The sequence below is a fragment of the Macaca mulatta genome, chromosome 6 (assembly GCF_049350105.2).
Source record: "Macaca mulatta isolate MMU2019108-1 chromosome 6, T2T-MMU8v2.0, whole genome shotgun sequence".
NCBI classification, from domain to species: Eukaryota; Metazoa; Chordata; class Mammalia; order Primates; family Cercopithecidae; genus Macaca; species Macaca mulatta.
The window spans coordinates 35,706,738-35,995,095 of record NC_133411.1 but is presented as its reverse complement, the minus strand read 5'-3'; the positions used below and the strand labels follow the sequence as shown (position 1 = coordinate 35,995,095).

Here is a 288,358-nt window from a genome sequence, read left to right as displayed (position 1 = left end):
ACTGGGCCGGCGTGATGGCTCATGCCTACTGTAATCCCAGCACTTTAGGAGGCCAAGGCGGGTGGATTACTTGAGGTCAGGAGTTCGAGACCAGTCTGGTGTTCAACATGATGAAACCCCGTTTCTACTAAAAATACTAAAGATTCGCCCAGCGTGGTGGCGCACGCCTGTAGTCCCAGCTACTCGGGAGGCTGAAGTGGGAGAATCACTTGAACCCAGAAGGCAGAGGTTGCAGTGAGCCTAGATTGCATCACTGTGCTCTAGCACTGGTGTCAGAGCGAGACTCCATCTCTAAAACAGAATAAAATAAAATAAAATAAAGCAAAACAAAACAAAACAAAATAAAAGTAAAATAAGTCAACTGGATATCCACAAACGGAAAATCCTGAGTAGTATAAATTTTACTTTTAAAAGGAGTAAAATAAATAAAATCAGTTCTAGAAAGGCTTATTTTGTGCTAGATTACATTTAGTGCTCACATTTTTTTTTTCTTTCTCATCAATGTATATCAAAAGAAATCTCATACAGTTTTAAAAATATACACTAATTAGTTATTATTTCCTTAGCTGTGCTTCCTGAACCATGGAATTCAGAAAGCGTCCTTGCCTCAGGGTGGTAGCCAGCTTGCAAGACAGCACCCTGCCTCCTGGCAATCATACCTTGTGCAGTCCCTTCTGTGTCAGCAAGGTTAGTCTGTGTGACCATCAGGAGATGGCAGAAGTAATGGTACCTCACTTCCGAGATGAGGTTATAAAGGACTGCAGTTTCTACCTTGGGCTTTCCCTCTCTCTTGATCACTCTGGGAGTGGCCAGCTGCCATAGCATGAGCAACTCAGGCTGCCTATGGAGAAGCTCATGGGATGAAGGAGGTTCCGGCCAACAGCCAGCAGGGCACTGAGGCCTGCCACAACCACATGAGTTGGTGGTTGGTGAGCTGGAAGCAGGTCCTTTCAGACAATGAGAGAAAGCCAAAATCATCTAGCCAAGCCGCTCCCAGATTCTGATCTTTAGAAACTGTGGGAGTCCATATAGTGAATATACGCTTGCTGTTTTTGTTGTTTGTTGTCTTAAGCCCTGAGGTACTGGTAATTTGTTACATAGTAATAGACAACTAATACATTCAGAAAGTAAAATATTTTGAATTGACTATGGAGCACACTAAAGTTCTTCTTCTTTTTTTTTTTTTTTTTTGTTTTTTGAGGTGGGGTCTCGCTCTATCACCAGACTGGAGTGCAGCGAAGCGATCTTGGCTCAGCTCTGCCTCCTGGGTTCAAGCTATTCTCCTGCCTCAACCTCCCAAGTAGCTGGGACACTACAGGTGCGCACATTTAATTTTTGTGTTTTTAGTAGAGACGGGGTTTCACCATGTTGGCCAGGATGGTGTGATCCGCCCACCTCAGCCTCCCAAAGTGCTGGGATTACAGGCATGAGTCACTGCGCCTGGCCGGAGCACACTAAAGTTCTTTAAGCTACAGCTCAATACTACCCTTCCCAAGAAGTTATAAGGAAACATGACAGCAATGTATTATCTACAAATAGTTTTGCAGCCATAGACCACGGCTCTTCAGGGCTTCCTGCTGCCCATTCTCAGTTACCATCATACCGATGCCATAAATTATGATGATATTTAGAGAAGATACTTGCATTCAGTTCCTAACAGGTTTGGTTTCACAGGAGTTAACTGATATTTTAGTCATATTTGCATGCTTCTTCCTTGCACTGATTTCTAATTAATCACCAAATCTGGTCATTTTTCCTTCCCAACATCTCCTCCCCTTGGGCTTTCCCCCTCCCGCTGACCCCAAGCCTGGCCTGGGCCCTTACCCATCTGTCCACTGCGGACTCTCCCTAACTTCTGTCTCCAGCCCTCTTCAATCCACTCAGTTGCCTTCATAGTACCCTCCCATGGCAGCTTAATAAAACCAGCCACAACTCTCCCTTATTTAGCGAAGCAAATTTCACAGTCCTTGGCCTAATATTCAAGATTACAAGAAATACAATCTGATTTCAAACTACTCTTGTATTCAAGAAATACAATCTGATTTAAAATCACTCTTCAGAAAATTATATACGCTTTTGGTCACAGCATTCTCTACTTCATTTACCCTTTCCCACCTAGAAAGTCAAGGAATTGCGAACTTCCTTCTAATTCCTAACTCGATGTCTAACAGTAACAACCCAAACTCTAAGAACACGCTTCTACACTAACCACTAACCCAAACTCTAAGAATATACTTCTATACTATTTTTACATTTATTAATTTTGGTTGTATCTTCTGACTTTCTGCTATGATGAACATCAGTTCATTTACTTCTGCTCTAATATATTTATAATCACATTTTTGTCATGCCTCTGTTGGTAAACCTAACTTTAAGTAACAGACCCACACCTCTCTCTCTCATTCCATCAACCACAGCCATTACCTTTTGACTTTGGATCCCTGGCCTTTCCTTCCACTCCTCTCCTAATCCTTATTTTTCAGACCTGCAATAAACACCATCTTCAGCCAAACTGTCCCCTGGAACATCTTTTGTCCTCCACCGTGCTATCCTCCATACTGTTGAGCTCACTTTTCCAAACTGCATTCCTCTAGGATCCAGTCCAAACTCCTCTGAGAAGGGGAAGACTCAATACAAAGTAACTCCCTCCCTGAATTCCTGGAGCATATATTAGTTGTTCTATTAATCTAATCACCAATTATGTATGTTGCGATTTTTTTTAGAGGGCAGTTGTATTTAACTTTTCGTTTGTGTAAAGCAGAAAGTTGTTTTCCTAACAAGACTCTAAGATCCCTGTCTTAGCATTTCCAAATCTACTTAGTAGAGGGCAGTGACTTGCATATATTGGATACTCTGTAACCGTGTTTACTGATTAATGCAAATATGAAAGCCTCTTCATATGAACTTCAAAAAGCTGAGCGTCAACTACTGTCTTAGTTTCCCAGCCTGGAAGATCAGATTACTTCATAAAAGTCACACAGGCCTGGATTATAGTCCAATGACACATCCAGAGGAAGGATACTTCTAAGTAAACATACAAACTTTACTAGGGAAGCCGCCTGATTAAAACTTTTCCTCGGCAGAATCATGTCCAAAGTGAGGTACAGGGTCTGCTTAATCAGCCTATTAAAATAAAAAAAAAGCGAAAAAAGTGCATTCCTATTTAAAAGATATTTTACTAGCTCTCGTCTCTTAACTTCTTAACTAAGAAAGGAAAGGAGCCATACATCAGGTTGAAGTATCTGGGATACCCGGACCAAGTGGTGGGCAGACGAGGAAAAACACCGAGAGGCTGCGCTTCAAGGGACGCAGGGAAGGGCAAGCCTGGGGCAGGTCCGAGTTCCGAGTCCCCGACTGCTCCCTCGTGGTGTCTGCGACCTGGCAGCAGGAACAGGTGAGGTCGCTGGACTTCAGTTTTTCCCCTACAGTGGCGATGCGGGACCGGGGTCGCGGGTATGAGGAGATGGGGTGTGAGCCGGGGGGCGCCTGGGCGGAGCGCTGCGTCCACCGAGGCGGGCGGGGCAGCGCCGGGCACCGGCCGGGCCGGGCAAGAAGCTCCTAGGCCGCCAGGTCGCTCTCTGCTGCCTCCGCGGAGTCCGATCCGGGGAAGGGACAGTCGGGGAGGGCCGGGCTTGTCCGAGGACCCGCGGCGGCTGCGGGTCAGGTACCTACCCGGGTGCCATTTCAGGGCCAGCTTCCGATAGGCCTTCTTCAGCTCCTCCTCGCTGGCGTCGCGCCGCACCCCCAGCGCCTCATAGTGACACTTCATCGCCCGATCGGGCGGGCGGCTGGCGCTGGGGCCCGGGACGGGGTCGGGGCCCGGGCCCGAGCCCGGGCCGAAGCGGCGGCGGCGGCGGCGCTGGCAGTCTTCTCCGGCGGGAGCCCGCCGCCCGCACTGGGCCAGCCAGCGAGCGCGGCGGCGGCGACAGCGGCGGCGGTGAGGGTCAGTGAAGGCGCGCGGTGGCGGCAGACGACGCGGGATGCGGCACGCGGGAGCGCGGAGGGGGCGGTGCCGACGGCCGCCGCTTCGCATGGGCTAGGGGTGGGCTCTGTTCCGGAAAAGGCCGCGAGGGAGGGGGTGGGGCCTCGGCGGGGTGAGAGGCGGGGCCGCGCGGGAGGAAGGCGGGGTCTTGGCGAGAGAGAGGCGGGCCGCGCAGGAGAAAGGCGGGAGCTTGGCGGAGAAAGAGGCGGGCCGCGTGGGAGGAAGGCAGGCCTTGGCGGGGAAGAGCAGGAGGAAGGCGGGGCCTTGGGGTGAGAGGCGGGGCCTCTGCGGGGTGAGAGGCGGGGCCGCGCAGGAGGGAGGCAGGACCACGCTGGTGTCATTGTGAGGGGCACAAATGGCGGTCAGTGTGAGTGGCTGCCGACCTGAGGGCTGAAGGGGGAGACAGGAGATGGGATGGGAGAGGATTCTGGAAAATACCTGATTGGAATTTATCAATGGAGCCCCGTTTTTATAGATGAGGCGATTCAGACTCCAAGTGGTCAAGTGGTTGACTCAAGCCTTCTCAGCTAATACAATAGCAGAATTCGGTTGGACAGAATACCAGGTTTTTTATCTCAATTTTTAATTCCCTTCAGCTGCCACTTAAGATCTCTGGTATTGATCATCTTGACCAATATGCATAAGAAAGGACAGTAAGATTATTTAAGCTGAAACAATTTAAAAGGGAAGCATCGACACACTTAAAAATAATGAAAAGCCTTACCACCACCATGGATGAAATTGTGCTGATCTATCCATCCATCACTCTTTAATCCTAACTTTCTGGCCTCTAATCCTACCTTTCCAAGATCGGTTTAGGTTAAGAAAGCAGTTAAAGGATAGTATTTAACCAGTAGGTTTTGGTTGATCTGACTAGCTGTATTACATTGTATTACAAGATAGAAGATCTGCACAACTATTCCAAACACTTTGATAAGGTATCAAAATAATACCATAATTGTTATTAAAAATGCATTAATACGCCAATATATTTCACTCTAATGTGGAAAGTTTACATGCATCAGTTAGGTGTGGGTTGTATTTACCAACCATGTATGGTTAGCTATGTTGCTAATATCTATTGCACAGGGTTGGGGTACCCAAGTGGTTTAGGAAGGTTATCCTTCTCTTCCGCAATATGCTGCCCCCGGTAAAATAAAAGAAACCAACGCTAAGCTTCATCAGGTTACTTCCACACACCACTGACCAACCAACTCACTACTCAGAATTCATACACTTTCCTTTTTTCCAGAGGAAGATTCTACACAGTCTCAGTTAGTTGGTAAATTGGTAATGGATAAGGATTGAGAAGTCTGAGTTTGGGGGAATATGAAACCTTTCCCCTCCTGAGAACAGAATTGAGATGGTGGGCAGTGGGGATGCGGGGGGCGGGTGACAAAAAAGGACAAGGAAAGTTTTCTTCCAACTTAATTTGGAGTATTTTCTCCCTCCAACTTAATTTGGTTTTGGATACAGCCTCTAGGAATCACTCACTTCTTTTACCTTCTGAAGAAAGAGGGATTTTTGCCTCTAACATTGTATAAAGGTAACTATGCTGGATATAAACTTCAGTCTAAAGGAACATCTTGACCGGGCATGGTGGCTCCTGCCTGTAATCCTAGCACTTTGGGAATTTGAGGCGGGAGGATCCCTTCAGCCCAAGAGTTCAAGACCAGCCTGGGAAACATAGTGAGAACTTGCCTCTACAGAAAAAAAAAAAGAACTAGCCAGGCGTGGTGGTTGCCTCTACAAAAAAAAAAAAAAAAAAAAAAACTAGCCAGGCATGGTGGTGTGGGCCTGTAGTCCTACCTACTCAGGAGGCTGAGGTAGGAATAGTTGAGCCCAGGAGTTACAGCCTGCAGTGAGCTATGACCACACTACCGCACTACAGCCCTGGGTGACAGAGCAAGACCCTGCCGCTAATAAAGGAACATCTTTTATTAAATAGGTACCCTTTAAATGACCACAGACTTAGAGATGTTCCATTCCAGAAGAATTCTCAAATAAGATATCCATATAATTGTGAAAGGGAATTGGAGATGTAAGGATACCTCTATATGGAAACTGTTAACTGAAAATTGTGAAATCGGAAATTACACCAAAACTGCAAAATGCACACATCAAAAGTACAAGTTTGTATCTCTACTCACACTTCCAACTTGTTGATGTACTTTATAACCTATAATTAACTTGTTCCTGAGATGTGGATGTTTAAAAACAAATTCTGAATACGGCTGTCTTATTTTTATCCAAGACTATATTCAACTGCCTAAATAAAATAATGGCTACTTTATTTTTTTTTTCCATTTAACCAGATTTGGCCCTAGTCACATACAAGTATTTCAAGTGAACCTCTGACCTGAATTACCTGCATAATTTAGATGACTTTAAGATTTCAAGTTTCCTAATTTCTACTATTTCAAGATAAGTAGCCAATTAAACACTCAGGAAGGCCGTAATTAACAAAAAATTTAAGGGAAAAAAACCATGAATATTGATCATTCTGCCTAAAGACTTAAAATAATACAGACATAAAATTAAAATATAAGTGAACTAGGAAAGATATCTACAATAAACTTACTATATAAAAGTGCTTACAAAATCAATAAAAGACAGTCCTACTACAGAAAAACATTAGTCCAGTCAAAAAGGATAAACCTGTAACTAATAAAAAAAAAAGTGTTTTTTTTTTTTAACCTATTAAATTGACAGATTCTTTCATGCATAGTGAAACTGGTAAGGGGACAAGGAAATGAACCCTCTAACCTCTAGTGAGGTTATGGTGGTGGAGGGAGCAAGCAAAAAGCTTAGAGTTCATAATCTTTAACCTAAGTTGCACTTCTAGGAAACCAAAAGTGTTGTGTAAAAAGACATATGTAACATATATAGATTCACTACAAGCATTGATACCAGCAAGAAAAAAAAAGAGGAAAAACTGTAAATACTGATTACATAGCTATGGTACACAGAATACTATGCAGTTAGCAAGTCAACACGTAGAACACACACATAGAAAAACAGTGTGCAGTCAAAAAAGCAGGTGATGAAACAGCATGTGTAATTTCATTAGATATATGTGTTATATATTATTGTATTTCCATCTGTCTATGTCAGCAGCCACCTACCTCCATGGTCACTGGTACTCAGAATCTTTTCTTTCCCTGTTACTAATTTACCCATATTAAGCCCAGTGCCCCCTTACACAATAAGCAGTTTCTCTTTCATGTGAGAAAAAATTCAAATGTTCTGGTATCCCCTCTAACAACTGTCCTATTTTTTTCTTCTTTTACTATTAGTTTTCTAAATAAGTAATCTACACACACTGCTTCTAAAATAATTATGTAATTTGGCCGGGCTCAGTGGCTCATGCCTGATGCCTGTAATCCCAGCACTTTGGGGGCTGAAGCGGGCAGATCACCTGAGGTCAGGAGTTCGAGACCAGCCTGACCAACATGGAGAAACCCCAACTCTACTAAAAATAACAAATTAGCCAGGCGTGGTGGCACATGCCTGTAATCCCAGCTACTTGCGAGGCTGAGGCAGGAGAAACGCTTGAACCACCGAGGTGGAAGTCGCGGTGAGCAGAGATCGCGCCATTGCACTCTAGCCTGGGCAACAAAAGCAAAACTCCACCTCAGAAATAAAATATAATAAAATAAAAAATTCACAAAGTGCTTTCGACACAGCCATTAACGCATTTGATTCTCAAAATCTAAACATTTTAATGTCCTCTTTTCTGAAGTGACAGATCAGAGGTTGGTTCTTCAATGGCTTCATTAGCTGGTGACTCAGAGTAAAGTAAACTTCAGTGAGATGCTTTCCTTTCTACCAGTCTACTCCTACTTTACCATCCACAATCGATGCTCTTGAAGTGTTGAATGCTTTTACAAATAATAGGACCTAATAAATGTCTGAATTTCAGCTTTGCTAAACCAAAAATTCCAACCCAAGAGAACAGGCTACATTAAGTGTGCTATATTTTTAGCAATATAAACTTCAAAAAGAAATCAGAAATTAACTTATGAATTCTGGTGATATTTTATTTAGAAAAAGATAATCACTGATTTTAAGATCTTAATTTTTCTTTCTTCTAAATGCTACACTAATTAGACATAAGATAGTATCAGATAATAAAAGTATTTACACATTGAATACAAAATAAATAAAAAGTAACTGAAAAACAAATCAGGTTTCCATTGACTTATTTTTTTTTCCCACTGTCCATCCTCTGTTTCATTTTTCTTTGCCTTTTGTAAATCCGTTTCTTTCTTGCTTTCAAATCAACTTTTGGCTCTGGTTTTAGCCACTGTATTTCTATTGGTTTCTCCTCAGCTGGCGTTACAAAAACATCTGCAGTGGGATCATGTGGAAGAAGAGTCTTCGGCTCTTTCTTTCTCAGTTTTTGCACATCTTTCACTTGCTGTTTCTCTCTGTATTTTGCAGCTGTGATGGATCTTATGACACGCCGATGCTAAAAATTTAAAAAAAAAAAAAAAGGTTAGACGCTTTTGAAATAAAAATAAACATTTTATATAAGGCAAAAACTTTCAGTTATGAACCTTATATCCCTTCAGCCAGTGCCATGAAAAAAAGGAGTAATTTCCAAGTCTCTATGCAGCAAAAACCAAATTCAGTTTCACAGGTAATAAAACAGCAATTACTTCACAGAATCATTTTGGCCAAACGGTTCCGGTACATTGAAGACTACTGAACAAAACAACAGCTTACCATGTTTGGTGACTGGTAGTGAGGATTTTCATATAAAGTTGGTCCTCCAAAACTTCCCTGGAAAATCTTTATGAGATTTAAGACAAAACGAGGTCCTATTTCTACAAGAGCAGCATCTTCTTCTATGATCTTTAATAAAAAGGAAACATTTCATTTTGGTTTGGTTACATTATTCCAAAAAGGTATACTGACTATAACCTCATTATAAATGTGCCTGAAATAATTGATAATCCATAAAATCAAGGTGGGGGTGAAACTTGGTAAATGCCAAATCATCAGTATTTTCTGAAATCTATTAGTACTTATAGGAAGTCATCATGGAAAAATGTTTTTTCAGTGTGTACTTTTCAAATTGAGTAATTCGATTTTGGTTTACATCTTGCTTCTCACAATGTATATATCCTTGAAAAACTGTGGTTAAATAGGATTTTAAAATAGTAACCACTATTAACAAAATGTATTAAAGCATATTATGGGGGAACTGTTGAAATGTAAACCAATCCCTAAATTGTTTATAAATCTAATTCAAGATAGATTAAAAGGATATGTAGCCAAATTTATTTCATAGCTACTGATTATGGAATTAAAAGGTGACTTCTGAACAACAAATACTTATGTTATCTATTAGTTCAGGCATGTCTGCCCTCAGAGGTTAGGAGGATGTGTTCAACTCACATGCCAGGTATCCAATATAAAATATGCAGAAAAGAGCTCAGTTTATGTCATGTGCTGTCTAAAATTTTGTTCTTGTTCTCTTCCACCTCTTCATCTTTCTGCACTTATCCTGCCAAACTCCTGCTTCAAGATTTCTAGAATCACCTCTTCTTTTCTCCTGAATGAGTCACTGTATGACTCATCATCTAACAGTTGCCACTGAATGCCTTCTATAGCAATTACATTTTGCTAGGTCTTAACCCTTGAGGTGGTTTTAAAGCTTTTAGAGAGAAACTTATATTTTACTGTATCCTTTACAGCACCTTCCACAAATTAGGAACCCAAGTATCTCATGGATTTTCAAGCTATTCCTTTTCTATAAAGTGAAATATATAATGGCTTATTAGGAAATCCATACTCTGTATCAACTAACAGTCATGAATAGAAGTAGGCAGAGATCACTTAAAGTATAAGACACTACATAGTTACTTGCAGCAATCTCTTTAGGGAAAAGGAAGCTATTTAAAACAAAAGGATTGTTTGCATTTTTTGTGTATGCAGACCCTGTATATCCTTATCTAAAAGTTTAATTAAAAATTGGTCATGTACAGTGGCTCACACCTGTAATCCCACCTACTCAAGATGCTGAGGAGGGATGATCATTTGAGGCCAGGAGGTTCAAGATCAACCTAGGCAACACTGCGACACTCTATCTCTAATAAAAAAAAAATTAGGCCGGGCGCAGTGGCTCACGCCTGGAATCCCAGACTTTGGGAGGCCAAGGTGGGAGGATCACCTGAGGTTAGGAGTTTGAGACCAGCCTGGTCAACATGGTAAAACCCCATCTCTACTAAAACTAAAAAAATTAGCCAGGCGTGATTACGGGTGCCTGTAATCCCAGTTACTCAGGAAGCTGAGGCAAGAGAAGCTTGAACCCGGGAGGTGGGGGTTGCAGTGAGCCGAGATTGTGCCACTGCACTCCAGCCTGGGCAACAAGAGCGAGACTGTCTCAATAAATAAATAAATAAATAAATTAATTAATTAATTTAATTCCGTTAAAAAGAAGGTATAATTTAAAAAATCAAGTAAAGCTTACCTGAAAGTTCCGAAACCATATCCTATTATCCAAAATGGTGAAAGTAAACACATGGTCCACGAATGGTTGGCTTTTGGGATGATACCGTGGTGTACTAAAGATCTAGTTTAAAAAGTGTATGTTAGTTCCTTATTCCAAGACATATCATGTATATTTTGGATAGCTAAAAGATATTTACCTGAATTAAGAGTTCTTTTAACAAAGCATAATGTGGTAATTCATCAAAAGCCTATAAAAATAAAGGAAGCATATTATTTAACAGTAGATTGCCTTGTTTAAAACTGTTTGCTCATTTGTTTCTATAACCTCATTATAAATGTGCCTGAAATAATTGATAATCCATAAAATCAAGGTGAGGGTGAAACTAAATTGAATTACACAACTATATCTACTAAAAACAACCACGCCAGATAAGAAAATTAGACCTCATACACTGAATGAGAAACTTACAGGGTCAAAAGACAGAAGGGGCCGAGAACCTTTCAAACAGTTTCCAGTCATCTTTAGTTCAGCAAGGGTATGAACTAGAAAAATTGCAACGAAAACAAAAATAGTTACAACTTTTGCACAACTATTTCAAAAGATTATTTTTAATTTCCTCATCTAAAAAATTTTATTGAGTCAACTTACTATTTTGAACAAGGAATTTAGCAGACGGTCCATGAGGTGAATTTGAAAGCCTGAAAGATATAGAGGAAGCTTTTTCAACTGATCAGCGAATGCAGTCAATGCTTACCACCTATTCACCATAAATAATATGCTTATATTCATATATTTAATTTTCTTTAAAGGTATCAAGTTTTGTGAAATCAAAAAAGTTTTATTCATTCTCAACCTCTTACCATGAAAGACTAGGAGTCTATAACATAAAAGGTACAAAGAACAAATCCACTTAAATAAAGGAGTTTAACCAATATCTTAATACATTCTCTTACCACATATAGAGATCTTGTTTTTTCTTAGCTTCAAAATAGATGCATTTATTACAGTTCTTCATTTCACAAACCTAAAGGAAGCAAAGTATAGGAAAATGAAGTAGATAAAAGTGAAAACGAAAGTAATTATATGTGATTAATATCATTTAGATTATCTCAAAAATACCTAACCAGGCTAATAGGCTACAAAGACCAAAACATTTATTCACAGAAGGAACCTTTAAGTTCCTTCTAGGTATTCTACACAAGGTAAACTAGATGCTCTGCCCGTATCTTGGATGAAATTATCTATCATATTTTTGGGCCTAGCATCTAAAATGGTCTCACTTCTGATTACTGGAAACCTCCCCCCTCCTTTTTTTTTTTTTTTTTTTTGAGATGGAGTTTCGCTCTTGTTGCCCAGGCTGGAGTGCAATGGCACGATCTTGGCTTACCGCAACCTCCACCTCTCAGGTTCAAATGATTCTCCTGCTTCAGCCTCCAGAGTAGCTGGGATTACAGGCATGCGCCATCACGCCCTGCTAATTTTGTATCTTTAGTAGAGATGGGGTTTCTCCATGTTGGTCAGGCTGGGCTTGAACTCCTGACCTCGGGTGATCTGCCTGCCTTGGCCTCCCAAAGTGCTGGGATTACAGGCGTGAGCCACAACGCCTGGCCAGGAACCTCTTCTGCCCATAGTCCCATGTACAAACTACAAAGACTAAAAATAGATAAGGAATACCACAACTAATCTTATGTTGATCCTTCATAATCAATCTTCTTAGCCAATCTTACGAAAATCCAGTCCTTACAGAACTAAAAACATCCTTTTTAATGATTATTTTGGTTTTTAACTTTTTAGCTTTTTGATATTAAGATTACAAAACTTAAGTTGTTCTTCATTTATACTATCATTTCTGGTGATTTGGTTCTATAAAGTCATTAAGGGATTGGGTAAAAAGCCTAAGTATATAAAACCTATTTCAAATTAAACTTCAATGTCTTCAAGGCTTACAAAAGTCACACTTGAGAAGATATAAAAACATTACAGGAGTGAAGTCTTATATTACTGTAGTATTCATAAACCCTAATTAATATAGTACTCATAAACTCCAAACTATTTAAGACTTTAAACCTAACAACTTATGGGTGGATGAGGTTCATGCCTGTAACCCCAGCACTTTGGGAGGCCGAGGTGGGTGAATTGCCTGAGCAACCCGGCAAAGCCCCATCACTACTAAAAATACAAAAAAATTAGCTGGGCATAGTGGCGTGTGCCTGTAGTCCCAGCTACTTGGGAGGCTGACGCAGGAGAACTGCTTAAACCCAGGAAGCAGAGGCTGCAGTGAGTTGAGATCATGCCACTTCACTCCAGCCTGGGTAAGAGTGAGACTTTGTCTCCAAAACCAGTTAAACAAATAAACAAACCCTGACAACTTAAAAAAAAAAAACTTAGGTCCAATGCTTTTGTTTCTTATTGGTCTTAGAATAAACACAAAAATGGGAAGCTTGGGCCACTTCTGGGCCTTTGTAGTTGCCATTTTCTCTTCCTAGATGGTCTTTTACCATATTTCTCCTTCATTAAATCTCTGCTCAAATATTAAGTTAAACATCATCCCTTTGAACAGGTTTTTCCGGTCTAGTCTCAGCTGCTGAAAACCTATAACCTGCTTCATTTCTCCTATCTTTACTTGAAATTATAAACCTTGTTTATGGCCTGTCTCCATTAGAATGTAAGTTCCATAATGACAGGGACATTGCTCTGTTAAACAGTTTCTGCAACACATAGAATGATGTGGTATTATAGCAGAGGTTCAAAAATTTGTGCTCTCAAGAAGGCTAATAGGAAAAAAATGATCCTAATTCTTCTAAGTTTTGAAAATTTTGCTTTAAAATGTAAATTCATGTTCTGTGCTTCCAGAGGTTAAAAAAATATACATAAGTGTAGTATACTTTGAAAATGTAACCTATTCCTAGTTTGTAATACCTTAAGAGCAGTTCCACACAAATCACTTTTAATACTGGCAAAACACTTTTTATCATGTGGGGTTTCTACATATATAGATATGTTTAATGGACTTCTTATTTTACTTTATATATGCTGACTGATCATTTTTTGAGTACCTACTATGGATTTAGCATAATACTAGACACTACGGGGTTAAAAAATGAGACATAATCCTTCTCCTGAGATTTCAATATGCTTGTTCAGACAAAACAAACAGACATGACTGAAGCACTAAACTGTAGGAGAAAAATCTGGAAGAGCAGTTATTGAAGAGTTAATAAAACGTGTCTGAATAGTTTTTACAAAACAATTTTTAAAGTCACTGAATGACTTATTTTTGAAATGAGCCACTGTTAATGTTTTTAAAATATTTTATTGCAATTACTTTCTAAAATTACCTCGTTAATCACAAATAGCTTATCCTTACGATCCATTTTAGTATCTAGAAAAAGAAAAAAAGACAAAGCAAGTAAATTAAAGGTGATTTCAAAGTTATTTCAATCAAACCACATATGCTATCTAAAAAATAAGTGTTTTTACACTCTTCAGTTTAAAGGAGATTTTATTATTAATTTTCAAAACAAGACCTGAAAACAATCGCTTAAAAAATCTTGACTCTTTGTAAATGTAAAGAAAATAAAATAGAGTCTGTAAGAATTAGAAATTATAGTGTAAGCAGTGTTTCTCAGTATTTAGGTATTTTAGGAATCCTTTTCAAAAATGGGAAAATTCTCACAAACCAAAGACTATGTTAAAGGAAACCAGTTTCAATGAAGATATCTTTCACTTGTTAATCACAGATGTCAAAGAAAACTGACTTTATGCCTGTGAAACAAATCTGCACATATACTCCTTGAATCTAAAAAAAAGTTAAAATTTGGCCGGGCGCGGTGGCTCAAGCCTGTAATCCCAGCACTTTGGGAGGCCGAGACGGGCGGATCACGAGGTCAGGAGTTCGAGACCATCCTGGCTAACACGGTGAAACCCCGTCCCTACTAAAAAATACGAAAAACTAGCCGGGCGAGGTGGCGGGCGCCTGTAGTCCCGGCTACTCGGGAGGCTGAGGCAGGAGAATGGCGTAAAAACCCGGGAGGCGGAGCTTGCAGTGAACTGAGACCCGGCCACTGCACTCCAGCCTGGGCGACAGAGCGAGACTCCGTCTCAAAAAAAAAAAAAAAAAAAGTTAAAATTTTTAAAATAAAAAAAACCAAAAAAACCCCAAAACACCTCTCAACATAAGCAAAAATATGATGCGTTGCCACTCCACTGTTCTAAACAATGTTTTGTTTTTTTTTTTTTTTTGAGACAGGGTCTTGCTCCTTGCCCAGGCTGAAGTGTAGTGGCACAATCATGGCTCATGGCAGCCTTGACCTCCTGGGCTCAAGCCATCCTCCTGCTTGAGACTCCTGTGTAGCTGGGACTGCAGGCAAGTGGTCCCACACCTGGCTAATTTACTTTACTTTTTTCGACTCCAACTTAAAAGATGCTTCAAATTCTATCCCAGGTACATTTTTCAACAAAAACAGTTTAAAAAAAAAAAAAAAAAAAAGCCCAAAAAGCAACACATGGCAGTCCTTGGCACTTAGGACAAACCATCCCACTTATCTCAGGACCTTTAGAAACATTCCAGTGAAGGCATTCCTGGACTTTCAAGAAATGTTTCAATAATATTAGGACATCTGTTTTAAAAAGTAAAGAAACTACCTAATGAAGTCTAAAGAATTTCTTACAAAATGTTAACTAGAAAAATTGTGGCACTTGAAAAGATAAAAGGTATTGTGTTTTTTTCGTGAAAACACTGAACAAATGAAGAATATATAAAATAAGTGAAAACATAAAAATAGCTAAGTTTATAGACAGAAATTTCTAAAGTATATGATACAAAGGCACCTGCTTTAGAATGAGGCATCAACATTCTCAAGTCCTGCATTAAATGTCTTGTCCTGAAATTTATTCCTCTGGAAGAAAAGATGAGAATCCGTTCCTTATTTTTCCACTTGCCCTAAAGAAAAAGAAAATGTTAAAAAGATTTTAAAATCTCATACTGAACTGACCTTGTTTTGTGACAGGGTCTCACACTGTTGTCCAGACTGAAGTGCAGTGATGCATGCTCACAGCTCACTGCAGTTTCAAGTTCCTGGGCTCAAGTGATCCTCCCACCTCAGCATCTGCAGTAGCTGGATACTACAGATATGTGCCACCATGCCCAGTTAGTATTTTTTTTCTTTTGTAGAGACAGGAGTCTCCCTATGTTGCCCAGGCTGGTCTCCAACACCTGGGCTCAAGCGGCTTGGCCTCCCAAAGTGCTGGGATTATAGGTGAGAACCACTGCACCTGGCCCTGTTTGTTTTTTAAGAGCTTCCAGGTAGCAAGTCAAACCATCCTGACTCCTTTAATTTCATCTCTCACCAACATTCACTGACCACATCTGCCACCCAGAAATGCCCTCCTTGGTTTCTTGTTTTTCATCTTCAATCTCTCCAATTCCTCCTCCCAACCCTGAAAGTTCTTTCTTAGCCCTCTTTTATTTCTGTGCTCTCCATGCAGAGGTCTCATAATAATTTCTCACAATTCTTAATCCTTTCTTATTCACACTGCACTTAAGAGTCTTATATTAACTGCAAAACTCCTAAATGGCTAACTTTCTCAGACATGAAGAACACCTCCAACGGATATGGTTGACTAGCTCTTTCAAGTTTACTCTTTTTTTTTTTTTTGAGATGGAGTCTCACTCTGTCACCCAGGCTGGAGGGCAGTGGCGCAATCTCCACCTCCCGGGTTCAAACGACTCTCCTGCCTCAGCCTCCTGAGTAGCTGGGGTTATGGGTGCCCACCACTGCACCTGGCTGATTTTTTTTTTGTAGTTTTAGTAGAGACAGGGTTTCACCATCTTGGCCAGGCTGGTCTTGAACTCCTGACCTAGTGATCCATCCTCCTTGGCCTCCCAAAATGCTGGGATTACAGGCGTGAGCCACCGCGCCCGGCCATTTTTAAAGTAATACTTCAGTCACATCCTTACTTCCCAGAGTTTTCTAAACAAAGTTCAAACGACATAGCTTCGACACTGAATTGTAAAATACATTTTCATTTTTACATCATTATTGCCCCAAATGAAGCCTAATGCAATCCAATCTGGCTCTATTTTTTACATTTTTCAGCATTTCCCTACTTCAAAGTCTTTTGAATGTCAAAATTCTACACTTCTTCTGATATGCAGCTTAAAGACTAAATCCTTCATGATTCTTTATCTTATTATACTAGGGTAAACGTAATCTCCATCTCTTGCATTTCCATAGAATGTATCAAAGTATAGCTCAGATTATGGATACTATCTAGCTCCTTAAGGGAAGAGTGAGAACACTAACATTTATTGGAAGTGTACAAGCCCAGCTTATTTTTCATAAAAAGTAAATATTCTCTCCCCCCTCCCCGGCCCCAATCTGCAGGTCAGAAAAGAGCGCAGAAAAGAGCGGGGCTAGAATTTACACTTATCTTTTATTCCTCAGAGCTCACACTCCTTTCCTAGAGCTTGCCATCACACCACACGGGGTCATTGACTTAACACCTACTGCGTGCTAGACTACTCTGCTAAGTGCGGAGGACGCAGAAATTAATGTCAAAGATAATCCTTGCCTTCACAGTATTCTGTCTAGCTTAAGATGAGTTCTCAGTTGAAGGAAATCTAGCTAATTCCAACTAACGTGCACTTCTTTTGAATAAAAACCATCAACTTATTTGAATTCTTAAGTTTCCTCCTAAACTCCAACATTTCAGGAGGAAGGGGTCACATGCTAGTCACCTTTGCAATCTCAAACCCAAAGGATGCCTAACTTGGTCAAATGCATGGCACATTCAATGTCTGTTGAATACAAGTAAAGCTCATAGTACCTAGCCTATTTTTCATTATCCCTTGAGTTGAAAACTGGTTAACAAATCAGAGTCACAGTCCTAAGGGCAACAACTTTTTAAAGGCTCACCTAACAAACTGTAGGATCCCTGACTGAGAGTGGCTGACTATGGCAGTATATGGGCATACTAATCACTGGAAGAAATACTCAACAGCGAGAAATAGCCAAGGAAAAGCCCTACTTTTCAAAAATATTTAAAAAACAAAACAAAACAAAACAACTCAACAACTACGAAGACAAAACGCTAGATCTGAGCACCCTGTAAGTCGCTTTCCCGTGGGCCGGGTAAAGATTTTAAAACCCGCCGCCTCCAGGAGGGCGGACACGTGCACAAGGATTAGCTGAAAACTCGGTGCCCAGTCTGGCTGGGAGGATTGCTAAAATCGACCTACCGTTAACACTCTGGCTACTCTGAAATTAGCAGAGCTGTAGTCAAGTAAGTAACCCAAGAAAAGGCGCACAGAGCCGCCGCCGCCGGTGTAGCCCGGGGGCATCCCCTTCTACCTTGCAAACGGGGCCTGGGATCCGGTCCCTCTCTTCTTCCTCCACCTCCTCTGCGGTGGTGTGCCGCTTAGTTGGCGGCGCGGCATCTTTTTCGTTTCTTTTTGGCTTCTTCGCCTGCACTGCCAAGCCTCCACGCCGTTTCCTCTTGGTTGCCGCCATCTTGCCTTACTGCCTGCGCTCTTGGCCTGTTTTCCGGCGTTGCCTCTCGCTCCTCTTTCCGATCTCTATGGTTCGGTGGCTCTAAGCGCTCAGCTACGCGGTTGTCCTCCAGGTCTGCGGTGTCTCCTTCCGGTCTCAGTGGCGCTGCACGCGCGGCTCTCTAGGCCTCCTTCAGCTCTGTGGTGACGGTGGCGGAAGTGGAGGGCAGGTCTGAAGAGTGGCGGGACCGGCTCCACTTCCTACGCGATTTCTCAGAGCTGTCTAGCTCCTCCTCAGGGACTTTCCTGGGAAGGTCTCTCGGGCGTCCAGACCCCACCGCAAAGGTAGGGTGTCCGCACTCGGGGACCCCGAGACTAATAAGCGATGCTGTCCCGCGGGCGGGCTGGTGAATGGGCTTGTGTGGGACTCTTGGGGGATCTTCTGGACACTCTGGGCGCTCCCCTCCATCGCCTGTTCTGTTGGAAGCGAGGCTGGTGCCGCGGTCGGATTCATAGCTCCTGTTTGTTTGGCCGGGAGAAGCTGGCCCCAAGCGGAGATACCGTGTCAGTTGCGTGTCTTCATTCTTCACAACTTTTCACGTTATTGTCCTCTTACAGAGACGAGGAAATAGTAACTTAATTTTCCCGCAAAATTACAAAGACAATTAAGTGACATAGGTGGGGTTCGGCCTGGTCAGCTGAGTTCAGCCGCCCAGCCCCCGTCCACCTCTCAGCGCAGGTGGAGCTCGCCAGACCTCGCCTGCACTGATGTGAGTTTTATTGTCCAGTCCCTTCAGGTGTTTCGCGATTCGCGGAGCAGGTGTTGGCCCCAGGAGCATTTCCCTCCGGGCCGAATGCGCAGTGGACTATGCCCCTTCTGACCCAGCAGATCCAAGATGAGGATGATCAGTACAGCCTTGTGGCCAGCCTTGACAACGTTAGGAATCTCTCCACTATTTTGAAAGCTATTCATTTCCGAGAGCATGCCACGTGTTTCGCAACTAAAAATGGTATCAAAGTAACAGTGGAAAATGCAAAGTGTGTGCAAGCAAATGCTTTTATTCAGGTATGGAAGTAGGCGCCTTTAAGCCTGTGCCATAGATATTCTAAATGCAATTTAATGAAATCCGAAGGTTTTAGTAGACATAATAAATAACTTAATACTCATAATAACTTAATAGTCAATAGTCATAATAAATAATAGATAAATAACTTAATAGTCTTACGTTAGAGAACAAACGTCATTACTTGAATTTTTTTTTTCTCTCCCGGTAACAAATTCTTTTCCCATCTTGTTTTACAGAGATAATGGTTAGTAATGACTAAAGTTTATTAAACTAGACTATCGGCTAGGCTACAGTCTTCTTAGTGTTTAACTTATTTAATTTTAACAATAGTCCTATAAGACAGGTTCTATTGTTATTCCCGTTTTATATATGTGGAAACGAGGCACAATTTTAAGTGATTTGCCAACAGTCCCACAGCTGGTAAGTGGCTGAATTGGGATAAGAACCCTGAACATTTGTTTCCAGAATATCTGCTCTTTTTACCACTGCGATACTACCACCTTGCTGTTACTAAAGAGTATTTTTTCCCTTTACTGGTTGTAATAGAATTTTTGTTCTTCCAAAGTAATATTTGTATGGTTCAGATAGGATTGCAAATTCAACTAAGCATTTTTTTTAACACGTAAGTGCACAGCATGACCTCAGGGATAGAGAGGTAAATAAGACATGGTTCTCGTCCTCGTGCGGCAACATGGTATAGTGGCTCACACCTGTATTTCCAGCTGCTCAGGAGACTGAGGCTGAGGCACGAAGATCGCTTGAACTCAGGCATTAAAGACCAGCCTGAGTAACCGTAGTGAGACCCCCGAATCAATAAAAAATAATAATAAAAGTTGTAACTAATATTGCTCATGCATTATCAAGTCATCCGTCTGTTTTCCAAGTGACCTTAGCAGTAGTGATACGCACAAAAACGAGATAAGGGAGAGTCCCAGAGGGATAGTTTTAGATCCAGGAATGGATATAAGGATGCTTCAAAGGATGTCTCTAAGATGTTTTGATTGCTAATCAGAAATTATTCTCATGGGATTAGCACAGTATTGTATTTTTTAAACATATAAAGTGAAATCTAGGACCTTGTATATTTTCATTCTTTTACATAACAATTTTCATTTTTACTTTTTCCGTAGGCTGGAATATTTCAGGAATTTAAAGTTCAGGAAGAGTCTGTTACTTTTCGAATTAATTTAACTGTCCTTTTAGACTGTTTGTCTATTTTTGGATCAAGTCCTATGCCAGGTAAACTATTATCAGTATAAAGACATAAAAGTGTTATATACAGTGGTCAGAAAAATACAGGAAGTTATTTGGAATATAAACATTTGTTCAGAAAGCTAATGCCAATTCATTTTTCGGTGGCCACAGTCATGGGTTCTAACATTTCACAATGTTAATTGCAAGTATGTTTATAGTTCTTTCATATTTGTAAAAGTATTTACATTCATCTTTTTTTAATTTACAGGGCTTTGAGGGATTTTAAATTTGAACTGGCCAAAAGAATACTTTGGACATGTCTTTAATATCTTTAACATTGTGAAATGTTTTAATTGCTTCTCTTCCCTAACTTGTCCAGAATTACTCAGCTAGTTAGTGGCAGAGAAAAACGAAAGCCAGTTCTCCTGACTCCTAGTTTACTGTGTTCAAAATTTGTTTCTTTTAAGCTATATTTTATAAGTTATGTCTATTTTGATAAATGATTTTTTGGTGTTTTTGAGACGGAGTTTCTCACTTGTTGCCCAAGCTGGAGTACAATGGCAGAATCTCGGCTCACTGCAACCTCTGCCTCCCAGGTTCAAGCGCTTCTCCTGCCTCAGCCTCCCAAGTAGCTGGGATTACAGGCACGTGCCACCATGCCCGGCTACTTTTTTGTATTTTTAGTAGAGATGAGATTTCACCATGTTAGCCAGGCTGGTCTCAAACTCCAGACCTCAGGTGATCTGCCCGCCTCAGACTCCTGAAGTGCTGGGATTACAGGCACAAGCCACCGTGCCCGGCTGCCAAATGATTTTCTTTAGAATGTATATCTTTTTATTTGTTAAGGGAATTATTTTTAAGAATGGTGAAATTCAATTGCTGTAGGTATAAAACTGTAAGGAATCCCCAGAATTTTATTTCATAGGAAAGCAACCTGGAGATTAGCTAGGAAAAATTCAATATAGTTCTCCAGAAAAGTGTATTTTAACTTTCCACAGACAGTTCCACTGTTGAATTACACATTTTCTAATGACAGTGTTCTCCAGCTGGTTTTTCGTAAAAGCATCTGTCATGTTCCATTCCTCACTGTGGCTCTCAGTCCAGCAAGGAGAAGGACTTTGAATATCCTGTCATAGTCCTCCTTGCCGCTAGTGGCTTGCAGTGTTAAAATTTACACCACCATTAACAACCCTCTTTTTCTCTCAGTTTGATTTTAAAATGTGAGGAAATATAAATATCTCCCAGTTGGAAAAGTTAAAAGGATCCTTGTCATAGTGAGTACACTGACGTTACAGTACAGATGATAGCAATCCACTGTTACACACATTGAACCTTCAAGGAATAGCATACCCTGTTCTGCAGCAATTTAGTTACTTGCTGTGTTGATCCATATAGATTCTCTATTCTGAAATTTTATGGATGTAAAATCAACAAGCTACTTCTGAGGTGTTTATGACAACCTGAAAATGATTCCAAAGAATTATGTTAACGTTTTATTCTGGTTCCCAGTTTTCTTGTATTTTTGGAATTGTCTACACACAACTGTCATCAGGGAAGATGTAATCCCTTTTTATGAGGAAATACATGTATGTGAGAAATTGGACGGAATAAATTATTCTTGAGAAATTTGATGTATCATTTCGAGGAGAAGCTGAACCCAGAGCTATAAAGCTAACGCCAAGTATGACTTCTTTCCATTGCAGGGACTTTAACTGCACTTCGGATGTGTTACCAAGGTTATGGTTACCCTTTGATGCTGTTTCTGGAAGAAGGAGGAGTGGTAACAGTCTGCAAAATCAATACGCAGGAACCTGAGGAGACCTTGGATTTTGATTTCTGCAGCACCAATGTTATTAATAAAATTATTCTGCAGTCAGAGGGGCTCCGTGAAGCATTTTCTGAATTGGATATGACGAGTGAAGTCCTACAAATTACCATGTCTCCTGACAAGCCTTATTTCAGGTACTTGAGAGCAGTGCAGTTATAGTTAATGTGGTCTGTACTCCCATCTTCCCACTTAGACATTTGCTTAGGGTGCAAAATTTTTATTATCCACATTTTTAGAGTTTTCACAACATTAGACAGCTTGTACTGTTACCTCATAATTTTATGGTTCAAGAAACTTAAGACCCAGGAAGATTCACTCACTATGTCATATTTAGGTGGTGGTGGCATCTAGATGAGAAACCCAGTCCCCTAATTTATAAATGAGTGGTATTTTCATTGTACTACTACTTACTGTCATAGATCAGGTTACATCATGAGGAAAATTGGGTTTAAGTGTTTGAAAGGGTGTTTGTATTATGGTATCTTTTTCAAGTTCAGGTTGCAGAAGAAAATGTTTTCTACACATGGTTCATTCAGTCACCAAGTATCTGTTGATCACCTACCATGTGCTTATTCATCTTATTAAGCATTATGGGAAGAACAGCTTAAAACCAAGGTGAAACCAACATACGTGAAACAGCAAACCATTAAGTACCAATATAGCACACAGAGATACCTGGGAAACGCTTATATAAGGATTTAGAGATGATTGCTCAAAGCTGGCTTCCCAAGATAGGGCAGTTTTCAGCAGGAATACCATGTCAAAAAAGCTGCTCCTGATACTTTAACACAAGTGTCTGTTCAGGGTTAGACTCAGTTTAGAGATTCTAGCAATTTAGAGAGAGGATCTAAATATTCTCTTTTCAGAATATTTCAGGATCTAAATACTCTCTTTTTGAAATATTTCAGAATGTTAAATAAAGGCACTAAAGACATATGGAATAAAAGGAATAAGGTATTCTTTTTGTAACTACTTTAGAAGAATTACAGGCCTGGCTGTAAAAGTGCAGTGGCTCACACCTGTAATCCCAGCACTTTGGGAGGCTGAAGTGGGCGGATCATTTGAGGTCAGGAGTTCAAGACCAGCCTGGCCAACATGGTGAAACCCTGTCTCTACTAAAAGTAGAAAAATTAGTTGGGCGTGGTGGCACGTGCCTATAATCCCAGCTACTCGGGAGGCTGAGGTGGGAGAGTCACTTGAACCCAGGAGGCAGATGTTGCAGTGAGCTGAGATTTCACCACTGCACTCCAGCCTGGGTGACAGAGTGACACTCTGTCTCAAAAAAAGAAAAAGAATCACAGGCCCTTCTCATGACTTTGGGGAGTTAAAAATTTGGCTCAGGGTCCGATAAAAGTGTTAACCAAAATGGAAATTGGAAACCCTACTTTAGCAGTGGAATGAAGTGAAAAATTTCAGGTACTTAAACAATATTTCAGAGGATCTCCTCAGTGATCTCTCTCAGCCTGGGTAACTAGATGGACCATGATATCTTTCATCTCCAGGATGGGAAACAATTTGGTGGTAGGGAGGTAGGAGTTGAAATTTTTTCCTGGATATGTTCAATTTGATGGTAGGGGAGGTAGGAGTTAAAATTTTTTCCTGGATATGTTAAATTTTAAGTACCTGTGACACTAGGGAGTAGCTGGATGCATAGTTATGGTGCTCAGGAGATCCATTTAGACTGGAAATTTAGATTTGGGAACCATCATCATGGCTGGGCATGGATGAGACGGGTCAGAGAGAGAGATTATATTAGAAGAAAGAAAAGATGGACCCCAGGAAAACCAACACCTGGAAGATGGGGGGCAGAAATGGAACTTAGAGAAAACCAACCTGGATCTTATCACCATGCTCATATAATAGTTAGCAATGTGCTAACCCTGCAGCAAATGCTTCAGAAGTTCTTGCAGATTAAATCAGCATATTAACACTTACAAATTGTCTACAAATAACTTTTGGTGTTACCAAGTGAGGAAAACCATGAAATAGCCTTGAGAGCAGTCTAAGATACAGAAAAGCTGTAATTCCTCGGTGTAGGATTGGAAACAGACCTAAAGGTTGCAGTTGACTTAGATCAAGGTCTTCCATCAGTCCTCAATTCTCTCTCCCATTATATATTTCTGACTTAAGGATGAGGAAAAGTCATTTTCAGAGTAGGATTAGGGTAATGAAATTAAAGTGTCCGCTACCCTTTTCCTTTTACAATTGATTTTCTTCAAAGCCGTTGATTAGTTGCCCTGAACTCCCGGAACTCTAGTGGGAGCTTTATTATGGTACTTGCTATCATGTGTTGTAAGCATTTGTGTACATGTCTGTTTCCTCCACTAGTATGAATTTCTTAGGAAGTGTTTTCTTTATTTGGATCCTAATGTGGTTTATTTTTGGACCAATGAATAAATGAGGTAATCATTTTCTATAGGTTATCTACTTTTGGAAATGCAGGAAGTTCCCACCTTGACTATCCCAAAGATTCTGATTTGATGGAAGCATTTCATTGTAATCAGACCCAAGTCAACAGGTCAGTTCTTAATATAGAGGTTCCCATTGGTGATAAAGAGGAGGTTAAATACCAGATTTCTGTTAAATAAAAACACTTTCAATCTGTTAATTAAAATGCACAGCATTTTATAAAAATAAACAGTAGAGTGCTGGACTTACTAGGGGATGTAGGGTTCTAACAGTGGATGAATTTTAAAAACATCAAGAGAAAATATTAGCAAATTGAATAAGTACCTGATTTTATTCTTAGTTTTGCTACTTTTTGTCCTTGGGAGTTCTGAGCAGTGTTCACTGTGTTGATATAACAGCTTTTTATTTTGTTTTCTACAGATACAAGATTTCTTTACTGAAACCCTCTACAAAGGCATTAGTCCTATCTTGTAAGGTATCTATTCGGACAGATAACAGAGGCTTCCTTTCATTACAGTATATGATTAGAAATGAAGATGGACAAATATGTTTTGTGGAATATTACTGCTGCCCTGATGAAGAAGTTCCTGAATCTTGAGTCTTGAGTATGACAATTCACTGATATTTATGTGTACATTTATGACAGATGAAGTTCTTATTCTGAGTACAGTACTCTTTATAATTTCATATTGGATTTTCTATAGAGAAGAAGCACTATGGGGAAGATAGGAGCAAGGTCGTGTACCTAATAGTTACTGTGTTTTCTAAATACATTTTGTAGAGGGCATGTAAATAAATGTTTTCATGTAGTCATAGATTATTAAGGGCTGTTCTTTAGTTCTGTCTTTTGAACTCACAGTTATGTGAGCCAATGTAACATTTCAAGAGTCTAAAGGCTTAAAGTTTGATGCAGCTACCTGAAATGTTCTTTTATTTATTTACTATTAGAAAAAGCAAAGGCATATGAGCATTGCTTATTAGTTTGAATTCTAGAGACTAGATCATAAAGTGGTGGTTCTCAAAGTGTTGTGCCCACACCAACATCAGAACGGCCTGCAAACTTGTAGCAAACTCTGGGGAGGAGGCCAGCATTCTGTATTTTAACAAGCTTCCCTCAGGAGATTCTGATGCATGCTAAATTTTGGGAACCACTGGTTTAAAGGAAACTTTTTTCTTTAATAGGAAACTTTTTTTCTTTAATAGGATTTAATTGTATTGAGATAATTGCTTTTACATGTAATTTCCTTGCAAATGTTCTGAAGTTAAGGCATCACTAAACAAGTCTGAACAATTCTTTATGTGATTTATTTTTAAAGTAGACCTTTTAAAGAGATCTGTGAACGGGATATAAAGCAATTTTCAGTGTTACTGGTTTTCTTCTTGTTCTCAAAACTGTTCACTGTAGTAAGTAACGGCAGTCAGTACTTATTACTTTCCATTTACCTATGAGTTTCTTGACAAATCAAGATGTAGAAAACCAGTTATTAAGTGATTTTGTACTTTCCTGGTAGTTGTCACTAAAATAATTTTTGTGGCATATAAATATATTTAATAAAATACAATACTAAAATTATCTGACTTACTCTCTAGTAGAAAAAATTACATGAGTACAGTGAAGCTTCTGTCTTTGTTACCGTACCAGGTGACAACAGCTCAGTGTCCGTTCGTGGACGGCACTATTGGCCTTTTGAGTGAGATGGTTCTTTAGGATAAAAAACTGTCATCCCATTGCAGGATTCATTTAGCCTTTCTGGGCCTTATCCACTGATGCTAGTCATTGTGACCACCACCTCCCCCAAATAAAAGTGTACCAAAGTATTAATTGTTGGGAACCATTCAGTGATATTCACCAAAATTGGAAGATATATTGGAATGCCCTACCTCAATATAGGTCACATAGTGTTAGAGAAAATTGGTTTGGAGAGTATTACAGCAAAGTGTGCTGCAAGGAGGCCACTCCAGCACAGTGGCAGGCACTGCTTCCCAGGCATATGGACAATTTTGGGAGGTGGCCAGGGTCAGTACCTGATAACTAATAAGTCTCTCAATCTCAGCATGCCTAGTGGCTACAAAAGAAGTTGGAATTTTTTAAAGTGTATGTGTTCAAGAAGGAAAGATGTTAATTTACTAAATGTTGTCAGAATATTATTTGTTTAAACACCAAAAACAGAACAAACCTAAAAGATACTTACAGAATATCTAATCAGTCCATATTCTAAAGACTGTTAAATGTGAAATAGCATAGTTATTTTTTTGTCTTTTGTTACTAGTGTGAACAAAGAATAGTGCCTAATATATAATAGGCATTTAGGAACTTTGTTATATGAAAGAATCTCCAATTTCAGATTTTCTGTTAGCATCTTATTAGTCACTGTTTAATTCTGATGATTTAGCTCTAAATTTCTTTTGATCTAAGGTTTTTTATTTTTATTTTTGGAGACAAGATCTTGCTGTGTTGCCCAGGCTGGAGTACAGTTGTAGGATCACAGTTCACTACCTAGGCTCAAGCAATCCTCCCATCTCAGTCTCCCAAATAGTTAGGACTATAGGTGCATGCCACCATGCCCTGCTAATTTTTGTATTTTTGTAGAGACGGGGTTTCACTATGTTGCCTAGGGTAATCTTGAACTCCTGAGCTCAAGCAATCCACCCGCCTTGGCCTCTCAAAAGGCTGGGATTGCAGGTGTGAGCCACCACGCCTGGCCTAATGTATTTTTTAAAAGTTGAATCTAAAAAGAATTTGAAACAAATATAAATCAGCTCAGTAAGGATGGATATTTTTGCACATTTAAAACTATTATTTTAGGCCGGGCGTGGTGGCTCACACCTGTAATCCCAGCACTTTGGGAAGCCGTGGCGGGTGGGTCATCTGAGGTCAGGAGCTCGAGATCAGCCTAGCCAACATGGTGAAACCCCCGTCTCTACTAAAAATACAAAAATTAGCCGGGTGTGGTGGTGGGTGTCTGTAATTCCAGCTACTCGAGAGGCTGAGGCAAGAGAATCACTTGAACCTGGGAGGCGGGGGTTGCAGTGAGCCGAGATTGCGCCCTTGCACTCCAGCCTGGGTGACAGAGCAAGACTCCGTCTCAAAAACAATAAAAAATTAAAATAAAAATTATTGTTTTAGCTGCATGTCTTCAGCTATTTAGAATTCAGAGACTAAGAATTGTTTCTAAGTCACCCTAACATCAAGGTACTTATTTTATAAAGAATTTCCTCCTTATGTGTGTTCTATTTGATCCAGGCATTTTTACTTTAATAAAAGTTTAACTTTATTTCCTATGCAAAACCACTAGGGGGAGTGCTCCCTCAGGCAGAGCAGGCGACACTTTGGTGCCACTACAAATTGATGTGTAGCATATAGAAGAACACAGTCTTATATGTGACTTTTAGTTCTGTCTTTTTGAAGTTTATCTCTCTTTCTAGTAAAATTGTGCTTACTGTGAATGGATAAGTAATCTTTTTTTTCATTTTTCATTTGTTGATTTCCCATTCAATGATGTAGTGCTTCCACCTAGAATTGGTGAAATGCTTCAAAATAATACAAATAAAAATATTTGTTAAATTTCACTTTTCTAATAAAAATAAGGCTTGTAACACAATCATTTTAACAGGAAGCCACAGGGTTTCTGTGGTATTATCAAAGTCCCAGTAAAAATTAATTAAAATTGTAAAAGGGCAGAATGTGGCACTCTCAACAGTGGGGTAGGGAATCATTCAGAACATAGAGACTTCCTTCTCTCCTTCCCTGTCTTCACACTGCTTGTCCCTTATCCCCACCTGAAATAAAATCTATTGGGTCCTGAGAAATTGGAGTGTGGAGTATTTTTTCTTTTCCCAATTATGTTTGTAATTTGCTTTTATTCTCTCTTTGGAATAGGCAGCGCTGTTTTATACTAGTATCAGGTTACAAGCACCCCAGGAGGAGTCATTAGCTCTAACAGGATTTCTCTTTCAGGAGTGGACAGCTAGTATTCTAATCAGAAAGACCAAAGGCAGTGGTTTCACGTGCTTTCTCTATATGTATCTCAGTCACATCCAGAGGTTTTGATAATCAGCAGAGTAAATGTGTGAAGTATAGTTTTGAAATTCATAGCTTGTTGATCATTATAATAGATACTAGTAGTGGCTCTCAGTGGCAAAACTAGAGGTATTCAGGATATGTGAACTTACTAAATTATTTCAGAGTAATCCTCATATTTAAGTGAAAAGGAAGTAACAATCTAGTGAAGCCTATGGCCTTTACCCTTAGGCATGGTGCCTGACACTTGATCCCAAAATGGTCTTGCTTCCTGCCATTTTGTCCAAGGATTTCTGTTTGCCTTGGCTAACTAGGTTAGGAGAGTACTATTTCTGGAATATTGTCAAGCTTGCCTTAAGTGGACCTTTAATACAGGTTACATAAACTTTTTTCTTTCTTTTTTTTTTTTTTTTTTTTTTGAGATGAAGTCCCACTCTGTTGCCAGGCTGGAGTGCAGTGGTGCGATCTCAGCTCACTGCAACTTCCGCCTCCCAAATTCAAGCAATTCTCCTGCCTCAGCCTCCCGAGTAGCTGGGACTACAGGTGCCTGCCACCATATCCAGCTAATTTTTGTATTTTTAGTAGTGTTGGGGTTTCACCATGTTGGCCAGGATTGTCTTGATCTTTTGACTTCGTGATCCTCCCACTGCAGCCTCCCAAAGTGCCTGGGATTACAGGTGTGAGCCGCCACGCCTAGCCGGTTACATAAACTTTTTTGTTTGCTTGCTAAAAAATGGTCATTGAGCTAGGTGTGGTGGCTTTCACCTGTAGTCCCAGCACATTGGGTTTTAGCCCAGGAGTTTTGAGACCAGTCTGGCCAACATAGCAAGACCTCATCTCTAAATTTTTTTTTTTTTTTTTTTTTTTTTTTTAGCCAGGTTTGGAGTATGCATGTAGTCCCAGCTACTCCAGAAGCTAAAGCGGGAGGATTGCTTGAGCCCAGGAGTTCAAGGCTGCAGTGAGCTATGATCATGCCACTACACTATAGCCTGGCAGGAGAGTGGGACCATGTCTCAACAAAAAATAAAATAAAAATATTTATTGAAATCTGTATGTGAGACAGCTTGATCTGGGCTTGAATTATTTTTTTCTAACTTGGTACAGAGATTGTTGGAAAATAATCCTCATCCACCTAAAAAATGTCAGTGCTTGTTAGCTAATTCAGAAGAATTGTAAGAGCTCTGTATGTTAGCTCAGATCTGTTAGAAATGTCAGGTGTTTGATTGGATTGGGTTATCCAGATTGGTTGAATTTAGAAAGTAGCTTCTGTGGTTTTGCAGTGAGAGTGCAACTTTATATTTCTAATGTGGCTTGTTAAGACTTCGGGATTTCACCAAAATAGTAAAATTTTAAAACTTTTGGGCAGGGCACAGAGGATTTTTACGGCAGTGAAACTAATATGTATGATACTATAATGGTGGATACATGTCATTATAATTTTTCCAAACCCACAGAATGTATACCATCAAGAGTGAACCCTCATGTAAACTGTGGACTTGGGTAATAATGGTGTGTCAGTGTGGGTTCATCAGCTGTCACAAATGTACCACTCCGGTGGGAGATGTTGATAAGGGAGAAGCCAGGTATGTGTGGGGGTAGGGGGTAAATGGGAAATCTCTGTAGCTTTCCCTTAATTTTGTATGAACCTAAAACAGCTTTAAAAATGCCTTTGGGAAAAACTTTGGGGACCAACATAGGTGCTAACTTATTTTACCAGGTATAAGGATAAAATTATACCATTCAGTATCACCACCATTTTATAAAACATTTTAACATCAAAACCCCAGACAATAGCAACTTTACAGTGACAATAAACTTTAAACATTAAAAACAACTTTCAAATGCAGGAACAGGTACACCATAAAATTTTATTTCACAGTGTTACACTTATGCTACTGTTTATTGATACAGGTTTGTCAGTTTGGACATCTTAGGATTGCAAAATAGTAACATTTTATAAATTTTGGTGCCACCCAAAATGGAGTCTAAATGGCCATTTTTTTCGGGTATTTTTTTTTTTTTTAATGTCAGTCATTGTTGAAAAGCCATTTTCAACTACGTATGTGAAAATGGAAGCGACTCTTCTGAAGCTACTGTAATCAATTCAGAATATTCTGGGGAGGAACAGCAGCCTCATCTCCAGACAGGGCTAAAATGAACAATGACAGGCCAAGTGACCAGTTAATAAGCACCACAGAGAAGGGCAATGGAACATATAGCTGCTTTCCGCCAGGGCTGCAATGTGGGACCTTGATCCTGAGTGCCAACCCTAAAGCATCCTGGGAGTTAGTCGGCAACTGCCAGGAGAAGGCCTACCAGTCAGTGGACAAGCCTTTGGCTTAGTTGGTATATGTGTGCTTCTGCCACAGCAGAACACAACTCACTATACCTTAGGTACTGGTTGATTCTTAAATTTTACAGGCTGAACAAATGACTGAAATAATTTCCTGAATGAAGACCCAAAATGTGGTTCTATAAGCACTGAGTGCATTGATATAGATATTGATAGTGATACACTTGGATCCCCAAAGACACAGGGTCTTTGAGCTGTATTATTATTATTATTAACTTATTTTTTAGACGGAGTTTTGCTCTTGTCGCCCAGTCTGGAGTGCAATGGCACGATCCTGGCTCACTGCAACTTCCACCTCCCGGGTTCAAGTGATTCTCCTGCCTCAGCCTCCCAAGTAGCTGGGATTACAGACACCCACGATCACACCCAGCTAATTTTTGTATTTTTAGCAGAGACGAGGTTTCGCCATGTTGGTCAGGCTGGTCTCGAACTCCTGACCTCAGATGATCCGCCCGCCTCAGCCTCCCAAAGTGCTGGGATTACAGGCTTGAGCCACCATGCCCCACCATCCCTAGTTTCTTTATAAAGTAAATAGGTCCTTTCTAACTTTTAACATGTTATGATGAGTTCAGTAAATCAGATCAGGGCAAGTGTTTCAGAAGGATCAAACTATTCCTTCCAAGGCAATTTTGGTGACCTCAAACAGGCTGAGACTAAAGACACTTCCAAATACAGTTGACCCTTGAACAACATAGGTTTTAACTGTATAAATCCACTTAATACACAGAGTTTTTTCAATAAATACATTGGAAGTTTTTTTGTTTTGTTTTTTTTTTGAGATTTTTGACAATCTAAAAAAAACAAGCTATTGCCTAGAAATATTTTTTAAAAATTTAAAAGGTATGTCATGAATGCATAAAATATATGTATGTACTAGTCTTTTATCATGTGCTACTACAAAATATGCACAAACCTATTATAAAATGCTAAATTTTCTCAAAATTTACACACATATACAGTACATGGTGCATTCACAGTCCAGAGAAATGTAAACAAATGTAAAGATGCAAGGTTAAATCACAGCCACATAAAACCAACGGGAGTACACACTGTACTGCAGTCATTTTGTAGCTGCCTCCTACTGCTGCTGCTGTGCGCTCAGGTGTTGTGAATATCCGCTCAAAACGCTGTTTGATGCTCATCATCTCTGTATGAGCAGTTCGACTCTCCAGTAAATTTTATGTGGCTGAAAAAAGTACTCTCTTGAGATTCTTAAGTATTTTTCATCATGTTTAGTGCACCATAAACCTCAAATAATACCATGGGACCCATACGAAGTGCCACTAGTGATGCTGGAAGTGTTCCCAAGAAGTAAAAGTCATGACACTACAAGAAAAAGCAGAATTTATTGATATGTATCAAAGATTGAGGTCTGTGGCTGTGGATGCCCTTCATTTCAGTCCAAGGATTCTTTTTGTAAACAGACAATGTAAATTTATGGAATCAATAAATACAGTAATGTAAATGTATTTCCTTATTTTCTTTCTTTTTTCTTTTTTTGAACAGGGTCTCACTTTGTCATCCAGGCTGGAGTGCAGTGGCATGATCTCAGCTTACTGCAACCTCAACCTCATGGGCTCAAGCAATCTGCCTTCCTCTGCCTCCCAAAGTGCTAGGATTAGAGGCAATGAGCCACCATAGTTGGCCCCTTATCATTTTCTTAATAACCTTTGCTTTTCTCTAGTTTACTTCATTGTAAGAATATATTATATAATATACATATAACATACAAAGTATGCATTAGTCGACTGTTTATCTTATCAGTAAGGCTCCCAGTTAACACTAGGTTATTAGCAGTTAAGGTTTGGGGGAATCCAAAATTATACAAAGATTTTTGACTGCACGGGGCATTGGCAGCCCTAACCCCTGCATTGTTAAGTGGTCAACTGTAGTATATGAAAGTGTTCACCAATAAATTACTTAGGTATTGCAGAATTTTTTAAAAAATCAGAACTGAAAGGAATAAAGTTAGAGTTAGAAAAAGGGAAATGAAAGGTAATGGAGTCCCAGTGACACAAGAAACTATAACTTAAAGCATGTGTCTAAAAGATTTCTTTCCCCCAAGTCATAGATCAGGATCCTAGTTGTTTTGTGTTTTTTTTGAGATGGAGTCTCTCTCTATTGCCAGGCTGGAGTGCAGTGGTGCGATCCCAGCTCACTGCAATCTCCAACTCCCCGGTTCAAGTGATTCCCCTTCTCAGCCTCCCGAGTAGCTAGGTTTACAGGCACGTGCTAACAAGCCTAGGTAATTTTTTTTTGTATTTTTCGTAGGGACGGGGTTTCACCATGTTGGCCAGGATGGTCTCGATCTTCTGACCTCGTGATCCGCCCGCCTTGGCCTCCCAAAGTGCTGGGATTACAGGCGTGAGCCACTGTGCCTGGCCAGGATCCTAGTTTCTAATGGCTCTTGGGTATTTCACCTGGAATGCTGCTGCTAAGTGGACCTCTTTTCCCAGAGTCCTTAATAAAAAACCGTTCTGTTTTAGATCTGCCAATGCTATCAATGTTGAGAAACATTTTGTGGTCGAGAATTTTTATCATCAACAAGGTTGTCTTTATTGTTGGCTGTTGTGTATAAAGGTTTTCAATTTGGTAACAGAAGACCTAGAGGAAAGGAGAAAATCATATGAGCGTTTTTCTTGGTTCTTGCCTTCTAACTGGCAACTGCCTCCCCCAGCAGCACATCTCATTACCTTACCTCAGCTAAAGGCTGAACTTAGCCTGAGGCAACTGTGTCACCATTTTCCACCACATGACTATACTCTCCAAATGCTGTCTCTTCTAATAGGCCTCTAAAATCTGAAGAGAGTCTCGAGTTTTCTTCCTAAAGAGCAGGGAGCTCTCGGCAAACCAAGGATAGTTGAGCTACCTGGATTGTTTAAATCCCAGGTGGAAAACTTATCTAATTTAGGGCCTTTTATATAGTTCATGATTTTCAAGTGGTTTCTTCTCACGAACACAGAGACTTAGAGCCCGAGGCCTGTGAAAGATCTCTGTTGTTTGTTTCTAGCCGTTGAGATGTCTGTCCTCTGATTTCTCATTACTGAAGGAGCTGAGCAGGACTCTGATGTATTATGATCCAAAAGACAGCTCCAGAAACACAGTTACTATTAAGTGTTCTTTAGTCACCTCCTATTTCTACCTCAAGCCTGAAAAAAGTGTGGTTTTCATAGCCCTCTTTTTTTTTTTACCTGAAAAGAATATTTGTTCTGTAGTATATGAGATACAAAATTTATGAACTTGGGGTTTTTATGCAAGTCGTACTAAAGACTGGTTCATTCTCTATTACTGGACTGTATAAAATATAGAAAGCGATCTGGCACTTTAACTTCCTTTGCAGTAAACCAGGAGATAATGAGATTCCAAACTAGCTGAAGAAATAGGCACAGATTAAGTCAGTTGCCCAGGGGTCTCATAAATTCAGAGGTGGGCAATAACTGTGAGAGGGCTGCATCTCTGCTAGGGATAGTAAGTGGGACTTGGCCTCGGGCCTACTTCTCTCACACCACAAGGTGGCAGGATTCCCCTTGCCTGAAACCTGAAAGGATAACTGATTTCCATAGTGTATATATTATCTTTGAGTTTAGGTGACTGTCAGACTGCTTGTCTATGATACTATCTGTGTTTCCAGAACCTGATAAATCTATATCTTTTTCGAGATGTTAACCAGAAAAATGTTTTCCACATAAGCTTGGTAGTAGCTTTTCAAAATATTCAGCCCCTAACTCCATTTGCTTCATGCAACAATGGTGTCAGTAGAAGGGAATAAAGACAAAGACCAGCTTTCAGTAAAAATAAAAATAGCTGTTACTTAATACATGATTGTTATGGGGCCAGGCACTCTGCTAAGCACTTCACATATAATGCATTATCTCATTTATTCTCACAGCAACACTGAGATAGGTACTATACTTCATCCCCATTTTATAGGATTATCCATAGCTAGAAAGTGGTAGTCCTGGGTTTTGAACTCAGGCTTGCCTGTCTCCAGAACTACAGCTCTTAACCACCATGACTCAAAAAGATTAATTCATAGGGATGCACTGAAGTCGTATTTCTATGATCAGATTAAATAGCTGATGAGATAGTCATAGTTCATAAAGACTTTATATCCTAAAATGGGGCCAAAATTCCTTACCAAACTGCAAAAGTATTCGTGTATACCCTCAGGGCGAGCATGCACTACACCCTTTGCTTTCAACAAAACCAAATCTTAGTTTCTCTACTTCGATTCTAAAGACAGTGCAAGGTTTTATTTGCCAAAATTTAAATCACTGATCATTTCAAAAAGACTTCAGGTATGTAAAATACAATGTTTTCTGAAAAACTGATTTGCAGCCAGGTGTGGTGTGCTCACGCCTGTAATCCCAGCACTTGAGAGGCTGAGCCGAGAGGATCGCTTGAGCCTAGGAATTTGAGGCTAGCCTCAGCAACATAGTGAGACCTCGTCTCTACAAATTGAAAATATAAAAATAAAAATTTTTAAAACCTGGTTTGTTCCCAACATGCCAATAGGGAAGGTTATATATATATATATATATATAATTTTTTTAAATTTTTAAAATTTTTTTCTTAGGATACAGAGTCTTGCTCTATCACCCAGGCTGGAGAGCAGCAGCATGATCTTGGCTCACTGCAACCTCTGCCTCCCAGGTTCAAGCGATTCTCCTGCCTCAGCCTCGTGAGTAACTGGGACTACAGGCGCATGCTGCCACGCCTGGCTAATTGGGGGTTTCACTGTGTTTCCCAGGCTGGTCTTGAACTCCTGAGCTCAGACAATCCACCTGCCTCAGCCTCCGAAAGTGCTAGGATTACAGGCATGAGCTACAGAACCCAGCCAAAGGTTTTGTATATTAAAAGTCCTGAGAAGCCCTTCAGAAAAGTAACCTGTGTCACTTTGTTTAAACCTGGTTTTTTTTTCCTTAATTGATTTTTGTCTTTCTGCCACAGAGCCTTTCTCCCTCCCGCAGAGAACTGATGCACATCCCTTGGAATCAGCATTTCTTGCAGCCCCCTTCAGGACATGCTGCCCTGTACAACAGCTGTAAACTACTTACCATTCCTCCATACCCTGCCCTCTGTCATGCTTCTGTGCCTTTGTATGTAGAGTTCCTTCTTCCAGGAATGGCTTCTGTTCTCCATCTGGATGAACTGCTACTTCTCCTTTAAGAAATGGCTCAAATGTCACCCTCTCTATGAAGTCTTTTCCGATTCTCATAGATTGTCTCTCTTTTCATTGCACTGAGAATGCTATTCCAGAACTTAAACTTCATGTTTTCATTATTTCTTCATGTTTTCTCTTACACTAGAATGTTGTCCCCTTAAGATTAATGACCATGTTTTATTTATCTTTATTACCACCTGCAGCTCTAACTGCACCTGGCACTTAGTAGGTGCTCAACAAATGTTTGTTAAAGGAATGAATGCAGATGAAGAAATTGAGACTCAATGTTTAAGTGGCTTAAGGTCTCATGGTTTTTGGGATTCACACACGAGGTGCCTTGACTCAGAGTACAGTGCTCTTTTCTCTATATCTGAACAGCAAATATGTGGTAGAAGTCCGCTATTCCCCCACCCATAGCCCAAGGTGGAAGACACTAATAAATCAAGCTCCACCAAACCCAGCCTTTTGCTCTGGAACCTGAAGCATCACTCCAGGAAGCCATTAACAGAATGGGCCCATGAGATGAAATGTATTTGCTCTGCCTGCCCTATTCCATGCTGTCCCCACCTGTCAGACCATTTCTGTGGGCATGGCAGAGTACCTGGAGACTGCAGAGCTCCCCACTGCTCTGCTAAAGACAAGGTACACTGAGCTGGCTCACTGTGGCTTAGCAGCCCTTGTTCCCCATGAAAGAGACCCTCAAGCAGCGAACTAAAGGCTTCTGAGTTTTCACTTCTCTACCTGCCCCAGTGCCTCCAGCTAGTACCAGAATCCTGATTTGGAAAAGCTGCTGCCCCTCGTTTGGCTGCCTGGCTCTGCTGGAGCAGATTGTGCTCCTCACTCAGTCATACCAAGGTTTGGCCAGATATTTTCTCCTTAATTTTGTAGATGGAGTGTTGGAATGTTTACTAATAAATAATAGGAAAAGAAGATGAATGCAGCAGCCTGGAAACAACCCAGCTTATGGAACATACATTTCATCACTAAGGTCTTGCCTAAGACTGGGTCTGGCTGATACAAAATGTACTGAAGCATATGACCTCCTTTCTTTTTCCTTGTTCACTTCTCTTTGGAGACAATCAACTCCCAAATCCCCATTTCCACCCTATTTCCCTTCTCTAGCCCCTTAGCCCAGAAGAGGCTGTTCCATTTTGTTCACAAGACCAAGAGGACTGTATGTCACTAATAGGTTAATAGGCATTGAGGCACCTTCCTTTGCTCCCCTCTTATGAGAAGAAAAGGATGGTTCTCCCTGCTCCTTCTGTTGGCTTCTACAGCTTTATACCCATGGAAAGGTATATCAAAATAACTTTTCGGTATGCAGCTGTTTCGGAGACATCTAACAGAGAGAAAGGTAAAGTTGGTAACTTCATGCTTTCATACATCCAGTAAGTTTGATGACTAGGTAGAGTTGTTAAAATAGCTGATATTTATTGAGCACTTACTGTATACCAGATACTGTGCTAAGTGCTTTATGTGAATGATCTCATTTACTCTTTATTATGTTTCCATATTATAGATACTATTCTAATCCTCATTAGAGAAAAGTGAGGTTTAAGATACCTTACCTAATGGTACATAGTAGTAGAGCCTGGATTCAAGCACAGATATGTCTAACTTTAAATGTAGTCTATGACCTTAACTACTACATTCTTCTAACAATCAGAACTGTCCAATAATGGAAGGAAGGGGCCATCTTGAGAGATAATGAGTAAATTCCTGATTATAGGAGGTATTTAATCAGGTACTGGACAAACAGTAATCTCAAAGGTCTTCTCTACCAATACAGCTCATGCTAATATCAGCAATGTCAGTGATGATATTCTGTTTGCCAATATAATGCTTCTTATTAGTCATCCTCTTTCCATCTGCAATCATCATCATTAACACGCTCATCATCTATAATTAGCACATACTATGTGCCAGGCATCTTTCTTTGCAGTTTTACTTAACTTATTTATTAACTTATTTACTTATTTATTAATAACAACCCTATGAAGTAGATATTATATTATTATCATCCCCATTTTATGGATGAGGAAACTGAGAAGAAAACTGAGCGATTTGTCCAAGATCTCACAGCTAAAGACAGAGCTGGGGCCAGGTGCGGTGGCTCACGCCTGTAATCCCAGCACTTTGGGAGGCAGAGGCAGGCAGATCATGAGGTCAGGAGATCGAGACCATCCTGGCTAACACAGTGAAACCCCGTCTCTACTAAAAATACAGAAAAATTAGCCGGGTGTGGTGGTGGGCACCTATAGTCCTAGCTACCTGGGAGACTGAGGCAGGAGAATGGCGTGAACCCGGGAGGTGGAGCTTGCAGTGAGCCAAGATTGTGCCACTGCACTCCAGCCTGGGCGACAGAGCAAGACTCTGTCTCAAAAAAAAAAAAAATAAATAAATAAAATTTAAAAAAAAAGACAGAGCTGGGCTTATAACCCAGGCCATCTGGCACTAGTCCGTTCCTTACCACTACATGGCACTCTCTTAATATTTGACACATATACCATACTCTTAAAATATATCTTTTTTATCGTCACAAATAACATTTATTGTAAAAATAAAAGTAAAATGACGCAGAAATACATAACATAGAATTTGAAAGTCCTCCATAATCCTGTGTCCTAGAGATAAGTACTATTCTTTTCACTAACTACATATTTACATATACTTATGAGTTATGCTACATATATTGCTCACTAATGTGTACTTTTCATGTTTTTAGCCCTAACAATATATATGGGAATATTCTTCCATGACACTTAAAGCTCTACATCATGCCTTTGAATGACCATATTGTACAGCAATAAACGTGCTAGTATTTCTACTGGTAGACATTTGAATTTTTCCCACAAATCTAAAAGAAAGACATATTTATGTATGTATATGTGTATATTTATATACACATATTTATAAATACATATTTTGTGCAAGGATTTCAAAAGACAGATCTTAGAAGTGGTCTTTCAGAGTCAAAAGTTCCATGCATCTAAACATTCTATTAACTTTTCCCAACATATCCACCAAAAAGGTGCAATCAACATACAGTCTCATATAAATAGAGTATTGAGAGGGCTGAGCTCCCCATACCTTTTACATAGCTGGGTTTTACTACCTGTATTTGTCATTACCACTAAAACAATAGGGTAAAAATGGTATTTTATGTTTTGAATCCTGCCTGAAATTGGAAATCTTTGTGTGTGTGTATGTGTGTATTGGTCATACGCATTTCTTCCTCTTCGAAGTGTCTCCTCATGTCTTTCGTAAAAATAACACTGGCCTCTCTTTCATTAAAACTTTGTCCTTTATTTTTTTCTGACTCTCTTAATTCTTAAGGACTTTTTTAGAGACTCCTTTTCAGTTCCTCTTTCTGCATGACCCCTAAATAATACAATAATGATAATTACAATAATTAACATTTCACAGAAGCTTACTATGTGCCATACAGTAAGTAAAGCACTTAAAATGAAGTGCTGTATTTATGTGCATTTTCACAGATGAAGAAAGTAAGCCTTAGGAAGTCCCACTATAAGTGGGAAAGCTCAAATTTGAGCCCCAGCTGTTCTGCTACCAAACCACCATATTCTCTCTGAAATAAGTGGAAGCATTCTCCAAAGTTCTTTCCTAAGCCTTCTTGTTTCACATGTATGTATTCCGTGGGTTATCTTACCCATTCCATTAGCTTCAGAATCATTTCTTTGAGCTCTTGGCCCATACAGCCAACAACTTAACAGCTGTTGCCAAGTGGATGTATTGTGGGTACTGCAAACATATCCAAAGTGGAAACCATCTTCCCTCAGGCACCCTAGACATCCTCCAAGATTATTCCTCTTGCCAATACTATTTAATAACATTGCCATTCACCCAGTTGCCCAAGCTAGAAACTTCAACACTACCTTTGATTCCTGCCTCTATTAAACCTCACATCTGACTGGTCCTATGGTCTCTCAATACAGACTCCATATAGCTTCTCGATCTATCCTCTACACATTCTTCTACTACGGCTTTAGATAATTAAGGGTCTAAACATCTCTCCCTTGGACTATCGGATCTACCTCCTAACTGCTCTCCCCACTTCTCCCTAGGTACCATCTATCCTTCTCATTGCTGCCAGAGGTAATGTTTTAAAGCCAATAATTGGTCATGTCATATCCTGCCCAAAACTCTTTGATGGTTGCTTTCTGTCTACTAAATAAATCCTAAAGGCCTTAGCACAGCACATAAAAATTCCATAATCTTGCCCCAGTCTGTCTTTCCAAACTCATGTCCAGCACGTCCCTCCTCAAGTACCTTAAACTACAACCACTCAAGGTCACTTGCTTTTCCTCCGTGATATCGGGTATCTACGCCACTATGCTTCTGTTCATGCAACTTGGAATACTCTCCTCTGGCTTCTTGTCTACCTGCTTATGTCTACTTTTCTTCGAAGACCCTGCAACCCAGCCCCCAACCTATGCAGAGTTTCCACTCACATTTCTAGCCTCATGATGTATTACTTGCCCTTTTCCTTTACATTTCTATTAAAGACTTAATACAGACTAACTTTCATATAAGGGACTCTATCTTAAACATATTAGTATTTCTAGTGCTTAAATGAGCTAGATATGTACATGATTACAACTGAAGTACATTTGTGATTTAGGTAAAAGTTAGACTAAACAACCAGAAAGTTTATTTCCAAATCCAATATTTTCTATGCCCTTTCTGTACACCAAAATTTTATTTGAGACCCTTGCAACTATCATTTAACCTTGAAATTAACTCTGATTTCAAGGGGCCATTTCTACTTTAGCTTTTTTGCACAGGCTTCAGAAGCCAAGAATTCGGGCTCCTAGCAATGAAAGTCCAGTAAGTGTAGTCAACGAGTTTCCGGAAGAGGTGAGGTAAGAAGCAGGAGAGTATATCGGAAAACTAGCAGAGTTCCAGGACATCTGGGATTGATTACTCCAGTGAGATGCTGAAGTCTGCAAAGAGAGCAATCCTTGTACTGGGTTTTGACATCTGGCTTTGGCAGTTTCCCCCATGGCTTTGCTCAGCAGTTCTTGAGGAATGAGATATGGGCTTGTTTTAGGGAAAGAAAAACCTTCTGCTACAGCAAAGTCCTTCAAAAGACTCTTCTTTTCCCCTTATATGGACTTTCTTGGTAGGTTTGGTTTCATTGTAATTTACAGAAAGAAAAATTAACTTCCAAGTACCTAAAGAAACTCATACCACCTAGGGTCTGAATTAGATCTCCTAATTTTTCCTCCTTCTATGAATCATTTCAGATCACCTAAAAGACACAGTAAATACTGGAAGGCAAAGCAATCTCAGGCTACCAAAGAATGAGATTCCAGATATTCTGAAGTGTCTCTTTTTAAATACAAGCTGAGTAGAACTTCTGTTCAGTTTTGGGGAAACATCATGCATTTTTTCTCTGAAATTATACATTTTGTTCTTTTAGTTTCATTATTACCTTCAAAGCACAAAATCTACTTTAGATATATTCAAAGATTCAAAATCTCAAAACTAACCTATGGTATTAGTGGCTAACAATTATCCCTGATTTCAAATATTCTGAACTGTTGCCCTGAAAGCAAAAGGCAGTCTTCTGTGAAGAAGGGGAAGGAAGGGTGTTTTACGAACATTTATTGAGTGCATGCTCTGCCAGGCACTGTACTATGCATGTTATAGACATGATTTTATTTAAAACACCAACAGGCAGGGAGCAAAGTTTTCCATTTTGCCCTGTGGCTGATCCTCTATATCCTCCTAACAGGAATTATTGACAGAGGCTGGAGAACGTCCTCCTCTGGGTAATGATAAAACAGGAGATAGCCTCCTGTGGGGCCCACCTCAGGTGTGGCTCTGAGTGAAGTGGGTGTGGAGAGGAGGGCTCAATGTATTCTCCATGGCATGACCTTCCCCACCTGTCTAGCCTGGTGAACCTGGTGAGAAGGGGACCGATTATCAGCCACCACTGGTGAACACATTCGGGGTCCTAACTCTCAGCAGCAATGCAGCGCTGTTAGAGGGCTCTCAGGGAAAAGCACATGGCCTTAGAGTCACACTTATTTGAGTCCAAATCTCCAAGACTGAGTGAATTTAGGCAAATTCCATTATAAAACATCAAGCTCCCTTCTGTTAAATGAGAGCTATCATACTGGGTATTTGTGAGGATTAAATTAAATACTTTATAAATAGGACCTAGCTCAGTTTTATGAATTTGGTATAAACTCAACAAGTTTTTGTTCTCTTCCCTCTTAGAACAGTTCAAGGTCAGTACTATTCTGAGATGAACAAATGTCAATGATATGTGTCATTGATAACGTCAAGGTTAAAGACTGAGGCAAGTCTATACAAAACTCTCTTTGACTTAAATTCTAAACATCTATAAAAAGAATCTGAAGAGGCTCTGTCATTATTAACTTTGGAGACTGTATCCTAAAAACTTGCCTTATGTTTAGGGACCTAGACTTTGTATGTTCAGCAAGAAAAATTATTTTAAGGTACTCATTTACTTTCTCTGAATCCATATGATACCTATCATACTGTGATCAGCTACAACCTTGTCTTGCAGGGCTTTTCTATAATGCTCAGCATTGAAAGGGGTATTATAAATACTAAATATTATTGCAGCAGACCCTAAAACACTGGGTTCTATGAGACTGTAAGAAATCAACTAATTTTCCCAAGTATAGGATTTGGCCACATTCATACACAGGTAGGATTTTGCCTTACTAGCAAGAATGAAAGAGGTGAATCACCCCTACCTGGTTGAATTGGGAGAGGCCATGCCATGCATATATATACATTGATGACATGGCTGATGGCCAGGGCCAGAACTCACCTCCTCAACAGAGTAAGGAGGCTCTTTGTCTCCCTTCTTTTACTGTGTTCACCTCCATATACAAGGATTTGAATCATCAGACACTAGGTGAGGTGAGAAACAACAGGTTAAAGAGAATCAGATAGCAAGCACCTTAATTGCAAACCAAACTCAGGAAAGGACCAGCGTAACTGAGATCTTGTCACAAGTTTACATTTCAAATACCTGCACTACATTTCATTTGTTTCCTAAGCTGATAACAAAGATGTAGCCTCTACCTAGGCTTATGGCATCCTAAATTTCCAAGTTAAATCCCTATTACAAATGGAGGATGTAGTCATGCTGTCTTAGTCCATTTCGTGTCTGGTGAGGGCCCACTTCCTGATTCACTGACAGCCATCTTTGCTGTAAACTCACATGGTGGAAAGGGCAAGGAAGCTCTTTGAGGTCTCTTTTCAAAGGGCACTAATCCCATTCATGAAGACTCCACTCCTGAGTTCTAGTCCCCTTCTAAAGGTCCTATCTCCAGATAAAACCGCAGCGAATATTAGGTTTCAACGTATGAATTTTGAAGGGACACAAGCATTCCATCTATTGCATATGCCATCAAAAATTCATTACCAGGTAAAAATCTATATGAGGCTCTCCTTACACTGATTTTGTGTGGAACATGGTAAATCCTTACAATGTATATGCTATGGTCTTTTTTTATTTCAGAACATTTGTCTTCAATGATATCTCTGATTACTGCTTCTATTCCAATCATAATTTCTTCAGAAATACATACAATTCTTTGGCTGAATCTCTACTTTGTCCTGCATACCAATTACTTTCTCATGAGATCCCTCTCTTCTTTCACTCTGCATTCTAAGAGAGCTTTTCAAGTTTGTTATATCAATCTTGATTCTTAAAATTGGCAGGATATTAAAACTGCCTCTAGAACTATTAAAAAAAAAGATTCTGTACACTACTCGTAAAACTTCTAATTCAGATGGTCTGGGGTGAGACTCAGGAATTTGTTTTTGCTTGTTTTGTTTTGTTTCTTACTGACTGTGCTGCAATTCTAGATTTGAGAAACAATACTCCAGTATCACTCCATGTTAAGCGTCTTCGTTATTTTCAATGTGGATCTGAATTTTATTAGACTTGTTTCCCTGGAACCCCTTCTCATTTCACTCATCATTTTTCATTTCATCTCATTTCTTATCCTCAGATTGTCATCCTTTCATTTCAAAGTTTTCTCTCCTTTCAGGCTTCTACCCCTATTACCCAGATGCCACCGTGTGTTCATGCTTCCCTGGAAAAGCTATTCTGGCTCCTATAACTTACTTTCAGGAGGCTTTCTTTTCCCTGAATCTTCAAAATGAGTTCCCCTTTCTTCTGTTATTTACTGTTTTCTGATCACATTAGGTTACCCTGAAATGAGATGAAAATCCCGGCAAACCTGATGTAGACTGCTTCTGACTCCACCCTCTGCTCACTTGAGTGTTCCTTGATCTTTACCAACTTTTCCTCTGACTTTGAAAAAACTTAGGTTTTATTTAGAGACATTGCCACCTATTTTACTAAGCCTTCAGATTCATTCTGTCAGTATACTGACTGGTTGAACACCTTTTGCTACACCCCACTGCAAGGGAACGAGCTCTCTGGAAGGGGAAAGAGTACTTGGGTACGGATGGTTAAACAAGGTATTACTAATTCCACCCAACCTTGAAGTGCTTTCCAGAGATTCTGCCACTATCATACTTGGATTCCAAGATTAGGGTGTTACTCTTTTAAGACTCTTGTCCAGACACGGACTCAACAAAAGTTTCTGTGTCATATTCTCCCTCAGCACATCTAAGAAAGCAGACAATTTTCAAAAGATAACACATCACTTAAAAAAAGAAAAGGAGAGCAGGAATAAAATGGAAGAGAAGGGAAAATACATATATACATGCATGCATATGTACATACATCCCTCCTCACATCCTGCTTACAAGCCTGGGGGAAAATGTAACAAAACCAGTCAATAGTCACCTTTGTCAGGAGCTGAATTGCCTTTCTGGGCTCTCCTTTGGCAAAGCAGATCCTGCCCATGCTATACAAAGTTTCAGCCACATTTTTGCTATAGTCACTGTAGCTGAATACCTGGGAGTTTAACGAAGCCTTTAGCAGTCTGTAAGCCTCCTGAGGGATAAAACGTTCTAAAAAAAAAAAAAAAAAAAACCAGCCTGGCAATTCCGAAGGAGCATGCTGGTTCTGTTCCCTGAGCTCTATGGAGAAGGCATTGTACCCAATGATGACATAACCCAGCAGGATCAGTCCGCTGTGATGTGCCACCTAAGTACTTTGTATTAAGAATTAAAGTTCCAAGCTTGTAATTAATAATAGTTAATTCATATGATACTATTTAATCTTCATGGCTGCCCTACAAGAGAGGAACTATTATACTCATTTTACAGATGAAGGAATGGAAACGAATAACAGCTAAGGATCTTGCCCCAGATCACACAGCCTATGATGGGCAGTGGCAGAATTCCAACACCAGGCAGTCTGAATTCCACAGCCCTCACTCTTTTTTTGTTCACCTATTTTTTATATCAAATTTTTCAAACCTTCAGAAAAGCTAACAGAATAGTAAAATATCCATACAATTTTCACCTAGATTCACACAGTTTTGCCACATTTGCCTTATTGTTTCCTCTTCTTAAAAAATACTGTCTCTATCTATATATACATGCATATACACATATATTTTTGTTGAAAATAGGTTGTCGTAATCAAGATAATTTACCCCTAAATGCTTTTTGTTTTGGTTTGGTTTTGGTTTTTTTTTTTTTTTTTTTTTTTTTAAAGAGACAGAGCCTCACTCTGTTGCTCAGGCTGGAGTGCAGGGGTGTGATCACGGCTCATGCAGCCTCAACCTCCCAAGCTCAAACGATCCTCCACCTCAGCCTCTCAAGTAGCTGGGACTATAGTTCCACACCACTCTGCTCAGCTTATTTATTTACTTATTTATTGTAGAGATAGGGTCCCATTATGTTTCCCAGGTTGGTCATGAACTCTTGGGCTCAAGTGATCCTCCAACCCTGGCCTCACAAATTACTGGAATTACAGACAGGCATGAGCCATCACATGTGGCTCTAAATACTTAAGCGTGTGTCTTCTTAGAACAAAAACACTTTCCTACATATCTACAATAATATTATCATTCAATAAATCTTACATCAGTACAACAGCGTTTCCTGATATATGCTCCATGTTCAAATTTCCCAATTTTTCCAATAATGTTCTTTACACTTCCTTAAAATCTAGCATCTAATCATCATGTATTGCATTGAGTTCTCATGATTCTTTAATCTGTTACAGTTCTCCTGCCCTTTTGGTCTTTCATAACATTGACATTTTTGAAATGTCTAGGCCAGTTGTCTTTCAGCAAAGCTCTCACTGTTAACTACTTACTATACAGCAAAAATAAATTAAGTATACACTGGAAATCATTCACAGGACAACAGTGCTTGTACTCATTTGCCTTCCCAATGTGCTTTCTTTAGGGAAGGTGAAGAGGTATTATTGCTGGCTCCCTCAAGAACTGCACATCACCCACTCACTGCCTGAATTATCTATGTTGACAGGTGCAACAGAATGTTTCTTCAGAATTGGGTTGAACATGTAATCATCATCCCTAATGTGGCATGTCAGAACAACAAACATAAAAGGGATGTCAATTGCTGCTTTCCAGAAAACACTGCCAATAAATCAGGAATCTCAAGGCTACTACTGTAATATTTTTGCATTTCTTAGAGTAAGAAAGCATGCATATAATTTATTATTTTCCTGTTCATTTTTTTCAGTGTATAAGTCTTTCACCTCCTTGGTTAAGTTTATTCCTGAGTATTTTATTCTTTTTGATGCTATTGTAAATGGGATTGGTTTTCTTATTTTCTTTTTCAAATTGTTCAATGTTAGTATATAAAAATGCAACTTTTTTTTTTTTTTTTGAGATGGAGTCTCGCTCTGTTGCCCAGGATGGAGTGCAGTGGCTGGATCTCAGCTCACTGCAAGATCCGCCTCCTGGGTTTACGCCATTCTCCTGCCTCAGCCTCCCAAGTAGCTGGGACTACAGGCACCTGCCACCTTGCCCAGCTAGTTTTTTTTTGTATTTTTTAGTAGAGACGGGGTTTCACCGTGTTAGCTAGGATGGTCTCGATCTCCTGACCTCGTGATCCACCCATCTCAGCCTCCCAAAGTGCTGGGATTACAGGCTTGAGCCACCGTGCCTGGCCGTGAAACTGATTTTTGTATGCTGACTTTGTTTCCTATAATTTAGTTGAATTTATTAGTTCAAACAGGTTGTGTGTGTGTGTGTGTGTGATCATTAGGGTTTTCTACATAACATCATGTCATTCTGCGAACAGAAATAATTTTACTTCTGTTCATATTTGGATGTTTTTTATTTAGCTTTCCTGCCTAACTGCTCTGGCTACTACCTCCAGTACTATGCTGAATAGAAGTGGTGAAAGTGGGCATCCTTCTTTTGTTCCTGATCTTAAAGGAACAGCTTTCAGTTTTTCACCATTAAGTATGGTATTAGCTGTAGGCTTTGCATACATGTATGGCCTTTATTATCTTGAGGTAATTTCCTTCTATTCTTTCTTTGTTGGCAGTTTTGTATTTTTGTTGTTATCATGAAAAGGTATTGAATTTTGTCCAGTGCTTTTTCTGGATCTCAGGGTATCATCTGATTTTTATCCTTCATTCTGTTAAGACATTATATCTCATTGATTGATTTTCGTATGCCAAACCATTCTTACATCCCAGGGATAAATCCCACTTGGTGATGGCATATGACTCTTTTAATATGCTGTTAAATTTGGTTTGCTAGTGTTTTGTTGAGAATTTTTGCATCTATATGCCTCAGGGATATGGACCTGTAGTGTTCTTATAGTGTCTTTTTATGGCATTGATGACAAACTCATTCTCTGTTTTGTTTTTTGTTTTCTTTGTTTGTTTGTTTTTTGAGACAGGGTCCCTGTCACCCAAGTTGGAGTGCAGTGGCGTGATCACAGCTCACTGCAGCCTCAACCTTCCAGGCTCAAGTGATCTTCCTGCCTCAGCCTCCCATGTAGCTGGGACCACAGGTATGCACCACTGCTCCTGGCTAATTCTTTAATTTTTTTAGAGATGAGGGTCTCACTTTGTTGCCCAGGCTGGTCTCAAACCCCTAGGCTCAAGCAATCCTCCTGCCTCGGCCTCCCAAAGTGCTGGGATTACAGGTGTGAGTCTCCATGCCCAGCCATGATTGTCATTTTGATGAATTACTGGAAGAAGGTAGTTCTAGATGAATGAGTTTTATTTTTTATCCATGGCAGATTAAACTACTTACCAAAATATATATGTGTGTGCATGTGTATGTGTCTGTGTATTCCATGGGAACGATTCCCAAATCTTGTGAGTTTCTGTTATGGTCCTCTAGGACAGGCCTAGAGCCTCACATGAAGCTTGGAGGCAGGGGAATGAGCTACTTTTAAATATGGGAAATGTGTCATAAAATTCAGCAGTTTCATTCAAAAGTTACCAGGCATCTTCTATGTGCCAGTTAGTGTTTCAGGCATTGAGGACACTGCAGTGAACAAAACAAACAAAACTTCCTGCCCTCATGGCACTTGCTTCCTAATGGTAAAGCTGACCTGTCCATAGTCCTGCTTATGGTTTAGATTTGGAGCCACCTGGCACTCAGGTCCTTTGGTAGCTTGTCCAGGAGCTTGGTATACTAGAAAGTACTTGGTTAGAAGCAGAGGATTATCAGGCATTGGTACTGGTGGTGGTACTGGTGGTTTATCATAACCAAGGTCATGGTATTCACTGCACCAGACTTTAACAGGGATAAGCTATTAAATTCTGGCAAAGTATTTTCACATCTTTGAAAATAAAATTAATTATTAGATCAACCCATGGCATTGGGATCTCACATTAATCTTCTGAACTGGCCAGGTGTGGTGGCTCACGCCTGTAATCTTAGCATTTTGGAAGGCCAAGGCAGGCGGGTCACTTGAGGTAGGAGTTCGAGACCAGCCTGACCAACAGGATTAAACCTCGTTTCTACAAAAAATACAAAAATTAGCTGGGTGTGATGGTGGGCGCCTGTAATCCCAGCTATTCCGGGAGGTTGAGGCACAAAAATCACTTGAACTTGGGAGGCAGAGGTTGCAGTGAGCTGGATCGTGCCACTGCACTCCAGCCTGGGCAACAGAGTGACTCTGTCTCAAAAAAAAAAAAAAAAAAAAAATCTTCTAAACCAACAGAAAATATCATGGCCACAGAAAAAAAAAGGTTGCAAATCATTATAAGGTTTTTGTCTTTACAAATGGCAATTAAAATTGAAATAACGAAAATGTCACCATTTATAAAAATGTCTAGATAAGATATAAAAAACTTTTTTTCATTCCTGGAATAAATTTTTACTTACTATGTTCCTATAACTCTATTCTTATACTGGTTTTTACATGGCCAATAAGACCATGTCAAATCTATCCATATTTCTCACTCGCCTGAGGAAGTATAAAGTTGGCTTGGTCAGATCAAATTCATGTGGGATCTTATGACAGACAAAGGTCTTCGCTGTGTTCATGCTGCACTGAATATATAAAGTTCAAGTCAAAAGGTTTTGAATGATAACTTAGACTCATGGGACTTCTAAGTAAAAAAGTCAGCAATAACAATTATTTTCTATAACTTTTTAAAATGTGAAAACAAAATTGCTGCTAATAAAAACCTATCAGATCAAGAGAAAACCACTACCGCAAAAGAAAAGAACTAGTAGCTAGATCCAAAGATGGAAGCCAATTTTGACTTAAAATATTAAATACAAAGCCAGAGAATACATGTGTCCTGGATCTGAAGGATCTCATGTATCAAGATACAAGAAAAATATTTTTTTACTAATATTCCAAGCCACCTAAGCCCTGTGTATTATTCCTAGTTTTATTTTATTTTTTTTTCTCCAAACAAAACAGGCTTTATTTAGATCACCAAAAATAACATTTTACAGAAAGGGAACCATAACATTACACAACAAAGTATAGCTGTAAAATTTCAAACAAGAAAGGCAATGCTGGCAGGACATGGTGGCTCACTCCTGTAATCCCAGCACTGCGGGAGGCCGAGGCGAGTGGATCACCTGAGGTCAGGAGTTCAAGACCAGACTGGTCAACATGGCAAAACCCCATCTCCACTAAAAACACAAAAATTAGCTGGACGTGGTGGCGCACGCCTGTAATCCCAGCTACTTGGAAGGCTGAGGCAGGCAAATCTCTTGAACTCAAGAAGTGGAGGTTGCAGTGGGCCGAGATCGCCCCAGTGCACTACAGCCTGGGTGACAGAGAGAGACCCTATCTCAAAAAAAAAGTTTGTCAGAGAGGGAACCGTTAGAAGCAAACGTGTAGCTGCGAATTTTCTTTTGCCATCAATATCGAGTCCCTCTAAAATACTTTGACCCTACTTTGCAGTTTCCAAGTACAAACTAAACCTTGTTGGACAGAGTTGCTCAGTTTCATCAAAAGAATGAAACCAATTTGGAAAAAAAAAAAAAAAAAAAATTTGGTTAATGCTAACAAATAATGAAACAATGTGTTTCTTGCCTAGTTTTATCTGGGACCTATCTGATCTCCAGTATCTAAACTGTAAGATGAAAAATGCTATTGTGATCTAATAAACAAACTAGCAATTCTGTTTATGCATTGATCATATTTACCTGTTTTTCTCCATTTTGGACAAGCCATTTGCAAAATTCTTCAGTGGTGCTCAGTGTTTCAAAATCCTCTGAGCCCAGTGTTGCTCGATATGCATTGATACTTTTTATGAAATATGTCTCAACAGCATCTGGAAAAATGGAAACAATTATTTAAGGCAAGCTGCTAACCTTTACAAATGTCTAATATCAGCTTTGGCTCAACTGACATTTTCATGCTTAAAGTCCATGCTTATTCTCAAGCCAGGTCTCATAAAAGTCTAAGACGTTTTTTGTTTGTTTGTTTGTTTGTTTGTTTGAGATGGAGTCTCAATCTGTTGCCAGGCTGGAGTGCAGTGGTGCAATCTGGCTCACTGCAACCGCTGCCTCCTGGGTTCAAGTGATTCTCCTGTCTCAGCCTCCCGAGTAGCTGGAACTACAGGTGCATGCCACCATGCCCAGCTAATTTTTGTATTTTTAGTAGAGAGAGGGTTTCACCATGTTGGCCAGGACAGTCTCAATCTCTTGACCTCATGATCCGCCCACCTTGGCCTCCCAAAGGGCTGGGATCACAGGTGTGGGCCACCGCACCCGGCCCTAAAATGTGATCTAATGGCATCAGATGATGTTTTGGTTTTTATTCTCCTTAAAAATTCATGGAATTTTTTGTAGCAAAAAAGAAAGCTTCTGTCTGAATAGGCCTATTATGCTAATGTTACAAATAACTACCGTATTAAACTCCCAGGTATATTGCAAGACTATATTTTTAGCTAAATAAAACTCTGATAGTGAGTAATGTTTACTGAAGTTCCTGTTTGGGGGGTTGGGAGGGAGTAAGTTGTGATTTTATAAGTATTTTAAACATATAGTTGTTATGGCTTGAAAATTTAATTTTAATGCTGTGTCTTTCCAAACACAACACATGTACAATTCTGTAACATGTATAAATTGCATAGTAGTCACAGCTTTTAGGGTATCCATCACCCAAATAACGTACATTGTACTCATTAATTTCTCATCATCCACCCCCCCCATCACACTCTTATGAGTCTCCATTATTTATCACTGCACTAAGCCCATGTGCACACATTTTTTAGCACCCATTTATGAGTGAGAACCTTGATACTTGACTCTCTGTGTCTGGCTTGTTTCACTTAAGATAACGACTTTCAGTTCCATCCATTTTGCTGCGAAAGACATAATTTCATTCTTTTATGACTGAATAGTATTCTATTGTGTATTTATACCACATTTTCTTTATCCAATCATCCACTGATGAATACTTAGATTTATTCTGTTATCTTTGCTATTGTGAATAGTGCTGCGATAAACATACAAGTGCAGGAATCTTTTTGAGGCATACCTTTCTTTTCTTTTGGGTAGATGCCTAATAGTGGGATTCCTGGATCAAATGGTCGTTCTATTTTTAGTTCTTTGAGAAATCTCCATATTGTTTTCCATAGAGGTTGTACTAATTTACATTCCCACCAACAGTGTATGAGAGTTCCCTTTTCTCTGCACCCTCACCAACATCTGTTTTTTGTTGTTTTGTCTTTTTCATAATAGCCACTGTGACTAGGGTAAGATGATTTCTCATCTATACTGTCTTGATTCTGTGGTTTTTTTTAGTAAGTCTTGAAGTTGGATAGTGTCAGTCCTCCAACTTTGTTCTTCAATGTTGTTGGTTATTCTGGCCTCTCCATGTAAACTTCAGAATCAATTTGCTAATATCCAAAAAATAACTTGCTGAGATGATTATTGGAATTGAGTTGAATCGATAAATAAAGTTGGAAGAACTGACATCTTGACTACTGAGTCTTCTTATCTATGAACATGGAATAGATATTAAATAAAGATATCTCAGTTTACTTTAGTTCTTTGATTTCTGTTTTTTTCTTTTTGAGATGGGGCTCACTGTGTTGCCCAGGCTGGTCTCAAGCTCCTGATCTCAAGCAATTCTCCTACCTCAGTCTCCCAAGTAGCTAGGACTACAGGAACACACCACAATACCTGGCTAGTTCTTTGATTTCTTGCATCAGATATATTGCTAGATTTATGATTTCTTGCATCACAAATATATTGCTAGATTTATACCTAATTATTTCATTTCTTGGAGTGCTAATGTCAATGATATTTTTTTAAATTTTAAATTTTACTTATTCATTGTTGGTATATAGGAAAGTATTGACTTCTGCATATTAAACTAGTATCCTGAATCTTTTCTATAATCACTTATTAATTCCAGATTTTTTTGTAGATTCTTTCAAATTTTCTAATCAATCTCATCTGCAAATAAAAAGTTATATTTCTTCCTTCACAAATATTTTACTATAGTTTTTATTTTGTTTTCTTCTCTTATTCCATTAGCTAGGTCTTCCATTATGATGCTGAAAAGGAGTGGTGAGAGAGGAAACTGCCTTGTTCCCAGTCTTAATAGAAAAGCTTCTAGTTTTTCACCATTAAGAATAATGGTGTTGACTGGGCACAGTGGATCACACCTGTAATCCCAGCACTTTGGGAGGCCGAGGTGGGTGGATCACCTGAAGTCAGGAGTTTGAGACCAGCCTGGCCAACATGGCGAAACCCCGTCTCTACTAAAAATACAAAAATTAGCCAGGCATGGTTGGGGGTGCCTGTAATCCCAGCTACTCAGAAAGCTGAGGCAGGAGAATCACTTGAACCCAGAAGGCAGAAGTTGCAGTGAGCTGAGATCACACCATTGCACTCCAGCCTGAGTGACAAAAGTGAAACTCTGTCTCAAAAAAAAAAAAGAACAATGGTGTTAGCTGCAGGTTTTTTTGCAGATGTGACTTATCAGGCTGAGGAAATCCCCCTGTATTCCTAGTTTGCTGAGAGTTTTTATCATAAATGAGTGTTGGATTCTTCCAAATGCTCTTTCTGCATCTATTGATATGATCATGCAGTTTTTCTTCTTTAGCCTGTTGGTGTGATGCATTGATTGATTTTCAAATGCTGGACTGGCCTTGCATACCTGGGATAAATCCCAATTGGCTGTAGTGTATAAGTCTTTTTATGCATTGATGGATTCAACTTGCTAATGTTTTGTTAAGGATTTTTGCCTCTATGTTCATCAGATGTATTGATCTGCAGTTTTCTTTTTTTTTTTAAATCTTGATAATTTTTTAAAATTATACTTTAAGTTCTGGGGTACATGTGCAGAATGTGCAGGTTTGTTACTAGGTATACACGTGCCATGGTGGTTTGCTGCACCCATCAACCCGTCATCTACATTAGGTTTTTCTCCTAATGCTATTCCTCCCCCAGCCCCTGACAGGCCCCAATGTGTGATGTTCCCCTCCCTGTGTTCATGTGTTCTCATTGATCTATAGTTTTCTTTTAATATCTTTGTCTAATTTTGGAATTAGGGTAATGTTGGCTTCATAGATTGACTTAAAAATAGTTACTCTGCTTCTATCTTTTGGAAGAGATTGTCAAGAATTTGTTATATGTTTGGTAGAATTCACTAGTGAACCCACATGGGATGGTTATTAATTATTGATTCAATTTCTTTAATAGAAATGGATCTGTTCAAATGGCTTAGATTTTCTTATGTGAGTTTTGGCAGATTGTATCTTTCATGAGAGATTGACCTATTTCATCTAGGTTATTGAATTTGTGAGCCTAGAGTTTTTCATAATATTCTTTTATTGTCCTATTAATGTCCATTGGATCTGTAATGATGTCTCCTGTTTCATTTCTCATAATAGTAATTTGTGTCCTGTCTGTTTTCCTCAGCCTGGCTAGAGGTTTATCAATTTCATTGATCTATTCAAAGAATCAACTCTCAGTTTTGTTTTCTTCGTTGACTTCCTGTTTTTAATTTCATTGATTTCTACTGTAATTTTTATTACTTTTTTCTTACTTTGGAATTAATTTGCTCTTCTTTTTCTAGCTTCCTGAGGCAGAAACTTAGATTATTCATTTTAGATCTCTTTTCTAATATACAAATTTAATGCTACAAATATCCCTCTAAGCACTACTTTTGCTGCATCCCACAAATTTTACATTGTTTTCATTTTCAAAAAAAAATCTTAATTCAAAACATTTTAAAGTTTCTCTTGAGATTTCTTTTTATCCCACACATATGTGGGATATGTGTTGTTTAATCTCCAAGTATTTTGGGATTTTCCAGGTATCTTTCTGTTATTGATTTCTAGTTTAATTCCACTGTGGTCTGAGAGCAGACATTGTACATTTTCTATTCTTCTAAATTTGTCAGGGTGTGTTTCATGGCCCAGAATGTGGTCTATCATGGTGAATGTTCCATGTGAGCTTGGGAAGAATGTGCACTCTGCTATCGTTTGGATAGAGTAGTCAATAGATGCTAATTGTATTAAGTTGATTGATGGTGCCGTTCAATTTGATTATGTCCTTACTGATTTTCTGCCTGTGTGTTTGTCCATTTCTGATACAAGGGTATGATGGCTAATACTGAGTGTCTTGACTGGACTGAAGGATGCAAAGTATTGATCCTGGTTGTGTCTGTGAGGGTGTTGCCAAAGGAGATTAACATTAGAGTCAGTGAGCTGGGAGAGGCAGACCCACCCTTAATCTGGGTGGGTACAATCTAATCAGCTGCCACTGTGGCTAGGATAAAAGCAAGCGGGAGAATGTGAAAAGATTAGACTGGCTTAGCCTCCCAGCCTACATTTTTCTCCCATGCTGGATGCTTCCTACCCTCAAACATCAGACTTTGGGACTTGGACTGGCTTCCTTGCTCCTCAGCTTGCAGATGGCCTATTGTGGGAACTTGTGATCCTGTGAGTTTAATACTCCTTAATAAACTCCCCTTTATATATACATATCTATCCTATTAGTTCTGTCCCTCTAGAGAACCCTAATACAAGGGGTGTTAAAGAGTACAACTATGATAGTGAATTCATCTATTTCTTCTTACAGTTCCATCATTTTTTCCTCAAATATTTTGAAACTCTTGTTAGGCATGTACACATTAAGGATTGTATGTCTTCTTGGAGAACTGACCCCTTTATCATATGTAATGCCCCTCTTTATCCCTGATAACTTTCCTTGCACTAAGTTTGTTCTGGCTGAAACTAATATGACTACTCTTGCATTCTTTTGATTAATGTTAGTATAGTGTATCTGTCTCCATCCATTTCCTTTTAATCTATGTGTGTCTTTATATTTAGAGTGGATTTATTGTAGACAGCATATAGTTGGGCCTTGTTTTTTGATCACTCTGAAAATCTTTCTTTAAATTGGTTTATTTAGACCACTGATGTTTAAAATAATTGTTAATATAGTTGGATTAACATTTACCATATTGTTTTTTCTATTTGTTGTCCTTTTTCTTTGTTTTTGTCTTTTACTCTTTTCCTGCCTTTTGTGGTTTTGCTTTCTAAATTTATTTTTTGATTTTTTATTTTTTTAGAGACAAGATTTCATTCTGTCTCCTAAGCTGGAGTGCAATGGTGTGATCATAACTCACAGCAGCCTCGAACTCCTGGGCTCAAGCAATCCCCCTACCTCTGCCTCCTAAGTAGCTAGAGTTACAGGCACAAGCCACTGCACCCAGCTCCTTTTGTGGTTAAATTGAGCATTTCATATATTCCAGTATCTCCTTTTAGCATATCAGTTACACTTTTTTTTTTTTTTTTTAACTCTTTTTAGTGGTTGCCCTGGAGTTTTCAATACACATTTACGACTATTCCAAGTTCACTTGCAAATAACACTATACAGTACCTTATAATAACAGTATAATCCTAATCCCTGCCTTCTGCTCCTAATCACTGTTGTCATTCATTTACATGAGAATTCATAATTGAATACACTGTTGCTATGATTTTGAACAAACTTATTTGTTAGATTAAGAATAGGAAAAATGAGGTTTTTATTTTATTATCACATTTCTTCTCTAGTGCGCTTTCTTTCCTTATGTGCCTATGGATTTCTGTATCATTTTCCTTTGCTCTGAAGAACTTCTTTTAGCATTTCTTTAAGGGAAGTCATGGTACGGTTCCTGTGGAGATAGATTTCCACTCTGGTACATGTGATTCTCTTTATTTTGCTGTCTCTCCAATATGTGGGGCACTGGTTTGCCATGTGACCTCAGTTCTCTATGACAGATCTAAGAGGAGTTAATTTTTCATTTTGCTTTTTACATGTTGTTTGGATGAAGTGATGACTTCCAAACTCCTTATATACCAGAACAGAAACCAGAAGTTTTTGCTCAGATTTTAGTGCTTATTATTTTTAATCTGGATTTCTGGGGTTCACTCCTGTGAACTTAGTGTTGACCCACTGATTTGGGCAGAGGTTGTGCTTAAATACCTTCAGCCTATTAGTCGCCCATCCTGTCAATTGATCTGTATGTAGACGAAAATGCATTCCAAGCTCTCGCACATTTCAAGTCTTCTTTGGTTGTTACTCTTTATTAGGCTCCCAAGTATCCCCTGTAGATGTATATATAGTTTCGTGGGTATCCAGGGATGTGGGGAGAGCTCATTTAGCTCTTCTGTGGTCTCCCCATTAAAATTTCTGATGCCACTCACACCAACCAGGACAGCAACTTCAGGATAGTGTCAACATGCAAACTTTCCTCTTTTCATTTCCTCCAGTGTTTGCCCCCTTTATCTGATAAACCTGAGGGTTTTTATCCCTTTCATTCCTATATTAAGTCTGCCTCCAATGCCAGCAAAGCAGCCGGTTCTCCTGTGCAGCCCATGGCGATAACATTGCAGTTCTCATGGACCGACCTGGGGCAGTGGATGGAAGCAGCCCCAGGCAGGACGGCCACGGATTTTCTCTTTTCTCAAAGCTCCAGCAGTTTTTTCAAAAATAAATGCTTTGCAATTTGTTCTCTTTATCTGCTTCCAGCACTATCAAATAGTTGTTTATGCTCATTTTATTCAGTTTGTGTGACTGTATGTGTGGATATGATTTACAGACCTCTTCACAAAGTCAGTGTCTAGTGTCTGTTTACATTTTGATGAAATCTTACTTTGTAGTTTAATGTTTACCTAAATGTAACTATAAACAATAGTATTATTTTGTGTGTCCTAAAAATGCAACTGTTTTTCCTTAATACTTTTAAAAAATTAACCTTGATAGCTACAGGTATAGTCCGGTCCTTTTTTTTTTTTTAATTTTTTTGAGACATAGTCTCTTTCTGTCGCCCAGGCTGGAGTGCAGTGGTGAGATCTCAGCTCACTGCAAGCTCCGCCTCCCAGGTTCACGCCATTCTCTTGCCTCAGCCTCCCGAGTAGCTGAGACTACAGGCGCCCGCCACCACGCCCGGCTAATTTTTTTTTATTTTTGTATTTTTCAGTAGAGATGGGGGTTCCACCATGTTAGCCAGGATGGTCTCGATCTCCTGACCACGTGATCCGCCCGCCTCGGCCTCCCAAAGTGCTGGGATTACAGGTGTGAGCCACCGCGTCTGGCTTTTTTTTTTTTCTTGAGACCGAGACTGGCCCAGGCTGGAGTGGAATGGCGCAATCTCGGCTTACTGCAACTTCCGCCTTCTGGGCTCAAGCTAAGTCTCCTGTCTCAGCCTCCCGAGTAGCTGGGATTACAGGCGCACGCCACCAAGCCCGGCTAATTTTTGTATTTTTAGTAGAAACGGGGTTTCACCATGTTGGCCAGTGTGGTCTCAAACTCCTGATCTGAGGTGAAACACCTGCCTCGGCCTCCCAAAGTGCTGGGATTACAGGCGTGAGCCACTGCGCCCCGGCCCAAGTCCCAGTCCTTTTAACAACTACAAAATTCCATGTAGTGAATACACCAAATTTTCCTTTTACTTATCGATAAATATTTGGGTTATTTTTTACAGTTACAACTAGTGACACAGTGAACATCTTTATTCATGTTTGCTTTAAATTTTACTAGATATTATCAAATTAGTCTCCAAATTTAATATCAATTGACACTCACTCCTACTAGTTATGAATAAACATACCCATTTACCCATAATTTGCCAACTGCAAATTTATATTTTTATTTTTATTTTATTTATTTATTTTTTTTTTTTTTGAGACGGAGTCTCGCTTTGTCGCCCAGGCTGGAGTGCAGTGGCCGGATCTCAGCTCACTGCAAGCTCCGCCTCCCGGGTTTACCCCATTCTCCTGCCTCAGCCTCCCGAGTAGCTGGGACTACAGGCGCCCACCACCTCGCCTGGCTAGTTTTTTGTATTTTTAGTAGAGACGGGGTTTCACCATATTAGCCAGGATGGTCTCGATCTCCTGACCTCGTGATCCGCCCGTCTCGGCCTCCCAAAGTGCTGGGATTACAGGCTTGAGCCACCACGCCCGGCCTATATTTTTAAACTTTTAAAATTTTCACATAGGATGGGTGAAATTCTGATCTTGCATTTTTAAAGATACATACCATTTTAAGATGTGTGACATCCTGCCAAATTGCTCTCCAGAGTTTTTATCAAATCTCATCAATCCTGGTGTTATCATTTTTAAAAATTTTGACAGTTTGGTAGATAAAAACAGTAACTTTGCTTTTATTTTTTAATTACTAGTATGATTGAAACTTTTTCCACATGAATTTTGGCCTTATTTATTATTTTTAGAGACAGGGTCTTACTGCGTTGCCCAGGCTAGAATGCAGTGGCAGGCTTATAGTTCACTGCAGACTCGAACCCTTAACTCAAGCAATCCTCCCATTTCAACCTCCTGAGTAGCTAGGACCATAGGCACGTGCTACTACACCCAGCTTTTCTTTTCTTTTCTCTTTTGTAGAGATGGAGCCTCAAAATTCCTGGCTCCAAGTGATCTTCTCACCTTGGCCTCTGTATTTTTTATCCAGGCCTTGGTACTTTTTTAAAGCCTATTTTTTTCTATGTAAATATAAATTTTAGCTCTTACATTTAGGACAATGATCCATTATTAATGTTTATGTATGGCATGAGCAAGAGTCCAATTTTTTTTTTTTGGCATGTGGTATCCAGTTGTTCCAGTATTATTTGTTTTAAAGACTATCCTTTCCATATTGAATTACTTTTGCACATTTATCAAAAATTAATTGGCCATAATTATATGGGTCTATTTCTGTACTCCACTGTGTTCCAATGACTCTGATCTCTGTGTCTGTCCCTTCACCAATATACCACATTCTCTTGATTACTGCTTTATAGTAAATCTTAAAATCAGGTACTATGATTCCTCCAACTATATGCTTTTCCAAAACCATTTTAGCTATACTAATTTCTTTGCTTTTTCACACAAATTTTAGAGTCAGCTTGTCTATATTTACAAATGCTTCTGTTGGGATTTTATTTATAATTATGTTAAATCTGCAGATCAATCTTGGAAGACTGATATCTTTATTATATTGTCTTCCAATCCATACATAGTATATCTATTTATTTAGGTCATCTTTAATTTCTTTCATCAGTTTTGTAGTTTTCACACATAAATACTGTACATATTTTGATAGATTTATACCTAAATATTTCATTTGTAGGGATGGGGCTATTGTGATTTTTTTTTAAATTTTTGTTTCCAGTTGTTCATTGCTACTATATAGAAATACAATTAAGTTTTGTGCATTGACCTGGTATCCTGTGACCTTGCTAAACTTAAACATATTAGTTCTAGGATTTTTGTAGATTATTTGGCATTTTCTACAGAGACAATCATTTTGACTGCAAATAGGGACTATTTTATTTTTCTTGCCTTCTTGCATTTGCTGGACTTCTAGTACTATGCTGAATAGGAGCAGTGAGAGTGAACATCCTTGCCTTGTTCTTGATCTTGAGGGGTAAAGCACTCAGTCTTTCACCACTAAGCATGAAATTAACTATAGGGTTTTTTGTAAATGCCTTTTATCAGATTAAGGAAGTTCCTTTCATCATGAATAGATGTTGAATATTGTCACACGCTTTTTCTGCAACAACTGATAAAATCATGCTCTTTCCATGACTGGACTGTTAATATGGTAGAGGTACACTGACTGAAATTTGAATATTAAACCAGTGTGACATCCTCAAGAAAAAAACTTCACTGATCACAGTGGTCTGTGACCATACCACCCTAAACACACCAGATCTAATTTGATCATGGTATGTTATTTATATATTGCTATATATTTTGTTGCTTTTTTCATCTACACCCATGAAAGGTGTTGATCTATAGTTGTCTTGTTTTTTTCTTGTAATGTCTTTGCCCAGTTTTGATATCAGGGTAATGCTGGCCTCATAAAATTAGCAAGTGTTTTCTCCTCTTCTGTTTTCTGAGACAGATTATGTAGAATTGTGTGTTATTCCTTCTTTAGATGTTACATAGAATTCCCCAGTGAAATCATCTGGGCCTGGAGATGTCTTTCTTAAAAGATTAACTACAAATTTATTTAAAAGAAATAGTTACGGGTCCATCCAGGTTGTTCATCTTGACTACATTGTTTTTACTTTTATTTATGGCACTTTGTGACAGATAGAAACTTTAGACCTGTACTCCACTGTGTGCCAATGACTCTGATCTCTGTGTCTGTCCCTTCACCAATATACCACATTATCTTGATTATTGCTTTATGGTAAATCTTAAAATCAGGTACTATGATTCCTCCAACTGTATGCTTTTCCAAAACCATTTTAGCTATCCTAATTTCAAACTCTTCTTTTATGGTATGTCTTTGTGTGCTTTGAAAAGTTCTTTCCTCCAATTTTTAATTTTAGTATTTGTATTCCAGTACTATATTTTCTTCTCGTTAATTTACATTTTTAGTTTTGATGCATGAAATGTTAGTCCACCTGGAATTTAGTGAATGATATCATATAAAAATCTATATTTTTAAAGTTAAAAATTAGTATATAAGAAAAGGATGAGGTGGCCTTGAAATCTCTCAACTGTATAAACATAAACGTTTGTTTTTTCTCACTTTAAAAAAAAGCTAAAATTTGTACATATTCACAGACTAAATTTCTTATAACCACAAAGACTACTTTTAAAAAGCTCAAGTATATATGGAGAATATATACTGTGAATATAGAGGAGGAAATCTTAAAAGGAGAAAGATGATTAGCTGAAAACAAAGAATCAGGAAGTCTTCAATGGATATTTATGCTTAAAAAATAATTAAAAGAATACTTAAAAGAAAAAAATGTTTAATGACATGGGGAATACAAGCATTGAAAAATGTAGGATGCAAAGCTTTCTCTATAATTCTGTCCATCTCTCTAACTGGAAAATAACATACAGAAAAAGGTTACTTTTATAAGCAAAGAAAACAGACAGTTTTAAAATGATCAAATTACATTCTTCATGAAGCCTAAATTCCTCCTGACAGGCCACTGAATCCATCAGTGTCCATTAATCTGATCAAGCCAGCAGAGAATGATACATTGTCCTCCCTCACTGGTTCATTTGTGTCTCTCCCAAAGCCAATCACTTTCAGAAAGATGACCTTGCCAGACAAAGAACTATTGTTGAAGCATAAATTAATCAGTTGGCTTTCTCTGTAACTCCCAGTATCTAACTATTGAATATAGGTCAAGAAAATGCTGCTAACAAACGTTCTCTCTTGCAAACCAGAGGAAAAGAGTCAAGGAGACTGAAAGTGGAGGAGGAGATGGGGAACCAATGCTTTACCCATTTATCACTGGATTTCCTCATCAACCGATACTGCACAGCCACCTTCACAGTGTGTGTGATATCTACTAGTTAAGAAGATGAATCTTGCTGAGATTCAAAATAAATAAAGGATATAGAAATCAGATGATTTATTTGTTTCTGACATTCCAACAATGTGGAAATCAGATGATTTATTTGTTTCTGACATTCCAACACATGTGGAGTTATATTATCAGGTTTAAATTAATGTGTAATTGATTTTGTATGAGACTGCGACTCACCTAATCTTTCCATTACAGGAATAAATAGCTAATTAGAATTGTAGATAGACCATTTGCCAATGTGCTTCCCTCATGCGACTGGGAAATAACTTCAAGGCTACCTCTTTTACCTACCCCTGTGCTGGGCCTCTCCAGACATGGCATAAGCTTTGGCCAGTAACGCACTCGTTTCTGCAGTTTTGGGGCTGACTTCAGTGAACAAAGAAACACAGATAGAATGAGCCTGGAATAAAGAAAGTCATGACAAGGTAAGCACCCAAATGACAGTGTTCACTGTGGATTTAGATGAGAGGTGAGTTTGAGTCCCAGCTCTGCCACTTCCTAGCTATGAGTCTTGTGCAAGTAATGTCACCTTCATTCGTTGAAGGAATATATAATTCCCACTGTTTAGGGTTTGGGAAAGATTAAGTGAGATGGTATATGCAAAGCACAGGGCACAGTACTCATCACATTGTAAGTTCTCATAAATGTTAGCTAGTATAATTTTTATTAGATTTCATAGCAAACATAAAGTCATAACCTTAGCTCAGTCTCACTGGACTGAACTCCAGTCTCGAAGACAGTCTTATAAATGTAAATCAGGGATAACTGGAATAGTACTTGTTACAAAAACTTGTTGTAAATATTAAATAAATTAATGGTTAATATATGTAAAGTGGTTAGAACACCACCCAGCATATAGTAAGCACTAAAAAAGTGTTAGATTTTATATTATTTGTGCTAAAATGGAAGGAGTAACACTTGGAAAAGAGAAAGAGAAAAACATTGAGTCCACACCCACCAGCCACAAAAGAACCACCTGTGCTTAATATTTCACAGGCCAGATACTGCGAGTTGTTTCAAAGAGCTGAGGGATTATCAGAGAAGACTTTAGAGCCGAGACACAGAATAGAGTTGTTATGATTACAGGCTGTATGGTCAGATTTAGAGTTCAAATCCCTGCTTTACTATTTGTTAGCTATACAGTGTCAGCTGAGTTAGCTAAAACTCTTTGTGCTTCAGTTTTCTCATCCTTAAAATGAGATAAAATAATAATGGTACCTACTTCATAGAGCTACTGTACAGATTACACGAATCAATATATCCTCTAGGGCACTTAGAAAAAGCATTCTGTAAATTTTAACTCTTATCTTTTGGTGCTTTTGGGAAACACTGATATTTATTGTTTTATTCATTCCGAAAAAGCATTCCATAAATTTTAACTCTTATCTTTCGGTGCTTTTGGGAAACACTGATATTTATTGTTTTATTCATTCTGATCTGACTACTGCTTTAAGAAAGTCTTGAACACAAAACCAGACTGGCTTTTTCTGTAAGCAGTGGACTCCCTGCCTTCACAGCAGTGTTCTCTGACATCTCTCCACTGTGTGATGTTTCTAATCGTAGATTGTCAGATTGTGTGCAATGCCTTTTCTTCCGAATCTGTTTTCATGTATACTGTTAGAATGCATTGCACCTTTTCTATGATACAGGATATCCAGTATTTTGATCTGTTTGTCGCTGTGGGAGATGCTTGAAGCCATGGGCAGCATTCTCCTTTGGAGAGAGAAAAGGTGAATTTAGCAGCTTCGACTACATGATACATAAAAGTACCCTAAACTATTACCATATGATAGACTCAACATTCCTTCCTGTGTTTTGTTTTGTTTTCCCCTGGGCATTTGTCAAGTTAGTTACCTCCAAGTGAAACGCCCTTTTGTTAGTTTAACCTTAGGTTTGGAAATATAATCAGCTAGACTAGTTTAAAGTACAAATGACAGCATTACCCTAAAATATCATGATTTTTCTTTTAAAAAGGCCCTTTGTTTTTGCTGAAGATGTAAGTTCGGTTGTTCCCGTATCTTTTTTCCTTGTAGTAGACTCACACTTTGCTTCTTTTTCCCAGCACCAACAGAGATGAGAGTGGGTGCCTGGGAAGGGGAAGTGCTGTCTGCACAGCCAGTGACACAGCACATTCACCCACCTGAGTCAGTGTTCTCTGGCCTGGTCATTTAAGGTTTGATCAAGCGCTCTTAGGTGGATCTGGAGGCAAGTCAGGGTTAAAACAGAATCAATTCCAGCCCTTGTTCTTCTGAGAAGCCCATGCTTCCCCGGGCCTGAGAACCAGGCCTGGGGCCAAACAAGGCAACCCAGCCTGGGCTCTGGCCAACCCACTGACCTGCTGCAAGTACTGGATGGCCTGGTTGTGGTTCCTCCTTAGCTGCTCGATCTGAGCAGTTTCCTCATACAGGCTGATCAGATCTGACGTCCTGTCACCCTTGGCAGCAATAACATCGCCAATTGCCTTTTCAAAGTATGTCAGTGCTAGGTTCAATCTGTGGATGGCCAAGGAGGCTCTGCAAGAAAAGGGATGAAAGTAGAAAGTCACAGAGAGGCCACTTACTTTGCAGACACAAAAGGAACTGATTCCAAGAATTAGAGAATTTGGCCTTCGTAGCCCCATCATCTTGGTAGCTGGCTCAAAAATCCAGCCTTGCTGTAAATAAACTCCAATTATCCTGCATTTTATCCATCAGATTTCACTGACTACTCATTAAACTCATTACTATGTCGTGCTGTTGTCTAAGTTTTTAAAAAGGCAAATGGAAAAAATGGCTTCCAGGAATTCACAAGATGGGATAATTTACCCATAAACATAGACTTTCTAAAATCAAAATAAAATTTTATTACCTCTGGTTCTCTCTCTTTCAGGCCAAAGAAAGTTTTTGCTTTGTTTTGTTCCATTTAATTTGGCCAATTCCTCCTCAGTTAAAAATGAGAGAGGATAGAAAAAAAAATGTAAATATTCCCCAAAGAGAGTGATTAAATAAATTATAGCATATCATAAATAAAATACCTCAGAGACATTAAAAGTCATGTTTTCTTTTTAGACAGATATGGGGAGATGTTAAAATTGTGCTAGAAGAAAAAAATATATAAAACTGCACTTAAAATGTGATCCACATAGAGAGATAGTTATCGATATCCACATATATCTGTCCAAAATGTTCATAGCAGTTATGTCTGTGTGGTGGTATCACAGTTGGCTTATTTGTTCTTTATACCTGTCTGTATTTTCAAAATTTTCCACAACAAAGTTGGGAATATAATTTTTTTAAATGAGGATAAAACAGTATCTCATTGAGGTTTATTTTTCCAGAGACAGCAAGACAAAATGAGAGCATGGGTAGTTCAAAGCTGCTTCTGGTAGTTATTAGCTTTATCAAACTCTACAAGCCAACATTTCCTTCTAAATAAAACAATTGAGTTTATACTGCAAGTGTGTTGTGAAGAATAATATTCAGTGTAAAATCACCTAACACGTAGTGGATACACAATCAATATTCCTTCCTCCTCACTCCAATATTTGTATTCCTAAGTTGAATTAAAATATATGTGTAAGCCAGGTGTGGTGGTGTCTTGCCTGTGGCCTCAGCTATGGAGGAGCCTGAGCCCGGGAGTTCGAGGTTTCAGTGAGTTCTGATTGCACCCTGCACTCCAGCCTGAGTGACAGAGTGAAAAGCTATCTAAATGAAAATGATAGAAATACCTACCCTCATTGGCTGTCATGAGGACTAAGTGAAATAAATTATGTAAAGCACTTAGAACAGTGTCCAGTATGTAGTTATACTTAGTAGGCACTCTAACACTTAGAACAGGACATGCATAAAAAAGGTATTCAATAAATACTGGAGAATAGATGAACAAAATGAGCCCCAGAGTTTTTCTGAAAAAGGAATAAGGCTATCTTTCACATAAGGCAGAAAACTTTAGGCCCTATGTGACAGGAGTAGACATTCACCAGACTGTAATTTATTGCCCTATGGACTTAAGTCAATAGTTTGATTTAGTTCTGGACATTCCAACATCTCCCCATTTCCCATTTGACTTGTAGATTCATGGTTGTTTAGAGGAGGCAGACATGACGCATGTATTTCATTTACTTACCATTCAGTCATATACCCTACTGTGCCAAGTTCTTAGAGTTCTGGAAACAGATTGCTTTCAAGGATGTAAAGATATTTGAAAAATCTAGGGAACAGTAAACTCTTTATTCTTTTTCTTCTAACAATCTGATGGGCCCACATTCATTTCTAAATATTCTGATTCTCGGAGGATCCCTAACTCAACAGCAAGACAGTTAAATCTTGTTCTGTCTTAAAACAAATTCCATGAACTTTGTTTTCATATGGAACAGCACTTTCCTTAAAAATGCACATGCTGTGCATGGCTTTCACAGCTTCCAGTTAATTGTCTTCATTAAGTGTTTCTTCATCTAAAATGTCACATGTAATGACAAAAATAGGTGGCAATTCAGAAAAAAATATATTAGAGTGAGCGTGAGAGGCAAGTGTAAGGAAGACTAAGAGTTAGTGAGTTCAGATCACAGATCCAACATTTACAAGCTATGTTATCTTGGACAATTTGTTTAACCTCGGCTTCAGTCGCCTTGACTGCCCCCCTTTAATAAAATAATAGTCATACCAACTACCTCAATAGCTGTTGTGAGAATTACATGGGGCAGTACACAAAAGGCACAGTGTATGCGTTTGGTAAATATGAGCCTGTTTTATTATCATTTGAGTTTCTGGGGTTTTTTTGCTCTAAATATTTTTCTCCCTAATATCATGTAATTCTAGGCCTCATTCATAAAATCCTCAGCTTGTCCAAGCCCAGATCTTACCTGCCCAAAGCAAGTGTTAGGTCTTTCTCAGAGACTTGTAATTCACAAACGCCTCCTTCATATAATTCTTTCAGCTCCTTCATGTTTCTCTCTGCCTTCTGCAGGTTGAAATAGGCTTCTCTGCCAGTGAAACAGTCAAGGAAGATGCCAAGCACTCAAACTAACATCCACTGCACAGGGACAGCAGGTGATAAGGAAACAAAAGGGGCTTTTGGAAAAATGAAGTAATATTAAAAATGGTTACCTAACTATGTTCTTTATTTTCCATGTATTATGTTGTCAAGAAGGAAGAATTCTTTAGAAAAGGAACAGGGGCTTGGGTTTCCTGTGGTGGTTGCAGGAATCCAAGACTAGAGTAGGAAGGGTTTGCAGGAGTGAACAGAAACTGTAAATTACACTCGATTTCCTTGAGAGGCATCTACTGCGTGACAATAGTTATTCATTTTTCCCAAGCCTGTTCCTGTGAATGGTAAAAGAGACTAATTACTCTGAAAGGAACTTTCTGGGTCATTTAGAAAATCCAAGCAAAGCAGGTTTTGGGCCAGAGGCAAACAGCAGAAAAGCAAAAAAATCCCTTTAATTCCCAAACATGCTTCTATTTCCCACATTTTCAATAGCCCCCTGCTAAGGGTATAACAGAGGAAGGCCACATACCAGATTTTGCAAGTTGAACATTAGGACCAAAAAAGTAGAGAGGGGGATGTGTGGAGAGGAGAATGGGGACACATGGGCTCAAGGAGTGCTCATGATGATTTGTGAACATCAAATGCCCTTAACATCTTTCCAGTGGAGATGGTACAAAAGGCTGTCAAAATCTCCAGTTCTGAGGAAAGGCACATATAACAGTCCCCCTCTGGGGGTTTGCAGAACTACTTGTTTTGTCTATTTGGCTTGGCCTCCAGCCTCATGGGCAGTATCCGCAAGAGCATTTCAAAAAACTAAAATGATCGAGAATCAGTTAAATCAGTGGTTTTGGGCTGCAAATTACAATCTCTGGAGGGCTTTTAAAAATTTCAATGAACAGATGTACCTCAGAGCCTCTCAGTCAAAATCTCTGGGGTAGGAACAGAGAGCAGAAATTCTTAAAGCTCCCCAGGGGATTACAATGTGCAGCCTAGTTTGCCAAATTGTGCTTTAAATTATCGCCCATTCTCTCCATCCCTACACCACCACTACCACCACCCGCAACCTCATTGCTAATACTGATTTTCTTGGGTGCTCAATGAAGAGCGGAACAGACTCAGAAAACCTTCGACTGGCTAGGTGATATGTCATCTCTTCCATGGCTCAACTCAGAACCTATATGAATAGACACAGGAAGAGAATACACACCCTCCTAGATGGAGAAGAGAGGCTTGTGGAGGGCCTCGATGTTGGAACAGATCTACAAGGCCTTGGTTCCATTTCCCACCCTCCTGTATGAGATGACCCATCTGGCATGTGTGGCCTGTGGCCCCGAACACTAAACACAGCTGGGAAGGGAAGGATATCGGTTCTGCAAGAGCCAGGCCACCCCCAGAGTGTAGTACAGCATGACCAGAGCTTCCAGGATTTCCTCTTTCTCCTTATCTGAGGTCGTATTTGCCTTCCAGGTCAACAGTGTATTCTTGGCTGACACAGCATGTTTCTTGGCCTGAACTGGGAGGCCTGGGGGAGTTAGAGGGTGGGTAGCAAGAAGACAGACATTAAAAAGGCATGCTTCAGTCAAAAACATTCCTGGGAGGGGATAAGGTGGGCAGTGCAGTTGTCATATGGTTTATAGCATTGGTTCCTAAATCTGGCTGTGAATCAGAATTATTGGAAATGCTTGTAAAGAATACAGATTCCTGGGCCCCACCCAAGACCTACTGAGTGGGGAATCTCTAGAGAAGTGGGGTCCAGGGATCTCTAATTTTAATCTGCACCACAAGCGGTTCTTATTCAGCCCTCTCAACATTAGCCTTCAGACCTCAGTTTGGAACTCAAGATAGAGACAGGAATGAAAGGTGAGTATCCTATTTCTGGTTCTACCTGCCACTAATGCCATGTGACCTTTTCAACCCACAAAGCTTCTCCATCCTCCACTTGTTGAACAACAATAATAATTATAGAAGCTGCCCCTTATCAAACACATGGAGATAGTCCAGGAACAAAGTAGGTTATGCCATAGAATGCTGTGCATTGAGCATTCTGGAAAAGCCATTCTGTAAATACAAGGGCTTATGAATGCAATTACTTCCATCTGGGGATTTTTTTTTTTTCAATCTAAGATGAATCTGGTGATACTAACTGGTCACATAACACACATAAAAAGATTGCAATTGCTAAATGCAGTGAGGCCCCAAACTAAGAAGACAAAGGCAAGGCCAGACCCTAGCTAGACAGAACTGGTGGGGTTTTTCCCCTGGTTTTATCTTTTTTTTTTTTAATATTTAAAAATACAAAACTTGTGTCCAGGGCTGACTTTCCATAGACTGCAGGGAGGGAGCTGCTCTGCTACATACAAAACCCTAACCCAGAAGCAGGTCATCTAATGATTTAGCACCAGGTTCCTCTCAAATATGCATTGCATGAAGGGTGAAAGGGCAGCCCCAAATCTCATTTTTTCCCCTTGTGTTTTGCTGATGTTCCTGGGCATTTACACGAGCTGCTCTTTGTCCAGTCAACAGAGGTAGACTTGGGAAGACTGAAAACAACAGGTAGGGTTCACTTTCAGCCCTCTCTCTGCAGGTTCCTAGGGGCTGGTAAACATACTCACCCCTGCCAAGTAGGACACTGTGCCCCTAATCCTCACTTCACACCACCAGCCCCAGTCCTACTCAGCAAGCTGCCTTTGGCTCCTGAAGCCTAGTTTCACAGAATGGGTGCAAGTCAATAGCAATAAGGATAAATTTAAAAGTTTGTCTTTGATTCCTGTGCCCTCATGTGTTCTAAGTGCACCTCCTGAATTAGTTATAGCAATGAAAGGGAACACGGTCTTCCCTGGGAGAGGTGACCCAGGTCCCTTTTCCCTTTTGCAACCATTGTCTAAGCAGCAGTGTCAAAATGAAGTTCAATTCTTTGGTGACTTCTGACCAAAGCAAGAACCATAAAAAAGCATTTCAAATGCACCTTCCCAAATTCACAAGAAGATTATGTCTTCCCCTCTTTCCAAACAGCTGAGACAAAAGTACAATGCTTGATCCATGGCCCCCAAAAAGGATGATGAAGTTCAGATTGTGTAAGGACACTACAAAGGTCAGCAAACTGGCAAAGTAATCCAGGTTTATCAGAAGAAATATGGCATCTGGCTGGGTGTGGTGGCTCACACCTGTAATCTCAGCACTTTGGGAGGCCAAGGCGGGCGAATCACAAGGTCAGGAGATGGAGACTATCCTGGCCAACATGGTGAAACTCCGTCTCTACTAAAAATACAAAAATTAGCTGGGCGTTGTGGTGTGCACCTGTAGTCCCAGCTACTAGGGAGGCTGAGGCAGGGGAATCACTTGAATCCAGGAGGTGGAGGTTGCAGTGAGCCGAGATCACGCCACTGCACTCCAGCCTGGCACCACAGCGAGACTATTTCAGAAAAAAAAAAAAGGCATATACTGACAGGGTGCAGTGGGAAAAGGCTAATGGCACAACTATCCATGTGGGCATTGACCCCAGCAAGGCAGCTATCACTAGGCTAAAATTGGAAAAGAACAGAAAAAGATTCTTGAGCAGAAAGTCAAATCTCACCTAGTAGGAACGAAAAATAGTAGATAAGAGGAAGAAATATTTGAGATGATGCAGGGGGAAAGTATCCCTATATACACCTTTCATTAAAAACTGCAAAAATAAAAATAAATAAAAGTGACCCAGAGCCAAGAAGTCGCTGCAGAATACTCAGAAATACCTGTTCTATTGGTCTCAACTGAAGAGAAAAATGGACTCTGATGAAAGAGAGGGTTGTGCCCTAAGTTAAGAGTGGCCTTCAAATTGCACTGTGCATTATAAACACCCTATTAAAATGCAGATTCCTGTACTACACTTCCAGTAGTTACAGCTCACAAGTTCTGGGATAAGAACCAAGAATACACATTTAAAACAAGAACCATGTTTCAGATGGTAACCAAGGGTTCTCATCTATAAGAACTAATCTTGGTAATAATGCAAGGCTGTCTGAGGACCACACTTGGAGAAACACATAGTTAGTAAAATCTTTACAGAAGAAGTAGGACTCGTCTTGTTTTTCAAGAGTGGATAGGATTTTGACTGATACAAGGAGGGATTTCCCCTTGGATTAAATAGCTTGAGGCCTTGAAGATAGAATAAGCAAGCATGTGTATATATGTGTGCCGCACTGGGGGATGAGGTTGGGTGGATACAGGATTGTTAGGGAAGGTAGAAAGATGACTGAAAGGAAACTCTGAATTGAAAAACATATAAGTGGGCCGGGCGTGGTGGCTCATGCCTGTAATCCCAGCACTTTGGGAGGCCGAGGCGGGCGGATCACGAGGTCAGGAGATCGAGACCATCCTGGCTAACACGGTGAAACCCTGTCTTCACTAAAAAAAAAAAAAATTAGCTAGGTGTGGTGGCGGGCGCCTGTAGTCCCAGCTACTCCCCCGAGGCTGAGGCAGGAGAATGGCGTGAACCTGGGAGGCAGAGCTTACAGTGAACCGAGATCGAACTACTACATTCCAGCCTGGGCAATAGAGTGAGACTCCATCTCAAATGAAAAAAAGGAAAAAGAAAAAAAGAAAAACGTATAAGCTATGCATTGAATATGTAAAGCATCTTGGATGATGTCTTAATTTGTATGTGCTGCTATAACAGAATACCTGAGACCAGGTAATTTATAAAGAACAGAAATTTCTCACAGTTCTGGAGGCTGAAAAGTCTAAGATGAAGACACCAGCTTCTTGTGAGGGACCTCTTGCTGCGTTCACATATGATGAAAAGAGGAAGAAAAAAAGAACCAAACACCACAAAAAGCCTCTTTTATAAGGGCCTTAATCCCATTTATGAGGGAGAAGCCCTCATAGCCTAATCACCTCTGAAAGGCCCCACTTCTTGATGCTATCACAGTGGCAACACCTGAACTTTGGAGTGGACATGCTCGGACCTTAGCAGATGCCAAGATGAGGAGGGAGAATTAGATCTGTTACATAACAGGGAGTCTTCACAGGTCTGGAGGAAGAAGATAGCGTCACTAGTTAGCTCACAGAAAACTCTGCTTCAGATACTGGAAGCCAAGATTGCTACTTTAGACCAAGAAAATAAAGTAGAAAACTGAGAAAGTGTTTTGATCACACAGGTCATTTTCCACAAGTAGGTGGGCCATTGGGAATGTGTCATTAAGGACTGTAAAAACCAAACTCAAGACAGTTCCCTGGGTCCTTAGGAAGAAGAAAGGTGAAACTGGAGGAGCTACTAAAAACCACCCCAAATCAGCAGACACTCCTTCTGGGCTTGTGAATGTCAAATAAAACAACTACCACTCAAGAAAGTTGTTCTGAGGCAGTTCCTGAGGCTTTGCAAGCCTGCGCCCTCCCTGCAAAGTATCCCATGCTGGTTGTGCAATTCCCAGGAGGAATACTTTCCCTCTCTGCTCAGCAGCGAATTAATCATACAGTTCCTTGCTTTCACACGACTAGGCCCCACATTGTGAGCCTTCTGATGGAAAAGCTGAGCCACATGGGGCTTAAGCAAACTGAACGAGGATCTTGATTTAAAACAATTTATTATATTTTAAGCCCTAAAGGAGAAAAACTTCTTTCACCTTCCCAGAATCCACTCTGATCTCCAAAGTGGAATGCATGAACTCTATGGGTATGCAATATGCCATAAGAGTGTGAGGAGGAAATCAAAATTTCTCTATTTTTTTTATCTGAAGCCTTTTCCTATTTTTATTACTATTTATAATATTACATAACACATCAATACTGTTGTACACAATTTATTTAAAATACACATATAAAAAGTAATTCATTTGTTTGCTTAAGTTTCTTTTAGTGATAAGGGAGCTGTCTCTTGAGTTTGGAGACCCCTGCTCTAGACAAATGTTTTCCAACCTTTTCAAGTATGAAAGAGCTCTTTTTATATTTAAAAAAAACCCACATGGCTTCCTCCACTTGTGATAATTATTTTCACAGCCCATGAGACTTGAAAAAAAATCATATTGACAAAAGTACTATGAATTCAGTATCAGTAACACTTTGAAATGAATTTACGTTTATTAAGTCTAAGTACATCCTCTTTCATGTAAAAAGAACACTGTGTATAAGATTATTGTGTATATCCATGAAGGATGCTTCACAGACCAAGTCACTTCTCTGTATCTGCCGTCCCAAGCCAAGGATAACACCCTCCTACCTGCACTGACAGTGCAGCAGTTTTCAAGGTTCAAGGCAGAGGGGCAGCAAGGCCTGCTTCTGGAGCCCAAGATCCAGAAATTACAAGGAAATATTGATGAGATGGCAAAATGAGTCCAAAGATTGTCCAACAAACATATCAATCATTTTGCTTTAGTCTGGGTTGAGATTCTATCACTGATGTCTGCTACACTGACTCAGGCCAGAGAAAATCTCCTCAGAGCTACCCAATCTTTGGAGGTTGTTATTGTCACCAGAGAGCAGTCACCTTTGATCATCATCTATATTAAAGCAGTTACTGTGGCATGGTGATTAAAAGAGCAGGGTCTAGAGTCACACTCTCCAGGTACAAATTCTGGTTTAGTCATTATGACTTGAACATCCTTATGACTTGAAAAAGTTACTTAATCTATCTGTGCCTGTTTATTCACCTACAAAATGGTACTGAAAATATATCTTGTAGAGTTGTTGCAAGGATTAATTTAATACAAAAAAGGATTAAATAGTGCCTAAATGAAGTGAGTTTGAAGAAATATTAGCCATTATTATTATTATTACCAACGTCCATCTTCTCTCATTGAGTAATTTACTACACTTGTACTTATTTTGAACATTTTTCATAGTGCTGTTTACAGAATCTTTGTAAAAGGCTTGCATTCTCAAATGCAGACTCACTTCAGGTAGGTATCAGGCTTCTTGTGGGTCAGATTACCTGGCTTTTATCATTCTCTGTTGTTTCTGTACCAGTTTTTGTGTCTTTATTTTAACCAACTAGACAAAGAAGGCAGAGCTCATGACTTAGGCTTCTTTTGCTGGATCTTGCAACATTTGTAACATAGCCCCAATACCTGGAAGATTCCCAGTAATAATAGACTGACTAAATTACTGTTTCATTAATAAGCAGAATTTCAGAAAACTGCTTGTCCACGTTACCATATTTTCCTTCCTGAACACTTGGAAACAGTGCACCACTAGTTACCAAACTACCCTGGTGATCTCCGCCTGCCCTTTCTCTGCTGCTGGATCAATAGGCTTATTAGGATCATCATCAGGGCAGTGGGCCATAGAGGTCCACTTCTAGTGTCACTTGTTCTGTTTAACAAGCCAACCAACTTTTATACACTCTGCTTGCAAAAGCCTCACATTCTCCTGTGAATCCCATTCCATCAATTACTCCATTAAAAAAATCTTTAAACCCTCTCTTCTAACTGGCTCCTTCCTCTTTGCTAAAATCTTCCTGCATCTCCTTCTCTTGTAAAATCATCTTCACTAGCCTACCGGTCCCTATTGCTTCCCTTCCTCCCTGGGATCTGGCTTCTCCTCCAACCATTATGGGGAAATTATTCTTCTGAGGTCCCCTCAAAAACATCCTAATAAATGAATCTAACTGCAGTTTTTCAGTCTGCATTTCACTGCAGCATCAGACACCCTTAACTGCACCAACCTGCTTCTCCTTTATAAACTTTCTGTAATTGATTCTTTGCTAACTCTTTATCAAGGTCCTTTGTTCTCTACCATTAATGTGTCCATTTTCCAAGTTTTTCTGTTTCTTCCACTTCTCTCTTTCCTTCTTGCAAGTTTTATCAACTCCTATTACTTCAACCTTAGCTTCCGTGCTTATAATTTACCATTTCCCCTCTTTAGTTCTGGTCTCAAATATTCCTCCATGCTTATGCCTTTCCTTCTCTCCTCCCAAGTTCTGGTCCCAAATTTCCAGCACAAGTGAAAATGTATTACAGGTTGAGTATCCCTTATCCAAAATGCTTGGGACCTGAAGTGTTCCAGATTTCAGATTTTTTTTTCTGGATGGGGGGCATTTTTGGATTATTTGCAGATAACCAATCGAACATCTCTAAAATCTGAAAATAATCTGAAATCCAAAATGTTCCAATGAGCATTTCCTTTAAGTGACACATCAGCACTCAAAAAGTTTTAGATTTTGGAACATTTTGGATTTCAGATGTTCAGATTAGCAATTCTCAACTTGTGGATTCTCTATCACAATTTCAAAATCTATACATAAAAAAACTGGACTCAGCATTCCTCTCCCAGTCTACTTCCTTTCTGACCTACTTCTCTCTGAAAATGGCAATTTCAGGGGCCCAAAACATCACGGTCATCTTTGGGCCTCACTGTCACTCAACCCCAAATCGAACACCAAGTCCTGCCAACTCCTCCTTAATGGTCTCTGTCTTTTAATAATCATTTTTGAACAGGTAACACATTTCTATAGTTGAAAAGTTAAAAATTATATGAAAAAGTAAACACTGAGAGGTCTCACTTCCAATCCTGTTCCCTTTGTCCCCAACTACCATCTAAGTAACATTTTTTGTTTCATTCTTGTGTACTGTTCGGTGTTTTTTATGTAAAAATAAGCCTACATTCTCATTTCTTACTCCCTCTTTCTTACACAAAAAGAGGCGTATTATAAACACTACACTGCATTGTGCATTCTCTTTTCCCTAAAGAGATCTTTCCCTAGAAGGATATGGAGATTCCTCATGTTCTTTTTTAAAATTCCATATTTCCCTTTGTGTGTATATACTAGTTTCCTGTTGATGGATACTTGCTTGTTTCCAATCTTTTACTATCATGAACGATGCTGCAAAGAATAATCTTGTCCATGTTATCAGTGTGTATTTAGGAAAGATTCCCAGAAGCGGGTTTCTGGTTTAAAAATAAATGTATCTGTCTTTCGTAGACTCTTGAATCCTTACCTTCTCACCCATTCTCTCTGGCAGCCTAGTTTTAGACTCAGATGACTGAGATGGCCTCCATTCCATCACTGCTGGATTAACCTTGCCAAAAGTACACTTTGACATTTTTATCATCCTGCTGGAAAATCTCCACTAGTGCTCTTTGCCTATCAAATAAATTACAAATTCCTTAGCCTGTATTTAGAACCACACCATGGCCTGTCCAATGTACCCTTCTCCTTTCCAGGTTCATCTTACCAGTCCTAACCTTGGCCAGGCAAGGCTGCTTACTGTCGTCTCCACAGACGTGGCACTTTCCTTCCTAATGCCTTGGCCCACACCATCCTTTTCAACAGAAATGCCCACCCCTTCTTCCACCTACCCAAACCCTACTCCTTTTTTACAACCCTTGAATCCACCTCCCCCTTGAATCTATCAACTCAGCCAGAAATGATTTCACCCCACCTTCCTGAAACCCATTATTTAAATCAATTACATGGCATTTACCTTATAATGCCTTCCCTCATAGTTATGTCCCTAGGTAGTTCACCTTCCACACTAAGTTGTAAAACCTTTGAGGGCTTCTTTACATTACATTTCCCACAGTGTTCTTCATGGCATTTCACATATACAGGTTTCTCACTAAGTACTCACTGAATGACTGTTTATTGAGAGAAGTCAGCCTTTTGGCTGCTGGAAAAGGCCCAGAGTGAAATGAGCAAAGCAGGGCTGATGACTATAAAACATGCATGGGTGCAGTGAGGCATGAACGCACACAGACACACACATCCACCTACACAGGAGGCCAGCTTATATATTCTGTCCATTTTAAAGCAGTTAGAGGATGAATGACAACCACACCGCGTGGAGCTGAGCAAGCACTTCATCTCTCTTGAAGATCTGCCATTTTTCAAAGCCTTACTTACTCCATGGACCAGACACTAAAAAGACACTAAAAAAAAGCTGAAGTGAAGAAACTGAAATAAAAGCTTAAGTGAACAAACCAAAATATGACTGAAATAAGAGGCACTAGGCTATTCTCAAAGAAAGCTTACAGTCACAACCTATTCTAAAAAAAAAAAAAATCTAGGCTGGTATCAGAAAATCTGGGTTCAAGTCTAGGCTCCATTACACCACATGGACATTTCATCTGACCAGCAAGCTGCTTTTCCCATCTAGGAGAAACAAACAAAAAAGTCTCTTGTACAGGAAAACTTGTATCTCCTCCAACTTATTGCCCCAACGTAGTTCTCTATTCATGCAGCAGGAAAAACTGTCAGTTAGGGAGGAAAGGTTTTATCACCATCTTTTGTGGTATAACCTGTTCACTTATCTTGACTTAACTTGGAATCTAATTGGAAAAGTAAAACTCAAAGGCAGTTTGTGGCTCATTATGGAAGGGGTTGATTTCAGAAGATCTAGGCCAACCTCCTGCTAGACCTACCCTAGTCATCTTCAAGGCAAGACAGAGAGGGCAGCATCTGGCCTTGCCTAGTTTCAGAGAAATCTCCCTCTCAAATGCCTTCCTCTTCAGTTCAAGTTCATCACCTCAAGTTTGAATTCCAGTGAAAGACTCTTAGCTAGTCTCTGTGAATCTGGGCTCTCCCAGGGCCCAAGGAGTGTACTTGTCTCTACCAAACCAAGTTGCAATGACCTCCCAAATGCCAAATCCATGGGTCTCTCCTCAGCCTTTACCTTATTTGACCTTCCTCTACCATCTGAACTGTTGAAACCACCGTTGCACTTCTTTTCAAAACCCTCTCTCCTCTCTTGGCTTCCATGATACGGCTCATCCTGAGTCTTCTATTTTCTTTGCTGGCCCCCCTTTATCCTACCCGTTCCCAAAGCTCTTGCTCTCCAGTCTTCAGTCCTCTATTCTCTTCCCCTCTCTTTCTACACACTACTCCTTTTTTTTTTTTTTTTGAGACAGAGTCTTGCTCTGTCACCCAGGCTGGAGTGCAGTGGCATGATCTCGGCTCACTGCCACCTCCACCTCCTGGTTCAAGCAATTCTCCTGCCTCAGCCTCCTGAGTAGCTAAGACAGCAGGCATGCACCACTACACTTGGCTAATTTTTGTATTTTGCAGAGATGGGGTTTCACCATGTTGACCAAGCTGGTCTCAAACTCCTGACCTCAAGTGATCCACTCACCTCAGCCTCCCAAAGTACTGGGATTACACATATGAGCCACCACACCCAACCACTACACACTACTTCTGATCAAGCTCCTCCACTCCTATGGCCTCAGCTTGCTCCTGTGTGCTCATCTCTCCCAAACTAACATCTTTCCTGAGCTCTAGACCTGCTTTCAGTTGCCTACTGAACATTTCAATACAGATGTGATTCAGCCTGTCAGAAACCAAACTCAGTAGCTTCTTCCCCCTTCCTCCATGATGTGGTTTAGCGGTGTCCTTACCCAAATCTCATCATGAATTGTAGCTCTCATAATCCCCATGTGTCATGGGAGGGACCCAGTGGGAGGTAATTCATTCATAGGGGCAGGGCTTTCCCATGCTGTTCTTGTGATAGTGAATAAATCTCACCAGATCTGATGGTTTTATAAATGGCAGTTCCTCTGCATGACCTCTTGCCAGCTGCCATGTTAGATGTGCCTTTGCTCCTCCTTGGCCTTCCATCATGATTGTGAGGCCTCATAAGCCACGTGCAACTGTGAATCTGTAAACCTCTTTTTCTTTATAAATTACCCAGCCTTGGGTATGTTTTATCAGCAGCATGAAAACAGACTAATACACCCCCCCACTTGGTCTTTCCCTTTCATTCTCGATTTCAGCTAATTGTCCAGGTCATGCCTGCTTCAACTTCAATTCTTCCTTGTCCTTCCCACTCCATACTGAATGGGGCACTAAATGTCACCAATTCTGCATTTTAGGTTATCTTTTCTGCATTCCAACTGCCATAGCCAATGCCCTCATCGACTCTCATCTGGGCAGGATAACGGCCTAACTGGTTTTCGCCTCTTCTTTCTCTACCAGTCCAACCCATACTGGAGTCTCTCATTTTATAACACAAGCTTGATTATTACCACCTCACTTCAAACCTTTTAATAACTCTCCAAACTCCCTGATATCTGGGCTCAAATTACCTTTTCAGTCCCATTTCCAAGCGTGAGCTATCTGTCCAAAGGTGTCTTCTATCCTACCTTAATCCCCTGGATCTACATAGAAGCTACAATATTCTGTGTAAGGAGTTTTGTACAGAATGCCATCCTCTCACTTCCTAAGCCTTAGATCAACATGTATAAACGACCAACTTTGTACTCTCTACTTCTCCCCTCAAAATCTACTCAGGGGCCAGGTGCCATGACTCACACCTATAATCCCAGTACTTTGGGAGGCTGAGGTGGGAGGATCGCTTGAGGCCAGGAGTTTGAGATCAGCCTGGGCGACATAGAAAGACCTTATCTCTACAAAAATAAAAATATAAAAAATAAAAAAGTCTACTTGATAAAACTATTCTCATTCTTCAAAGACAGGACAATATCACTTTCTCTCTGCAGCCTTCCCTGACTTTCCTCAATGGCAAAACCACTGAACTGCCTCATTTGCACTCTCCAGAATTTTGTTCCTGCCTCAGAATGGTACCTATCCTAAGACCCCTGTATGTTCCTAGAGCATAGGGACCAGCAATATTCATTTATGTATCCCCAGCACTGAGTGCAAGTACCACCAGGCTTATAACAATAACTCCATAAATACTGAAGTAGTAAATCCCTAAATTTGACTCTTATCATGAAGACAGTAAGTTTCTGAGAAAATCAGTATGATGGGAATAGAGAGATTCCAAGTAAGGAAGCATGGAACCCCACTAGGGGAAGATTCTTCCTAGTGACTCTCAAATCTCCTAGAGGTGGCTGCCTGCTCTGCCAGTACATAAAGACATTCTCCTCTCCCTAGCCATGGCACCTTATTTCAGAACACAACACATGTGCTCTTAAAGCATAAAAGGGCCTCACTGTGCCCCCACTGTGACCCACAGCATCACTGTCCTAATGCTGTGATCTCAGCTACTCGCGATCTTGCCACATCAATAAATGAATCTAAAGTTGCATTAAAAACAAATGGGTGTAAAAGCGCCTATAGAGCCCTAAGAAGGAGAATATATTCTGAGATCAATAACTGAGAAGTGAACTGAATTTTAATTTTTTCAGAAGCTTTGCTTTCTGATATCTAGCCTCATTATGGCCTAAGTATATTGCTTCCCTTTTCCTGTAGCCTTCAAATCACTTAAGCCCATAAAGCATTTAATTTGTATTACAAGTTAGGTCCCACTTCAGACTAAGGTCCCAGAGGTACTTGAACAATCCTTAGGCCAGCGGCTCACTTCTTAAGCAGTAATATGCCATCCATATTGTGTACAAGGGACTGTTCTAGATCCAATGAGACCAGTTCCTGCCCTGAGAGAGCTTCTGTGTCAGAGGCAGAAGCATTTAAAGCATACATGAGCACAGTACAATGAGTTCCATGGTAGAAATGTATTCTGACATGGCTGGGCAAGGAACAGAGAGTCTTGAGCTGGCTATGTCCCTGGTTCCAGAAATGTGCTCTCGCCTCAGTGTATCATCCAATATTTATTCAGCCTCTACTACAAACTTTCTACTCTCATGGAACTTTCACTTGGGTTCAGTTTTAGCAAATAGATTCCTGTCTTACTCTCTTATACTAGAGTACCTTCCAGAAGTACCATTTCTCTAGGATGAGGGCCCTACCTTTCGCTAAGCCAAACCTTCCAGGAACTTGACTTCTACCTTTGAATTCAAGTCCCATTATTGGGTCTGCCTGCCTGATGCTGAGTGTACATCCCTGCCTGTCCTTCCCCTATTGTCCTCTGGCTGGAACCCCTGATACTGTCCTTTGCCCGCTGTACCCCAGGGTCCTCATCCATAAGCTGAGGATAAGAATAGAACCTCCCTCCATGGAATATTGTGAGGATTAATGAGACTAGGTTGGCACATGCTAAATACTCAATAACTGTCATCATCATTATTATCTTTATTACTAAGATCCTTGCCACACTGTCTCCCTCATCCATGGACTTTCCTTCCTGATAATGTGTGAGCTAGAGAAAAGAAGGGGCCCTCCTAGTCATGTCTATCCTCACTGAGGTTGTGAGGGCTCAGTTTAGCCTTCAGAGGCTGGCCACCCAAACCCAGCTGGGGAAACCAAGTACCTCTCAGTGTCAAGTAGCCATAAGCTAGGTTGGTCAGAGCTTGTGCACATTTCCAGTGATGGTCCCCAAAAATAATCCGAGAAAGGATGGCACATCGAATCAGCTCCTTGTTTGCTTGAGTATTCTGTAGGGTACAGAAGTGATTATACTTTTTGGAAAGGAGGAGAAGTCTCTAGCCCATGGACTTATCACTGGAACACAGGACTGAATTCACTTGTCATCTTTTTTCTCTCCTCTTTCTTTCTCATCCTGTGTCCAATCCATCAGGTCTGGTTGGATCCACATTCCCCCTAAATCCTAAAACCAAGCTCTTCTTCTCATTTCTGCCATGAGTACCTAGTCCAGGCCACCCTCATCTTTTACTTGGCTGGCTACAACAGCCCCTTCCAATTGCTTCCTCTCTGGCCCCCACAGTCTACTTTCTACGTAATAGCCAGAGTGACTTCTTTTAACCTTTTATCATGAAAAACTTTATTAGTATACAAAATAGCATGAAGAATGAATATGTAGCATGATCAGTGATCTATTCCTGGCCACTCTTGTTTCCTATCTAGACCTCTCATCCACCCATCCTCACCTTAAATTGAAGCAAATCAGACATTCCATTGTTGCCTCTATAAACATTTCGTAAGTACCTCTAAAAGATACGGACTTAGAAACATAACCACAAAATCATTATCTCATCAAAATATTAACAATAATTCCTTAAAATCAAATATCACAGAAATCTAATTTTTAAAATAGTTTGTTTGACTGTCCACATTGTGAGATCAGTCTCTTTCCATCTGTAGGTTACCTTTCCATCTCTAATTCTTTTTCTTACAAATTATTTGAAAAAGCTGAGTCATTTGGTCTAGTATTTCCCACAGACATAAATTTTGATGACTGCATCCTCATGGCGTCTCATCATGTCCCTCCATTCTCTGTTCTGCCTTTATAATAGTAGTTGGGTTTAGAAGTTTGGTTAATTTCAGCTTTGAATTCTTTTTTTTACAAAATGACTTCATGGTTAGTGGTATGTTCTTCCAGCAGAATACATCTACTATCTGGTTGTTTTTTCTTTTTTTCTTTTTCTCAGATATTAGGAAAACTACATGGAAAATTAACAAAAGATTATAAAATGCAAATATATATTTCTATCATTCCTTCTTCATACATTAGTTGGAATAATTCTATAAAGAGAATTTCTCCTCCTCTACTCTTTGGTTACCCAATAGTACAGTTCATATTGGAAAGGCAGGACACATGGTTTATCCTTGCCCTTTCTTTACTAGCTTTCAGAAAAATGAATTTGTTCACTCGCAACCTCTAATTGTGACCAAATAGCTTGTTATTATTATTAGAAACTTATGGATTTTTAAACATATTTTATGTGTTTATAACTTAAGATGTAAATTAGATCGTGACTTTCCTATTCAAAATCCTCCAACAGCTTCCCGCTTTTTCTTCTTAACAGAATTCAAAGTCCTTACCATGGCTTCCAAGGTTTTGCACAATCTGACCCAATCCCAACCACCTCTGGACTTCATTTTCTACCACTCTCTCCTCCTACTCCATCTGCTAGAACTATACTGACCAGAGGTTCCTGAACATCACCAACTAACTTCCAATGCAGGGCTGTGCACATGCCGCTCCCTCTGCTCGGGACACTCTTCCATGTCATTCACTTTCTCATTCCATTTTCACTTTTCTTATCAACAGGCCTGTTTTGGCCACCTTATCTAAAACAGATGCCACTTCATCACTCAATATCCCATTACCTATTTTACTTTTTCTTCATAGCACTTATTTCTATCTAATATTGTATTAGCTATTGTTTTTGTTTGTCTATTATCTCCCCGAATAGAAGATAAGTCCCTTGAGGACAGAAGTGTATTCCTCATGTTCACTGTTATCTGCTCAGTACACACAGGTGTAACACGTTCCGTATTTGCTGAATGAATCATTTATTAGCAAGGTTAAAGATGGGTTGGGGGAAATAATCCTCTACCCCTATAGAAGTGACAGGTACAGCTCTCTAAGAAATCACCGAACTGCATCTTCACGTCATGTATTTCAGTGACTTTACAAACACAGCCAATATGGCTGGACCAGTCGATATGGTCAGGCATTTTTTTCCTGGTAAAGTGAAAATAGCACTTCAAGGGACCAAAAAGCTAAAGTTTCAGCCCTGGTTCTAATGTTTGTTTACTGATTGTGTTGCTTTGGGGCAAGTCACTTTGATCTCAGCTTCCTTTTCTGAGATTTGGAAACCTGTATCATCTACCTCATGGAGTTACTGTAAGGAAAAAAAAATAGTGTCAAAATGATTCAGTGTTGTTAAGTGCGATCTAAATGCAACCCGTTTGAAGAATAATGTACAGGTAACTGAAGTAACCCATTTAAAGAGTAATGTTAGATAAGATACAGCAGTACCATACGTGATTCCAAGGAATGCACTCCTTCCTGATTCCTGTCTTCTACCCAACTTCATGTTTTACCTGAACCCTGCTCAAATATACAGAAGCAAGCAATGGTAGAAGGAAACTTCCCCTGATGCTTCCAAAACATCCATTTAGTCAGCATTTTTTAGAGTTCACCATGGGCTGACCACAGCAAATACTAAGTTCTCTTTCGAGGAAGAAGCATCATGCCATGAAAAAATCACTAGAATGGAAGACCAAAGCTTTGGCTCTGGACATTGTATATTCATCCTCGAACTCCTTGACTCGGAGAAACTGGGACAACCAATATGGGCTCCAGATGTCATCCCAGCACTACTGCTGCTGATGTGGCATCCCCTGCCCTTCAGGGCTAGGAGTACTGGGTTGGGTTTGATTTAAAAACAAAACAAAACAAAACAAAAAAAAAACCAGCTTTATTGAGCTATAATTGACATGCAAATAACTGCACCTGTTCACTGTATACAATTTGATGAGTTTGGGATTTGAGTTAGATTTCTCTTGTAAGGTCTAAATCTTTGTCATTATCCAATCTGGCCAAGGGGTTTTACACTCCATGGCAGATGGTACTTGTCCGTTTTTAGAAATGATCCTTCTAGCCTCAATTTGTGAATCACTAATGGGTCCAGACCAGGTTGATTGTCCTTTGCAAGGTCCTTGGGTCATTTACAGAGATAAATTTACAAATATCCATCTAGAGAGATACTTCAGAGGCAAATGATAGAAAAATAAACCTATCTAGATTACTTTTTTCCCCTTGGCTAGGAGGATCCAGGAAGTCAAGGTACAAACTCTTCTGTTAATAAATCATGTTCTGGAAGCAGGTGGGTGCCTGTGTTCTAATAATGAGAGTCGATGTCTTGCTGTCTCAGTTTCCTGGATTTTGATTACTCATGCTTACACACCTGCTCTGAGATCTTTGACTCAAGTCTTGGACTTGCTCTTAGAAATGCATACTTGGAATCTTTGACCTCCACTTCGACCTCCTGTTTCTGGCCCTTTAGTTTATGATTCCACTGTAACCAAGGGCATCTTACCCATATCCTTTCCAGGCTAGATCTTAGACCTGCCTGACTGCCTGTTCTCAACCTCCTGCGTTACTATCCCAGCCTTTTTGTTACCCAAGAGACAGCATCCTGAAACCTTCCAGGATGGATATATATATACACATACACACACACACACACACACACACACGTATATACATACATATGTACGTATGTATTTGTATATATATGTATATATGCATATATATGTGTGTGTGTATATACATATATACACTTTTTTTTTTCTCTTTGAGACAGAGTCTCGCTCTTGTTGGCCTGGGCTGGAGTTCAATGGCATGATCTCAGCTCACTGCAACCTCTGCCTCCTGGGTTCTAGCAATTCTCCTGCTTCAGCCTCCCAAGTAGCTGGGATTATAGGCATGCCCCGCCATGCCCGGCTAATTTTTGTATTTTTAGTAGAGACGGGGTTTCACCATGTTGGCCAGGCTGGTCTTGAACTCCTGACCTCAGGTGATCCGCCTGCCTTGGACTCCCAAAGTGCTGGGATTCCAGGTGTGAGCCACCAGGCCTGGCTATTTTTTTTTTTTTTTTTTTTTTTTTTTAATTTTAAGTTAAAGGTAACAGCAACAAAAATAACCAAATGAAATTTTTTAGGTTTTTCAAATTTTTATTTTATTTTTTTAGAGACAAGGTCTCATTCTGTCACCCAGGCTGGAGTGCAGTGGCACAATCATGTGCTCACTGTGGCCTCAATTTCCTGGGTACAAGCTATCCTCCTGTCTCAGCTTCCCAAGTAGCAGGCTCCCTCCACCATGCCTGGCTGCTTTTTAATTTTTTTATAGAGACAGGGTCTCACTATGTTACTGTCGCGGGCCTCAAGAGATCCTCCCGCCTCAGTTTCCCACAGTGTGGGAATTACAGGCATAAGCCACTGCACCTGCCCTAATTTTTAGTTTAAAGGTAGGAGCAGAAATGCCCCAAGGAGGAACAAACAATGAACCATGCAGATCTAACTCAAATCCCAGCACTACTGGAACCAGAAGGTGGGCTGGCTACCTAAGTATGCTCTGCTTTGTTTTCTCCTACTTACAAAGAAAGATGACACCTTCCTCTATTTCATACGCTTCAATCTGCATCTAAGGTATAGCTTCTGTAATCATGAACATATTTTTAAATGGAAGCAAAATTTTTGTGAGTTTTTTGTTTTACCATTTTTTCCTTAATCAGCTGAGCTACTTTCTTCTGGGATTGGGCTAATTTCTCTTTGGGATGAGACATACAGTCTACGGCCTTCTCCTCTTCTTTAGCTTTAGTTTCCTCTTCACTCTCTCCACATCCACTGGTGTGATACAACTTATCTGTTTGCTGGTGAGCTGGGATCTCGGTTTGCTGTGACCTGTAGGTATGAGAGAAGGGATTCAGGATTTAACCACCTTTGCCATCTCAAACAAGGTAAAATTGAAGGCATAGCTCTCCCAGCTGGGGGATAGGGACATGCTTTCAAACATAAACTTGAAGGAATAAAGCTAGGCAGTAAACTCACATCACCCTCAAAGCTTAGCATTAAGACAGCAATGTGGTGGTTCAAATGAAGCCTAGTTATAGAGGTGCAGCTCTACTGCTTACTAATCACATGACCCTAACCAAGTTATTAATTTAGTTCTCTGTAAAATGAGAATATGAATGCCTACTTGATGAGGTTATGGGATTAAATGAGATAATACTCATAAATCAGTTAGCACACTGTGTGGCCTTTTCTAAGTGTTCCTTTCATGTTAGCTATTAGTATATCATTAGCTCCAGGACAGGACTGCTTCTAGAAATGAGGGTGTTGAACTGGAAGATCCCCAGGAACATCTGTGTTCTAAAAATCTGATCCAAACAAGGAAAAGAAAATGGATATAATGAAATAAGGGAAAGGGAACCAACATTTTGAGGCTAGACTTTGCATGTCTTCTTTCTCATATCTTAAAAGCTTCAACATGTGATGGCCAAGAAAAGAGGACATGGGTCCCACCAGAGAGAGTGAAGGAACCCTATACTACATCAAGTGCAGGGCCAGAGGAGAAATATCCTTAGTTGTGTTAAAAAGAACTATATCCTAACATTGCCAGAAAAATCAGTAAAGTGCTAGAGAAGAAACAGAATTTTGAGATCTTAGGAGCAACAACAGAAATTTTAAGTATAAATAAGTCTCCCAAAGGACTCATCTTTGTACTCACAATAACTCAAAAGTTCAGCCACTGAGTAGTTTTGAAAATAAAATTTACCTTTCTTTTCCAGTGATTGCTTAAATTGTGAATGTTCAATGTGTAAATAAACGAACATTCAGAAAAGCACGAAAAGAAAGTAACTGCCACGTGTAATCTTTTACACCAGGTTTGAAAAATGACATGCTAATATTCTTCTAGAGTCCTATTCTAATTAACTTATCAAGAGGCACATGGGCAAACCAGGTTGTGTAGATAGGAAAGCAACATTTCTTCAGGCCCAAGTGCAGGCAGGCTTGCCTTCTGCCCACAGCTGAGCATGCTTTCAGTAGACAAGCTAACTTGATGGGACAGCCAAGGAAGGTTGGCGATGCGACCTGATCAGAAGACAGGTGATAAACTTCCTTTTCTCTGCCTGGTGAATTCCATACTCCACCTTCAAGATGCAACTCAGACGTCATCACTCCTGGAAGTCTTTCACTGGAGTAGCAATAAAGGCAGCCTCCAAAGGGCTTTCAAAAATTTTCCCCAAACCGCTAGTACACTGTGGGGTTTTTTTATTGTTGTTTGATTTTTTTTTTATTGTTGTTTCTTTGGCTTGTTTCTGAGCATTCTTTGCCTCCTGGCAAAGTAAACTCCACCAGGGCAGGGGCTGAGCCTCATTTGTTTCTGAAAACCTGATATCTGGCTCACAGTAAAAACAAATAATGGCCTGTTAAATGATGAAAAAATGAATGAGAAAAGAATGTGCAGTTTTTAGAATGTTTGAAAACTATTGAGGAGAGAAGAAATCTGTGGCAAGAGATCATAAGTCGGCTGACTCTGGGCATGCTGCCTATAAGCTAGCCCTGCTCTGCACGGAGCAGTTAAAAAATAAAAAAGAGATCATACCTCAATAGAAAATTTTGCTTAAGCTGCATATTTCACAGACCTAGAGCAGAAGTTAAATCTATTGGAGTCACCAAACAGATTGCTAATTATGGGTATTAAAAATTATAAGCCCAAAGTATTTTAAGTTAAGCCTTGAATAACATTAAGGTAAGACCGAAGGTAGCAAACTTCAACCTTAGGGACTTCAAAGGAATGATAAACATTGAGGTCTTGACAAATGATTTGAGAATGTAAATCCCTGAATTAGCTTTGAACGTCGTGTTATAAAAGGTGAGAAAGATGGCTAGAGAATCCTGACCAGTCAGACATCTCAAAGGATGGTCAGAATAAAAAGAAGAGGAGATTGAATGGAAGGTCTGCCTTGCCAGGCTTATAACTTATTCCATATGTTACCATCTTAAATAGGAATTCTGATTAGTAATGTTCAATATAAATTATCTGATTATTTCCCAGATATTTTACTGTGAACATTTTTATGAACTTCAATTTTTATAGTCACATAACCCTTAACATCAAGATATTTTATGAATTTAAACTTATGCAATCCAGATGGGGCACAGTGGCTCACACCTGTAATCCCAGCACTTTGGAAGGTCGAGGTGCGTGGATCACTTGCGGTCAGGAGTTCGAGACCAGCCTGGCCAACATGGTGGAACCCTGTGTCTCCTAAAAAATTCCACAATGAGCCCGTAATCCCAGCTACTTAGGAGGCTGAGGCACGAGAATAGCTTGAACCTAGGGGGCGAACGGTGCAGTGAGTCAAGATCATGCCACTGCACTCCAGCCTGGGTGACAAAGCAAGACTCTGTGCAGGGAGCCAAAGGCCCGTGGGACGTGATCAACTCAGCATTCCACTGGAGACGATATGATCAAACAGCAAACTGTTTATCATGAATGCAGGATGTGAGCAAACTCACCAGTGCTCCTGCCGACAGAAGGTTTGCTGGAGGCAATCGCTCCCTGGCGCTGAGGTTATCTACTGTGACATCTAGAGCCTGTTGTTCGAGGAATGCAGTCTTGCAAGCCTACTCTGGACTGAGCAGCTGACCCCTCTTCCACCCCCCTTCTCACCATCTCTTTTGCCTAATAAATATGGAGGGCTGTGTACAGCTCAGGGCCCTTGTCCACTAGAGGCAAGGTGCCCCCTGACCTCTTCTTCCAAATATACTCTTTTGTCTCTTGTCTTTTATTCCTGCGTTCAGCCCTCCTTTGTTCAGTCCACCAGGGATCATGGCAGGTTACATAGGGACCCCCAAACAGCGACGGAATCTCGTGCTCCACAACTCTGTCTCAAAAAAAAAGAACAAAATGCTATCCTATATGGCAACTACTAGCCACATGTGGCCATCAAGCACATGAAATATTGCTAGTCTGAATTGAGATAGGCTGTAAATGTAAAATATGTGCTGTATTTTAAAGAGTATAAAAAGATAAAATATTTCATTGATAATTTTTGCATATTTTGTATATATTGAAATAAAGAAAATATAGTATTGAAATTAAATTCATATGTTTCATTTCACCTTTTAATATGGGTAGCAGAAAATTTTAAATTATGTATGTGGCTTGAGTTATATTTCTATTTGATGGCACTGCTATAGAGCGATGGTTCCCAGCTAAGGATGACTTTGCCCCGAAGGGAAATCTGGCAGCGTCTGGAGACAGTTTTGCTTGTCACAACTGGAGCTAGTGCTACCGGCATCTAGTGGATAGTGGCCAGGGATGTGGCTAAAAATCCTATAGTATGTAAGACAACCCTCCACAACAAACAGTTATCCAACCCCAATGTCAATAGTGCAGAGATTGAGAAACCCTGGTATAGAGAATGGTTAAAGAATGGACTCTAGCTGGGCACAGTGGCTCATGCCTGTAATCCCAGCACTTTGAGAGGCTGAGGCAGGAGGATCACTTGAGCCCAGGAGTTCGAGACCAGCCTAGGCAACATAATGAGAACCCATCTCTACAAAAATGTAAAAATTAGCCAGTTATGGTGGTGTGTGCCTGTAGTCCCAGCTGCTCGGGAGGCTGAGGTGGGAGGATCTCTTTAGCCCAAGAGGCCAAGGCTGCAGTGAGCTGTAATTGCACCACTGCACTCCAGCCTGGGTGACAGAGCAAGACTGTCTCTAAAAGCAAAACAAAACAAAACAAGAATGGATTCTAGAGTCAGAATGCCCAGATTAAATACCACTTACTAGCTGTGCAACTTTGGGCAAACTCCCTAACATCTCTTTGATTCATACTCATCTATAAAATGTACCAATAACAGTACCTCCTTCACAGGGTTTGGGGGGATTAAATCAGCTAAGATGTTTAAGGTACTTAGAACAGAGCCTGGTACAAGTATGTGCTCAATAAGCATTAGACAATATGAAAGTTTTATTTACTGTTTCATAAAACTTAATTTTCTCATTAACTTTGTTATAGCTAACTCTCTACAACTTTGCCAATCTTGTTATAACTAATCTATTTTTATTTTAAAAACTTCTAAAATCTCCTTAAGTCAGGAAAAAGCAATCTTCTATCATGCATAGGCTGTAAATACAAACAGATAATATAGCAGAATCATTATTAAAGCACATCACAGAAAGACAACCTTCTTTTTTTTTTTTTTTTTTTTTTTGAGACAGTGTCTCTGTTGCCCAGACTGGAGTGTCGTGGTGCAATCTCAGCTCGCGGCAACCTCTGCCTCCAGGTTCAAGCTATTCTCCTGCCTCAGCCTCCTGAGTAGCTGGGATTACAGTCGCGCGCCACTACTGCACAGCTAATTTCTGTATTTTTAGTAGAGACGGGGTTTTACCATGTTGGCCAGGCTGGCCCTGAACCCTTCTCTTTTATATAATGTTCATGCAAAGCTCCTCACCCAGGTTTGCCTTAAGCAGGAGGTCCCAGTGTTTCAGCCCAGTGAGTACCTGTGATGTCAAAATTCTGTGATACTTACATACGGAAGCAGAAATCCCAGTCGATGTCATTGCTAACAGTTGGGATACGGATGGGGCTGGCTTGCATCTTCTTCCTACCAAGAATCAGGTAAGGTCAGCTTTGGGAGAAAAGGCTGGGTGTCTGTTCTATTTTCCCCCTCTGGGATGCTATTAACATTAAACTAAAACTGCTCAAATATATAACCCATCCTAAATCCACAGACTACGCATACTCAGATATGGAGACCGCTGGAAGACAGATGGTCTTTAATTTGCCAAATTAAATGTCAGTTAAATTTATTTCCCCTAATTTCAACTCCACCCTACTTCTCCAAAATCCCTGGCCTTTATGTCTCAAGCACATTTACAGCTCCTGGGTCATCAAAACTATGGTCACCTACTCAACTCAGATATTGTTTTTGCAGGTCTGACGGCATGATGGATTTAAGCAAAGCAACCAGTTCTCAGTGGTAAACGAAGCACAGTGTGTTGGTTAATTCTGCTTTTTTTCGCTGGGGTCATTTCACTAATTAATAGCAGATTCTAGTAAAGGGGGTCACAAAGCGGGTACAGAGGCTCACGCCTGTAATCCCAGCACTGTGGGAGGCCGAAGCAGGTGGATCACCTGAGTTCAGGAGTTTCAGACCAGCCTGGCCAACATGGTGAAACCCTGTCTCTACTAAAAATACAAAATTTAGCCCGCTGTGGTGGTGCACGCCTGTAGTTCCAGCTACCCAGGAGGCTGAGTTTGTAAGTATCACAGAATTTTGACATCACAGCCGGGAGGCTGAGGCAGGAGAATCGCTTGAACCCGGGAGGGGGAGATCGCAGCAAGCCGAGATCCCGCCACTGCACTCCAGCCTGGGCGACAAAGCGAGACTCCATCTCAAAATAAAATAAAACAACAAAATGAAATTCATGTGTCTGTTTTAGTTGTTGCTGTTAGATGATGGGGGAAACCTCGGAAGCACATGACGAAAAATGTGATTTCTAAATACAGTATTTGTGAAATTCAACTCTCAAGGAAGGCTATGCCAGGCGCTTAAACCAAATCCAAATCGAACGCAGTTATTTACTGAACGTTAACATCCACCAAGTAGCCTCTCATTTCACCCTCCAGAAATCACTCATTCCCGCCGACCCCTGAGTGGCTTTCTGACCCAGGCTCCAGAGCATCCACTAACCGAAAATCAGAAAGGGAGACTCACTAATTTCTCTTTTTAACCTCCACTTTAAACACTATGCCCACAGCAAGGCGTTCTGATCTCTCAAACTTCCGGACTCTTTTCCTATGATGTTCCGCATGGCCCTGAACACTAAACTCTGGTCCCCCACTCAGGTACGATTCGCTCCTCTTTTCCTGCTGTGGTTCCGCGGTCACTCCGTTAAGCCCTGACGCCACAGGTCGGGCTCTGCTTAGCACTGACCCTGCTGCGGAAGCTCTAAGAGAACGCGCGAGTGCGCACAGCATACCTTGCCCAAGGCGGGGAATCCACGCCCCGGAACCAGCCTCCCCGCTCCCTCAGCCCGACTGCGCGGCTTCTTCCCGCTGCGTCGGCCTCCTGATCCTGGCCGATCTCGGTCCGGGCGCCAAAGCGGTGCCTCGCAGAAGTTACACAGCCTGCGAGGTCCCCTTTATCTTCCGCAACCCAGGTTCCGGCCAAGGAGACAATACCGTTGCCATGGGGACGGAACGCTACGGGCCTGCAGCGAGCGCCTGTAGCCATAGCGACGCGGGGCGCTTCCGGTTCGGAGAGTCCCTGTTGGCTAGAGCCTACAGCAGCTCTTACGGCACCCTCCGCTTTCCCGTCCCGGCAGGCTAGACGCTCACGGCCTCCGGCTCGCCCCAAAACTGGCCTCTGCATATTGTATCTCACGAGACCTTACCACTCGGAGGTGAAGGCATAGGAAGAGAAGATACATTCCGTCCAAAGATGGAAGGGAGCACTAGGCCCCACGACCCTACCTATTTAAAGCTGCGACGTGTGCGGGCTGGATTCGGCGACGATCCCTTGCTACGGAGCACCCCCACAGCTCCTCGGGAGTTTTGTTTTCGTGGACCCCAGAGGAAAGGCTTAGATATGGCTGTTGACTGTGCTGGCATCGTCTGTTCTACCCAGTCAGATTGGAGCTAGGCCTGGTTAGGAAAGCGGATTGCAGGAAGTGAGTAGGCTAAGAAATCAACTACTCTAAGGTCTGCTAATGGTTAGCTGTTCAGCGAGGGAGTCGGGCACATTTAGCACTTAGCCCTAAATAATGCAGCCATATCTTACCCCTTCGTTGGCCTGGAATACACAGTGTCTGGAATACACAGTGTCTGGAATACACAGTGTCTGGAATACACAGTGTCTGGAATACACAGTGTGTATAATGCACAGAAGGAGCAGAGGCAGTTGTGGCCATACCCAAACAGCGCCAGCTCTTAACAACGCTATGTTGAAGGATGTTATTATGAAACCTATCACAGACTAGGCCTATGGCAAGTCAAGTTGGAGTGAATGTGTCCCAGTTGTTTTCAGAAAAGAGCAGACTAGGTAGAGAGACAAGGAGAACATTGAGAATGTGACAGATGGTATTTACGTTTGGTGTTTGTTATTTCCAGCTCGAGGATGGAAGTTTAATTGCCATTGATCCAAGACTGCCAAGAAAGCCTTTCTAGGGTTAGCTTGGAGGAGTTATTTAAATGAGTTTGCTTGAATATCTCTTAAGTAAAGCCTGTATGGTCTGTTAACTCAAGATTTAAATCAGTACCTTCGAGCTCCATAGTCACAATTTTGGAAAGATTCCTCCACTTCCTCGTTTTTCCTAAGAAAACTCTCAGCATGGAACAATGATGACAGCAATGAACTTGATTTCAGAATGTCAAGGTTCTGGTTCTGACAAGTGTGTGGGTCCCAGTTTTCTTGCCTATACAGTGAAAGTACTTGTACCACTTAGTTTCTGAAGCTCCTTCTGGTTCCAGGTTTCTGTAAGGGGTAAACGATTTTTGTGACTCCATGAACAGTATTTAACATGTATGGCAGTAAAAAGGAAGACTCTGTTTCCTGTTCTCCAACATTTATTTCTCTCACCCCTTGTTAAGTTGGTCATCAAATTGAAAGGTTTTAGTGTTCTTTCATTGTAGGAAGTGGCTATGGGATTGTTTCTAAGTATATTAACGGTAATGTCTTCTAAATCTTTGCTTTTGCTGATAATTGTGAAGGGAAGTGGAACCAGAACAGACGCTGAATTCCCATTCCTGAAGCTAACGCTCTGATTCGGCCTCCATTTCATTAGCTCTGACCAGAAGCACGTTGCCTGCATCTGTAAAAATTATAAATCAAAATGAAAGAACTTTGACGACTTTTTTTTTTTTTTTTTTTTTGAGACGAAGTCTCACTCTGTGGCCCAGGTTGGAGTGCAGTGGTGTGATCTTGGCTCACTGCAACCTCCACCTCCCTCCCGCATTCAAGCAATTCTCTTGCCTCAGCCTCCCAAGTAGCTGGAATCACAGGCCAGTACCTGTGCCACTACCATCTGGCTAGTTTTTGTATTTTTAGTAGAGACAGGGTTTCACTATGTTGGCCAGGCTGGTCTGGAACTCCTGACCTCAGGTGATCTGCCTGCCTTGGCCTCCCGAAGTGCTGAGATTACAGGTGTGAGCCACCGTCCAGCCAGAACTTTGAAGACTCTTGAAGTTCTGTGGTATTTTCTTTCCTTGCCACGTTAACCCTGTCCCCCAAATGTAAGCTTTAGTTGTAGTATATACACTTTTTAGGTTTGTTCACTAACTCTGGGGTGGAATCCCACTAATCGAAGTGGATAGTGCTTTTCCACTGTGTGTATTCACATTCTCTCCCCTGATCTGGAGGTAGAGGTGAGAAATTTGCTACTGCAGAAATTGCATAGAGGAAGCAGTCTGGAGAGTTTTCTAGGCTCTTACAACCCCAAATCAAATATGATTATCTCCAAACTATTCTATCTCCAGGAACTGTGAAATTTAAGGCAAGGAAATCCAAATAAACTTTCTCTTGGAACACATTGTTAAGGCCTCTCAAGAGAGGGTTAGATGCCTTGCTTCTGAACTCCCGCAGTATCCTGTCCACAAGCTCATCCTGATTCTCACATTGTACTGGCATTTCTGTTTATTTGCAAGTTTCTCCAGTCTCCATACATCTATCCTTCCAACCAGACAAAAATATCTGTGGAATACCTACTATGTGCCTGATAATGTTACAAGCAGTAGGAAAGCAAAAGTGAACAAATAAGAATGATTTTGCTTTCCAGGAATTTCTGTTCTACTAGATGAAGAAAAACACAGCTGCTAGTAAACAATAGTGTCTCTGCAAGTTACAAAAAGGCATAAGGCTTAGGAAGTATGCCGCAACATTGTATGAATTTGGGAAAAGCCTCTTCTTCCAGCCAGACTCAGACCGCTGCTAAGGAGTACAGCTTTGGGAACAGAGAGTGGGCTGGAATTCAGGACTCACTCACTTCCTTAGCTAGATGAGTCGCCTTAAGAAAAAGTGGGCCAGGTGTGGTGGCTCATGCCTGTAATCCCAGCACTTTGGGAGGCTGAGACAGGTGGATCACGAGGTCAGGAGTTCAAGACCAGCCTGGCCAACATGGCGAAACCCGGTCTCTACTAAAAGTAAAAAATTAGCTGGGCGTGGTGGCAGGTACCTGTAATCCCAGCTACTCGGGAGGCTGAGGCAGGAGAATCGCTTGAACCTGGGAGGCAGAGGTTGCAGTGAACCGAGATTGTTCCATTGCACTCCAGCCTGGGTGACAAGAGCAAGACTCCATCTCAAAAAAAAAAAAAAAAAAAAAAAAAAGGAAAAGAAAACGAAAACGTGATAAACAGTTATGGAGAAAAATAAAACCAAGTGAGGGATCTAGAAGGTGATGTGGCCATGGCGGGAGGGGTGTGCTATCTTACATAGTGTGGTTAAACAGGGCCTCTCTGACAAGATGACGTTGAGAAGAGACCTCAAATCGTGCAACAAATTGGGCAAATATCTAGAACATTCTAAGATGTTAACAGCAAGTGCAAAAGCCCTGAGGTAGGAGCAAGTTTAATGGGGTCAAAGAACAGCAAAGGGCAGTAGGAATGAGGAGGAAGGAGACAAAAGACTGTTCCAGTAAAGTAGTGGGGCACTGGGTCATGGAGGGCCTTTTAGGCAATCTATCTGTCTAAATATTCATCTACCCACTCAGTGAATACAGAATACCTGCTAGGTAGCAGGCCCTGTTTGGCCAGCTATGAGCTCCTTGTGAGCAGGAGCTGTTATCATTGAGCCTTTAGCATTCAGCACAAAAACATTTAATAAACTACAAATGACCTTTAGGAACTCCACTAGTAGAGATTCTGGCCTACCTGTGCGCATGTTTCCTATTGTTGCTATAATAACTCACCACAAACTCAGTGGCTTAACAAACCACAACTTTATTATTGTATAATTCTGGAGGTTGAAAGTCTGAAATGGGTATCACTGGGCTAAAGACAAGATGTCTGCAAGGGTGGCTCCTTCTGGGAGCTCAAGGAGAAAATTTTTTCTTAACCTTTTCCAGCCTCTAGAGCTTGCCTGCATTCCTTGATTTGTTCTCTTCATCTTCAAAGCCAGCAGCAATGCAGCATCTTCAAATCTCTGACCCTTCTTTCCATTTTAAAAGACACTTCTTGTTATACTGGGCCCACCTGGATAATCTTATTTAAAGGTCAGCAGATTAGCAGCCTTCATTCTATCAGCAACCTTAATTCCTCCTTGTCATGTAACTTATTCACAGGTTAGATTCACAGCTAACGAATTCACAGGTTCTGAGGATTAGGACATGGACGTCTTTGGGAGGACTTATTCTGCTTACTAGAGTGTGTAACTTAAATGCATGGCTTTAAAAACATATGGAGGTGACACATAAGGAGCCCGCTTCTCCTGGCTGTTAGCAGCTTATATCATTGGACTGTGTCCTGCTCCTTTCTGTCCCTTACTGATGTGGTTTGGCTGTGTCCCTACCCAAACCTCATCTTGAATTCCCACGTGTTGTTGGGGGAACCTGGTGGGAGATAATTGAATCATGAGGGTGGGTCTTTCCCGTGCTGTTCTTGTGATTGTGGATAAGTCTTACGAGATCTGATGGTTTTAAAAACAGGAGTTTCCCTGCACAAGCTGTCTCTTTGCCTGCTGCCATCCATTTAAGACGTGACTTGCTCCTCCTTGCCTTCTACTATGACTGAGAGGCCTCCCTAGCCATGTGGAACTGTAAGTCTATGAAACCTTTCTTTTGTAAATTGCCCAGTCTTGGGTATGTTTTTATCAGCAGCGTGAAAATGGAATAATACTCTTATGTATCCGCCACTGTAAAATCTGGTACATCCAGTTAAGATTCTTGGATATGCTGTTTCTTCCCATTTTAGAGCCTGCTTTATAGTCAGTATGCAGGAATATCTCTTTGCTTTCCTCCTACTCACCTCGTGGGGGCTTTACTCCTCAAAGAAGCCTTTCCATCTACTGGAACCCATATTGATTGTTCCCTTGCCCAGCTCCTATGGCTCACTGAGCCCTTCTTCTTTTGTTTCTCAAATATGTCACACACTACCATAATGCTTGACAAATCTCTGCCCTGATCTGGTGAACAGAAATTGCTACTTTTGTGAATGCCCTGGTTCTTTGGTCTATGGCTTTTTCCAGCTCACTCTTGGCCTTGCAGTCTGCCTCTTAATTTTGCTCAAAAAATGACTCCCATCTTTGTTGGATAATATTTCTGCTATTGTCAGCACCCAATATTCTTGTTATGCCACATTGCAAAAGGTTGTGCTTTGACATGTTCAGGGAGTGTTTTCCCCTCACAATGTATCATGTGTTTATCTTAAGATGGGTGGGTTTAGTCACTAAAGGCTTTGGCATTTGTCTTGAAGTGTATGTAAGGAAAACAAATTAATGACTCTTATTATTATTAACCAACATGAAGGGAAAGGCTATTCTTTCTCAATGTGATGATATGAACAATATTCATTTTTTTCCTGCCCATATCATATCTTGATGGAAGCTAATGTAAAAGTGAGCAATTTGAAAATTCAAAAAATCCTTACACATGTAAAGACATACAAACATACATAGGATAGTCATTGTATTGTTGTAGCTGCAATACTGGAAGCAATTGAATGTCCATAATGTGGAATTATCAAGATAAAATATAGCACAACCATACTATGAAATTTTATTCAGCAGTTAAAAAGAATGAGATGTGTATGCTGACAGAGAATAATCTCCAAGATATTTAAAGAAGAAAGAAAAATACATGCCTACATGTACATATAGAGAGAGAATGTCATCGAAGAAGCTTACTAGATGTTGCTTCTGGGGAGATGCACTAAGGATTGGGGAGTAAGAGAAAGATTTACCTGTGGTTCCTTTCACTTGTCCTACAGTCTCAGCTGCTATCTAATTGTGGAGGCAGGAGAGTTTCTTTTCATATCCTGACTTTGCCTTATGAAGCGTTTCTGTCCATCAGAGATGACTGGTTTGGGTTTATCTCAGTGTCCTCCCCAGCTGAGTGTCCCCATGAAGTCACCTTCTGAGTTGTCTGGTTGGCCACAATTGAAATAAAAGGTTCAATTGGGTATCACACACATGCTTTCTTTGAAATAAAATTTCAGTAATATAGTAGGATGGCACAATGAAACTGAAGTAGAGGTGGTGGAATCATGTTGTAAGTGAAGGGAAATGGCCTTGTAACATTGGAGTATGAGAAACAATGCTAACTCCTTAAGTAATTGTACCTATTTCATGTCATTTTAATTATGATTTTAACCTGTAACAATTTTAATTATGATTTTAACCTTGCCAGAATTCACCTGACAAGAGTTTTGTCAGGAATGAATTGAATTATCTTTGTAATGGGGCAGGAAAATATATTTGGATTTTTTTTTTTTACTATGTGTATGTTTTACTTTTTCAAAAAAAGCAAGAAGGAAGAGGGAAAACAATCCAGTGGAGGCTTCCAAACAGTTAAAAAGACTGCAGATTAAATGAGAGGAATTGTGGATTAAACGACTGTGATTCAACTGCCCCAAAGTGGCTGATACTCGGGGCAGAGCTCAGGGTGAATCCAAGAGCTGGGAAAAGGAAATGATGTGAGACTTTGTGTGGAACAGTGCGGATAACTCACACCAGCTGAGCATAGCACAGGCTAGAAAACCCATCACACTGAAATGCTGTTGAACTGATCTTCAGAAGCCATACAGAGATGCTTCTGAATACACCAAAAATCAACACCAGAAATGCAAAATGAAACAAGTTTATTATTTTCTCCAATAACTTCTGTAAATTACAAAGACAAAATACTAAACTACAGCATATAACTTTTCAATATTTAACCAGAGTACTCGTAATAAATACGCATCCGGAAACAAGATAAAAGGCTACACCTCGTCAGGCATCCTACAAAAATGTCTCAAGTTTTATATACTCTGCAGCATTTCTGTGCGGGGGCAGAAGGGGCTGTTTTGTATTTTCTGAAGTGCTGTGACAAAAGGTCCTTTCACATTTCTTTGGAGCATTTTTGAAATTGCTTAACTATAATTAAACAACTTAAGAAAAGTAACACCAAGCTTTAAAGCCATTTTTGCTTTGCTGTCATTGGTCCTCATCCAATACAGATCAACATATTATCCAGCACAGCCAAGCACCCACTGAGCCCAGGCAGCCCTGTAGGACGTGGGCCCTGTCAGAGCAGGCCCTGCTTTCGGTTAAATACTTTGGAAAGTCCTGGATTCTGTCTCTCTCCCTCAACAAGACTAATGCCATAAGGGAAGCTGCAAGCATGTTAGAAACATTTTTAACCTGAAAGTAAAGTGAACAGAAATATTTTTTCCCGAGACCTCTGCTATGCACCATAATATTACCATATCAGGGTTTTTAGCTTCAAAGTTGAAAAACAGATTGTTACTAACAGTCCTTCCAGAGATCATTTATGGGCGCTGGTAGAGTCAGGGCATTCAAAAACATTCAACGGGTAAAAAGAGGATTTGCTAGATTCAGAAATGCGCTACAGTTCTGAAGACACCATGGCTGAAAGTTCTGGGGTGTTGGTGGCAGCTCATAGAAGGTCTGGCATACATAACTACCTTTTGCTATAGCTGAAAACTTTAAGGAAAAAGTTACATTTTTAAAAAGTCTCAAGCATGGCTACCTAAAAAGTATTTTGTTAATATAATCTGTAATTTCACTTATTTAGGGGTTTAGATATGAAAACATCTTTATGAGCCAATAAAAATATTACAGAGAAAAAAATACTTTTACAAAAATTGAGGTTAAGAACTATGAGGCATTTCTTTTGGCTGTAAACACACAGTTTACTGTCCCTTGTTGAAACACAAATGTTTGGATTTCCTGAGCTTCACGGATAACAGCAGGAGGCAAGTTTGCATAGAAAATTTGCAATATGTCAACAATTTACTTTAAAAAAAGAACTTTTAAGGACAACTTGCTTTTGTTTTTAAGTTTCATATTTTAGTTAATAGCGCTCATCAAACTGAATATTGATAAGCACGGTGATGAGATATATAAGGCAGATGGGAAGAAAACATGGAATTAGAGTTTGTAAATCCACACGATACCATGATAAAGGGTTTTAAGCAGACACTTCATAACTAGTGCCATACTAATTTAGTTAGAAATTAAATCATGTTTTGGAATTGAAAGCCAAAGGCAAAAAGAGCTCTCATGTGCTGAATGGCACTGCCCAAGTACAGCAATGGAAGGAGCATATTCACTGCAGGAGGCCTCAGTACATCACTCGGTGGTGATGAAGCCACTCAGCCGGTCAGGTATGGAGGAGGGGGCCCCCTGCCAGCATCAGGACCAGACCTCTGGGCGTGGCTGATCCCAGCTCTGGAATCTGAAGGGATGACGGGAACTTTCACCTCTGCTGGTTTGAAGTCTCTAAGTAGTTCTGAGGCAGGCAGTCTTCTCCTGGGATGAGTCCTCAGAAACCTTTGGAAAGGGAAGAAGCTACGCTAGGCCACAGTGCATACCACACATGAGAACAATGGCAGCGGCTGCCACCAACTCTGGATCTAACACAAAGACGGATGACAAGGGGGGCAGTGTCCTGCCAAGGAATCCACTTTACTTCTTTTGAGACTGGTTTTTACACATGGTAAGGATTTGCTTCAGTACTTTCTGGACATCTTCATCCATCTGGCCCTAGGATATTCAAACACAAGATACTCATTAGAACCTAAATTAAGCCATGGGACTTTCTTCTCTGGGGAATGAGATGGCTGACTGCAGTGAAGATCTGGGGTATTTTCCCCCATCTTTCACAGGAATGTCAGCCCTATCATTTCCCAAATTTCTATGAGAAACTGAGTCAAAGAAAGCATCCTGCCTTCATCCAGCTGGAAGATGAGGTGGCAGTGTCTACCAAAACCCTCAGCAAAAGCTATCTGGGGTCTCAGTTGCAAATGTGAGTCCAGCAGCCAGAACACCAAGCATCATAGAGCCAAGGTAACTCTGAGGAGATCAGCATTGCTGGAAAATAAAGCCCCGGTCCTCCCAATGGAGGACCACATTGTCCCTCATTCCTCAATAAATGATGGGACAGCAGGGCGTGGTGGCTCACGCCTGTAATCTCAGCACTTTGGGAGGCCGAGGTGGGTGGATTGCTTGAGCTCAGGAGTTTGAGACCAGCCTGGGCAACATGGCAAAGCCCCACCTCTACAAAAAATATAAAAATTAGCCAGGTACGGTGGTAGGTGCCTGTAATCCCACCTACTTTGGAGGCTAAGGTGGGAGGATCACTTGAGCCCGTGGGTTGAGGCTGCAGTGAGGCAAGATGATGCCATTACACTCCAGCCTGTGTGAAAGAGTGAAGCCCTGCCTTGAAAGATGGGGCTGTTCCTGGTAAACAGGGCACGAGGCTCCTGACACGGAACCCAAAGCAATGCAAAAGGCATATTCGGGCTTTCCAGTGGAAAGGATTCTCCTCTAATTCTTGTTCATTCCACTAGTGAAATGTGGGAGTTCTGTCAACATCTGCTGCCATATTTCTTTAGGATGTCCAGAGACTTCAAGGGGCATAACCATACCTGCACAGCATACAGAAGATGCATTCTGTAAACTGATATGACCTCCTGGTGGTGTTTCTTGCATTCCTAGAAAGGGAATATTTCACATTGTTAATAAGCTTAGGAGATCTTTAAAGAACAAAAACAAAAAACTATGAGAAAGCTGCAGTCAAATGCTCCCCCAAGTGGTCCCCTCCACTTTATGCTAGCATTGGAAGTTTCTAAAATTGTTGTGACCTTACTGGCTTGTGTATTTCTGAATACTTGTCAATAATCTTAGGGAAAAGAGTCTTGGTATGTCAACTCTAGAAAAAACTGTATAAAAAGGAATTATTATAATCCCGTTTGGTTTTAAAAATATATGCACTTTGGGAGGCTGAGGTAGGCGGATCACTTGAGGTCAGGAGTTCGAGACCAGCCTGACCAACATGGTGAAACCCCGTCTCTACTAAAAATACAAAAATTAGCCAGGCGTAGTAGTCGGTACCTGTAATCCCAGCTACTCAGGATGCTGAGGCAGGAGAATCGCTTGAACCTGGGAGGCAGAGGTTGCAGTGAGCCGAGGTCGCGCCACTGCACTCCAGCATGGGTGACAGAACAAAACTCTGTCTCAAAAAAATAAAATATATATATGTGTGTGTGTGTCTATATATATGTGTGTATACATGTGTGTATATATATGTACACATACTTATGCAAATACAGCTACATTAAATGTAAATATTGCAAGGAAATACATCAAATGTAAAAAGTGATTATCTCAGAGTTATTGAATTATGGAAAATTTTTATAGGAACTTGTTAAAGACTTTTCTGTATTTTTCAACTTTTCTACAATGACCAAATATGTACCAATTTAATTTTAAAGTCTATTATTTTTAAGGGAATTATTGATTACCCACTATATGGCCAGTGTTATATAATCCTTGGGGAGCTCAATTACTTAGCTCTCAGTGTACCAAGGAGGCAAAGAGGCTGGTGGCCCCAGTCTCCAGTGGTTCCTCAATACAGCCGCTGATGCTTCTATTTCTCCTTGTTGAGCTATTATTCCAGTTCCTCTCAGTGGCTGTTTCAGGGGTCTTTATCTCTGAAACTCTTGTTCTAAGAGCCTGTCCTCTCAGAACATGATGAACATCATGAAAATTGAGACCATCATATATGGATTACTTCAAAAATGTACAAAAGTCCATAATACCCATTCTTCCTTCCCTCCATCAGTGTCAGAATATGAGGTATCTTTCCTCTTATTAAGGGACACTTTAAAACCCGTCCTTTAAGTTCACACCGTAAGAAGGCACATTTGGCACTTCTCTTTGTTGTTCCCTCCCCACCTTTCAGCAATCCCTACTCAATTATTTATGATTTTATCTTTAGATCTGTCTTCCTTTCTATCCCTGCTTCTGTCATCATTTGCTTGGCTTCGATATCTGTGCGAATAATCCATCTAACACCTGAACCTCTCAGTTCCTCAACTTCAGCTTTAATAACGTGCTCCTCTTCGGTTCAGCAACTCCTCTCATGGCCGTAGCCCTGCGTCTGTCATTACCACCTCTGAAATCTCAACTGAAAGCATCCCTCACCCTAATCACCACTTCCCATCTTTCCAGCAAACTTGCTTCAGGCTTCCCCCAACCCCTGCTGCGACTGCTTAGCCCCACCAGATACCTATCTACTTACTCACTTTTCTAGCAGCCAGTCTACTGCAGTCCAGATTCTACCCTCCTCCCCATTCCACTGGAATGGTTCTCACCAAGGTTCCCAAAAGCCAGCTAGTCCACGTGTCAGTCCTTGCTGAGTAACAACATATTCTTATTCAGGCCTTCAAGACTCAGCACAAGTATAACTCCCGTAGGAAGCTTTTCATGACTCAGCAAGATTGGGTAGACACATTTCCTTTGTATGCCCATGGTATGCTGGGCATCTCTTTGTTGACAACTTTATATAGAGTATAAACTCCATGAGGGCAGGGACTGAGTCTTATTCATTTTATATCATCAGCACCATGTATAATACTGATGTATAGTAAGAGCTCAAATATATGTTGCATAATTATAAGAATTACTGTATAAACCAATAGCACTTTACCTAAAAGTCTGTAATGCCATTTTATCAGAAACCTGACCTCACTACATTTAGGTCTATTCTGAAGAAATCATCAAATCCATGTTCTGTTTGTATATGGAAGCTAGAGACAGTCCAGGACAGACTAACTCTGGTTTTTAGGTAGAAAACGTAATGTACCCATGCCAACTCAAACCTTAACAGATACTGTGGTAAGCTAAATAATGGCTCTCGAAAGATGTCCACATCCTAATTCCCAGAACCTGTGAATGTTACTTTATATGGCAAAAGGCATCTTGCAGATGAAATTAAGGGTTTTGAAATGGAGAGGGAGATTATCGTGGATTATCTAGGTAGGCTTTAGGTGTAATCACAAGGGTCCTTATAAGAGGGAGGCAAGAAAATCAAAGGCTGAAGGAGGAGATGGGAAGACTGAGCAGATGCTGGAGTGATGTGCCTCGAAGATGGAGGAAGGGGCCATGAGCCACGGAATGCAGGCGGCCTCTGGTAACTGGAAAAGGCGAGGAACCAGCCCTGCCAACAACTTGAAGTTAGTCCAGTGAAAGCGATTTTGGACTTCTGTTCAATGCAACTATAAAATAATTCACTCATGTTGTTTTAAACAAATTTGTGGTGATTTGTTACAGTGGACCCAGGAAACCAATTTAGATAAGGAAGGGCTTTCCTGGGTGAAATAAGGAGAGGGGCCAAGAAGCAGCTTCAGATATATAGAGATGCAACTACTAGAGATCCTGGCCCCTAACAAGAAAAAGCTCTTGCCACTGCCAGAGATGAGGAATGTTGCAGAAAAAGGAGAAGGGGCAAAAAGTTAGGGTATGAGTGAGCACGTAGTCTCCTCCCACTGTCCTGTCGGTTCTTTCCTTCGCAGTGAATATCTGATCCATTGCATTGCTGATAACGACTGAGAATTCCACCAGTGGCTTCCTCTTTCGCCCTCACTGAAGAAATCAGTCAACTGCTCATTGAAGTACATTCCTTTGGGCTGGGAATCTTTTTGTTCATGCCCACTTGCCCTAGCAGCTGAGATGGTACGGAATCTGCCAGGCCCTCCACCCCAAACCAGGCAGCAGAAGCAAGCCCGCTCACCGCCAGCTGGTTCTGGAGCTGTTTGACTTGCTGCTGCAGTGCCTCCAGCTGCTGACTCTGCCTTTTGGATGAGCTTGTTGAGTAGGAGAGCTGGGAGAGGCTGTTCAGGGCCTCCTTCAATTTGGTGACTTCCTTTGACATCTCGTTTATCTAGGAACAAAGGAAAATGGTATTAACAGGCAGTAACATGTCTGCAAAGCAAAATTTCATATATTTCTAAGCCTCAAACATAGTCATCTCTTTTGGTCTCTGGGACTTAAGACTTTGGAACAATTCCCTTTTAATACATTTAAATAAAAAAACTCATAAAATGAAACAGATAACAAAATCAGGCAAACTAACAAAGCCCATTGCATCCATTAGGTTCAGATAAAGGCCCTTGAATTACATATTATGTTTTGGTGATGGTGGTAACAAAAGCTGTGATGTTGGTTTCCTATTTTAAAAGGGGTATGATTGAAAAAAAAATCAGAATTAGGATTTTAGGCTTTATTTGGAGACAGCTATATTTCATCCAATACTGCTGACATGGGCGATCAGGAATAAGGCCTAGGAAGCCTGCTATCTCTGGACATCTTTCTTTAAAGTAAACACAAGTAACTCCCCACCGTACCCCCACCACTCGCTAATCCCTGTTTCCCTGGCTGGTAAAGCTCTTTTGAAACACTCATTACAAAAGAATAAAGATAAGTAGTCTCTAATGAATGCCATTCGGAACCTCTGAGACAGGGGACTAGCGATGCAGAGCTGATTGAGGTGTGGAACTATCCCCCCGAACTTTCCCTTTGCTTCCCTCCTTCCTCCAGCAGCATGACCAGCACCATCTCCTGTGTCCAGTGCCATCTTAAACTGCTGGATCGCCACATTCCTCTTCCTCTCCTATATACCTGTCAAAGGAGGGGCCAGTGAGGGTAGCTTTTACGCTGACTTGAGGGGAAGCTGATGGACCTTAGGGGAGCAGGATTAAGTCTAGGAGTATTTTAGTTTCACATTATGGAGGAATCTGTTCTGAATCCAAAAAAAGAACTTGAAGTTTGAGGTGGATCACAAATACTTTTCAGTTTGCAAGTTCACTTCTGATCCCCAACACTGCCAAAGCTTCTGTAAAATGATTTTTGAAGGACAAATATGCATCACATATGTGAAAATGCTTTAGTATAAGGAGAAGTGGCCAAAGATTGATGTTTGCTTATTTATTATTTTTTGAGGCAGGGTCTTACTCTGTTGCCCAGGTTAGAGTGCAGTGGCGTTGATATGGCTCATGACAACCTTGACTTCTAGCGCTCTAGTGATTTTCCTGCCTTAGCCTCTTAAGTGGCTGGGACTACATGCTCGCACCACCATGCCTGGCTAATTTTTAAATTTTTTGTACAGATGGGGTCTCACTATGTTGCTGAGGCTGGTCTCAAGCCATCCTCCCATTATGGCCTCCCAAACTGCTGGAATTAGAGGAGTAAGCCACTATGCCCAGCAGATGTGTTTTTAAAATATAAATACCCAACAAACTATTCTTTTTGAGATGAAGTCTTACTCTGTTGCCCAGGCTGGAGTGCAGTGGCCTGATCTTGGCTCACTGCAACCTCCACCTCCTGAGGTTCAAGTAATTCTCCTGCCTCAGCCTCCCTAGTAGCTGGGATTACAGGCATGTACCACCACACCCAGCTAACTTTTGTATTTTTAGTAGAGATGTGGTTTCACCATGTTGGCCAGGATGGTCTCAAACTCCTGACCTCAAGTGATCTGCCCACCTCAGCCTCCCAAAGTGTTGGGATTATAGGCGTGAGCCACCACATCTGGCCGATCCAACAAACTATTCTTAATGTGGCTTTGGGGACAGATAAAGTTCATGTGCAGAGTCTCTGAGCATTCACTCCAGTTTAGTGCCAACACTAGAAGTATTTAATGTAGTAAAAGCCAAAGAGACTAAGACTTATTGCTAGAAACCCAACAGCAATGCAGTTTCACCAACCTTTTTATCCTTATCTTCCTCCAGTTTTGAAGAGCTCTCAGAATATCTTTTCATTTCTGCAAGTTCTTCCTGAGCTTGCTGGAATTTTTGCAGAAGTTCATTTACTTCTTGCTCTTTGGATTTCAAGAGAGTCTGAATATTTTCCTTTTCTCTTTTCACCTGTGAGACCTCACTTCTAATCTGGGCAACCTCTGAATGGACCTTCTCTTTCTCTTTCACTGATTCCTTTAATTTCGATGCCAACACACTCACTTCACTCTCTAAGGATGACTGGAGCTTTTCATAGGAAGACCGGGGTACCATTGCATCAGTCATAGCAGCTTTCTCTTCTAAGAGTTGTTTCTCCAGCTTTGCTACTTCCACTTCCTTGCTTGCAAGGTGTTCCTTAAGATTGCTTATTTTTTCTTCCATCTCTTTTGCTGCAGTCCGCAGCGTGGTTATCACTTGCAAATGTTCTGTGATAGAGACAGAGTTCTCTTTCTGTGCATCGACCAGTTGTTTGAGCTGGGTCAACTCGTTCAACACTTTTGAATACTGAGACTTCATTTCGGACAGTGCATCTTCTGCTTTAGCCCTGGACACGTTTGTCAATTGCATCAGTTTCTCATGCTCTGCTTTATGGATATATTCAGCTGTGATATCCTCTAGAGATTTCCTCTTCCTGTAATCCTCCAGTTCAGCCTGGGCTTCTTTGTACAGCTGTGACAGCTCGCTCACCTGTTTGTTGAGTTCATCTATCATCCTATTCATGGCTTCTTTCATGTCCTCAGCTTCATCACTGGCTTCCTGTGTCATCTGACTTTTTAGTGTATCTTTTAATTTCATGATTTCTTCTTGGGCCTCTTGGTATTTCTCAAACAAAAATGCTTTCTCCTTATTCATGTTCTCAATAACAGAGCAATATGAACTTTTCATTTCCTCGTACTCTTCCACAGGTGGCTTAATCACTGTACCTTTCTCCCTCTCTACCAGCTTTTCCTCTAACTCTCTTACTTTCTCTTTATTTCTTTCACTTTCTTCTAATGCATTCTGCAGATCCTGCTTGAGCACATTTATTTCCTCTTCCGTGACCCTCAGCTCGTGGAGATGTGAATAATTATCCATGCTCTCAGGCGAGACAAGACCCAGTTTCATCTGCTTCTGCACACTAAGGACTTCTTTCATAGCCTCCTCATATTTGCTCTGAGTTTCTTTAAGTTTCTGGCTGAGGTCAGAGCTGTTCTCGGAAATCTCAGTGTTGTTTAAGCATACCAGTTCTGCCCTTCGGGACTGGAGTTCAACCTGTAGCTGTTTTCTCTCTGCCTCAGAGCTCTCTAATCTCTTCTGTAAATCTTGCAAAATCTCTTGCAGTTGCTGAATTCTGACGTCACTGTCAGTCGTGGATTTACCTAAAGCATGTATTAAGACAGGTGGAGATGATTTGGAGTCTGGGGGAGAGGTTTCACCAGGTTTCCCCAGGGATGGGCCCAAGTCAGTTTGGGTGGAATGATATGAGTCAAAGCTTAGGTCTGCTTCTGCCTCCTTGGGTGATTTGGCCTAGGAAAAAAAGCAAGAATTAAATAATACCAAAGGGGTGGTTAGCTAAGCCAGCAACTAGAATGAGAGGAGTAAATCTGCAACTTTGGTATGGGAGAATAGCATGATCACTTTGCCTGTGTATTCTCATGCCATGAAAAAAGATGTTCTGGGACATGAGTGGGACTAATGACACAAAGCTTGCTTTGGGTTCTATTGGGACAGATGATTTGTGTCACTTTGAAAACAATAAAATTGTTTACTCTACAAAGCCTCCGATTCAAAATTTTCCTTCATTTCTTTTATCATTCTGCTTGTCAAGAGGGGTAATGGATATATAGTATAGCTATTTCTTCTTATTATTTTTTGGTACAGCCATTTCTTATCAAGCTCTTAAACCTGTTAAGTGATCAACTTTACTAAATGAATGGATAATATTATATATATGTGTACACATACACACATATAATTTAAAATATAAAATTTTAATGTATAGATAAAATCAAAATATAAAATTTTATATATAAAATTATACGTCTCATTCTATGTATATAGTATATTTTATATAGAATTTTTCTATAAATTTTGTTTACGTTTTATTTATATAATTAAACATATAGAATTTTAAATACTGATCATACTATGTGTATAATCATATATAATTTACCAGTTGAATAATTTACAGAAAGAGTTAATGAATAACACTCTCATGAAACAAATAATCTGAAACTATAAGATACTTAAAGCTAATATTTAAAAAGAAACTAATGTACACATTTAAAACAAAATACATCTGACTACTGAAAAGACCAAGAGCTTGACTCTACAGAACAGTCCATGACAGCAATCTATTTATATACCTGTAATTTATCTTGTAACTCCTTATTGTGTAAGGTAAGGGAAGCAACTTTTGCTTGCAATAGGGCAAGAAGATCTTGTTGGTCAGCTTCAGAACTTATATCCAATAAGCTATCAGCACCTTGGGAAAGAGAAAGCCATTTAAAATAACATAAAACAATTAAACTCTTATTTCTCTCACCTGAGACAAATTCACTTGCTAGCCTAAGCCAGTTCTTCTTCCTGGTCCTAACTATAAAATGCCCTAGCAACTGGATGGATGAACTAAAATTTTCATGTACTGGGTTTCCTTACTGTGGATTGCTAGCACAATACTGGACACATGTGTATACAAGGCAATTCTGAAAATTGATGAATTTGGTCATATATTTCCTATTCATTTGCTTAAGTGTCATATCTAGTTGTTTTTGGTTCTTCCCTGTGCCTTATAAGTCTCAATTCTGGGAATTGTTTTAGAAATGTCTCTGGAATCTGGTTTATTTCTTTGCCCCTACCACCATTACCATAATTCAGACTTTATCACTTTACTTGGAAACCCTGCAAACAGCTTCCCAACAAATCTCTGCCCCTCTCCTCTTCCCAGTGAAACTGTACCCTGCACAGCAACGTCAGACCAGTCTTCCTAAAACATACCTTGATTGGGTCATTCCTTTGGGTCAAGTGCTTTCCTTATTTTCCCTCCAAAAATAATTTTCAGATTCCTTTATCTGGGTTCAGACCGCTATGATTTGGCCCCCGTCTACTTCTTCAGGTTCATGACGCTGCTACTTTTCTAGATTCCGGTTTTCCTAAGATTCATGGTTCCCATCACACACTCTACATTCTTAACACATGGCTGATTCTTTCATTCTTTATCCATAGGATCGCCCTGCAGAATCTCTCTGCCTAGAGAATTCTTAGGCATCATGTCAAACTTTGCCCAGTACTTGAAGCATTCAATGACCACTCTAGCATGAAACTGTCTTCTCTGAATCCCACATTAATCCCTGTTGGTAACCACAACTTTCTGACATCCTACTGATTATCATGCTGAAATTACAACTTAAGGAGTGCTATTCAAGGTGCTCACTGAGACGGCAAACTTCCTCCAGAAGGCAATGCAATGTACTGCTTCCTTCATCTAGAAAGTCCTACAAAAAATATGTCAGCTGGACAAAACAATGTGCTTAGTGAAGTAACTGTGTGAATTTCTTGTCCAAACTTAATATTATTACTTCTTGAGGTGGAATCTTCCTCTGTCACCCAAGCTGGAGAGCGGTGGCACGATCTCGGCTCACTGCAACCTCTGCCTCCCAGATTCAAGCGATTCTCCTGCATCAGCCTCCCAAGTAGCTGGGACTACAGGTATGCTCAATAATTAACTACTACATAAAATCTCAATAATTTTATGTAATAGCTAATTTTTGTATTTTTAATAGAGACGGGGTTTTGCCATGTTGGCCAGGCTGGTCTCGAACTCCTGACTTCAGGTGATCTGCCCACCTCGGCCTCCCAAAGTGCTGGGATTACAGGTGTGGGCCACCATGCCCTGCTCAAACTCCCTAATTATTATAGCTAGTACATACTTTACCCACACTTTGAAAAGCACTGATCTGCTTTTTATTTTCTCACAGTCATGTAATGCAAAGATGAAAACTTTAATCTTAACTTGGAAGGATGAAAAATGACCTTTCTTCATAGAAATCCTTGCTTCTCATTATAAGTCTGATGCCCAAATCCCAGCTTTCTGAGTTTCCTTGACATGAAGTCTGGTGAGTGTGAAATGAACTAGGGAATTGGGAGCATAAATGCAATTCTAAGAAATAAAAGCTATTTCTAAGATACAGTGAATGTTTTTTGAAGTACCCAATGTAACATTTGTTTAGTTATATCAACACTGATCTCTGCCAGGAATTAGAAAGTTTAATGTTTCTAGGGCCATGTGTGGTGGCTCATGCCTATAATCCCAGCACTATGGGAGGCCAAGGTGGGAGGATCACTTGAGCTCAGGAGCTTGAGACCAGCCTGGGCAATACAGTAAGACCCCATCTCTAAAATAAATAAACATATACATATATACACACATAAAAAATATTTCTATGTTCTACAAATTAAAGGCTCCAAACACCTATGAAATATACAACAGATTAAGACACTGAATGCTAGAGCAAAAATGGACCTTTGAAATAATTTTTTCTACATTTTAAGTGGATTCTAAAGACACTGTATTACATTCTTAGAGGGTAAATTATTCTTAGGAGGCACTCTTTAACAGACACAATGAATTAAATCCTATGATCATAAAGGCAATATGATTACATATGATTTCATGAACATTGTTGTCTTTGCGTGTGTCTACTTAAAATCCACAGTAGAAAAGTTAGATGGGGACAGTCATGGAGGTGGCATGGTGGGTTCTCCCTTCATGAAATAATGTGCTGCTCAGCTGCAAAGAGTGTGGTTAGCAGACAGCAGAAGCCTATGGACCTCATCTGAAAATAATGTTTTTAAATGCGTAAGATAAAATATACAGGCTACAGTAACTTAAGAGCTTATTTGGTAACAATAACAAGATCTGGCAGCAGGTCTAATAACTGCCGTAATTTTTAGCAGCAATATTGTAAGTATTTCAAGATATCTGCAGTAACACTAAGGTGATAGGAATTCTCTCTTGGTGACAAAATCTGGGGCTTCTTGCCTGTACTCATAGTTGAAGGAACTGCTAACATATAGTTTGGGACAAATGAAAGTAAAGATGTATTTTTCAAAATTCAAATTCAGAGACTCTTTAAAATGCAGGTGAAGGCACCCCGAAGTACAGAGCGCATCAGCCTGTGCATTACTGGCAGCTCTGCGTGGACATGCTGGCTCGTGACCTTTTTACACAGTACCCCCGCTTGGCCTTTGCTCTCTTTAAATGGACATGAAACAGGTGGGTTGAAGGAAAAAAAAACAGATGCTTCCTCATCTTACCTGTAGTACTGTCACTTAGTCTGTCTTTGTTTTCTCGTATAGAACTGATCTCAGCCTATTGAAACACAAAAATGACTTAGAGTACATTTCTGAATGTAACATTGCACAAAAGAATCAAGCAGACTTTCCTCCTTGAGCTTATGCAGAGCAGATCTGGCATTATCCTACTAGAAAATCAGCTAGAAAATCTCAAAGAAAGAAGATATTTTAAGCTATACATGAGTAAAAGTGACAATTATCCACTAAGTTTAATTTCTAAAACATTAGAAGTTCCAGAGGGTATATCAGAAGTTTCATTTAGTGAGGACAATGCAAATATATTTAAGATTACAATAATTTTATGTAATTGCTAATTTACTGAGTTATGTACTAAAAACTGAGATGCAAATACTGCTTTCATAGTGGAGTCAAAGAGAAGTTCTATATGTCTGCATTATACATTGATTGAAATATTTTAAAGCAGATTTTTTAGCTTGATCATTTCATAAGTTATCTGCTATTAATTATTAACCTTTCTAAGGGAAATGGCAAAAATATCATCTAGTCTTAGATCGGCAATAGATTCCCTAAAGATTTTCTCTAATCCTTTGTCCCTGAATATCTGTTAACATACTGTAAAAATTCTTGGAACTTCAAAGCCATACTCTCATTTCAAAACATTACAGTGACTTGCTAAAAATTACAATGTGGCATCCGAATGAGCCAGTCAATGATAAGATAATTTTTCAGCCAAGATACCTTTGTAAAAGCCCAAATGCTAAACAATAAAGTGGATTATTTTTAGTAAGCGCTGAGCTTTACAAAAAGCAGTCCTTTCACTTTTATAACAAATTTACTTGTTTTTATATTCTCCACTATATAAGGTATAATAAAATGCATCCAGCTAAAGTTTACAAGTTGAGGAGGTTTTGACAGATGTATACCTATGGAACCAAGACTGTAGTCAAGATAGAGAATCTCTTCATTATGCCTAGAAGTTTCTTCTTGCCTCATTACAACCCCTCCTTGCCCACGTCATTCCTAGACAACCACAACTCTCTTTTTTTGCATTTCTTAGAATTCCTATAAATGGAATGTCATCCGTATGAATTTTTTGGTGGCTGGCTTCTCTCAGCATGATGACTTTTCCGATTCAACTATGATGTTACTTGCACTACAGTTCATTCCTCTTTATTGGCAGATAATATTTCATTATACGGGTATATTTCATTATCTTTATTCACTTGTTGATGGACATTTGGATTGCTTCCAATTTGGGGAGGTTGTGAATAAAGCTGCTGCAAACATTTGCATACAAGATTGTGTGTAAACATGTAATTTCATTTATTTTGGTAAATATCTATGAGTGGATGGCTGGATCATATATTAGGTTTATATTTAACTTTAATGAAACTTCCAGCTTTCTAAACTGTTAATAGTTACTCCATTTTAGATTCTCACCAGCAGAAAATGGAGTTCTAGTTCTGCCACATCCTCACTTGGTAGTTTTAGTCTTTTTAAACTTTAGCCATTTTAAATATATATCACTTTATTTTATTTTATTTTTTTTTTTTGAGACGAGTCTCTGTCGCCCAGGCTGGAGTGCAGTGGCACGATGTTGGTTCACTGCAACCTCCGCCTCCCGGGTTCAAGTGATTCTCCTGCCTCAGCCTTCCGAGTAGCTGGGACTACAGGTGTGTGCCACCACACCCAACTAATGTTTTGTATTTTTAGTAGAGATGGGGTTTCACCATGTTAGCCAGGATGGTCTCCATCTCTTGATCTCGTGATCCAACCACTTCGGCCTCCCAAAGTGCAGGGATTACAGGCGTGAGCTGTGAGCCACCGCGCCTGGCCTAGATACCACTTTTTTCTCCTCCCTAAGCTAACATAGGAATAAATGTCACTTTTTATCTTTTTTGTTTGTTTGTTTGTTTTTTCAGAAATGACAGTCTTTTATACTCTACCTCTGAAAAATCATAATTTGCGATATTATTCTTCGGACTGCATTGCTTCTTTGAGGCACAGTCATATCAGAAGATATGGTACTAACTATAAGAGTATAGATGCCTTGTCTTATATAGAAATTTATCTGAAGAGTTTATTAGTAAAGTCTAAAGTGAGCGAAATGATAGGTTGATAGAATCTTTTTCAGATTAATGTGTATCCAAGTTAAAAGAAAACATCTTTAGTAATTCCAAATAAGGAAAAGTAAGTAAATATACAATATTGAAATTTCATGTTAACAATTACAAATTTTATTTCCCCCTGAGTACAATTTCTCAGTATGTTAGATAAACAGATATTAAATGGAAATATCCTCCTACTTCCTTAAAATATTTTCCAACCACAAATCTACAGATCCAAGTGGATAAGATGTAATAGATTTTCTAACATTTGTAAAATAAATACATATTACTTTTATAGTCAGGAAAAAAATGAACTATACAATTCTCAGTAAGACAACAGAGGATAACACGTTTCTGTCTCTTTGACTGGAATTAATATAAACTTAATTGGGTAAGAAGACTGGTTATCTAGCAAGCTCTTATCTTTGTCTCTTTTTTAAAAAAACTTTTAAAGCACTTTTTATTTGGAGCAATTTAAGATTTACAAAAAAGTTGTAAGATAGAAACCTTCACTTATTTATCCTGATGTTTACAACATATGTAGCCATTATACATTTGTCAATTGGTAAATTATTACCATCTAAGTTACAACTTTATTCAAATTGTGACAGTTTTTCGAATAATGGCCTTTTTGTGTCCCAGGATCCAATCTAGGATATTTCGTTATAAATAGAGAAGTTCCTGAAATATAATTTTTGGCATTTCCTCAATATTCTGCATTCAGGAAAGAATGAGGAGAATAACAGGTAGAAGCTAGTAACTTCTACACCTTATTTATTTTTGAAAAAGTTAATTTATTTTTTAGTCGACAAATAAAAGTTGTATATATTTACCACATACATCATGATGTCTGCAAATATGTACATAATGTGAAATGGCCATGGAGCTAATTAATCTCATACACTGATCATTTTTTTGTGATGAAAACGTTTAAAATCCACTCTCTAAGTGACTTGCAGAATCTAATGCGTTGTTGTTAACTATAGTCACCATGTTGTACCATGGATCTCTTGAACTTATTCCTTTTATCTGGATGAAATGTTGTATCCTCTAGCCAACATCTCCCCAATAACTCCCACCACTCCCCCAATTATTCTACTCTCTGCTTCTATGGGTTCAACTTTTTTAGATTCCATAGAAATAAACTGTCCCTGCTCCCCCACACAAGACACTCGCTCTGTCACCCATGCTGGAGTGCAGTGTCCTGATCCTGGCTCACTGCAACCTCTGCCTCCTGGGTTCAAGTAATTCTCCTGCCTCAGCCTCCTGAGTAGCTGGGACTACAGGTGCCTGCTACCGAGCCCAACTAATTTTTGTATTTTTTTCTTTTCTTTATCTTTTTTTGAGACAGAGTCTCACTCTGTTGCCAGGCTAGAGTGCAGTGGTGCAGTCTCGGCTCACTGCAATCTCTGCCTCCTGGGTTCAAGTGATTCTCCCTTGGACTACAGGCATGCACCATCATGCCCAGCTAATTTTTGTACTTTTAGTAGAGATGGGGTTTCACCATGTTGGCCAGGATGGTCTCGATCTCTTGACCTTGTGATCCGCCTGCCTCGGCCTCCCAAAGTGCTGGGATTACAGGCATGAGCCACCAGCCCTGGCCTAATTTTTGTATTTTTAGTAGAGATGGGGTTTCGCCATGTTGGCCAAGCTAGTCTTGAACTCCTGACCTCTAGGTGATCCGCCCACCTTGATCTCCCAAAATGCTGGGATTACAGGTGTGAGCCACTGCACCCAGCCCTCGTCTCTTTTTTTTTTTAAATGAAGAAAATCAATTATTGGTTTGTACATTTAATTTATTCACTCAATTATTTTTTAAAAATTTTAAATTATTATGGATACAATCTAGCTGTACACATTCTTGCTTTGTGGGGTCCATGCCAGAAAAAATAATCAAGGGGTACTTCATGGTGAAAAGGTTGTGAACCAATGATTCAGAAGTATATTCTGTGTTACCCAGAAGTATATTCTGTGTTATATAACTTAAAGCAAGTCTATCAGGTATCTTAAAATACAGTAACAACACTAAATACAGAAAGGAAATACCTTGAAGGGTGGTTCAGCAAAAAATACTGATTCCTTTCCTGAAAGTGGCGTCGAAGTTATTGATCTTGGGGAGGAGACATCACTCAACTAAAAAAGAAACAAAATGAAAATCATCAATAAAGAATATATCCTTCAAACTCCTCTTCTCCAGTGCTGAAGGATCAACCTGTTTAGCCAATGCAATGAAATCTAACAGTAAGTATCCTTGGCATCAATTAATTCAAGGGTAGGATATTTTCAATGCAGTTCAGCTACTTCAAATACTTTCTGAAAGTTTATAGAATATAACTTTGCTCCTATATTAGAATCAGTTTTTTAAAAAATCTATAAAACTTCCATTGCAGGTTAAGAATATTAATAAGTACGCTAACATACATTTAAAAAATACGAGATGAGCTATTCCTCTCTACTATTTAAATATGGATTATTCTCTTTGTGGCCTATGAATTTTAAAATAACAAATCTCGATGTGTTTTTACATGCCGTTACATAGATTACTGAGCTTCCTCCTCTATACAAAGGTCACTATAAGCTCAGAAATGAAAACTACTTTTAATATTAGCCAACCTTAAATGCAATTAGAAAGGCAAATACATTCTAGCAATGTTTCAAGAAACCAACTGAAATTCATTTTAACAATTGCCTCACTGGCTACTCATTCTCCCACCCCTTACTAGATCTTTTAATATAAGGAACTAAAAATAAATTGAACTTAAGGGAAAGTTTCTGTGATAAAGATTTTGAGAAATTTCCTTGAGCCTTTTCAAAAAGAGCCTGTTAGATTCTGTTTTTTTTTTTTAAATAGATAAGAATCAACATTATTTCCATACTAATCATCAAAATCCTTCTTACCACAATTTGTAATTTAAAACTGCTAAGGAACATGTTAAATATGCACTTAAAGGTCAGTTCTAAAACATTCCTTTTTGGTCTAAACAAAATGACAAATTTATGGCTTTCTTGTGGTGCGTTTATTGACTGTTTGTTTGCTTTTGTTTTTACCTGGGTAGGACTGATAGGAGGTGGTGGAGCTTTGCGTTTTTTTGGAGTTCCACTTCTTTCTGAGCTTATTTTAGAGACTTGGTCATGCTGAAAGTTATCACAGTCCAAAGAATGGAGGTGGGTTAGTTTGGTTAGTAAAGTCTGAGCAAGTAGCTTTATCAAACACATGAGAAAAACCTCAAAAGTTCATGCATTTCTTACTTTATCAAAATCTGAAATCTGCTACCAACCTAAAAATAAATAATATGCATGCGCAAGTATTCTTCTAGCAGCCCGTGCTTTAATAGCAAGAAAATAAAAACACATAAGACAAAACCAGATTAGGTTGTTGTGGGGAACTGGGAAAGTAGAGGTTCAGGTCTACTACAACTTAGAATCCAGAATACGATCATAGCCAGCTTTCTCTATTAATGAAAAGCAATGGTATTTCCCACATGTCTGCATTACTTCCATTCCTTTTCTTAAAGACTAAATATGAGGGGAAGAGATAACTTCATTTTTGAAGGCTACTGATAAGTAATACAGTTACCACATAAATTTCAGTATTGAGTCTTTGCTGTTTATGATTTCTTCAAGCATGTAGATGTGTAAATAAATACATAAAACCAAACACACACTGTTCGTCCAAAAAAAACAGATAGTGACAATATATTTTTAGAAAAAACTACACAGTAACAGGGCATACTCAATTTCTACTTTGTGTAACACTACATGACATTCTAGAAAAACCCTAATTAAAAAGAAAAAGCTAACTTCTCTTATTTTCATTAAATAGCTAACGTTTTCTGGCTGTAGCTCTATAGCTCATGTGATATTACAAGTATTTAAAACAGTGTTATTCAGTCACAGAGTTTAAGCCACATCAAACATTTTCACACCAATAGGAAGTATGAGTTAGTACATTTCAGAAAAAGATGAACATATAAGTAGCAAGTTTAAAGTTACATGCTTTTGAAATAAGGCAAATTATTAAGAAAACCTTTACCTTTTTTTTCTTTTTTTTTGAGATGGAGTTTCACTCTTGTTGCCCAGGCTGGAGTGCAATCGTGCAATCTCAGCTCACTGCAACCTCCTGGGTTCAAGTGATTCTCCTGCCTCAGCCCCCTGAGTAGCTGGGATTACAGGCATGCGCCACCATGCCCGGCTAATTTTGTATTTTTTGTAGAGACAGGGTTTCTCCATGTTGGTCAGGATGTTCTCGAACTCCCAACCTCAGGTGATCTGCCAGCCTCAGCCTCCCAAAGTGCTGGGATTACAGGCATGAGCCACCGTGCCTGGCAACTTCTACCACTTTATAACAATGACTCATTTATTCAAAGATAGTTCAGTCCTTAAGTATTTTCAATATAGTCTTTATTACTTTACCAGTGGACCAGAGTGGTTAAATCTGAACATTTTTAAATTCCCACAAGCATAAATGAAACATAAAAGCCGCCCCCAAAGATAAATACCTGCTTTGGTTTTGTTGGGGTCTTTAAATCTATAGAGGAAAAAGTGAAAAAAATAACTATAAGAAGCATAATGATTCATATTCACTTTGGGTGGGGGGATACACACACATACACCATATATAATATTTTTTAACACTCCATTTGTCTTCAAGAATATGTTTAAAATAATAAAATATATCATATTGCACACATTCCTTTATCCTTTGGGGAAAATGGAGTGGATAAACTTAAAACAACATTGGCTATTTTCTTTTACATACCAGCATCCTGAGAGATTTTTGATAATAGAAGGCTTTGAATTCCTGCATTTTCTGAGAGTTTGGAATAATGTAAGGCATTGTGTCCAAGAGAATCTACAAGGTTTAGGTCTGCACCCTTTTTAATTAAGGCTTCCACGACGTTAGAGCTGCCAATCTCGCAGGCCAGCATGAGAGCAGTCCTAAAGGAAAAAGGAGATACAAAATTAGTACTAAGAAAATGTAAAAACTCTTTCTTGGGAAATCAGTTGTCTTAAAAAAAGAGAAAAGAAGAATAAGTGCAGTTAAACCTTTATTACACTTAATCATCGGGGAATTCGAAGTGGAATGCTATCAAGATGAAATTAGTTTTTGTTTTTTTTTTTAAAAAACTTCAGATTAAATCAAAATATTAAACCATATTTAGTCAAACAACATAATCTTCTTTCTATACTATTTGGCACAATATGATACGATTTAATTGACTGGCATGAATCTTATCCTTGTTTCACCTCAAGCATTTTAAATAACATATATATTTCTAAGACCATTTCTCCAGATCAACCAATAGGTTTATTTTATTTTGCATAGAAAGTCACAGGAAATTGTTTATTCACATCAGCATTTCATAGTCTCCTCAAGGACTTAGCCAGCAATGATGTCCACAGATGTCTGGGGAAAATTGCTTTAAAGTCAACATAGATTCTTGATTATCAAAAACAGTAGAACTTGCAAAAGGGAAGAAGTTAAAAATCCTTTATAACAAATGATCCAAAATATAGCTGTGATATTTTGAAATACTCCCAGAATGTGGATATCACTGAAGTCACATGATTTCTGCCTAATTCTGGGGTACCTTCCACTTTTGTTCCTGGAATTGACATCTGCTCCATGATCCAGGAGAAAGTGACAGATCTCACTGTGACCATTTTGTACAGCAAGAAGCAGCGGTATATTCCCATCCTAGGAGACAAATTCAGATTGAGATTTTAACTCAGGCACAAAATGCCAGAACTGCAAAAGTCAGCCCCTGTTTTTTGCACATTTTTCTCCTGACTTGGACTGCTGATCTAATATCTGGTCCATCCTGATATTCCGTACCCCCATACAGTCACAACTATATGTTGGCACAACTCTTGTTACGGAATTTTACTGAATGCTAGCTTTTACATAGGAGCTCCAGCTTCTTGGGGCTGCTTGTGCCCTTGGCTATCACTGTTTGGGTGATCACGAGAGAGGGCAGAACACAAAGTGTGTAAAGGCTCAAGGCAAGTGTACCGGGTATACTGAGGGATGGTGCTGGAGAAACGAAGGGCGTGTCTCCCCACGACACCAGAAGATCCCACTGCCCTGTATGCAACTTCTTCCCAGTGCACTAATGATTATGTATCCTGCCATTCCACTCTTACTAGAAAGTGTACCCTTTAGTAATCTTGCTATGTATCAAAATATAACATAAATTAAGAGCCTATGTCTATTACTAACACATGACTAGATAAAGAAATGGATAGAAAGAATAATTATGTCATGACAATTGCAACCCCTTCGGGAAAAAGGAAATCTAGGTCTCCAACTCATATACAAACTATGTCAGGTGGATTAAGCATTTAAACATTACAATATAAAACAAATGATGAAAAATACTAGAAGAATATACATAAGTATTTTCTGTAATCTTAGGTCTGACACAAACCATAAAGAGAAGTTGTTATTCTGTTTTTTTTCTGGAATATACCCTATAAATCCATCCACAGTGAGTTTTAAGGTAGAAGCATTCACTAGGCAAAGGGAAAAGATGTTACAATATATCCAACTATTGAAAAATACAAGCGCTGCTTAAAGATTGAGTATTGTCATAAAGAATTTCAGACAGATTTCTGGGCACTATCTCTGTGAAGTTAAAATACTTTCTGCTTAGGAAGTACTGAACTTCAAGGAATATGAATTTATTTACAGATTCTATCTAGTCACTTCACAGTATCTCCATCAAATATAAGTGTATGCATGTCAGTTCTCATGCTGCAACATGAAATTTAACCCCATAACATAACCATGTGATAGGTATATAAATTTATTCTCAAAATAGTCTGGCGAAGTTAAAATAGCCTAGCAGTGGTCTTCAAAGTTGGGAGATTCTGCTTAGAAGGTATCCAAAGTGATAGATGGGGTGCAGAAAGAAAATAGTAAAATTTCTATTTAGACTTATTTTTTATTTTTAAAAATCCAGAAATTAAGCTTTATTTGTAATTACATTGATGGTAGAAAACATGTATAGCCGTAGAAATAAATATACCTATACAGGAAATATAAGCTGCAAAATGTGTTACTAATGCTTTAGAAGCCAGTTAACCTTCTTCCCAGTTTAGGGAAAACAAAAAACAAAAAAACAAAAAAAAAAACCATGCAGCTCTCTGCCAGAGCTCATTTAATTCGATATAAACACACTCTTTGAGGCTGAAGCAAATCTGACCGATTTTCAATGTGAAAACAAAATATAAAAACTGTTCTTGGAGTTATTTCTAAAGAGAACTAACATCAGAATCATCTATTTCAGAAAAATCAGATTCATCAAATGAATCTTCAGCCAACAACTCTTTGAGAGTGACGTTAACATCACACATACAAATGCTACATTTTCTAGGATTTGTCATTTTCAGCAATCGAGAATTACTATATTTTGTAAATGGAAATACCACTACTAAAAACAGAATGCTATAAATAGAATAATGTCTCGTTTCCAAAGCCAATATACTAGAGCTTTGTGAAAATACTACTAATACAAATGAGATATTTCGTGGCAAAGTTATCTTGAGGTAAATGCTGCATCCCCAAACACCACTGGTGAGTATTCTTGGGGCAAATGAGAAAAGGATTAAGAATAATACATAAATCCATTTTGCAGAAGATAATCTAGGTTGAAAGCAATAGAATTTTGCCCAATAGTTAGTTGTCTAAAGCAGGAGTCCCCAACACAGGGGCTGCAGACCAGTACGAGTCTGTGGCCTGTTAGGATCCGGCTGCACAGTGAGGAGTAAGTGGCAGGCGAGGGAGCATTACTGCCTATAAGATAGCAGCAGTACTGGAATCTCATAGGAACACAAACTGCATTGTGAACTGAGCATGCAAGGGATCTAGGTTGTGCGCCAATGCCTGATGACCTGAGCTGCAACAGTTTCATCCTGAAACCATCCCCACCCCCATCCATGGAAAAACTGTCTTCCCCAAAATCAGCCCCTGATGCCAAAAAGGTTGGGGACTGCTAGTTTAAAGTCTCAGTGACTCCAGAGGTATCCCACTGAGTTTTAGAAACCAGTGTCTACCTCTGCGTCTAGTGACCACCTGGTACTTACCAAATCTTTGAGGTTTATGGGGCTCTTATGTTCGCAGAGAATCTGCACAGCTTGAAGGCAGCCCTGTGCCGCTGGGGGAAGGAAAATATAAACACCACAGCCAGTCACACAGTTATTCACAACCAGGGGTATCAAATACTTAGTTCATATTCTACCCATTCTACATATATTCACTCTAGTTGCATTGAAGAGAAATGGTGTTAGGAAGGTTCAGAGTGAGGTGTTTAAAATTACTGCTTAATTTCAGAGTTATGCTGGCCTAAGGCCAATGACTGCCAGTTGCCTTTAGGCAAATATTTGGTTCAGGTTTTCACAGGACTTAGCTTTTCCACAACTAGCAATAAAACCCATGTGTAAACCTAATCACTCATAGTTTAGTGTCAACGTTTGTCACTTGAAGTTGTGTAATCGTACTAAAACAAAATGTTAGTAAATAAAATTGACTGATGTTCATAATAATCCTCAAATCAAAAAGTCTGTATTACACATTACCTCATATCTACAAGTGCTTAGGAATATCTGTTAGTTTAAAAAGAAACCTTAAATTAGTTAAAATATATTAATCGTGATAAAATTCAGTGGTTAGGTGGCAAAGCAACTGATGAATTCTAGGCATATGCCTCAGTAAAACTCTGTATGTTTTACAAACAGAGTAAAATGGGAATGTCTAGAAATGATGACAGAAAAGAGCACCAGGAATAGTATGGAAGGTTAATGGTTTGAATAAGGAAAAAGAAAAGTTGGTGTTTCCATTGGCAGAAGAAGACAAATAGGAGAATGAAAGTTACCTGCATAATGTAAAGCTGTTTTCCCAGAGCTGTCAACACTTTCGGCTGGGCATTTAGACTATAAGACAAAAATAAATACATCCATATAATAAAATACCCTGCACCAATTCTATTCAGTTCAGACTTTTCCTGAAAGGTATGATGTGCCTTATAAGCAAGACTATTAACATAAATAAGCCTCAACTGCTGTGTTCCAGGGGCCTACAGTCTCCTATGGAGAGGAAGACTTATGTCTTTGGGGTGGGCAAACTCTCCCCTCTTTGCTGCTTCACCTCTCCGTGCCTCTCCTTCCCTCATCACTCCAGCACTCCACAGCTAATAGACATGCTCCAGGCTCTCTCATCTTGATCCTATCTTTTCCCCCATCTCCTGCCCTTTCTTCATGAAACCAGCTTTCTCCTAAGGATTACCCACATCAGTCCAGGCACCCTCACCTCCATTCACTCCTGAAACCACTGCAGTTGGGTGTTCCCTCTCGAGTCCAAGGAGATGGCCTTGGTCAAGGTCACCAACAACCTTCATGTTTCTAGTGACAATAAACATTTCTGTTCTCCTCTCTCCAACCTCTCGGCTCCTAGAGCCCTGCTTGGCTCATCTTATTCTGCTTTTCCTCTTGCGGCTCCTCCTCTAGCCAAACAGAAAACCTCAGGGCTCCTCAGTGTTCTTCCTCTAAGCTCTTTTCCCTGGTAAGCTCCTCCACACCCACAGCCTGAAATATCATCGAGAAGAATGGACGCTAGTGACTCCCAAATGTGGAGATCCTAACAGTAACAACAATAACTGCTATGTAAGTATTAGCTCTCATGTGCCACGCACTGTTCAAAGAACTGCTTTAGGTCCCCTAACAACCCGAGGTAGATACTATCATTACTCCAACTTGCACATGAAGAAACGGAGGCACAAAAAGGTTGATAATTTGCTCAAGTCGCAGTAAATGGCAGAGCCAAGATTCGAACTCAGACAGGCTGGGCTAGGGCCTGTATTCTCACTCAAACACAACAGTTGTCATCTTCAAGCGCTAGGCTTGATAACCCACTGCCTACTTCCCATCTCTGCTCTGATGCCTTATTAGCATCTCCAAGGCCCAGCCAAAATCTCTGGTTTCCCCTCCCCAGTGCCCCACCTGCTCCTCCCTGACTACCTTCTCCATCAACAGCATCATCATGTCTAGGCATTGAGCCAGAAACCAGCGACTCAGCTTTGATTCCTTCTCATCCTCCTTCCCCTCCCCGCTGCCCTCGTCCTCCTCCCATATGTAGTGGACCACCATGTCCTGTCAATTTTTTTCTCCAAAACTCACTTCCAATCTACCCTCTACCCTTTCTTGTTCCTGACATCCTTTTTTAGGACAGCGTCTTCTCACTTGAACAGCTAAGGTAGCCCCTGGTAGGTCTCCCCAGTTCTGCATTTTCCCCCTTTTTATCAATTCTCTAAACAATTAGAATTCTTTTTTAAAACTGTGACTCTCACTGTCTACTGAACAGCCCCTCACAGTTCCACGCTGTACTTAGGATGAACTGCAGTGAAGCCCACCATGACATACAAGGCCCTGCATCCTGTGCTACTTTCCTCCTTACTTGCTTTGCCCCAGGCCCGCACACTGGCTTTCTTCCTTCCCTGGCCAGCACCTTTCTGACCTCAGGTCCTTTGCACATATTGTTCCATTTGCTTAGAATGCTTTCCTTGTGGATGCTTGCATCCTTCGGAGGTCTGAGCTTAAATATCACCTCCTTCACGAGGCCTCCCATGAACCTCAACCTCTCATTCCTCTCTTACAGAAACCCGTTAGCTTCCTTTTGAACTGCTGTGCAATCTGTAATGTTTATTTGTGGATTGTTTACCAGACTGGGAGCTCCACTGCGATAGGGGCTGCTGTTTGTCACTGCTTGACACGATGCACAGTGCCCAGGAAACACAGTATGAGAAAGGGCAGGAGGAATAGCTGAGGGTTCAGGGAGGGAGACAGCTCATTTGTTTTTTGTTTGGTTTGGTTTTGTTTTTGAGATGGAGTCTCACCCTGTCACCCAGGCTGAAGTGTAGTGGTGAAATCTTGGCTCACTGCAACCTCTGCCTCCCAAGTTCAAGTGATTCTCCTGCCTCAGCCTCTAGAGTACCTGGGATTACAGGCATGCGCCACCATGCCTGGCTAATTTTTGTAATTTTTAGAAAAGATGGGGTTTCACCATGTTGGCCAGGCTGGTCACGAACTCCTGACCTCAGGTGATCTACCCGCCTCAGCCTCCCAAAGTACTGGGATTACAGGCGTGAGCCACTGCACCCGGCCTGAAAGAGCTTATTTAAATTTGAAGAATCTCAAAAGGGTCTATTTGTGCTCATTGCCGTGAAAAGGAAGAACTTTACCTTGGTAACCACTGGAGGGGGGAATGGCTCCAGCAGACAGGCAATAAGAGCAAAGGCCTGGAGAGCTCAGGGAGATCCATAAATGCAGAGGGTATAGGAGCGGGGGACAACAGGAGGTAACGGGGATCACAGCACAGAGAGCCTGGGCTACTGAGACAAGAGGCGAAGAACTGGCTAGAGAGCAAAGAGGAACAGGACCTGGGAAAACAGCCCAACAGGAGGACATGGCTGAGGTTTTAACCACCACCCAGGAAGAACAATCTGGATGGTTTGGCAGTGAGAGGAGGTAATAACACACTACCACGCTAGTGAAATGTCTGCCCTTCCGTGGTAAGAAGAATGGAGATTAAGTTACGACTTACCATGCTTTGGCCTAATTTTAAAACAGCACAAGGAACTGTTTAAAGGCTTCAAAGATTCTGAAGAAAAACCAATCCATTTGCATAACCAGATATAAGATTACATTAGAGACTAGAATATCTGGTTCTTGCCCACGAGAACATCCAGCTTGTCAGGTTAATTCTTCCTTTAAATCAGAGTCAGATGCAAAGTCTGGATAGCCAAGCCAGAATAGGAATGGAGATTTCAAACATAAATCAATTACTTAAAAATTGAGGTAGGGCCAAGGATATGGAGGCAGAGCACTTGAGCAATGATTTTCACTTATCCGGAGTGTCTGGTCCCAGTAGAGGCAGGTAAGAAAAGTTCTATTTTAGTTGTCTTCAAAGGGAAGCCTCATAATACAACATCACAGACATTAATCTCTTTTTCTTGAATTTAGCTTCAAAGACCTGTTAAAGTTAAACATTCTTGGAACTGGCAATAGCTTGCATCACGTAACGCAAGACAAGAAGCTGTGTGATCAACAGACCAGGACAAGTTGAAGAATGTGACCGCATTTCTGCATTAGAATTTCAAAACCAAATTAAAGCAAGATGCTGGGTCCCACATAGTGCTTGTTAAGGCCAAGACAACAGTTCAACAGAACAGACAGTACAAGCAAACACGTATTTTATTGCTCTATGCTGTTCCTGAAAACAGCCAGCTTGCATTTTGACTGGCAACAACTGGATGTTACCGTATAGACGGCTGTTGGGCGTTCATTAAACATTCATCTTTAAAGATTGATGGAAATTGTCATTTTAAGGGATCATTATAAACTTCCTGGCAAGATTATTGAACTAGGGAGTTGGCTGAAAATTATAAAGAAGAATAAAACCAAGGACTTAAACAAAACCCAAGAACTAAAGCTCATCAAGTTACATATGAGGAAATAATGGTTGAAATTTTGCTTCTCAAAGAAGAGCTGCATTCTACTAATGATTTAACAATACTTGGATACTAGAGATCCTGTGTGGTAAGGATCTCCAACAGCTTAGAAGTGGATGTTTTAAAAACTTACACTATTTAGAGGGTGTAAATCCTTCAGCAAAGAAAAGGAGGAACTAAATAAAGGGGAGAAAAAGGCTAGATCCCAAAAAAGACACTCCAATTTTGATTAGATCCTCTTCTCTGCCAGTGGAGTTGCTGTGGAGATAATCTCTTCCTTGGCTATCATTTCAATCATGAAGCTTCTTAGGAAACACAGGTTTGGGGACAGTATTTAAAGGAGTGGGTATGGAGGGTGTGTTTGTTCTTTCACAAATACGATTACTTTTAAATTGTAAAAGAGACACATGTATAATTCTAAGTAGTCACCAGCTTACCTGAAGGAGCTTCCTGATGCATTCATGGTGGCTGTTCTTGGCTGCAAGGTGTAAGGCGCTGTGTCCTAAATGGATTTTTTCAAATAATAATTCTTTTAAAAAAGGTCACACTTAAAAAAAAAATCTCTTTCTTATCTGTGAGAAGACAGCTATAAGGAAATAGGTTATTCTCGAAAAAAGACAGAACTGTGGTTTTTTTTGGTTTTTTTTTTTGTTTTTGGAGACAGGGTCTCACTCTGTCACCCCGGCTGGAGTGCAGTGACATGATCATGGCTCTCTGCAGCCTCAACCTGCTGGGCTGAAGTGATCCTCCCACCTCATCCTCCCAAGTAGCATGCCACCACACCTGGGTAATTTTTGTATTTTTTGTAGAAATGAGATTTCACCATGTTGCCCAGGCTGATCTCGAACTCCTGAGCTCAAGCAGTCCTCCTGCCTTGGCCTCCCAAAGTGCTGGGATTAGAGGCATGAGCTACTGTGCCTGGGCTGGAACTGTTTATTCTTGAGAGTGGGGAGAATCGAGCATCCCCCTTCCCACCTACTGGATGACATTCACAGGCTCCAACTGCCGTTCTCTTGGGGTACGAAGCAGCTCCAGGCTAGACGCTTGTGGTGGACTCATGATAATGCAGCTCAGCAGCTCTGCTTTCAGCTGTCTGTATGTTTGCCAAATGTCCTGTGTCCACAAGAGCCATGCCAGGCTACGCCCACCACAGGCTGAGGAACCCAGTGAAGGCAACTCACGAGCCAGCAGAATACATCAAAGATCCACACACTTCAGCCCCTACTTTGGACATCTCATTTCCGCCTCCTCTCAATGTACTCCAGCCCTGAATGGAAATTACCTGGAGTTTTCTGAATTTCAAAGTTCTTATATAGAAGAAGGGAGAGAGTTGTAAAATTCTCGGTGAGATCTTTCCTGACTTTCTCGTTTCAAATTCCAATTTCTCCCTAACTCTTTTAACCCTACTCACTGCTTTCTTTATCCTTCATAGCACTTAGCAGCTTCTATCACTCCCTTTTACCTCTTTCTCTATACAGACACACACTTATATAGATAATTGCTTTTCCCCCTACGAGAATCTAAGCTTGGTGAGGACAGACACCCCTGCTGATTCCCTGCTGTTATCTCTAGTATCGACAACACTGCTGCGGCACAGTAGGCTCTCAATACGTTTCTGTCCATCTGAATTAGAGGGTATGCTCATTTCAAATGTCTGGATTGGGGGACCTGGGGAGAGGGTCAGAGCAGAGGACCTGACCACTGCCACACAACACAGCACACCTAGTAAACTCTTAATCCTGGATTTCCCAAACTATTTGACCCAATATAACACCTGCAGATAACTCCCATACTTTAGGATGTGCTTAAAGCACTTTCTTAACCTTAGCACCACTGACCTTATAAGCTGGATAAAATATATAATATATGTTTTATATATTATAACCATACACATTGATTAAAGGGTATCATAGAAGAGAAGGCCACCCAAAAATCAAAACCAAAGCTAAACCAGCAACTGGAGATGCGAGGGATAGGTAAGGGCTCTCCAGTTTTCCTCCTTCTAAGGATTCATATTTTCATATCTGAGCTGCTCACTCTCCTAAATCTCTTTTCTTTTATGAGAAAAGAAGTTTTATTAGGAAAGTCAAGTGTGCAAAAGGATCAGAGAACACTCAAGATATGTGAGTGGAACAGAAACTGCAAATCATCTTTTAATCTCTGTTTTACCTCCTTCTACAGCAAAACCTTGCATTTTTATTTATTGAATAAACAAATAAAAACAGTGAATATCACTGTTTCTATGTACAAGCACATTCTGAGTTTTAAACAAATGCCTTACAAATGAAGTTTTGGAACACATCCTGATTGTAAGAAGGAGGCTGTTTATGCTGTACATACAGTGCATTAACTTGTCCTTGTTATGGACTAAAGCTGTTCTGCATAAGCAGCACCCACTGGAAACAGGCACAGTTCTCCGAAGACAAGACGGTTGGGAGATGTAAACAACTTATAAAATAACAGGGTTTCTTTTCACTTTGAATAAGTGTTCTAGTCAAACCTGGAAGTGCCAGGTTTCTATAGAAGCAAAAATTCTTTTATTCCCCAGCCCTGTGATGTTTTTCTAATGAGCAACACAAAAGTACTTTTCACTAAAAATAGTTTCAAAATCCGAATGACGCATCATTCCCTGAACACTATAACACTGAAGCAAGAGGTCTCTCGTCGCTAATATTAACACAAAATTCTCTCTCCAAATGCAAAATTTTCTGGACAAAATATTATTTTAGTGACAGAATCCAACTATGATGAGACAATGTATCTCTGACTCCCATATAGCTGTGGATCTGTCTAGAATATCAGGAAGCAATTTCCCTACAGGCAAATAACAAGGGCAACCCTAAGTGCATTCCAGCAGAATTCTGCCTGCGATAAAAGACTAATGATATTTATAAATTAAGAGTCTTGGACTATTACAGGTAGTCTAAGAACCCTATTACTTAAAGGCTGTCTGAGGAGAATGGCCCAGCTGCTCTGGCCATAGGGCACCTTTCCCTAAAACTACCTCAGACTGTGACCATGTATTCAATTCTTAAGACAGCTGGAAAAAAACAGGGAAGAATTAAGTAATATCATAGAGGAATCACTAATGGGACTATAAAAATACTTTTCAAGTATATGTGAAAAATGTTAAAACCAGTGAAACCATAGGATACAAAGATATGGCTAACAAATCCCAAAGGTGAATGTTTCTTAAATAGTTAGAAATAAACTATTTCTTAAATAGTTTCGGATCACAATACAGCAACATTTAAAAATAAAGATAATTAAATGACATTCAACTAGATATAAAGTTTTAAAATATTTTCTTAAAAATCAGTTTTTGAATGCAGAATATGTTTAAACAACAAAGTATAAATTGATTTGTTTTTTATTTACAATTTTAACTATATTTAACCATTATTTTTGGAATTCCTCATCTTCACATCAAATTTTTATCACTGAAGCACAAGTCCATTCACCTTGTTGTAGTTCCAGGAGAGATAAAATCTGATTGTAAAGGATTTATTTACAATAACCATTCTTACCAATAAATACTTTTATGAAATTATCCCTTAGTTTCTCCTTATTTTAAAAGTACAGTGTAGATTTGAGGCCAGGCATGGTGGCTCACACCTGTAATCCGAGCACTCTGGGAAACCGAGACGGTTGGATCTCTTAGCCCAGGAACTCAGAGACCAGCCTGGGCAACATGGTGAAACCCCATCTGTACAAAAAATACAAAATTAGATGGGTGTGGTGGCATATGCCTGTAGCCCCAGCTACTCAGGAGGCTGAGAGGTGGGAGGATCACTTGAGCTCCATCTGGGCGACACAGCAAGACTCTGTGTCAAAAAAAAAAAAAAAAAAAAAAGATTTGCACAGTGTTTTACACAGACACAAAAGATGCTTTGGGTATGTGTATCTTCCTTAAATTTTATTTTGATTTATTTATTTTAAAAATAGAGACAGAGTTTTGCCATGTTGCCCGGGCTAGTCTCGAACTCCTGGGCTCCAGTGATCCTCCCAACTCACCCTCTCAAAGTGCTGGGATTATAGGTGTAAGCCACCGTGTCTGGCCTATGGGTATATTTGAAATATTCTCATGGCCGGCCAGGTGTGGTGGCTCGCACCTGCAATCCCAGCACTCTGGGAGGCCAAGGTGGGTGGATCGCTTGAGCCCAGGAGTTTAAGATCAGCCTGGGCAACATGGTGAAACCCCATCTCTACTAATATTACAAAAATTAGCTGGGTGTGGTGGCACATGCCTGTAATCCCAGCTATTCAGGAGACCGAGGTGGGAGAATCACTTGAACCTAGGAGGCAGAGGTTGCAGTGAGCTGAGATGGCGCCAGTGCACTCCAGTCTGGGTGACTAATTTTTTTTATTTTAAAGATACTGAAATATTCTCATGGCCAAGTTATGCTGATCATTATATATGGTTGGCCTTTTGACCTCTTCATACATGAGTTAATAGCAAATAAATTCCCATAAATCATGAATTTATTGGGTATAATTTGCAATTATATTTGAAAACACCACATACTCTAAAGTGCCTGAGTTTCAAGACACGCTATCTTTTGTGCCTTCACACAGTGTCAAATTTGAGTGGGATTAAAGGGTGTCATAGAAGAGAAGGCCACCCAAAAATCAAAACCAAAGCTAAACCAGCAACTGGAGATGCGCGGGATAGGTAAGGGCTCTCCAGTTTTCCTCCTTCTAAGGATTCATATTTTCATATCTGAGCTGCTCACTCTCCTAAATCTCTTTTCTTTTATGAGAAAAGAAGTTTTATTAGGAAAGTCAAGTGTGCAAAAGGATCAGAGAACACTCAAGATATGTGAGTGGAACACAAACTGCAAATCATCCTTTAATCTGTTTCTACCTCCTTCTACAGCAAAACCTTGCATTTTAAATTTTATTTATTTATTTATTTATTTATTTGAGATGGAGTCTCACACTGTTGCCCAGGCTGGAGTGCAGTGGCATGATCTCAGCTCACTGCAACCTACGCCTCCTGGGTCCAGGCAATTTTCCTGCCTCAGCCTCCCAGGTAGCTGGAATTACAGGCGCCCGCCACCACGCCCAGCTAATTTTAGCAGAGACAGGGTTTCACCATGTTGTTCAGGCTGGTCTTGAACTCCTACCTCAGATGATCCTCTTGTCTTGACCTCCCAAAGTGCTAGGATTACAGGTGTGAGCCACCACACCCAGCCAAAACTTTGCATTTTTAACTGGTAAAATGGCTGCCCAGAAGTCCCCAGCTCCCCATAAAGCCAGATATGGCTATGGACCACATTCCCTGTGCATCAGATCTGGGTGGAAATGTGCAGGTGCAGTGTGTGGGCCACACTTGCCTTTCCCTTACTGCTGATGGGACACAGGTTCTGGGGAGTCATCCTGGACCACTGGGACCCAGTAATACCATAGATGGGAGAGCAACAAGGTGAAGGGGCCCAGGCAGAGCTGCCATACCAGTGTGGGACTCACCTGAGCGGGATACAATGCTATCTTGTTTAAGCCCCTCTTATTTAGAAACTCTATCACATAGTATCCGATGCATATGCTTGTTAATAAAGGGAGTCTGGAAGCTAGTGCCTGTGGTAATGCTTCTATTTAATTCTATCTCATACTCCAGGGTGCTAAATGCAAACTTAAAAAAAAAAAAAAAAAGACTAGGAGTCAATTTTACTATTTGCCTAGGAGAAGTGTTTTCTAAAGAAACAGATATAATTGCCTATTCTTACTGCAATGAAAAATGCCAGACAAATAATGTGAGTCTAGTTCAGAGATGGTCCAGCGAGCCTGACCGCTGATTTTCCCATCTGGTCACTATATGCCTGTGGGCTAGTTGGCAAACTAGCAATTAAGGAATGGGAGGAGGCCGTGCGTGGTGACTCACACCTGAAATCCCAGAACTTTAGGAGGCCGAGGTGGGCAGATCACTTAAGGTTAGGAGTTTGAGATCAGCTTGGCCAACACGTGAAACTCCGTCTCTACTAAAAATACAAAAAATTAGGCGAGGTGACAGACACCTGTAATCCTAGCTACTTGGGAAGCTGAGGCAGGAGAATCACTTGAACCCGGAAGGCAGAGGTTGCAGTGAGCCGAGATCAAGCCATTGCACTCCAGTCTAGGCAACAGAGCGAGACTCCATCTCAAAAACAAACAAACAAACAAACAAACACAAAACAAAACAAAAAAGGGAATTTGGGGAAAACCCAAAAATCAAAAACCTAAGTCATGTTCTGGAGTCTTTCCTTTGGATTTTCTTTTTTGATTTGTAGGTGTGGTCACTGAAAACCTTTAAAAAGAAAAAAGATGTAAAACCTTTCAAAAGCCCAATGTATACAAGATAATAAAGATGATCTGGCTGGAGTAGCTATAATCATGATAATACAGTAGGGAAATGCAGTGAGCACTTATGTTAGCCTGACGCTGCCAAGACGCCCACACCAACCATCTCACTTAAGCCTCAAACCTCCAAGGCTATATAAAATGACATGACTGTCGATGTTGCACCAGAACTACATCCAAGGCCTTATCTTCTGACAGCATTTTGCTCTTAAAATTGCTTGTAAAGCATCCATAAAAATTCTCAGATTTCCAAGCATTTCATGTAGAAAAACAGCTTTTAAAAATGCTAACAGATTCTTGCTTCTATAACTTAAATTCAGTCAAAAGTTTAAAAAGTAGGAAATTATACCAATTTGACCATCCTGAAGACATTAATCACAGACAAAAAGAATAAAAAGAGCCAGTGTAATAGATTTTGAAAGATGGTTTTGTGTGTGTGTGTGTGTGTGTGTGTGTGTTTTGTTTTTTTCAAAAATTCTACAGGGCAGGATTTATGGTAACAGATCTTTGTACCAGTTCTCACTGGGTCTTGAGATTGAAGGTGACTGCATCTCAGTAATAAAGTGGCAAAACTTAAGGTAGGTTCAGTGAAAAGACAATACCTGTAAAAGTTAAGCCATTTAATTCATCCCTTAACCACCACAACACATGTTTAGGACTAGTGATGACCACTAAGCACTGTTACTCATGTAACCTCATCCTTCCCTTGTATTCAGATATGCTTTCTTAAGAGGGAGAGTGAGCAGGTGGGTATTATAGCCAACAGGTAAGACACAGGCATGGGAAATAAAAGCCATTACAATTTAACCTGTTTATTGGGACAGAAAAAAAATGAGAAGTGTTTTTCAAGATGCGCTTTTTTCCATGCAGTGTTCTTCTTCTTTTGTTCCTGTGTTCTCTTTGCATGCTTTCAAGAAATCATGGGAAGAAGCTGGTACCTCATTCAGAACAAAGTAAAACAATGAAGCCCAAGGAGCGAAGTGCTGGCATCATGGCTAAAAATGTCAGGGGAGAAGGAAGTGACGGAAGCTCTGAGCCATCTTCAACCCACGGAATGTTTGGACAATGTCCTGTGACCCCAAAGTGCTGTGGATTCCACCAATTTCAATTGGTTCCCACTGGCCAATCCCGGGAAATATCCAGGCTGTGTCTGCAGCACTCCCTCCAGTGTTGCTCTTAGAGAGTGGTTCCATCTTAGTCTGCAGGAAGTGGGCACTGCCCTGGGGCATCCAGGTCTTCCTGCCCAGCACCGTACCAGCCTCTCAGGAACTGGGTGAGGGCTCTGGTGATAAATACGAGCTCTACCCACAGGGTGTTATGAGGCCACAAAGAACTATGCTTCTTAAGAGCCTTTAATTCGGGAAATGAAACTGGTGGGATATTTCTTAAATTAAAATGCAGGATATAGAATTTATTGTATAATGTGATCTCAGGCATGTAAAAATATATTGGGAAAATCTGGAAGGAAATACAACAAAATAGAATTTTTTTTTTTTCTGATAGGAGTAGGAACTTGAGTTATCTTCTTCTTTTTAGTTTACTGTATTTCTTAACTTTTCTACAATGAGCATGTATTAAAAATAACTTACTCTGGCTGGGCGTGGTGGCTCATGCCTATAATCCCAGCACGTTGGGAGGCTGAGGTGGGTGGATCATCTGATGTCAGGAGTTCAGGACCAGCCTGGCCAAGATGGTGAAACCCCATCTCTACTAAAAATACAAAAATTAGCCGGGCATGGTGGTGGGTGCCTGTAATCCCAGCTACTCAGGAGGCTGAGGCAGGAGAGTCGCTTGAACCTGGGATGCGGAAGTTGCAGGGAGCAGAGATCGTGCCAGTGTACTCCAACCTTGGCAACAGAGCCAGACTCCATCTCAAAACAAAACACACACACACACACACACACACACACACACACACACACAACTTATTTTTCCCTACAATAAAAAGAGGTGAGGGAAGATTTTGGTTATGCTGAAAATAACTACAGTCCTGTCTAATCTATTTCTTAACATCAAGTACAATGAAACAAAACTATGTGACAGCACCAGTTTATTCACTCTGAGCTAATGCTTTCAGATTATGGGTTTCTTAGAGGGAAACTTCCCCTACTTAAGAGGACATACATCTCATTAGGGGTATTTTAGCAAATCCTACTGCACCATGTGGTTTTATGGCATAACTTTAAGAGCAATGACAATGAACTTTAAAAGCAAACACAATGACTGAGTCTTGAGATTAAAGATCACTTTAATTGGAACAACATAAATTAGTATTTTCCTCAAGGCAGTCACTTAAGGAAACCACTTATCCCCCTATATTGATGTTGCCATTTCTCAAAATATTTTTGGAACTTTCTGTGGAACTGCTCAGAAAAATCGTTCTGTTATTTCAATCACTCCCTATTTTTGACCAAAAATGGTTTTACCAGTTTGACACATTATTTACCTGACTTGACATCAAATTTTTTTAGGCTCTTAGATTTGCCCTAAAGAAAACCCTATTCTCAAAGGATAAAGATTCCCAACCACTGAGATTCTTTTTTTTAAGTCCTCACACAACGAAAACAATTCTAAACCTGTTCCCAACCATATTTTGAGTAATAATAGCATTCCTGCAATACCTGGCTGATCCCCCAAGATGACTAGTCTGAAGAGGCCAATTTTGGCGGTGGGAGAAAAGAAAGAGATCCATTACAGATTCGTGAAAACCCGTGATAAAGGCAATGGAGTTAGGTTGATTTTGTATCCCAGTAAACACTAATAAAAACCTATTAGAAGCCAAAAATTATTGAGTACAATAGAAAAATGAAAAACCATCAGTGGTTACTTTGGTCCTTTGAGGTGGCCAGCAGGGGCAGAATCTCAGGCTGGACACCCCAGGGGTTCCTTCTTATAGGACAAGATAAGACTAGCTACCTTTTGTCTCCATTTGCCTTGTTCATCATTTGTCAACAATGGCTTCACATTAGAATCACCCAGGGAGCTTTAAAAAAAAATACCAGTTGACTGGCAACATCCAGACAATGGAATCTGAATCTCAGAGGGTAAAGTGTAGGTATATATATTTGTGTGTATGTGTGTGTGTGTGCACGCGTGTGTGTGTACTGTTTATTCTTCTCTTTTCCCTTCCTTCAAGTTCCCAGGTGAACTGGATGCCCTGAAGTACAGAAAGGGGTGAGAATCGTGGGCAGCTGGTCAGATGAAGATCAAGGCTTCCATCTACAGAGCCTATCTCAGTTGATGAAATGAGCTCCTGAGTAACTCACTCATCACCTCACACTATGATTCATAAAAACAGAAATTAGGGACTATTCCTTGGTCTGTACATACAATCTTAGAAAATAATATAAAAAATGAGGATAAGAAGCATACAGTCTCCAGTTGACTAACCACATGAAAGATGAAAACACAGAAGTAGGCTACACAACGAACCCATGTCAGAGTCTAGTTATTGGGGGTGATTCTCTTTTCTTCTTTTGGACTCTAAATTTTATCTGTAGACTCTAATTTTTTCTTTCTTTTTTTTTTTTTTTTTTCAGAGACAATGTTGCTCTGTTGCCCAGCCTGGAGTGCAGTGGCACAATCTTGGCTCACTGCAACCTCCGCCTCCAGGATTCCAGCGATTCTCGTGCCTCAACCTCCTGAGTAGCCAGAATTACAGGTGCATGCCACCATGCCTGGCTACATATTTTTGTATTTTTAGTAGAGATGGGGTTTCACCATGTTGGCCAATTTGGCCTCGAACTCCTGGCCTCAAGTGATCCACCTACCTCAGCCTCCAACAGTGCTGTAATTATAGGGTGAGTTACCACACCTGGCCTTAAATTTTCCATAATGAATATGTATCACCTTTTGATACCTAATCTAGTGCTGGCCTGCTGACTTAAGAGATTAAAAACCACATACCGGTAGTATCTTGGGCTGTCACATCCACACCATGTGTAACCATGACCCTGAGGCATTCCACGTGTCCTTTTGCAGCAGCAAGATGGAAACTGGAAAGAAGTAAACACAATCTCCTTGAGATTTCTACTCTTTAATGTTCATCTCCAACAAATTTTTTTCCCTGCCATTTCATGTACAATTTCTCTTCCTTGAGCTCCACAAACACCCACTGACTACACATTATTATCAATCTCATTTTGAAGAGGAGGAAACAGAGGCTCAGGATGGTCTGAGAATTTTCTCATTGACAGCTGTAGTTAAATAATGGAGCAGGAGTTTGATCTTCCAGCCCCAAAGACCAGGCTTGAAAAAAGTAAGATTCAGTCATATATTTATCTCTTGATGAAACAAATCAGAAAGTCCCAACTAGATTGAATTTCTAAGTAATATGTCTTTATCAATGTTTTCCTATTGTCTAGTGTTTTCACCACAGCTATTTCACCATTTTAAAGTGATATGCTCTAAAAAAAAAATCTTGTCTAAGTCAGAGTGGCCAAGGTTCTTGGACAACTCAATGCCCACTGTTATGTTGTATCTGAGTAACAATAGTTGCATGCAATATTTGATAAGTGTCTAATGTGGGTCAAGCATCTGACTACACACTTTTATGCATTGTTTTTCATTCCTAAGACAGCTCTTTAAAGGTGAGTTCTATTACTTTCTTCATTAGATGGCAGGTGTCTACACTCTAGTGCAAAGAGCATTAGAGAAGGCCCACCATTAAGACTCCAGAACTCAATGAAACTTGGGAGCACGAACCATGATCAGCATGTTTAGATTGGGCATTAGAGGAAGGGATAATATCCAAATGCGAAATCAATCATCCCTGCATGTCCTGGGAAGAAGGGCACTTTTGCATGCAGAAAGAAGCAAAGTACAATTCCACTGGGTGGTCAGGCCCAGAGGCCAAGATGGCTGCAAAATCTGGGCAAGTTTCCCTTCTCTCAGTTTCCATCCTGTAGAGAGGTTAATGAGTCTTCTAGTTCTTCCCCTGCCTCAGTCCTCTTTTAGGGATGTGACCTCAGGATACCTCTCATGAAGTCTCTTAGTGTCTGTACCTCTGAATTAATGTCCAGATAATATTTTCTCATTGGGTAGGATCTGTCATTGAAATCCAGGGTAACATGAAAAGTCCGATAGCTGGAAAATCCGATAGCTGATATTTAAACCCAAGTTGGTCTGATTCCAGACTTCTTCTCTTAATAACTTGGCTGAGTGAGGGGGACATATCAACAAATAGGAATACTTCAGTACTCATTGCAAATCAGCCATAACATAATGATCTGTGTGTTTTGGGAAGTCAATTTAACCTCTCTGCACCTAAATTTCCTCCATTGTAAAGGCTGGGGATCAAGTCAAATAATTTCTAATGGTTCCTTTGGCTCTAATGTTTAATTATTTTAGCTTACCTGTCTCTACTCACTGCAACTACTTCTGTATTTGTGCAGCAATCTATGTGTAATATCTATTTACAGTCACAATTTATTTTATAAGTGATTTCACATTACAGTAAAACTTTGCATGCAATAATTTGGGAATGTAGTGACTTTTCATTTTTTTATATTGTTTGAGATGGAGTCTCATTCTGTTGCCTAGGCTGGAGTGCAGTGGCACAATCTTGGCTCTCTGCAAACACCGCCTCCCAGGTTCAAGTGATTCTCCTCCCTCAGCCTCCTGAACAGCTGGGATTATGGGCGTGTGCTACCACACCAAGTTGATTTTTGTATTTTTAGGAGAGAAGGGGTTTCACCATGTTAGCCAGGCTGGTCTCAAACTCCTGACCTCAGGTGATCCACCCACCTCAGTCTCCCAAAGTGCTGGGATTACAGGCATGAGCCACCACGCCTGGCCATAGTGACTTGTTTAAATGGAATTTCTGATTCAATATAGCTTAACCAAACTATATTGGGAGTGCAATAAATTACTCCACTTCTCAACATTGTTGGGATAGCTTCATTTTACAGTAAGTTCGCTTTTAAGCAGTAAGGTTATTATTAATCTTGGTGGAAGGTTTCTAAAAGTTTCCCAGCCTTAGGAATAGTACATGTAACATAATTAATTGCTCTTGGGAATATGGAGTCTCTTCAATTATTGAATTGTATGCTTAGGGATACTAATTGAAATGACCCTGGATTACTAAGCCCTAAAATTGATTAATGTTTAGCTTCTTAATGTCTTTGTGTTTGTTTGTAAGCTGTTCACTATGCCATCTCCTAAAAACTAAATCAAAAGTATCTAAATAAGAGAGTAGCCATATCCCATTCTAAAGATAAACATACCAGGAAGTGTCTACTGCACATGTACATATACACACACCCCAATCAATCAATTATATTTATCTATATTTAACTGTTGATTGAAATATACCATGTAAAGAAAGCTACACATATAATTGTATCGCTTGCTAAATTTTCGCAAATGAAATATTTTTCTTTCATACGAATCAAGAAACAATGTGGTCAGAGACCCCAAAACCCTCCTGCTGGCACCCCAGAAGTTCTCCATGTGCCCCTTTTAGTTACTAACCCCTTCCCCATGTGATATTTTTATTTTTTTCTACTCTGAGGCTCCTTGGATTACCTCTGCATTACATAGTCTATGTATGGGTGGTTGGAACTGCAGACCATCTGCCAGTGAAACATTATTATAGGCCACTCCTGTACATTGGTAAATGCAGTCTGTTGAACGTGATATGATATTCTACAAATGATCTGGGAAATGCAGAGTTTCAGGATCATCACTTGGAAGGCCCCCGATCAACACAAGGCAGAAGTGAGGTGTTAGGAAGCTGCGCTCAATTTCCATTCCCAGAGCAGAATTTTCTTAGACACAGCTTTTTAAAAGAAAATCCCTGATATCAACCTGAATTGACATATTTGATGGCTGAAACACATTTTATTGAGGGATCCAGTTAGTTAAAGCTTCATTGCATATGTTTTAATAAATTGTGTGTGATAGTGAGAGATTTTATTTTGTCCTGCCTCTCCCATTGAGAGTTTAGATCAGTAAGTGACTTTTTTTCTCTATTCTGGGGACTTTCCAACTATTATCCTGTAGAATGCTTGCATCCTGCTGAGAAAATAGAATGACAGAATTTTCCAAATTCATTGTTTTGGCTTCATGTATTTTACCTAAAGCTGCATCACTTAACTGCTCTTACAGATAAAACGGACAAAGTACAAACAAATAGAAATAACTAGAAACAGCTCATTCTGTAAGGATAGTCTTGGCTTTGATTTTACACTGCATGTATCTAATACCATATTTTTTGCTAGTAAAACCATTGCTAGTTCATGTAATTCAGTTTAACATTATTTCAAGGTGTTTCTGCAAGAAAACTCTAACATCCAGGTGTTTGCTGTGTTCTGATGTTACATGAAAGCTTCTGCTCTGCTTTCTAAAACACACAGGCATAGGAATGATCATGAAAAGCAGGAAAGGGAAAAACTGATCATTTTAGCTAGAAGTGTATGATCCATTTCTCCAGACAAGGAGCTCCACTGTGTATCATCATTCCTCTCACTGGGTATGCACTTCTGGCAAATGGAAGCAAAGCCAGGAAACACAGTCTGTGAGTCTGCTCTTGGGGAGATAGTCACTAATGCTGTGTGCTCTCTCTGCCCCTCCAAGTCTACCCTCTGCCCAGAGGCAGTCCCCTAATGAACTGTATCCAATGGGCTGCCCTGTGTTTTGGCTCCTGGCTGGGCTTGCCCAGTGAGAATGACAATGGGGTTCAGGGCATCATCTCCTCCCCTCCTTCCCTGGCCACACCTCAGCAGTGGCTGCCTTCCTCTGTGAAGACCACAGCTCTGCCAGGCCGGCTCTCCCAAAGCCACAGCTGCAGCTCTCCCTCCTTGCCCCTTCACGTCAAGAGTAGAAATAGATACTCACTGTTGCTAGAATCCTGGGCGGCCTTCCCAACCTTACTGGTTTCCCTTAACCTGGCCACATATTTGTAAATAGTTCCTTTCTTAAGTTCTCATCAATTATCCTATTTGATGCTACCTATTCCTGCTAGAACCCTGAATTACAGCAGGGTTGGGTATTTTGTGTGTGATGATCCACAGGATGAACTGTTAAGTTCTAGTGGATATTATCTGATTAAACATTTCTAAGAGCCAATTCAGGCTATCCTTTTCAAGTTTTAATTGCCACATATAGTTTGTTTGCTTATTTAACATATGGGCATTGTGGCTAAAATGTAATGAGAGAATATACCATATAACTTTTTAATTATATGGCATATAGTAAGTGACTTCAAAAAAGTTTTCTAATGTGGTCTTAGGCCAAAGTAGAAACCTGTTTAAAGGGTTGAAGAATATACCTCTCCACAGGTAAGAAAAACAAATGACTTTAGAAAAAGCCAGCACACAGTCTGGAATGTCCCACTACTCAATAAAGAAATACTAAAATTCAAACTTTTTACGGTAAACTTGGTTTTGAGAGAATAATCAAACCCCCAACAATACATATGGGCACCAACACACATGGATACAAACAACTGCTACAAAAACAAAATTAAAAAGCCATCAAAATTCACATACTTCTTACCAACTCAACCATCCATGTAATTTGTAAAATGTAATTAAGACTCTCAGAAAATACAAAAATGTATCAGCTCCTGAACCCTCCCATCATGCTAAGGTTTCATTCATTCTACTTGATGCAGACTCTAAAAGGAATTACTTAATTTTATCAGAGTCACTGACATATTACTCATTGAAGTACATACTAGAATTGTGGTCTACAACTGGGAAATTCTCAATAAGTTCTGTGGGCATATCCTGTGTAATAATGAGGGTTCTTCAGTAACGAGTTAGAAGTAAAATAAAATTTACTAAATATTCTATACTATATACTATGTATATATACACACACACCCATATACACACTATACATGTTATATATATTGTACCATATTCTACTATTAAAAATGTGCAGGCTAGGTTTAGAAAAAAATGCAAAATAAGAAAGCATAACTATCAAGAAAGTCATTTTGATCTCTATTGCTTGCTCTAACTCCTTAAAATATCTTACTTTTTATATAATACAGTAATGAATCATTGCCATAATTTTAGTCAGAAAACCATTTTACTACTTAACTTGGAATGTAGCATCTATAACCTGAAAGAGTTTGCTCAATGAGTTATCACATAAAAGAAAACCAAAATGGTCAGCTTTGTCCTGTTCGTATGAAAGGTGCGCAAATGCAGAAGAAATAGGCACAAATCAGACAACGAAGTGACTGTTGACAATTCCCTACCAACCCATCTCCTGTATATTATGAAAGCACTTATATATTCAATCTGGGCATCTTACACTTGAACAACCAACTGAAAGAGCAACCTCACTTAGTTTATTCCCCTCAGAGAGAACGGAAGCTCCTAGAAATAGGACCCCTGCCTCCTTTTTGTCTCACTCTCCAACCCTACACCTAGAAGCAGCTATTAATCAGGAGTGGAATAAACACCAATGTACAGAAGAACAGGGTGGGAAAACCACACTACTAACTTCTTTTCTGTATCTAATCTGAATATCAAGTCATCTTAACGTTTTAATTTCAGGGACTCTGGTTCTTATTCCTAATGTCTGTGATTTTGAAAAATTAAAGCTTCCAACCTTATAGCTTTATCAAAGCTTAGAAGAGGGACAAAAACATCTAGTCAGATGATAAAGTATAACAAGAAGCAGGATATTAGGGAGGTAGTGCTGGTAACCTTAAGGACTCAGACTATCTGGGTTTGAATCTATGCTTCCTTACTTATTAGGCTCTATCTCCATTTCCATGTCAGTAAAATGTGTTGTGAGGTATACAGGAATTACGTACAAAAGCACTTTGTAAAGTGTGAAGTGGGAAATAAACACTCAAAACATGCCACCAATTATTGTATCCTCACCAACACAAAGCATGGCACAGAGTGTGTGACATGTTGCTTGCTAAAAGGAATTGTTTCAATGTTCACAAAGGACACAGTAGCAAAAGTTAAATCAGAACCACCACTGCTTAAAAAACGAAGAGGGGAAAGGAGGGGCAAAAGCTATGTGTGTTTCCATTGAATGGAAACTTGGGAACAAAGTCGTAGACAAGTAGCAAACCACAATAAACCACCCAAGACAAGCCTTGTCTAACGCCCACACTTGAGAAGCTGACGTTCTGGCACCTCTCACAGAAGTGATCATCCCCAAAGCAGGGTTTGGCAGCAGCAAGTCATTAACATTTAGCCTCGGAATGTGAACCAGAAGCACAGCAAACTTTGAATAAGATACTCAAGTGGAAAGTTAGGTTCTTTTGGGTAGAAAAACATGACCAGCCAGTGGGAGAACCTGATATGTAGATGACGGTGAGTAGATTTCCCTTCTCATGTATGCGGTGACTGATAAATGTCAGCATCCTCACAGGCTGGGGCTCTCTATCTAGACGGCAGGCAGTCATCTGTGGGGTCATCTCAGGCTTAGGAAGCAGATGGTGCCCAAGGCCAGCACATGACTCATTAAGAGCATGACTGGTGCCCTCTGATGGCCTGTGTCCTGGATAGCTGGCAACTCTAAATAAAGAGAACTTACAGATTAGGATGGGGTAGGGGCGAGGGCAGTAAGTTGATAAAACTTACCTGTCCTCTTTAAACATAGTGTTTTTTGTTTTTGTTTCTGTTTTGAGGTGGAGTCTCACTCTGTCGCCCAGGCTAGAGTGCAGTGACTCAACCTTGGCTCACTGAAACTTCCACTTCCTGAGTTTAAGTGATTCTTGTGCCTAAGCCTCCCTAGTAGCCGGGATTACAGGTGTGCACCACCATGCCTGACTAATTTTTGTGTTTTGGCAGAGATGGGGTTTCACCATTTTGGCCAGGCTGGTCTTGAACTCCTGACCTCAAGTGATCCACCTGCCTCGGCCTCCCAAAGTGCTGGGATTACAGGCGTGAGCCACCATACCCAGCCAAACATGGTATTCTTAACAATGTTAATTCTAAGGCATTGGAATTAACTCAAGTATCGTATCATTTTGATATTTCTATAGTTGTATATTTTTACAAGTACTGCTACTTCTATAGCTAAAAGTATTCATTCATATATTTACTATAACATTAGGGTATCTGTGTGTGAGACATGGTTCTAAGGAAACAATAATGAATAAAACAAAGTTCCTGCCTTTATGGAGCTCGACTTTCAGCAGGAAGACTAAAGAGAACCAATGGTTTCAACTGGGGGTGCTTTTGCACCCTTGTCCTTGGAATATTTGGCAATGTCTGGAGACATTTTTTATTATGGACTAGGGAAGAGGGAGAGAAGGGAGATTCTATTGGCATCTGATCTGCAGAGGCCAGAGATGCTGCTGACCATCTCTACAATGCACAAGATAGGTCCCCACAAGTACAAATTATCTATCCAGACTAAAATATCAGTAGTGGGCTGGGTGTGGTGGCTCATGCCTGCAACCCAGCACTTTGGGAGGTGGAGGGGGGCAGACTGCTTGAGCCCAGGAGTTCAAGACCAGCCTGAACAACATGGCCAAATCCTGTCTTTACAAAAAAATTTTTTAAAAATTAGCCAGGTCTGGTAGCACATGCTTGTAGTCCCAACTACTCGGGAGGCTAAGGCGGGAGGATAGCTTGAGCTTGGGAGGTAGAAGCTATAGTAAGCTGTGATCACACTACCACTGCACTCTAGCCTGGGTGACAGTGAGACCCTGTCTAGGAAAAAAAAAAAAAAAAATCAGTAGTACCCAGGTTAAGAAACTCTGTAATAAACCATTAAAGGCAATGTATACACTAAAAACATAATTCTATAAAAACAAATTAAACAAAGACCAAAAAACAAAATAAAAAGAGAATTTAATCTTTATATTGAGTTATAATCCACGTACCATAAAAATCACCATTTTTAAAATGCACAATTAAGTTGCTTTTAGTATATTCACAAAGCTGGCAACCAACGTCATTATCTAATTCTAGAACATCTGCATCATCTCCTCCCAAAAAAAATCCCTTTATCCATTAGCAGTCGCTCCCCATTTCCCTACTTTCCCAACTCCCAGGAAACCACAAATCTACTTGCAGTTTCTATGGATTTGCCTATTCTGGACGTTTCATTTTAAAGATGGGATCGTATAATACATGGTCCTTTGTGTCTGGTTTCTCTCATTTAGCATGTTTTCAAGGTTCCTCCATGTTGCAGTATGCATTAGTACTTCCTTCCTTAATAATATTTCATTGTATGGATATGCTATATTTTGTTTATCTATTCATTATCTGTTGGACATTTCAGTTGTTTTTACTGGGGATTATTATCACTGCCTCAACATTCACGTACGAGTGGTTGTGTATACACATTTTTCAATACTAATGGGTACATACTGAGGAGCGGAACTGCTGAGTCATATGGCCATTGGGAACAGGCCCCCAAATTTGGCCATAAACTGGCTCCAAAACTGGCCATAAACATAATCTCTGCAGCACTGTGACATGTTCATGATGGCCATGACGCCCATGCTGAAGGTTGTGGGTTTACCAGAATGAAGGCAAGGAACACCTGGCCCACCCAGGGTGGAAAACCGCTTAAAGACCTTCCTGAACAAATGGCATGAGCAATATGTGCCTTAAGGACATGCTCCTGCTGCAGATAACTAGCCAGACCCATCCCTTTATTTCAGCCCATCCCTTTATTTCCCATAAGGAATACTTGTAGCAAATCTTGTGACTGGTTTGCTGTCAATAAATATGTGGGTAAATCTCTGTTTGAGGCTCTCAGCTCTGAAGGCTGTGAGACCCCTGATTTCCCGCTCCACACTCTGTATTTCTGTGTGTGTGTCTTTGATTCCTCTAGTACCGCTGGGTTATGGTCTCCACGACCAAGCTGGTCTCAGCAAGTGGTGCCCAACGTGGAGGCTCGAATCCAGGTTGAAGGGTCACTGGAGCGACAGTTGGAAAATGTGGAGCTAAGCTGGAGGACACCCGAGTACTCTTTTAAGCAATTCCTGTGGTGACTAAGAAGGGGAGCTTGGAAGCATCAGGGTAACAATGGGACAAGTGTGGGCTCTGGTTCGTTCCACCTTGGAACCTTTTCACACTAATGATGAGGAGGAAGGAGAGTATAATGAAGTAACAGAAGAAGTAACAGAGCAGGTTTGTTTGGCAGCTAAAGCTAAAGTGGCAGAGGAGGAAGAGGTTCATCCCTACCCTTCTGCACCCCCTCCTTATTTTGAAGAAAAAGAGTGGCCTGACCCTCCAGATCTTTCATTTCCAGAGGACACTGGGCAAAAAGTAGTTGCCCCAGTGACTGTTTGAGCAGCGCCTCGAGTGACCGCTCTCAGTTCTACTCAGACAGGAATTCAGCAAGCTAGATGAGAGGGTGGTTTAGAGGCCTGGCAGTTCCCTGTTAGGATACACCCCCCAGATCAACAGGGAAATATTATAGCTACATTTGAGCCATTTCCTTTTAAATTTGGGAAACACCGTAAGGGGCCCATCCCGGGCCCCATTCCAAACCGGGGTATTTCTGGTTCAGGCCATTCCCTCACCCCTGTACAATGTCTGTCCCTCGCCACAGCCAGTAGTGCCACAGTAGATTTATGCTGCACAAAAGCTGTGAGCCTTCTGCCTGGGGAACCCCTGCAAAAGGTTCCAACAGGAGTCTGTGGACCCTTGCCAGTGGGAATGATAGGATTACTTCTAGGAAGGTCTAGTTTAAATTTAAAAGGGGTACAAATGCAAACAGGAGTCATTGATTCAGATTACAATGCGGAAACTCAAATTGTTATATCTACTTCTGTTCCCTGGAAAGCAGAGCCAGGAGAGTGCATAGCACAGCTCCTCATTGTGCCATATGTGGAAATGAGGAAAAGTGAAATTAAATGAACAGGAGGATTTGGAAGCACAAATAAACAAGGCAAAGCAGTTTATTGGGTGAATAGAATGACTGACAAACATCCTACCTGTGAAATAACTATTCAGGGAAAGAAATTTAAAGGTTTGGTAGATACAAGAGCAGACATTTTAACCATTTCTCTACAGCACTGGCTGTCCACGTGGTCAGTTCAACCCACTCAATTTAACATAGTTGGAGTTGGGAAAGCCCCTGAAGTATATCAAAGTAGTTATATTTTGCACTGTGAAGGGCCCAATGGACAACCTGGGACTATTCAACCAATTATAACTTCTGTACCTATAAATTTATGGGGAAGAGATTTATTACAACAATGGGGAGAACAAGTTCTGATTCCAGAACAATTATATAGCCCTCAAAGTCAACATATGATGCATGAAATGGGGTATGTCCCTGGTATGGGACTAGGAAAAAATTTGCAAGGTTTGAAGGAACTGCTTCAAGCAGAAAGACAAAGTTCCCGCCAAGGTTTAGGATATCATTTTTGATGGTGGCCATTTTTAAGCCTCCAGAACGTATACCTTTAAAATGGTTAACAGATAAGCCAATGTGGATAGAAAAATGGCTGCGAAGTAAAGAGAAACTGGAGGCTGTAGAGGACTTTGCTAATGAACAATTAGAAAAAGGATGCATAGCTCCAACATTTTCCCGCTGAAATTCTCCAGTCTTTGTTATTAAGAAAAAATCAGGTAAATGGAGAATGTTAACTGATTTAAGAGCCATTAATTCAGTTATACAACTTATGGGGACCTTAGTAAATGACACTACTTTCTATGGCCATAGAAAGTAGCCATACGTAGGAATCAATTGAAAACATTAAATGACTTTCAAAAATTACTAGGGGACATTAATTGGATACGACTTGTTCTAGGCATTCCTACCTATGCCATGAATAATCTATTTTCTATCCTTAGAGGAGATCCTAGTCTCACTAGCCCTCGGCAATTAACAAAAGCAGCTCAGGCAGAGCTGCAGCTAATCGAAAAGCAAGTCCATAAAGCTCAAATAAATAGAATAGATCCAGAGAAGACTCTAGATTTGCTAATTTTTCCAACTCAGCATTCACCTACTGGTGTTATTGTCCATGAGAAGGACTTAGTAGAGTGGCTTTTTCTTCCACATACTAATTCACGGACTCTAACTCCTTATTTGGATCAAATCACTACTATGATAGAAAATGGGAAAACTCAGATTGTTAAACTACATGGATATGATCCTGGAAAAATTATTGTCCCTCTCACGAAGGCACAAATACAGCAAGTTTTTATAAATAGTCTTACTTGGCAAACCCATTTAGCTGACTTTGTGGGTATTCTCAATAATCATTTTCCTAAAACGAAATTGTTTCAATTTTTCAAATTAACTAATTGGATCCTCCCTAGAATAACTAAATTTAAACCAATTGCAGGTGCTGAAAATATCTTTACAGATGGGTCTAGTAATGGTAAAACTTCTTATTCTGGCTCAAAAGGTAAAGTTTTTCAGACACCTTATACTTCAGCTCAAAAAGCAGAGCTTGTAGCTGTAATTGAGGTATTGACTGCTTTTAATACGCCCATTAATGTGATTTCTGATTCTTCATACGTGGTGCATTCCACACAATTAACTACAAATGCTGAAAGAAGCTAAAGCTATTATCCAGCAATGCCTAACTTGCCAAAGGGTGCATTCCTCATCTTTTCCAGGAGGAGTTAATCCTCAAGGATTGGAACCTAATTCTCTTTGGCAAATGGATGTCACACATCTTCCCTCGTTTGGGAGACTAGCTTATGTACATGTATGTGTGCACACCTTTTCTTCCTTTGTCTGGGCTACATGCCAATCAGGAGAATCTTCTGCCGGTGTTAAACGTCACCTTTTCCAGTGTTTTGTGGTAATAGGCATTCCAGCTTCTATTAAAACAGATAATGCCCCAGGCTATACTAGTCAACCTCTAGCTACATTTTTCTCTATATGGAATATTAAACACATTACTGGTATCCCATATAATTCTCAAGGACAAGCCATAGTGGAAAGAATGAATCTCTCCGAGAAACAGCAGTTGCAAAAGCAAAAGGGGAGAAACAGGGACTACAGAACACCCCATATGCAATTGAATCTTGCATTATTGACTTTAAATTTTTTGAGTCTGCCTAAAGGCCAGATGTTATCAGCAGCTGAACAGCATCTACAGAAACCAGCTGCAAAGACAGAAGCAGAACAACTGGTTTGGAGGAGAAATTCGATAACAAAAACTTCATAAACAGGTAAAATAATAACTTGGGGTGGAGGTTATGCTTGTGTTTCTCCAGGCCAGAATCAGCAGCCAATTTGGATACCATCAAGACACCTGAAACCTTATATGAGCCAGATGCCGAGGAAGAGATTCCGGGAGGATCCCAAGGACCCCTGGGTTGCAGCCATGTCAGGACTGATGCTGAGGAGGACCCCAACTGTCCTGAGCAACAGCCATCGAACACAGCCACCTACTTGGGAACACATCAAGAAGCTGTCACAGATGGCAGAAGAAAACCTGAGGAAAGTGGGACAACCAGTCACAGTGAGTAATTGAATGGTATCTATGATAGCGGTGATCACCATTGCCATGAGAATTCCTTCAACAAGGGCTGACACAGAGAACAATTATACTTATTGGGCATATTTATCAATCTTGGCTGGCAATAATGCCTGGATGTAATCACTCTACGCCACAGTTACACATGTTTTCTGATCTCAGTATTTACCATTATAAATCTGCTCCTATAATTGAGGCATACCGCCCTCAAAAACCGATTTGTAAACGGAATTGGACCTGGCCAGAAATAGTGAATGTACTTGTTTGGGAAGACTGCATTGCAGAACAGGCAGAGGTGCTGCACAACGATTCCTATGGAATTATTATTGATTGGTCCCCTAAGGGAATGTTTAGCTTGAATTGTACCTCTCAGTCTGCATGCACGGCCACACTATGTTTAGCTGATCTGAACAAAATGGTCAGATGGTAGAAAGATAAGAAATACGGCAAGAGTTCCATGTTTCCTACCATGGAAACATGGTGATATAGTGGCACCTCAACCTCAAATGATATGGCCCACTGTAGGAGCTAAACATAAGGATTTGAGGAAACTATTAATAGCTCTTAATAAGATCAAATTTTGAGAAAGAATAAAAAAGCATCTAGAAGGACACTGTACAAATTTGTCTTTGGATATTGCAAAACAAAAAGAACAAACATTTAAAGCATCCCGGGCACACCTGGCCTCAATGCCAGGAACTGGAGTGCTTGAAGCAGCTGCAGACAGATTAGCAGCTAGTAACCCATTAAAATGGACAAAAACATGTAGAAGCTCTGTGATTTCAATGATGATTGTGCTTTTAATCTGTGTTGTATTTGTATAGTCTTTAGATGCAGAATCTGGCTCCTGTGAGAAGCAGCTCACTGTGATAAAGAAGCCTTTGCTTTTATCACTTTGGATAAAAAAAAAAGAGAGAGAGACGGGGGCTATGTTGGGAACAGGCCCCCAAATCTGGCCACAAACTGGCCCCAAAACTGGCCATAAACAAAATCTCTGCAGCACTGGGACATGTTTGTGATGGCCATGACACCCACGCTGAAGGTTGTGGGTTTTACTGGAATGAGGGCGACGAACACCTGGCCCGCCCAGGGTGGAAAACCGCTTAAAGGCATTCCTAAACCACAAACAACAGCATGAGCGATCTGTGCCTTAAGGACATGCTCCTGCTGCAGATAACTAGCCTGACCCATCCCTTTATTTTGGCCCATCCCTTTACTTCCTGTAAGGAATACTTTTAGTAAATCTTATGAACTGGCTTGCTGTCAATAAATATGTGGGTAAATCTCTGTTTGAGGCTCTCGGCTCTGAAGTCTGTGAGACCCCTGATTTCCCACTCCACACTCTATATTTCTGTGTGTGTGTCTTTAATTCCTCTAGCGCTGCTGGGTTAGTGTCTCCACGACCAAGCTGTTCTCAGCAAGTGTAGACACATTTTTCAATACTAATGGGTATATATCAAGGAGTGGAATTGCTGAGTCACATGGCAACTATATTGAACTTTCTGAGGAACTGCTAACCTGTTTTCTAAAGCTGCTGTACCATTTAACATCTCTATCAGCAATTCACGAGAGCTCCAATTTCTCTACATCCTAGCCAAGACTTATTATCTTCTGGAAAATTTAAGAGATGAGAATTTTAATTACAACCTAAAATTTCCAGATGTAAAACGTGTAGCTCTTTCTCAGTGAGCCCTCTGAGGTAGTTCCTTTGGTTAAGTATCAGCTGAAATCTGCACTTAAAGGAATATAAAAAAGTGAATGCAAAACAAATTAGAAACATCCTTCAGCTTTGTCTCTACATAAGCTTTTACTTCTAATTAAAAAGTGTGGGCTTTCCTTTTAAAGACACAAAATGTCATTCAAAAGTCTATATGCCAACATATTTATACCATTAAGAGGGTTTTTTTTTTTTCCTTTCTTTTTGTAAAAAAAAAAAAAAAAAAAATTTACAGAAATGGGGTCTCACTCTGTTGCCCAGCCTGGTCTCAAACTCCTGGCCTCAAGCAATTCTCCCAAACTGGGGTTACAGGTGTGAGCCACCAAACCCACCTACCTCTTCATTTAGATAGGTCAAGAATGCAGTGGAGCTGTGGAGATGCGAAGAGCAAAAAAACCTCTTAGCTACTTCCTAACTCAGGCCCAGTGAGCAGGATGCTGGTCACTGCCTGGAATAGCAGGGTACTAACCAGATTCTCGAACTCCTGGCCTCTAGCAATCCTCCCATCTCAGCCTCCCAAAGTGCTGAGATTACAGGCGTGAGCCACCATGCCCGGCCAGGGTACTACCCAGATTCTGATGTAGCTGAAATAACACTTTGACAGCCTATGTCTTGGCTAACTCAAAGAGTGGCCTGGGGAACAGGAGCATATTAGAAATGCAAACTCTCAGGCACCACTCCAAACCTACTGAATCAAAAGCTGCCTTTACAAGATCCCCAGCTGATTCCGTGTACACATCCAAGTTTGAGAAGCACTGCTCTAAACATAGAATAAGTTAAAAACTTCACACCGTCATTTTTTCCTTTTAAAAATATGTTTAAAAAATTTTAATTGACACAAAATATTTTACTTATTATGGAGTACATGTGAATATGTGTTACATGCATAGATTGTAATTCAGGTCAGCATTTGGGATATCCTTCACCTTGAATATTTATCATTTCTCTGTGTGGGTAACATTTAAAGTCCTCTCTTCTACATACTTTGCAATGGAAAGACATTGTTGCTAACTATAGTCACCCTAGTCTATCCAATAGTGTGGTTTATTCATTTGTAGATCTAATGATATGTTTCTACTCTCTTTATCTGCACCCCAACCCGCCCACCCACACCACACACCCATCCCATGCTCTAATATCTACCATTCTATTCTCTGTCTTCATGAGATCAGGGTTTTTTTTGTTTTGTTTTGTTTTGTTTTTTTGAGACAGAGTCTTGCTCTGTTGCCCAGTCTGGAGTGCAGTGGCACGATCTCAGCTCACTGCCACCTCTGCCTCCCGGGTTCAAGCAATTCTCCTGCCTCAGCCTCCTGAGTAGCTGGGATTACAGGCATGCACCACCATGCCTGGCTAGTTTTGTATTTTTAGTAGAGATGGGGTTTCACCATGTTGGTCAGGCTGGTCTCGAGCTCCTGACCTCAGAAGATCCAGATCCACCCGCTTCAGTCTCCCAAAGTTTTGGGATTACAGGCATGAGCCACTGCACCCGGCTGAGATCAGGTTTTTGTTGGGTTTTTTTTTGGCTCCCACATATTAGTGAAAACATGTGGCATCTTTCTGTGCTGATCTTATTTCACTTAACATAATGACCCCCAGTTCCCTCTATGTTGCTGCAAATGACAGGATTTCATTCTTACTATGGCCAAATAGTATTCCATTGTGTATATGGTACTGCATTTTCTTTATCTATTGGTCCATTGATTGACACTTGGGTTGACTCCATATCTTTGCTATTGTGAATTGTAAATAGTCCAAGTGCAGATATCCCTTTGATATGCTGATTTCCTTGTTGTTGTTGTTGTTGTCTCTTGAGATAGTGTCTCATTCTGTCGCCCAGGCTGGAGTGCAGTGGTGCAATCTTGGCTCATGGCAACTTCTGCCTCCTGGATTCATGCAATTCTCGCACCTCAGGCTCCTGCTGGTATTACAGGTGCATGCCACCATGCTCAGCTAATTTTTGTATTTTTTAGTAGAGATGGGGTTTCACCATGTTGGCCAGGCTGGTCTCAAACATCTGACCTCAAGTGATACTCCCACCTTGGCTTCCCAAAGTGCTGGGATTACAGGCATGAGCCACTGCGCCCAGCTCTTTTCCTTGTTTTTAATTTTTGGGGGTACATAGTGGGTATATATATTTATGGGGCACATGAGTTTTGGTGGGGTTGTTTTTAGAAATGGTCTCATTCTGTCACCCAGGCTGGAGTGCAGTGGTGTGATCTTGGCTCACCACAGCCTCAATCTCCCTGGCTCAAGCGATCCTCCCACCTCAGTCTCCTGAATAGTTGGGACTACAGATACATACTACCATGCCCAGCTAATTTTTCTATTTTTTTGTAGAGATAGGTTTTTGCCATGTTGTCCAGGTTGGCTTGAACTCCTGGGCTCCAGTGATCCATCTGCCTCAGCCTTCCAAAGTGCTGGGATTACAGGTGTGAGCCACTGTGGCCAGCCGAGATATTTTAATATAGGCATACAATGTGAATAATCACATCAGGGTAAATGGGGGTATTCATCACTTTCTCCTTTCTTTGTGTTACCAACAACTCAATTACACTCTTTCAGTTATTTTAAAATGTATAATAAATTATTGTTGACTATAGTCATTCTGTGGTGCTATCAAATACGAGATCTTATTTATTCTATTAATATCTAACCATATTTGTGTACCCATTAACCTCCCCACTTTCCCCCAACCCACTACCCTTCCCTACCTGTGGTAACCATCATTCTGCTGTTATCTCCATGAGTTTAATTTCTAGCTCCCACAAGTAAGTGAGAATAGGCAAAGTTTGTTTTTCTGTGCCTGGCTTAGTTCAGTTAACATAATGACCTCCAGTTCCATCCATGTTGTTGAAAATGACAGGATCTCATTCTTTTTTTAATGGCTGAACAGTACTCCATTGTGTATATGTACCACATTTTCTTTATCCATTCATCTGATGATGGACACTTAGGTTGCTTCCAAATAATGGCTACTGAGAATAATGCTACAATAAACATGAGAGTGCAGATATCTTTTCAATACAGCAATTTCCATTCTTTTGGGTATATACCTAGTAGTGGGATTGCTGTATCATATGATAATTCTATTTTTAGTTTTTTGAGGAACCTCCAAACTGTTCTCCACAATGGTTATACTAATTTACATTCTCACCAACAGTGTGTGAGGGTTCCCTTTTCCCCACATCCTTGCCAACATTTGTTATTGCCTGTCTTTTGGATGTCAGCCATTTTAACTGGGGTGCAGCAATAGCTCACGGTAGTTAGCTCATTGTAATTTCGATCTGGATTTCTCTAATGATCAACTATGTTCAGCATCTTTTCATATACCTGTTTGCCACTTGTATGTCTTTTGGGAAATGTCGATTCAGATCTTTCGCCCATTCATTTATTCATTGCCCATTCATGGGAGATGAGGGCTCCCACGTTGCCCACGCTGGTCTTGAACTCTTAGGCTAAAGCAATCCTCTTGCCTTGACCTCCCAAAGTGCTGGGATTACAGGCATGAGCCACCGCGCCTGTATCTTTTGCCCATTTTAAAATCAGATTATTGGATTATTTTCCTATAGAGTTGTTTGAGCTCCTTATATATCTGGTTGTTAATCCCTTGTCAGATGGGTAGTTTGCAAATATTTTCTCCTATTCTGTGGGTTATCTCTTTGCTGATTGTTTCCTTTGCCGTGCAGAAGCTTTTTATCTTGATATGATCCCCATTTGTTCATTTTTGCTCTGGTTGTTTGTGCTTGTTGGGTATTACTCAAGAAATCTTTGCCCAACCCAATGTCCTACAGAGTTTCCTCAATGTTTTCTTATAGTAGTTTCATAGTTTGAGGTCTTAGATTTAAATCTTTAATCCATTTTGATTTCTGTATATGGCAAGAGATAGGGGTCTAGTTTCATTCTTCTGTATATGGAGATCCAGTTTTCCCACCACCATTTACTGAAGAGTGTGTCCTTTTCCCAACGTACGTTCTCGGCACCTTTGTCAAAAATGAGTTTACTGTAGATGTATGGATTTGTTTCTGGGTTCTCTATTCCGTTCTATTGGTCTGTGTATTTGTTTTCATGCCAGTATCATGCTGTTTTAGTTCCTATAGCTCTGTAGTATAATTTGAAGTAAGGTAGTGGGATTTTTCCAGTTTTGCTCTTTTTGCTCAGGATAGCTTTGCTATTCTGGGTCTTTTGTGGGTCCATATAAACTTTATGATTTTTTTTCCTATTTCTGTGAAAAATGTCATTGGTATTTTGATAGGAATTGCATTGAATCTGTAGACTGCTTGGATAGTATGGACATTCTTCCAAGTTCATGGTTAGAAGAATCAATATTGTTAAAGAATGTTTTCATTTTTGTGTGTGTCCTTTTCAATTTCTTTAATCAATGTTTTATAGTTTTCATTGTAGAGTTTTCACTGTAGAGATCTTTTATTTATTTGGTTAACTTTAAGTATTTTATTTTATGTGTGGCTACTGTAAATAGAATTACTTGATTCATTTTATTCAGACAGTTTGCTATTGGCATATAGAAATGCTACTGATTTTTTATGTTGATTTTGTATCCTGCAACTTTGCTGAACTTGCTTATCAGTTTTTGTTTGTTTGTTTTTTTGTACAGAGTCTCACTCTGTCACCAAGGCTAGAGGGCAACGGTGCCATCTCGGCTCACTGCAACCTCTGCATCCCAGGTTCAAGAGATTCTCCTCCCTCAGCCTCCCAAGTAGCTGGGATGACAGGCACAACGCCTGGCTATGGGATGTGCCACAATGCCTGGCTTTTTTTTTTTTTTAAAGTAGACACAGGGTTTCACCATGTTGGTCAGACTGGTCTCAAACTCCTGACCTCAAGTGATCTGCCCACCTCAGCCTCCCAAACTGCTGGGATTACAGATGTGAGCCACTGTGCCCAGCCTCGTTTATCAGTCTAATAGTTTTGCAGTGGAGTCTTTGGGTTTTTCCAGTATAAAATCATATCATCTGCAAACAAGAATAACTTGGCTTTTTCCTTTCCAATTTGGATGCTGTTTCTTTCTCTTGTCTGATTGCTTTAGCTAGGACTTCCCAATTTATTTTCCTTTGGATAAACACCCAGCTGTGGAATTGCTGGATGTACAGTAGTTCTAATTTTTTGAGGAAGCTCCATTTTATTTTCCACAGTAGTTTAACCAATTTACATTCCCACCAACAGTGTATGAGTTTTCTTTTCTCTGCATCCTTCCAGAATCTGTTATTTTTCCTCTGTAATAATAGTCATTCTAACTGAGGTAGGATGACATCTCATTGTGGTTTTGATTTGCATTTCCCTAATGCTTAGTGATGTTGAGTATTTTTTTTTTTAATATAGCTGTGGTCATTTGTATGTCTTTTTTAATGAAATATCTATTCACGTCCTTAGCCCACTTTTTAATGGGATTATTTATTTTTTGACTGTCAAGTTGTTTGAGTTCCTTGTGTATTCTGGATATTAGTTCCTTGGTGAATGAATAGTTTGCAAATATTTTCTCCCATTCAACAGGTTGTCTCTTCACTTTGTTCTTTCCTTTGCTGTGCCAAAACATTTTAGTTTAATATAATCTGATTTGTCTATTTTTGTTACAGTTGTCTACGCTTTTGAGGTCTTAGCAACGCAATCTTTGCCTAGACCAGTGTCTTGAAGTGTTTTCCCTATGTTTTGCTCTGGTAGTTTTACAGTTTCAGGTCCTACATTTAAGTTTGTAATCCATTGTGAGTTGCTTTTTGTATATGGGGAGAGAGGAGGGTCCAATTTCATTCTTCTGCATATGGATATCCAATTTTCCCACACTATTTATTGAACAGGGTCACGCCATCATTTTTGTCAAGGCACTCACTGTTTCAAAGTTCGTTTGAAAACAAACTTAGCCATAAAAACAATTTTATGGATATGTTCCACAAAAAAAGGAATCTGCTGTTTCACGTTTCATTACAATAGGCAATGTTTAGCTTTGCTTGTAAAACTCAACTGGGGCCCTTCAGCAGCGATGTAGCAAAATGGCACAAATAAGCAGCCTGAAGATTTACACAAAATGACTTTGATCCCTTTGCTGCTTATTGATATTTGGAATGTCCCTACTCTTGTCACTTGGAAAGATTCCAAGGTTTCAGTGCTAATAAGGGTTTTGTAGTGCACTCTCTTTCTCTTGCTCTCATTTCTCTTTCCTGAAGAGAAAGTCAACTCACTGATGTCCCTAGCAGCCTGGAATAGTAGCTGGGTGGCAGCCTGCTGCCAATGGAGGGACCAACCGAGGCACAGCAGGGAGCATGCCAGGAGGCTGGAGGGTGACTCAGGAGGCCCAGGTGACAAGGCTGGTCAGTTGCCTTGTTGCTGCATTGCTTAACTTCGGTTCCCTCATTTCTAAACCAGTCTGAGGCAATTAAATAACATCAACAGTGATAGCAGGTACTCTATGGAAACATTACACACTAGGAACATCTTAACTCATTTCATCCTCACAACAAGCCTATGAGGGGTTGGAGTAAAGTTTATTACTCCCATTTAGCAGAGAAGGAAAGCTGAGGCAGAGAAGTTTGCTATTAGGTTGGTGCAAAAGTAACTGTGGTTTCTGCCATTAAAAGTATGGCAAAAACCACAATTACTTTTGCACTAACCTAATAACTTGCCCAAAGTCCCAGAAATTACAAGTAGTTTCTGGATTCTAACCCAGGCATTCTGCATCTAGAGCTAGTTCTTTACCATTTTACTGAGAAATGGCACCATTTGTTAAATCACTGTGCACACAACTGGGGGCAGTGGCTGATGTCTGTAACCCCAACACTTTGGGAGACTGAGGCAAGTGGATCACTTGAGCTCAGGAGTTCAAGACAAGCCTGGGCAACATGGTGAAACCGATCTCTACAAAAAGTACAAAAATAAATTAGCTGGGTGAGGTGCCACATACCTGTAGTCCCACCTACTCGAGAGGGTGAGGAGGGAGGATCACTTAAGCCCAGGAGGTTGACAGGTTGAGGCTGCAGTCAGCTATGATCATGCCACTGCACTCCAACCTGGGCAACAGAGCAAGACCCCGTCCCCAAAAAACAAAAAACAAAAACCAGTGACACATACATAATATAACCTACTGGTTGTGCTAGTCTTTAAAAATCAAAGTTTAAACTAAAATCTGGAAGTATTTGGCAAAAAGCAAACAGTGTTCTCAGTGGGACAGATTAGGGTTGCCAGGGCTCAAATAGACAGGGATATAATCCAAGCACAGAAGCAAACAGAGCCTGCAAGGGAGGTTTCATTTCCTACCAAACCACTCAGCACGTTGTGCAAACTTTCCCGAAATAAATACCATGGGACAAGGCTGGGATAATTCTCAAGGCTCTTAAGCCAAACGAGGCTTGAACTGTTGCTATTCAAAAGCTCTTAAGTTATAACCCGGAAAGCTCCTTCTATCTTTCAGAATAATAACAAACACAGTTCTTCTGGTTTCTGATTACCAGCTGAAATAGATATTGGGAAGAAATACAAACTCACTGGCTACTTTTATAAGACTTCAATTTCTCAGGCATATTCATTCACTGAAAATTTCCCTCAAACCAGTCTGTCTTGCCTTCTTCACTACCAGGGCGCCTGTTACCATGATCAATTCCTTCCATTGCCTCTGCAACCAATATTCACTTCCCCAAATCAAGCAAGCCACCAATGCTCACACAAAGAAATGACCATACACCAGGTCCTACCAGCATTAGCCACACCCCAGAATACCAGAGTGTTAGGATGTTGCAGAAGAATAACTGGTCCAACATCTTCATTTCACAGATGGAGACACTGATGCTCGGAGAGGTTAGGAAATATGTCAAAGATCACTGCTCTGCCCCCAGGGGTAGTTTCCCCTTAATACACCCATGACTCCCTTCTTTCCTTTTAAAAAAATCTCCATTTCCAAGAAAGGAGTGACTGTGATCAGAAAGAGACTCAAATACTTCATAGTACATAACAACTTTCCCACAATCCCTTGAGAGCCTCAGCATCTCAGTTCTGCAGCAGGAGCCTTGCATCCTGATCACCTCAAATTGCTTATATTTTTATTGTACTCTTTTTATATGATGTCCTTCCGGAGAGAAAAATCTAATGATATTAATATTTTTTTAAAGTAGGATTAAAATATTTTAAATATTAGATCATATTTTTAAAATTAGGTAAATTCCTTCCTGTAGCATACAAGGCTCTACACGCTGTGTGGCTCCCTCTTTGACCTACCTTCTAGGACTCTCCCTATTCACTGGGCTTTCTGCTGTTTCCTGAGCACATCAAGCGTCCTTCCACCTCAGGGCTTTTGCCTTGCAGTTCCCTCCATCAGGAGAGCCATTCCTGCAGAAAAGTGCACAGCTGAATCCCTCACTCCATTCAGGAATCTGCTGAGAGGGCTTCCTTCCCCAGGCTCATTCGCATAGTCCAACATCCTCTTTATTTTCTTGAATGTATTTGATATTACAGTAAAGAGGCATCTGTTTATTGTCTGTCCGCCCCATTAGAGACTGCGTGTACCATGAAGGCAAATACTTTGTTTTGTTTATTGCAATTTTCCTAGCCACAGAATTAATTTTTAGGTCATGTAAATCTTTAGTTTTGAATTTGCTTTTTTAGTCTGAAGTTTTTGAGTTTTCTCATGTCAATGCACACCTGTATACCAGCATAAACAGATATTTTTCTCAAGTTGTAATGTACATTCTTAGGAGAGAAAGCTGTGTCTTTTATGATATGAGCTGGATTTTGCTTCCCATCAGTGTCGTGCAGTGGTTCTGAAAGTATGTTTCCCGGACCTGCAGCATCCGCATCACTGGGGAATGGGCTGGACATGCGTAATGTCGGGATCCTGTCCTGACACCAGGGGAGGAGCCCTGCAAGCTCCCCTACCCTGAAGGTGACTCTTATACACATTCAATTTTTAGGACCACTGGCACAGTAGAAACTGCAGCTGAGCGTGGTGGTTCATGCCTGTAATCCCAGCACTTGGGGAGGCCAAGGCAGGTGGATCACTTGAGGTGAGGAGTTCAAGACCAGCCTGGCCAACATGTTGAAAGCCACATCTCTACTAAAAAATACAAAAATTAGCTAGGTATGGTGGCACACGCCTGAAATCCCAGCTACTCATGAGGCTGAGACATGAGAATTGCTTGAACCCAGGAGTCAGAGGTTACCGTGAGGCTCAGATCGCACCACTGCACTCCAGCCCGTGTTACTGAGTGAGTTTATCTTAAAAAATATATATAAACTAAAAGTCATTAGTCCTTGATTTTGGTCTTAACCCTGCCATCCCCAAGCTATGGGACAATTTAAAGTAACTCAAATTCACTGGCTTCAGTGATCTACAGAATTACTAAGACTTTTCTCCTCTAAAAGTCTAGGATTCCATCCCAGCCTACCAAGTGTTCTATGGCACTAATTTGCTGCAATATCTAAATTCTAGGTCACTGAGTTCAAATGAGGCTTAGCGCACACAGAATATTTCAGCAGGCCAATCCTAACAATAGGATTAAAAGGTCTGATTCCCGTTTCAGATTATAATCTGAGGGTAAGGAAGGCAGCACTATCTCATAACTTTAGTTATAAAAGCCTTGACAAACTAAATTCTACTCTGCCAGTGAGAATTAACCCTATTGGCCCAGAGACAAATCTTTTCAGCAGAGAAGTGATGGGCTGCCTGCCTTTCAGTGATTTTAAAAGCAGCTGCAATAGCTGATCTCTGTTTCTATTAGGAACTGATGTTGCAGAAAGTTTGAGATGGAAACATTTGTTGCCTTTCCCTGCTCAGAAGGTATAATAAATGACTGGCATGTAAAAAATGAATGCTCTATAAAAACAAAACAAAACAAAACAGGATTACTGTCCTTTAAGTGCCCATGATGTGATGATAATTAATAGAATCAGCAGTACTACTTGTGAGGACAGGAGGGAGAAGACGCTGAGATGAAAGATCACATATCCAAGAGCTAAGAACCACCCCTCATCCTTTTTTTTCTTTTTTTTTTAGACTGGGTCTTGCTCTGTCATCCAGGCTGGAGTGCAGTGGCAGCATCTCGGCTCACTGCAACCTCCACCTCCCAGGTTCAAGCGATTCGTGTGCCGCAGCCTCTCGAGTAGCTGGAATTACAAGCGAGCATCTACACACCCAGCTAATTTTTGTATTTTTAGTACAGATGGGATTTCGCCATGTTGGCCAGGCTGGTCTTGAACGTCTGACCTCAAGCGATCTGCCCATCTCGGTCTCCCAAAGTGCTGGGATTACAGGCGTGAATCACCGCGCCCGGGGCCCATGCCATTTCACCAGCGCATTTGCTCTTTTTCTTCAGGATTGTTTGGCTTCATAAGGATGGTCTGGAAATGATACTTGGGCATTATGAAATCTCCATTAGGGCAAATGATTTCTATGTATTCACCGACACACCCCCAGACTCCAGTATGTAAAACAGGAGATCTGTACTAATTCCAGAACTTTTCTGATCCCCACTTCCTTCTTCATAAATTTACTTCCGGGTGATTGAGAGCATCAGATGGGAAACACCTGATGGAAACTGATGCGCTCTCTAAGGTGAATGAATAAACTGCTGGCTGAATGACATAGGGTTTTTTTTTTACCTAGGTACTTATCTGATTTCTGTTATCAAATTATCAGGGCGACGGCCCAATCTTTCCTAATAAGAAAGGAATTGTTTCTTATTAATTATGTTATTACTGAATGCCCCAACACTGGGCTAGGTGCTCATGGAGAACCTCTGCTAGGGCAGTGCAGAAGGGAAATGTAGGGCTGGGACCCCCTCACAGAGTCCCTCACATCCAGGTCACACTGATGTAAGAGGTGGGCTCCCATGGTCTTGGTCAGCTCCGCCCCTGTGGCTTTGCAGGGTACAGCCTCCCTCCCAGTTGCTCTCATGGGTTGGTGTTGAGTGTCTGCAGCTTTTCCAGGTGAATGGTGCAAACTGTCGGTGAATCTACCATTCTGGGGTCTGGAGGATGGTGGCCCTCTTCTCACAGCTCCACTAGGTGGTGCCCCAGTAGGGACTCTGTGAGGGGGTCCCAGCCCTACATTTCCCTTCTGCACTGCCCTAGCAGAGGTTCTCCATGAGAACCTAGCCAGGTGTTGGGACATTCAGTATTAACATAATTAATAAGAAACAATTCCTTTCCTATTTCGCCCTGATAATTTGATAACAGGAATCAGATAAGTACCTAGAAACCAAAACTCATTAAATCCTAGGTGATTTCAGAGAGGCAGTGGCAAGAGAGCGCTCACTCAGGAAATTTTAGAAATGGTTTCAGGAAAGAGATGGCAAATTGGGCCTTGAATGATACGCCAGACTCGGTGGAATGGGGCGGGGGATGGTGGTGGTGGGGATGGTGCTAGTGGCGGTGGTGGGGGTGGTGCTGGTGGCGGTGGCGGCAATGGCATCTTGGAAGGCAGGAACTGAGCAGGGAAAGCAGAAGTGTTTCTAAAGAACTGGCACACGCTAATGATCTTACGTGCCTCAGCCTCGGAGCAGGCTGCTTGCTGCTCAGCACGAGAATCTCCCGCTCCAGCGGCCCCAGAGTGATAGTGGCTGAGTGCAGGTCCCTCGCTGCTGTGAGTTCTGAGATCCATCCCCACCCTACCTTGCTCTGTTCTCTATCACAGCCAACTACATTTCCCAGGCTCTCCTGACCTCTGCATTTGGGGCAGGTCCAACCAGTGGAGGGAACAGAGAGAGGAAAAGCAAAGCCAAAAAGCTTTGACCCTGGGCAACAATCACCCATTTAAGCATCTAAAATCCTTCATTCTCAATATACTTAATCCAACTTTGAAAATAGCTCTTAAATGAAAAATACTGTGATCTTACCAATTGTATTAGTCTGTTTTTACGCTGCTGATAGACATACCCAAGACTGGGAAGAAAAAGAGGTTTAATTGGACTTAGAATTTCACGTGGCTGGGGAGGCCTCAGAATCATGGCAGAAGGTGAAAGGCACTTCTTACATGGTGGTGGCAAGAGAAAAATGAGGAAGATGCAAAAGCAGAAACCCCTACTAAACCCATCAGATCTCATGAGACTTATTCACTACTGCAAGAACAGTATGGGGGAAGCCGCAGCCATGATTCAAATTATCTCCCACCGGGTACTCCTACAACATGTAGGAATTATGGGAGTACAATTTTAGATGAGATTTGGGTAAGGACACAGAGCCAAACCATATCATTCTGCCCCTGGTCCCTCCAAATCTCATGTGGGGAGATTTCAATCCTCACATTTCAGAACAAATCATACCTTCCCAACAGTTCCCCCAAAGTCTTAACTCATTTCAGCATTAACCCAAAAGTCTAGTCCAAAGCCTCATCTGAGACAAGGCAAGTGCCTTCCACCTATGAGTCTGTAAAATCAAAAGCAAGCTCATTACTTCCTAGATACAATGGGGGTGCAGGTATTGGGCAAATACACCCATTCCAAATGGAGAAATTGGCCAAAACAAAGTGGTTACAGGGCCCATGCAAGTCTGAAATCCAGCAGGGCAATCAAATTTTAAAGCTTCAAAATGATCTCCTTTGACTCTAGGTCTCACATCCAGGTCACACTGATGCAAGACGTGGGCTCCCATGGTCTTGGGCAGCTCCACCCCTGTGGTTTTGCAGTGTACAGCCTCCCTCCCAGCTGCTCTCATGGGCTGGTGTTGAGTATCTGCAGTTTTTTCAGGTGAATGGGGCAAGCTGTCAGTGAATCTACCATTCTGGGGTCTGGAGGATGGTGGCCCTCTTCTCACGCTCCACTAGCTGGTAACTCAGTAAGGACTCTGTGAGGGGATCCCACCCCTACATTTCCCTTCTGGACTACCCTAGCAGAGGTTCTCCATGAGGGCCCCAACCCTGCAGCAAACTTTTGCCTGGGCATCCAGGTGTTTCCATACATCTTCTGAAATCCAGGTGTAGTTTCCCAAACCCAATTCTTGACTTCTTTGTACTTGTAAGCTCAACATCATGTGGAAGCTGTCAAGGCTTGGAGCACCCTCTGAAGCCACAGCCCCAAGTTCTATGTTGGCCCCTTTCAGCCACAGCTGGAGCGGCTAGGACACAGGACACCAAGTCCTTAGGGTGCACACAGCACAGGGACCCTGGGCCTGGCCCATGAAACCACTTTTTCCTCCTGGGCCTCCTGGCCTGTGGTAGAAGAGGCTGCCATGAAGGTCTCTGGCATGGCCTGGAGACATTTTCCCCATGGTCTTGGGGATTAACATTAGGCCTTGCTACTTATGCAAATTTCTACAGCTGGCTTGAGTTTCTCCACAGAAAATGAATTTTTCTTTTCTATCTCATAGTCAGGCTGCAAATTTTCCAAACTTTTATGCTTTGCTTCCCTTACAAAACTGAATGCCTTTAACAGTACCCAAGTTACCTCTTGAATGCTTTGCTCCTTAGAAATTTATTTTGCCAAATACTCTAAATCATCTTTCTCAAGTTCAAATTTCCACAAATCACTAGGGCAGGGGCAAAATGCCACCAGTCTCTTTGCTAAAACATAACAAGAGTCACCTTTACTCCAGTTCCCAACAAGTTTCTCATCTCCATCTGAGAGCACCTCAGCCTGGACCCTATTGTCCATATCGCTATCAGCATTCTGGGCAAAGCCATTCAACAAGTCTCCAGGAAGTTCCAAACTCTCCCACATCTTCCTATCTTCTGAGCCCTCCAAGTCTCTAGGAAGTTCCAAACCTTCCCACATTTTTCTGCCTTCTTCTGAGCCCTCCAAACTGTTCCAACCTCTGCCTGTTACCCAGTTCCAAAGTTGCTTCCACATTTTGAGGTATCTTTTCAGCAATGCCCCACTCTACTGGTACCAATTTACTACATTAGTCCATTTTCACGCTGCTGACAAAGACATACCCGAGACTGGGAAGAAAAAGAAGTTTAATTGGACTTATAATTCCACATGGTTGGGAAGGCCTCAGAATCACGGCAGGAGGTGAAAGCCACTTCTTACATAGCGACGGCAAGAGAAAAATGAGGAAGAAGCAAAAGCAGAAACTCCTACTAAAATCATCAGATCTCATGAGACTTATTCACTACCTCAAGAACAGTATGGGGGAGACCACCCCCATGATTCTACTTATCTCCCCACCAGGTCCCTCCCACAACGCATCGGAATTATGGGAGTACAATTCAAGATGAGATTTGGGTGGGGACACAAAGCCAAACCATATCACCAATATTTTTTTTTAAAACTGTATGTAAATTTTTTTTTAAATTATACTTTAAGTTCTAGGGTACATGTGCACAATGTACAGGTTTGTTACATATGTATACATGTGCCATGTTGGTGTGCTGCACCCATTAACTCATCATTTACATTAGGTATATCTCCGAATGCTATCCCTCCCCCCTCCCCCCACCCCAAGACAGGCCCCAGTGTGTGATGTTCCCCATCCTGTGTCCAAGTGTTCTCACTGTTCAATTCCCACCTATGAGTGAGAACATGTGGCATATCACCAATATTTTAATCAATGTAGTTCCTAATTTCCAATTTCTCATCAATTTTGCACCACAATCTTGGTTATAAATCTTCTTTCTAAAGTGCAATTTTGCAAGAAATTATGTTCAGCTTTAACATACAACACTGCTTCCTTTAAAAAAAAAAAAACCCAAAAAATTCAAGAATTTTTACTTTAATATAATTTACTTTAAGCCAAAATTTACCTTTCATTGCAATTCTATTTTGTGCACAAGTCTTACATACATACATTGCATATAAACAGGGATATGTTTGTGTGTGTGAGAGAGAGACACAGAGAGAGAGAGAAAAAAAAAATGCACCTGTGCCTCCTGGGACTTCCTCAGCCTACTTATAATGTATCACTTTGTAGCACCTGTTGGAAAGCTCTGGGCTAGGAAACGCAGGATCTCACTGGAGAGTGTCCTGCTCAGTGGTTCTATTTGGACAAACCATTCAAATCACCTAAAGTGCTTTCTGAAACCCCATCCCCAGGAGTACCGCCATACCAGTGAAACCAGAATCTCTGCAGGTGGAACTCAGCATTTGTCAAAGCTGCCCAGGTGATTCTAATGGGAGCCGAGTTGAGAACCAATGATCTAGTGAGTGGGACCCCAAACTCAAGTTGCTCTGATGAGCTCTTAAAGAAGGGAAAGAAAGCATGGCCATGGTGTCATTGTCCCCATTTCAATTTAGGGTGGTTGCCGGGAGCAGTGGCTCACGCCTGTAATCCCAGCACTTTGGGAAGCCAAGGCGGGCAGATTACTTGAGGTCAGGAGTTTGAGACCAGCCGGGGCAACATGGTGAAACCCCATCTCCACTAAAAATATAAAAATTAGGCGTGGTGATGGGCGCCTGTAGTCCCAGCTATGTGGGAGGCTGAGGCAGGAGAACAGTTTGAACCCAGGAAGCAGGAGGTTGCAGTGAGCCAAGGCCACTCCACTGCACTCTAGCCTGAGCAAGACTCCGTCTCAAAAAACCAAACCAAAACAATCTATTTAGGGTGGCCTCTGTTCATGTTGTTACCTGAACCCTATTTGCCTGTATCCACCCATATCCTACTGATTCCATTCTACAAGGCCGACCTCATATCACACTTCAGGCAGAAGGCATTTCTTAGCATCTCTAGTGTCTCATGAGCTCTTCTGTCCTGAACCCCTTACATGCAGTATTTTACAGGTTAGCATCTGATTATTCTCCAGTATTTTCATTGGCCTTGTCTTTCTGACTAGGTGTTATGCATCTTGAGGCCAGGAGCATATTTTCTCCTTTTGTATTTACTTAAGATAAAGTCTAGAACATTTTGGAGCCAGGGAGTACCTCCCAACTAGATTAATGAAACCAAACATTTAAGCATATTTGCCAAGTATAAAAAGAGGTTATCTCAACTTCAAAAATCTATATGACTCAAAGCAGAGTGGATATAGCAATTACATTCTTCAGTTTATCACTGTGACAAATATCAACAGGTCTTATAAAAGACATAGGGTGATTTCACAGGGAAGGTAGGAGGCGGCAATTGCACAAATATGTAGTGGTTTTAGGTGAACTAATTTGGAAGCTGTATGTGAGAAGAACTGGAAAAAGTTTATCAGGTGGTATAACTTGATTTCCAAGATTGAACTGCTGGTGTAAAATATCTAATACATCCCTATTCTGAGAAAACAGGAAGGGAGAACGTGCAACAAACCACCAGCCAGAGAAGCCCTTATTATAGTGATTTCTAAAGTTCAAGGCCTGCCTCCCCCACTTTATAGTCAAGCTCCACGGAGTCATCTAAAAATACTCTCCCAAATTCTTGCTTTCATAGCCAAAAAGATCAGGTTTCTGAAAATTGGGCTACATAAAATGCTACAGACACATACACACACACATGCACACACTCCTTATATCTACACACACATGCCCAGGTGGTATTTGTTCAAATACTACAGTGTCGGCGTGATTTTATTTAGTCTGGTTGTTCCTAAGACAAACACACATAACCTTAATTAAATGCACATCTAAATGTAGGGGAACCCATCTTGAAACAATTAAGACTCTTCTACGGTAAGAGGTTTGAGGACATTGACCTCCTCCCACTTCCTCACATCCACCATGGAAAGAGAACAGCTGGGCAGAGGCACGCCAGGCCTGACTCCATAAACACAGCCTGCAGCTATAACTCTTGGCTCTGCTCTATTTTGTTCGTTTCCTACCCAAGACACCACCCTTCCTTTATTCTTTTCCTAAATGAATTCCAGTCGTTCAATTGCTTTTACTTTTTTTTTTTTAACCCCTCTTTGATCAGTCTTAGAGGAAGAAAATTTCCTGGCATGCATTCTCATCTTTCCCTGAAAGGAAATACTCCAGAAAGAAACTCAAAAGTCTAAGGCATTACCCAACCACCCATCTGGTTATTGACCTTGGGTTATGGAGGATTCTGGAGAACGTCTGTGGAGATGGCTGCCTTTGTTGCCACATTATTGGGACTTTCTAGACTGCCTGGCTCTCTAGGTGGTAAAGGTTGAGTACTTCTCTATTTAAATTGCCATGGAAGCTGAAGAGCCAAGTCAGGTTGTGATGTTCGCCAGAAGAATTCTTTCCCCTCTGAATCCAAGTTAATTCACCCCTAAGCAATTTACCCATAAGATATTATCAGCAAAAAAAAGAATGTTTTCTCCACAAGAATCACACTGAAACGTTACTTACACAAATCCCAACGGAAGGCCTCCTTTGGGCCTAGAACAATGGGAAAGACCAATACAACAAGATTATACCATCCCTGTCCTTAGGGAGCTTTACTGTACTGTATGGGAATCAAGTCTTTCAGAAAACAAAGGTTTTCTTAGAATGGAGACATTTCTGTTGTTGTTCCTGTTCATCGATATAATAGAATAAAGGCAGGTGTGGTAGTGCATGCCTTATTGTCCCAGCTACTCAGGAGGCTGGGGCAGGAGGATCACTTGAGGCCAAGCATTCAAATCAAGCCTGGGCAATATGGCAAGACCCCATCTGTAAATAAATGGAATAAAATAATTGAATATACCAGGTTCTAAATCAAGATTTCTAGTATTTCAAAGAGAAGAAAAGTCAAAAAGAATGAAGAGAACCAGGGAGAATGGCATTTTGAACTGGATATCAAACCTGGGTGCACAGGTGGACGTTCTGACCTATGGGGAGGGTGGGAGCAGACAGCTCCACCTCCAGAAGAAACAGCAGGGAGAGAGGATGTAGGTAAGTGGGGCAGAGCCAGAGGAAAGCCCTTGAGGGCCAAAATCAAGCCTCTAGACAGACAGGCAACTGTAGATTCCAGGGCAAAATTACCACAAAAGCCCTCTAGAAAATAGAAGGCTAGGAATGGTGGCTCATGCCTGTAATCCCAACACTTTGGGAAGCTGACATGGGAGGATCACTAGGACAAGACAGCAAGATCCCATCATTACAAAAACAAAACAAAACAAAACCAAAATTAGCTGGGTGCAGTGGTGCATGCATGTAGTCTTAGCTAATTGAGAGGCTGAGGCAGGAGGATCGCTTGACCCTGTGAGGTTGAGGCTGCAGTGAGCTGTGACTGCACCACTGCACTCCAGCCTGGGTGACAGAGTGAGACTCTGTCTCACACACATGCATACAAAAAGGTAAATTCAGGAAGAGCTGTGTTATGTGGGCCTTAGTTTTATTATCTGCAAAATGGAGGTGGTGACTCTTATCTAACTGCTATGTATATGTCTACCATGAAGAGAGAATAGAATGAAGTACTGACAGAAGCTACAACTGGAGTGAGCCTTGAAAACATTATGTTAAATGAAAGGAACTGAGACAAGAGGCCACATATTATATGATTACATTTATAAAAAATATCCAGAGTGGGCAAATCCAGAGACAGAATCCAGATTCGTGGTTGCCAGAAGAAGGGGAGGGGAGGTTGTGGAGTTCCTTCTTAATGGGTATGGGGTTTTCTTTGGGTTGATTAGAAAGTTCTAGAACTTAGAAAGTGACAATGGTTGTGCAACATTGTGAATATACTTAATGCCACTACACTGTATGCTTTAAAATGGTTAAAATGGTAAATTTTACGTTATATGCATTTTACCACAATAAAAAGAGAGAGAGAACATAAAATAAGCCTGACCATCTATGCTACATGTAATAAATATCTTATGATCAAAAGCTTCAAATTTGTTAAGGTTATCACAATTGTAGCTAAGCTGCTCATCTAAATTTTCTGTCTTCTCTTTAGTAAGTACTATCTTGGGCAAAATTATCATAAACATTTCTCTCCCCTTTCTCTGGGATGACTTGAAGAGGTTGTCTTGCACAAACATGTGCAAACCTGGACTAGGGAGAGCAGGGACAAAGAAGGGCGAGTAGTGATTCAAAATGGACACCAAAAGCCCCAACATTTACCACCAAACACCTCAGAACAAAAAATAAAGATTCCTGGGCCTCTCCCCAGACCAAGTGATTCAGAGCATCTGGGGTGATTCTGATCAATATGTCATCAATATTTTTAAAAAGCACTCCATGCCTGTATATAATCCCAGCACTTTGAGAGGCCGAGGCAGGCGGATCACGAGATCAGGAGACTGACACCATCCTGGCCAACATGGTGAAACCCCATCTGTACTAAAAATACAAAAATTAGCCCAGTGTGGTGGTAGGTGCCTGTAGTCCCAGCTACTCAGGAGGCAGAGGCACGAGAATCGCCTGAACCCACGAGGCGGAGGTTGCAGTGAGCCAAGATTGCACCACTGTACTCCAGCCTGGCAGAGTTTGTAGTGAGCCGAGATCACGCCACTGCACCCCAGCCTGGCGACAGAGACTCCATCTCAAAAAAAAAAAAGCACTCCAGGTGATTCGAATACAGAAATGCAGAAGCGGCCAAGATTGTGAACCACTAATCTAGGATGAGCAGGGTAGGTGACTGGTTTTATCAAGGGCCCACTGTGGGCTGGGTGCTGTGCCACTCTTTATACAGAGCACCTACAGCTGAAGGTGCCCTTCCCAAATCCCCTTAGACCACTGGTCCCCAATCTTTTCGGCACCAGGGACCAGTTTTGTGAAAGACAGTTTTTCCACAGACCAAGTATGGGGGATGGTTTTGGGATGATTCAAGTGTATTACATTTATTGTGTATTTTATTTCTATTATTACATTTTAATATATAATGAAATAATTATACAACTTGCTGTAATGTAGAATCTGTGGGAGCCCTGAGCTTTTTTTTCTGGAACTAGACGGTTCCATCTGGGGGTAATAGGAGACACTGACAGATCATCAAACATTAGATTCTCATAAGGAGCTCGCAACCTAGATCCCTGGCATGTGCAGTTCACAACAGGGTTTGTGCTCCAGTGAGAATCTAATGCTGCCGCTGATCTGACAGGAGGCGGAGCTCAGATAGTAATGCGAGCAGTGGGGAGTGGCTGTAAACACAGAGGAAGGTTATGCTTGCACAACCACTGCTCATCTCCCGCTGTGAGCAGTACTGGTCCCGTCTGTGGCCTGGGGGTTGGGGACCCCTTAGACTTTTTCTGGCCATGACCATGGTGTCCCTTAGAGTAGCACTCAATTTTTTCTTTTCTTTTTTTCCTTTTGATACAGAATCTTGCTCTGTTGCCCAGGCTGGAGTGCAGTAGCGCAATCTCAGCTCACTGCAACCTACGCCTCCTAGGTTCAAGTGATTATCCTGCCTCAGCCTCCCAAGTAGCTGGGATTATAGATGCCTGCACCACACCTGGCTAATTTTTCTATTTTTAGTAGAGACAGGGCTTCACTATTTTGGCTAGGCTGGTCTCAAACTCCTGACCTCAAGTGATTCCACCCGCCTCAGCCTCCCAAAGTGCTGGGATTACAGGCGGGAGCCACTGTACCCGGTCAGCGCTCAACCTTTGAGGGAGAGGAGATAAGGGATAGGTACCCTAGGTTCCTCACACCTTGGGTGGAAAAACTCTGAAGCATACTATAAACCTGGGATAAGGAAACCTTTTTTGTAAAAGGCTAGATAAATACTCTGGGCTTTGTGAGCCATGTAGTCTCTGCTGTAACTACTCAACTCTGCCTTTGTAGTGTGGGAGCAGTCATGGACAATGCCTAAATGAATGGGTGTGGCTGTGTTCCAGTAAAACTTTATTTATAAAATCAGACAGTAGCCAGGCATGGTGGCACATGCCTGTAGTCCCAGTTACTTGGGAGACTGCGACAGGAGGATTGCTTGGGCCCAGGAGTTCAAGTCTAGCTTGGGCAACATAGCCAAACCCTGCTCTAGGTCTAAACAGATTCCCAGAATCCTCTTCAAGAAAGAGTGACAAAGTTGGAACCTGTCAATAACACACCTTAAAAATACAGGTTTCTTCCTTTCTCATGCTTCCTGGGATCAATGGCTACAGAAATTACTTGCATTGTATGTATGTATACATCCCTAAATAATATATACTACTGCTTTGTGTGTTTCACAGTAATTACACAATAACCGTCATTTGACATGTTAAAAAAAAGATATGAAACTACTTGCACTTAAATCCTTGTCTCAGAGCCTGCTTCTGAGGGCATCCAACCTACATTATTATTTCATTTTATACTCATAACTACTCTAACAGTTAACTAATACCGTCTCCATTTTAGAGTAAGGAAACTGAGGTTCAAGGATTACACAAGTCATAAGTGATAGAGTTCTTGTGAGACGTCTATCTGGCTCCAAAGTCAGTGCTCTCTCCACAACACTGCCAACGTCAGAGTGGATATAAACAAATACATGCACATGCACAAACACACACAAATACTAATCAAGTGTGTAGCTTTAATTACGGCAAGCAAGAGTACTACACACAGCAAACCACAAAGCAAAATCATACTACTCACGTACTTACTGATCTATGCTAAGGAAGATCAAATAAATAAACAAGTAGTTTAAGATAAATAAACAGTAAGGTTTGAGGGTCATAGGAAAATACTTTTTTCTCTTTTATGCTATTTCTTATCGAAGACAGAATTCATGTCTCACCTACAACTGGTTGCAATCTTGGGAGGTAAAACCTTTGCTAATACCTGGAAACATGTATACCCATTCGAGGTAAAGCTCCATGTGTGACTTGGAATTTGGAGAGAAAGGAACTAGATTAAAATATCTTCTCACATATTTCAATATGGGAGTGGAGCGGGAGCACATGTGAAATTCCCCTGCGGATACTAAGGATTCCAGAGAACATCCCCAAAAACCCATAACTGGCATATCTGCAAACCAGTGTTTCAGCTTACGCGGTCTTGCCCTCGCTGTCGTGTTTGGTGGCGCTGGCCCCCTTCTTGCCGAGCAATGAGGCCACCTTCTCCGCATCTCCATTCTCCACGGCCTGCAGCAGCCTGTCATCATTCTTGTTCCACTCATTGGTCTATAGAGAAAGAGAAGAAACAGAGGTTGTGAACAACATTGACCACAGCTGCACTGACCAGCAGGGCTGCGGTCCTCGCAGCCCCCACCCTCCCATCACTCAAATCAAAACCTGCTCCCAAAGGAGCATGTTTTAAAATACCTTCCCCTTCACCATGGAGACACCCAAGAAGGCCGCTTTCCCAAAAGAAAACATAAATAGTGAAATGAAATCACAGCTAGTCACCAAAGTCTGAGATAAAAGTTACTTCTTTTAACTAACACTAGGAATATGAAGCAACTTAAAAAGACCTCAAGGCCGGTTTACACATTAGCTAATTTCTAGCTGAACTAGACAGCTGCTCCTCAGCACATTGGCCTTTGACCTCATCCACAGCTCACTCTGTTCACCGTGTTACAGAACCAAACCAGCAGCTCAAGGTTACCCGAGGTTTACAGACACACGATTTTTCATCAGCTTTTATTGCCTTCTTTCTGGTCTGTTTACTAGGCCCTGAATTTTCAGCTGGATACTGATTTTAAGTAGTTGTCCAGGCTACCGACTCAACAAAGTCTCACCAGAAACAAAACTTCTTCCTGAGCAAGCTATTAAACATCAAAGAGCTTTGAGCAAAGCCTCAATCACTGTCAATGCCAAACCCCAACTGAATAATTCTGCAAACCACAGTAACAGTAAGGCACTCACATATGCAAAACTGGTTTCTACACTTAGGAGGGAAAGAGATGATTTCTATACAAGAGCAAATGGGCCCTCAATATAAGACTAAGAAAGACTTTAATAAAAGGCAGCAGTGAGCCATTGGAGGTTTGGGAGCAGAGGAGGGAGAGAATTATAGAACCAGTGACTGAAGAGTCATTGGGAGGTGTCGAAGCACATGGGATTAATGAGGGAGAGAGGGGGAGGAAGGAAAGATGCTGGGCACATCAAAGCCCCTGGGCACTTTGCGAGCCCGGGCTGATTTCCAGTCATCTCCTGCACCAGGCCCCTGAGCTAAGCCCACTTTCTGAGCCCTTCAGCTGTGGACACCACATCCTGAGAGAGACTCCTTTTCCCTTCCCAAAGCTTTCTATAGACTCTGCTTCCTTGCGGCCTCTGAAGAAATGAACCTCCAGGTATTTCGTATTAATGGCTTTACGATGGACCCCTACAAGGAAGCAGACAGAGGAGATAATGAAGATTTAAAAGCAAAAAAGAAGAAATTTTATAGGATGACAGTCTTCCATGGCCCCGGGAGTATGTTCCCAATTTCTGTACTGATGGAAATGAGGAAACTCAACAGGTCTTTGTCCATCAAATGTCTCAGTCACCCTCCCAACCCTAGCCCATATGTACAGCCTTAAACAAAGCCACAAGCCAGGGAGGGATAAAAGAGATGTGTCCAGAATTTGCATCTCTGAACATCTCAGGACTGAACCATTCCCAGTTTTTAGGACTCCGTCCTCCCCCACAGCCAACACTGAGTGCAAATGCACAGTAAGAACGAAGCAGGTTTGAACAAAAATCAGCAGCTTGTTCTCTGGGCTGCGTGAACTTGAAGTCCAGAAGTCCAGATTGACACATGTTGTGTGATCTGATGTCACCCATAAATCGTTCTGTGCCTCAGTTTCCCCAGGCTTTGGACTGTACGTCCTCTGTGATTCCGCCAAAGCTCAAAATTCTTATTACATAAAATTCCCCAAATTCTGCTAGGGATGATTCTAGAACAGTACTGTCTACCATCATGGAAATGTTCTCTATCTGAGCTTTCAAATACTATAGCCACAAAGCCAGTGATTCTTAACCAGGATTTGTTTTGCCCCTGTGGGTCATTTGGCAATCTCTGGAAACATTTTGGTTGTTATGTCTATAGAGTGTTACTGGCATTGAGTAGGTGGAGACCAGGTGTGCTGCTGAACATCCTACAATGCACAAATGCACAAGACAGTCCTCCTACTCCCACCAAGAATAATCTGGCCCAAAATGTCAATACTGCATGAGCCACTTGTGGCTACTGAGCACTGGAAATGTGGTTAGTGCTACTGAAGAAGTGAACTTTTAACTTTGAGACTTCACATGCCGTTAGCCAGGGGCTACCATGTAGACCAGTGCAGCTCTCCTTGACGATGACTCTCTTCATATGTTTAACAAAGTAAGAATGCGTCTGGACCAACATCAGCCACGCTCCTACTACAGCAATTTACTCACAAAGAAGACATGAGATGTTGTCTTTAGTTACCAATCAAGCTTCCTGTTGAAGGGAAACACAAGAAATATGGCAATCCTCACAGCATCATTTTTTAGTGGAATAGAAAGCGTAACTTAACAACTGTACAAACAACTGCAGCAAATGATCAAGCCCCAAGAAACACAGTGCAGCTTATTTCCCCCAGAGGGCATTTTATAAGCAAAGAAAAAAGGGAGGGAAAGTTTACTGAAGAACATTTAGGACCAACGATCCCTACCTATAGAATCCCAAAAGAGAAAAGTATTGTTTTTCAAAATCCTTTTCTAACTTGAACTGAACAAATTAAAACTGGACTGGGAAGATCAAAAGGATATGAAATCTCAGAGGACAGGACTGAAAGTACTCAAGCAAAGGAACTGCTACATGAAAGGATTTTCCTTTTCAACATTGCTAAAGCACTCTACTCTTAAGTAGAGAAAAATCCGATTGCAGGGGTTTCCTAAAATTAGTTCCACGTGGATCTTTAGGGAGTTCAATTTCTATACGACATGGCAGGAGAGATCCTCCCTATCCTGCTCTTTGGAAGACAAGGTCAATGCCACATTCCTAGAGGTCTGAAATGCCTCTCTTCTATTTAGAACCTCTCCTCAGTGCAAGCCAGAATTTACTTTCCTCTTGGAGCAGATGAAGAGAACATGGTTACACAAGCAAATCTTCAATAAATAATCCACAACATCATTCAAGAAGTGCGGCAGATGGGGTTCACAGTAAGCAGAGCTAGGCTGGGAAAAGAGGAGAGAAGGTAAGAGTTTTACTCTTGCTGGGCGTGGTAGCTCATAACTGTAATCCCAGCTACTGGGGAGGCCCCAAAGCAGAAGGATTGCTTGAGGAGTTCGAGACCACTCTGGGCAACACAGTTAAATGCCATCTCAAAAAATGAAAAATTTTAAAAAGAGTTTTGCTCTTAAAATTCTTACAAGCATGCTAAAAATAGAGGCCAAGTAGGGTCCCAATTAGACCTCTGATCCAGGAATCTGGATTCTTATCAGTAGCAGAGTTGTCTAGTCCTGGGCCAGGCCACTCATCATACTTGCAATTAGCTCTGACGTGCACAACTGGCCATACCATGCTCCTTCCAGAAGCACAGTGCTCAAGATGTCCTCACTTTTCCTTCCTAAACTTGCCCACGGAGATATTTCCTACATCCTCTCATCCTCTCCTATAAAACTATTCTATCCAGTGCCATACTCTCTTTTTTTTCTTTTGAGACGGAGTCTCACTTTGTTGCCCAGGCTGGAGTGCAGTGGTGTGATCTCGACTCACTGCAACCTCCACTTCCCGAGTTCAAGCGACTCTCCTATTTCTCCTGGGTAGCTGGGATTACAGGTATCTGCCACCATGCCCGGTTATTTATTTTTTTTTTTTTTGAGATGGAGTCTCTCGCTCTGTCACCAGGCTGGAGTGCAGTGGCGCAATCTCAGCTCACTGCAACCTCCGCTTCCTGGATTCGAGTGATTCTCCTGCCTCAGCCTCCCGAATAGCTGGGACTACAGGCGCCCACCACCACACCCTGCTAATTTTTGTATTTTTAGTAGAGATGGGGTTTTATCATGTTGGCAAGGATGGTCTCAATCTCTTGACCTTGTGATCTGCCCACCTTGGCCTCCCAAAGTGCTGGGATTACAGGCGTGAGCCACAACACCTGGCCCAATTGTCGTATTTTTAGTAGGGATGGGTTTTCACCATGTTGGCCAGGCTGGTCTGGAACTCCTGACCTCAAGTGATCCTCCTGCCTTGGCCTCCCAAAGTGCTGGGATTACAGGCATGTGAGCCAACATGCCCAGCTCCAGTGCCATTTTCTATACCAAAATTCCCATAGCCAATCACAACATGAGACAAAATAGATGTTCAATAAGCACTTTGAGTCATTCTTTGGAATCCAGAAGCAAATCCTCTCCCCTACCCCCACCCCCAAGCATCAAAAGAAATCTCAAAAAGTCACTTTGGTCAATCTACTGTCCAAAGTAGAGCTGGTCAAGTAAATAGGTGAAGTTTGAAATGTTATCATAACATCCCAAAGTAATTCATTCATGCTCTAGAATCAAGGAAGGCTTTTGGAGACCACCATCAAACTAACAATATTACCTCTCACCACTTTCAGTGAAAATCCTCTCCTCTAACTAGCATGCCCTCCATATGACAGGACTGACTCTGCCTCCACACTGGGCTTCTGGTCCTCTTATAGTTTTCAACTCTATGAAACCTATATAGTTTATTGGTTAATCTAACATGTTAAAAAAATAAAATCAAAACATAGAAAACATCAGATGCACCATCTTTAATAAAGTTAAATGTCTTATGAAACTTTTATTTGTTGCATGTATGTGTATGCTGACTGATGATGTAAAATACATTTCTTGGAGGGGCACGGTGGCTCATGCCTGCCATCCCAGCTGCTTGGGAGTCTGAGGCAGGATAACTGCTTGAACCCGGGAGGTGGAGGTTGCAGTGAACCAAGATTGCGCCACTGCACTCCAGCCTGGGTGACAAAGCGAGACCTTGTCTCAAAAAAAAAAAAAGAAAGAAAAGAAAAGATATATATATATATGTAAGAAATATGCATATTTCTTGCTGGAGGATCACGAGAGAAAACACTGGCAGCCACTGCTTCAGAATGCTCTGTTATCCCATCCGCCTACGCAAAGGCGTATTTCTAAAGCCTAGCTCAAGCACTGCAGGCTTTCTCCACCCTTTCCTGGTGACCTCTCTCTGTTTCTCTACTCCATTGCGTCCCTGGGGGCCACCCACTGGCTCATCTCAACCGAAGCCCACAGTCTAGACTTGATGAAATATTGCATCCTGGTTTTTGTTCGAGAGCTTACAGTTTGTCTCCTGTCTTTTGCTCCCTGAAGGCCCTGAGAACAGGCTTCATTTCTTACCCCCATGGTGGCTGGTAAATGGTCAGTATTTGCTGCTGATTTTAGCAGGAGGTTGATTGACCTAAATCTCTCTTGACTTAGCAAATATTTGTTTTTTCATTTACAAAAGTTTCATTCTTTTGCAAACAACTATTGAATCGTATTTCAGATTTTTTTATAGGCTAAATAAATCCAACTCCCTTAACTATTTAACAAAAGGCCAATTTTCCGAGATTTTAATCATGTGAACGCTTTCTTCAAATCTCTTCCCAACTAAGGAGCCCAGCCTTATAAATTCAATTGGGGTGAAGGCGGTGTCCCCCAGTCACAAGAATCAACTGGGTGCTTGTTAAATCTGCAGACTCTCAGGCCCCATCTGGCAGATTCTGACCCCAGGAGTCTGGGGTGGAGCCCTGGAATCACTTAGGTTCAATGAGTGCATCCTTTGATTTTTATCTAGCTTGAGGACAACTGGAACCTATGCTGAGGCTAACAAGAGAATTTACTTGAAAGAATTTTCTTCTTCCACAAGGCATTAAGGAAGAGAAGAACTTGGGAAAAGAAGAACTCTTCGCTATTTTCTTGTAGAACTAGGTATTTTGTTGCCCACAAAAGCTGAGTAAATATTGGTCTTTCCCCAACCTGCGTATAAGACATGTATTCGAATGTCAATGAAAGCATTGCTCATAACAGGCAAGAATTACAAGTAACCCAAATTTCCAATAACAGATGATGGATAAATAAATTATCACATAATCAAGCTATAGAATACCACACAGCAATGAAAATGAACAAACTACAACTACATACAACAACACAGATGGGTATTAAAAGCAGTATTGGTGAAAGAAGCAAGACACACACAAGAAAACCCACAATAGTATGACTGCATGCACACGAAGATGGAAACAGGAAACATGGAACTGTAGTGTTTAGGGATGTATACACTGATGATAAAATTATAGGCTGGGTGAGGTGGCTGATGCCTGTAATCCCAACACTTTGGGAGGCCGAGGTGAGCAGATCACTTGAGGTCAGGAGTTCGAGACCAGCCTGGCCAACATGGTGAAACCCCGTCTCTACTAAAAATACAAAAAAATTTGCCAGGCATGGTGGCAGACACCTATAATCCCAGCTTCTCGGGAGGCTGAGGCAGGAGAATCACTTGAACCCAGGAGGCAGAGGTTGTAGTAAGCACTGCAGCCTGGGCAACAAGAGCGAGACTCCATTTCAAATTTAAAAAAAAAAAAAAAATTATGGCCAGGCGCGGTGGCTCACACTTGTTAATCCCAGCACTTTGGGAGGCTGACGCAGGCAGATCACCTGAGGTCGGGAGTTCGAGACCAGCCTAACATGGAGAAACCCTGTCTCTACTAAAAATACAAAATTAGCCGGGCCTGGTGGCGTATGCCTGTAATCCCAGCTACTGGGGATGCTGAGGCAGGAGAATCACTTGAACCTGGGAGGCGAAGGTTGTGGTGAGCTGAGATCATGCCATTGCACTCCAACCTAGGCAACAAGAGCAAAACTCCATCTCAAAAAAAAAAAAAAAATTATAAAGCAAAGTCAGGATAAGGTCACTATAAAAGTAAGGGTCATGATTAGGGCTGAAGGTGTGGCATCCTATCAGGAAGGGACACCTGGGACCATTCTGGGACTTGCTCTGTTTTAGGGTCTGATTAGCAGCTCCTCAGAGGCTCACTTTAAAACTACTTGTTAGACTCTACATCATTTTGTGTACTTTCTCCAAATGTAATTTATATCTTTTATTTCCTTCTCCTTCCCTCACCATCCCCCTTCAGGCATACAAAACACATACACACAGAATTTAGAAAGAAGTCCTGTGGTTCAGGTTTTGGTCAAGTCAACACCAGGTCAAACGCCTTCGAACAGTTCAGTCTCATTTGCTGTTTCCTCATCTCTTAAAAAAAAAGGCAGAGAGGTGCCAAAATCTGATTCTTAATTTTTTGGAGGCCCATGGACCACCTGGAGAATCTGGTAAAGTTGCAGACTTTCCTCAGAATAATGCACATCCACACAAACACTTGCATTTGATTTCTGGCTTAAATATCTACCCCCACCCAGTCCACCCCTAATCCCAAGTTTAAAATTCCTAGTGTAGAAAAGAAGAGACAGATTTCAGAGTTCGGTGCTATTGAGTTGAAATTCCAGTTCCATCACTTCTAGGTGGTCATCAGTGTCCCTGGGCCTCCCTGTCCTTATCTATAAATGGCAGGAAATCCTACCTACTTATAATTATCCTGAGAATTAGACGAAACATACATAAACAGCCTGGCACATAGTAGGTACCTAAAATGGTGATTCTTCTGGAATTTGATGAGCTGCACTGTTCCTTCTTGACTAATGCTCTATGAATATTTTAATATTTACAATTCAGGACCGATAGTCCAATACCCTTTTAGAGGCTGATAACACCTTAATGCAAATTTTCTACTAGGCTCCTTCAAAATTATATTTTAAAGGGCTCTAGAGAAACATTCACGGACATGAAATTAACGATTTTATTGAATATGGCTCACTTTTCCAAGAGACTGTAGTAAACAGACACGATTTCAACAGAGCACATTAGGCCATATTTGCAAGTTCAGGAAGCCATATGTTATGCTCCAGAGACATGTGTAATGTGTCAGCTATGAGGGGCGGCATGTGGGAAAGAGCCCTTACCCTCAATGTGGGCTCCAAACATTCCTGCTAATATATCACAAATGATATTGGCTGGCCGGTAAGTGTCCTATTCATCAAATCATTTCCAAATGACACTGACTCGCTTTAAGGTTTTCTCGTGAAGCTTGGCCTTTTTGAAGCCTTGCCTGCCTCCATCTAGAATAGCAAACATCATGTCAACCGGGTGATGAACGCTGGGGATTTGGCAACCAGCAGTGTCTGCCCTTGGCCAGACATGGCATCACCTTCTTTTATTTTGGTTTAATCATTGGGACCTGAAAAACCAGTGGAACTCAGTGGTCACAGACATTTGGCTAGTCAAGAGATTTTGAGTTTTCAAATATATCAACTCAATCAAAATAATCCAGTGGCACGGAAGAAGCCAGGAAGAGAGTTTCTTTGACTTTCTTGAGAAAAGATGCAAAAACCCTAACCATCACCAATTAGAACGCTCTTGTTCTGTGGCTCTGCTTGGGCAGCCATCTGGAGAAATCTATTTGAGATTATCTTGAGAAAAGCTGCACTTCTTGCTCCAGTTTTCGGTAAGCAGACTGTTTTGCCAATATAATCAGCAAGGCTAAGACGAAAGACAAAGTAAACTGTTTTCACTGGGAAGGTTTCAGATTCATATTGTCCAGGAAAAAAAATTGCACACACCTCATCGTTTTAAGAAAGAGTACAAGAAACAGGCAAGCTTCAGTCTCAAATAATATTTTCCCCGGTTGACTATATCCACCAGTACTTATAGATATGTATCTACTAGGTGCAGGGTAATAGAGAAGATTCTATAGCTGTTACACAGATAAGTGAGATCTAATCCCTATCATTCATTCATATATTCAACAAATAAGTGTGTTTTACATGCAGTATAGCCTTTCCCAAATTTTCTTTTTTTTTTTTTAATTTTTATTTTTTTAATTTGTAGAGACGGAGTCCGCCTAGGTTGCCCAGGCTGGTCTTGAACTCCTGAGCTCAAGGGATCCTCCCACCTCAGCCTTCCAAAGTGCTGGATTATAGGCATGAGGCTCCCAAATTTTCTATATAGTTGTGGAGATAAAATACAGTAATACCAGAAATATGCCAACAATGCAAAATAGGATATTAGAAGTGGCAACGTGAGCAAAATGGTGAATTGACACACTAGAAGGGAAAGACAACTTACAGCTGGGCAAGCAGGGGGTTTCCTGACTGGATTGTGAACCAGTCCTTGCAAGGAGTAATATTTAAATTAAAGGAGAGAAGAAAAGACACAAGGATCAAAACATACGAGATGTATTTAGTAGAGAGCGTAAATAACAAGTTGATACAAGCAAAACCTTACAACCAAAAAATTACCAATACAACATGGCAAACACCTAGTCAGCAGTTTCATAAAAGAGCGTTCCAGATAATGTTCGTTACTTCAGACCAATACCTGGTAAGTTTATCTAAAATGTCTTTTCCCTTTCCTTATATTTTTGCTTAAGATTATTCACAAATGCAGGTTACACTGTCCCTGCTGTTCACCCTGAAATCCATCACCCTCCCTAAATGAAGTGTGTCAGCGCTTCCTGAGGTCTTTTCCACATAAATGCTGAGTGCTGTGGCATGGACATAATACATAAACACCTCCATCCAGAAACAGGCTGGTCCCTCTGCCCTACCCACCTTAGCAAGCTCCTCCTCCTCATTGCTTTCCTTTTCCCCAGCCCTTCGTGGCCACCAGGACCAAGTTAGTTCTCCTTGCTGGGGTCCCCCATGCTCTCTTCCATAGGCCTTGGCATGGTTGTAATTAAATAGTATTTCTAAAGTATCTGTAAAGGTCTGTTGACCATCTACTGGACTAGACTTCCAGGGCATGGGCAATGGCCAGCATCTGTCTTGTTCACCACTCAGCCCCAAGCCCCTTGCCCACTGCCCACTGGATGGTAGGGGCTCAGTTCAGAGCTGTGCATGGAAAGGCTTTGTTTTTCTTATTTCTACCTTGGGAGCTACTATTAATTAACCTCGTTAAGAATTTTAAATTATTAAATAATTTTAAAGACCCACCATGTCACAAGAAGCCAAAGCACAGTCTCATGGGGGCAGAGACAGGTCTAAAATAGGTGAAGCCAATTTTTTCCTTCATGGAGAAAAATTATTCCATCCAATTCTATTGGTTTCAACTACTCATTTACTTATATTCATTATTTACAGAGTGAGAGAGTATGTGTACTATGTACTTCTTATGTACTATGTGAAGTGCTTGGCATAAAAAGATTGATAGGAATATTGTTCCTCAAGGAGCCTTCAGACTTCTGAGAAGAGAAACATACCCAATAGCTACTTATGTCATTGTTTATCAGTGCTAGAGTAATGCTGTGGACTCATTCCTATGAATGCCCAAAGGGGATACCATTACTACTAAAATTAAAATGTACAGTGCGAGGAGCTGTACTATATTACAATTTAACCTTTACAATAACCCTATGAGGTAGGTACTATTATTAGCCCTTTATAGATAAGGAAAATAAGGCACAAAGAAGTTAAAAAACATATGCAGTCACTCCATTTACAACACAGTTGGTTCTCTCCAGAGGAGAAGCCAAAGCAATTCAATGGAAGATAAAGGAGGGAACTGTATTAGCTGGTTTTCACGCTGCTGATAAAGACATACCTGAGACTGGGAAGAAAAAGAGGTTTAATTGGATTTACAGTTCCACACGGCTGGGGAGGCCTCAGAATCATGGGAGGAGGCAAAAGGCACTTCTTACATGGCGGTGGGAAGAGAAAAATGAGGAAGAAGCAAAAGCAGAAACCCCTGAGAAGCCCATTAGATCTCATGAGACTTATTTACTATCATGAGAATAGCACAGGAAAGACCAGCCCCCATGATTCAATTACCTCTCCCTGGGTCCCTCCAACAACACGTGAGAATTCTAGGATTTACAATTCAAGTTGAGATTTGGGTGGGGACACAGCCAAACCATATCAGGACATTTTTAGGATGTTTAAACTCTTTAGGAGGGTTTAAATGTGTTTATAGACTGGGGCAAGCAAAGGAGTCAGTGGAGACAGAGACAGCATGAAAGGTATAAGGATTGGGAGGCTGAGGCAGGCAGATGACTTGAGGTCAGGAGTTCAAGACTAGCCTGGCCAACATGGTGAAACTCCATCTCTACTAAAAATACAAAAATTAGCTGGGTGTGGTGGTATGCCGTGTAATCCCGGCTACTCGGGAGGCTGAGGCAGGAGAATCGCTTGAACCCAGGAGGCAGAAGTTGCAGTGAGCCAAGATCACACCACTGCACTCCAGCCTAGGCTACAGAGCGAGACTCTGTCTCCGTAAAAAGAAAAAAAGAAAAAAAAAGGGGGGGGGTAGTATAAGTGGGGGAGGTGTGATGAAAGGGGCTGGGAGGTGGCAGAATTGAGGATTCAACCCAGGCAGAAGGCTGATCTTTGTGAATTGGGGTCGTATTCTGCCTCTGAAATAGTAAAGAGGAAGAGGAGGATGAGCAGAGATGCAGTGGCAGGGAAGAAGTCACCGTTTGTGTTTTATGGCTTCTACCCTTTCTTGGGGAAATGGGAGACAGAGTAAGCAGGGTCGGTGGTGGGCAAAGAAGCCCCACACGTGGTAATGCTTCAATAGCTCCCAGGGGGAAGTGAGTAAGGAAACCTGCCTAAAACAAATAAAAGGGTTTTTGAACAGCTCCAAAGGTCCAGTTGGGAGCAGCAATTGTAACTCCATAGAGAAATCATTTGGTAAGGTCACATGATTTTTCACTGTGACCTTACCGGGGGCATCCGGTAGGATGGGGGAAAGGGGCAGTTGGCTTGATCCATCATGGGAGACTGAAAAGACAGGGAGTAAAGCAGAGATTCCAGGGTGAAAGGGTGAGAAGGAGCAGTCAGAGAGTACCTGCAATGACTATGGGACTGGAGACAGGTAAGGATAAGATCCAGGGACTGATCCTATAGATCAGAGGCAGGGTGTTGGACGGGTCATTGATGTAAATGTTAGAGTTCCCAGAATGATGGCAGAAAGGAAAGATCCTGGTGAAATATTAGGGAGCCACTTATATGTCCCTAAAATACAGTGAAAAACATGAGATGAGGGTGGCCCAGCATAACCAAGAGCAGCAAATGTCAAATGAAAAAGGAGCAATGAGATTGTACAGCAAATGAGTCAAGTCTTACGACAAAGTGGCTTCTTGTGATTTGCTGAATTTTGAGAGTATGTGCTAGTCCCTTCCAGGTGCCATAAATAATTTATTTCATTTAAATCACCATAACCACCTGTACTGTGTTGAACAGTATCCCCAGAAAATGCACATTTTCCCAGAACCACAGAATGTAACCTTATTGGATAATAGGGTCTTTGCAAACACCATCAAGTTAAGATGAGGTCATATTGGTTTAAGTTGGATCGAACATCCAATGATTGGTGTCCTTGTAAGGAGAGAGAGACTCAAAGGCATAGAGGAGACACAGGATGAAGGCTATGTGATAATGGAGGCAAAGACTGGAGTTATGCTGCCATTAACCAAGGAACATCAAAGATTGCCAGCAACCACCAGGAGCTAGAAGCAGCAAGGGATTCTTCCCTAGAACTTTGGGAGGGAGCATGGCCTTGCCAATGCCTTGATTTTCGAGAATCATTTCTGTTGAGAGAATATATTTCTGTTGTTTCAAGCCACCCAGTTTGTGGTCATTTGTTACAGCGGTCACAGGAAACTGATAGACCATCCTGAAGCAGATATTGTTATCTTCATGTTACTGATGAGAAAACGGAGGCACAGATATATAAGCATCTTGCCTAAAGTTAAAGTCAGAGAGTGGAAGACCTGGAATTCAAACCCTCACTCCAATGCTCTCATCACTGCCCTTTCCTGCCTCCCGCATATGCCCATCACATGGAGGAAGACTTCCAAAAAACCAAGCCAATTGGAAGAGAACGGCAGATCACAGCAAAGTGGTCACTGGGGCCGAGGGAGAGACCTCAGTCTGCTGGTATCAAGAGGGGGAACTCTGAGGTCTGAATAAGTGCCTTTTAACCACAGGAACCACACCTAAAGAAAACTCAGTATTAAATATAAAATTTGCAGTTACGCAAAAGCATTTAAAACAAGATTATTTGCTTTATAAACATGTTCATAAGACTTCTGTGAATAGCAAGCTTTTGTGAAAAAAAAATATATATAGGATTTGACTTACTCAAACATTCATTCATTGCTTAAAGGGCGTGTAACAATGAATATCTTACAGTCTGAGCAAGGCTTCCTTGCCCACAGACAGGACACTTGGAGACAGGTCTGGCTATAATCCAAGGACACTCCAAAAGTATTCCTGGCATGTGTCTGAGCATCATAAGCAGCCACAACTCCTCAGCTTTGCCCTTCACCCAAGTGATACATTACACATTTCATATGAAGTATCCAGACAAAATGATTTCATCCACAAAGTCTGCTTAAGTGCACTTTAAGTGTCTAAATAGTCAGAGTCGAGGACCAAAGCAATCTCCTGTCCTGATCATGCCCTTTACAGATGTTAAAAAATTAACAAAGGGCAAAGAGATAGCTAAAGAAATTCACACGCCATGGAAACAATCCTTCAAGTTATAAATTCTATGTGAGTGCTGATTAATCTGTATTTTCTGCACATCCCTCCCCCTCCACACACACACAAACACACACACACACCCTTTTGGAACTAGTTAGTTCAACATGTGAAAGAAGGGATCATCTATGGAGCTGGGCTCCACCCCAGGTCCAGGGTATCTCAATTGCCTATGACTAGTTTTCTTGTTTGAGTACTAAGAAAAAAATTGGGGACCCCAAGGTTAGGAGTCCATGGCAGCTTCCCATACTTGGTGTCAGCTAACTCTACGCACATGTAAGTCCTAAGTGACTGTGGGGGTTTAATAGTGTCCCCCAAACATTCATGTCGACCTCAAGCCTCAGAATGCAATCTTAATTGGAAATAGGGTCTTTACAGATGTAACTGGTTAAGGATCTAAGGATTAAATTATTCTAGACTCGGGATAAACCCTAAATCTGACAACTGGTATCCTTAGAAATGGAATAGAGGAGGCAGAGACATGAGGAAGAAGGCGATGTAAAGGTGGAGGCAGAGGTTAGAGTGGTGTGCCTACAAGGAACCAAGGATTGCTGGCAACCACCAGAACCAGGAGACAGGCATGGAACAGTTTTTCCCTTCAGAATGTCCAAAATGAACCAACCCTGCTGATGTCTTAATTTTGGACTTCTGGCTTCTTGAACTGCGAGAGGAATCTGTTGTTTAAGCCACAGCTGGTGGTAATCTGCTATGGCAGCCCTAAGAAACCGATGTGGCGACACATGGAAGGGGCTTGCTCAACCAGCACAAACAGCCCCAGAGGACTCCATCCCTACTGACTGCAGTTTGACAGCAGCCTTCTGCAGGAACCACACTCTACGTTGATTTGTTTCCTGTTTGTTCACAATCACCGGGCGGTGTGTTGGGTATAGACACTAAAAACAGCAGGCCAGATGTGGTGGCTCATGCCTGTAATCGGGCACTTTGGGAGGCCGAGGCGGGTGGATCATAAGGTCAGGAGTTCAAGAATAGCCTGGCCAAGATGGTGAAACTCCACGTCTACTAAAAATACAAAAAAAAATTAGCCAGGCGTGGTGGCAGCCACCTGTAATCCCAGCTACTAGGGAGGCTGAGGCAGGAGAATCACTTGAACTCAGAGGGCGGAGGTTGCAGTGAGCTGAGATCGCACTACTGCACTCCAGCCTGGGGGACAGAGTAAGACTCCATCTTAAAAACAAACAAAAGAAAGAAAAAAAAAAAAAACCAGCAAATTGCAGTAGTGTATGGCATTTAGCTCAAGGCTGCTGTGAACGTCAAATGTTTCTAAATCTACTTCTCTATGTATTTCACATTTCTTAAAGAAAATAAACTTTTTATGATTAAAAAAAAAAGTGACTGTTTACCCTAGTGTTTCTCAAAGAGTACGACTCAAGGCTGCATATTAGAATCACCTAGGTGTCTGAAAAAAGTATGAATGCTTTTAGATATTCCCTACGATTCTACTGTCGGCCAAAATCACTCTTCGCTTGACAACAATGAAGATGACACACTGGCTTGATATTAACTACGTCTGTATTTGTTAAAATGTTGAACAAGACACAAGGTTAAATCTCAGCACTCACACCACTATAGACTTAATATATGCCAGTGGCAATCAGGATGCCCCATAGAGAAAAAAGGGCCTGAACCAGGCTTGCTGAGCCCCGAGTCATAAGTCCCTTGCCTTGGTTAGCGACAAGGCCACCCAAGCTGGAGGAGCTTCATCTTCTCTCCCTCCACCTCCCCAGCCAATTACTCATCAAAGACTGTCAGCGCCACGTCTCATTTGCCTGGCATTGACCTCTTTTCCATTGCTATGGCCAATCCTCTTATTCAATCCTATTTGGTTCAACAAACACCTTTTTGGTTCCTATTTTTGCCAGGCATCATGCTAGACACCTCCTATTTGCCAAGCTCCTGTGGCACAATGACACGTGTGGATTCTTCATAAAACTATGGAAGAGGTTCTGACACTGATCATTGTTTAGGACATTTCAATTGTCTTTTAACTGGTCTTCCCAGCTCCACTTCCCCTCTTCCCTCTTCCCATGCCCACTTTCCTCGTAGTGATGTACTCTTGTCCACTGCTCTGGCTCACTTCCTCATACAAAACCATCCATGGCTGTCCATGGTCAACAAGAGATCCCACACTTTTCCGTACCCCCATTCAAGGCTTTTCTTAATCCAGTTTCAAACCTTAAATCCCTCTATGCCCAGCTCTCCCTCTGGGCCATGCCACATAAGCCACACAAATGCTCTGCCTCAGCCAAGCTGTTGGTTCCAGAATCCAAGTTATTCTGTCCTCTTCTACATTGTAACTACAAGTACTTTTTCCTCCCATTTTTATCTGGCCATCTCTCTGCCAACTAGGCATAAAGTTGTTCCCTGCCATCTATTTCAACAAAGGTTTACACTAGTATTCCAAGTATATGGTGCTCCCATTTCATGTCTGCTTACAGAGAGGGAAACAGTGTAGGGCTAAGAGTCTGGATTCTGGGTTCTTGAGTTCGAATCCTGGCTCTACCGTGTGTGTGACCTTGGAGAAGTTACTTAACCTGGCATGCCTCCATTTTCTCCATTGTAAAATAGGGGATGCCGGCACATTTTAACATATTTGAATTCCCAAAGAGATCGTACTTAATGGCAAAAACTTTCACATTCTTTCACCATGCCCTTCCTGGTAGATCTATCCAGATATTTTTGAATGAATTGTTCCATTAAAATATAATTTGCTCTGGCTTGGAGGGGATGTTCCACAATGCTCCAAACTCATTATTGTCATTCCAAGTTTCTATAAGCGATGTAAGTGGGTTTGGAAGCCTCAGTAAACAGAGTGACTTAAATAATCAAAATACTACACACATATGAGTACGATGTTTAATGTTATCAGAGGTGAATTTTAAGTAGTCTGGATAGTTTAGTATATTTCAGGCAAGAGACACCACTGATTTATTTAAAACAGAACTCTTATAGTTCTCAAGAAAGGGCATATTTGTTATAGCCTTCCTACACTCCAATAATAGCAAGCCCAAAATAAACGCCAATATCCACCCACGGGGGAAAAATCTAGTTCCAAGAAATCACTTCTGCCTGATGTCTAAAGGCAGAGGTCAGCATTTTTTAAGAGCATGAGACAAGGGGCCATGATGTTCAGTATCAGTCTGGTCTGGACTTTGGACGAGCATGTGCACAGATGGCCTTCTTCATCACGGTCTTCCCAGCCCCTAGAAGACACAGGCCTCTAAGGCAAGCCCATGAAGTCTGAACTCTGCAACTGACCATTTCTTAACAACGGCAACAGAGGAGCCAAAACCAAGGATGCTGGCCGATATGGAGAATTTTGGAAAACTCATCAAGGTTCCCATATGGGAAGCCTCATTCATGACCCTTTTAAAGATCACAAGGGATTCTCCAAAACTGTCTTGGCTTAGAGTTTTGTAATTTAACTAGATGCCAAGTAGCCAGTGAACACACACACAAATCACCAAAAGCAGGAAAATTTGAGTCAAGTAATACTGGAACTCTAGCGTGTGGTGTTGGGCTATGGATTCAGGCCTTAATCTAAGATATATATCAGGAATCTGCAGTTTGACCCCACACACTGAAAAGGAATGAGTCTATTTATTGTTAAAACAATGAAATAATAATATGAATGATTTCGAAATTCTGAAACTCTATTTCCAGGGCGTCCTATACACAATTTCTTATCACTTAAACAGACACTTTCTACTGAAAGTCACTTGGTGTATACCTAGTAGTGTCACGTAAGTTGAGAGCTCAAGAACAGGGACCGTGGCTTTTATTTTAATTTTTTAAGACGGAGTCTTGCTCTGTCACCCAGGCTGGAGTGCAGTGGTGTGACCTCGGCTCACTGCAACCTCTGTGTCCCGGGTTCAAGAGATTCTTCTGCCTCAGCCTCCCAAGTAGCTGGGATTACAGGTGTGCGCCACCACGCCTGACTAATTTTGTATTTTTAGTAGAGATGGGCTTTCACCATGTTGATCAGGCTGGTCTTGAACTCCTGACCTCAGGTGATCCACCCACCTCGGCTTCCCAAAGTGCTGGGATTATAGGCATGAGCCACCACGCCTGGTCAGGGACCATGGCTTTTACATCTGTATCCCAGGCATCTGGCATAAGGGCTGACACAAGGCCAGTGATGAATAAATGTTTACTGAGTGAATGAATGCTTGCCTGAGGAAAAGACTCAAGTAGAACACTGGGCTTTACAGATAATGTTGCTACTAAAACACTGAGAAAGTAGCCAGCCTTCACAACTTTTCCTTTTGCCCCAACTGTCCCCAAGATATCCTTTTTAAGTCTCCATTGCAACTGATTGAATGTTACTATCTTGACAGTCTCATCTTGACAGTCTCATCTTGACACCTCTCTACTACTGAGAATAAGCTGGCTCCTTTCTGTCTATTCCAGCAAATCCAAACTCTTTACACTAGCACTAGAAGACCACAGATCTCTAATCTCAGACCCACCTTTTGAAATGCAATATAATATAGTGCTTACAAGCATGAACCCAGAAGCCAGACCACTTGGGTGCACAGCCTCGTTCTACCACTCATCATCTCTGGCAAGTTAGTTAACCTCTGTGTACCTCAACTGCAAGACACGAGATAGTAAGAGTAGCCTCTATCAGAGGGTTGTTGTAAGAATTAAATGAATCAAATATTTATAAAACATTGAAAACCATGTCTGGCACAGGGTAAGCATTCAGTAAGTGTTAGCTTGTATGGTTATTATTCAAAGACCCATGGGAAATTCCGCTCTGTTATTTTGAATAACGTTTTTTTTTTTCTCTAGGATTAGCTGATGTTCCTATTCACAATATACTTTCATGGCCAAACCCAGATTTACAGACTGTCTACATCACAGATGAGATATACCGCAGGCTGTATGCAAGCCCAGAAGCTTCAGCTGCAAGCATGCTTATCCAGAGAATAACTGATTTTTAAGCTACTAAAGAGATTTGAACTTGGGGGAAAATTCATCCATATCTTGAGTAATGTATCAATGTCCCATCAAAATAAACTGCAGAATATACAATTAAGGGAAAACTTGTATCTGCATAGGAAACTATGGTAAGATGGTATCCTCAAACTGGAAATTTCAGGATATCTCTTAGAGTTTTAAGTCAGCAGGGACAAATTTGAAGGAAGGCCAATTGGACCAGTGATGTCAACAAGCTGCCTTCTTGTCTGCCAGGAAAATGTCTGGAAGAGATCCCAACAAAATCCCATTCACAGTGCCTAATTCAGAGGAATAAAGGGTGATGGTGAGGGTATGTCAAGTCTACCTGATTCCCACTCGGTGTCACCACAAAAGGCACCACGCAAACAGCACACCAAGCAAACAAGGGAGGCCAAGAGTACAGGTGTGTGCAGCCAGTGCCAAGGTGCCCAGCAAGAAAGGGGCGCTGGTCCCATGAACTCCACACTGCTCCTGGCAAGGACAAGAGCATCTGGCAGTCACCTCCAATGCACATATTCCTTGGGTGGCAGAATTCTGAATTAGCAAAGTGTAGAAACAGCAAAGTGTAGAATGATGACTATAGCTTTTCCTTCTGCTTTTTTATTTTGGACTGAAATACTTGGGGTTTTGTTTTTGTTTTTTTAAATGTTAGAGATGGGATCTCACCGTGTTGCCCGGGCTAGTCTCAAACTCCTGAGCTCAAGCAATCCACCTGACTCAGCCTCCTCAAGTGCTGGGATTACAGACGTTAGTCACCGTGGTTGGCCTGGACTAAAATATTTGAATACGAATCTTATAACATCTAATAGACTTCATCTTATTCCTCAATCCCATAGCCATCCCTCCATAAATATGAGCAGACAGAAATGGCACAGTTCCTAAGAAAAGCTACAGCAGTCCAAAAGAAGAGAAGTTCTTTGAGGAATCAGAGAACATTTGTTCCTGCAAAACAGAATGACTCTAAGAAACCAGACAGGTTCTCTAATGTGTGCTTTCAACTAGATTCAGGAAAAAATATGTCTATGACACTGCTCTAGAAAACAATCTGAAATCAGAGATCTGCCAAATTTAAAATGTGTTGGAAGCAGCGAAGAGCAGATTGAGGAATCCAGATAATTTTGAAGCTTTTTTTGGTTTCGTTTTTTGTTTTTGAGAAAGGGTCTCGCTCTGTTGCCCAGGCTGGAGTGCAGTGGTGGGCTCATAGCTCACTGCAGCTTCAACTTCCTAGGCTCAAGCTGTCTTCCCACCTCAGCTTCCTGAGTAGTTGAGACTATAGGCGCACGCCACGCATGCCCAGCTAATTTTTAATTTTTTTTTTTTTTTTTTTCATAGAGACAAGGTCTATGTTGCCCAGGCTGGTCTCAAACTCCTGAGCTCAAGAGATCCTCACCTTGGCCTCCCAAAGTGCTGCGATTCCAGGTGTCAGCCACCATGCTGAGACATCTAAAGAACTTTCTCCTAAAGATGGTGATCTATTTGGAACGAGTAACAGATAGTAATTCCAGGAACTCCATAATTACCCATAGTGTTTTTAAAAACCAGTCTGTTCTCAAGACCTTCCTTCAAAATTTTATGCTAATACTACTTTCCTTAACTTGTCAAAAATCCTTCAAGCCCATCATAAATGCCAGCACCTTCAGCCCCAGCATATCTTGCACTACATTAGAAGTATCTGTGTGCTTACCTGACCTCTGAATTGTTCTGTTTAGAATCCTGGCTGCACCAACCATTTTGGTACCAGAGACCAGTTTCATGGAAGACAATTTTTCCATAGACCAGGGACCGGGGGAGATGGTTTTGGGATAAAACTGTTTTACCTCCGATCATCAGCCATTAGATTCTGATAAGGAGTACTCAACCTAGATCCCTCTTATCATCAGTTCACAGTAGGATTTGCTCTTCTATGATAATTTAATGTTGCCACTGATCCGACAAGAGGCAGAGCTCAGGTGCTAATGCTTGCTTGCCTACCTCTCACCTCCTGCTGTGCAGCCTGGCTCCTAATAGGCCACAGACCAATACCAGTCTGTGGCCCAGGGACTGGGGATCCATGAATTACTCAATCACTAGCAGGAATTCTGCACATTATAGACAGCAAAGTAAAACATGGCAAACATTGAAAAGATTATTCTTACAGAGAAAGTTGTCCATATAACCCTAAAGAACTCTGGTACTTCTCACTGTTATATCAATTTGTTCAAACCCGCATTCTGGCTGGGCATGGTGGCTCATGCCTGTAATCCTAGCACTTTGGGAGGCTGAGGCAGGAGGATCGCTTGAGCTCAGGAATTTGAGACCAGCCTGGGAAACGTAGTAAGACCTCATCACTATAAAAACAAACAAACAAAAACTAACCCACAATTGACACAGACTTTTAAGAAAATGCTCTAATTTAACCTGAATATCAGTCTACTTAATAAACAGCTTTACAAAGCATGTTCATAACTATGGAAATTTAGGCCAGTTTGGAATTAAAAAAACAAAAAAACAAAAACAGCAAACTTGCGTTTTTATTTTTTATTTTGAGATGAAGTCTCACTCTTGTCACCCAGGCTGGAGTGTGTGGTGGTGCAATCTCGGCTCACTGCAACCTCCGCCTCCTGGATTCAAAGCCATTGTGCCTCAGCTCCTAAGTAGCTGGGATTACGGGCGCATGCCACCATGCCCAGCTAATTTTTGTACTTTTAGTAGAGACGGGGTTTCACCATGTTGGCCAGGCTGGTGTCTGTCGAATTCCTGACCTCAGGTGATCTGCCCGCCTTGGCGTCCCAAAGTGCTGGGATTACAGGCGTGAGCCACCGCGCCCAGCCACATTTTTCTTATACATTGCAAAGCACAGTCTAGCTCTGCCCCCTACCAAAAGGTTGAAAACCACCTATCGAGACCTGCTGTGAAGATTAAATGAGATAATGCACAAAAAACATATGTGCCTTGCACACATAAACTGCTGAGTAAAAGTTCACTATTTTGTCATGATCACTTGTATCACGTACTCTGCACTCTGTGAGGTCCTATGAGTACCACAGGAAAACCACAACCAAGTTTCCTAACTCACAGAGCTTATAGGCTGATACTGGAATTGTACAGACAAAAAGATGCAGTCCTATGACGCCACCATTTCTCTGCATGCTAAAACTCCACTCTAATTTATCAAGCTGTAGGCACTTAAATAAACCCTGCAGAATTAATTTCCCTGAAACACTTCAATGATTCCAACAAATTACAAAACAGACCATAAGATGAATAACATTTGGTAGTTCTTTATGCCAGTGAGAGTGTTCACATTTTCTAGTTTTTGAGATGATGACTACAACAACTATCAAAGTTACTTGGAAGATTTATGTTGTAAGAAAGGCACTTTTCCAAATTACCACATGCATTTGTAAATGCCAAGTAATATTTAGTACACTCAGTTGTTGAAATATAAGCCAGATTGTGAAACTTACTAAAAACTTTTATGTACAGAGACTCACTCAGAGATTACCAAAATGTAAAGAACTCTTCAGTAAATAAGGACATAGGACACCTAAAATGCTAAAGAGGTGGTGTAAGTATATATTCTAGCTTTTCATTAAGTTTGATAGTATAATTTCTTTAAAAATCTTTTGCATATATAAACAAGATTCACCAGAGACAAGTTTCAAAGAAAATTTTAAAATAAAATTTAAAAATAAAAATGAAACCACTATCAGTTCTATCACTGAAGAATTACCCTGCCCATTTTTTGTATCAGTCCATATTTTTTTCGCAAACAGCAAATATTTTGCTCAATAGCCTGCTTTTCTCACCAAGTAACATATGCTGAACGTTTTTCCTAACAATAAAGAGCTACGTCCACATTTTTTAAAGCTAAATGATAATAAACATCTAGGTTGCCACCAGGTTTTCATTATAAACAGCTCCCCCTCTAGCATCTTTCAACCTTCATGTCTGTGTAGTATAGTGTGACTTCAAGAATATGAGATGGTCAGGCGCAGTGGCTCACACCTGTAATCCCAGCACTTTGGAAGGCTGAGGCAGGCGAATCATAAGGTCAGGAGTTCGAGACCAGCCTGGTCAACATGGTGAATCCCTGTCTCTTCTAAAAGTACGAAAATTAGCTGGGCGTGGTGGTACATGCCTGTAATCCCAGCTACTCAGAAGCTTAGGCAGGAGAATTGCTTGAATCTGGGAGGCAGAGGTTGCAGTGAGCCGAGATTGCACCACTGCACTCCAGCCTGCACAACAGAGCAAGACTCTGTCTTAAAAAAAAAAAAAAAAGAATAAATGAGATATGCACAAATACTGCTGGAATCTTCCCAGCCTGCCAGTTAATGCCCCAATTCATACATTTACAATTTTTTAAATCTTTCAGATCACTAATGACATCACTCAATAGAAATCCTTTTCCTTCTACTAAAAAGCCTTTAGGGGCTGAGATAAAAACCTTGGTATGTCTTGTGTTGCACCAGCATTAGAGACAAATGTCTACTGCTGAGGACAGAGAACCACAAAGTTATACACTTTCAGAAAAAGGGGGGTCATATACCTCTTTCAGAAGTTGCTAAAAGAGAACAGAGCTAGCCCTGCTAATACCAGCTTCCTAGGCTATATCAGAACACTGGGGAGCAGGCAATCAGAATCCCTCAAGGGAAGAGCAGTGCTAATTCCTTCAGGCACCCCAGCCCCCCAGTTCACTGCCCCCACCCCTTCCCCACCAACTGGTGGGGTCATTAACAGAATCACATAGAGACCAGGGGGGCCTAAAGAAGGGAAGACCAACATCTCTTTCATTGGCTACTCATCTGCTAAGGCAGTAGGTTGGCTGATTTCTCTGTGTTCCTCTGAGCCACAGAGAAGAAAAGAACTGGACAGAAATGTATGGCGGAGTGGTGGCTCCAGAGAAACAGCCTATATACCCCCAGCTGGGAGCGGCAGGGATTGGTGAGTTTCCTGGGACACTACTTTATGAAGCCTGACTTGCTTTGTCTTGCCTGTACCCCAACCAAGATGGCTGCCCTTGGGGGAGAGTACCTCCCCCTGCAGTAGGAGGGCAGCAGGAAGGGTTGGAAAACGTCCAGCTGAAGGCAGAACCCCTGAGTCAGGGAGCTGAGATGTGGGACACTGAGCAGCAATAAGAGTACAGCATGTGTATCAAGCTGAGCAGAGAAGTGTTTGTTCACCTTCCCTGTGACCCCAATGCTTCCTCTCTGTCCCCAACCTTTGGGGGAGACAGGTTGATCCCAAATGAGGAAGGGGCAGAAGGAGCAAAAGGACAGAATGCCCTCTAACTCTTCTCTCCCTTCAGGTGCTTTAGAGAAGGGTCCAGATGCACTAGGTGAAAGAGAGATTTAAATCAAGTTTGAGATTCAGTTTTTAACTGGATTAGTCTCTGAAAGCTTACGGAGGTTGAACATTGTGATGGGACAGGGAAAAGGAGATTCTACCTGGCATGGTTGAAATCAACAACTAGAGAGAAATAAAGACCCTTTCAAATGCACATCTCATGAACTTGAGCAGTTCAATAAATCAATCATCTCTCAAATATGGTTAAATGCACAAGTTCAATAGGGGCATTCGAGTACTAACACAGACCTGGGCTCAGATCCTGGTTTGTTCATTCATTCACTTATTTCACAATATTTAATGAGCACCTTCTATGTACTGGACAGACCTGTGAATAAGAACTACAAAGCCCTGTGCTCTGGGAAGTTAAATTCCAGGTGTATGTATAATTCTGTAGAATTTCCTTAACCTTGTGCCTCAGATTTCTCATCAAATCTTGCTCTGATATTCCTTCTCTGATCCATTCCTAAAAATTTTGGAAACAGAATATAATAAAACAATTTTTTTCTCAAAGCAACATACACTTCAAACAAATAAACTGAGTAGATCAGTTTGTGTTTCAGAAACCGAAGTACAAGTCACATTGAGGCTTCTCAACACAGAGAAGTTACTCTCCAGGCTCTCAGGATACAGCAAGGATAGTGGCTCTGAGGAAGTTAGGATAGCTTGCCTTGTGTTAATTATAGCCTTATTACCATTGTTTCTAGGTGTACTGGGGAAAAATCCTTTAAGTAATCCTGTTAGAGAAAAATACATATATATACATATTTTTATATATATACATATTTATATATATATAAATGACTTTAAAATATATATATATCATATATATATATATATATTTATATGACTTTAAAATATCAAGTAGGTACCCGACACCTGTAATCCCAGAACTTTGGGAGGCCAGGCAGGTGGATCACCTGAGGTTAGGAGTTCAAGACCAGCCTGGCCAACATGGCGAAACCCCATCTCTACTAAAAATACAAAAATTAGCCAGGCATGGTGGCATGCAGCTGTAGTCTCAGCTACTCAGGAGGCTGAGGCAGGAGGATTGCTTGAGCTCAGGAGGCAGAGGGTGCAGTGAGCCAAGATCTCACCACTGCACTCTAGCCTGAGTGACAGAGCAAGACTCTGTCAAAAAAAAAAAAAAATTAAGCAGGGTAAATACTTTGCAAAATTATTGGTAAGAGCTAGTACCTGTGTAAGTCAAGATCAGAACTGTCTTGGTAAAATTAGTGACAGTGACTCTGCATACCCATTGCCATTGCTCTTTCTATATATACTGTCGAGTCCATGGGCCACATTTGTCTGGCTCTTTGTAGTGATTAAAACCCCTCCTGGGCAAGGGCAGCCCAAGGCCTCTTGGGCAGTCCCTAGACAACTGGTTGTCCCTAGGCATGCCCAGTGCTGGCCGATCCCATGTTGGACTTGCACTTCTGCTTTTTCTGACTACCCCATCTCCAGGGGCCACTCTCATTTCCAGGGCCTGTAATAATCTCCGAGGAGTCTTTAGGAGACTGAAAACACACAGCGGGAGGCTGAGGCATTCCCTTTCCTGACCTCTCCCTCCACTCCACCGGGCTCCTGGGATGACTGCCCTGCAAAGCCTCCCGGAGCACATGGCCCCCTGGCCGCATCAGGATTCCTGGAAGGTCAGGCCATTCGTTTTTGGGTTAATCCTCAACTGCCTTGCTTTGAATAAGTGTAAACTTCAGCCAGCCAGTGCAAGCACAGTGTTTTCAACTCTACTCTATCAAAACAGAAGTCGAGATGACAATGTTTACAAAGAAAGTTTATCACAGTAGCAGCAAATTAACTATTCATTTCTTTATTTTTTCCCCCAATGAGTTCTGAGATGCTTATTACCTTTTTTCTCTTTTTGTTCCTGCAAAAGAGAAGCACGTAGGCAGCTAAGTGCCCAGAAACTGGGAAACAGAAAAACAATGTGGAAGGAAGATGGCTTTGCCCACAGGCTCCGCAAACCCAGGCTGGAAAATGCGAAACTTCCACAGGTCAAAAGTCCCAAGGCCATTTTCTCTTGCCCATTCTAAAGTAACTAAGTAGATGCACAAATACACAAATAAACAAATGTTTAATAGAAGAGTTCATCTAAGGTATATAATTGCAAGATAATTTATCATTCACTTAAAACATAAAATAAATCCCTAATATTACTTTGTTAGATAAAGTATCTTTATTTTAGGTGAAGATAAGTATGTAATTTAAATATATGTATGTGAGTAGATTTTCTCAATTTACTATAGTATACATTTTTCTCTATTTATTTTAAGGCCTTAGAAACAAAACATAACCACATAATCAAACATTGTAAGAAGGGGGATAAAAATCCACACCCATACTTTAATATTCTACTAAAAACAAAGAGCATTTTGTTGTATTTCCCTTAAATGAACTTTCCTAAGTTATCTCTTTTCTAGCAGAACTGATTTTTGTCCTGCTTTCTTTCACTCTGCTATATCAAAGGTAGCCTTATGGAGCAACAAATTGTTCTGTTTTTGCTTTTGTTTTTTCTTCCTTTCTTTTGAGATGGAGTTTCACTCTTGTTGCCCAGGCTGGAGTGCAATGGCACGGCCTTGGCTCACTGCAACCTCCACCTCCCAGGTTCAAGCGATTCTTCTGCCCCAGCCTCCTGAGTAGCTGGGATTACAGGTGCCCACCACCATGACTGGCTAATTTTTGTATTTTTAATAGAGATGGGGTTTCACCATGCTGGCCAGGCTGGTCTCGAACTCCTGACCTCAGGTGATCCTCCTGCCTCAGCCTCCCAAAGTGCTAGGATTACAGGCATGGGCCACCATGCCTGGCCCTGTTTTTATTTTTTATTTATTTACTTTTTTTTGAGACAAGGTCTTGGTGTGTCTCCCAGGTTGGAGTGCAGTGGCAGGATCGTGGCTCATTGCAACCTCTGCCTCCCAGATTCAAGTGATTCTTGTGCCTCAGCCTCCCAAGTAGCAGAGACTACGGGTGCATGCCACTAAGCCCGGCTAATTTTTATATTTTTAGTAGAGACAGGGTTTCGCCATGTTAACCAGTCTAGTCTTGAACTCCTGCTTCAAGAGACCTGCCTGCTTCAGCCTCCCAGAGTACTGGGATTACACGCGTGAGCCACCATCCATGCCCGGCCAATAAATTGTTATTTTATAAGATACATAAAATTCCATAAAGTTTTATACTTATTTAACTCAACATTCCTTTGTTAACATGTGGTTATTTTTAGGAAAGCGATACACAGGACATGGCTAGTACTACATTTGTGCATATAAAGGACACCAGCAAAGTATGAGAGCACTGGATATCAATCACTTTAGAAAATGCTTACCATGATAACAATAGGTGAAAACTGGTATTTTTATTATGGAAATACTTAAACATACCCAAAAGTAGTGTGGATAATTCATCATCCGGCTTCAGTGACTATCAACTCATGTCAGTCTCATGCCTTTCAGCTGTAACCCCATTTTAGACCCTTGCCTGCCAGATCATCTGAATTAATCCCAGACCACATAGCACAGCATCAAATAAATATTTCAGTATGTGTCTCTAAACAATGAGAACATTAAGATAAAAATGAACACATAACACATCTTTAGAAAAAATTATGCTAGTGCCTTAATACATCAAATATTTCGCTGGTATCCAAATTTTCCCAACTGCCTCATGAATTTTTCTTGATTTGATGGAATCAGGTTACAAATGAGGTCCATACATTGCAAACGGTGGCTCTGTCTCATGAGTCTCGTAATTTATGAGTTTCTTCTTCCCGCCTGACCCTTTCCTTTTAATCTACTTGAAGAAGCCAGATGGATTCTAGAGTGGCTCATGCTCTTGATTCTGACTGATCTATCTCATCATGGCATTTAATATGTTTTCCTATCTTCAGTATTTCACATTAATTGGCAATAGGATTTAGAGGCTGATCAGATACAAGTTCAATATTTTGGCAACAATAAATACTTCATAGAAGGTACTGTGTACTTCTATCTGGAAGCACAAAATGTCTGGCAGCCTCTCTCTTTTCTTGAAGTCATTGGGGTCTTTCAAGGATTTTTAACACTTTTAGTGTTTTATTATAAAAATTACAAAAATTAAAAGTTCAAACGAAAGGAAAGAATATAATGAAGTCCTATGTATTCATACTTCAGGTTTTTTTTTCTTTTTCTTTTTGTCTTTCTTTTTGTGTGTAGACAGGCACTTGCTCTGTCACTCAGGCTGGAGGGCAATGGTGTGATCACAGCTCACTGCAGCCTCAACTTCCTGGGCTCAAGCAATCCTCCTACCCCAGCCTCCCAAGTAGCTGGGACTACTGGTGTGTGTCACTACGCCTGGCTAATTTTTGTACTTTTTGTAGAGACTTGGTCTGATTGTGTTGTCCAGGCTGGTTTTGAACTCCTGGGCTCAAAGGATCTACCCACATATACCTACCAAAGTGCTAGGCATGAGCCACCACACCTGGCATTACTAGCTTTATCAAATAACTCACTTATCTGCCTCACCTTTATTTTATCAATGCCCTCACTCATTCCCTGCAGAACCTAGATTATGTAAGCAAAATCCAGACATCTTATAATTTCAACTCTCAATATTTCAGTGTGTATCTCTGAAATCTTTTGTCTGTCTGTTTAGAGACAGGGTCTGTTGCCCAGGATGGAGTGCAGCGACACCATCACGGCTCACTGCAGCCTTGAACTCCTGAACTCAAGACTTCCTCCCCAGCCTCAGCCTCGTAGCTGGGAGTACAGGCGCCATCACACCTGGCTGATTTTTAAACATTTTCTTTTTGTAGAAACAGGGTATACTAGTCTGTTCTCAGCTATACTAGTCTGTTCTCAGGTATAATGAAGATATACCTGAGACTGGGTAATTTATAAAGGAAAGAAGTTTAATGGACTCACAGTTCCAGATGGCTGGAGAGACCTCACAATCATGGCAGAAGATGAAGGAAGAGCGAAGGCACGTCTCACATGGTGGCACGCAAAGACAGAGCATGTGCAGGGGAGCTCCCCTTTATAAAACCATCAGATCTTGTGAGACTTATTCACTATCACGAGAATAGCACAGGAAAAACCGCCCTGTGATTCAATTACCTCTCACTGGGTCCCTCCCACGGAGTGAGGATTATTACAATTCAAGGTGAGATTTGGTTAGGGCACAAAGCCAAACCATAGCAGCATTCTGTCCCTGGCCCCTCCCAAATCTCATGTTCTCACATTTCAAAACCAATCATGCCTTCCCAACGGCCCCCTAAAGTCTTAACTCATTTCAGTATTAACTCAAAAGTCCACAGTTCAAAGTCTGATCTGAGACAAGTCCCTTCCATCCATGAGCCAGTAAAATTAAAAGCAAGTTAGTTACTTCCTAGATACAGTGAGGGTACAGACATTGAGTAAATATAGCCCTTCCAAATGGGAGAAATTGGCCAAAACAAAGGGGCTACAGGCCCCATGCAAGTCCAAAATCCAGAGGGGGAGCCAAATCTTTAAAATGATCCTCTATGACTACAAGTGTCACACCCAGGTCACACTGGGTGCGAGAGGTGGGCTCCCATGGTGTTTACTATCTCTGCCCCTGTGGCTTTGCAGGGTACAGCTCCCCTCCTGGATGCTTTCACAGGCTGGCATTGAGTGTCTGTGACTTTTCCCGATGCATGGTGCAAGCTGTTGGTGGGTCCACCATTCTGGGCTCTGTAGGATGGTGGCCTTCTTCTCATAGCTCCACTAGGCAGTGCCCCCATGGGGACTCTGCGTGGGGGTTCGCACTCTACATTTATCTTCCACACTGCCCTAGCAGAGGTTCTCTATGAGGGCCCCACCCCCATGCAAACTTCTGCCTGGATAATCCAGGCATTTCCATGCATCCTCTGATATCTAGGTGGAGGTTCCCAAACCTCAGTTCTTGGTTTCTGTGCACCTGTAGGCTCAACACCATGTGGAAGCTGCCAAGGCTAGAGGCTTGCACCTTCTGAAGCCACAGCCCAAGCTGTACCTTGGCCGCTTTGAGCCACGGCTGGAGCAGGTGGTATGCAGGGCACCAAGTCCCTAGGCTGCACACAGCAAGGGAGCCCTGGGCCTGGCCCAGGAAACCATTTTGTTCTCCTAGACCTTTGGACCTGTGAGGGGAGGGGGTGCCACAAAGGTCTCTGACACATTCTGGAGACATCCTCCCCATTGTCTCGGTGATTAACATTTGGCTTCTTGTTACTTATGCAAATTTCTACAACAGACTTGAATTTCTTCCCAGAAAATGGGTTTTTCTTTTCTATTGCATCATCAAGCTGCAAATATTCCAAACATTTTTGCTCTGCTTTCTCTTGAATGCTTTGCCACTTAGAAATTTCTTCCACTAGATACCCTAAATCATCTCTCTCAACTTCAAAGTTCCACAGATCTCTAGGGCAGGGCCAAAATCCTGCCAGTCTCTTTGCTAAAACATAACAAGAGTGACTTTTACTCCAATTCCCAACAAGCTCCTCATCTCCATCTGAGACCCCCTCAGCCTGGACTTCATTATCCATATCACTATCAACATTTTGGTCAAAGTCATTCAACAAGGTTTCTCTAGGAAGTTCCAAACTTTCCATATCTTCCTGTCTTCTTCTGAGTCCTCTAAACTGTTTCAGCCTCTTCCTGTTACCCAGTTCCCAAGTCACTTCCACATTTTTGGGTATCTTTACAGCAGTACCTTATTCTCTGCAGTACCAATTTACTGTATTAGTCTGTTCTTATGCTGCTAATAAAGACATACCTGAGATTAGGTAATTTATAAAGGAAAGAGGTATAAATGAATTCACAGTTACACATGGCTGGGGAGACCTCACAATCACAGCGGAACACAAAAAAGAGCAAACATCTTACATGGTGGCAGGCAAAGAGAGAGCATGTGCAGAAGAACTTCCCTTTATAAAACCATCAGATCTCATGAGACTTACTCACTATCCCGAGAACAGCACAGGAAAAATCTGCCCTCATGATTCAATTACCTCCCACCAGGTCCCTTCCACAGCACATGAGGATTATTACAATTCACCCAATTATCACAGGGTGATATGGTTTGGCTCTGTGTCCCCAACCAAATCTCACCTTGGATTGTAATTTCCAGTGTTAGGGGAGGGACCTGGTGGGAGGTCATTGGATCATGGGGGCAGATTTCCCCCTTGCTGTTCTTGCGATAGTGAGTGAGTTCTCCTGAGGTCTGGTTATTTGAAAGTGTGTAGCACCTCCCCCTTCACTCACTCTTTCTCCCGCAAAAATGTGAAGACATGCTTGCTTCCCCTTCACCCTTCCACCATGATTATAAGTTCCATAAGGCCTCCCCAGCCATGCCTCCTGTACAGTTGGTGGAACTATGAGTCAATTAAACCTCTTTTGTTTACAAATTACCGAGTTCCGATAGTTCTTTATAGCAGTGTGAGAAGAAGCTAATACATAGGGGTCTTGCTATGTTGCCTGGGCTGGTCTTGAACTCCTGGCTGGCCTCAAGCAATCCTCCCACCTCAACCTCCCAAAGCACTGGGATTTATAGGCATGAGCCACCATGCCTGGCCTCTCTGAAATCTTTTTAAAAATACCATTATAACATCTAAATATTTTAAGAATAATTCCTTAATATCATCAAATAACGAAAGTATTCACATTTTAAAATTGTATTGTAAGGTATTTGTGGCTTTTTTTTTTTTTTTTTTTGAGATGCAGTTTCGCTCTTGTTGCCCATGCTAGAGTGCAATGGCACAATCTTGGCTCACTGCAGCCTCTGTCTTCCAGGTTCAAGCCATTCTCCTGCCTCAGCCTCCCAAGTAGCTGATTACATGCATGTGCCACCACTGCTGGCTAAATTTTGTATTTAGTAGAGACAGGGTTTTCACCATGTTGGTCAGGCTGGTCTCGAACTCCTGACTTCAGGTGATCCACCCACCTCAGCCTCCCAAAGTGCTGGGATTACAGGCATGAGCCACCACGCCTGGCCGGCATCTTATTTTAATTGCAGCACTTGGTTACTGGTGACAGTATTCCTCATGTTCAGTTAGTAGCTGTGACTTGTCTTCTGATGTCCTCTGCTTGTCTTATTTTTGAGTTGATGCGCTTACAATAAAGACTGGTAGCCAATCTGGCTACAAATATTTTCTGTCTGGTATTTGCCTACCAAGAGCGAATGGAGTGGGAGAGTCTTCCCTCTTGACTATCCACTACCCAATAAACTTAAGCTTTCTAATTTAACTGTACTTTGTGACTTCTTCTATTGCTTCTAAGCTCACAATGTCTTTCTTCCTTCAAAGTTAGAATGAAAATTCAATTCATTTTTTTTCTAGCTTCACTAAGTCACCACATCGCTAATTACATTCAGGTCTTCCACGACTCCTAAATCATAGACACTGACAGAAAATAATGCTTCATAATGGTCATATATTTCTAAACAATTTGAATCCTTTTGCAGACTACCCATCAATTTTGCTCCTAAAGAAAAATTCCAATCCCTTTTAGAGAAAGGGGAACTCTGTCACCTAGTTTTAAAGTACTCAAAATAATTAGAACTTTAATTAGTTCTATCTAAGAATAAAAAGTAGAAATTAATTTAAATCATAATGAAGTTGGTGTTTTCTCTCTCTCTCCCTCTCTTCTAATGGCTTTTTATTTAACTGTTACCAACATATTTTAGAGACCCAGGCTTTTTCAAGGGAGCACATTTACGAAGCACAAGCTTGGTAACCTAGGAGACCCCACCTCTCCATTCTCCCAGAGCCTATTGCCTTAGAAAAGCAACTTCAATTTAACAGATGGCCAGTTTTCTCAGCCTCAATCAAATGGACAGTAGGAGTAACAGAAGAAAACTAAAGCTCAAACATTACCACAACTATAGTCCTAGATTTACTTTCAAGCAAGAATTCCCACGGTAGCAGAGTAGGACTGTGGTGCAAAGTCCCAAGGAAAACTAAGTTACAGGTTAAGACGCCAAGGCAATGCATCAGAGGCTCTGAGAACCAACTCCTGATCCTTGAAGCAGCATCCTTTTTTCTATTTGAACTTCAGTTCTGTCCTTGAATCCTGACAGGGAGCCGTTTCCTGCTCTCTGTTCTCAGAATTCTCTTGGCTTGGATTTCTCGGTCCACTTGCCAGTTTTATCACTTTACGCTTGTTCTTCATGGCTTCCTATCACGCCATGGGGAGTTAGGGGAAAGTGTTCACTGATAGCCCATATATGACTTGTGGGTTACAATTTATTAGATTCTAGTTTTGCCCAAATACTGGGCATACTTCAATAATGACCAAAACATTTCATTATTTGGATAGGAATGGGTATCTTATCAAGCAGATTTAAAGGATATGGTATCTGTCCTTTAGAAAAGAACAACTAGGCTGGGTGTGGTGGCTCACACCTGTAATCCCAGCACTTTGGGAGGCTGAGGCAGGTGGATCACTTGAGGTCAGGAGTTCAAGACCAGCCTGGCCAACATGGTGAAACCCCATCTCTACTAAAATACACAAATTAGCTGGTTGTGGTAGTGCATGCCTATAATCTCAGCTACTCAAGAGGCTGAGGCAGGAGAATCGCTTGAATCCAGGAGGCAGAGGTTGCAGTGAGCCAAGATTGCGCCACTGCACTCCAGCCTGGGCAACAGACTGAAACTCCATCTCAAAAATAAATAAATAAAAGGAGTTAGTGTATAAAATACTGCTTTATGCAATGATAAAGATAATAATAATACTTAAGGCAAAAAGTCATACAAAGACAAAAAAGCATAGACCAGGCAATTTACCAGCATGAGTATTGAAATTTTGAAGCATATGTAATACCAGTCCACAGCCCATGTCATACTTAATGCTTATATCATCAACAGAAATTTAGGGGTGATGAGTGTATTAAAACTAAATATGTGGTCAACTCACTCATGTATTAAAAAACAAAAGGTTGATGCAAACAATTAACTTATGTTATACATGTAAAAATACATTGTTAACATTTAATATTTAGCTTTTATTAAATCAGGTGAAGTTTCACTTTTCTTATATAAACTAGGCCCAAACTACTACTTCCTCATCTCCACTATGCGATGGTTAATGTTATGTGTCAAGGTAGCTAAGCAACAGTGCCATTATTTGGTCAAACACCAGTCTAGATATTGCTGTGAATGTACTTTTTAGATATGATTAACACTTAAATCAGTAGACTTTGAGTAAAGAGGAGAACGTTCCATAATATACATGGGCTTCATCTAAATAGTTGAAGACCAAAAAACTGAGATCTCACACAAAAAAGGTATTCTGCATCCAAACTGCATTTTGACTTGAAATACCAACTCTTCTTTGAGTCTCCAGCCTGTTAGGCTGCCCTACAGATTCCAGTTCAGTCAGCCCACAATCACATGAGCCAGTTCCTTAGAATCAATCTCTCTCCTCTTTTTTCTCTCTATAGATATATAAACATCCTATATACATCCTATATAAACATCTATACATAAATATATAGATAAATATCCTATTGGTTGTGTTTCTCTGGAGAACTCTAACATACACCCTTACCATTACTCCACTGTGGATACATAAAATAAGATGAAGTGGGGTTTTTTTGTCTTTTTTTTTTTTTTTTTATACAGGGTCTCACTCTGTTGCCCAGGCTGGAGTGCAGTGGCGCAGCCTTGGCTCACTGCAACCTCCGCCTCCCAGGTTCAAGTGATTCTCCTGCCTTAGCCTCCTGAGTAGCTGGAATTACAAGTGCACACCACCACACCCTGCTAATTTTTGTGTTTTTATTTATTTATAAATTTTCGTATTTTTAGTAGAAACAGGATTTCACCATGTTGGTCAGGCTTATCTCAAACTCCTGACCTCCAGTGATCTGCCAGCCTCAGCCTCCCAAAGTGCTGGGATTCCCAAAGTGGGGCAATCTTGGCTCACTGCAACTTCCACCTCCCTGGTTCAAGCGATTCTCCTGCCTCAGCCTCCCGAGTAGCTGGAATTACAAGAGCACACCACTACACCTAGCTAATTTTTGTATTTTTAGTAGAGACGGGGTTTCACCATGCTGGCCAGGCTGGTACCAAACTCCTGACCTCCAGTGATCTGCCCGTCTCAGCCTCCCAAAGTGCTGGGATTACAGGCATAAGCCATCGCGCCTGGCAGAGGTTAAGTTTGTATTTCTCTGCTTGTCACCGCATCACACAACAAGGCTTTACAGATTTTCACTAAACCTGGAGGGGATGTTAATCGTCTAGAGCTGCCATTACAAAATCCCACAGACTGGAGGCTGGAAATCCAAGATCAAGGTGTCACCCTGCAGGCTGATGTCTCCTGGGACCTCTCACCTTGGCTTGCAGACAGCTGCTCACTGTGTCACCACATGGACTTTTTTCCGTGCATGGACATCCCTTGTGTGTGTCTCTTCATGAGTCCAAATTTTCTCCTTGTATAAGGACACTAGTCATACTAGATTAGGGCCCGCCCCAAAGGCCTCATGTTAACTTTATGTCCAAATACAGTGACAGTTTGAAGAACTGGGGGGTTTGGACTTCAACGTGTCACTTTGCGGGTGGAGTGGGGCCACAACTCAGCTCATAACGGGGGGTCTATCTGAAAAGATCTACATATAGACTACATGGCATACACAAAACTCACTTTCAAGGGGAGGCACTTAAAGAACAGCTCTCCTCTAGAGCAGTTAAAAGTGCCCAGCCAAGGGCAGGCACGGTGACTCATGCCTGTAATCCCAGCGCTCTGGGAGGCCAAGGTGGGTGGATTACCTGAGGTCAGGAGTTCAAGACCAGCCTGGCCAACACAGTGAAACCCCAGCTCTGCTAAAACTATAAAACAGCTGGGCATGGTGACACGCACCTGTAAGCCAGCTACTCGATAGGCTGAGTCAGGAGAATTGCCTGAACCCGGGAAGCAGAGGCTGCAGTGAGCAGAGATTGCGTCACTGCATTCCAGCCTGGGTGACAGGGCAAGGCTCCATCTTAAAAAAAAAAAAATGTCCAGTCAAGAAGAACATGAACTTGTATTTAGAGACCAGTTGGCAGAGAAAGTAAGAAATCATTTAAAATAAAAGCCCTAAGTCCAAGCCATAATGGCAGACAGGGAATTTCCGGCATTGATTTACCCCATGAACAATATCTTGCGTATTGCTCAATCTAGAAAGCAGCAGGGATTTACTTTTTTGAGCCTGGCTAATGATTCTCCCTGCAAGCTAGATGGTCATAATACATTTAGCTGCTAAATCCCTCTTGAGCCCTGGACTAGGCATGATGTGAGATCCTTGCATTATTTTTAACATATGTACATATTTTACATATCTACATATTTATGTACATAAATATAAATGTACATAATTTATATGTATGTATAGAATATACATACATATACATCTATCTATACATATATACGTCTACATACACACACACATATATATACACACAACATAGTTTTGATCACAAGCCATTCCGAGTCCAGATACAAGAGGCAATATCTATGGGCAACAATGGGAGGCCGAAGACCTTACAGAAGACAGGGAAGGGAAAAAAGGCAACGGGAAGACAAGAAAACAGAAGACAGTTAAGAGAGGAGAAGGAAGAAAGGGGGGAATGTAAGAAATAGGGGAAGGGAAGCCACGTGGGAAGGCAGGTCTTTGTTCCTCCCCTCTCCATGGGCTGTCATGGAGTCCCACCTCTGACTAATAACAGCAACAACAACAAAAATTACAGGGCACTCCCGTAATCTCAGCTACTCGGGAGGCTGAGTGTAGAGGATCACTTGAGCCCAGGAGTTTGCGGCCAGCCTGGGCAACATAGCGAGAACTATCTCTAATAAGTAAAAAAAAAAAAAATAAAAAATAAAAGCCAGAATTTTACATGTGAATAGCACATGTAGATTTCCAAAAACTTTTCACCTCTGTTATCCCTCACATACCCCAAACAGCCCAGTAAGACCTCATGAAAGCACTGTTACTTTTATTAGACAAGTTAAAAAAAAAAAAAATCTGAGACAGGGTCATTAGAATGACTTTCAGAGCCTGGAAGCAATTGAACATTTTATAGACTAACCTGACTCCATATAAATGGTAAACAACACATCATCCTCTCTTAAATTTCTGATTTACACATAATCAAACTATATGATACATATACATTTTTAAAATGATGTGTCCATTCTTTTTCTGCAAAACTTCTTTTTGGTTTAACACTTTGTGAGCTAATTGTTTGTTTAGTTTTAAGTATATCCCACTTGCAAATAAGTTCTGAGAAGAAACAAATATTTACTGGGGAAAATAACTGTCATAATATTATAAGGAAGAACTCTTCTTCCTAACTAGAAGCCAATTCTTCTCCTTCTAAGGTAGATTTCCAAACACTACAACTTTTTCTATAATTATTAAAAATTTTTTTTTTAAATCTTAGGAAGACAATGTAATTGGTGAACTTTTAGTAATGGAGACAAAGTAGGGTACAAGGTAATATGGCTCTTGTCCAGAAATAAAATCAGGTTACAACGATCTTAAGACTTTATTTTAAACAGTTACCACAAAAAAAATCTTTGAATTGGAAAGTCAGTCAGTCCCTGGCTTCGCTGGTATGTCTTACACCTTGATATTACCACCTAGCATATAGCTCAGAGTTCAGTTACTGACATGCCATTGACCAGACATTTCAGCCTGGCTATTAGATGAAAACCCAGGCTCCAGTTCAAAGCTAGAAGGTGATACCTGCCCTGGGACAGAGTTCAGATACTATATTTCAGGTCTTTGTGTTCAGGTCTTAGCTTTTGGTCCAGCGTGCAACCACGGTAATTCAGGAAAGAACAGTGCAAGGACATTCTAGGAGTCCCTTTCTATAAATTTATGAACTGCTCCCATACTGTGGCAGAGATTTTCCACAAAGGGTGCGGTAAGATTTCTGTTCCCATATACTCTTCCAGAACCACCTTGCATCAAGAGGCATAATCTACTTCTCCTCCTTTGAATATGAGCGGGATGTTGTGACAATCTCAATGGATGGCAGAAGCAATGCTGTATGATTTCCAAGGCTAGGCCATGACAGGGAATGGATGAGGTTTCTGTCTAGCTCTCTCAGGATGCTTGCTTTTGGAACCTAGCTACCATGCAGTGAGAAAGCCAGGGCCAACGGGGCACCAGCGTTCTGGCCAAAAGCCTCAGTTAAGGTCTAAGGTGACAGCCAGCGTTAACCGTCAGATGCTGAGGGAATGAGCCACCAGGTAATTCCAGCCCCAAGCCTTTCAGTCTCCCCAGCTGAAGTTCCACATCATGGATCAGAGACGAACTGTCCCTGTTGTACCCTGTCCAGAGAATTGGTGAGTATAATAAAGGTTTGTTTTATGCCACTAAAGGTAGTAGTCATTTGTCAAACAGCCCTACTAACTAGAACATACAGTACCGGCTAAATGAATGCTCAGAGGCAGAAAAAATTAACTTACTAATTTTCATTTTGTGCATTACTGGTCTTGAATCTGTCCTGGAGGTGGGGAGGGTAGGCAAGAAGTGGGGAAAAAAAATTAAGTGCCACCTTTCCTGCGTAGGCACTATTCATGGTACAATAAAACTTCAATTCCTCCAAAACCCCTATGAGGTTAAGTCCTCATAGGGACTAATCTCCATTTCAAAGATGAGGAAGCTGGGGCACAGCAAGGTTTAGTAACTTACCCAAGATCATACAGGATGTGGTAGAGTTGAAATCTGATCCCCTCTCTGCCTGACCTAAAATTTACAATCTTTTGATTCTTCCCCTAGATCCCAACGTGGGGGCTTTGGCCCTGAACTGAGAACGGGGGAGGGCAGAGGAGGGTCCTCAGGTTGGTGGGGATGAGAAAAGACCCTGAATCCCTGAGCACCATTGTGTGTTATATGTTCCATACACACAGCTTTCAAATATAGTAAGTTCCATGATAATCGTAATTCAAATCCACTTAATACATTTTGATCCCATCATTATGTGTCTTCTCAACCAATAGATAACAGAACAGCTAAAAGTTAAAGATCTGTGAACTCTGTGTATGTTAGAACAGGTTTCTCATGTTTAAAAACGTCGAGAACCACGAACCACATACCTTATGGTGTGTAATTAACATTCATGCCTGGTCAGTTGGACAACCGTGTTACCACAAGAAAACACAAGAGTTGTAAATGACCAAATTCATCTGCATTTGTTTACTGAAGGTGGTTACCACGTGCTCTCTCTTAAATAATGGGCAGCCACAATTCACTAATTTGCTAGCTGTAGTTCCCACTGGGCGCTGGCCAGCATTCCGTCCTGAGGAAATGGTGATATACTGTGCCTTTCCATTTTCCACACCCTGCAGCCAGTGACAGTGATCGTGGTCAGAGTAGAATGAGCTTCTCTCCATCCTCTCCTTGCCTTGCTTCTGTCCTTCACGATGTCCTACTGAGTTAACATTCTGCTTCCCTCTGAAAAAGCAGCTTAAGGGCAGGGTTGGAAGGATGTGGTGGTGACAGGCTTGGGAACAACTTCATTACCCATCAGGAATGTAGAGCAAGTTCACTGCCCTCCCTGAGAAACAGGAGCCGGATCTGTGCTTATGAGGAAAGAATGCCAGTACTTAAAGCCTTCTTCTGACAAAAGACCGACAACTTCAGCAGAGTTCTTTGCCCTCACATTCACAGGGGATGTGGAGCAAAAGACACAGAGCCAACCCTCAGCCAGCAACAGACGGGCACGGGTGGGGTGACTGGGCTTTGCACTCTCTTCCCACAGCTGTCTTCTTCAGCTGCAGTAGTCAGAATTCATGTCCTTAAGGAGGCCTTGCTTAGGGACTACACATCGTACCTTGAAACCATCCCTACCCCTGCTTTCTTGCTGTCCTTAAGCTCTTGAATCACTGCATGACACAATGATTTTCTTTCCCCAAAAATGGGCAAGTTAACAAAGTCGGTTAGGGTCAAACAACTAAGACATTCCACCTCATAAAACTGCATTGTATTAAAATTACATCCATAGTTTCTAAGCTTATGTTTCTATATACCAAAACCCATGATTTCTACTTGTAAGCTGTTCAGCTCTGGTTAAATGAGGAAAGAAGTTAAGTGTGCTTTTCAAAATCTTCATTCTTATTATGACTAACTTTAGCTTGCCAACAATTCAAATACTTTTTTGTGGTAACTCTTTAAAATTGTCTGAAAATGAACCACAATTAGTCACTGCATAAGTCATAAATGAAAGAAATGCATGTGTTTTACTAAATGCACAACTAAAATCCATTACGCACACACACACACATGCATGCACACATACACATACATAATGCTGAATATATAAATATACAAGTTAAGATTTATATACTGGCCACCAGAAGTGAGAGAACATTTCTCCTGACCATAAAGAAGAAGCATTTCACCTATTACAAAAAATACATTGTGAGGGGGATGAGGCTGCAGCCTGCAGGATCCTCCATCAGTCTCCACTAGAACCTCGAAAACCTACCAACCACCGTGGAAGGAGGGAGAGGAAGAAATCTCCTCTCCATGGATTTCTGGCCTAACCAGGGTCTCTCCCTTTCCTCTCAAAGAAGAAAGACCTAGAAAGCAGGAGAAAGGAGTGAAAAGGTAAGAAAGGTGCAAGAGAAGATACTTTAAGAAATTAACCCAAAACTTGGCCAGGCGCAGTGGCTCACATCTGTCATCCCAATACTTTGGGAGGCCGAGATGGGTGAATCACTTGAGGTCACGAGTTCAAGACCAACCTGACCAACATGGCGAAACCCTGTCTCTACTAAAAATACAAAAATTAGCCGGGCACGGTGGCACACACCTGTAGTCTCAGCCACTTGGGAGGCCATGGCAGGAGAATCACTTGAATCCAGGAGGTGGATGTTGCAGTGAGCCGAGATCGCACCACTGCACTCCAGCCTGGGCAACAAAAGTGAGACTCTGTCTCAAAAAATAAAAATAAAAAAATTTAAAAATTAACCCAAAACTTGTAATTAGCTACCCAAATGACAAAAGCTACTGACCACTCCTGACTTTCCGTCTGTCTCAAAAAAAAAAAATTAAGCCAAACTTGTAATTAGCTACCCAACATGACAAAAGCTACTGACCACTCCTGACTTTCCCCAGTGTCTTTTCTGGATGGAGGCAGATCAGCTGACCCAGGAGGTACAGGGGAATAGCCCCAAGGGAACTGTCACAGCCAGGAAGCCTCAGCCTCACCTGGATTATCATGTACAAATTTCCACTCACCTCAAAAGATGTGGGCATGTAAATCCACCTATACTTGTCCTTTGAAACTGTACATTTTTTATAATACAGAATATTTGCCTATTTGCCTTGTCTTTTGCCACAGATAATTCTAGATGTATGTTATCAGGCATTTCCAAGGTTAGAGTTCTTTACAGATTTCAAATTCCTAGAGGACAGGAAATATGGTTGTTTTTCTTGCATTGTACTATAACTACCCCCATATTGCAAATGAATACATAAATTCCTGCCAGGAAATGCTTTTTCTTTTTTAAAAAAAGCCTCATTTCCTTTAAAGTGTCCAGTATTGTAAGAATTTTGGGAAGATTGATGATTACATCTTTATAACTGTGATTCATTCATTCATTCAACAGATTTACTGACCACCTCTTATGTGCCAGGCTGGAGACTGAGCAGTGAAACCCCCAGAGACTAAGTCCTCATAGGATACTGCTTTAGAGAGAAGACAGTTCGTGCCGGGCGCGGTGGCTCAAGCCTGTAACCCCAGCACTTTGGGAGGCCGAGACGGGCGGATCATGAGGTCAGGAGATCGAGACCATCCTGGCTAACACGGTGAAACCCCGTCTCTACTAAAAAAATACAAAAAACTAGCTGGGCGAGGTGGCGGGCGCCTGTGGTCCCAGCTACTCGGGAGGCTGAGGCAGGAGAATGGCGGGAACCCGGGAGGCGGAGCTTGCAGTGAGCTGAGATCCGGCCACTGCACTCCAGCCTGGGTGACAGAGCGAGACTCCGTCTCAAAAAAAAAAAAAAAAAAAAAAAAGAGAGAAGACAGTTCACAAACAAATACAATATGAACAAACACATCATGAACAAACAGGTAACATGCGAAGGGTGAGAAGTATTTAAAAAGTTAGAATGAAAGAACAGGAAGCGAGAAGAATGTGTGATTTTACTCGAGGGGTGGGAGGTGTCAGGGAAAGACTTTTTTAGGGGCAACTGTGCAGAGACCAGGCAAAGAGCCTTTTGGGGCAGGGAACGCCAAGTCAAAGTGAGACAGGAATAATACAGGGTGGTTCAGGAGAATAGAAAATTCCAGCAGTTTTCCAGACAGCCGTTTCACATGACTAGCAAAACAAACGGTTGAAATTACCTGCAGAAGCTAAGGACTGATAAGACCCTGAAATATCGGGTCATGGACCATGCTGGCTGAGACCAACTGGACCCAAAATGACACTGGATCTGACCTAGGTTCCTCTTAGAACCTCATTATGCACTCATTCGCCTACTCAATCAACCCCCACCAGTGCCATGAGAGTTTCAGGAACACGCATATTTGGTATAAAAGCGGTGACACCACAGTTCCAAGAAATCTCCACCACCTTCCAGGAATTTTCATGAATATTCCCCACCTTGGTGAATGAAGCCCACAAAGGTAGCAGCCCCAAACCCCCTTACACGCGTGACTCTCTTTTAATGCCCGCACTCCCCTTGCCCCTTGAGGGTGTACTTTTCCCTTTGCAATAAATCTCCGTACTTCTACAAGTTTCTGACTCATGAATCCCTTCTTGGGATGGTGTCAAGCACCTGTACACCAGGTGAGGTTGAGATCCCACCAGCATTTGGACCTCCTGTAGCCCACCAGTATCGAAAGGCCCTGAAGCTGAGGTGGGCAGGTAGACAGAGGAACTGCAAGTGAGGTTCCCTTCCCCGTCCACCCTTTCTTTGATGGCTAGAGTCTTTGATCCTTCCAGCACAGCTGTTTTCAAGTTTGGGCTACTGCAATTCTAATCTTCATAGAATCAGCAAACCAACAAGTTCCTGATCAGAGAGGCGGACAGAAACAGTAAATAAAAAACAGAATCCTGGGGCTAAAACTTTTTGACAATGCAAAGAGGGTATTGGGAAACAGTATGTTTCATGTTAAACATTCCTGCTGATATTTTATTCCATAGAACGGGGTTAGTTGTTATTACATGCCATTGGATTTTAACGCTGAAGAGTTCTTGCTTCCTTTCCTGTCCAATAACTGCACTTAGATTTCTTATTTATGTTGATAAATGATCACGATCATATGACACTGACTCCAGCAAGGAGTGAAACGACTCAGCAGAAATCAAATAGAAAATCAATCTGGCTTCTCTGCTGGAATGCTCACTAGAAGGCACATATACTTAGTTTTGCTTCCCTCCGTGTCCCCGTCCCAGATAACCCAATGCCACCTTCATGTGGTTTCTTCTCTAAAAATTTGAAGTTATTTTGCACTCGCATCTGTGTTTCATTTGCCTTTCAAAGGCTATTCTGAGAACAATGAGTTGAGGAACAGAAACCATCAAAGAGAAGTCTAAAATGACATTAATGAACAGAAAAAAATTAGAAATATGGTAATAGAGCTTTTATAAGTAGACACTTAGAAAGGTATGTGAAGAACGTAAACTCATTCTTCATGTAGAACAGTAGAACTATACCTATTACTCAAAAGAAAATAAATTCAAAAGCCGGGAGAGGTGGCTCACACCTGAAATCCCAGCACTTTGGGAGGCCGAGGTGGGTGGATCATGAGGTCAGGAGTTTGAGACCAGCCTGGCCAATATGGTGAAACCCTGTCTCTACTAAAAATACAAAATGAGCCGGGTGTGGTGACGCATGCCTGTAATCCCAGCTACTCAGAGGCTGAGGCAGGAGAATTGCTTGAAACCGGGAGGTGGAGGTTGCGATGAGCCAAGATTGTGCCACTGCACTCCAGCCTGGGTGACAGAGTGAGACTCTGTCTCAAAAAAAAAAAAAAAAGAAAAAGGAATTCAAATACAGCAATAAAGACCAGGATAGTAGGACTGTCTCAGGAAATTACACCCATAGAAGATGAAGCCATCTAAGAATTTCCCATTAAAGAGCTCAGCCGAGTATGGTGGCTCATGCCTGTAATCCCAATACTTTGGGAGTCAAAGGAAGGAAGGTCGATTGAGATCAAGAGTTCAAGACCAGCCTGAGTAACACAGTGAGACACTATCTTTATAAAACAATGTTTAAAATTTTTTTAAAAAAAGAAACAGATCCTCAGTGAGGGATAAGGGTCTTCCTTTTTAAGTTTTGGGGGTTTTTTTTGGTTTTTTTTAAATAACTCCAGTATTAGAAAGTACTGTTGAGTCCAGAAGTTCAAGACCAGCTACTCAGGAGGCTGAAGTAGGAGGATCGCTTCAGCCCACAAAATGACCTCAATCTCATCTCTCTTGAAATTCTGCCTATCTTGTGAGATCCTCCCTTTAGTGAGTCTCTCCTTCCCCTCCATAATCCCTCTCTTGGATGCAACAACTGTCTTCTTTGAACCTCTCCACCACTGTCTGTTCTCCAATTCCACTCCATGTAATCCTTGGCCTCATCCTTACCCACCATCCTCAACAGCCCTACATCATAAGTTCTCAGAAGACAGGGACTGAATGAGGGTTGAAAAGTTACCTATTGGGTACAATGTTGGGTACAAGTGGCACTTAGATTCTATCCTAAATATTATCTTCCACAAGTAAATGTTTTGCGCCCCATCCCTGCCATAAAAAGTGTTTGTTTTCAGAAGGCAAGGACACTGTCTCTCATTTTATGTATGCTCTGGAACCCTGCATCTAGTAGGTACTAAATATGTATTCTTACATCTTTACATAATTTTTCCTAACGCTGCCTTTCTCCAAGGTTGCTCTATTCTTCAAGACACTCTTTTTTTATATATTAAAAAATATTACCACATGGCATATCCCCTCCCCCAACAACCTTCCTTTTTCTTTGATACTCACAATGTACATTAATACGTTAAAGGCACTGAGAAGTCCTGTAATAAACAGACCAGTTTATTTTGCTGAACGTGACATTTCTCAAACTCGTTTGTCACAAACTTTTCTTGCTTATGACACCTGTTAATATCTAGCAGTTGTCACTTGGACAAACTGTCATAATGTATCTGAAACAACATCCTATATATAACTCAGTGCTCAGTAAATAACATACATAAGGCATTTTATCATTTAGGAAGCACTTTCAACACATCATTACAACTGAACTCCCTCAATAAACAGACTTGAAAAGTAGGAAAGTATAACGAAAAGCAAGCACTCTCTTGCTTTCCTCTAGTCCTATGCTACTTCTCACCCAGCACTCCTTCCTTCCTTCATGCACATATCAACTGAAAGCTCCCTATCACTGTCACCATGAGACACTAAGGGTACAATGTGACTTGATCTGTTCCTCCCATTGAGACTTGTTCCAATCATCTTGGAACTCAGAGAGTTCTTAAATATAAACTCCAAATTGTTCCTTTTCCTCTTAAGGAAAGAAAGGTAAGTTTTAGGCTCAGGAAATGTACCTTGAAGACAGAATTTAGGTGATTTGATTAGTGATGTTTACAGCTTAAAGGAAACTCAAAAAGTTCCAAATTTGGGGATATAGCAATAAAGATTGAGTTCTACTGTATATAAAAGGAAACCCCAAATAAAGTGGTTTTAACTAGAGAGAAGCCTATACATATAAAGAGAGGCTTAGAGGAGTCAGCCCAGAGCTGGCATGATAGCCCTAAGGAAATTTAAAATTTGGGCTCCCTCAATCTTTAGGTCCCATTGACTTAACAAGATCACCCCAAGGTTCAAGATGGCAGCAAGCATGCTAACCATCAGTTCCTCATCTCAGATGGAATAAAAGGAAAAAAAACAGAATAAAGGAAAAAGGTGGTATACCTTTCAGCAGCGCACGAGGATCCTCTGACAAGGCCTTCTGCCTGTTTTACCTCAGTTCAGGCTGCTGTAACAGAATACTGCAGACTGGGTGGCTTAAACAACAGACATTTATTTCTCACACTTCTGGAGGCTGGGAAGTCCAAGATCACATCAGAGTTGCTGTCTGGTAACAGCCTGATTCCTGGTTAACAGACAGCTGTCTTCTTGCTGTGTCCTCACATGGCAGAAGGGATGAAGTAGCTCTCTGGGGCCTTTTTTAATAAGGGCAATAATCTCATTCATGAGGGTTCCATCCCTATGACCTAATCACTTCCCAAAGGCCTCATCTCTAAATACCAATCACCTGGGGCGTTAGGAGTTCAATAGAGTAATTTTGGGGGGACACAAATATTCAGTCCATAGCAACCCCCATCACTTCTCTTTGACCAGTTCAAAGCTGATCAGTAAAAAGTAGTTCAAAGAAGGCTAGGAAACTCCTTTAACAGAGTTCACTGCATCCCAAATAAAAGATAAGGTTCTTTTACTAAGAAAGGATAGGAGGGATATTAAATAGTCTACTAGAAATCTCTTCTGCTGGAAGAACACATGTCAGAATTTCACAATCTTGGCATGCTGAGCAGAAGTCATTTAGTCCAATGTTTCTGAAGCTCGCTCATTGACAAGAATCACCTGCATGAGTTGGGTGGTGGAGGGATGGTGCAGGGAGACCCTCACTGAAATGCAGCTCCCTAGGTTCCACCCAGACCTACTGAACCAGAATCTTCAGGGAGAGGACCTGGGAATCCCTGTTCTTAACAAGCACTTTATGTGATTCTCATCATCAATAAAGTTTGGAAACACTAAAATCTAATCTTCCACCCACTTAGTGGCCCCTCAGTAAATGCCTGAGGCTAAGGGCCCTGGAGTCATTCCAATCCATCCTTAAGAAGTAAGAGGCATGCAAGTTCTTTCACATACTGAGGTAATATCTGACAGAGCCTATGCCATGGGAAGGGAACAAGCCAGTCTCGCTACAAGAAATTACTGTCCTTATAAAGGGGAACATTTAGACACCAAGACAGATACATATAGAGGGAGAAGATGACCATATGAAGACAGGGGGCTAGAAGCCAAGGAATTCCAACAACTGCTGCAAAACCAGAAGCTAGGAATAAGCAAGGGAGGACTCTTCCTTACAGAGGCTTCAGAGGGAGGATGGCCCTGCTACACAGACTTCTCACTTCCAGACCCAAGAAGGTGTACTTCAGTTGTTCTAAGCCACCATCTGTGGCACTTTATTACAGCAGCCCTAACAAATGAATACAATTGGTTAGTGAGGAAAGCGGAGGATGTATTTCCTTACCAAGGTCAAATTCCGTGTTCATGGACTAAGACCAAAGCTATTTCCACGCACAACTCAGTCCAAATGCAGAACAAAGGAACTGCAAAAGGCCACTTGGAAACAATTAGGCCTTAAATCACATTTGCTTTTCTTCGGGATGGTTTGAAAACAAGGTTTTTCCACACATTATCTCTGCGGGAATGAGGAGCGGTTAATTCATTCTTATGCCTCTGAGATCAAAACAAAATACCTACACAGCTTCCCTCCTAGATGATTGCTTATTATCCTAGAGCAGTGCTTCTAAACATTTTCTGCTCAGGAAAATCTCCCAAGGAGCCTAAGTAATACCCAACCCAGCTCCTCTCCAGAAAATCGTATTCAGTTGTATGGGAGTTGGGTGAAGAACAGGAATAACTTTTGTTTGTAAGCTCCCCAGGTAATGTTAATGTGCAGTGGGGTAAGAACTGTCTGAGATTATATGAATGAAGATTTGTTTTTGTCCAAATGTCAATAGAGAGGGGGAAATCCTCCAAAATTCCAATACTAGGAAAACCATCTTGTGCAGAATAGACACAAAGTAGCTATAGACTTTTGAAAGTTTACTTAGGAAACTGATTTTTTTTTTTTTAATTGGAGGCAAGAGTCTTGCTCTGTGGCCCAGGCTGGAGTACAGTGGCACAATCTCAGCTCAGTGCAACCTCCATCACCCAGGTTCAAGCAATTCTCCTGCCTCCGCCTCCCAAGGAGCTGGGACTACAGGCACATGCCACCAAGCCAAGCTAATTTTTATATTTTTAGTAGAGATGGGGTTTCGTCATGCTGGCCAGGCTGTTCTCAAACTCCTGACCTCAGGTGATCTGCCCACCTCGACCTCCCAAAGTGCTGGGATTACAGGCATAATAAGCCTGGCATTAGAAACTGAATTCCTGAATGAATTTTTTTTTTTTTGAGATAGGGTCTCACTTTATTGCCCAGGCTGGAGAGCAGAAGCATGATCATAGCTTACTGTAACCTCAAATTCCTGGGCTCAAGCATTCCTCCCACCTAACTAGCACTATAGGCGTGTACCACCATGCCCAGTTATCTTCTAAAGTTTTTATAGAGATAGGGTCTTGCTATGTTGCCCAGACTGGTTTCAAACTCCTGGCCTCAAGCAATCCTCCCACTTTAGCCTCCCAAAGATACGGGATTACAGGCATCAGCCACCATGCCTGACCAGTTCTATAATTATTAGATTGGCAATGTTTTAACTAATGGCTCCAGGCAGGTTCTCAGGCAACTTATTTTATCTGTGGTATAATGATCTTTTATAATCAATTACCCCAATGGTTTTAAATTTTGTCATGGTTTTTTAACTACTGACATTTTATTTTCACTGTTGTAACTTGGCAAAATATCCAAATATATAAATGCAAAGATACCCACAACCTACGGAATATGTTTTAAATACATTTAAGCTAAAAACGTTTTTTTGTTGTTTTCACGAAAGATGCAGGCTAATTAGTTGACAATTACTGAATTGTTGACATGATTATACTGTCGGAACTCTGCAGACTTCTTAAAAATATGTTCCTTTGGCCAGGCGCGGTGGCTGTCGCCTGTAATCCCAGCACTTTGGGAGGCCAGGGTGGGCGGATCACCTGAGGTCGGGAGTTTGAGACCAGTCTGACCAATGTGGAGAAGCCCCAACTCTACTAAAAATACAAAATTAGCCGGGCGTGATGGCGCATGCCTGTAGTCCCAGCTACTTGGGAGGCTGAGGCAGAAGAATTGCTTGAACCCAGGAGGCAGAGGTTGCAGTGAGCCGAAATCGCACCATTGCACTCCAGCCTGGGTGACAAGAGCGAAACTCGGTCTCAGAAACAACACAAAGTTCCCTTATACTTCGGTTTTATTATTTCAAATGTGGTTCTAAAGAGTATATTAAATTATATCTTTATATTTAGGTAACACTCAGGAGTAGCTTAGCTTTTATACTGTCTAGTTTCTTGACATAATAACCTTTCCTGACTCCACTTTAGAAACAAAGCAAACTCATAAACACAATAGACATATAAAGACATAGTCTTTCACTTCCTTCCTTTCCTTCTCTTTTCCCGCCCCTGTATCAATGTCCCTCTCTTTCTTCTTCTGCCATTTTTGCAAAGCTTTGATTTTCCCCTTGGAGAGACAGTCAGAGGCTTGAGGATTTCCTGTCTACAGCTCTGCCATGTGCTTAAGGAAATGTGAAAAAATAACTGCCTATTTCAAGGGAAGGTTATTACAATCATAACTTACAGTAGGACCAGATTCTTTCCCCCTTGTTTGTTCTCAATTAGTAGAGATTACAAGAAATGTCATAGACAAGTAGAAGATGATAAATTTTGACGAGGTACTGGGGGAGACTGGAACACACTTCAATTAAGATGTGTAGTTTTTTTCCCCTAGATGCCTGTGGGATTTGCACAACTCCAGTAAAAAATAAATGAATCGCTTTTGTACTCTCTTACAGAAGCAATTATCAGTGGACACAAAGACGGATGAGGAGCAGAGGGAGTTGGAAAGAGACCTGAACAGGAAATACAGAATTTTAAAGCTTAACGAGACTTTTGAGAGCTTTTTTTTTTTTTTTTTTTTTTTTTTTTTTGAGACAGAGTCTCGCTCTGTTGCCAGGCTGGAGTACAATGGCGTGATCTCGGCTCACTGCAACCTCGCACCTCCCGGGTTCAAGCGATTCTCCTGCCTCTGCCTCCTGAGTAACTGGGACTACAGGCACGTGCCACCGTGTTGGGCTAATTTTTGTATTTTTAGTAGTGACAGAGTTTTACCATGTTGGCCAAGTTGGTCTCGAACTCCTGACCTCAGGTGATCCACCTGCCTTGGCCTCCCAAAGTGCTGGGATGACAGGCGTGAGCCACCGTGTCCGGCCGTGAGCATCTTATTTTACCCATGTGGAAACCCAGGGAGGCCAACTGACTTGCAGGAGTCACACACAAGTCATTGGCAGAATCAAGATGAGTAAATATAGCCTGCGGTTCTGACCACAACATCATGTGCCAAGTTTTGATGCTATCTGAAAGTAACAGTAAAATGTTGGGCTGACCTCTTTGCCTCTCTGGCTTCACGTTTTACATATTTATCATCTCTCAATATGCTACAGTTGATGCGGGGTAGAGCAAGAGCTGCACGTTTTGATGGTCCTGACTCAGTTACTCCTCTTGTTAAGGAAGATGAAAAACTTTTCTGGAGTAGAAAAGGGCTATTTTTCATTAAATGTCATCCATCAGACAAAGCTCAAGGTCAAGGAATCCCATGAGGCACATACAAAAAGGGCACAAGTATTATTTCTCTGCCCTTAAGATGGCCCAGATAACTTGGTGTTTCAAGCAGAGAAAACCCCTCCTGCAATAATAAGAGGCAGCAACAAAGAATAAACTATACAGATCGGGAATAAAAAGCCTGCAGTCTCCCGTGATATAGTATAATCACATAATAGGCCCAACATCAGTATAATAAAGTTCCGAAATAAAACATTTCTTCCATCAAGTCCAGAACTCCAGGGTTCGAGTATCATTTTCAAATGTCAACATGAGTGTCATAAACAGCAACCTAAAATCCATTAGTCAGTCTGAGATATTTTGAGCAAGAACCCTCAACATATGGGAAAAACCATATAAAAGCAGAAAATAATCCTTAAGTGACATTCTATTTATATTTACCTTTTAAGAAATCTTCATGGTGCTCAGTTTAATGACTAACTTTAAAAAATAAAATGATACACATATTCCATGAGTCATACAAAGCCAAGGCTGCTAAAGTGGATGATTAAACATTTTAAGGAAAACTGAATTATATGAAGGTTAAGTCCCTTTTAAAAAGTATATTAGGAAGCATTACAAAAATAAGGAAGTGGTTATAAATCTGAGTTCCAAGAATGGTAACTCCCTTCTATGGACAGAGAAAAACACTAGGGCAGAACAATTACATTCCTATGCCAGGAAAACCTTCACAGAAAAAAAACACAGAAAGGCCAAAATCACAGCATTTAAAAATGCATTTCATTGAGATGCTACATGCTACATATAGAAAATTAGTGACGTTAAATCAGCAGCTTCAGAGGACAGAGAGCACATACAAGGGATGTTTGCATAAATCTAAAGAAAAACGGAAAGTGGGCTGGGCGTGATGGCTCATGCCTGTAATCCCAGCACTTTGGGAGGCCAAGGTGAGCAGATCACCTGAGGTCAGAAGTTTGAGACCAGCCTGACCAACATGGAGAAATCCCGTCTCTACTAAAAATACAAAATTAGCCGGAAGCGGTGGTGCATGCCTATAATCCCAGCTACTCAGGAGGCTGAGGCAGGAGAATCATTTGAACCCAGGAGGCGGAGGTTGCAGTGAGCTGAGATCGCACCATTGCATTCCAGCCTGGGCAACAAGAGCAAAACTCTGTCTCAAAAAAAGAAAAAGAAAAAAGGAAAGTAGTTACACATCTGTCCACAAAGGTAAATGCAGGCGGGCTGGTGGCTCCCAGGTATAAGGGCTCACACCTGTTTGTGTTCATTAAGCGAGCAGTATGTGACCAGTATCATTCCACTTCAGTTTTCTTTTAGGATCTAACGTAGTGCTAGCCAAGAGATATATAATATAATGCCACATGTTATATTTCCTGATAGCCTCATTTTATAAAGTACAAATAAACTGGTGAAGTTAATTTTAATAACATATTTTTTAAAATAACAAGATAGGCAAAATATGATCATTTCAGCATGAGATCAACATGAAAACTGTTAGTGGGATCTTTTCCTTTTTTTCATACTAGGTTTTAAAAATTCTGTAAACTTACTGTACATCTCAATTCCTATGTTACATTTTTATTGGAAATACTTGACATCTATTTAGATTTCAGGAGACTTAGAGGTGAAAAAACACATTCACATACCCAAGTGGTTCCAAACTTAAGCATTTTCCAATATTTGCATTGAGTGTCTGTTTTTAAATTTAAATTTATGAAAATAAATAAAATTAGCCAGGCATGGTGGCATGTGTCTATAGTCCAAAGCTACTCAGGAGGTGAGGTGGGAGCACTGCTTGGGCCCAGGAGGTCGAGTCCAGCCAGCCTGGACAATATAGGGAGACCCTGTTTCTAAAAGAAAAAATAAGTAAAAATTCAGTTCCTTACCAGCTCTGCCCACGTTTCACATGCTAGACAGATATGTAGCTAGTGACTACAAGAGTAGATAGCACAAAGCTAACACCTTTGTCCCATCCTCACAGGAAGACTATTTCCTTTTCCAACTTCCCATGGAATGTAAGTGTGGCAAGAAAACTGAAGTCATCCTATAAGGAGATAAAGATAACAATTTCTTCATCATCCAAACTTTCATGAGATTCTGCTTATCGAATGCAGAAATGGAAGAAATAATGATTTTTTAAAAAGACTTGATAGATAGGAGTATATAACTGGGAATAGAATTAGAGAGTATCTAGGGGAAGTGAATAATATCTTTTGCATTTCTATCTTATTTAATCCTCAGAATATCCCTAAGAGGGATGTACTCTTCTAAAATTTCTATTTTGCTGATAAGGAAACAGAACGTCAGCGGGTTTAGAGATGGTCAAGTGGGGTATACAGAATTTGAGGTTAACCAAACTAACTGTTAGTGATAGTAGTTGTGGACCTGTGCAGACAACATTGTCCAGTGATTCAGTCAAGTAATTATGGATACTCACTATCTGGAGGAGTTTAGTAAAGACAAATAGGACAAAGTACTGGGATGGAAGTGTTCATCTCTACAGTCACCCATTTAAACCTCTTTCTGTTCAAAGTGCCATAATCTGTAAATTATTTGCTTGCCATGGTGAGTTAACATTCCCTCTCATTGGACAAAGAGCCTCTGGATGCAGAAGCTAGTAACCAGTAGTAGTTTAAGAAGCTTTCCTGGTATCGTGATGGGGGCTGGCAACGACTGAGCTGGATTAGACCTCAAACTTCAATTTGCATCAGAATCACCTAAGGTGGGAAGGTGCTTTTGAAACACAGATCACTGGGCCCCACTTTCAGAATTTCCAATTAGGTAGCTCAGGAGTGGAGCCCCAAAATGTTCATTTCTAACAATTCCTCATGTATGCTGATACTGATGGTCCAGGCATCACACTCGAGAAGACTGAACTATAACAAAGATGGATGTACTCAATTGAGGTAAATGAAAGAACCACTCCATTAAAGGAGCTTGTTTACAAGGCTTGCATCTTTATCAGCTGAGTGCCTAGAAGGTAACTGCTAGAATCTGAAGCAGTGTGCTGGGTACCCCCAAAATGCAGACCTAAGCCCCAGGAGAAAATTTCCCATAAAGCAACTAAAGCTTAAACCTCAAGGCCCCTTGCAAGGTCTACTAATATGCTCACATAGTATATACTTTCTGTTGTTGTAAAATTTGCAAAAGTAAGATGTTTTTAAAGAAGGATTCCCATAGATTTTTATATAAACCTCAAGCTCCACAAAACTTGGATCTGTCTTTGGAGACTTCTCACCCTTGTTGATATCTTCCATGTTGTTTTTTAAGAAATAGAAACACATTTAAAGCATTTTAAGCATCACAAGCATGTTTAGAACTTGCTTTTGTCTCTTAGTAATAATACATAAAATAGCTTTCTTTAGTGAATTTCTGCAACATTTTAAATGGTTGTGGAATATATGCCCAAAATATACTGAACAAATTTTTTACTTAAGTGGTTTCTAATTTTTATGTCTTTATCACCATGCTGAATATCCTTAAAGCTAAATATTTATGCCCATCCTTGTTTCCCTAGTATTTCTAAGAAGAGGTGTTGATGTATACCATATGTTTTTTTTATGTGTTGTAATTATAATGTAATGTACAATTTTGTAACTTGAATTTCTCTCCACTTATTTTATCATATGCATTTTCCCAGTTGCTGCATAGTTTTAAGCTTAACATTTTTAATGACTCTAAAACTTTCCTCTCTGTGGATATAACAATTTGTCTACTCCCAACATCTGGGTTATTCTTCGTTTTTCATTAATATAAATAATACTACAATAAATTCCTTTTTAAAGATTATTTATGGCCGGGCATGGTGGCTCACGCCTGTAATCCTAGCATTTTGGGAGGCCGAGACAGGAGGATCATCTGAGGTCAGGAATTCGAGACCAGCCTGACCAACACGGAGAAACTCCGTTTCTAGTAAAAATACAAAATTAGCCAGGCATGGTAGCACATGCCTGTAATCCCAGCTACTTGGGAGGCTAAGGCAGGAGAATCGCTTGAACCTGGGAGGTAGAGGTTGTGGTGAGCCGAGATCACGCTATTGTACTCCAGCCTGGCAACAAAAGCAAAGCTCTGTCTTAAAAAAAAAAAAAGACTATTTACTTGCCATAGCGTTCCTTAAGTGGGTCCAAAATTATAACAGTGGCCAACCCGAGCATTGCTTATAAAGCACAGGTTTGTAGTAGTGAAGTGAGATGTTAATGTGAACGGGGCCCATAACGGGCTTGATTGAGGTAACAGAGCCTGGGATACCGAACATTCACTGCTTTTAACCTGATTAAATGAGACCTGTTTCTTCCCCCGCTTACTTGTCCCCCGCCCGAGACAGGGTCTTGCTTGATCACCCAGGCTGGAGTGAGGGGCGTGATCTCAGCTCACTGCAACCTCCGCCTCCCAGGTTCAACCGATTCTCTTGCTTCAACCTCCTGAATAGATGGGAATACAAGTGCATACCACACCAGCCTGATTTTTCATATTTTTAATAGAGACGGGGTTTCACTGTGTTGACCAAGTTGGAATTGAGACTTCTTTCTGTCTTGAGAGTTGGTCGACCATTCTGGAGAATTTCTTCCCTAGCTAGGAGGAAGTTGTCCAGAATCTTTCTGACAAACTATGGCTAAATGACTCACAAATGTGTAAGAATGGAATAATGATATCATAGTGTTGATGAAAAGAGTTGAACTCTTGGCCGGGTGTGGTGGCTCAGGCTGCAATCCCAGCAGTTTGGGAGGCCAAGGCAGGTGAATCACTTGAGGCCAGGAGTTTGAGACTAGCCTGGGCAACATGGTGAAACCCTGTCTCTACTAAAAATACAAAAAATTAGCCGGGTGTCATGGTGGGCACCTGTAATCCCAGCTACTCATGAGGCTGAGGCAGGAGAATCAGTTGAACCCAGGAGGCGGAGATTGCAGTGATCCGAGATCACGCCATTGCACTCCAGCCTGGGCAACAAGAGCAAAAAAACTCCATCTCAAAAAAAAAAAAGAGTCGAATTCTGTAAAATATTTGAAGAGATTTATTCTGAGCCAAATATGCGTAGCCATGGCCCGTGCACAGCCCTCAGGAAGTCATGAGAACATGTGCCCAAGGTGGTCGGGGCACAGCTTGGTTTTATATATTTTAGAGAGTCATGAGACATCAATCAAGTATATTTAAGAAATACATCGGTTTGACAACTGTAAGAGGGGGTTGGGGGGGACAGCCTTCCAGGCTACAGGTGAATTTAAACATTTTCTGGTTGACAGTTGGTTGAGTTTATCTAAAGACTTGGGATAGGTAGAAAGGGAATATTCAGGTTAAGATAAAGATTATGGAGACCAAAGTTCTTGTGGAGTCTTACAGTGGCTGTCCTTAGAGGCAATAGATGATAAATGTTTCCTATTCAGATCTTAATCTCTTTAGAATTTGGGAGGGTCTGGAAGAAAAAGATCTAGCTACGTTAATAGAGATTCTTTACAGATGCAAATTTCCCCCCCCCCACAAAGAAGGAGCTTTGCAGGGCCATTTCAAAATATGACAAATAAACATATTTTCAGGTAAAATATTTTAATTTTCTTCCTTGTCTCGTAATGTTATGCCAGAGTCAGGTTGAAAAATAAGTCATGATATATAGGGTCAAATAAAACCCATCTGATGGGAATTTGTGGCTTGTAGGGCATGACTCCCGAGATCCCTTAGATAGAAATTTGGGCAAGATCAAAAAATCGGAGTTTAGTCCTCAATAGTATCTTTTACATGAGGTTGACAGAGCTGCCCCATCAAAACCAGGACTGTCTTACCATTTCTGGTAAGGAATGGTAGTGTTCTTAATGAGTCAGGCTCTCTTTTGACCACAGACACAGATGCCAGTCAGTTAAACTGGGTCTCAATTTAGGTAATTTTCTGCTCAGGGAACACAGGCTAGTTAATTAGCCTACATAAGGTCTAAATTCATAACTGTGGTTCCTCAGTGTGGTTCTTCAACCACTTGAGCTAATGAGCTATAGATACAAAATAATTTCACAGTCTGGTACAAAATAAGCACACAGGTAGATTGTAGGTAACAAGCCAAGGTCTCCAATGATGCTTGTTAATTTCACACAGCACAGACATGGCCAAGAGGACATGCAGAGCATCCTAACGGAAACACATCCCGAAAACTCTACTGACCTTTTGTTTCTGTCCATGATATGGATGAAGTGGTAAATACTAAACAGAGAGGGACCACAGGGTGGTGACGATAAACTGTCAGTATTTCCATTTTACATTTAGTCACTCATTCATTCAACACAATGACTAGTGTAGGAACTGGGCTGGAACTGCAGGGAGAGCAAGAACAATTATCCCACGCGTCCTACTGTGCCCAAGACTGCCACTTGCCACCTAAAGCCACTTGTTCACCACGGCGAAAGGGCTTAGGTGGCTTTTCCAAATGCATCTAAAAAGTCTACAGCAATAGACTCCGATGACTGTTGGACTTAACTCACTGAACACTGACCACAGCTTACAAAACAGTCCACCTTCCAGCTATTCACCAGGCACCTACAACTCCCAAAGACGTGAACCCAGCACCAGAAACCACCACCCAGGGGAAAACTGTGCAGCAAACCTTCACAAGCACAGTCAACCTAGGCTAAATCATACCCTTTGTTATTTTAAAACAAAAAACATACTTGTTATTTTAAAACATACCTTCTTAAGTCTCAGGTCCCAATTTGCGTTTCGGGCCTCTTCTCCAGGCCCCACCCCTGCTCAAAACTAGTCTGACCGCTTTGATTTCCATATTCTCTACCCTTCTCCCCACCCCCCTTATCTCTAGCCCCAGAAGCCTTCTGAAAGCTAATCCTGTACCTGGCTCCTAGGCGTCCCTGTCACTGAAGCATGTTTTGGTCAAAGTTTACCCATGATTACTATCTGTCAGCTGCCAGTGGAAATTGGAATGAGGAATTTGAAATTCAAGTCCAGGCCTTTACTTGGTCAGCTGGAATCATCATATTTTGTTCTCCTGACAGCAAACACCCATGTGCGCCGGCAGTGGCAGGACACTAGCTCTGCACCCGGAGTTCCCAGGTGCAAGTTCTGCACCCTACTTTACCTTTGTGATTTGGACGAGAATTATGGCTGAATTGTGTTTACCCCAAAATCCATATGTTGAAGTCCTAACCCCCAGTGTCTCAGCATGTAACCTTGTTTAGAAATAGGGGGACTGCAGCTGCAATTAGTTAAGAATAAGGTGGGCCCCTACTCCCATACAACCAAGGTCCTTATTAAAGGGGAAATTTGGAAACAAACATGCACACAGAGAAAACGCTATACGAAGATGAGGCAGAGATCAGGATGATGCTCCTATAAGCCAAGGAACACCAAAGACTGCCAGCAATCCACCAGAAGCTGGGGAGAGGCACAGCTGATTCTTTCTCACAGCCCCAGAAGGACCTGAGGTTGCTCCTCCGGTTTAAGCCACTCCCTTTAGGGTACTTTGTTACAGCCACTTTTGGAAACCAATGTAGCAAGATACCATGTTGCAGTTTTCTCATCTGTAAACTGGGAATACATACGGCACTTCTCTAATGAGAGGCATAAATAAATCACAGTTTAAGTTGCTTAGAATGATGCCTAGCAGCTAAGTGTATTTTAGTGGCAAATAGTTGTCCCCAAACATTCTTGTTTAATCAAAGAGCTCTCACCTTTTATGTTTTCTAGTGTGTCTTCCCACCACGTTGCCTAAGGAAATGCAAGTGCACAAATAAGCCTACACCAGATTTCTCAGGAGATGAGGGGCACTCACACTTGGCTGGCGCGGCCAGAACAGGGTGTGGCGGCAAGAGAGAGACTTTCCTTTGTGTATCAGCAGGGAATCTAGGCTCCCTCCCTGCTTGCTCTTCATCCCCACACCCACTCAAATCCCATCCTTCTTGCCCCGAAGCAGCCACCAGCCTCGCCCTGGCCCTAGTCCTGGCCCCCTTTTCTAGTTACAGTCTCTCAAAACCCCAAATCATCCTATAGTGAAAATGTAATCAACTTGAAACCTCATTCTTCTATTTCACCCACCCCACCCGTTCCAGGCTTTCAGTGAGGTATAGAGAGGCCCATATCTCCCATCAAACTTGATTTTCTGTTACTTGTCCATGTATATATCCTTCTCCACTAGAGTCTCTTCACCCCACCTCTACTCATTAGTACTGGTTTCCTCTGTCAATTCCAACCTACCCAATCACGATAGCTCAGCCCCTAACTCACCCCTTCTACGAAGCCTTCTCTAAACTCCTGTGATGGTGAATAGCCACACACCAGAGTTCACTGTGAATGGCACAAACCTGGCACTGCCCTAATTGTTTCATGTGTGTCAGTCATAAGACCTTAACGAGATGGGACGTTTTGAGACCATTCATTCATCACACACACACTTATAGGAACTACAGATGCAGGCACTATGCTAGGCACTGGGGTGACCAGCATCAGCGTCTGCCATTTATTGAGAAGTTTCTTTGTGTCAGATTTTATCCTAATCCTCATGATGATGCTTTAAGGGAAGTGCTGGCCTCAGCCTCAGTTTACAGGTGAGAAAACTAAAGGGAAGGGAGGGGAGGGGGGAGGGGAGATGAGGGAGAGAGGGAGAGGGGAGGGGAAAGGGAGAGGGGAGGGGAGAGGAGGGGGAGAGGGGAGAGGAGGTGGAGAGGGGAGAGGAGGGGGAGAGGGGAGGGTAGGGGGAAAGGGGAGATGAGGGCTAGAGGGGAGGGGTAGAAGGGAGAGGTAGAGGGGAGGGGGGAGGGGAGAGGGGAGGGAGAGGGGAGAGGGGAGGGGAGAGGGGAGGGGATGGGGAGAGGGGACGGGGAGGGGAGGGGGAGGGGAAGGGGATGGGGAGGGGAGGGGGAAAGGAGAGGGGACGGGGAGGGGAGGGGGATGGGAGAGGGGAGAGGGGAGGGGAGGCTTTACAAGCAACACTGGGAGAAAAGAATCAGCAATAAACCCAATATTAACCAAAAGGACAACATGGCAACCAAAAATGTGAATAAGATCACAGGTTATATTAATAAAGTTACATATCTAGGAAGTGGAAGTGGATAGTCTACCATTTTTAATATTCTTTTACATTTGTTCTAAAGTTTCGCTCAGAATTCTAGGCCTAAAATTTGAGAGTCAGATGTCATGTAGGTTCAGATTAAACTAATCAATATAATTAAGAATCCTCAAATTTCACAATTTTATAAGTTACATATTGACTGAATACACTGACTTAAAGAGTAACTTAAAGCTAAGCTTATAACATAAACTTACAGGCTTACACCATTCCCAAAGTTTTCAATGAAGGTGTAAGATCAGGTCATGATAGTTCCTATCTGGGAAAGGAACCTCAAGATTATGATGGTAAAATGGTGTACTTAAAAACAAACCCTTGTTCATCCCACACCTTATCAAATCAGGTCACCAATATATTACAGGACATAAAAGGAAAAGCCTAACTAGTTACCTAGTGTCACCAGCTGGTAACACTCAAGAGCAGTTTCCATTTCTTTTATTTTTATTTATTTTATTTTTTTTGAGATGGAGTCTTACTCTGTCGGCCAGGCTGGAATGCAGTGGCACAATCTCAGCTCACTGCAACCTCTGCCTCACAGGTTCAAACGATTCTCCTGCCTCAGCTTCCTGAGTAGCTAGGACTACAGGTGCATCCCACCATGCCTGGCTAATTTTTGTATTTTTAGTAGAGATGGGGTTTCACCATGTTGACCAAGCTGGTCTCTAACTCCTGACCTCAGGTGATCTACCTACCTCGGCCTCCCAAAGTGCTGGGATTGTGGGCGTGATGAGCCACCACACCCAGCCAGCAGTTTCCATTTCTAACATGGAAAAGCGTTTAACTTCACCTACAGCAGCATGCTGCAATAGACTTCTACCAATAGGACAATGGGTCCTGGGCAAGCAGTCATCAATAGTTACTTCTGGCGTAAAAGGAGACAAAACTGTAAAAGTCACTAAGGTTTAAGAACACTTTGGCACACCTTTATCATCCAAGTCTCAAACAAGACCCTCTGTGGAAACTGCCTGTGGCTGAGTTAATCATCCCTGGCATCCATTCTCCCCTTTCCCTGGAGGCTTAACTGGTTTCGAGGCTGCCAGCAAGAGAATATGTTTTCCTGCCTCCCTTGCAGCTAGGTTGGGGCAAGCTCTAACCAGTTCCCTGTGAGGGCAATGATTTGTGTACCTTCAGTTTCACATCCTTTAAAAAGTAAAATGCTAGATGGGTGTGGTGGCTCACTCTCATAATCCTAGGACTTTGGGATGCCAAGGCAGGAGTATTGCTTGAGGTCAGGAGTTCAAAACCAGCCTGGGAAACATAGTGACACACTGTCTGTATACAAAAAAATAAGAAAATTAACCAGGCATGGCATTATGTGCCTGTAGTCCTATTTGGGAGGCCAGGGCAAGAAGATTTCTTGAGTCTAGGAGTTTGAGGCTGTAGTAAGCTATAGTGACACCACTGTACTCCAGACTGGACCGCAAAGGAAGACACTAAGAAAGACACCGTCACAGACAAAAAAAAAAAGGAAAGTGCTTCTGCTTTACTTTCCTTCTTTCTAGTTCTCTGGGGAGCACTGTCCAAAGACTTACGTCATTTTAATGTTTCTAGTAGCCACATTAAAAAAGTAAATAGAACCAGGTGAAATAAATTTTACTCTATTTATTTAATCCAATTATGTCCTAAATAGTAGCACGTCAGTGTGTAATTATAAAAAATTAAGATATTTTACATTCTTTCTTTGGTACAATGTCTTTGAAATTTAGCGTGCATTTTACACCTACAGTATACATCTCAGTTTGGACTAGCATATTTCAAATGCTCAAGAGCCACATGTGGCCAGTGGCTAGCACACTGCACAGAGCAGCTCTAGAGGATAACAGAGGACATGGGAGAAGGGCTTGGGTTCCTGGGTTAATCTATGGAGCAGAGCTGCCCCGCTGGCTCTTAGACTATTTTTAAACATTTACTTCAGAAGAAAACAAATTCTACCTTGTTAGAGCTACTGTATAGGGTATTTTGTTATTGCAGCTTATCATGTACCTAATTAGTATACCCATTGGGACCTCACAGAAAGACCCTGCACCTTCTCAGTTATGAAGCAACCCTTCAAAGAATGAACAGGCCAGGCATGGTGGCTCACACCTGTAATTCCAGCAATCTGGGAGGCCAAGGCAGGCGAATCACCTGAGGTCAGGAGGTCAAGACCGGCCTGGGCAGCACGGCGAAAACCCATCTCTACTAAAAATACAAAAAAATCAGCCGGGTATGGTGGCACACGCCTGTGATCGCAGCTACTCAGGAGGCTGAGGCAGGAGAATCATCTGAGCCCGGGAGGCAGAGGCTGTAGTGAGCTGAGATCGCACCACCACACTCCAGCCTGGGTGACGGAGCAAGACTCTGACACACACACACACACACACACACACACACACACACACACACAAAATGAAAAGACTCATGAGTTCACATTGAATCTCATCAAAAACTCTTCCAAAACCGTAGCCTAAATCTGAAAAGTTGCTACAGAAACATTCTCACTCAGCATTGGGAAATACATCTTAGAACAAACATATCCAAGGAGAATATGTGGTTCCTTAAACTTTTCCTTGTTCTATTCTTACATTATAAACCTCTACACTTTCCAGCTAACCAGCCCACTGGGCAGCCCAGGAGGCAGGAACCAGCTAGAGACCATCAGATCATTCGGCTCCCAAGAAAATAAAAATGAAATCCTTTCAGGCAGTGCTTCCCAAAAAGTGAAAGCATTTTCATGAATACAATAAAAACTACTCTAATCGTTGAATAATCAAGTTGACCAGAACACACTGACTTTCCTGTTTTAAAAGGGAAGACTCAAGCAAAAAGGGAGGGACTCAAGCAAAAGGAAAGCCAATTCTAGTCACTAACGTCATCTTTATAGACATACTGAACATTTGGCCGACGCTGGCCCCTGTATTGCCGTATAGTTGAAAATAACTACATCCACACAGCAAAGATCTTTAGGTAGAAACTCTACTGAAAATATCCACAGGATGATTCAGAAGCAATTTCTGTTTCACTCCCAAGGAGAAGTTCATAAAAGAATTTGTCAAACAAAAAACATGTAGGTCAACAACAGCCTTCATTCAAAATGATCAGGTAATTAATGCAGAATAAAGACATAAGAGATAATGGTCTAAATGACTCATTACTTGTATAGACTAGGATATTTCCCCAAGTTTAGGGGTCAAGCCCTGGGTTTCATATTGGTTTCCAGTTGGAAAGTTATTATGTTTAACTGAGAATGACGGTCTGGGGTAAATAGAATAAAGCTATGACCCATTTAGCCCACAATGGAGCTCCATGTAGAGAGATGTTTTATTGGCACCACTGGAAGAGCAGAAGCAGCATCTGCTCTTCCTCCCTTCAGAACTGAAATGCATTTGGCTCTCAGGAAACAAAGAATCTTTCCCTGTCACAGGAGGAATAATGCTGACGTCGGTGAGCTTTGCCACTGTGGATGAACTTGTGGTGACGGAAAATCACTGTAGAGGTCTTATTTAAGCTTAGAGCAACAGGGTAACATCTATTTTATGCAGTTTGAAGCTTCACAATTTAGGAACCAGGAACTTGTTAGCAAGCATGTGCCATGGTTGACAGCACACAACGCTCTCCCATCAAGAAAAACCAGGAGAGTTACCATCTTTCTGTTATTTACCAAATGTTTGACTTTGGCCAAGTTACTTACCCGCCCTCAACATTCATTTCTTCCTCTATCAACTGCATTGTAGCAATGGTCTTTACTGGATAGAGTTTTGTAAGCATTAAATGACGAAGAGCATGCAAAGGGGCTTGGGACCGTGCCTGGCGCCTGGTGAGCATTCAATCCATGAGAGCTCCTTATTTCTGTAATAGGAGGTCGGCCATCCATACGTGTTCACTCTTGCTATTAATATTATGCAGTGGCACCCATTGAAAAACTGTGATGCTCCAGCCTCACTCTCTTAGATGCTGAAAATAGTCCCAAGGATGAACAGTGGAGCTAAGGTCTATGACAGTGCCAGCTTAGTGGGGGAATGCCAGGGCTTCAGAGTAACTGTTCTAGGATGGAAGGGTATGGAGTTATGTTATGGGTTGACTTGTGTCCTCCCAAAAATTCATATGTTGGAGCCCTAAAGCTCCCCTAACCTCAGAAGGTAACCTTATTTGGAGATAGGGTTTTCACAGAGGTAATCAAGCTAAAATGAGGTCATTATAGTGAGCCCTAATCCAGTATGAGTGACGTCTTTATGAAAAGGAGGAATCTGGGCACAGACACATGCACAGAGGGAGAATACCACATGAAGATGAAAGCAGAGATGGGGCAAGGCTTCTGCGAGCCAAAAACTGCCAGCCAACCGCCAGAATCTAGGTCAGAGCATGGAACAGATTCGCCCTCGCAGCCCTCACAAGGAACCAACTCTGCCAGTACCTGGATCTTGGGCTTCTAGCCTCCCGAACTCTTAGACAATACATTTCTTTAGTTTCAGCCACCTGGTTTGTGGTACCCTTTGTTACGGCAGTCCTAGCAAACTAATACCAGGCAAAATCAGGCAGTGAGCAGGTTCTCCATTTAAAACAGGCTGAAAAGACCTAGAAAATATGTAGCATGGCACAAATTTGACCAAATTTCTCTCTAGAACTTTAGTAAAGTCTCCTACCTCCACCCAGTGGGGTCATCACTGATTTTTTAAAAATTATGTCTATTTAAAAAAAAAAAGGCTTAGCTTGAAATAGATTTGGCCAAGGTTCCTATGTCTACAGAGAGACTTGGATTTTAAATACTCCCATTGTGTGTATGTGCGTGTGTGTGTGTGGTAAGGGAAGGAGGCTCCAGCATTTGTAAAAACTTACTATAAATGACTAAAAACTCTTGAAAAAAATACCTTGGCAGAGATGTTGGTTGTCGACCCTCATGAGAGCTGTTATCTTTTTTTTTTTAACAGATGGAGTTTCACTCTGTCACCCAGGCTGAAGTAAAGTGGCATGATCTCAGCTCACCGCAACCTCTGCCCCCCCAGGTTCAAGCGATTCTCCTGCCTCAGCCTCCCGAGTAGCTGGGATTACAAGCATGCACCAGCATGCCTAGCTAATTTTTGTATTTTTAGTAGAGACGGGGTTTCGCCATGTTGGCCAGGCTGGTCTCGAACTCCTGCCCTCAGGTGATCCACCCGCCGTGGCCTCCCAAAGTGCTAGGAGTACAGGTGTGAGCCACCATGCCCTGCCGTGAACTGTTATCTTAACAGGCAACAAACTCAAACCTCTGTCTGAGCAGGATATGCCTGGTTCTTCAAGATTCATGGGGTGTATGCATTTCCTTGGCTGAAAGCTACAATAGTTAGTAGCTGCTATGTAAAGGTATACCATCAATTTAATCTCTCTTAGGGCCTGTCACTTTAAACTGGCTGTTTTGATTTTTTTAATGGAATGTCCGCTGCTTCCCTATTACAATGAAATATATAATTGGGAATAAATCTTTCATCAAATTAAGCATACACCCTCAAAGTAAACGGTGAAGGCCTCGATCACGTTTGAATGACATTTCTCAAGATTTGTTACAAAGATCTTTCAACCCCATTTCCCATCCCTCAACCTCCACCCATTTCACTCAAGTCACTAAAAATTGGCATCTACAAAGAAATTCCAGAAGCCTGAGCATTTTATTAGCAAAGGGAAATCCCAACCTTTTTGGCCTCATTTTTCATGATGACAGCTCATTTTCCCCTGTGGAACCACATACTAGCTGCTGCAAATATTTAAAGAGGTAAAGAAGTTATTTTTTCAAGCTACGGTCATAAAAGATACAAATAATGATCATTGAGAACTCTGTGCTTGCTTAATAAGCATAAAAATCAGTCTATCCATTTTTAAAACTAGGATGAAAACTTTATAGTATTCTTCTTTAAATACTCAGGGACATGCCATGGGCACTCTTCTGGGCTCCTGAACTATTAATATTACTATTTTGTATGTCAAGGGCCATTTTTGAGACTGAGTTAACCCACTGTGCTGCAAGCTGCCTCCCTTGATTGACCTTCTGACCTTTCCCCCTCTTCCCAACCACGCTTCCAATGGGAGTCCAGAAGTAAGCCTACATATCTACAGGCAATTGGTCTTTGACAAGAGTGAGCAGATCATTCAATGAGGGAAAGAATAGTCTTCTCAACAAATGGTGGTGAGACAACTGGATAAATTTAACCGATGAGATGCAAGAACGAATGAATTTGGATCTGACTCCTACCAGCAAGGCCTGCATGAAGCTCCACCTCCATAAAGCTCCCCAAATTCTCCCATTCTCAATGATTCAGCCCTCTGAAAATTTGCAGCATTTATCACCAGGCCCTACAACTTAATAACTAGTTAGTTATATCATCTTAGAGGTACCTTGAGTATCTATAGTCTATACTGCTTGTATTTTGCTCTAATTGTTTCCTACATGTTTTTTTTTTCTCTTCCCACCGAGGTTTATCAGCTTTTTAAAGACAACAACCATATTTGCATTTCTCTTGTATCCTATCTACTATCTAACAACTCAAGTTTAAGAACTCCCAAAATAAAGTTATAAATGTGAAGTAAAAAAGGTTATCCATCATAGAAATTTCATAATGCTGTTTAGCCTCTGTGGGTTATCTGCAGGGTCCCAAATAGACTTAAGAATCAAAACCACTGGACAATGACACTGTCTAACCACAGCCCTCAGAGTCAGGCTCATTCCCTACCAAACTCACATCTGTCTTTGACACAGTGCCAGTTGTTAAGTCTTCCGGAAAGGACACTCCCATTCAATCTTTACCCACGTGATGGCCCTGGGGTCACAGAGTGACCTGAAGGCCACCCATAGGAGGCCCCCTTGGGCCACTTTCATCCTATGTTTACTCCTGGATTTTGCTCGCAATGGCCACAAACCGATCTGGCCACAGACCTCCCAGACGCAGGCTCGCTGAAATGTGATCACACCAGTGGGTCACCTGTCTTCTTTATGCAAGCGCGAGAACCTGATCTGCTATTCTCCTCTTCCTACCCCCCAGAAATACAAAGAATCCTTTCTTCCTCCTTTTCCCTCACACAGACAAGCAGGAAAATGTGATGCCCAATGGTTTAAAATATTTTGAGACAGACCACTCGTTTCAGGTTAAAAAAAATTATAATTTGGTTCATTCAACTGAATGTAAATGTTTGTAAACGTGTTTTTCCTTAACAATACATATATATGCATGATATACATGTACATATATCAAGAACTTCCAAATCAAAGGCATACATTGGAAAACAAGCCTCTCTTCTCCACTCCCTCCCAGCTCTCAGTTTCCCTGTTCGGCAGCAGCAACTGTTACCAGATTATTCTACCCTCCAGACCATGTAAACTTTTTGAATCCTACTTTTTATTGCCGGTTGCTAATTAGGAGGAAGAAACAAATATTTACTAAGCATCTCCTGAGCACCAGGCCCTAAGATTTTTGACATTCTTTTTTTTTTTTTGAGACATAGTTTCACTCTTGTTGCCCAGGCTGGAGTGCAATGGCATGATCTCTGGCTCACCGCAACCTCCGCCTTCCGGGTTCAAGTGATTCTCCTGTCTCAGCCTCCCAAGTAGCTGGGATTACAGGTGTGCACCACCACACCCGGCTAATTTTGTATTTTTAGTACAGACGGGTTTCTCCATGTATGTTGGTCAGGGTGGTCTCAAACTCCCAGCCTCAGGTGATCCTCCCGCCCCAGTCTCCCAAAGTGCTGGGATCACGGGTGTCAATCACTGCACCCAGCCAACATTCATTTAATGCATTTAACTGTCACCCCAACCTTACAGGGCTAATATTATTTCCTCCACTTTTCTGGTGAGGAATCTGCGCTTCAGAAGAGTAAGAGACTTGTCCCACAAACCTAGGTCCAAGTCTAAAGTCACTTTTAAAGCTACTCCCTAGATTGCTCTGTTTTTTGCTTTTTGAGACAGGGCCTTGCTTTGTTACCCAGACTGGAGTGCAGTGGCGTGAACACAATTCACTGTAGCCTTGAACTCTTGGGCTCAAGCCATCCTCCCACCTCAGCCTCCCGAGTAGCTGGAACCATAGGTGTGGCCCACCATAGGTGGCTAATTTTTTAATTGTTTTGTGGAGATGGGGTTTTACCATGTTTGCCCAGGCTGCTCTTGAATTCCTGGACTCAAGATCCTCCTGCCTCAGCCTCCCAAAGTGCTGGGATTACAGGAGTGAGCCACTGTGCCAGCAGATTGCTTAGTTTCTTAAAATATACTTTCCACCCAAAATTCCTCTTTCAGGAAACATGGGCTCTTGAATCAGGCTGCCTTAGTGCAAAAACTGGTTCTAGAACTTAAAGTTCTAAGAACCCAGACAAATGACTGCATGTCCCTAAGGCCTCAGTTTCTTCATCTGTAAAATAAGCTTAATAGTTATACCCACCACGTAAGATTTGTGGCAAGAGTAAATGAATTTCACGTGAAAAGCTTAGTATAGCTCCCGACATTTGGTTAATACTTCCTAATGGTTAATTATTATTAGCATTATTATCATACGGTTAACAAACAGGGCTTTGAAATGTTTTTGTTGTTGTCTTTTTCTATTCCCTCCATTTAGCTGTACAGTTCTGTGGCTTGGGGAAACAATCTGGATGTGGAGAGCCATTTGAAATTGTTGGACTCCATTATACCAATTTCCTCCTCCCCAGGCTCTCCTCCCCAAGGTCTGCTTCTCAGCATTTCTTCTCTTAGCACTAACTGCCAAAATCATAGCCTTTTCTGCTGCCAAATCCCAGAAGCTTTTACTAGTGTTATTACAGTGGATTTTTTTAAATCATGGAAATATTTCAGTTTTTCTAACTGGATTCCGGCAACACCCTCCCTACTGCCACCAGTTTTTGATTTTTAAACCAAAAGTTTATGTGCCTATCATTCCTCTGGGCCCCTGTTCATATACATGGAAGTCTAGACTGATGAAATTTTGCTAAAAATAATCTTAACTTATGTAAATGAAAGCTACCTAGATTCCCTTGGAATAGAAAAAGGCATTTGTTAACCTGGTCACATAATTTAGAAACCCCTATCTGCTGAATTGCACAACATTTTCCATTTAATTGCCTTTTTCTCCTTAGCTGAAAGCCACGGGAGATATGTAGGCTGCATAACATACAGCCAGCAGACGATGAGGTTGAAGGAGGTTTCTTAGAAGTTGGATGACCAGGACTTTCACTCTGGCCAACAGCTAGTTTCATGTCTTTGTCAAAGTCTCTTTGCACTCTGTGAGTTTTATTTAATTTACCTAAAGGATAAGAAGGTGAGACCAACTTTTTTCATAAGGCTTCCCAGTTCTTTCTTTAAGTGGGTCGGTATTTTACCATCATCCCATAAGCATCTCATCTAGCCTGGGTTTTATCAGGGCAGTAAGTTACATGTCATGATGCAGCCTCAGGAGATAAGCTTCAGGCAGAAGTAGGTATGCAAGTTACATATTAGCCATAAAAGACACAGTCTCCATTTATTGCAAAAATGCAGCTGTGCCAAGCTGTCAAAATATAATTCATGGCAAAGCAATAAAATCCAGGTTCATCTTTAATTAGCTCATCTGAAATGATAGCTGAACAAGCCCATTTTGAGAGTGACATACCTTGGCTTCCATCTAATTCCCTTCCATTAATTTCTCCCATTCCACAACTCTGCTCAAAGTTTCTGGAATGCAGCTAGTACAAGACTGGGATCATAGAAGGGTTTATGGGGTGACCTTTTAAAAAAATATTACCGTGTACAACCCCTCTGCTACGTTTTTCTCCCTTTTCTCCTGAGGGAGACTTTGTTTCATAACTCTGACATCATAACTGGTTCCTCCAATCCAGAGTCTTTTATGATAGATAACAAATAAGGAAGAGTCCCTGGAATTCAGTGGGAGGAAAGGTACGGGCAGCAATAGATACCATTTTACCACAAAAGCCTTAACAGAGTTGAACACGTTTCCTAAAGCCAAAGATGAACCATGCTAATATGTCATTCCTGAACCACCCTCATGAGAGAGACTAGCTTCTTCTAAAAACAACATTCTGAATCAGGATTTCTGGCAACCTTAGAAATGTTGAGATTTTTACTGATTCTTTCTTTGAAGATGTTTAACGTGACTGTTCCTTTCTCTACAAGGCACAGATCCCCAGAATTAAAGAAAAAAAGCATTTTGAAAGCTACGCACACAAACAGCAAGGAACCTAGAGCATGCCATCTACAGAAGCTACCCTGAGCTGGGGCCAAGAGCACTTGAGTGTCTGTAGTTTATTAACTCAGCAGTGCCTTATCAAGGTGGGAGGAGCGTTTCTGCAGCTCCGTGGAGAAGGAACAGCCAGACTCTGAGTCACCGCATACTCACGTCACTCTTCCTGAACTTCGCTTTCAAGCTCTTCATGTTTAGTCCATTCAGCCTTCCAAAGCTCTAGAGATTTTTCAACACCTAAGCAGAGAAAAAAAGGACATATGTAGGTTTCCAAATAAGGCATTCTGTCTTGATTGGATTACAACTTTGGGTCATGGGTAGGAGACAGAGCAGGGCTGGGTTGGGAAGGTGGTCAGTTAACAGCTGAGGAGTGGTAAATAACATATTTCCATTTATAATATACTCCCTAGAAGCTTCTGACATTTTCAAATTAACCAAAACTTCCATTTTTTCCTACTTATTAACATTTATTTTAACTGACAAATACAAATTGTATATACTTTTACGGTGTACAACATGACTTTTGAAATATGCATGTATTGTAGAATGGCTAAGTTGAGCTAATTAACATATGCATTGCCTCACATACTTATTATTTCACTGTGATAAGAACACTCCAAATCTACTGTCAGGAATTTTTCAAGTATACAATACACTAACTATAGTTACCATGTTGCACAATAGATCTCTTCATCTTTTCCTTCTAACTGAAATGCTGCATCCTTTGACCAACATCTCCCCATCCACCTCCCCCACTGTCCCACTCCCACACCCCCACCCCTGCTCCTGGTAACTACTATTCTATTCTCTGCTTCTATGAACTGGACCTTCTTAGATTTCTGTATCAGTGAGTTCTAAAACATTAAAAGTAGAGCAAGTCTAAGTTACTGCTTAACTGTCACTATACAAAATGCTGTATCTCTATGTTCAAGTAATTCTTCGACATATCTTCTGTGCTGCAATCATGCCATCCACCTCCTTGTGAAAGTGATGAGGAAAACAGTTCATATTCCAGATGCCACTCATTCCCTATTTATTTTTCTCAGTGTTTGTTCCCGTCTCCCCTCCCCAGAATGCACAGGGCAGTTAGTGAAAAATGCCAGGAACAACAAAACCTCCCTCATCAAATAGCTCATTCCTCAGGGGGCCTCTCTAAACAATGCAAGACTCTCAGGGTCCTGTGGGACTCAGCAATTCTGAGTTGCAGCTGAATCTTAAGCAATCACTTCATTTAACATGGGTCTGTGGTCCCCTGGAAATTGAATGTAATTATCTTTTAGCAAGCATACATTTACCTTTTTCAGGGAAGAATGCTCCGAGTTTTCACTGGATTCTACGAGGTAGTTGCCACCCTTCAAAAGTCAAGATTGCTTGTCTAGTCTAAGTGCCTCATTCGCAGAAGTAGAAACAGAGCCTCAGACAAGTTTTGAAACTTGCCTGAGTCACAAAGCCTATTCATGATAAGATTCAGAACCAGACCCTAAAGCCTGACTAGTGGCTGAATGTTTTCACTGCCGTATATGGTTTTGGTGTTTTTTTTTTTTTTTTAATTTCAATAGTTTGGGGATATAGGTAGTTTTTTGATACACAAATTCCTTAGCAATGAATTCTGAGATTTTAATGCAAACAATATGTTGTCTTTTATCCCTCACCTCTCTCCCAACCTCCCCTACCCACTCTGTATGTTTTTGCATCCTTATAGCTTAGCTCCCACTTACAAGTGAGAACATACGGTATTTGGTTTTCCATTCCAGAGTTCCTTCACTTGGAATAACGGCTTCCAGTTCCATCCAGCACTGCCCTATACAGTTTTACAACTAAAACCAAAAAGCCAAATCCTGTGTTAAAACATGTATAGACCTTATCTTTTTTTTTTTTTCCTTTTTTGTGGAGAATGGGGTCTCACTATATTGCCCAGGCAGGTCACGAACTCCTAGGCTCAAGCTATTCTCCAGCCTCTCCATCCCCGAGAGCTGGGATTACAGTCACGAGCCACTGTGCCCGGCAAACATGTACAGACTCTACCTTTTTCATTACATTTGGAAATGTACAAAATGTGTAATCTTTGCATGTAGATAAAAAAATGAAAATACACTTAGGTCAAAAAAGGCAAGATAATCTATATGAAAGTTTCCATCACATAGTAAATGCTCAATAAATGTCACATCAAGCCCACTGCAAGTAAGAACAGGTGACCTTTAACAGCACCATCCCAGAGGAGAACTGAGGAATAGCAGGCACACGTTTACCACAGTTAACTACTGTTTTCAGAAGCCTTGCCAGGTCATCTCACATTCCCCCACATCCTTATTATTCTGAAAAAAAACTGACATGAGAGGATGGTTGGGGAGTGCAAGCCACTGAATGCCGTACTCATCCTTCTTCTTGAGCTTGTTGCTACCTCTAGAAGTCACCCAGTGACTCTCTGGCTTCCAATGTGTCTACTTTCATTCTTGCTGCTGTCATTGATTAGGGCCCGTGGATAAACGGTGTGAAAACCCAGTCATCATGAAGCACTTTGTTGTCATGAATCTGGAGGCCTCACTGTGACTGCAGCCTCTCCATGGCCCCTTTCAATCTTCCCAGCCTCAGCGGGAGTGACAGATGCATGTTGCCTTGGAAACGACACACACCATAATTATACATTGTTAACTGCCAAGCATTTAATCACAGAGAAGGCTGGGCTAGTACCTGAATAGCAAGTGCAAATTCCAGGGCAGTGTTTCTCAAAGTCAGCCCCTAGTTAATCCATATCAGAAGGACCTGGGGACTAAATGTAACCTTTCAGCCCCTGTCCTGTGAAAACTGAATCTCAAGGGGTAGAGCCCAGGAACTTCCTTGGTTGAATTTTTGCACACTGAAGTTAGAGAAACTAGAACTGATGTAGGTGGAACAGGAACACACTTGTCAGAGTTGGGCTGGTTCATAAACCAAAGTTGGGTTGTTTTTTTTTTTTTCAAGTCAAAACAGAATCACCTTTTGATGAATCAAAGTAGAAATAATGATAATCAGATATTCCCAAACTGTCACTGGCTAGCCCAGGGTTTCTACACCAACTGTTGCTAGAAAGTGGAAATCATCCTTCGAATTTAATTCCTTCCCCCTTCTTGTGGAAGTACTAATAACCAAGGAAACAGGACAAATCAGTCCAGCAGAAAAGGGAGAAAAGAGAGGCCACATATTGGATAACCCAAAATGTGCAGTTCCCCACAGCAGAGCCACTCAAAGCATTCCTTCATTCACACATTCAGAGAGCACAAAGTCTTAGGCAACAGCGGGGAAGATTTTTGTTTGAGGTCATGGGGGTTTCGTGGGTGTTGTATTCATTTTTCTGTGTATTTGTCTTTGGCTTTTCTTTTTTTTAAAAGCATGCAGTGAAAAGTATACAAACTCTTATTTGAAGAGGATTAAATAAATAAAGCAATAATTCCAAAAGTTCCCAAGGGAAGGTATTAACCGCCAAATTGAGTGTCTTCCTGGAGTCCCTGGCTTTGGGTGTGTGACAGCTGGATGGCCCACGGGCCTAACTCCACAGTGATAGAGATAAGTGTCAAAGGAAAAGAAGTTCTGGAAATCCACACAATGGTAACTCTAGAGGCATGAACTGTAGCTGGGGTAAAGTTATTAATAGATCACTGCTTTCCTGGTATTCACGAAAGGATCTCACACCTGGAAGCCATGGCTGGCGGGAAGTAATGTGGCCCCTGGAATAACGCCAGGTGCCAGCTGTCCCAGCATCTCCTCTTCCTCAAGATGAATCATGAGTAAACGGACTCGCCTTCCTTGGGCCAACTGGGATCTTACAGTCCCATTTTCAATCCCAAACTTCCAAAGCCCAGGCTGGGCTACAGCCTATGTTGAGTAAAGTGACATCTATCAGTTTGGCAAGGCCACACTAAAGGCAGTCCTTGGAAAAGTCATTAAATCAAGATGCTTACTTCAAAAGAAATGCAGCAAAGCTGAATTAGCTGCACAGCAGCCTAACTGGAGTATGTACCAGACAGGATCATGCATCTATGGAAAAAGCTCTCTGAACTAAGTTCTCCCATTTCAAGCAAGATAAAGCATACCTACCCACTGAGCAGAAATATTAGTCAGTTTGTTGCCCATTTAATTCAAAATCAGTCCCTGCAATATGGCATCCATCACTGGCCACCAATCGTCAATCACTGGCCACCAATCATCACTGGCCACCAATCATCACAGAATGGACGTCACATTGATAGATGAGGATGGAGCAAGGCAGAGATGTACATGCTTGTTTCCATCTCATTTGAAAGACTGGATGCAACGCTGTTTATTTATTAATTCATTTTCCCTTTTAAAAAATAATTTAACTCCCAATCCTAACCTGCATTTTAAAACCTTGATATTAGCCTATACAGCTTTATCATTAACAAAAAAGTTAAACTTCTTTGAGCATTAAAAAAAAAAAAAAAAAAAAAAAAAACCCTTACAATGGATATGGGGTTTTCTTTTGGGTGTAATGAAAATGTTCTAAGATTTATTGCTGTAATGGTTGCACAACCTGTGAACACACTAAAAACCATTCATTCATACACTTTGAGGAGGTGAAGTGAATGGTATATGAATGATATCTCAACAAAGCTGTTATTTTTTTAAAAAGCTTAATAATCTCTATTACATTCGCCAGTCCTTAGGATTAAGAAAATTCCAGGTTATTCGGATATGGTGGCTCACACCTGTAATCCCAGTGATTTGGGAAGACGAGGCAGGCGGATCATTTGAGGTTGCAAGTTCGAGACCAGCTGACCAACATGGTGAAACCCTGTCTCTACTGAAAATACAAAATTAGCCGGGTGTGGTGGCACATGCCTGTAATCCCAGCTACTGTGGAGGCTGAGGCAGGAGAATCGCTTGGTCCCAGGAGGCAGAGATTGCGGTGAGCTGAGATCACACCATTGCACTCCAGCCTGGGCAACAAGAGTAAACTCCATCTCAAAAAAAAAAAGAAAGAAAGAAAATTCCAGGTTAGAAACCTCTAGACTGATGAAGAAAGAAATGCAGCCAGGCGGGCGTAGCAGCTCATGTCTCTAATCTCAACATTTTGGGAGGCTAAGGTGGAAAGACTGCTTGAAACCAAGCATTCAAGACCAGCCTGGGCAACATGGCAAGATCCTCTCTCTACAAAAACAAAAAAATTAATTAGTTGGTGTTGGTGGCACATGGCGCATAGTCCTAGCTACTCAGGAGGATGAGGTGGAAGGGTCACTGGAGCCTGGGAGTTCAAGGCTACAGTAAGCCATGATCATGCCACTGCTCTTCAGCCTGGATGAAAGAGTGAGACCCTGTCTCGAAAAAAATAATAATAATATTCCATCACAAAATACGGGAATACATCTATAGAATTCTCAGCCAAACCAGAACACTAACATGTGCCCCTAAATAGGCTTCAGGACTTTTTCTTGCAAGTTAAAAAGGACATCAGACTTAAAATCCACACCACAGACCAAGTGGTGAACAAGCCTCAACACACTCCTTCTCTCCTTGTCGGCATCTACCTCTTCTCACTCAAGTGCTTGAGTATTTCTTTAGACAATAATCTCTCTGCAACAAAAATGCAATTTTAACCAAAGCCGTATAAACATTCAATTTTCTCAATCCAGCAAAACAAATACATTCTGTTGAAGGTCTCTCCAGACCAACTTCCCAGTGAAGGTATCCTTAACAACACAGCACCTCACGCCATCCAAACCCCTCCCAGTGGGCGGAAGCTGCTTCAACCTCTGCCCCTCAGACAGGGCTGTGCTGTGAGTTATGTTGCTGCTTCTGGAAGGACACAAAAATGGGAAGCAGGGCCCAACGGGTACTGTTCCTTCTTGCCCAATTTACCTTACAGCAGATTTGTACTGTTCTAGAAAGACAGAATTTTAAATACATACAAACACTCAGCATAGGAACTACAAGCAGGCCCAGAGGACTCCAAACTGACTGAGGATATGAATAAAGAATAATTTAAAAATCATCTTATAAGTAGGTGTTAAATACTGTAGAAATTCAAAGAGTGAGAATCTTGAAGGGCTAGAAAAAAATCAGAGAAGTCTTCCCAAATGGGAGCAGGGCTCTAACTGAACTTAAAGGAAACACAGGATTTGGACAGGTGAAGGAGGAAAGGGCATTTTGTCCATCTCTCTCACAAGATGGGGGACTCCTTTCTTAGACTTTCCAGGTAAGGGTCTGACACCTGTATACTCTCCCCAAGTGGTCCCATAAGCTATGGTGTGAACGTGTCCTCCAGAAGTTCATGTGCTGGAAATTAATTGCCAATGTAACAGTATTAAGGGATGAGGACTTCAAGAGTGATTGAGTCATGAGGGTTCTACCCTCCTGAATGGATTCATGCTTTATTACGGGAGTGAGTTAGTACTTGCCAGAGCCCGTTATTATAAAAGTGAGCTAGGCTTGCTTTGTGGTCTCTTTCGCATCCACCTTCTGCCACCAGATGTCCCTTGCTAAGGACCAACACCATGTCCTTGGACTTCCCAAAGTCCAGAACTATGAACCCAATATGCTTATTTTCTCTGTAAATTACCCAGTCTGTGGTATTCTGTTATAGCAACAGAAAATAGACTAAGACAGTAGGGGTGGTAGGAATCATTGCATAGTTCTCTGCAAAGAATGATCCTCCCCCAGTCTGACTCCTTTAGACCCTGGATGTGAGTGAGGGATTCAAGAACCCCATTACCAGTTTTCATCTGATTTGAAAATTTACATCTCAGACTACCTACTTACTTTGGAATAGAGTATTTTCATTTTGCCTGTACTTGAGTCCTGACCATTGGCATATAATCAATAAATGTTTTACAGTTGAACATGCAGAACAAAGATACAGGATAAAGTGCTTGGATAGACTTTAGACCTCACCTGACCTTAGCAAGGCTCTCATGGATCCCAAGTGCACTGAGGACGGTGAGTTCTCTGATACGGGTTAGCGTCATTGGGATATTTGTACAAATGCAACACGGTGATTGGGTTTTACTACGTACAAGAGAAAAGCACTAAGGTTGTAAAAGACCCAGCTCATTTGGCCTCTGAAATCTTACCAGGATGCCCCTCCTTTTTCCTTCCCACCTGCCCCTTCCCTCTTATTACTGCTGTCCTCATGCAGCATCCCCCCAGTCACGTGCTAAGCCTACCTGAAGGAGCTGACCATATTCAGTAATGCAACATTAGGGTCAGAGGAGAGCAAGGATCATCAGCTAGTACCCTGGAGGCAAATTCTTAGGACAGAGATTTTCTCAGCCTGATTCTAGAACTATGGGGCAAGCCAGGGATTCCCCCCACAAATCAACATGCCTGCTGTGTTATTTCATGTGAGACCTTCTTCCCCTTCTAGTCAGGGAGCTCCTCAAGAAGCAAAGCGTCCATCCTAGACAGGGCCAGGGTTTCACCTCTGGCCTCAGCAAGGCTCTCTTCATAGTCAAAACTTAGTGAAACTTTGCACTGCCTAAATGAATCAACGATGAATGAATGAATGAGCACCACGGTTAGATTGAAAACACAGACATGCCACAGTCATTTTAGCCTGAGGTGCAAATTTTCAAAGGATTCAACTGAAAACTGGTTAACAGGGCTCTTACTCACGTCCAGGTCTAAAAGGGTCAGAGTGTGTTTGGACTGTGGGAGGGTCTTCCTTTAGACAGAGCTATGCAATGATTCCTAACACACCTACTCAACCCCATGAGAGGCTTACAGGACTGAAGAGATTGGACGGTGTCTGATCCACGCCTGAAAACTCTAAAACGGAGAGAAACTGGCCTATGCTTCAAGGACGGAAATGAAGGAGAGGTTGCTGTTGTGTTGTAATCAGCCTGAATGCTGGAGTTTATTTGTGCATAAATATGTGTTTCCTATGGAGCATGTGTACACAACTCACAATAGAGGGAAATAAGTGGTGCTAGATTCTGTGTAATAGGGTAGATTGGAAGGACACAGAGGGCAGAGGGAAGCAGATTCCCTGATGGAGAAGCAAGAGGCAATCACATGACATTCATCAAGGGAATTGCAGAAGAGGGGTCTGCAGTGATGGTCCAAGAATGGAGTGAGAAGAGGGAGATCTCCAAGAGGCCCCTCTGCTGGTGTGCCAGGGCTGCCACAGCAAAGTACCACAGACTGGGTAGTTTAAACAACACAAAATAAAGCCCAAGGTCAAGGTGTCAACAGGGTTAGTTTCCTTCTGAGGCACTTCTTCGTGGCCTATAGATGGATGTCTTTGCCCTGTGTTTTCACATGGTCTTCTGGGTGTGTCTGCATCCTAATCACTTCATCTTATGAGGACACCAGTCATATTGGATTAGAGTCCACCCATATACCTTATTTTACCTTAATTACCCCTACAAAGGTCCTATCTCCAAATACATGTACATTCTAAGAAACTGGAGGTTAGGACTTCAACACAGAAATGGGATAGAGGGGCACAATTCAGTCCATAACATTCCCAGAAATAGCCCAGAATTAAGAGTAAAACAAACATCTGTCAAATTCAGAACATGGCACTATCATGCTATAGTACCAGTCAAATAAGAATTTTCAGCCAGAAGTGGTGGCGGGTGCCTGTAATCCCAGCTACTCGGGAGGCTGAGGCATGAGGATTGCTTAAACCTGGGAGGTGGAGGTTGCAGTGAGCTGAGATCGTGCCACTGCACTCCAGGCAGGGTGACAGAGTAAGACACTGTCTCAAAAAGAAAAAAAAAAAGAACTTTTTTATCACTCTAACTTCTTATCTTCCCCTGCCCTACCCCTAGTTTTACCATAGAGAGATCCCTAGAGGGATCCCAAACTGTGATAGGAAGATGCCGGAGGCAGGGTAGCAGGGTGAAGCAGGGACAAAGAGAAAAGGGAGAGCTATTTAACTTTAAATCAAATTTCAACGTTTTATTGTTATTAGATTGGTGCAAAAGTAATCACGGTTTTTGCCATTAAAATAACAAAACCACTATTACTTTTGCACCAACCTAATATTTGACATTGAGGACTCTAAATTCTGAATTAAGAGTACTTAGCAGTTGAAACTGACTGCAGAACTTTTTTTAAAATCTAAGAATAAGTCAGAGGCTGGGTGCAGTCACTCATGCCTATAATCCCAGCACTTTGGGAGGCCAAGGTGGGAAGATCACTTGAGCCGGAGACCAGCCTGGGCAACATAGTGAGATCTCCATTTCTACAAAAATAAAAGTAAATTAGCTGGGTATGGTGGGGAGCACCTGTAGGCCTAGGTACTTGGGAGGCTGAGGCAAGAGGATCGCTTGAGCCTAGGAGTGTGAGGCTACAGGGAGCTATGATTGTCACTACACTCCAGCCTGGGAGACAGCGCGAGACCCCATTTTTAAAAAAAGAAACGGCCAGGTGTGGTGGCTCACGCCTGTAATCCCAGCACTTTGGAAGGGCAAGGTGGGTGGATCACTTGAGGTCAGAAGTTCGAGACCAGCCTGCCAAAATGGCAAAACCTCGTCTCTACTAAAAATACAAAAATGAGCCAGGTGTGGTGGTGTGTGCCCATAATCCCAGCTACTGGGGAGGCTGAGGCAAAGAATCACTTGAACCCAGGAGATAAAGGTTGCAGTGAGCTGAGATCGTGCCACTGCACTCCATCCTGGGCAACAGAGTGAAATTGTGTCTCAAATAAATAAATAAATAAATAAATCATAGATTTCATCCAGAGACAAGGAATATACTAACCTCACAAAATAACTTTCAGACAGGCGGATACCAAACAAGGCTGCTTTATGATTACTATCTCATAAATCTTATTTATTCAGCAAACCAGATACGTTATAGATGAATAAACAAGCAAACTTTCTTTTATGAATTAACAAAAGTACAGGTTTGTTAAAAGACTGCCCAGATAAAGTTAGGGGGGGAAAGACATAACAATAATGTCATCTTGGCAGTGAATCCTTTCCAAAATACTTTAATATCTCAGATTTTTTTCCAAGAAAATAAATGAGCACATTCTTTTTAAACCACAAATGTCATTTAGATACTGTATCATAATGATCATGTAGTAAAACTCTTTTGAGACTATCCATCTCCTATATTCACAACTTGCCTTTATCCAGGGGATGACATTTCTCTTGGAAACCAAATATATCATTCTTCTTTGAGAATAAAACCTGCCATCAACCAGGATTGATCTTAGTCTATGAATCAGCCAGAGCCAGCGGCACTGACTGACACAAAATTGGCTGTGGTTCTGGCAGCACTACTTTCTGGTCTGTCAAATCCACGACTCACACGCTCCAATAAGCCTACCAAAGAAAAGTCCCAAGGTTACCTCCTGCCCTAAATCCATCCAATTTAAAAAAGCATGGCTTAATCAAAACAAGCTACCTCTGGAATATAACAGTCACTCTAGGACTAGGAAACTCCATGCAATTATCCCTTAAATCGAGGTTATTTTTAAGATGATCCCTAAAATGCTCATCCTGTTCTGCGTTCTTTTGATGTTCATTACAATACCACCTTCTGAACACACCACCATGTTCGCCTCTGAAGAGAAAAACCACCTCACATGTGCCATGCAACTGACCCCTAAGGGTCACCCCAAGTCACCCCAAGTGACTATGTATGGATAAGCCTCTTCCTGTCTTCCTCAAAAGTCCATTCCTTAAGTTTCACCTATCTTGAAACCCAAAAAAGCCCATCAGGTTTAAACATAGAGATCCAATCCTCAAACATTATTGGTGAAAATGTAAAATGGTACAGCCATTGTGAAGTGCAGTGTGACAATGTCTTACAAAGTTAAATATACATTTACCATATGACTCAGCAATGCTATTCCCACCTATGAGAGAAATGAAAACATATGTCCACACAAAGACTGAATATTTATAGAAGTAGCATTCGTAATTGTGGAAAAAGTAAAACAACAGAAATGTCTGTCAACTCGGTAAATAATCTGTAGCAATTCCATATAATGGAATATTACCCAGCAATAAAAAGGAATAGAACGCGGATCCATGGTAAAGCATGGATGAAGCTCAAAAACATTTTGCTAAGTGAAAGTCAGACAGAAAAGACCACACATTATATAATTCCATTCCTTTTTTTTTCCTTTTCTTTTCTTCTCTTTTTTTTTTTTTTAAGAGACAGAGTCTTGCTCTGTTGCCCAGGCTGGAGTGCAGTGGCACCATCATAGCCCTCTGCAGCCTCAAACTCCTGGGCTCAAGTGATCCTAGGTAGCTGGGACTTCCGGTGTGCATCACCACACCCAGCTAATTTTTGTATTCCTTGTAGAAATAGAGTCTTGCTGTCTTGCCCAGGCTGGTCTTGAACTGCTGGCCTCAAATGTTCCTCCAGCCTGTGCCTCCCAAAGTGCTGGGATTAGAGGCATGAGTCACCACGCCTCAGGATTCTATTTCTAAGACATGTCTAGAAAAGGTAAATTTATAAAGACAAAAAGTTGATTGGTGGTTGTCCAGGGCTGGGAACGCTAATAGGAAGTAATTGCAAATGCCATAAAGGATCTTTCTGGGGTGAGGGAAATGTTCTAAAACTAGATGGTGGTGATGACTGCAAAATTCTGTTAATTTACTGTATACTAATGAACTGTATACTAAAATTAGTGAATTTTACAGAAAGTAAGTTCTATCTCAGTGAAGTTGTTCCAAAAAGATGCAATGGCCCAGGCACAGGTGGCTCACGCCTGTAATCCCAGCACTTTGGGAGGCAGGGGCGGGTGGATCACGAGGTCAAGAGATCAAGACCATCATGGCCAATATGGTGAAACCCCATCTCTGCTAAAAATACAAAACTTAGCTGAGTGTGGTGGTGCAGGCCTGTAGTCCCAGCTACTTGGGAAGCTGAGGCAGGAGAATCACTTGAACCCGGGAGGTGGAGGTTGCAGTGAGCTGAGATCATGCCACTGGACTCAGGCCTGGTAACAGAGCGAGACTCAGTCTCAAAAAAAAAAAAAAAAGACCCAGTGAAGGCTGAGCATGGTGGCTCATGCTTGTAATCCCAGCACTTTGGAAGCCCGAGGCAGGCAGATCACCTGAAGTCAGGAGTTCAAGACCAGCCTGGTCAACATGGCGAAACCCCATCTCTACTAAAAAATACAAAAATTAGCCAGGCATGGTAGCGGATGCCTGTAATCCCAGCTACTACATGGGAGGCTGAAGCAGGAGAATCACTTGAATCTGGGAGGCGGAGGTTGCAGTGAGCTGAGATCACGCCACTGCACTCCAGCCTGGGCAACAGAATGAGACTGCCTCAAAAAAAAAAAAAAAGAAAAAAAAAGATCCGATGCAAAAAGCAAAAGGGAGGCCCATATACAAAGAAATTGGTAATGAAAAATATCTTCAGAGTGAGTAAGAGAACAGGTTCTATTCAGGGTTATATTTAATCCCTGTTGTTAACCTAGAAAGAATGAATTGCCAAAAGTTGGCTTACTACATATTCATTGGTTCTTTGACTCAGTTTTGAAATAAGGAAACTCGGACTCTCACATTCTGGAATGTTGGAGACGTCATTTACAATGATCGCAGTGGTGCCATTTGGCTTGTGAATCTCTTTCCTTACCCAGGCATCCAGTGTCTTCATACTTTTCAGAATAAGGAATATATAAATATGTTAATGACATAGATTCTGTGAATTCTGATGCCCTAGGAGTAAGGGAGTGGATGGAAAGTCCAGAAATTATTTCTGCTGCCCCAACTATCATATTTGGACATTATTCAAACACTGTGTATTCAGTAAAAGGATTTTTTTTGTCTGCAGTTCAACAGAGCGGGGGTGCTGGCTCACGTGAAGGCAGGCCTCCCATTTCCTTGAGCAGAACACTGTGGCCTGGTACTCCAGTAGTGGATCCATGAGGGGTCAGATCAACAGGGCCCAGCCTGCCCTCCTAGCCTCCCCACCCACTCCAACCAAGTCATTTTGGCAATAGCTGCTCCCCTAGAGATGGAAATGTATCCTCATCAGGGCTATTCAGAGACTCCGGGATTTTTAGATTTGGGGGAGGGGAGGTAGACCTTCCTCTCTGGGTGAGAACTGGGAAACCAGGAGCCTGGTAGCTGCCCAAGACCCAGTCCTAGCTGGTTTGAGAGAGGGAACCAGGGGCGGTGGTGGGAACAGGGTTGGGGCGCTGATTCCAGGGATCCCTGAGGCCCTGCTATAGCCAAACCCTTTTAGCACAGGATGTGGGGTCACATAAGGCAAGGTACGCACCTTCTAGCCTAAGCTATTCCAAGTTGGGTCTCTGACACTTGCCCTCGGGCACCAAAGTATTTGTCAGTACTCTTAGGCTGCAAGTGACAGAGACTCAACTCAGATGCCACAGTAAAAGAGGTGCCTTGATCTTCAACAGCACAATTGCAGGTGGCATTTCAGTCTGTTCAGCCCATTGCTGAAGTCAGCAGCTAAATTTACTTCATGAAGCTACAGAAGTGAAATATATAATAGGATGACCTACAGTGTCCCCTTTGAATCTGCAGGTTAAGGAGGGCATGTTTATCATTCACTTGTTTGGCTATTCACTGCTTGTGGATCTGTCCTGCCCCACTGCCCTCACACAGCCTCACCTCCTAAGTCCTCCATTCATGACCCTCCTCTAACATCAGTGCAGTCACTGAAGGAGACCTTGCTGGCAATATAAGTGTGAGTCTTCTGGGCTAATTCCATTCTGAAAGTAAGTACTGCTCTTTGGCTCTCCTATAGAAATCAGGCCAACAATGAAAACAATCACAATTAACTAGAAGTGAATAGCATTAAATGATTTTTTTTTTTTTTTTTTTTTTTTTTGAGACGGAGTCTCGCTCGTCACCCAGTCTGGAGTGCAGTGGCGTGATCTCGGCTCACTACAAGCTCCGCCTCCTGGGTTCAGGCCATTCTCCTGCCTCAGCCTCCCGAGTAGCTGGGACTACAGGCGCCCGCCACCACGCCCGGCTAATTTTTTGTATTTTTAGTAGAGACGGGGTTTCACCGTGTTAGCCAGGATGGTCTTGATCTCATGACCTCGTGATGCTCCCGCCTCGGCCTCCCAAAGTGCTGAGATTACAGGCGTGAGTCACCGCGCCCAGCTGCATTAAATGATTTTTAAACCCTCAAGAAATAAAAAAGCCACTGTAACAGCTGACTTTAAGAGGAAATGGTGCTTGGGATCTGGAGATAGGAGTGGACGCTATCTTCTCTGCTCTCCTGGGACTTGACTACCCAGAACTGAGGGAGTACAAAGGAAGGAAACAAGGAAGCTTGTTTCCCTTGAGTATATACTAAGGAGAAATAGGAAAAACAAAACCCTCAGGATAGGCAGAAACAACGTAAGAAGGACAGATGGTAGAGAAGCTGCCTTTGGTATGGGGTGAGAAGGGGTGCTGGGGCTCAGCTGGACCAGGAGACTTCAATGCCTAATGATAAATAGCAGTTAATCCTTGAATAGTGGTGAAGGTATGGTATGAAAACACACTGTCACCCTAATTTATTCTAAACAAGACACCTGGAAGAGACACCACCTAACCAAGGCATCAACCCCCAGGGGCCATGCCAGCCTGGATTTGCCACACTACAAATAGAAAAGCCTTTCAGATATTTTTCCATCACAAGCTGCAGGCTGTTCTGGGCCATGGGGGCAGCTAGATCCACCTGCCTGATAAAGACAAACTGCTGTAAACTAAATTTGAAACCCTAGACTTTCTTTCAATTTTCAACCACTTTCTGTGTGCAGGCATATAAAGCAAACAGCACTAACATGAAGGACGGGGAATGCTTCCATTAACCAGTAAAGACTGAATATGCTCCCCCCACGCCCCACACATATCCACAAACCTACATACCTTGCATCTAATGCAAGAGTTTTACATGGTAATAGCATTAAGGCTACTCAAGAACTTACAATTTATGAGAAAAGGTAAGAAGCCTCTCATTTATTACTCATGTCATATGCACTGGAAACCAAGTACACAAATGATACAGAAATATGGACCATAGGACCCCAGCCTACAAAATCATTGTTTCTTTTTTTTAAATAAAAAGTTCACATGGGTTAATGCACTTGCACAAAAGTTTTGTAAACCTGAAACTCAAATGTCTATTATACCATGTATAATTAGTTTGTGATAAAGCTATTGTAATTCTCTACAGAAATGCTTAAAGCTAAGGGCAAAATCCCAGTTAACTGCGTAAGAGGGAGCTTAATCAAATATGCATCTATTGAGAACACATTCTAGATGTCAGGTGGGGTTACAAGACCTATAAGAAGACATATTATTTAGACCAGTACTGTCCAATACTATAGCCACATGTGGCCTCTGTGCATTTGAAATGTGACTAGTGCAAATTGAGATGCACTGTAAATGGGATTTATACAATGGATTTCAAAGACTAGTAAAAAAGAATATCAACTCCATTATTAGTAAGTTTTATATGGATTACATATTGGAAATAATATTTTGGATACACTAGCTAAAATTATTAAAATTAATTTCATTTTTAAAAAACTTTTTTATTGTGACCACTAGACAATTTACTATGATTTATGTGGCCTGCATTAGTGGTTTGCTTGCATTTTTATTAGACAGTAATGATTTAGATTTTTCCCTTCAAGCACATAGCATCTTATTATTAATACTAACAAAGCAGATGTAAAATTAAGCAGAAAATGTATATGCTCCCAGCTTTAACATTCACTTACTATCATAAGATCACAAAACAAATCTAGCAAATAATGGAGGTTAATAATTAAACAATGATTGATCGTTGTAATTTAAGAGATGCACTCTGCCACACATAGAAAGGATAATTAGCCCACAATTTTATTTCACTTAAAGGCTGATGGACTCCTACTGTATGCAAACTCAACTATTACCCTGTTGCGGAGAAGACCATGTCTGTCTATGAAAGGGCTAGTTTACCACTCTGGGAATCTCCTGTATTCTCTTCCCCCTTACGTGGTGCCAAAAGACCATCCTCAATTAGGGCTGACAAAGGGGCACCCACGGGGCTACATTCATCCTCCTTACTGTTAAGAAGCTATAGCTTTAACTTGCTGTACAGCAGCTAACAAAGTAGGACTGTGTTAGCTTATCCCATTCCCAAGTTTTCTGTAGTGGAGGCCGAAAACTCCAAAAACACAAAAACAAAAAACAAAAAACTATTACCCTGTTATATACCATTCAGAAAACATGTCTATGTGTTTCTCTATCAACATTTGGAAAATTTTCCCAAAAAATCAATAGGAAATTAACTATACCACTGCTTCATGCTAAGAGCTACCACTTTCGGTTTAACCAAGATGTTACTACTCTGTGTCTAGATTATGGTGGTAGCAACAAAAGTTCTCTGGTGAGACCGAGGACCTTGTTAATACAATCTGGAATAAGATAAGACTGGGGACTAATAAAAGAACTACATCTTTAGATTGTCCACATTACACAATGACATAATAATAGAAGGGTAAATAGGGAGAATGCTAATACAGAGAAACAGTTGCAAATTGAACAGAAGACACAAGTCAGATGTATTACAATAACATGTGGGGCAACCTCTCTTTATTGCTATAGATTATAATGGTAGAAATAATCATGTTGGCCAATATATCAGCAGTTCTTTAAAGGTAGGGTGATAAAAAACATGATGACATTAGCAATGATAACAACGGCCACAATAGCGATCCTTTAAAGATTACTTTGCAAAATTTTATTTTTAAAATTATTTTATTATAAATGAATATCGTCTCATTTAATGCCCACAAGCACTTCAAAATTAGATGCTATTGTTATTATTCTCAGCTTCCAGACTAGGAAATTGCAGCAGAGAAAGTTTATTTAGCCAAAGGGGCATAGCGTATAAATAGAGGAGGCTAGATTAAACTAAGGTTCAACTTCCAAGCCCAAGACATGGCACTGGGCTGCACGTGAGACAACACCAGTAATTTTTAAAAGTCTGGCCAACAGACCAATCTTTTTAGTGCTTCAAAGAAAAAAACCAGTTGCCTTCAAAGATGGAACGAGTCCTCAGAATTGCTGCTGGCACATAGAGGTCCCTCTAGGAAATGTGAATGGACCAATTTGCAAAAGGCATTCTTTCTGGCTGTTGGTCCTCACTCACACACCCCTGCCTCACTGGAATGGAGGTAGCATCTTTATTTCTTTGTTCTCACATGGAGAGCATACGCTTAAGGAATAATTTTACACAAAGTCAATAACAGAGAAAATATAAAGATAATTATAGACAAGTGAAATGGCTATTTTTACATTAGCCTGGGCTGAGAGCAGACTGGGATGGAGGTTTCCATGTCTTGGCAACAATTTGGAAAAGCAGAACGTTTAGATACTTATGTACTTCTGTAACATTAGGACATTTCTGTTCCTTAAGAAATTATTCCATCCTGCACAACTCTCTCTAGCCTATAAAGAAGAAAATACTGCAATTCTTCAGGACAATCTAAGCACTGATGCTACACAAGTGGAATCCTGAAAAACATCATCCAGCGAGACAAGAATGGGGCAGAGGTGCTATTGTTCAGGAAGCCACACACAAAAGCGCCCGCAGCCCACAGCCTGCCACCTGAGCCTGTAGCACTTATCACCAGGACAGCGTGAGTCGCTCCCTGTTTCTTTTGCCACAGTGGATATAAACACCTACTTTCAATTTATTTGATCAAAGAGGCATAGAATCAAATACCCTTTGTTGTAGGGGCTATGCACTTAAAATAATCAGGGGTTGTTTTAAAGAAGAGACAGAAAGCAAGCCTGCTGCCAAACAAGGCACAAACACTAACAAAGCCATCAACAGATTGGCTGGGAGACAGATAGGTATCACTTGGAGGAAATCGGTGCATCGTGTGCCTGTCTCATTAGGCTTTTAGAGACTGTAGAAGAAGAGCAATTGCAAAAGGAAACCAATAGCACACCCAACACTGTGTAAAGTTGTATACCACAGAAAGAACCTAATTACCGGCTGGGTGTGGTGGCTCACGCCTGTAATCCCAACACTTTGGGAGGCCAAGGCGGGGGGATTACGAGGTCAAGAGATCGAGACCATCCTGGCCAACATAGTGAAACCCCGTCTCTACTGAAAATACAAAAATTAGCTGGGCGTGGTGGCACATGCCTGTAGTCCCGGCTACTCAGGAGGCTGAAGCAGGAGAATCGCTTGAACCTGAGAGGCAGAGGCTGCAGTGAGTCAAGATGGTGCCATTGCACTCTGGCCTGGGGACAGAGCAAGACTCTGTCTCAAAAAAAAAAAGAACCTAATTACCTAGGAATTTATCAAGATTGCTGAGAGGCTGTATACATCATGAAGTTAGTGGCAGACATGAGTTTTTCCTCAAAAAACAAAAACACTCCAAGAAAATCTTGGATGGTAAGTATATGGATATTGACGACAGTTTCCATGCCTACATTTTAAATAGTTTTTTTTTCCCAATTTAAAAAAGCTCATAAGAAATGTGAAATGTTTTTCTCAAAAGAGAAAAATGATATCAACTCCAAAGAAAATCTAAGAAATTTTTTTATTTCTTTAAACAAAGACCCAAGAAGGTTGTGAGAGCATTTGAATTAACTTGTACCCATGATAAATAGAAACCGGGCCTGAAGTGGGCCTGTGCTTGGAGACAGAAAGATGGAATACTCAGCACCCTGCCTGGTGCTACGGCCTCCTAACAAGTTAAATAAAGGATGCTGAACCCTTCCTGGGGCCCACTTTTTTTTTTTTTTGAAACATTCTCGCTCTCTTGCCCAGGCTGGAGTGCAATGGCGCAGTCTCGGCTCACTGCAACCTCCGCCTCCCAGTTCAAGTGATTCTCATGCCTCAGCCTCCTCCCAAGTATCTGGGATCACAGGCGCGTGCCACCATGCCCAGCTAATTTTTGTATTTTTAGTGGAGACGGGGTTTCACCATGTTGGCCAGGCTCGTCTCGAACTCCTGACCTCAAGCGATCCACCCGCCTCAGCCTCCCAAAGTGCTGGGATTACAGGCGTGAGCCCACCCCTGTCTTGGCTGCCTTTCTTAGAGAAGAAAGAAAATGCAGCCAGTTGTCCATGAGCCTCCTGGCTCACAAGTTCCCACATCCTCTGGGTGGCTGAGAAGAGGCCACGGTGTATGGCTGCCCTCTCTCAGCAACAGAAGTAATTCCTCTCATGTTTGAAAAAGGATCAATCACCAATATGTCAGCTTTCGTGGGAGAGATGTTCAAATTACTTGAGCATTCTTGTCAAATTAAGAGGCTCAGCACGGAATCTGTCAACTCACCAACAAAGCCCTACAAACATTTGTTACGTGGTTCTTACAGCCAAGGGCCTGGGTCCTGCACCTCTTCTGACCTCCATGCTGCCGTTCAATGCCATTGGCCTCCCCTGGAGCTCCCAATATTCACCCTCTTCTTTGGGGTGAATTGTCCAAGTCTCTACAAGTCTTCTGCACTTAAGACTTAGGAGTCTTTCCTCAAAAATCAAAAGTAGCCCAAGGAAATTCTGGATGGTAAATATATCATTATTGGCTATAATTTCTATACCTACGTTTTCAATAGTTCTTTTCCAGTGCAAAAAAAAAAAAAAAAAAAAAAAAAGGCTCAGGCAGGGTGTGGTGGCTCATGCCTGTAATCCCAGCACTTTTGGGAGGCTACAGCAGGCGAATTGCTTGAGCTTAGGAGTTTGAGACCAGCCCGGGTAACATGATGAAACCCCGTCTCTACAAAAATACAAAATTCACCAGGAGTGGTGGTACACACCTGTAGTGCCAGCGACTAGGGAGGCTAAGGTGGGAGGACTGCTTGAGCCCAGGAGGTCAAGGCTGCGGTGAGCTAAGATTGTACCATTGCACTCCAGCCTAAGGGACAGAGCGAGATCCTGTCTCAGAAAAAAAAAAGAAATGTGAACATTTTCTCAAAACAGAAAAATGATATCAATTCCAAATAACAATTATAATTAGCTACATACAGGACTCTCAAGGTCACTGTTGACCTGTGAGAGAGACAGAAAATTACAATGTGTAGAAGCGCAGCACTAAGCAGCCAGTACTAGGGTCTCATCCCTCTCTGCCTCTCATTAACTGTCCCTTTCCAAGGGGCCATTTCTCTAGGCCTCGGCCTCATCTGTGAAAAGAATTCCCTCCCACCACCGCCACCCCATTCCCACCACCGCCACCCCATTCCCACCACCGCCACCCCATTCCCACCACTAACAGTCGCCTTGTACTGTGGCAGATTGCGACCATATCTAACCTGGCTAAAACTCTTAAGTCCTCGAGGGCAGGGCTTGTCATTCATCCAGAGATCTTCTAATACCCAATTATCCCATCAGCACATACCGGGAAACCTAACAATGACTAAACCTAACAATGACTACGCCATCCCTGATCTTGCTCGGGGACAGGCCAGCAGCAAGGTGCCTATGGCAGAGAAGGTGCTCAAGTCAATTACAATGACCCATCCAAAGAGCTTTTGTCAGGTCAGGCAGGCAGCCTCTGTTACAGGCAGATCCGCAGCCCTTTTTTGCAGCCCTTTTTGCCGGTTTTTGACTGAAATGGCTTGAGGATGTCACCCAAGGTGAAAGCTGATAGAAGCAGCTCTGAGTACAGCTGACACGGCGGTCCCTTCCCCCGTGCACAATACTTCCCACAGAAGCATGTTTTCCTCCAGAAGAGCAGGCTTCCAGCTGAGGGTCAGTTCCCCAACTAGAAGTATGGCCCTGTCTTCTTCAGGTCCCCATCAAGACAGCCCCATCAGGCTGGGGGGGCCAAGAAGAAAAGGGTAAAGCGAAGAGCCAGTTGGGGATACTTCCCCCACTGGGCTGAGCAGCCAAAGGCCTACCTGTGAGCCTAGGAGTGCTGTCAGGGGGTGCCTGGGACATCTGTGAGCCTAGGAGTGCTGTCGGGAGGCTGGGACATCTGTGAGCCTAGGAGTGCTGTCAGGGGGTGCCTGGGACACCTACTGTGAGCCTAGGAGTATTGTCAAGTGGGGTGCGGGACATCTCCTGTGAACCTATGAGTATTGTCAGGTGGGGCCTGGGACATCTCCGTTCTCTCCTGTTAACAGCAAAACTGGGAAACTGTTGCCAGCAAAAGCCGGAGACAGAGCAGACCCAACTCCTCGGGGTGAGAAACTTAAGACATATCCTTAGAATTCATCAGATCTCTGTGAAATAGTCATACTACAAAACCACCTTTTCATTGCATCTAAATTGCATTTTATTACATCCAATAGAAATAGATCCTAAAAATGGTCAATAGTATGTAGATTGGTTGACATAGCAACCGATGACTAGTTTTCAAATTTAGAGTATAAAACCCACAATTATTACTTTTCACTCATGTATGATAGGTTATCAAACTGTCCTGGGGGATAGCGGCACATGATAGAAAAATAGAAAAATAGAGCCCTTATAATTGTATTCTCAAACTTTGAGAACTGTATTCTCAAACCTCGAGAATTGTATTCACAAACTTTGGTCAGTGTGGGTTCTTAACCTGGGTATTCCAAAGAGGTTTATAAATGGCCTTAGGGCAAGAAGTTCCATGAAACTCATGAGACTGATAAAAATTATGCATTTATAGCATCATTGTACATACATCAGATTCTCCAAGGAAGAATGGTCCAAAACCCCATCAGATTTGCAAGTGCCCATCTATGCCTCATGAATATTTAAGAATCACTGCTAGATGGTCTTCTTCTCTGGTTTGCAAACGGATTCCTCTTAGAGGGGGAAAAAAAAGAAAGAAAGAAAAACACTTTACTCTGTGATGCCCTAGTGCAAAAGGAAGCTTCTCCCACCTTTTATTCCCCACCAGTTAACACTGCCAGTTTTCTGAGTGTCTAGCACTTCAGCCAGCAAAAGGAACTGGACAGACTTAGTGAAAGTGAAAAGAGGCTACTTGTTAGTTTTAGAGTTATTACCTCTTTGATAAGAACAGCTAAATTAAGTAAACTGATTGCATAAACATGGAACCAACCCAAATGCCCATCAATCAATGAGTGGATAAAGAAACTGTGGCATATATGTATGATGGAATACTACTCAACCATAAAAAGGAGCGAATTAATAGCATTCACAGTGACCTGGATGAGATTAGAGACTATTATTCTAAGTAAAATAACTCAGGAATGGAAAGCCAAACATCGTATGTTCTCGCTCATAAGTAGGAGCTAAGCTATGAGGATGCAAAAGCATAAGAATGACACAATGGACTTTGGGGACTCAGGAAGAAAGGGTGGGAAGGGAGTGAGGGATAAAAGACTACAAATAGGATGCAGTGAATACTGCTCGGGTGATGGGTGCACCAAAATCTCACAAATCACCACTAAAAAACTTACTCATGTAACCAACCACCACCAGTTCCCCAATAACCTATGGATAAGAATATCTTATCGATAGCAATACCTAAAATGGATATGTAAAATTAAGTTGAGCTTTAAAAGGTAATATAATAAATAAGTGTAAGGGAAACTGGTTCCTTGATAATAAGCTTTGGTGTTCACTAAATGTCATGTTTTTTTTTCTTTTTTTTGAGACAGTGGCTTGCTGTCATCCAGGCTGGAGTGCAGTGGTGTGATCTCGGCTCACTGCAATATATATACACTTCTTTTTTTTTTTAAGTAGATACGGTTTTGCCATGTTGCCCAGACTGACCTGCAACTCCTAAGCTCAAGTGGCCTGCCCTCCTCGGCCTCCCAAAGGGCTTGGATTATAGGCCTGAGCCACTGTGTCTGGCCTAAATGTCAATTTAAGAAAAATAAATAAAGAAGGAAAGAAGGAAAGAAAAAAAAGAACCCATGTATTTCCTTCCACTGTACAGTAAGCTTCTTGGACGATAATCACCTTTTCTCACAACTAGGTTCTGTTTATTTAGAAGCAGGGATTAGCAAATCATGAAGAACTTCCCAAAGGTGTCCCCTTGCCCAGGTGTGACATATGGTCATGGAATTCGACAGCCAGACTGTAATTTCCTGTGAATGACATTCGCTACAGAAGGGACTGGCCTAGATCGCAAGTACGGTTAGATGAGGTGACACTGATCACAAAAACTCAGCGGGTGAATCAATCAAGACACGATGCACAAACTTCCCCAAAAAGTAGATAAGGAGGAAAAGTGTTTCTTTCACATCTTCTGAACTTCGACTTGGTACTTCCCTGCTGATTTCTGCCTTTTGATTATTGTTTAATTCTCCTCTAGACTAGGACAGCTCTATATCTGATGACCGCCATGAGGGGTTTAACGACCTCTGAGGCAGGAGTAGCTCAGAGATGTTAATCTCCTACTGTGTGGCAGATACTCTACTGGACACATAGAATATAAAATTGAAGAACAAGGCATGCTTCCTTCAATCGAATAGAAGAATGTTCTGTTTTGTTTTTAAACACATGGTTAAGTCGGTAAAGTTGCTTTTTATTTGTATTTTTTTATTTTTTATGACCGGGTCTCACTCTGTTGCCCACGCTGGAGTGTAGGGGTGAGATTTCAGCTCACTGCAACCCTCGATCTCGTGGGTTCAGGTGATCCTCCCACCTCAGCCTCCTGGGTAGCTGGGACTGCAGGAATGCACCACTACGCCCAACTAAGTTTTGTATTTTTTGTAGAGACGAGGTTTCGCCATGTTGCCCAGGCTGGTCTTGAACTCCTGGGCTTATGCGATCTTCCTGCCTCAGCTTCTCAAAGTGCTAGGATTACAGGTGTGAGCCACCATGCCTGGCCAAAAGTTACTTTTTAAAATACTGATTAGATTTGCTGATATCTCTCAGTAGGTCTGATATCAAAGACGAGGCTAATTTCTTTGTTCATTGTAGCTGAACATTGTAGAATGGCTGGAGCTAGAAAATTGACATTTGATGAACAATCTTTATCTTTTGTTGAACCACCTGTACTTTTCAGCTCATGACTAACTACAAATCGAAGAGAAGAAGTCTCTTTAGACTGAGCGTGGTGGCTCATGCCTGTAATCCCAGTACTTTCGGAGGCCAAGGTAGGTGGATCACTTGAGGTCAGGAGTTCGAGATCAGCCAACATGGCGAAACCCCATCTCTACTAAAAATACAAAAATTAGCCAGGCATGGTGGCATGCACCTGTAGTCCCAGCTACTCAGGAGGCTGAGGCAGGAGAATTGATTGAACCTGATAGGCGGAGGTTGCAGTGAGCCAAGATTACCCCACTGCACTCCTGCCTGGGCAACACAGTGAGACTCGTGTCAAAGAAAAAAAAGGAATCTGTTTAAATTGTGCAACATTTTAATAATAATCATATAATTCTATGCTTATGGTTTTCAGCTTAAAGGTTAACTAAGCCTATCCAGATTCATAATATACTGATTTCTTTCAATATCATTTTATTACAGAGGATGTAATAAAAATTGTAAATGGCGTACTTCAATATTCTAGCAATGTTTTAAAGGATATCATCAGTATCGTACACCTAATATAGTTTACTGGGAAAAAAAAATCTAGACTCCTTTTCCCTATCACCTTATAAAATACACCCAGGAGGCCTCTGATATATTTAGCTTTGTTTTGTCAATTCCTATACCCATCATGCAAGGTAGAGAAAAATCAGTTGGCTTCTGGCAAAACAATGCACTTGTGCTATAACAGTGAATGTTTTTTGTGCCATGAATTAAGGACTGCATGATGTGGCAATTCTTAAAGAGTATATTTAGGTACCTTCTACATATTAGTTGCACCAAGATCTTCAGATTAAGGTCCTCATTTTCCTTCCATCATGAAAAATATATCCCTCCTCCCCCTCCAAAAAAATCCTCATGAAGACACAAAGTCAGGGCAATGATGATGTACACTCTGCAACAATCCAACAAAATACACTTTTTTTGTTTTTAGAAATGCAGTGTGGGCCAGGGGCAGTGGCTCATGCCTGTAATCCCAGCACTTCGACAGGCTGAGGCGGGAGGACCATCTGAGCCCAGGAGTTTAAGACCAGCCTGGGCAACGTAAGAAGACCTTGTCTCTATAAAAAGTAAAAGAAAAATTAGGCAGGTGTGTTGGCACACGCCTGTAGTCCCAACTATTCGGGAATCTGAGGTGGGAGGATTGGTTGAGCCCAGGAGTTCCAGAACACCCCATCTCAAGAAAAAAAAAAGGAATGCGGTGTGCTTGGTGTTGCTTGGGATGGCTGCTGGTCTTTTAGTGCAGATGTCGTATGGAATATGGTCAGCATCTACTTGTTATGCATCTTCCACATTCATCACATTGGAACACGAGGTTATCACAAAAGGAAAGATGCGTGTGTTTCCAAGCACCGTGTTACTTATGTTTTCCTCTAAATTCAGGATTAGGAAAATATTGGGAGAAAAGAAATCTGAAGACATAAGTGGCTTGTGGGATAAATCACATAGATTTAAAAGGAGTGGTTTCCCCAGAAGACATATGTTTTCTTACCCTGGAGGAACCTGTGAATATGAGACACGGTGCACCTACCAGCACAAGTTAGGATATCCAGTAAGTGTTAAAGGGGAAATTCCACAGAGAAAATCACAACAAAAAGCATGTCCATTTGTTCATCAAACATCTGTTTACCTACTAGGGGTCAACATTGTTCTAGACACCATGAATACAATAGTGAACAAGAGTGGCAAACCCCGTGCCTTTGTGGAGCTCATAATCTAGTATAGAATACTAATATAAATTACAGGTTGAGTATCCCTAATCCAGGAATCTGAATCTGAAATGCTTTAAAGTCCGAAACTCTTCGAGCACCCACATGACACCAAAGGAAAGACCCATTGGAGCACTTCAAATTTTTGAATCAGGCATGTTCAACCATGTAATACAAATACTCCAAAGATTTAAAAAATATCCAACATCTGAAACACTTCTGGTCCCAAGCATTTTGGAATAAAGAATACTCAACCTGTACATGGCAAGCTAGAAGGTGGTAAGTGCCTTGGAGGTAAATAAAGCAGAGACAAGGTTGCAGGCTGGACTGGAAGGAGGTGTCTGAGCATAACACCTGAAGGGTTGACACAGCCACGCAGACGTCTAAGGGAAGTGGTTTCCAGGCAGTGGGAAGAGCAAATGCAAAGGCTTTGAGGCAAGACGCCTGGAGATCCTTTTGTAGAATTCACAAGCGTGATGATGGCATGTGTAACATGTGTCTGACATGAACTTAGGGGGGAAAAAAAAAAAAAGAATGTGTCTGGCAGTTTGAAGGAATGAGGACGCCAACGTGTTTAAATGCCTTAAACTCCTTTCAGCCTGAGGGGTTACCATCAGGGGAAAAATGCGTCACTAACGCAGCAACATTTTCAGACTCTTAGAACAGGAATGTGCCTTTGTAAATGCTTACTCCTACCCCTTAATCTTACCAAAGAAATGAGGAAGAGGAGGTTGGGTGAGTAATCCAAGGTCACACGGCCAGTGACTAGCTGAGAAAATGTTTCCGCACAAGAATCCCAAACAGCACCATGGATTTGTCTCTTGCTTCAATTTTACAATGAAGAGGCACTTTTTCTTTTTCTGTCTCTTTTTTTTTTTTAAAGTCAGAGTTTTCACTCTTGTTGCCCAGGCTGGAGTGCAATGGCAGGTGGGATCTCGGCTTACTGCAATCTCCACCTCCCGGGTTCAAGCGATTCATCTGCCTCAGCCTCCCAAGTAGCTGGGATCACAGGCATGCGCCACCACACCCGGCTAATTTTGTACTTTTAGTAGAGACGGGGTTTGTCCACATTGGTCAGGCTGGTCTCGAACTTCTGACCTCGGGTGATTCACCCGCCTCAGCCTCCCAAAGTGCTGGGAGCTGAGACTGGTCTCACTCTGTCACCCAGGCTTTGATGCAGTGGTGTAATCTAGGTTCACTGCAGTCTCGACATCGGGGGCTCAAACAATCCTTCCACCTCAGCCTCCTGAGTAGCTAGGACCACAGGCACACCACCACATCCAACTACTTTTTGTATTTTTTGTAGAGGTGAGGTTTTACCATGTTTCCCAGGCTAGTTTTGAACTCCTGAGCTGAAACAATCCTCCTGCCTTGGCCTCCCAAAGTGCTGGGATTACAGGTGTGCAACACTACACTAGGCCCACGAAAGAAAGAAAGAAAGATAGAAAGAAAGAAAGAAAGAAAGAAAGAAAGAAAGAAAGAAAGAAAGAAAGAAAGAAAGAAAGAAAGAAAGAAAGAAAGAAAGAGAGAGAAAGAAGGAAGGAAGGAAGGAAGGAAGGAAGGAAGGAAAGAAGGAAGGAAGGAAGGAAGGAAGGAAGGAAGGAAGGAAGGAAGGAAGGAAGGAAGGAAGGAAGGAAGGAAGGAGAAAGAAAGAAAGAAAGAAAGAAAGAAAGAAAGAAAGAAAGAAAGAAAGAAAGAAAAAAAATCCAGCCAACTAATGTAAACTTCTTAGAATTTAAAATTGATCAATTTCACTTTTTTAGTTAACAGATAACCAAGACCATATAAGCACCCTAAATATTTGTTGAAGAATGAATAATAAATGCAATATTACCTAAACTTCATTACCCCCAGCAACTAATTGCATAAGTGTGTAACAGAAAAATCTGTGCACAAGAAAACATATCAGGATGTTTATTGTACAAACTGTTACAGTAAAAAGAAATAAAAATAAAAATGAAAACGGAAATAGAGTGTCACTCAACAGAAAAAGTGTAACAGTAAAAAACTAGGCCAGGCACAGTGCCTCATGCACTGTGGAAGGCTGAGGTGGGAGGCTCACTTGAGGCTGAGAGTTCGAGGCCAGCCTGGACAACATAGTAAGACCCTGTCTCTACAAAAATGAAAAATATTAGCCAGGCATGGTAGCATGTGCCTGTTGTCCCAGCCACTTTGGAGGTTGAGTCAGGAGGACTGCTTGAGCCCAGGAGGTTGAGGATGCAGTGAGCGGTGATCGCGACACTGCACTCCAGCCTGGGTGACAGAGCGAGACCCCAACTCAAACAAAAAACAGTGAAAAACCAGAAACCCTAATTTACCCTTGGCAAGGGAATAAATATACTATACTTTTTTCATACACTCGGATTCTCTGTAACAGTTAAAGTGAATAAATATCTATTAACACATGTATCTCGAAAACAAGGTAAGTTAAAAATGCAAGCTATACACAGGTAGAATTATACCATTTATGTAAAATGTTAAATACAAACCCACAGGTATTTTTTTGTGGATACACTGTAGTTCCAAACATGCTTGGGAACTATGTGCGCTAACTTCACATTAGAGGTTACCTGAGGATGGAGACAAAGGAGTAGGAATAGATCAAATATTTAAGTTATAGTTTATTTTTCCGTGGGGGGGGTGAGCATGGGGCACATATGAAAAATATTAGCAACTCTTAAACCTAGGAAGTAGAAGACAAAATGGCTTTACTATACTGTTTTTATGTATGTTAGAAATATTTCTATTTATTTATTTATTTATTTATTTGGAGAAGGAGTCTGCTCTGTTGCCAGGCTGGAGTGCAGTAGCCGAATCCCGGCTCACTGCAACCTCCGCCTCCTGGATTCAAGCGATTCTCCTGCCTCAGCCTCCCGAGTAGCTGGGATTACAGGCGACCGCCACCACGCCCGGCTAATTTTTTTGTATTTTTAGTACAGACGGGGTTTCACTGTGTTGGCCAGGATGGTCTCGATCTCCTGACCTCGTGATCCGCCTGCCTTGGCCTCCCAAAGTGCTGGGATTACAGGCATGAGCCACCGTGCCCGGCCCTTATTTTTATCTTTAAAGGATGAAAAAAAAGGAACGAAGGAAGGGAGGGAGGGGTGGAGCAAAGTGAGGCAAAAGTTGTCTACCGCATTCTATTAATTCCAAGGCCTAGTTGTTCTTAACCTCCAAACCTGCTTCTTCTTCACCTTTAAAGCCTAGGTGATAGTACGTGTACCTGCTTAGAACATGCTTTGAGAACTAGCAAACTGGAGAGAGAATTTCACTGTCAGGTTCACTACTGGTGGGCGGGACCCTACATCATTCCCCCACAGAATCCCTAGGGGGCTCAGCATCCTTTCTTTCTTTTCAATTCAGATAACAGTAATAAGATTTTCCAGCACGGTTATAATCACACCACCAGCACCACCACCACCACCTACAAAAAGCCATAAAACAATAAATTCATTACTGAAGCATCTCAGTGAATGGAGATGAAAACTGTGCAACAGCCCAGCATGGGATAGCTCTCCCAATCTCTGTTAGGCAAGCACTGACTAAAAGATAAGAACTGGATCAATTTCCTCGCATAAAATCGACTGTCTTACAAACCCAAGGGGGAAAAAAATCACACTTGTTGTTAGGCATCATTAAGCAAAGATTATCAGATTATATCCATCGGTAATAAAACTCCGAGCCACAGATCGAACAGAGACCTGCAGGCTGGGGACAGAGTAGCCAAAATCCAGCCTCCCTGTGATTCCTGACCTCTTCTCCAACTCTGTGCAAAGCCCGCGGAGGTGAGACTCTCTTGGCTAAGACGAGCTTCGGCTATGTCCTAGTGATGGACAGTTCCTCTCTGCCAGGCCCCTGCAGCCTTGAGACCACATTCCCCAGAGATCCGGCAACGTTTCCCCATCCCAGGCAGCTGGGCATTCTCCTCTCCCGGAAGGAAGACGGAATCCCACCCAGATCACCCGTGAGCTGCGGCGAATAGAAGCCACTGGTCCCGAGGCGAGGGGCCTCGAGTCCGCAGATTCTCTTCAACATCTCTGGGAGTAAAGTTGGACTTAGCTGGGCTCCTGGCAAATAAAAGGAAGCCTGGAAAGGCAGCCATGCTCAGGCCTCCGTGAGGCCACTTCGGACCCCTCCAAGCTGTGCTGGGCTACATCTGCCTTAATTCCCCGTCTGTTGCTTCTCCAGGCTCTGAGCCCCCTCCACAAAAGGGGGATGCGAAACTCAAAGGAGTTAGCAGGTGAACCCTGCAAACAGCAGGAGCTAAACCGAGGACACCAACCAGCCCAAGAAGGCAGCGAAGGTGGTTGAGGACAACACCCCCTCCCCCCGCCCCAGGCAGGGGTCGCGGGACATGGCGGGCGCCTTTCTGGTGGCTCCACGTCCTCCTTCCTCCCGAAGTCCCGGAGGCCCCGAGTCTGCCCTAACTCCCTGAGCTGTGGCGGGGAAAACAAAGCAGGGGGCAGGGGGCAGGGGGCAGGGGCAGGCCCAGAGGGGTCTCGCCCCCGCCTTTGGGCGGGCCGAGGGGCTCCCTGGAGTCAGAGGAGGAACAATAGCGGACCCCTAGTCCCAGAAGCCACCCGGAGTCTCCCGCTCTCACCTCCCTCCCCACCTCCTCCAAGTTCAGCCTGGAGGCGGATTGGGCTCAGCAGCACGGACGCAGGGGGAGCGAGGCTCCGCGCGGGGTGAAGCAGGTGGGACCGGGCGCAGACTCCAGGGTGCACCTCCGGGTCTGCTCATTCATTCCCACCCGCGCTCCCTCCGCCGCAGCCCCTGCCCCGCGCCCCGCCCCAGCCGGCCTGCGAGTCGCAGAGGACCGGGGAAGAACCCTTCTCCTAACTTGGCCGGGTCCTCCCGCTCTACCCTGATCTCCACCTTCCTCCCCTTCCTCTTGTCCCCACATCTGCTCTCCGCAGACAGTTGGCGGCCGGCGGTGGACCAGGGAGAGGTGGCGGGATCCCGGCTGCAGCCTGCTCAGTCGCTCCGCCTGGGCGCAGTCCCCAGCGCCTCCCGCGCCCAAGCTCCAGACACAAAGGCGGGGACACGAGCCTGGGACCCCGCGCCGGGAGCCTCCCAACTCCGTGCCGCGCACTCACCCCATCGAGGCGGCGGCGGAGCTCCCCGGACCCTGCTGGCTGCTCCACCACGCCCGCCGCTTCCCCAGGAAAACGCGGCCGCCGGGCTCGCTTCCTGCTCGGCTTCCTGCGCCGCTGTCCCTACTCCTCCCCCGCTGCGGGGGTCAGTGGGCGCCGAGCTCCAGGGCTGGGCGGGCGGGGCGGGGGCAGCGGCAGCACCACCACGTGGCCGCCGGGCGCCGGCCCCCGCCGACCTGGATCCAGCGGGAGCGGGAAGGGAGGCGCTAACCATTCCCCTCCCATTCCACCCCGCGCGGCCCCAAATTCCGCGAGTCAGGTGACCTGGCCCCGGGCTCCGGCCCGGACCTGGGGGGGTTGCTCCCCGCCCTCCAGCCCCCGGCGCATCCCCCGGGTCCGCGCGTCCCGGCTGTTCGTGGCTTGCTTTTAGTCTCCAGGGATCGTGGGACCCTTCTCCGCGGATCTGTTTCATCCTCTTAACCTGAAGTTAGTGGAAGCCCCCCGTGCTCTGACCCCTGGGTTTAGGACGGATGAGATCCCAGATACTGTTTATTTCTGATTAACTTCCAAAGTCGTTTGTGGTAGTGGCGAGTGTTTCAAAGTCACGGATCCAAGCCCCTTCTAACCAGAATCTAAAAGGTTGTTTTCCAAAATCATTGAACAGAAAGTAAAGTAGAATGCGCTCACGTTCTCCGGACTGAACCAATTGGTTGGAGTGACTGTTTCCTAGCACTGTTTGGGTGGCAAGGCAAGACTACCACCGTTCAGTGCTGTTCTGCTCAGGAGTTAGAAAGGAGAAACCTACAGACTGAACTAACAGGCGAGATTGCGCATGGGAACGCCTTCAAAATAGTGTGTGGGAAGCCACGGGGTACAGGCTCACTGCCCCAGGTTCCCGACAGCTTCTCTCCCTATCCCAGCCCACTAAGGCCCGACCTTTGAATTACGATGGACTCCTCCATTAATTCCAAGGATTTCAAAGCTCTCTATCTACCCACTCATCTAATTTGGGCCGGCTTTTCCACGCATTCTAGTCATGCTAACCAGCTGTGACTTCAGTTCTATTCACCAAAGCTCCTCCCTTCTCCTCGTTAGCTCTGCCTCCTTTGCTCAGGGAAGAAAGCTTTCTAGAATAAATAACTGGTATTGAGTTCTTTCTGGGATCTACTGTAAGTCAATTGAACTTAAGAGGGTAAAAAGGCCGATTCCAACAAAATTGAAATTCATCCTAAATTTCAGCAGCATATTAACATTTGTATGGCAGATTTTACCTGTTCCCTCCCCCTACTGCATCCCCTTCTCCTTCCTCCGTCTCCCTACTAGGTAACAACTTATCTCCCCTTTGACAGTTGAACTTGACAAACAAGGATCAAAAGCCTTGTAACCAGCTGCAGGGTCTTCACTTCCTACCATCATGCAGCAAAGGTTCCTTAGCCAAGTGTACACTCCCCTTCCTGTCCTTTATCCCTCTCTCAAACAAAGTCACACTGTAAAAGAAATGTGAACTGGCCAACATTCTTTTGGTTTAATGCTGGCAATTTCTACAATAGTGTTTCATTGTGATTCTTGTTAATGACATATTATAGGGTATTTAAGGGGAACATTACTGCCTGTGAGCTTTCTCCTCTATTTTTGCAGGTCAGTCTCGTTCAAGTAGGGGCAGCTGGGAGGATGGGATTTGATGCGTTACAGGTAGACAATGCTGTCTTGGAAATTCGACATGTGTGTATTCTGTAGGAACAGTTGACATTTTGAAGGAGTTAAAATATTAGACAACATTAAACAATGATTGTCTAACCTGGCACATCTGCCTTTGATTCATAGAGGTCCTGTTCCTCTTTTTTCTCCGTGCCAGCCACCTCCAAAGAGTCTACCAGCCTATCAACTCTTAGATTCCCATTGGTGGCTTGTGTATGATTCTCTGTAGTTTTTTTTGTTTTTTTTTTTTTTTTTTTTTTTTTTTTTTGAGGGGGAGTCTGGCTCTGTTGCCCAGGCTGGAGTGCAGTGGCGCTATCTTGGTTCACTGCAAGCTCCGCCTCCCGCGTTCACGCTATTCTCCTGCCTCAGCCTCCCAAGTAGCTGTGACCACAGGTGCCCACCACCACGCCAGGCTAATTTTTTTTTGTATTTTTTTTAGTAGAGACGGAGTTTCACCGTGTTAGCCAGGATGGTCTGGATCTCCTGGCCTCGTGATCCACCCGCCTCGGCCTCCCAAAGTGCTAGGATTACAGGCGTGAGCCACCTCGCCCAGCCTGATTCTCCTTAGTTTATACTCCCACCTTCTAGTGTCAGCAAATCTAACTATGGGTGAGGGATCGTTGTGAAAGGATTCTTATTTTTTTTCCAGCGGTACCAAGATCCTTTTCCAGATCCCCACTTTTGAAATTCAAAGCAACTTTGTAGTCTGTAGACTGAGCATGGCAGCTGAAGTTCTGCCACCTGCAGGGGGATTAGTGGGGAAGTAGGAGGTTTAATAGCATCTTCTTATTGGTTGTGTTGCCCAGGCCTTTTAGAAATGCTAATTGGGTTCATTGGATACATTGAATACTGCCCTTTGATGACAGCCAGGACCGAGTGAAAGGGTTTGAGTTAAAGAAGCAAAAATAAAATGACCATCTAACCTGTGTGAAGTAGTAAAACCTTTTGGGAGGAGCAGTATGTTGTATTTCTTTATCCAAATAGCAAGATAACAGTGGTATAATGTGTAGTGCCATGAGAACCAAGAGCAAGGAGACTAGGTTTCCTGACCCATTTCTTTTACTTACTTGCGATTTGACCTTCACCAAGGGTTTTAACCTCCCCTCTTCCCCCTTTCCTCATTGGTAAAAGGGAACATCAAACTACATGGCCTCCAAGATCTTTCTTTTCGTTTCTTTCGTTTTCTTTTTTCTCTCTTTGCTTCCCTCCCTCCCTCCCGCCCTCCCTCCCTCCCTCCTTCCCTCCCTCCCTCCCTCCCTCCCTCCCTTCCTTCCTTCCTTCCTTCCTTCCTCTCTCTCTTTCTCTCTCTCCTTTCTCTCTTTCTATGTCTCATTTTGGTGCCCAGGCTGGAGTGCAATGGCAAAATCATGGCTCACTGCAGCCTCAACCTCCGAGCTGAAGCGTTCCTCCCACCTCAGTCCCCAGCTCCCACCCCACTAGCTGGGACTACAGGTATGCACCACCATGCCTGGCTAATTTTTTTTTTTTTTTTGTACTTTTGGTAGAGACAGGGTTATGCCATGTTGCCCAGACTGGTCTCGAACTCCTGGGCTCAAGCAATCTGCCTGCCTCGACCTCCCAAAGTGCTGAGATTACAGGCTTGTGCCACCATACCCAACCTTTTCCATTCTAACATCCTAAACCTAGTCTCTTAGTTTGTAGGCCCTTCACAAGCAAAACTGCCCTGTCATTTCATGACGAAACATTGTTCTCTGATCACGCTAGCAGGTCAGACTTGTCAAACCAACACAACTGTAAACTCCAAAGAGGCTTGCCATCCAGGACTTCACAAGTGAAATTCATTGATTGAGTGGGCTCAATTTTTATTCTTGAGATTAAATGATCTCATCCCTTTTTCCTTGCTCATCCTTCATCAATACCGGTTCTTTTTAAATTATGAGTATCTTGATTGCCCAAGTCTGAGGAACCGAAGCTAAGACTTGTTGGGATAACAAAAAACTGTCCCTGCAGGAAGAAGTAGAGAGATATCACACCAGAGCCAAAAAGTCATTCTCCACTTTATTTGGTGTTTGGTCAGGAGCTGACTGTACTTCTGGTTCTAGTTAGAGGCAGCATGATTTAGAGGAATGTGGAGGTATTGGACCCAGTCCAGATAATAGAATAAAAACGCAATAACACAATCAGAAAGTTGGAGGGAGACAATCTACCAAAAAAAGTTCAACCATTCATAGAAAAAACACTTTTTGTATTTTCCTGGGGATGTTTCCAAACAGAAGAAAACTTTAACATAGGAAAATTAATAAAATAACCTTGGCATTCCTTTTCATAATTAGTAAGACCATAGTAATGAAGTAACCCGCAAACACTAATTAGCTCATGGTTTTTCCACTTGCCAGGGAGTCAGCAGAGATTTCTCCAAGGGTGAGAGGCTACTACAATATTCTTCTCAGTGAGGTTGGGCATCTGTCGAGGAAATGAGGCTAAGATCTTTGGCAATAAATACATTCCAAAGACCTACATCAGTGCCCTGCTTGCAGACTGTGGCAGAGAAGCTAAGCATCTCAAACTCAGCATTATAAACCTGAGAAGGCTGTAAGACTGTCTGGTCCATTATCACACAGGAGGAATATAAATCCTTAGAACTGTGCTGGGCAGCATGTTAGCTGCTAGCCACACATGGTTACTGGACACTTGAAATGTTGCTAGTCTGAATTGTGATGTGCTGTAAATGCAATTCACACCAGATTTCAAAGGCTTAGTATTTTACAAAATGAAAAAATGTCTTACTAATACTTTTTATATCAGTCATTGAAATAATTTTGGGATGTATTGGATTAAATACATTCTCAACACTAATTTCACCTATTTCTTTTTTACTTTTAGAAATGTGGTTACTAGAAAATTTAAAAGTGTACATGGTTTACATATTTCTATTGGTTACTACTGCTATAGGAGCTAATATTAGCAGCTAACATATATTTAGCATCTATTCTATACTAAGTACTTTTCTAAGCCATGTATATATTAACTATGATGACTGTATAGTTAAATGTCTAATCTGGGACAATTTTGAGAATGAAAGAGAATGGGTAACTTCTAAGCCAGCCAGAACACTAGGACTAAAGGCATAAACTGGAACTGTCCTAAGCAAACTGGGATGCCAGGTCACCCTAATGTTAGGTTATTTAATCCATACATCAGCCCTGTAGGTGTAATTATCCCCTTGGGGCACAAGAGGAAACTGGAGCACAGAGAGATTAAGTAACTTGCCCAAAGCCACACAGCTAGTGAGTAGCAATGTTGGGATTTAAACTAGGGTAATCTGGCTCCAGAGGCATCATTCTTAACTGCTGTGCAACACTGTCTGCTTAAGAGCTGACACAGGATTGAAATTTTAGTAGGTGCAAGATTTTTCTTAATCCTCACAGCAACTTGGATGTAGTACTACCCTGTTTTCACAGGTGCAGAAACTGAGTTTCAAGTAGATCCAGCAACTTGCCTGAGTCATAAAACCAGAACGAGTGGAGCCAAGAATCTAAAGCGTGGATGTCTGACCAGAGTGGTCCTTTGAAACACTCCTCTGTATATTGTCTTCAGGCTGCCTCTATTTACAAACTCTGATATTGACCTCATTACTTCTCCCAGTTCCGCAGGCAGAAGACTGCTATGAGAGCACTTAGGACCCAGGTGACAGCAGCCTTGGAACAGGCAAACAAAAATGGAAAGCTAATCTTGGTGGCCGTCTCTTCTTCAAAAGGAACATTTTAAGATCCAAATAGCCATCAGTGTGGCCAAGTTGGTTGTTCGGCTGTGCATATCAGAAATTCCATAATATATTCTCCAATTACAGTGCTGGAGGAGGACATTATGAGGAAATCATGAATATCAAGAAGGCAGTTAATTGGTTATCAGAAGACTAAGAGAAGTGGCTTCCACAAAGCAGAGTCAGGATCAATAATGTGGTTTTTGGAGCCTCAAGCACACCATGTGCAGCTTTTCTTGCTTCCTCTACAGTGTATCACAGTCTTGGCAGCCCATTTAGAATCGCCTGCTTTTAAAAATCACCAACTGCCTTGGCCCCCTATCCTAGGATACTTACTAGAGTGGTCTGGTGTGGGGCCCAGGCATTGGTATTTTACACTCTCTCCCTAGATTATCATAAAATGGGGCCACTGTTTTATTGGTTGTCCAGCCATGTCAGAGAATCTGGCTCTTGACTTTAGCATTGCAAGCAAAGGGAGATTAGGGTAACAAGGGTGGCGTGGTTCTTGCCATGGACCTTGCAAAAGTTGATGCTCCAGATAGATTTCTTGACAGAGTGATTCTAAACTGAGTTGCTATTTTTGTTGGTATCTCTCTGGTACATTTGTTTTCTATTATGGAGTTAAACTTGCCCTTCCGAGATTCCTGTTTTCTTCATTGAGGTCAATTTCTGCTTATGAGATACTTTGTGTTCTTTCTTATCCAAATAGTGCACCCATAGTAAATCTGTGTACTACTGTTGCTGATGAGTTATTTCAAATCTATTAATGATTTCTTGTCTATGTTTTTCTTTTCCCTTTTTTTTTCTTTTTTTTTTTTTTTTTGAGATGGAGTCTCACTCTGTCACCCAGGCTGGAGTGCGATGGCACGATCTCGGCTCACTGCAACTTCCGACTCCCGGGTTCAAGCTACTCTCCCACCTCAGCCTCCCGAGTAGCTAGGACTACAGGCATCCACCACCATGCCCGGTGAATTTTTGTATTCTTTTTTAGTAGAGACAGGGGTTTCACCATATTGGCCAGGCTGGACTCGAACTCCTGACCTTGTGATTCACCTGCCTTGGCCTCCCAAAGTGCTAGGATTACAGACATGAACCACTGTGCCCGGCCTTTTTTTTTTTTTTTTTTTGGATAAGGTCTTGTTCTGTCGCCCAGGCTGGAGTGCAGTGGTGCGACCTCGGCTTACTGCAGCCCCAGGCTTAAGTGATCCTTTACTTCAGCCTCCCCAGTAGCTGGGACTACAGGTACACACCACCACACCCGGCTTTGTTCATGTTTTTCAAAGGCTCTGTATCCATTTGGTTTCTGTTTTTCATTTTCATTCTTCCATTTTTTGTTTGCTTTCTTTAAAATCCTTAGTAGACTACATAGATTGCTTATTGTTTTCAAAATCTATCTTTGTACTGTATGAGTTAACACTTTTTTCTTTTTTTCTTTTTCTTTTTTTTTTTTTGAGATGGTCTCACTCTGTCACCCAAGCTGGAGCCCAGTGGCACACAACTCACTGCAGCCTCGACCTCCTGGGCTCAACTGATCCTCTTGCCTCAGCCTCCCAAGTAGCTGGGACTACAAGTATGCGCCACCTTGTTCAGTTAAATTTGTTATTTTTTATAGTGACAGGGTCTCACCATGTTGCCTAGGCTAGTCTCAAACTTCTGGGCTCAAGTGACTCTCCTGCCTTGGCATCTCCAAGTACTAGGATTATAGGTATGAGCCACTACACTCGGCCATGAACACATTTTTAAGAGACATTTTTCACAGCAGATTGGTCATGCTTAAGACATATGGTTGTACTACTGTGAAGACATGTATCTATATCTATATATATAGTTTCTTTGGGGTTTTTTAGTTTAGTTTTGTTTTGTTTTGTTTTGTTTTGTTTTGTTTTTTTGAGACAGATTCTCACTCTGTCGCCAAGGCTGTAGTGCAGTAGGGCAATCTCAGCTCACTGCAACCTCTGCCTCCTGGGTTCAAACGATTCTCCCGCCTCATCCTCCCGAGTAGCTGGGATTACAGGTGCATACCACAATGCCCAGCTAATTTTTGTATTTTAGTAGAGACAGGGTTTCACCACACTGGCCAGGCTGGTCTCAAACTCCTGACCTCAAGTGATCTGCCCACCTCAGCCTCCCAAAGTGCTGGGATTACAGGGGTGAGCTACTGTGCCCAGCCTACTGTGAAGGTATTGAACAACATTCCACAAGTTCTTTGTTTTGCTTTAATACAAACTTTTGTAACTATCCAGCTATGGACTTTAAGCAGGTTTCTCACATCCAGGATGAGAATTCTTCTATCTAAATTATTATTCTTTTTTGCCTTTTCTTTCAAAAAGAGCCCTGTAGCTTCTTGTTTTAGACTTCTGATTTGAGTTTCAGAATAAAAAGATGAAGGCCGTGAAAATGTGCTTGACTGTACTGTGACATGCCAGAACATGGAACCAGAAAAGAGGAGAGGGATGGAACTGTGGGAGTCAGGGAGACCGCTGTGAAAATATTCCTTCCACATGAATAGCATTCCTTCTAAATGATTAGAGTTTAGAGTGGAAGGTCCCCACAAGCCACCAGAAGCAGGAAGAGAGGCCACGCGACTTCCACTTGTGAATTCCTGGAAGGCTGAGAACAAAAAAGCCAAGAAGACACATTGACTTCAGGATAATAGACCACAAAAGTGGGGAGGGAAGATTCTGATGTTAAGGATATACAGGTCCCTGTTGGCCAACCAGAGGGAGGTTTGTCCTTTCAGATTATGGAACAGGGAAGGGAATTCTGGAGGCCCTTGGAGAAGACCAGAAAACAAAGTAAGGTGGCACCAAGTGAGTCTAGGAAACTTGCCACCAAAAGACCCTGGGATCAAGGTCAAAGAGAGGGTGGTAGAAGTCTGAGTGGGTCTTGTGTTTGCTTTGTGGGCTTCTGGGAAGTATTTTGAAATATTATTACTTAAACTGTGTGTCTTAAGAGGACAGTCTCCATTTACATCCAACATAACATGCTCATAGGAACAAAGGTAAATTATGAGAACATCCTGTGTGCTCCTTCTCATCTGGATTCTCCCTTCCTGACCACACTGCCTTCTGCTTCAAGTCTGGGCATGCTGATTTGCACGTTTGTTTGAGAGGGATGGAAAATCATTAGCGTTTACAGTGGCATTTTGGAGAAATTTTTAAATGGTGTGAGTGAGACCAGTTCTGCAGAAGGTCAGTGAGAACGAAGAAGGAACACCCAGACAGGAGTTCTCCTAGCACGGCCTGGAGAGTGGGCTTCTATAGCCCCAAGCAGTTATCAGCTACTGGGCAGCATTCATGGTGAATATCGCTTTTATTTTCTCTTTTAAAAAATATTGTACTTATTTATTAGTATTGTTATTATTTACTTTGTGGGACTTTGTTTGTTTGTTTCTATAGAGACGGGGGTCTCACTTTGTTGCCCAGGCTTATCTCGAACTCCTGAGTGCAAGTGATCCTCCCACCTTGGCCTCCCAAAGTCTTGGGATTACAGACACAAGCCCCTGTGTCTGGCCTAAAATGTATTTTTTATTAACTATGTTTTGAGACAGAGTCTTGCTATGTCACCCAGGCTGGTCTTGTACTCCTGTGCTCAGTTGATCTTCCCACTTCAGCATCCCAAGTAACTGCGACAACACACATGCACCACTGTGCCTGGCTCTTCTCTTTGTTTTTAAACATGGACTAAAGATAAAAAATGAAAGAATTTATTTTAGGAAGGGAAACAAGAAGTCCTCTATCATGTAGTAAACTTAAACCCTGGTTTCTCTATTTAGTAGCTGTGCTTTTGGGGGCAGATTACTTCATCTCCCTTGGCTTCATTTTCCTTATGAGCCAAATGGGGGTAACATTAGTACTGGCCTCTTGGGTTATTTTGGAGATTAAATAATTAACATATACGAAGCCTGTACAGTAGTGTCTGGCACAGAGTAAGAAATAAATAAATAATATCAGTAAATATTACTAACATTGAGAAGCATAAGACAGTTGCAAAGTCTGAGAGGAAATAAGAGAGTGGTATCTATGGAAATTAATTCAACTGTCATTAAAAAGGTCATAGATTATAGATTAACATTTCTAGGATGCCATTTGCTAAGTCTTAAATGGAAACTTTATTTATTGACTGGTATGTAAGATACAGCATTGCACACACACACACAAAGAAATGTGAGATGTTCTTGACCCTCGAGGAGCTTCCGTCTTGTCTGGAGAGATTGGAGAGATGGCATATAAATATTCATGGACAGATGGTCAGCAAAAGAAGTCAGCAACTGACTTCATGTTGTTATCTAGATCTCTCTCTCTTTTTTTTTTTTTTTTTTTTGAGATGGAGTCTCGCTCTGTTGCCTAGGCTGGAGTGCAGTGGCGCAATCTTGGCTCACTGCAACCTCTACCTCCAAGGTTCAAGTGATTCTCATGACTCCACCTCCCCAGTAGCTGGGATTACAAGCACCCACCACCACGCCTGGCTAGTTTTTGTATTTTAAGTAGAGGTAGGTTTTTGCCATGTTGGCCAGGCTGGTCTCGAACTCCTGACCTCAGGTGATCCACTGGCCTTGGCTTCCCAAAGTGTTGGGATTACAGGTGTGAGCCACCATGCCAAGCCAGCTATCTAGTCCTTTGGTGCTATTCTGCAGTTTTGCCAAGGTTTGTTGCCCAGCAAGCTATGCACTTGAAAATGTGAGGCATAGGAGAGTCTGTTCCAAGATGGCCAAATAAGAACAGCTCCAGTCTGCAGCTCCCAGTGTGATTGATGCAGAAGACAGGTGATTTCTGCATTTCCAACTGAGGTACCTAGTTCATCTCATTGGGACGGGTTGGACAGTGGGTGCAGCCCATGGAGGGTGAGCTAAAGCAGGGCGGGGCATTTCCTCACCTGGGAAGCACAAGGGGTCAGGGGATTTCCCTCTCCTAGCCAAGGGAAGCCGTGACAGACTATACTTGGAAAAAATGGGACACTCCCTCCCAAATACTGCACTTTTCCAATGGTCTTAGCAAATGGAACACCAGGAGATTATATCCCACACCTAGCTCAGCAGGTTTCACGCCCATGGAGCCTTGTTCACTGCTAGCATAGCAGTCTGAGATTGGCCTGCGAGGCAGCAGCCCAGCAGGTGGAAAGGCGTCTGCCATTGCTGAGGCTTGAGCAGGTAAACAAAGCAGCCAGGGAGGCTTGAACTGGGCAGAGACCACTGCAGCTCAGTAAGGCCTGCTGCCTCTGTAGACTCCACCTCTGGGGGCAGGCCATAGCTGAACAAAAAGCAGCAGAAACTTCTGCAGACTTAAACGTCCCTGTCTGACAGCTCTGAAGAGAGCAGTGATTCTCCCATCATGGTGTTTGAGCTTGGAGAACAGACAGACTGCCTCCTCAAATGGGTCTCTGAACCAAGTGTAGCCTAACTGGGAGACACCTCCCAGTAGGGGCTGAGTGATGCCTCATACAGGTGGGTTCCCCTCTGGGACGAAGCTTCCAGGGGAAGGATCAGGCAGCAATAGCTGCTGTTCTGCAATATTTGCTGTTCTGCAGCCTCTGCTTGTGATACCCAGGCAAACAGGGTTTTGGAGTGGACCTCCAGCAAACTCCAACAGACCTGCAGCTGAGGGACCTGACTGTTAGAAGGAAAACTACAAACAGAAAGGAATAGCATCAGCATCAACAAAAAGGACATCCACACCAAAACCCCATTTGTAGGTCACCATCATCAAACACCAAAGCTAGGTAAAACCACAAAGATGGGGAGAAACCAGAGCAGAAAAGGTGAAGATTCTAAAAACCAGAGCACCTCTTCTCCTCCAAAGGATCGCAGCTCCTCGCCAGCAAAGGAACAAAGCTGGATGGAGAACAACTTTGACTTGCTGACAGAAGTAGGCTTCAGAGGTTTGGTAATAACAAACTTCTCCAGCTAAAGAAGGATGTTCAAATCCATTACAAGGAAGCTAAAAACCTTGAAAAAAGATTAGATGAATGGCTAACTAGAATAAAGAGTGTAGAGAAGACCTTAAATGACCTAATGGAGCTGAAAACCATGGCATGAGAACTATGTGATGCATGCACAAGCTTCAGTAGCCAATTCGATCAAGTGGAAGAAAGGGTATCAGTGATTGAAGATCAAATGAATGAAATAAAGCAAGAAGAGAAGTTTAGAGAAAAAAGAGTAAAAAGAAACAAACAAAGCCTCTAAGAAATATGGGAATATGTGAAAAGACCAAATCTACATTAATTGGTATACCTGAAAGTGACGGGGAGAATGGAACCAAGTTGGAAGACACTCTTCAGGAAATCATCCAGGAGAACTTCCCCAACCTAGCAAGACAGTCCAACATTCAAATTCAGGAAATACAGAGAACACCACAAAGATACTCCTCGAGAAGAGCAACCCCAAGACACATAATTGTCAGATTCACCAAGGCTGAAATGAAGGAAAAAACATTAAGGGCAGACAGAGAGAAAGGTCGGGTTACCCACAAAGGGAAGCCCATCAGACTAACAGCAGATCTTTCTGCAGAAACTCTAGAAGGCAGAAGAGAGTGAGGGCCAGTATTCAATATTCTTAAAGAAAAGAATTTTCAACCCAGAATTTCATATCCAACCAAACTAAGCTTCATAAGTGAAGGAGAAATAAAATCCTTTACAGACAAGCAAATTCTGAGAGATTTTGTCACCACCAGGCTTGCCTTAGAAGAGCTCCTAAAGGAAGCACTAAACATGGAAAGGAACAACCGGTACCAGCCACTGCAAAAACATGCCAAAATGTAAAGACCACTGATGCTAGGAAGAAACTGCATCAACTAACGGGCAAAATAACCAGCTAACATCATAAAGACAGGATCAAATTCACATATAACAATATTAACCTTAAATGTCAATGGCCTGAATGCCCTAATTAAAAGACACAGACTGGCAAATTGGATAAAGAATCAAGACCTGTCAGTGTGCTGTATTCAGGAGACCCATCTCACGTGCAGAGATACACATAGGCTCAAAATAAAGAGGTGGAGGAAGATCTACCAAGCAAATGGAAAGTAAAAAAAGCAGGGATTACAATCCTACTCTCTGATAAAACCGATTTTAAACCAACAAAGATCAAAACAGACAAAGAAGGCCATTACATAATGGTAAAGGGATCAATTAAACAAGAAGAGCTAACTATCCTAAATATATATGCACCCAATACAGGAGAACCCAGATTCATAAAGCAGGTACTTAGAGACCTACAAAGAGACTTAGACTCCCACACAATAATAATGGGAGACTTTAACACCCCACTGTCAATATTAGATCAACGAAACAGAAGGCTAACAAAGGTATCCAGGACTTGAACTCAGCTCTGCAGCAAGCAGAACTAATAGACATCTACAGAACTCTCACCCCAAATCAACGGAATATACATTCTTCTCAGTGCCACATCACACTTATTCCACAATTGACCACGTAGTTGGAAGTAAAGCCCTCCTCAGCAAATGTCAAAGAACAGAAATCACAGCAAACTGTCTCTCAGACCACAGTGCAATCAAATTAGAACTCAAGATTAAGAAACTCACTCAAAACCGCACAACTACATGGAAACGGAACAACCTGCTTCTGAATGACTACTGGGTACATAACGAAATGAAGTCAGAAATAAAGATGTTCTTCGAAACCAATGAGAACAAAGACACAACATACCAGAATCTCTGGGACATATTTAAAGCAGTATGTAGAGGGAAATTTACAGCACTAAATGCTCACAAGAGAAAGCAGGAAAGATCTAAAATGAACATCCTAACATCACAATGAAAAGAACTAGAGAAGCAAGAGCAAACACATTCAAAAACTAGCAGAAAGCAAGAAATAACTAATATCAGAGCAAAACTGAAGGAGATAGAGACACAAAAACACTTTTAAAAAACCAAGGAATCCAGGAGCCGGTTTTTGGTTTTTTTTTTAAAGATCAACAAAACTGATAGACTGCTAGCAAGACTAATAAAAAAGAAAAGAGAGAAGAATCAAATAGATGCAATAAAAAATGATAAAGGGGGCTGGGCGCGGTGGCTCAAGCCTGTAATCCCAGCACTTTGGGAGGCCGAGGTGGGCAGATCACGAGGTCAGGAGATCGAGACCATCCTGGCTAACATGGTGAAACCCCGTCTCTACTAAAAATACAAAAAACTAGCCGGGCGCGGTGGCGGGCGCCTGTAGTCCCAGCTACTCGGGAGGCTGAGGCAGGAGAATGGCGTAAACCCGGGAGGCGGAGCTTGCAGTGAGCTGAGATCCGGCCACTGCACTCCAGCCTGGGTGACAGAGCAAGACTCCGTCTCAAAAAAAAAAAAAAAAAAAAGATAAAGGGGATATCACCACTGATCCCACAAAAATGCACACTACCATCAGAGAATACTATAAACACCTCTATGCAAATAAACTAGAAAATCTAGAAGAAATGGACACATTCCTGGACACATACACCCTCCCAAGTCTAAATCAGGAAGAAGTTGAATCCCTGGATAAACCAATAACAAGTTCTGAAATTGAGGCAGTAATTAACAGCCTACCAACCAAAAAAAGTCCAGGACCAGATGGATTCACAGCCGAATTCTACCAGAGGTACAAAGAGGAGCTGATACCATTCCTTCTGAAACTATTCCAATCAACAGAAAAAGAGAGAATCCTCCCTAACTCATTTTATGATTCCAGCATCATCCTAATACCAAAGCCTGACAGAGACACAACGAAAAAAGAGAATTTTAGGCCAATATCCCTGATGAACATTGATGTGAAAATCCTCAGTAAAATACTAGCAAACCTAATTCAGCAGCATATCAAAAAGCTTATCCACCATAATCAAGTCGGCTTAATCCCTAGGATGCAAGGCTGGTTCAACATATGCAAATCAATAAATGTAATCCATCACATAAACAGAACCAATGACAAAAACCACATGATTATCTCAATAGATGCAGAAAAGGCTTTTGACAAAATTCAACAGCCCTTCATGCTAAAAACTCTCAATAAACTAGGTGTTGATTGAATGTATCTCAAAATAATAAGAGCTATTTATGACAAACCCACAGCCTATATCATACTGAATGGGCAAAAACCAGAAGCATTTCCTTTGAAAACTGGCAGAAGACAGGGATGCCCTCTCGCACCGCCACTATTCAATATAATGTTGGAAGTTCTGGCTAGGGCAATCAGTCAAGAGAAAGAAATAAAGGGTATTCAAATAGGAAGTGAAGAAGTCAACTTGTCTCTCTTTGCAGATGACATGATTGCATATTAGAAAACCCCATTGTCTCAGCCCCAAATCTCCTTAATCTGATAAGCAACTTCAGCAAAGTCTCAGAATACAAATCAATGTGCAAAAATCACAAGCATTCCTATACACCAATAACAGACAAACAGAGAGCCAAATCATGGGTGAACTCCCATTCACAATTGCTGCAAAGAGAAAATACCTAGGAATCCAAATTCCAAGGGGTGTAAAAGACCTCTTTAAGGAGAACTACAAACCACTGCTCAATGAAATAAAAGAGGACACAAACAAATGGAAGAACATTCCATGCTCATGGATAGGAAGAATCAGTATCGTGAATATGGCCATACTGCCCAAGGTAATTTATAGATTCAATGCCATCCCTATCAAACTACCAGTGACTTTCTTCACAGAATTGGGAAAAAATACTTTAAAGTTCATATAGAACCATAAAAGAGCCCACATTGCTAAGACAATCCTAAGCCAAAAGAACAAAGCTGGAGGCATCACGCTACCTGACTTGAAACTATACCACAAGTCTACAGTAATCAAAACAGCATGATACTTGTGCCAGAACAGAGATATAGACCAATGGAACAGAACAGAGCCCTCAGAAATAACACCACACATCTACAACCATCTGATCTTTGACAAACCTGACAAAAACAA

General features: G+C 41.5%; 5 protein-coding genes and 1 long non-coding RNA gene across 22 annotated transcripts in view; 1 reads left to right on the top strand and 5 right to left on the bottom strand.

Moving 5' to 3' along the window:
* Positions 1-3,999, bottom strand: part of DNAJC21 (DnaJ heat shock protein family (Hsp40) member C21) — a 25,785-nt gene extending 21,786 nt beyond the window's left edge. For both annotated transcript variants that reach the window (XM_015139837.3, XM_015139838.3), the window contains exon 1: positions 3,673-3,999. In XM_015139837.3, the coding sequence (XP_014995323.2) occupies positions 3,673-3,769 (97 nt within the window). In that variant the 5' untranslated portion in view covers positions 3,770-3,999. The remainder of the gene's footprint in view (positions 1-3,672) is intronic.
* Positions 3,755-26,473, top strand: RAD1 (RAD1 checkpoint DNA exonuclease). Of its 2 annotated transcripts, none has more exons than XM_028849130.2 (6): positions 3,755-3,943; positions 18,720-18,997; positions 20,129-20,237; positions 21,896-22,154; positions 24,440-24,538; positions 24,850-25,999. In XM_028849130.2, the coding sequence occupies exons 2-6, from the start codon at positions 18,800-18,802 to the stop codon at positions 25,025-25,027; spliced, it is 843 nt and encodes a 280-aa protein (XP_028704963.1). In that variant the 5' UTR covers positions 3,755-3,943; positions 18,720-18,799; the 3' UTR covers positions 25,028-25,999.
* Positions 8,010-17,979, bottom strand: BRIX1 (biogenesis of ribosomes BRX1). The gene is given in 10 exon segments (NM_001261247.1): positions 8,010-8,453; positions 8,711-8,839; positions 10,461-10,562; positions 10,639-10,689; positions 10,911-10,984; positions 11,091-11,140; positions 11,396-11,466; positions 13,781-13,824; positions 15,273-15,384; positions 17,795-17,979. Coding segments are annotated over 10 exon segments (1,062 nt in total). The 5' UTR covers positions 17,954-17,979; the 3' UTR covers positions 8,010-8,183.
* Positions 26,474-32,130: 5,657 nt separating the features above from the next.
* On the bottom strand, positions 32,131-35,968 carry LOC144341391 (uncharacterized). The gene is made up of 2 exons (XR_013418296.1): positions 35,861-35,968; positions 32,131-33,407 (listed from the first exon to the last, which is right to left on the bottom strand). It is a non-coding gene; the product is annotated as an uncharacterized LOC144341391 (long non-coding RNA).
* A 6,809-nt stretch (positions 35,969-42,777) lies between these two features.
* On the bottom strand, positions 42,778-93,989 carry TTC23L (tetratricopeptide repeat domain 23 like). 3 transcript variants are annotated; one of them, XM_028849371.2, is made up of 10 exons: positions 92,129-93,989; positions 90,676-90,750; positions 85,846-86,032; positions 81,189-81,312; positions 68,479-68,635; positions 66,989-67,114; positions 64,484-64,661; positions 62,440-62,548; positions 50,511-50,638; positions 42,778-42,879 (listed from the first exon to the last, which is right to left on the bottom strand). In XM_028849371.2, exons 1-10 carry the CDS (start codon positions 92,518-92,520, stop codon positions 42,793-42,795), a joined length of 1,563 nt encoding a protein of 520 aa, XP_028705204.2. In that variant the 5' UTR covers positions 92,521-93,989; the 3' UTR covers positions 42,778-42,792. The 3 variants fall into 3 exon arrangements, with proteins under 3 accessions (XP_028705204.2, XP_077860779.1, XP_028705206.2); XM_078004653.1 differs by lacking the exons at positions 42,778-42,879; positions 50,511-50,638 and having other exon boundaries at positions 61,562-63,861; XM_028849373.2 differs by lacking the exons at positions 42,778-42,879; positions 50,511-50,638; positions 92,129-93,989 and adding an exon at positions 91,864-92,111 and having other exon boundaries at positions 61,562-62,548.
* Positions 93,990-98,916: 4,927 nt separating this feature from the next.
* RAI14 (retinoic acid induced 14) lies at positions 98,917-273,163 on the bottom strand. Of its 13 annotated transcripts, none has more exons than XM_078004647.1 (18): positions 272,821-273,163; positions 242,547-242,627; positions 172,916-173,046; positions 137,020-137,108; positions 127,215-127,279; positions 123,148-123,205; positions 122,360-122,430; positions 119,866-119,972; positions 119,034-119,212; positions 118,774-118,802; positions 117,323-117,409; positions 116,321-116,407; positions 112,167-112,221; positions 109,217-109,335; positions 106,842-108,377; positions 104,873-105,022; positions 101,727-101,792; positions 98,917-100,842 (listed from the first exon to the last, which is right to left on the bottom strand). In XM_078004647.1, the coding sequence occupies exons 2-18, from the start codon at positions 242,580-242,582 to the stop codon at positions 100,765-100,767; spliced, it is 2,943 nt and encodes a 980-aa protein (XP_077860773.1). In that variant the 5' UTR covers positions 242,583-242,627; positions 272,821-273,163; the 3' UTR covers positions 98,917-100,764. The 13 variants fall into 13 exon arrangements, with proteins under 13 accessions (XP_077860773.1, XP_014995314.1, XP_001089532.2 ...); XM_015139828.3 differs by having other exon boundaries at positions 172,900-173,046; positions 273,042-273,163; XM_001089532.5 differs by having other exon boundaries at positions 273,042-273,163.
* Between the last annotated feature and the right edge of the window lie 15,195 nt (positions 273,164-288,358).

Coding starts and splice junctions, on each gene's coding strand:
- RAI14 (XM_015139820.3), bottom strand. CDS start 173,241: ATGTTTTCTTTTGGGAAAGCGGCCTTCTTGGGTGTCTCCATGGTGAAG. Junction 127,280..137,019: donor GACAGCCCAAGATACTACCG/GTATGTGGTTTT, acceptor AAATCCATTTAG/GACACAGCGCCTTACACCTT. Junction 118,803..119,033: donor AAAAATCTCTCAGGATGCTG/GTATGTAAAAGA, acceptor TTTCCTCTATAG/ATTTAAAGACCCCAACAAAA.
- RAD1 (XM_028849130.2), top strand. CDS start 18,800: ATGCCCCTTCTGACCCAGCAGATCCAAGATGAGGATGATCAGTACAGC. Junction 22,155..24,439: donor CCTGACAAGCCTTATTTCAG/GTACTTGAGAGC, acceptor CATTTTCTATAG/GTTATCTACTTTTGGAAATG. Junction 24,539..24,849: donor AATCAGACCCAAGTCAACAG/GTCAGTTCTTAA, acceptor TGTTTTCTACAG/ATACAAGATTTCTTTACTGA.
- TTC23L (XM_028849371.2), bottom strand. CDS start 92,520: ATGCAGAGGCCAGTTTTGGGGCGAGCCGGAGGCCGTGAGCGTCTAGCC. Junction 64,662..66,988: donor CTAACACTTGCTTTGGGCAG/GTAAGATCTGGG, acceptor CTTTTCTTGCAG/AGCCTCCTTGGCCATCCACA. Junction 62,549..64,483: donor CCATCCAGTACTTGCAGCAG/GTCAGTGGGTTG, acceptor TCTTTATTCCAG/GCTCATTCTATCTGTGTTTC.